Below are 288,358 nucleotides of genomic sequence, written 5' to 3' on the forward strand. Positions count from 1 at the left end.
GATTATGTCTTAGTTTATTTTTGTTGAGTTAGCTGTATAGAAACTTTTTATTATCTTATTAATGTCAGCATAAATAAACTGCATAAACTAATTATAATTTAATCGTAATCACCGCGAAAACTAACTCTGCAGCTCGAACAATGTAACTGCTCTTTATTTTTATTTCAAACTAATTTGCAATGATTAAAAAATGTTAAACGAAAATGTTTTCACGAAATTGTTGTCAATTTTCCCGATTGTTTTATAAATTGTTAAACATTTTATAATATCAACTGTTTCATTAATATTTTGAAAAACGAAGAAAATATAACGAAGGTCAGGAAATATTTTGATTTAATTTATGCGAGAATTTGAATTCTCCATTAAATTAAAGTTAAATACGTTAGGAGTCTATATTAAAGAACCACTAATACTATTTTATATATTTTATTTTCAAATAAGCAGTTGATACTTTTTTCAATCCTCATCATACTAGGAATTAGCTAATAAGAAACTAGATTTATGTTACCTAACTATTATATAGAAATTACGTTAAAATTGACGATGATAATCCAAAATTATTAAAAAAATTTTTCATTTCAATCATCAATTTGTGTAAACTATAAGATATTAGTAAAAATTAATCATTGCAGAATTTAAATTTTTCTTTGATTCCTTCGCTATCCTTGCATCGAGAAAATTATATTCAAATATATTAATAAACGTTATGGTTGTGTAATAATTGTTTTTGCGACAAAACCCTTAATGCAAAATAATGCATAAATAATATTATGGTTATGCACTGGAAAAAGTGAGTCTTTATGCAACAAAATAATTTCTTTTTTTTATTACGCTAGCTAGCTAGCTAACTAACACAAATAATTTTTTTTTATTTCTTTAATAATAATATAAAGGTATTAACTTTAAAAAATTTCAAGATGTTAAAATTAAGACTTTTCTTACATTTAAAAATAAGAAGGTTCATTAACCTACTTATTATGGTTGTATAATAAGTATTGTGTCTTGCAGTAGAAAATATAAAAGTATAAAAATATTTTTCATGATGAAGAAGAATAAAAATATTATACTTGTTATTTAAATTACAAAAATTATTAACACCATAAACTATTATAAGACTACATAGTATCTCTGAAAATAGTTATAGTATCTAATATACTTATGTATATACTAAGTAAAGTTCTAAATTCCAATGTGTAAAATATGGAATGAAAAATAACCAAAATTGTAAGAGTTTTTAACTTAATTAAAGACAAAAATATAATAAACCCAAATGTCACACAATGTCATTTTAAAATGTATGTACAACTTCTTTTAGTCAGAATAATATAAAAGAAAGAAGAAGAAGAAATTATATTTTAAATTATAATAATTTTTCGCTAGAATTAAAACAGAAGCAAAATTTTGTGCATACATAACTGATGAGCTGCTGTGAATACTTAACGTGTTTGTCTTATAAAAATTATTTTATAGTTTTCTTTTATAAAAATAATTATTCTGTGAATACTATATGAAAGTGCTAATGCAAAATATTTCCTACGAAAATAATAACATCATCATAGTTGCACATTAATGCAAAGTATTAAAGAATGACATGCCAAGGAAGAATACACAAGAATGTGGATGGTTTTGTAATGCAAAACTTAATATAAGTGGAGATAAGTTAGAACCTACCTGTTGCCACATTTGCAAAACAATTTTCTCAAAAAAGTGACTTTTTACCAAAGTCCTCCATAAAACTTTGGTATTCACCAAAGTTTTCTCTTTTAAGAAAGAAATCCAACATTCATTCTTACTGCTTTTACATAATGTATGTATTTTTTGAAACAAAATAGGTATGTGCTGTTCTAATTTTATTGTTACTGAAAGTCAGCTTACAATTTAGGTTCGAATTTAATATTGAATGAAAATGAAATACAAATATTCCAAGCTACGTTGAAAGATTTATTTTGATGAATGAACAAAATCATTGCAAACGAAAAAAACCACCTCAATTGCATTGCATCAAAATTCGTTTAATTATTTTTGTTAATTATACTAGCATTGTAGTGTCATCAAAGAGGTTTAACGTTTATAATCTCATAAATTTCTTTATTTTTATTCATTTCTAAAGCACTTTTCTTTTTACCGAACACATTGCGCATATACAATAAGGGGGATTACGTGATAGCAACAAATTTTACATTCGGGAAATAACTTACTTTCGATTTCACTTACTTAAACTTAATTTCGATTTCACACGGAAATTTAGTTCTCCATGGTCGCAAAACGTAAATAGTTTATAAAACGTACTGATAAACTATTTTTAGCGAAATATCAGTAAATGTGTCCGCATCAGCGTTTCTTATCTCAATTTCAACTGAACCACTTTTAAATATTCAACAGAAGAACTTGTAATATTTGTACACATATGTATAAATTTCCTCTGACATTACAATAAGTTGTCCACTTTTTTGAGTGAATCAGTAGTAATTAATCAATCAATTTCCTTGAAATTTTATTTTTCAGAACTTCTCGAAATTTCATGTATGAATTCTTCATGAATTTTTCAAGGAATTCAGATGTCATAAGAACCGAATTTCTATTTATCAGATATGTCATCAAATTAAAATTTTCTGGCTATGATCCCTTTGTTGCCGATTATGTGCTGATCACATCAGATTTTTTTTCACAAAAAAAACAACGTTATGTTTTTATGAAAAAAAGTTAAGTCAATTTCAGAAACTAAAAATATTGTTGCTATTCAAGAAAAAAACAAAAAGTACTTTAAAAATTTCAATAATAAAAGTGAATATTAAACAACATTATTTTAAAAATAAAAATATTGTTGTTTTTCAGTTTTTAATGCAAGTTTTAGTTAAAATATTTGGAAAATGAATAAGGTTCTAGGTTGCTTGTTGTCGTGGACTTCGTTTCAAGGAAAAAAATTTCGTAATTACTGCAAGTTTCGTCTTTATTAATTTTTGTAGTTTCGTATATTTTTAAATGAGAAAGTGTAACTAAGACGATAATAGGTAACTCTGTGAATATCGGCAATGCACGCGATTGTTGTCAGATATACTATTTTCAAGTAAAAGCTGTTTAAACATAAAACATTTCAAAAATTTCTTTGTATTTTGGTCCATAACTTGGACACTCATAGTTTTTATACCATATGTAAATTTTAAAATTGGTACTGTTAGGCGAAGTGATAATTTACCAAATTCAAGCCTCTATTATAATGTTCAAGCCTTTACTTTTATTTTTTTTAAATAGTCTTCTTTTTACAGTAGATAATTTGCAAAGCATGAAGATCAGACTTCGTTTTTAATTCAAATTATGCTGAATATCATATTGTAACTGATGATAAAGTTGATGAGCAAAACTATCTACATAGAAGAAGCATGTCACAAATTTGAGTGCAGTTTTATCGAATTATCAACAAATTATTTTAGTTCTGCAAACCATGGCAATAATGTCTACCAATAATTTGTACCAATTTTTAAAACTTGAGTTATTGGATTATGTTTTATTGTTTTCGAAGAATTCGGTTTCTTCGAATGATGTTTGATTCACATGTTCGATTGATATCGTTCAATTTCTTAAAAAATTAAATTACATATGAATGGTTGCCTCTGCAGATTTCTTGAAGAAGTAGAGTACCTATATACAAAAATCAAAATATTGTATTTCTTTCTTTACTAGAAGCAGAATATTTTAATATTTTTTGTAAAAATAAAAAAGTTAGAGCAATAACTAGCTGAAGAACTCGATTAATTTTCTAATTTATTGAAACAAATAAGTTAAAAATTTTATTAACAATAATTGAACACTCTTCTGCAAAAAGAGACTGTTCATATAGTAAAGTTTGTCGTAAGACACTTGTAAAGATTTTAAATGTTTTCGTAAATTTCAATTTATTTTAAATTTAAAATTTCTTAGAACCTTTGTTATAATTAAAACAAATATGAAATTTATAAATAAATTTATGCGAAAAATTTTTAATTTTAGAATTTCAAACAATAAAAATAGAAATAAAAATTTTTCCACAACATTTCAAAAGCAATTCTTTATAAGATTTTCATAACTGTTCAAAAAAATTTCTCGCTAATATTTCTCGATTCGGGTTCTATTTTTGGTAATGTTCCAAGAATTATTTTATTATTTTCTCAATATGAGTTAATGAGTTAAGTTTTCGAACTTTTTTGATTAGATATTAAAATTAGAAAAGAATATTTTTAATACAGTATAAAGAATGCTAGATAAGAAATTTTTCAAGAAAAAGTTGCCCATTTATTTTTGAAAAATACATCAACAAATGCTTATTGGTCAAATTTTCCATTGACTTTGGATTGAAAGGATAAAAGCAGTTTGATATGCTTAAATATAGAAAAAACATTAAAAATATTTAAAGTTAATATAAATTAAATTGCGAATTAAATTCCTTTTTTTGTGATTTTCAATAAAGAAATTGGAAAACAACTGAAGAATGTAGTTTTAGAATTATAGCGGTAAATTAATAGAATTGCAATACACTGTTTTTTAAGGTCTCATATAAAGCGTTATTTACGTAATAGTGATAAAGGTATATACTCAAAATTTGTTACGTATTCGTTTATAGTCACTATAGCTTTTTCAAATTTGCTTATTGTTGGAAACTTTCAAATATTTGCAAAACTCTCATAAGGTCCTAATATAAATAAAAATGGCATTGGCTCTTATAATATTTAAACAAATTCAAAAATACAATTAAACATTAGACTTTTATCTTGTCGCACACAAATATGTGCGATAGATTATAAATTTTGCGTTCCTGTAAATTTTAAACTTGCTTGAGGATATTATTTTTATTTCAAAAATATTTGTTATTGAAGTAAACGAAAAGAAAATATGTTTCAAAAATCATGGAAAAATTAAGTTTATAAAATAAAAAAAAAAATAAAGCAATAAGAGGAGACAACGACAGCGTTCCCACTTGGATACAATTGTATCCATTTGGATACGTTTTTTGCTTTAAATTTAGCTTGGATACAAAGATACTCAAATCTGCTAAAATGCCGAAATTGGCTACATTTCAAAATTTTGCTGAAATATGGATACATTTATTCTCTAAACACTAAATAAATGTTACAAAACTGTTAAAATGCTGCTAATATTAAAACGCGTAACTGCTTTATCTTTCAAAAGTGTTATTTGCTGGCATTTCTAAGCAGATTTCCGAGTTTACTAGAAGAAAGTAAGAAATCTGCTTTATTAAATGAGTGCTGTCTCTTCCTGTATCCAAATCTAGAACATTTAGACAAGAACGTACCAGAAATATTTTGGAGTAAGCTAGTTGTAATAGAAAATGCATTGGCTGTACATATTTTTTAACATTTTTCCATTTTAATGGTAAATTGTCTTTAGCACATAGTTCAACAACATATATGCATATGTTTTTTCTGACCTTAACTTTTTACACATTTAAAATATAATAGAAGTTGTATGTGATTTCTTAAAGAATTTACTATAAATAAAAAAACCAACAATAGGACGGCTTGGTATAAAAATTCTGCTTTATGAGGTTGGATACATTTTGGATACATTTTTTCCTCGAAATTGGATACATTTTGTTTTAACCAAGTGGGAACACTGGACAACGAAATTGAAAACAAACCGAAAAATTCAATATTCTCTCAAAATTGTTGGGTTTTTTTTTACTTCTTATCTCTTCAAAAAGGATATTTTCTCTTTTTTTGTTTTTTATTATAAATGGCACTTGAAGAAAGTTTTTGATTTCTATATAATATGTTTTTTACTTGTTTACTGTACACCCAACCGAGAATAAACATTTTCAAGCTTGAAATAAAATCGAACGGAAAAGGAAAAAAAATTTAATTAAGATCAAACCAACGGCTTGCATAGCAGCATATTTCCTTTCAAAAATTAAAAGTGCTTTTTTCGAAGGCGAAGGGAGCGTTAATTACATTATAACACAACACAGAAAACAATGTTGCCTTTTTAGTAAAACAAAATGAAAGATACAAAAAAAAATAGTTGTTAATAAGAAGTTTAATAATGCAATAAAACCTCTATTAAACCAATACGGGAATCCAAGGAAATGAAAAAAATTCTCGGCTTATAGAAATTCGATCTTATTGAATTTTTTTTATTTACCTAAATATCGAGAAAAAAACATTTAACGAAGTTTCAAAGAAATTAAAAACCAAAAACTGATTTTAAGTGGGAGTGAAGAAAAAAATGTAATTCTGAAAAACACTCCTGTAAAAGCGATTAAAAATTCAGAACTCAATTCAATTTGCCACCTAGAGTAGGAGAAAAATTATGATTATATTGGAGGAGAGATTATTGCTATCCCGTTATATTTGCATTATTTTTTCCTTCTCTTTGTTATGAATTTTTGATTTTGGGACTTTAAAAATTTATATACGTATTACTTTTAGAGGAGGATTCAAAATTTTTTTTCTACACTAAAGAAATAGGTTTAACAAAAACATCATATGCAACTTTTTGCAGAATAAACACATAGACGGACTAACAGAGTACAGAAAAAGTGAACAAGTAATAAAAAAAAGAGTAAGAAAAATATTTGAAGAAAATATAATGCTTCGTCCTATTTAAAAGTTTTAAAAAAATAACCTATGTATAGATCAAAGAGAGCTTTCAAAGAATGGGAAAGTAATGCAATATTTTATTTTTTTCTTGTTTATGTTTGATGGTTTTCCATTCATAAGTTTTAAAAAAAAGAAAGTTGGAACAAAAGGGTTGTGAAGAAGAACATAAGAGGAAAAATTCTTATACATACTTATTAATGAAATTAAAAAAAAAATTTCGTTAAGTAAAGAAAAACATTGGCGAATTCGTGTAGAAGAGGAGAAGAAGTTTGTCTAACGTGAACATTTGTTTAATTCAAAAAATTATGTGTAAAAAAATGAATGTAATAGAAAAAACTTCGACTCAAAGGGATAGTAGTAAAAATATTGTACAAAAACCTTTTTGCAGCTTTCTGACGATGCGTATTTTACAGGACCTTCAAAGGAAACTTGTGTGAAGTTTTTTATAATGTACAACCCCTCAACACCGTATCACCAAAACTACTTCGTTGAATGTTTGTCTTTTAAATATCAATCAGTATACTTCAAAACTTTTTGTTCTAATTAGTGCATAATGGTCGATGAGGATTTGACAAAATTTAAAGAAAATATATTTTATTATATGCGTACTAACAAATATTCGTATATCATTCTAAATATATCACTCCGTTTGTAACGCTAAAAAATAAGCGTCTCGTATATAGTTAAAAGTACTGTTTTTTATTAGAGCCCAATCGTCAATTTAGCATCGATGTTCGTCCCAGCCCAATTTGAGTTCACTGGAAGCGGCGGTCCTACTCTAAAAACAATTCGGTTTCATTTCGCGATCTATGAAATTTAGGGTATTCAAATTTCGCATAAATAAACGAAATAACGGAACTATTCCATTAAAATTTAGTTATGGTCGTAGAAGTTCTTAGAATAGCTCCCACACAAATTCAAAAATAGTTTATAATTATTCTAGTTTATAATTATTAAACAAAGGCGCAAAATATTTTCGGTTCAACAGAGTATTTTGTGTTGAGAATTGGAAAAATTTGACTACATTCGTTAAAATATTTGACTAAAAAATTATTTTTACTATTATTTTCTTTTTTTGGTAAGGTAGAGAAACACAAAAACGGAAAACGCGATTATAACAATAAATTACACACGGCATTAAATATTAACTCATATAACACAATATTTAGGCGAAGACAATTTTTCACAACTGAATTACTAATAGCTGTAAGTTTAAATTTTGTTTTGTTCAAAAAGCATTTTTGAGAAATTTTATTAGTTACAAAAATCGTGACGAAAATTTTTGTTTTAATAATAATTTGCTTCTAGTTATAAAATCTATAAAGTATAAATGGATTTTTAAATATAATATTATATGAGTAGGTGTTACAAAACAAACTAGCAGCAAAGGAGTATGACTACTGGAAAAAATTATAACAACTAGAAAAGAGAAAAAAGAGAAAGAAAAATGAAATTTAATTAAAAGTTAATTTTATGTATGGCAGAATAAAAAGATGAGTGTGTGTGTTTATTTATGTACTTTTTATCAGAAATCACGTAAACGGTGAGGGTAAGTCAGATTTAGGCAAACAACAGCAAAATACATAAATCTGTTTTTTTAATTTGATTGCTATTTTATTATTTTTCTTTTTCTTCTTGAAAATTTCAATAACATTGCAAAAATATTTTTTAGGAAGGATATACTTAATTATTTTAAATATTTTGACAGATCTAGATTTTTCTTTTATTTTAAGATATTCAAAAAGAGATTGCATTTTTTCTTTGATTATCATCTTCGATGGAGTTGTGCACCAAAATTACGTTGGTAACGAATCGTTAAAGACAAAAAATTTAACATAAACTATATATTTGGCAGCTGCAAATCTTCTCGTAATACTCAAATATTTGCAATAACCACTACCCTCATTCATAATATTATGGATACGTTTTGAAATTTCAGTAAGTCAAACTTAGTGTGGACGTTATAAGTATAATATACCTACGTAGGTATATCAAATTTAAAAAAGAAAGAATATATTTTTTACAAGAAATTCAATGTGAGGGAACCCAGAACTCTTGACAGAATTAGAACTATGTAGGGTGATGTAAAACGATATTAGTGATAGATCAGTTAATCATTATCAGCTTTGTTTAGTTATCTTTACAGTTTCATTATTGAAAGATATACGCTTTAATAATCTTATTTAAAAAATTAATAAATAGGGGTATTTAAAATCGCCAGAAACCATATCGCCATTTGCATTAAGGTGAAAAGAGAACGAGAGCGATTCGTCCCGGCGACATGTTAAAATTCATAGAATACCCATAAGCATATATAACTGGCGGTTTTAGTCCTCCTTAACAGTGAATGTCGTTCGCCGTTGTCGTTCACCGTTTTTTTTTTTGTTTTTATACCGAACGTTGCGTTATTTGAAGCTCTCAATTATTGGAAGAAGTACCTGTGAATAGGATATTTACTGAATTAGCTTTTGTAAGCGCAGTGAAATATTATTCAATTTGAGGTGTAGTTGTAAAACTCAAACGAAAACTTCAAATTTCAAAGGAAAATTTCTTCCTCTTCAATTTCTTTTATGTTTTAATTCAATAATTAATTCAGATTCGGAAAAATCCTTTTGCTACGAAAATCCTAATATTGTATACTAGAACTTCATTGAAGAGAATAGATCTAAAAAGACATTTTAAATTCATTTAAATGAGATTGAAAATTATAGGAAGCTGATTCTAATAAAATTTTATATAGCTTTACAGTTCCTTACACAAGCTACTGCATCCATGTAATTTTTTTGACATTTTAAATTTGCTGAAACATACTAATCTTACAAACAAACTAATTTTTCTTTATTTAAACTAAATTATAAATTTCTACGCAAAATACAAGGACGTAAAATAGAAAAATATACTTTCAAAATTGTTCCCTGTGAAATTTGATTTTTAACTCACAATATATTACAGAACGACAAAAGCCGGAAGTATACATTGATAAAATTATGATATGCTTAGGTTAAAGTTATGACAAATAAAAATCAGTGAAATTTCCGTTTCATTCATATTTTCATTTCTGAATAATTAATTTTTTAATTCCATAATATTTAACGTTATAAACAATGTTCAATTCCTAAAAATTTCAGTAGATGGACGCAATATTCAAAGTTGAAAATGTTCAGATGTGATAAATAATTAAATTCTTTAAAAGTTATTTCCAACCGCAATATTTCCTGAATAATGAAAAAACCTGCGTTTTATGTAAGGTAAAATGTATGCATGAGAGTGTATAGCTGTGAGTGCAATGATAGGATTTTCCTTTTATCTATATTTTCGTTCTTTTTTTATCCGATTCCATTTGCAACTAAGCATAAACATGTTTTTTTCATTGTATATTTCACGTACGCTTATTTTTAAGCTTTCGCAAAAGGATATCTAAACTTTAAAGGAATTCTACTAATAGTTAAGGTATTTCCAACTTTTGTCCATCAGCTATGCCAATTTTAATACATTTTTAAACATATGTAATATGTGTGTATGCTGGCTACGTATTCGTGTTAGTATATACGTTAAATATGTAGAGGTTTTTTGCCATATAGAGAGCAAAATATATTCAGAAAGTGATTAACAATTATATACGTCCCAAAGTATACAACAACAATATAATATGTTTACATTTTATGTAGATGGATGTGAACGAAAAAAGGTTTAACAAAAATTCTTTTATGTAAATTAAATACAAACTGTTGTCGCGACAAAAGCTGCAAAGAGAGGTTTTTAAAACAATAAAAGACTTTATATTTATAATATAGAGGAGTTGATTCAAAATATTTTCATACATATTGGATTTTATTATAGGTCCCTATACATATACGAGTATACAAAATACTTTTCATTGCTTTAATAGAGTAAAAGGATTTAAAAAAAATAAACACGAACAAGACAAAGAGAATTTTTAATTAAGGGTGCATTAAACTCATATAAGGCGAATATAAGCAAAGTATTATTATAATAGCCTGCTAGATACCCATAAAACAAAATCTATAATGGAAAAATGAAATTTTATTTAAAAAAATAATCCAAAGAAGAAGCAAATTTACTTATTTTCGTATTATGTGTGTATGTTTATAATATACAAAAGAAAAAGTTTTTGAATAATTTCTTGTGTAGTGATGGCACTTTACCGACTGCATTCCTTTTCAAATTTTTATTATGTTAATAAAAATTTTTTATATACTTACTCATATGGAGGTTTTCTTAAAAGGTTATTGACATTAATTTTTTTTATTGACATCTAGTTGTAATCGTTAAATAATCTATTCTTAAATCATTTTCAAAATTTGTCTTAAATAAACTTGTCCAAAGCATAACAAAACTAATTTTATAATATAAAATAATTGCTTAATGTTTAATTATGAATAGAGATTTACTATCTCACATTTAACTCGCTGTTTCAATGGGATAGTGAAATAAAATCTGTCATAAAACATAGTTAGCTTCACCTAAAAACAACCTGTTGCTAAATCAAGTAGATTAAAAAAATTTGTATTTTCTCTCCAAATTTTCTATACCACTACTTTCAAAACGAATAATTTAACACTTATACGCGAGTACTCACTTTATTCTCTCATGGAAAAGAAAAAACCTCATATGGTACTTTTACGAAAAGTCAAAAAATAATTTAATTATACTTTTACCAATTTAACTCAAATTCAACCGAATTACTCATAATATTTTTCATAATTTTAATAAACATTATGCCATAAATAATATTCTTATAAATTTACTTTAAATACTTTATTAATAAAGAATATTATTAGTGGTCTTCAATTTAAAGGCAAATTGAAAAGAAAATGGAAAAAACAACAACATTCTAAAATAGAATTACTTTAAATCCTCGCTAATCTTATGTGAAAAACCAACTTAAATCCCTCTATAATCCGAATTTAATTTTCTTTTTAAACTTTTGTTTTCAGTTTTGTTTTCCTTTTTTGTGTTGTTATTTTCTATGTATTTATATAGAAAATCAAAAATATCTATAATGTCTATTAAAAATTCTTAAAGTGTGCACACAAATTTATATCCGAACAATGTTGTAACATTATAATCTTGTACATAATATTATATAGATGTACATTCGTACATGCAGACCATACACGTGTACAGATGTATGTATTTAAATTCATTACGCAATAATAATACAATATAACAGGATATCATAGCTGATAGCAGCCAAAGTATAAACAAAAAAAGAAAAATTTCCTTTTCTGACATTTTCTGTTTTTTTTCTTTACTATTACATTTTCTGTTTTTTCTTTTTGTTATGTTCGTTTTGCTCCGAGATTTCCATTTAATCATCATAAAACGCAAAACAATACCGCATCACTGATGTCAATTGTTATTAAATCCCTGAGCTAAAATTTATATCCTCATTTGACACATACATATAGAAAAAAAGTGTTTGTTAGAAAGAGACTAAATTGTATATTGTATGAATATTGTATATAATATTTTTTTTAAGGATATTGTATAATATAACACATATAAGAAGCGATTTTCTTTAAAAAAATAGAAAGAAAATTGTAAGAACACCACGACAAAATAAAGTGCTCAACTTAAAAATGAGGGTTTTCTTTTTTTTTTTTCTTATTATTGTTCTTATAATTTTATTCCTTATTCTTGTCCTGTACCATTCTTTAACATGTACTTTTTCTGTTCTTGTTTTTCTAATATTCCCCAAGGACGAAATATTTATGAATTTAAGATGGAAGAATTTTTTTTTCTTTAGTCTTTGGATGCATGGAATAATGTTAGATACACTTTGTATCTAGGGAGTGTCCCGTAAAAAAACTTTTCTGGTGAGGTAGATACTGAATGAATCAAAAACTTCAAAATTGAATTAAAAAGTAAAAAGCACAAATAGCTATTGAACCATATTTTAATTTAAGAGTTATTCTCGTAAACCAAAGGAAATGCTTAAAATTATACCAGTAAAATAATAGTGCCCATTTTTTCATAGAGATGTTCAACGAAAAAGACACGTAACATTTTCGTAAAATAATTTTAAGGTTAGAAGAACTGGTATTTGCATAATATATAATGTAATTAAAGCCATCTTGTATAAACCAGGAATGGATGTAATACCAAATTTAAAAAAAAAATTCTACTATAAAGATTTATTTAGATTGTTATTATTAATTAATTTGGCAATCATATGTGAGTAAATTTTTGAATAAATTTGCAATTGCTTTGCCACAATCTTATAAGCTTTTGAAATATATTGTTGCTGAGGAGTAGGTGATGAGACTTTGCATGCTAAAAATATTTCGTTAGTATGTCAAGACGTGGAAGCGAAGAACAAGAAATTAAAATGTATATTATAAGTATAGGATATGATAAAATTAATAAAAATTGTATGCGTCTTAAGCTGTAATAGAAAATTTATTCGTAAAATCGAAGAAAAATAGCGTAAGGCAAAGTTAATTTGAATGTTTAACTACACCTCTTGGCGACCGTTTTTAAATTTTAACAAAAAAATTACATTTCATTAGTAGATTAAAATTCAATTTTGTTGTTGCAAAACTAATGATTCAGTGTTCAAATATTTTGTAATTACTTTTTTGCCGAAGTTACGTGATGGCTCCGAATGACGGATACTGGGTTATTAGTAGCAGAGAAGCATAAATAAATTATTTTTTGCAAGATGTCCGTCTATCTGTATGTGCATGCTTTCGGTTGAATTCAAGTTCGGCTGAACCTATTCCAATAAAATCTTAAATATGAGATTATTTTGGTTATGTCACGGATTGGTCAACTTTACAGGAACATTAGCCCTCTGAAATTGGAATTTTTTTGTGCGTCGATTTTACATATTTACGCATATTCAGAGTCAATCAATTTCTTAAAAATTTAATATTTAAATTCGATGTGTTAAAACACTCATTGATGGAATTTCTTGAAATTTTATGTTTTAATTCTGGTTATTACCGAAACTAACTGGCGAGCATTTCAGGGAATTCGGGCAGCACAAAGCGAAATTCTAAGAGCCAAATTTACATTTTTCGAGAAATGTTAACTAAAAATTTACTCTAGTGTCCTTAAAAATGTAAAGAAGTGTTTAAACCGCATTTTTATAACTTCCTTAACACTTTCACTGAACTACATAATATACATTGCGGTCGGTCATATTCTAACTACATCAGATTTTTTTTATAATTTCTACAATAACTTTGGATAAATTAAAAAAAAAAAAGTGGAACACTTTATACTACTTTCTAATTTCCTTATTAATAAAAATTATATAGACATATTATACATTTTTCGTTTTATATGCTTAATACCACGTGAATTTTAATCAAATTTGAAAATATGTCGGTTTATCGAATAATTTATGTATAAATAAAGATAAGGATTACATAAATAACGCATAATTAATGCTTACATAACATACTTAGTAAATATTCTAAAAAGTACAATTTTCCTAGTACAGTTTTGTTGAAAAATATCACGAAATTCATTTCGAAAATATATTTTACATTTAATAATCCTTGATTGTCCTTGTAGATTATAATTAAGATAAAAATCTATAATTTTGCACTAAATTATTGTGTTAACACAAAAATGTTAAATATGATATTTTATAAGTCATGGTTAAATCTTATAAGTCATGGCTTGATATTTTTATTACAGACCGATATGGTTATTGCATTAAATTTTACAAATCGAAATTTCACATATCGAAATTTTCGCGGGAATTAACGTTTTGCGATCGAGAACTGCAAATTGACTGTTTTCTGCAAGATGCTCATCTTCGCCCCGTGCTGATATTAATAAAAAGTTTATATTCAAAATTATTTTTGTGCGAGGATGTATTAATGAGTTTTTAGAGTGCGTCGCCGGAACTGAATGTTTACCATTGTCAAAAAAATAATTTTGTGTAACCCATCCTCTAAAATAATAAAAACTAGTTTATTAAGGTATTACAAAATATTATTAAAAAGAAAGGAAACGAGGGGCATAAGAAAATTATGAGCAATATTATTTATGAGTTAAAGTTATTGAAATCATGCGGTATACAACTTTTGTCGGGTAACCTTAGAACCTTCTACCAATTACTAAACAAGATGTTGTTGAAATTTCTATCTACTTTTTATAGAACTTTTATATTAATTTTATATTTTAATTTTATCATTCATGCAAAATAATTATATTTAAGTTCATAAACTTAATATTGAAAATTGATCAGGTTCGAATTGCTTATAGATATACGAAAACCAACATAACCATGAATGAAAAAAACTATTCATTTTTTCTGATGTACCGTGGGATTTATTTAATTCATTTGAACTTAAATTAAAAAAACAAATTAATTAAAATGAAAAATATGAGTTTTTTTCCCTCAATCTCCTTGATATTTTGTATGTATATACTTTTTACTATATGGATTTTATTCTTCCATAGATATCTTAATGCGAATAGTGTATTTATAAGAGTCAATCCCCTTAAGAATTTCATTAGAATTTTGTAAAAGAAAATCGATATCCTATTAGACTCAACATCCAACTATATTATCATTAAATTACAACTATATCTATTCGAACCCTTTAATTCAACTATTTATAAACACTTAGTAAAATTACATATAAGCAAAAAGGTTAAAAAAATGTATTAAGTATGTGTGTAAAAGAAAATTATTTATCATTTATTTACCTGTAAAATATCAAAGTTGATAATAATTATTTTACTTTACCAACGTAACTTTTTATTGATTTTCTTCAATCATACCATATTTAATATACTATATGTATACGTTTTGGTGAAATATTCAAAAAATTATATAAACTGTTGGTGTTATTGGATAAAGCTCCTCGGGTTTATATTGTATCAAGACACATACGTATAGATAAAGGTATAAAATAATTAATGAACAATTATGAACCATGTGTAATATTATAATATAGTAACAGTGACAATGTGACAATGATATTATGTGCTCATTCTATACCAAACCAACATTTAATATTAATTTATATTGAAAATTATAAATATAAGATGAATATATTTTATTGATATAAGAAATGTTTAATTAATTACAGTATTTACATTAAAAACATGTAAAATGCATCACATGATTTTAGTTTTTACGAAAAAGGAAAATTATTTTGATTACAAAATTGCTAGCTTCACTGAGAATATGACCCTTATTTACTTCTTTCACTTTAATATATTTGGATTTTTTTTTCCATTTTTAAGAATATTTTAATCAACTACCTCTTGCTGGTCATTAGATGTGTCTAATAATCTCAGATTTTAATTCTATCTACAATTAAATAAATAAAGTTGGGTCAAACCAATGATTTGTAATGTAGCACTTTTCCCTTCAACAAGTGAAAATACTGCTTTTTAAAACAATCTATGTTGCTAAAATTCATATAGGAAAATATTTCAAATTGCATACATTTAGGATGACAACTGTGTGCAACCTTTGAAATAAAACAAACCTTTTTAAAAAATTTTTAAAAAGGAGTAAACATATTGGTCAAATTTAAGGGTTAATTGCCCGAGTTAAGAAAGAAAATTATATTTTTTAATGGCGTGGTATTTACCTTTAACTTTATGCATTTATGGAATTTTAGAAAAGCTTGTAGGTGAATAATAAGGTAAATTCAAATTTTACAAATTTCGAGAGACAATAACTCTAGAGGGTATGGAGGTAGAAAACAATTTTGTTTTAGCGAAAAAACTTTTTATGAATATCTATATTAGATGCTAAAATTCTTCTAGAGAGGACTTCTGCTAACTGAGATCTAGAAGAAAAATACCAAAAATTTTGTAAAAATCGGATTTTAAATAATGGTAAATTTTGTCAGCCATTTTGTTTTTGCTTAGTTAAAGTAGAAAAAGCCAGCCACTTTTCTGCGTCTGCAGAATTTAAAAAATGTTTCTCGTTTTAATACAATAATTACTTATAAAATGGCAATTTTAGGAATTTGTGGGGCTGTAATTTTTAGATTGGTAAAAGTTTTCTTCTACGGAAATAAATTTCTAGTAAAGATCTATATATGTATGAAATTTCACCTTTCTATCTTCAAGGGTGTAGAAGTTTAAACTTGTCTAAGGGCGAACTGACGGACAGAGTGAAACTAAGAAGCACTTTTTTCAAAAATTTTTTGGAAAAGTGCTACGAAAACAGAAATCCTGTATACTATTGTTTTTCATTTAAAAATTAGAAAATTATTTTGCCATTACGTCATTTATGCAATATAAATTTAATCAACCAAACTTTTGTTGCATTTGTCACTAAAGTTTCTAACAATTTAATTATGTAATAAAATAAATTCTAATTATATGAAAAATCAGGTATAACTCTTATTAATTTTACTTATTTAATATTAGAAGGCAATTAATTATTTTCGCAATAATATTTTTCATGAGATCATCAAACTTTCTGTTATCAGGTCTTATATGTAATAATTTTCAAAGTTATATATACAATTTTCTATTCACTCTCTATAGAATTCTTTAACGTAGGTAATATGCTTATAATATAATACATGTATGCGAGAAATAGATAAATAATATATTATAAATAAAATATTATAGAAATTCACAATGAAAAATAAATATTACCTTCAACAGCATTTGTGTACGTGTACCTATCTACCAATATACGTGAAAAATAAGTAAGTACGAAGAATAATATTGTTATATTATATAATTATAATGCAATATGTTGATATCTAATATATAATGACTATTATTATCCTTGGAAATTAAGTGTGAAACACATAATATTTTCTAATACTAGATTATCCTTGATATAATTTTTCTTTCTTTTTAAATAGTATGAGTATCTATTTATTTATTTGCATTTTAATAATAAGTATATTACAAGTATTAATGAGGATACTATAGAAAATTTTCATCTGGATTTAACTCTTAACAATAAAATATTTTAATTTGTAATTTTTCTAAATATGGAATTAATGTTCGTATACATTTTAATTTTAAAATTAAAATGAGGATATTTTGAGTTTTTAATGAATTTAAATTTTTAATTGAAATAGATTAAATTTGTCGTATAATAAATACAGAAACAATCAGTTATTGCTGTAATTTAGGTTTATAAATTGAATATTTTTTAGCATAATTGAAAAATGCATGGTGTATTAATAGTTCAGTGAAAACCTAATTGCAATGGCAAAAAATTATTTTGAACAAGAACTTAAATAGAAGTACCTATAACAGTTCAAATTCAACCAACTTATGAGTTTAAAGGCGAATCAGCTAAATGGTCCTTTTTGTTCCGGTTCAATTTATCCAAAACCCAAAATTTGAAAAACACACAATTTTGTATACAATAATGTTATTGTATTTGACAAAGCTCCTTTTACTCTATTTCATTTAATTTATTGATTCCCATGAGTCTATTAGTGAAATTTTAAATATTCGTATTAATTTTCTTTAGGTCAATATAAATGCAGGGATCTTTTTATGTATATAAAAATGTCTATAAAACAATTATTTAAAAATTTATGTAATTTTTTAAAATAATTTCCTATATCCTGAAGCATAGATACACTCTATATATACACCTGCAAATATCTACATTATTATTCAAAAGAAAATTTTGAATATTCTATTTTTTTTATTAGTTTTGTTTTTGTAGCAGGCTTGTATATTTGACTTTTTTTTTGCCAATAGTTTTAAAAATCCTGTCGACAAATTAATGCAAATATATGCAAATTACTGCGAACTATATCAACAATTGAAGTTTTCTTTTTTCTTTTTGTTTGTTCTTGTTATTGTTTTAGGTATTGTTAGAGCATTCTAACTAGGTGCAGTTTTATGTCTATTATATGCTATAGACATTTTTAATGAAAATAATATATTTTTTTCAGAAATGCTACCATAATTTTTACCTTAATATAGGAGGATAAAGTAAAATAAAAAGAAAAGAAGTTAACAAACAAGCTTTGAGGAAAATTTATTCTTAAAGGTACAAAAACAAAAAAAAATTTCTTGTGTCCTTTTTTATTAAGAATATAATATAGAGAATTTTATAAAAACAACATCGAAAATTTGAAAAACAAAGCACTGCTATTAAAATATTTTAAAATGCAATTCAGTCAATTGAGGTCCTTTTCTCTAATATATTCCAAAATTTTGAAAAAAAATGTTTTTTTCTTTTTCTTGTTTTTTTTTTTTAAAGAAAGTCACGTTCTATCAATTTGTTATTATCATTTTTTTTATATAAAATACACGACAATAACAATATATTCTTTGAAAATTTTTTTTATAACATTAAATATCTTTCTTTGGAAAAATTTGGACCATTGACCCCAAAAGGCAAAAACGAATAATGCAAAAACGAATATTAAATTGGATTTACAACCTATAGTAAATTAAGTTCTTATATATTTGAATATAGAGTGGGTTCTCGAGCCACACAAATTAACAACAACTTGAATTATTCACGAGGGAAGCAGCAAAAAAAAAATTATTTCTCTTTTGTTTTATTTCGACAGAACCTAAGCTTCTCCTCTCTTCTCTCTCATGTTGTATATAATACTGTTGCATTCTTATTTTGCATTCTTATTTTTGATTTTTTGCATTGCTTTGTAATTTCTGTTGCTTTAAATAAATAAAGTTGCTGTCTAGGTTGTAGAATATTTTAGAAAAGTATTTTAAGTATAAAATAATAACCAAAAAGACTTAAAGGGTAATGCACCAAAAATTGTTTTTTTTTTGCTAACGTTAAAATAGAAACAATGAGAAAAAATGAAAGAAGAAAAAATGTTAAAATAATGCTTTGTTATAATTATTTAAAAGTCTGTATATAACAGAATAAATTATACAAAAAAAATCCCTTTTATGTCCTTAGTGTATTAAAATTTGCCTTTATACCTATACTCATACATAATGTATTGGAATTTATTAAAAAGTAAATTTTTTTAAGTATTATTGATGCAAATTAAGGTCAAAATAGGTGGAATATTGTTAAGTAGGGGAAAAAAATTTATTTGAAATATGGTACAAAATTGCGTTTAAGAATTACAGAAATATTCAGGGGTGGTATAAAAGGAAAATGTTGCATAAGTGATGCAGTGAGAAAATGACAAAATTAATTTGTAAATGTAGTTCATATTGGTCTGTAACAAAAATTAAAAATTTTTGTTTAATTTTAGGAATGTTTTCAGATTTAAAACTTCTTGTAGACATGAAAAAATTTAAGCATGCATTAAAAAATTTCAAGTGAAAATAAAAATAGTTCTTTTTCTAAGAGTCGCAAAATTTAATTCGAAAATAGATCAAATTAACATGAAACAATAAAATGAAACAAATTTGTTCACACAAGAAAGCTGTGCTCCAATATAAGACATAGTTCAATAGTTCTTATATAAAATTTTTGAAAAATTAATAATTTTAATCTTAATAATATTGTTCTCGCAGGCTTTATCTTCATTTTCATTAATTTTCAATTTTCTTAAAACTTTTTAAATTCTTATAATTTAAGAATCATTGAAATTGAACGTTCTGTTAAACAAACATAATCATTATCAGTGGTTCGATTAGAAGTAATAGTGATTTATTAAAATTTCTATTAAATATTAAAATATTTGAGTTTCCTAATGTATACGTACATTCTTATAGTTAATCTAATTATTATAATTCATATAGGATAAAAATATGCAACAAATTTTCGATTCACAGGAAACCGTCCTAATTTAAATTTTTATTAACATTAAGGCGTTTTCAATTTTTTAATCTTTTTGTATAACTTTGTATACCAATTATTTTCATTACAATACAAGAACAAATTACTGTGGAAAATGTTAAAATCTCTACATAGAATCAACAAAAATATTTCGTTTTCTTTTAATTTTTTTTAACTTAAATTTTCTTCTTTGACATTTTGAATCCTGGAATTTGAACACAAAACAAGTTAAAAGTCGGTAAAGAAATAAAAACGAAAAAAAAATAATCCACACTTTTCACACTTCAAAAAGTTAAAAAAAATTTTCTCCATTTTCCACCATTCTAAAAATGAATGTAAATTACATTAGAAAAGTAAGGAATATAAAGACGATCCCATTTCAGTGTCATTTTGTTAGACATCAGAATTTTCGGTAGTTAAAAATTAAAAAGAACAGAATAAACCAAAACATAAAAGGAAAACAAAAAAAAAAACAAGACAACTGTTTCGGGTAAAAAAAAAGTTCATTAAAATTCAATTTAAATAATTTTTCACTTCCTTTTTTCCCATTATGATTTAAAATAAAAAAAAAATTAAAAGGAAATCAGGAAACACAATACAAAATCCATGGATTTATGCATGTATAATTACTTAGGCTCTGTAAGATAACATAAGAATAAGAAAAAAAAAACAGAAGCATAAACGTAACACATAAGGAGAACGCAAACATAAATTACAAATTTGAAAGGAAACAAGCAAACAAAATAAAAAAAAAGAAAGAGAAAAATTAATAAAAACAACGGAAAACAAGGATTATACCGTTTACAGGACTTTCTTTTATGTATTTACATTTTATTTTATTTTTTTTTTTTTGAATTTTTAAATGACAACGCACAAGAAAAAAAAATCTGTTTTCTCACTTTTAATTTTTGGATTTTTAAATTTGTATGTAAATGTGTACATACAATTATACAGATATACTTTTTGATGTATAAAGAAAATGTAAGAAAAAATTTTATCTGTTCTTAGAAGCCACTGCCAGGCGGCGGTGTATGATAATTGGAAAGAAAAACATGATTAAAACCAACAAAAAGAAAAGAATTGAAAAAAAAAAACAAAACGAAACAAAACATAAAAAAATGACATGTTGACAGATTTTAATGGTGTTTTTAACATTTTATTGAAAGAGAATAAGGAAGAAATACCAAAAAATTTCGCGAAAAAAAAGAAAAAAAAAAAACAATTTTTTATTTTATTTTTTTTTTTTTTGAAAAATGAAAGTAATAAAATAAGAAACTTTTTTTTTCATTTAAATTTCAGTCCTTGAATTTTAATTTAATTCTTTGTATTTTCAGTGATAAGAAAAGTAAAAAAAAGAAAATATTAAAAATTAATTTGTTTTCAATTTTTTTCATAATTTTTGAATTCATTTTCGGTTGGTTCTTAAGAAAAATTTATAATTCGTCCTTTAAAAAAAAATCTGTTAAATATTTACATATTTAAAGCGCGTAACATAGCTTAAGGCTTCGGCTATTAAAAGAATCCTGGGTAGTTTCTAAGACTGATGATAATATGCCCATAAATGAAATACGGATAAAATTTGCCCAAAATGTTTTGAAAAAGTAAGATCAACGCCTTGATTTTTCGAATTAAATCAACAACTGTGTACAATTGATAAAATTAATAATTAATATAATTAATTTTTTTATACTTAATAAATATATTTAATTGTAATAGCAACAAGTATTTGAGATTTTTGAATTTTTGATTCGCATTTCGCATGTTATGGTTGACTGGCTTCATTTTCATTTACATTTAAATTGAAATTAAAAACAAATTCTGAAATTTGTCCTTAATTTGCGAATTGAACTCCGATCATATATTTATATACTTGTACTATAAAAATTAAAGTAATATTCACTGAAATATAAAGTGAAATAAAAATATGAATTTTTTTAGATTGAAAATCTTACAATCGTTGACATATAAATTGTTGTTCCTAAATTTGTGTCGTGTACACATAAGAACAATTATTTAAACGTTAGGGTAAAACAATGCCAGCCACTTGTATAGAATTTGTTACTTATTTTGAAAACAAAATTTTTATTATGATCTTATGTAATGCATACATATAGGCGCAAACATTCTGTTCCATTTATTTGCTACAACAACGACTACAAAATTGTATGAGTTTTTGTCCTATTTCTTATTTTAAACTAAAATTTACAATAGCAAAAAAAAAAAAACAAAATGAAAATGCGAAAAAGAAAAATATGTCCTTTGTAACGGGTATATCGGCGTGCTTTGAATAAATTTTCCATTAATCAAATCATGAAGAACAAAACAAAAAAAAAAGAATAAATAAATTTTTAAATTATTTTTCTGTTTTTATTTTATTTTTCTTTCTCTTTCTTTCCTTCTCTGTTAGATAAATTTTAAGACTCTTTAGAAATCTCTAAACTTGTAAAAGAATAACGCACAATATGGTTTAGTCTAAAATTTATTATTTTTGTTATAAAATAAAAAAAAATCATTAAGAACGAGGACACAATCTGATATTTTTTTTTCCAAATATTTTCTATGTAATTTAAAACAAAAACAAAAATGCTGTAGTTAAAGGATCACATACTATTTCATAAGAACATGTGAGATGAAGGAACCGAGGGTATTGGGTGAAAAATTAAACCATAACTTTTATAATATTGTGGTGGGTGTACAATCTTTGTTATTTTTTAATTTTTCTCTGTTGTTAGTTGTAAAAATTGGTTTAATCAGGATTAAAAACATGGCCCTCATATAATTGGTTAATTCTTTAAGTTTTTTTTTTACTTGGAAAGTCAAAAAAAGGAAAAATATACTTTTAAGTTAAGCAAAGAAAAAAATTTAATGGATAATTTTCAGTTTTTCTCTCCGGTTTATTTTTTCTTCCACTGTTCTTTAGTGAGGTATCAAATGAAGCCTATCTATTAGTAGAATAGCCTGAAGGATATAAAAGTGAACAGAACAAGGAGCGCACAATAAGAAATTCATTTAATGAGCAATATTATAGCTTCGGGTATTGAATTAAACTTTTCTTCTACTCCTTTTGTTTTTTTTTTTCATAACAATTTAGGGATTTAAAAATTTGCTAAGGGAAAAATTCTTTATAAAAAAGGTATTATTTTTTTTTTGTTTTTATTGGAGTTAACCTTGCTCTGGTTCTATAGTTGCTTTTGAGTGAAGCTAAATTTATTTGGTATTTCCAATTACCATTATTATTAGAAAAATTTTGACCAACAATGTAATTAAATCCTGGCAACTTATATTTATATACATTATTTTTAAGTGCACATTGGCGATGATTAATCAAAATGACTGTATTATATAATATTGAACTGAATAACATGTGGGTTAACATGTGGGTTTAAGAAAGTTATTTTATTATATAAGTCAATTAGAAGTTTATTTATAATAAAAATGAAGTAGGGAACATTAAAAGTACTCGAGAATTTTAACGAATTTCAATCAGAGGATTTATTTGGATCTGCTGAAGATTTTAATTATAAATTCTTGTTAAAAAATTCAATAGAAAAATATTTTTACACAAAATGTTGAAAACTATAGAAAATGTTTCTGGATTTTTTTTTTCTCAAAAGATAAATTTAGATTAGAAAATCCTTAAGTAAAATTAAGAAAAAAAAGGTATACGCGGATTACCTTAAAAAGTTACCATCACATTAAACAGAAAAACAACCTTATCTTGTCCCACTTACATAAAGTTACAAAAAAAGAAATTATTTGTTAAATCTTGTGGAAAATATTTTGAACACTGTTTCTAGTCTATGGTTTCATCACGAAGCAACCGCTTCAGATATGTGCACATATTTTAAAAATATATGCATTTTGAAAGGTTTATTTACAGAAATCGAATTAATTTGTTTACATTTAGGAAAAACACTGAAACCCAATAAAAAAAAACCACTGTCAAAAAATATTAGATTTCCAATAGTGCCCATTTGCTTACCCTACCCGCTTTAAGTCTGTAAATCCTAACTTCGCAAATTCTATATTTATGTTGCTTGTATAGAAAATAATACTAAAAAGCATTGTGTGACACTTTAGTAGTTTAAAATGTAAAATAAAACAAGTAATTAAATTTTACCAAAAAATAAACAAGAGAAATAAATAAATAAAAATTAAAAGATTAGAAAATTATGCAACAAAAACGAGAATGCGAAGATCTTTTGAAAAATGTTTTGACCTAAGAAATAGTTTTAAAAATATAAAACTCAAGAAATTCTTCTTTTATTACAGATTATTTACAGATGATTACAGATTTACAGATCCACAATTTATTTACAGATACTAAAAAAGGTTTGACAGATTTCGAAACCTACAACTACATAATTGTGGGCTATCTATAAGCAGATCTAGAAGCTGTGCGAAATTTTTCATGAAATTTTTAATAGTATATAAAAAGAAAAATTAAAATTTTTTTATAATCGACACCAATACATACCAGATTTAAATTCCAAATTAAAAAACAAAAATTGCATATTGAATAGCTCTCAGTAATATTTTAGTCAATATCTCCCAAATCTGATAATAGATAATTTTCGTGAAAATAACAGTCTACAAAAAAGAAAATAACAAAAGTTTTCAAAAACTTTTTAGCAAAATATTTAAGAAATTTCAAATAAATAAAAAATTTTTTACCATTACATAAATACACCACACTTTATCACATGAATATGAACTAAATTTACCAAAAATATAAAAATAAAAAATGTACCAAAGTTGGTAAGTTATACAAATACAAGGTATGCAATGTACAACAGTTTGTAAATTTTTTATATCCCTACGAGTTTGTACGTGTAGAGTATCATAAATTTGCCATTCCGATTGCAACGTTGGGAAATAATGATGCAGCGTGAGATACAGAATGCATGTATTTACAGAATACATGTGTATGTAAATACATACATATGTTCATGTTCAGTGTCAAATTCCCATATATCAAATAAATTTCGAGATAAGTTCACAAAATTTTCACAAAATGGACAAAAAATAAGTCCGAAACTTATTTAACCGTATTTAATTTAAAAATGATTGAGACAACTATTCGGCACCCATAGGCCTTTATTGTTTTACAAAAAGTAATATATCGGACACTATTGACAGTTCAATAATGATATTTGGAATTAAAAAACATATTAATATTGCCATTATTTTGGTAAATTTTGAGATTACTAAATCACAGTAAGGAGAATTAGCCCATAATGTTTACAATTTCTACAATTATTCATGTCAACTCTGTGATACTCGCACGAAATTGTTATCCTATATGCCAATAAATATGCCATAGCTGACTATGGGACAGACTACGCTTTAAGTTGTCGTATTGCCATATTGATTTATGCAAAAATTTCAGTACTGTATATTTCCAATATTTTCAAAGATATGGCCGAACTACAATGGAACAGTTGTATGACTGCTACCAGAAAGAGCTATGCAATTTAAACGACCCTTATCAAACACATTAGCCCTTTTAGTTTATTCGTTTATTTTGTTTGATAATGAACTATAAAAGCTGTGATATTGAAATTTCAATATCACAGCTTTTATAGTTTCTGAGATATAGCCAAATAACTTTTGGAGTTGTATGGCAGCTACCAGAAGGAGCCAAGAAATTTCAATGACTTTTATCAAACACGTTGCCCCTACCAGTATATTTATTTTTGCGAAATTTCAATACTACAGGTTTTATAGTTTCTAAGATATAGTCAAATAAATTTTGAAGTTGTAAGGCAGCTTCCCAAACCAGTACCCCAATCATATCTAATTTAAAAAGGATTTTGGTGAACTTAGCTCAATTAGTTTTCGAGTTATCCTTGGAATGGACGGACAAACAAAGCTAAATCGATTCAGAATTCGACGCTGATCAAAAACATACATTTGAGTCTATATCTCAGACCATTATTTCTTAGCGTTACAAACGGTAAGGCAAATTAGGTATACCTTTCGAAAATACGTTCGTACGGGTATAAAAATAAAATACAAAACCCACCCCTAACCGCAAGAATTTATAATCAAACATTGAATTTTTGAGTTTTGCTTTTACAAAATATTTTTTTTTTTTACAAATTTCTTCATTTTAAGTTTTAAAACAAGGCAAACAAAAACTGAAAGAAAAATAACGATAATTTTATTTTTAAAAAAATTTGCGTTCTTTTTCCGCGGAGCTGCTCATTACCTACCTATTTTTTCTTTCCTGCTTTTAAATGATTTTTTTTTTGTTTTTTTTTTCTGTTAGATTTCACTACAATTCTTTAGTGTTTTCTGGTTTACATCCTTGTCTACACTTATTTCTTGTTTACGTTCTTACCTGAATAATTTTTTTCAACACAGTTTACACATTAAACATGTGTTTATGCTTATGTTAGTTTTTTTTATGAATTGGAAAAGTAAAAACTTTGGTAACCTACAAAGTGCATAAACTTTGAAAAAAAAATTAAAAACAAAAAAAAAATGTTTTATACGAAAAAATTTAAATTTTTCACGATACAAAAAAGTTCTGTATGAATCCTTTACAGTTAGAGGCTTCATGGTTCGTAAAAATGAAGTTGAGTGAAATTTCATTGACGAAATTTTTTTTCATTTTCAATTTTTAATAAAAACTAAATCGCACTTTGTTTATAAGTTTTCTTCGCTTTACTGCTTTTTATTAAGACCACATTTATGCGGTATTACTGCTGTATAAGGGCCAATCTTGAAATTTTAACGTAAAAGTATATTATGGGTTGGGTGCTTATTCGCGACGGAATTAGATCTTTTGTGATGCAAACTTTATCTGTGGTAAATACTTCGATACAAAAACTATTTTAATTTTCTTTCGCTTGAGATTATAATTAAAGTATATAAGAGTTAAATTCTATTCTTATTTTCAAATTGCTTTATTCTATCGTTATATTATTTAATGTCATTTAGAAAATTATAAAATCTCGCACACAATGTGCTGGCCACATTCAATTTTTTTCCTTTAAGCTCTAAGTACATTAACGGTGAACAAAAAATTATTTCATTACCAACATACCTTTATAATTTTTTATTTCGAAGATTTTTTTTATTGTGTTTTCGTATTTTTATGTTACGGAAATCGAAGAAAGAGAAAGTTGTAAGAAATATTGGGAATATCTAAAAATATAGATCTGTTAATAATCCAACTAAATGAATGCAGACTTTGAGCTCATCTTTGGCTCATGTTGCTTTGTATTTAATTGTGTTAGTATACTTAAGGTTGAAAATTGGAAAATAATTTTTATTATGATTATGGGCACTCAATTTAGAAGTTTTTGCCATGCATATTCGATATTATGGCAAAGCTTTAAATTCAAAAACTTTTGTACTCTTTCAATAATTTAATATTTTTTTCCTTATTTATATTTCCCTTTATTTTCCAGATTGAGTTTCTTCCAAACCTCATCAGATAATTATGACATTTTATAACTCAAATATAATATTTTACGTTAATATACTTCTGCTTAATTAAAGAGATTCTTAATAATAAATAAAAACATACAGAAAAATATTATTCACAGGAGCTTAGTGTTATATTTCATGTAAGTAATTTTAATATGCCAAGATTTTTATTGATTTATGAACCATAAGATAAGTAATAATAACAAGTCTTCCAGCTGAAACATCCTTTTCGACCGAAAAGTATAGGTTTCTAACTTTGCGGAGTAGATTGTGATATTTAAATTTTTAAATAGAATCAGTTTTTTAAGATAATCAGCAAAATAATTTATAAGAGAAACTAAAAACGAAAACTGTAAGTTCTTAAAAGCAAAGTCTCATGCTAATTTACATCTATGAAAGAGAAAGTGGTCAAATGAATCTGTTGTCTAAAGTAAAGATGTGAGAATCCAACTGTTGAAGTAAAAATTTATATTTTTATTTGAATATGACAACGCATTCTAAAATTTCGCTATGAATTTCCAACTAATAGTTTCAGCTTGCAATGTAATTTTCTAGACCTAACCATAAAAAAATAACGTTACTTTTTAAGTTTAATTTAAACGCAACGTTTTTAAATTTTTTTTTACTTTAAGACTAGTTCCAATACCCACGTGAAACACCTCGTTTAATCATATTTAATTTCTCATAGACAGTGTGTATATAAAAGTAGGAAAGAATTATTTATATATAAATTTACATTAGTATAGTTTAGGTATTTTCTTTTCAATAAAAATTAAGTTACTTTTTGTTCATAAATTTTGATTCTGTCAATCAATGTTCAAAGATTTATTTTGGTAGCTTATCTAATTAATAAAAATTGCTTCTAGTTTCTAATATTTTGATTATTGCTGTTTATGGAATGAATTTTTATGTAATAATACATGTAAATATGTATATGGAATTGAATTTTTAAAATAAAATATGTAATAATAAAAGTATACAAATTATTCTTCCCCTTTTAACCTTCTATTTAACTCGATTTTTTTCCGAAATTTCTAAACTATTAAAAACCAGCGCTTTTTGCTCGCATTGCTGCGATTACCGAAGCTTGGATTTTTGTAATTACAGCCTAATCGTGTATCTCGCTTTTTTTTTTACTTAAAAATCAGAATTCTTCGTTTTTTAATGGATTTTTAATTTCTCCAATAGACTTATTATTTACCTAATATTTCTTCTCACTCGAAAATTACATTATACAAATACATGACAAATTAGTAACTTTCTTCTCACTTACCAAGTAAAAGCAAAACACACGATCAGGGTCGTAATCCAGTGTTTTAATTAAGCTTTCAACTTTTTGAATATATTTTGAAGATATTCCAGTTGATGCTTAACATGATTACACTAAAATTTTATTTATGTTTAAGAAATTGCCTACTAAAACCTGCTACAATCAATTAAAAATCGTTATGTTCACATGAACCTACATTTTATAATGTTTCTTTTCTAAACAGCTTTGTATAAATCTGCAGTCTCATGAAGCTGATTTCCAAAAGTATCCTTGAACAAAAGTTGTAGGTCTAGCAGAATCGTTCCTATACCCTTATAATCACATATGAATATTTTTAGTCTAACTGTGTTTCAAACTTTCTGAAGTTTCGTAAAGCTTGGGGTTTATTGTAAGATGAGGAGACAAAATTTTGGGTTCTCTTTTTTATACACTATATATAATTTAACATCATTACAATTGTTCTATTATATTCCAATAATGTTTTGTCTATTTTAAATGTCTGTGTTTCTTGTCAGACAACCACAATGAAGAAAAAAACATTGTCGTTGGTAAGACAGAAATCAAGATTTAATAAATTATTTATTATAAAACACTTAAAAATTTTTTCTTTCGTTTTATTTAGAAAAAATGCCACATCAATAGCCACGTCTCAATTTTTATTCTACTTGATCCTGACTTTTCGTTATACTCCTTCTCCCATTCGACTATTCTCCCCCTAATATTAGTTCTTTTTTTAAACAATAATAACATCATTCGAAAATTTTCTAAATTTAGTGGTTTAAGTCTCTTAAAAATATTCTCTTTTTGTCTTGTATTTCTTAATTTTCACACCTTTGTTTATAAATATACCAACCTACGTATACCTACATAATATCGAAGAAAACAAACATAAAAATAAGGAAAAAGGAATTCAAAATCTGTGCCTAGAAATTTTAGCTGTCATCAATTGACAGTAAATCCCTATTAACTTGTTACATTTTATTTTTAAAATTTCTCTAATGTCTTGAGTTGTTATTTTACCTCATTATTTTCATTGTTTCTTTCATGGTCTACAGTCTTGTATCTACATATACAAGTATTTCTTCTACAAAATAGTATAGTATAAAATGCTTTTTACATTTACATTGTTCTTGTCAATGTTTTGAAAGTTTAAGTAATTTTTCAAAATCCTAACATTCAAAATTTAATAGATTGCAAATTAGTTATGGTTCCAATGTCTATGTCTTAATGGACTGTATTGGATTTTGTTCCTTTTCCATTGTTTAATTTAAAAAAATTTAAATTTTCATTTTTGTTAACTTAATACAAAAATGTTTTAATGGATAGAATTCAGCAAAAATCTAAATGTTCAGTAACTATTAAATATATACATATATATATATATATATTTACATGTAGATATTTCGACAAGTTATAGGATATTAAGTTGTTTCAAGTATTCCGGTAAAAGGCAAAATGTTTTTAAAATAATTTTGTAATGATTGATAGGTGCCAATTTTGCTTCCAGATTTTATTTGAAATATCTTGACAAGAAAAAGTAAAAATATTAAAAACCAAAAATTTTCTAAAGTAAACTTTAAACACCTATTCGGGCATATCTGGCCTTGAAATTAATCATCGTGTTTTTCTTATAAATTTGTCGTTTTAATCTATACAACTTTCATTTGGCATTCATAAAAAATTTCACATTTTGTGTGTAAGCTTTATTATAGATTTTATTCAGGTTGTATGTAACAAGGACTTCGTTTTTTATCTTAATTTTTCTTACGAGAGAGCATAAATATAATTAAATTATATCAATTATATGCGAAGAATGTTTTTTGTTTAATGAATTAAGCTTTGTCTATGCGTGATTTTAAGCAAAATTCCAGTCGTTATATTTTGAAATGCAAGAAGTTTAGCTGCCATTTTAAAACTTTTATTAATACAAAAGGAAAATATTAAAAACCAAATTGAATAAAGTTGGGTCAAACCAATGGTTAATAATAAAATATTTACTTTTTACTTATGAATATAATATCATAACTGCGATACTTGGCAAAGTACTCCTATGCGGAATAGCGAGCCGATTTAACGGTGTAAAGGATAACTGGAATCGCTTCTCTAAAACAAATTTTGCAGCATATTTTCCTCTTGATTATTCATCCTCCTTCTGTTTTTAAACGAGCAAAATGCTGCCTCTAAATGCTAGTTTTCTTTTATTTAACTAAAAAAGTCAAAATTTTTAATATAATTTTTCTAAAACTTATAAAATGCGTATAACTTACTTCAACCAGTTCATAACCCATAGATGTATACTTGGTCATTATTTTTTACTTTTTTTTTTAAATAGTACCTGAAATTAAAGAAATTATTTTATTATAATTGCAATAGTAGTTGCAATTATATTTATTAATAAGAAATTTTCATATACGAAACGATTTTAAAGATTGCATATAATTAGGCTGGAGAAAAAAATAAAATAGAAAGAATCGTTAATACAATGCTCGAAAATAAAGGTTAATTGCAGTTAAGGAAAATAATTACATTTTTTGATGGAATAGCATTGCTGTTAGTTTTCTACATTTGTAGAAATTTGGATAAGCTTCCACTTCGGAAATATAAGATGCCCCAAATTTCAAGAGGCGATAACTTCAGAAGTGGTGAAGATGGCAAAAACCTCTTCCTATACCGAAATTTACTGTTTACGAGTGTTTGAACGTTGCTAAATTTCAGACTCTTACAAGTTCCGGTTTACAAGAAAAGCGATATCAAAAATTCGAAAAAAAACGGATTTTATATAACGGTTAATTTTGCATGCCACGGTAAAAAACGCCCCACACTACTTCTCCACGTTAACAAAATTTCAAAAAAGGTTTATGGTTTTGTTTTTTAAATAAATAATAATGAACGGAAATAAGTCTCTAGTAAAGATCTATCTATGTAAAGCGAAATATCAGCTTTCTACCTTCAAAACTATAAAAGTTTATTAAACAGGTCCACGGACGGACAGAATGAAACTGATAAGCACTTTTTTTAAAGATGTTTTTGAAAAAATCCAAAAAAGTGAGATGGTGGCACATAAGCAGAAATGACAAATTTAATTGAGAAAATAAAAATTTTAATTTAAAAAGGCGATTTAAAAAAATGAGAATATTTAGTGAATAATGGAAAATTTTGAACACATAGCGATTTCAAAATTTTAATAACTAATTAATTTCATTGAGCTCAAGTCGTTGAAAATAGTAGTAAAACAGAATATTCGTGTCGATAAAACTTTTATACAAATAATTAGGCAGTATGTATGTATGTAATTTTGAGTATACTTTCGAACTTAATTCTTGTTAAAATTTTACGGGTAATGAAAATCTTTTGTTTTACATGCATGTTCATACGCACATTATAAATCTTAAAAAGAACATAAATTTTAAGAAATAACATTTTTCTTTGCAAAATCTATTTCCCTCTACTTTACTTGCCATATTGAACGAAAAGCGAGATGCCACCCTTTTAATTGTATTATGTAATTTCTAATTTTCGCCTTTTTGCATATAAACACCACAAGATATTCTTTTAAAACTAAATTCATTCAAAATGATAAAATATTATTGTGGTTACCAGCCAAAAGATATTAAAAACCCTACTCAGATTCAGAATTTTTTGTTTTACTATTTTACTGGTACTTTCTGAGCTACATACGTGAAACCATAAAAGACATTATTGCTAAAAGCAAAATGTCAACGCCTATATCGAATACAAAAAGAAAAAATAAGAATAACATACAGTTTGGCATCATATGAAAAGGATATCAAATTAAGCTTATTCTAAGCGTAGGTATGAATGTAGCCATTGAAGAATAATTTACAATATACATGTAAAAACCCCATTTTCTTTTGTAAGATAAACCAATGCCTATAGCAAATTTTAAACATTTCTTTTTTTTGTTCTCTCTCTTTAGAAATAGTTTTGGAACAAAATTTCGATGTCATTTTATTGTTATTTTCTCTTTTAGGGTAAAATATTATTTTAACTCGTTTTTGTTAATAAATTTTCACACTTTCAACACATTATGCATTCCATAACATTTTTTCATTATAATAATTTTAATTTACAATTTGGAATTTACATACAAAGGATCAGGAGTTTATGTAGGTTGGACTAAATAATATTGCTAAATGAATCTTGAATACCAAATGGCAAGACATAAGATTTATGATGGTTAAAATTTAAATAACAATACATTTAATTTCGTGATGTTTTCGTGGAAATGGAAAAAAGGCGATAAACAAGAAAATAAGCTCGTATATTTTAAATAAGGTAGGCACAGATGTCAAGACCAAATGTTAATTGTACTTGTTTCGTTTGTTTAATTAGCAGATTATTTTCTAATAAAAGTCGAAAAGATGTTAATTATAAAAAAATTAAAAAGTTATAAAATAATTAATTTTTTAAAAAGTTTTTCTTAACAAAAAGAGAAATTATGAATTTCGTTACCTGTTTTAAAGAAGATGTTATAATGAAATGTAAGAATACGATAGCAGTTTACCGTCCATGAAATGTATGTGAACTAGAGTCAAGTTTAGTGCTTCATGAACAGAGTAACGTGTGTAAGATTCTAATTACACAGGGCTGCTATAAACAGGTTTTTCATCCCTCCTTTAGCTGTGGGTAAAAAGAATTCCGTGATGTAAATATTTACATTTCTAGGATTGAACCGGTATATTAGTTATTTCTTTGTTTTGTATTACATTTCGGTAGTCATCTTAAGAAGTTATTGACGTTAGACTTGGAAACTTGGTGCTCCCGTAGGTTGATTGTTTCTTTTGGAAAATGTTATTTTCACATTCTTATTGGGGCAGGCTTCTTTCAACAAAATTTGAACAATTTCACATCAGTTAAACTTTGCCTGAAGTAGTTTCTGCTGCTCATTTTTTGTATGGTTTTTTTCAAAAATAAAAATTAGCCTAATGACTTTAAGTATATTATATAAAAGCGCTTTAATCTACCTTTACTTGTCGTTAATTTCAAAAGGTGCAAAGATTCGCAATTTTCAGAAAAAAAAAATTGGAATTTTGTACTTTTTCATTAACTGCATGTGAAATTTAGCCAAACTAATTGGAATATTAATATTTTTTTGTATTATACATTGTTTGCGAGAAAAAATAATAGGAAAAGATGATTATATTTAAATGTATGCATAAATAAGTATATTTAATTATTTTTAATTATCTGAGGTGTTTTCACAAATATTTTTTGATTAGGTCTTCGTTTGGAGTCCAATCAGTAAAATTTTTCTAATAAATGCTGAAGTCATAATGCTGCATGATTTCACGTTCAATCTGTTGGTTATTTTATTTTTAATTAAATTTAATTTCGACAAAATAGGCAGTCACTGCAGTGAGGCAGAGAAAGAAGGTGCAATACAATTGACTATGGAAAATAAATAATGAATTGAAAATAAATAATTATCTAAAAGTTTTTTAATGCCAAAATTTTTCCAATAAAATTCGAAAATTTCTCTATAGGTTTTAAAATTTTATATGTTTGTTTCGAAATTTTTTCTTTAAATTTCAACTCAAGTAGCTAATTTATCTTCTAAAGCAATTCTTTCTGCTTTTTTGCAAGGTGTTTGAGCTCTAAAACTAAAGATGTTATACTTCCATCTAAATAGAAATTTTTTTTGTGAGACACTTTAGCTTATAAGTCCTGTGTCCTAGCGTTATCTAATACTTGGGAATTTATTTTTTCAATTAAAGAAGACTCATCCGATATTATACTAATAAAAATTTCATTGACTGGTTTCTTGGTCCGTTCATCTAATATTAATAAGTTTAATATTGCTTGCATTTACAAGCTGTTCCTTTTTAAAAAATTTGAAATCTCGAAATGTTGAAATTTCACTTTATTGATTCAAGTTTAATTTTTATTGAAATATTTATAAGTACTTTTTGGCAATTGTTCTAAACATTTTGGTAAATATTTGGCAGCGCACTAGTTTATAAAATCCGATGAAAGTGAAGTACAATATAAAATCCGAATTGAAAGTTTTTATGATAAAGATTTTATTGTAGACTGGCTTCGTTTTTTCCGACCATAGCAGAAGCATTTGTCAGAAGCAAAGCCTATTGAATTTAAAAGAGGAACTCCCGAAATTTCAAGCTCCCTGCATAAAATTGCTGAGAACAATAGGACATCATTTCACCAGTTCATTTACCAATTTCCTAAAGACCAAGGAAATAGTTATGGTTTCCACCAACGTTTTTATTAAATTATCTAATTACAATTGTCATGCATTTCTTTTTTGGAATATCACTCGTTTCTAGCGGCGAAGATAGAACTTGGATTCATTTTTTTAAAAAATACGCTGTAACTTATAAGTAATTACAAATGTAGAAAATAAATTAAAATTTTTAATTTATCGCTGTAACAAATAATTTAAAACTTTATACTTTTGCCTTGGTTTTTATTTATTTTATTTCTAAATATTATAAGAACCTAATATGAAAATGTTATTAATACATATGTAAGTACTAGCGAACATACATATGTACATGTGTTAACACAAACCGAAGTCGAAAACAAATGCTAGATTAGACCGAAACGAACGTCGAATTTGTGGTAACCCCTAATAGTTTTCAACTTAGTGACAGTAGAAAATTAAAAATAGTGATGAAATAAATTAATTAAGTTTCATTTTCTCCTTCTTTTCTTGTCTATTTCATCCTTTACCTTGAATAAAAGAGAAAAAGAAATGCTCCGTTATAAAACATTTTCACACTTATTTTTATTTGTTCTCTTGTTCTTTTTATTTTGTTTTTATTGTTGTCGACAAGAATAAGAAGAATAAAATTAGAATCTGATAACGGTATTTTGTATGGGAAATAATAAATTATTTTAGATAGCATGGTTGACTTTCCATATCAATTAAATATTTCGTTCATCACACAATGACAAAAAATATATTAAAAACAAAATATAGATAAAATACCGTTATAGCAACAGTTAAATAGACTGACAGATAATTGATTACAATTGACATAAATGTTGACAATTTTATAGGTGGGATAAATAGAGAAAAAATTTGTTATTTGTTTGATTAATTTCTTTGCGGTTTTTATTTTTAAATTTAAAGAGAAAAAGAAAGTTTTTTAAAGGACACCCTAATCATTTCTACTTCAAATGACGAAACCGTATATTGTAGTTATTCTAAATGTGTCAGCGATATGTCGACCATAGGTTTTTAAAATTAAAGCTCACTTTTATAACATTAAATTTAAACTTCCAACCGGGGACAAAAATAAAGAGGAAACATTTTCACCCTTCATTTTGTAGTCATCCTCATATTAGATATTGACCACATCCAATAAAAACATTTTCAAAATCAATCCATCCATCTATCAAAATATTAATCGAAATGCTGTTTTTATTATTTTCATTATCCTGTTTTCTTTTTTTCTTATTCCAAATTTTATTATTTTCTTTTGTTATGATTGTTTTATTCCTTCCCTTCTCTTCTTTTTTTTGTGTTACTGATTTTGCTTTCCAAATATGTGTCACTTTCAGTTCTAATTAATCAAAAACAAAAACAAACAAAAAAACTAAGAGAAATTAATAAGACAAAATGAGAATACAGAGAAAAAATTGCAATGAGCAAAAAAGAAAAAAGCAAACAGGGAGCACAACAAATAATCGAACCAATAATTTCCCTTAGGTCAAAATTGGAATTTCAATTTTCTTTGGTATTAAATATCCAACCTACACAATTACAATTTACCATTCATCAAAATATACTCGTTATGCGATTTAGATTCGATAAATGAAAATACTATGTAATGTATGTAGTTGTGCTTGTTACAAAAATAAAATAGTAATATAATATTATATATAAATGTGTATCTAATATAAAAATGAATAAAAATAACATCACGAAACAAAAAAATAATCCTTGCTGAAAGTGTTTGTAAATATTTTCTGTGGAAAACAATCAACTTGTCAATTTTATTTACTCGTATCAGCTAGATACAAATATTCGTATATGTAATAGAAGACAATGGTAGAAAATAAGAGTTGGGAAGTTAAAAGTGATGAAAGGATTCAAGAACAAATTAGAAAAAACCGAAAATAATTTGAAATATTAAAAATCTTAATTAAAATGTGATTTTAGTGTAGTGTGCTCAATCTGTACATATTTTAAATACTTTAATGTACATATTATATGTATAACAGTTAAATAAACAAAAAAATAGCTTAAAGAATATTAGTTTTTGGTAATATTTAATAAGCTCAAAAATTTTCTCAAAAAATTGTGACAACGGGCATGGTATTCTAATGTAAAGTCTTTTAATCTCTTATGGACTTGAAACAATTTTAAGCTTTAAACTCAAAAATAATAAACAAGTAGGATATAGATTTCCGAAATAACGAAGAATTTCAAATTTTCTTTTGGTAGAATTTTTAAAAAGAGAGAAGCAACAAAATAAATTATAAAACTGGTCATTAATAATATTAAATATTATTTTTTGTTAAACTATATTTTTTCATTAATCCTAGATTCCTTTTCTTTATCGCTATTATCATTGTTAATAATAATTATTATTATTTTCTTCCTTAATCTATTCATATACGAGCTTTATCACTCGTATATTAAAATATAATATCATTTACGACAAAATAATAAAAACAATATACAAGAAAAGAAATTCAATTTTATTGTTATTCAATTCATGAATCCTATACGAACATGCATATATTTAATGTATATATGTACATGAAAACCAGACCAGACAACAATGAATTTTGATTCATCATCAATTCAACCAATATTATATAGATAATTCCTAGATTCCTGTTCTTGTTGTCTGCATCATAAATTCATTACTATCTAGTCACTTATAAAACTATGTATAAAATTGATTTTTTATTTCTTTTTGCTTTTTTTTTTTTGGTTTAACAAAAGGATAATTGAAATTGAATTGAAATTTATAAATTTTTTGTTTTTGGCAGCTAACATAATTTCATTCAAAATTAAATAAAATGAATACCATGAATATAATCACACTTACTTGTATAACCGAATTTGTAAATACTTAATATGCGCTGTATGTTATATGTATATATAGAATATTATTATTATAACACTAACAATAATTATTTTGGCTCCTAAAGTTTAAACTATCCCAGATAAAGATCATTAAACTATTATAATATCCTTGTGCTTTTGTTAAAATTGCACATACATATGTAATTATATAATATTTATATTACGAATTAAACATTAATTTCTTCATGTTTTAAAATATAATCAAGCGCACACACATACATATGTTATGTATATGTACATATATGTACATATATTTTTATTATTAATCATTAACATTTTCACAATTAATATTATTAATCCTAAGAGATAATTAAAAATATTTTTTCATTATAAATGTTAATAAAAAAAACATAATTTGAATTAAGGAAACCGTCTATATTTCAAAATAATCAAAATTGAATTTTCTTAAACGAACATGCATGTTTTTAAATGCTGTCAGAAATTTACAATATTACCCGAAAACCATTCTTGATTCACCAGAACAGCCCCATTCTAAAACCTGAAAGCATTCATTTCAAAATTTACAGTACATAACGTTATCGTAACTTTGTATTTCAAGTTGGAAATGACAAGAAAAGCTAGTGCAAATTTTTTTGTAAAATAAATTTAAATAAAGTTGGGTCAAACCAATGGTTTGTATTGTAGCACTTTTCCCTTCAACAAGTGAAAATTCTGCTTTTAAATACAGTCTATGTATAACTATCACACTATTAAAATTATTTTCATTCATATACAAAACTATTTCTAGGATTGCATATAACTAGGATGATGCATAGATGCAGTCTTTGAAATAATGCAAAAATTAATATGAAGAGGGGTTAACATAATGCTCGATTTTAAGGTTTAATTGTGTGAGTTAAGAAAAATAATTGTATTTTTTAATGTCACTGAATTTACCGTTAATTTTTTGCGTTTATAGAAATTTGAAAAAGTTGCGGTTTCGGAAATATAGGGTGTCAAAAATTCAAATTTTACAAATTTCAAGGGGAGATAATTTGAGAGGGGGTTAAGATGGAAAAAAATTTTCTTCTAACGAAATGAAGCATTTACTAGTGTATAAAAGCCGCTAAAATTTCAGCCTTCTGCAGGCTGGGGTCTAGAAGAAAAACCAATTTGAAAAAAAGGACTTTAGATAACGGTATTTAGATAGAAATTTGAACGGCCATTTTGTTTTTCTAAAGTTTAACTATAGTATACCGCGCTAGGCAAAGCAAGCCGCTGCCTTTCTGCGTTTGCAAAATTTCTAAAATGCTTATGGTTTCATTGCAACAAATAGTTAAAAAGGCCATTTTTAAGGTTTTGGGGGGGTATAACTTTTAGAAAGGGGGAGATAGGTAAAAATTTTGTTTAACGGAAGTAAGTTTCTACTAAAGATCTATGTACATATAAAATTTCAGCTTTCTATCTTCAAGGATGTAGAAGTTTTGTAAACAAAAAAAGTGTCCACGGACGGACGGACAAAGTGAAACTAATAAGCACTTTTTTTCAAAAAATTTTTTGAAAAGTGCTAAAAAGTTAAGTTTGTAAAACTTAGAACTGTATCTGATTATGCAACTTTTCTTTAAATTTAGTTAAATCTATATTAATTTTTGCATGTAATATAATGCGTGTTTTGTATAATCCTCACTTTTGTGATTGTAGATTCATTCATATCCTGCACATTGCTATCCGTATATATTAATAAATTTATTTAACTTTGGGATTTCACATACAATTTAGGGAAACATAATCCAAATTCTACAAATTTTATCAAATTTTTAGGGAATTAGACTTTAAATTTATAATTCTATACTTCTATAAACTACTTCTTTTAACCTTAATTTCAATTATAAAATATAACCCATACATATTATTGTAGACGAAATACGGATTAATGAAAAAAACATAGCTTATATGGAATATATTATAATTATACTATAATAATGTACTAATAATATGGTCCTTAATTACGAATTCTGTAATAAGAAATACAAAAATATTTCGAATTTAAAGATGACAAGAATTACGAAAAATTTTAAGGGAGAGGTGAGAAGAACTCTTGCAATAATAAAAACTGGTATAAAACAATAATATAAAAAGGAATTCAAATATAATAATAAGAAAGCACAAAACTTAATTTACAGAGATAATTAACTTAGATGTCGGATAAATTTGTAAGTAGGTATATGCAAAAAAAAAATCTATATATCTACAATATAGAAATTTTGTTAAACTCATACCACAATTTCCCAATAATAGAAAGCTAGAATTTTGTATTCTATGTTTTTATTATATTTTTTTCTTGTTCGATTGTTTGTTTTTTCTATATATTTTATTCTTGATCCTAATTTCCATTTAAATTAATTGTATTCTAAATTTTATCTATGTGTCGTCCTCTTTTACTACTTTTTACTGATGCAGGATATTACACACAATTACAATCAAATACATATTGTAATATGCTACACATTGAAAATTAACTTAATACTAAAAAAGAACAGTAAAATAAAAGAAACGAAGAAAATACCATTCTGAAATTTAGATTCTTTGAGTTTTGTTTTCTTTGTTCTTATTATTATAATTGTATGCGTATAACAAACATTTATATTGAATTTATGTTGAATGAATAGATTGTTTAAAGGACATTTTCCTTTTTCTTTACTTATTTTTATCTTTTGTTTATTTTTTTTTTTATTTTTTTTGAGAAAAAGAAACAAAAATGATTTCTTTAAATTATTCCTTAAGGAATTTGTTTTTGTCTTTTCTTCGATTTTTAATTCGAATTTAAATTTTATTTTTTAACACCACATATTATATAGCTCGTACCAGGAGAATGGTATTTATTCAACTTTCCGTACTTTTGGTTGAACAAGAGAGAAGAAAAATAAAGATGAATGAAATTTTCTTTTTGTTTTTGTTAAAAGGATAAAGAAGGAATATTGTAAAAGTAATTTCTTTTTCTTAAATTTATTTTTTATTATTAAATTTTTTTGTTGTTGTTCTTCTGATTATTTTGCAATGCTATTATCTTAACTTGACAGAGGATTTAATTTGATCAAATTAAATTTTAAATTTGACATTTTTTTTGTTTTTTTTTTTTTTGTTTCCGATGTACTTTATTAACATAAATTGGAGTATTTTGAAATAAAATTCTAAATTGAATGATGATAGATCATGGAAATATATTATTATTTTTAGTACATATTATTTTATATACATATGTATGTATATAGTATTGTGTATGCATAAAAATTATAGGATTATGTAGAAAATTTGAATTTATACTTCAATTTGCTGAGCAGTGTAAATTTAATTTACAATAAATGCTAGTAGATGTATTAGATATTATTCAGTTATCCTCAAATTTGGAATTTATAAGAAGAACATCAAATTTTAATAGATTTTCATGTGACTTTTTTAAGTTTGAAATAGTTTTAGAAGAAATTTATATGCTGGGCTTTATTTATACAAGTGAATTTTTTGTTATTGGACCATGGAAATATTGAGGTTTGAAAAAAAATTATAAACAATACGGTGAATATAAAGCGTTATCGTGAATTTTTCAAATGATAAATTTACAATACAATTTTTTTGGGTTACTGTGAATTAATATTGATAATAAATTACTGCTATGTGCTAAAGAATTTATTATTGAAGAAATCCAGCGACTTAGTCTATCGCTGCATTTCTTTTAGAATAATTTCAAAGTTTATTTGTCCAACTCTTAAAGTTTTTCTTTTTCATTCACATCTCACTGGTGATCGTACGTTCAATAAAGGATTAGTTTTCACGCGGTTAGTTTTATTTTATATATTTTTAATAAAATACTTTAATCTAGATTTTCTTCTCTTTAGTAACACTATGTTTTTAGTGTGCAATTGCAATGACAAACCTAAACTAATATACTTCAAAAAAACAAGTTATGCTTTTATCGAACACATTATTCAAATAAAGTCAACATGGCAATCATAGATTAGAGAAAACGGTAATTTTTTGAGTTTGGCAACAACTGGAATATTCCAAACATTAACAAAAAGTATATTAAAACTATAATTTTAATACAAAATTAAAACGCTTAAATAAAAAAAAATTATGTTGTAAATTAGAAGTAGTTAATTTCGAATAATTTATACAAGCAATTTTTTTTAATTTAATCCGAGAAATCATTAGAACTATAATATTACAAATTCAAATTATTTATAAAAATAATTGAGCGACACAAAATATCGAATCATTTTTATTCACTAAAATTGAATAAATTAAACATGCTAAAAAACATTTTTTTCTGTAAATTTCTTATGATAATTTCAAAATTCACATTTAAATTTAAGTGAGTAATAAATGAGTATTGTACTTACATAGTGTTATAATAATAACGCTGAGAAAAATACTAATTTAAAACTTAATACAACTTGGCAGCACAAAAACTTGATTATTATGCTTAGGATAAAAGATTTTCAAATTAAATTCCAAAGCAGGAGCGAGATTCGATGTGGGTGTTATATTTAATTTTAATTGTATATTGTATAAAATTTTAATTTTATATCGTTGAATTTCGAAATTTCTCGGTTTGTTCATCATAATTTTGATTCCATACGAATTTCTAATTCATTCTACAAAGTCTAAATTATATTAAAAACTTAGACATATTCTTTTATTATGTAAAACAAGAATATTATAGCCAAACACAATACGCATACTCCTTTATTACTGGTTTTAAAATTCTTGTACTTAAAGTTCAATTTTGATTGGGGTATTCAATTAAATTCTATAGAGAAATAGTTTTGTTGAAGCACTGTCTTTACGAGGATGGTATGATATAAGTTTAGAATTTTCTCGCAGCAGCGATTCACGATCTGAAGTTGTGGTTTAAAAAGATCCGATTCACTAATAATGAAAATTAGTGCAAGATATATTTTCAACAAATTTCAATTATTGCATCTTCAAAAAAAAAAAAATAACTTTCTTTAAGTACATTGCGAACTTGCGAAGTGTATCAAAAGTTGTCAGTATCTTGAATGACATAACTAAATTTGTAGTAATTGAAAATTTTAAATTTTCTCACTAAAATTGATTTTAGGAACATAGCGCGATTCTAATAAACAATTTTAGTTCTTTTCTTATTTCTTCAACGTTTTCTCATATGGTTTATACATGTATGTATAGAATACTTGGAGAATGAAATCTGTGTGCTAGATGTATAGTTTTTGCTTTGTTTTGAATTGAAAATAACTTAAAAGCTTCTCATCTGTCACAAAATTTAAGATACAAAACACGAAAAGGATTATAACAAAAGAATAAAGAACTCACTGCATTTATTTCAATTTGAAGTTTAATCGAACTTTTTAATGCTTTCTCTCCTATTTTTTTTTCTTTAGCTTCTTTAAAGATATAAAATTACAAAATTTAAAAGAAAAATAAAATATATAATGCTTTTTTCACATTTTTACTTTCTTACGTCAATACAATCGTTTTGTACAACTACAAGTATATTAAGTTTAAAAATAAGATGAAATAAGACATTAAAAATGTAGTTGATATGTAAAAGTTTAAGATATCATACTACAATATTTTCTTGTATATTTGAATTAAGTATATTATGTGTATAGTTGGGGCTTTCCAAAAGTTAGTAAATACGAGGCTTCTGAAAAAATATTAAAATTTTCACGAGCTTTATGTTTGTATAATAATTGCGAACTATAAACTATTTGCAACAATATCTGGTAATATTCTTTTGGAGCATTTATACAACAAAATTCAAAAGAACTGATATGCGTTTTAATTTCACCCTTGTGTTTGAGTGCCTTTCTTAAAAAACTTTTATATTACCTTTCAAATAGAAAACTGAAATTTTCTCTTTATGAGAAATGTATATATATATATATTGCAATATATATATATATATATTGCCTTTATATTTGTCATCTGTCTAAGGGTTGTAACCGTTGAAAATCTTAACATAGAACTCTTTTTAACTAGTTAAATTTTTTTGCAACTTGGGCAAATTCGAAAATTAAAGTCTGTTCTGTATTATAAATCAATTAAAGATCAAGTAAAATTTTTATTCTTTTAAATTATCACCTTCAAAATATTAGGAAAACATTAATTTTTCAGAAATTTGTATATGTATTCGAAATATTCCATGAATACAAGGAAGCTGTAATCTTCCTATGAAAATCTGTAATTGTAATATAGAGAGTACTCAAGTAAATAAAATGACTTTCCTCACCATATGTGGGAAATTAAACCTTGGAAATTAAATTGTTTTAACCTAGTCATTGGTTTGAACAAATCATTAGTTTAATCTTTAAAAGGTTAGGAAATTACTTTTTTGTCTTGTAACTTAATCAATTGAGAATTAACGCAATGGAAAGTGCATGGAAAGTCTCCCTTCCATTGACGCCTTAATAATTTTTAATAAATGAATGCGCGGAATAAATTTTATTTTACATTCTACTCGGATCATCAATTTCATTTTGTATTGCTTGGCAATTTTTTTATCCGTTCAGAAATGAATGTGAATTAAATAAAAACCTTCCTTGTGATTTTAAATTTTGTTTTTTTTTTTAGAAAATTGAAATTTTACTCTTTTCTAAGCATCAATCTTTGTTGAAATAAATTTATTTTTCATTTTTTTTTATTTTCAAAAAAAAAGTTTCATTTTTCTCTTATAGATTTTTGTGTCTCCATTATTTTTATCAATCGGTTGCATTAAAGTTTCTCAAAAGACAAGAAAAAGAAAAAGAAAATCCATGTCACCCACATGTTATCTTCCTTGTTGTTTTATGTTATTGTAAATTCTAGAATTTCAATCTTATTTCTTTTTTCATATATTATACATATACTTTAATTTCTTTAGAATTTATTTTATTCCATTAAGTTTTGTAATTTCTTTATTAAATAAGGACTTTCAAGAATTATAACGAATCAAACACCATAAAATAGTTGAAAAGAAAGACTTTATTTTTTTTATTATTCTATTTGCTTTCAACTTTACATTATTATACTTTATATTATTATAATGTATATGTATATTATACCTATAGTCCTACACTGTTAGATTATGGTGAAAAAACAAAAATGGGTTACAAATTGTATGAAACAAAAACTAACATACCGTTATTGTACGATATGTCAGAAAATCCTTTAAAATTTAAAAAGAATTTTTCTTCTTTAGGAAATGGAAAGTTGTCCCTTTTTTAAAGAATTTTTATTTTAAACAAACTGAAATAATAATTTGTTTAATTTTAATCTTTCGCATTGCAACTATATGATTTCCTATTGTACTAAGCGGTGCCTAATTTATAATTGAAAGCTAATAAAAATTGTAATAAAATCATAAAATTTGCAGGAGTTTTAGGATTGATAGAATTTTTTTTCAAAATTATAGCTCCAATTTTATCCTAGCTTATAAAAATGTTAAAGTCCTGTTAATTGTTTGCTATACCTACGGAATAAAAATATAAAACTACAATACAATTTAGAAGTAAAATTAATTAAGAATTCGGCAGCAAAGAAAAGATCGCATATATAGCAAAAGACCGTAAAAAATATAGCAAAAGGTTTAGCTAACAAAAATAAAGTTGGATCAAACCAATGGTTTGTAATGTAGAACTTTTCTCTTTAACAACTGAGAAAGTGCTTTTAAAAACTTTCTAGCTATGTACTACGTTATTAAAATTGGTTTCAGTCATATACGAAAACATTTTAAATGTTGCATAAATTTAGGATGTGGCAAAAAAAAAATCGATAGAGACGCTAATGCTTGAATTAAAGGGTTAACTTCATGAGTTAAGAAAAAGAATTATATTTTTTGATGGCATAGAATTTTAGAAAAGCTTGCAGTTTCGGAAATATAAGGTGTCAAATATTCAAATTTTACAAATTTTGAGAGGCGATATTTTGAGAAGGTGGAAAAAAATTGTCTTCTAACAAAATAAAATATATTAATCTCTAAAAGCTGCCAAAATGTCAAACTCATAAAACTTATTATCTAGAAGGAAAACGGTATCGAAAATTTGCCAAAAACGGGTTTTAGATTATAGTTAATTTTAGCAGCCATTTTGTATTTTGAATACTGAATTATGCTATGCCGCGGGAGAAGTAGCACAACACTACTTTTCTGCGTTTATAGAATTTCGAAAATGATTGAGCAATAAATAGTCAAAAATGGTATTTTTAGGACTTTGTGGTGCTATAACTTTCACGGGGGAGTAGATAGGTAAAAAATTTCCTTTTACAAATAGATCTTTGCTAGAAATAAGCTTGTTCTAGAATAAGTTTCGGCACACAATTTTAAAGGGTATAAAGGGGACAGAGTGAGACTAATGAACCCTATTTTTAATACATTTATGAACAGTACACATACATACATACACTTATCACAGAAAATTTATTAATATACTTGCTTCTCAGACTACAAGTTATAAAAAAATTAAAAACCAAATATGTAACGTGCCTAATATTTCGTATTCTGGAGCAAATAATACCGAATAATAATTTTAACACGATGACAACCATACAGAAAAATAAGCAAACTAATAATTCGAAAGATTCAACATAATTTAATTTGCCTTGTACATACACATATTAGAATGCTTTAACTAAATTAACAGAAGTAGGGGTAGTACTTAATAACAATATCACCACAGAATTTTCCGAATTTACGTTATTGGCAACGCATAATACCAATCTGATGTCTTATATCTATCACGGCAGTTTATGTATTAAAAAGCTTCCCAACGAAAATAAATCAGAAGTAAGTTATTAAATATAATAAATTCCTTACATATTTTCATCCTTGGTAAATTTCAAATAAATCATTGAATTTATATGAAAACAATATAGAGATGACATCAAAATTCTAGCAAACGGACAAAAAGGACTTGAATTGGAGAGATTTTCTTGAATTTTTTTTTCTTATGATGCGAGCAAATTGATTGTAAAGGTAAACACTTAGGTTTTTATTATCTGAATGTTATTTGAATTCATTCTACTTATTTCCACTACATATTATATTGATTTAATATCTTAGTAAAATATATATAGGAGAATTTTTGATACAAGTTCATTTATAGAAAATAAATCAATATTATGTTGATTGAGTGCCTACTATTTATATACTTATGCATAATAAATTCTAATATTAATAAATTATGTTGTTTATATACTTATTTAGATTAAAATATAACAAAATATTCAGAAGGTCAAAATCTCTGTGATCGAATTAAGAAGAAAAAAAATATTTTATTAATATTAATTCAAATATTCTTATGCTCTTGATATCATTTATTAGCTTTCCGAGTATATAGACATTTCGTCATTTTACACAAGTGAAAGTAATATTATTAGATTTTTTTGAAGTTTTCAAAATAGCTCTCATGATTCTAAGTGTTGTCATTATTTATAGATTTTCTTTGTTTAAAAAAAAAAAAAAATAACCCTGACAATGAAACCATCATAATGTTCCATAGATTTGTCTCTAGTCAGATAATATGATCACGGAAATAATAGGCACAATTAATAAATTTCTGCTTGCTGTAACTTTATTATGGCGGTATTATTGAAAAAACACATTCCAAAAAACTGACTGTAACAGTCCAAGTCGCAAAGATTCCGTTTTATGATCTCGTCAGAATCGAACAGAGGTGGAAATTCAGTTAACACATTTTTTTGATAGAGCACATTGCATTGGCCTATTTATCGAAATATTTCAGTATGGTAAAATGGATGATATTTAATCCGTAGCAAATTTTTCCTTACCTTCGCCTGAAAGTTATTTGTCAAATATTTTTATGTAAAATAAAAATTTAATCTGAATATTTTATTTTTGCTTCTTTTTTTGAACATGAAACAACTATTACTTACTGAAATGCACACAAACTTGTTTTGGAGAATGTTAATTCTTTCATTTTTATAATATTGGAATAAACTTTTGATTCTTTGATTCAAACTTATAGATTTAACAATATGATAACATACGTTAATATTATAAAATTCCATCATACTAACCAACTAACCGAATACAGATGTAGAAAGGAGTTTCAACAAAATCAGATTACAGTAATGTAACGCAATTGTGTAAGTAAACCGGATGAATGTCTAAAATAAACTTTTCTATTTTTTAAAACTTAATCTACTAAAATGTTAAATAAATATAAAAATGCATTTATAAGTAAGTATAATATTGTTCAGATACAATGATAGAAAACGATTAAAATAAAATTTTTTACTGATTATTCGATTTTTCATTTATTTTTTATTATATTGTATTATTTTCAAGTAGAGGTTGTAACATTTTAAAGAATATGTATTTGCGTTGCTTGTGTCTTGCATTTTTAATTTGGATACTGGCACTTGAAATAATTTTCAATAACTTTTGTCTTATACGATGTTGGCAATTTATGAAGAATTAATGAAAAATTAACAAAGAAAAAATTTCATTTATCATAAGATACAATCCCTACATCATAAGATCCCTTTCATTCTTTTTTGACTAGTCAAATTTTTGTCATTGTTGATAATGATAATAGTTCTCCCAATAGAGTTGGACATTCTTATTGAGTATCAGTGTTGAATTGCATAATACACTGACCAATAAACTAAAATAGTAATACTCTCTTAACATCATTTAATTGCAATAAATCCGAATTAGCTTCTAAGTGAAAACAATATTATTTTACCAGGATAAAAGTTTGTGGATGTGTTGAGTATTTGAAATATTAGTAAAAATTTATCCGGAAACAACCACACTAGCAACAGAAGTAAACACAAGCAGAACTACCATTAATATAATGCAAACAAAATTTGGGTATTTCAAATGGTGAAATGATTACAAATGTAGACTCCCGAAAGAAAAAATTTAAAAAACTTTTAAATGAGTATTAAAATAATTACATAATTAAGTGCTAAAAGCATTAAATTTAAATTCGATATCATCAAATAATATACTGTACAATTTCAATTCAATTAATGCGGCATAATATAAAAATTTAACTATTTTCTACATTCAACTCTAATACTATTTGAAAATATCAAAAAACAAAAAAAAAAACACAAAACTAACAATTTTAAATTTATTCTTCATACTGTAATAGAAAATATATCACATAGAATTCAGCTAATTCCTTTGCTTATTACAAAAAGAGAACAAGAAAGAAAAATATTACATTATACAAGGATACGTTCCTTTTGTAGATTTATTCGTGCTCAAATCCAACTTCATATGAACGTATGCTTATGTATTGCTGCTGACATTTTATAAATGTACTTGTATTTATGGGTGAATTTTTCTATTACTGTATAAAAAGTTTTCCGAGCACATTTTGTCGACTTATCTTCAAGATTAATGTTTGAGTCATTTATTTCTCTACTTCTCTATCTCTCTCTCTCACACACCCTTTCTTGCTTTTTCTCTAATTTTGTAATGTGCAACCAGCGCTACCAAAAGTACCGATTTATCATCAAATTGAAGGTTTTTTGATCATATTTTTTTGTGCAGAACTTCAAAATAAGATTTTATAAAATTTTACATACAAATTTACTTTTTTAAATTTTACATACAAAAATATTTTCAAGATAAAAGGTTTTTTAATGCTACTGAAGTTTTTCAGAATTGGAATTTTTACACATTTTTCCATATTTTGCGAAGTTCACAAAAAAAACTTTTGACCAAAAAATGAATCGATTCTATAATAATCGACTTAGCGCTTTTACTAAAGACCTATACGGCTTTGACAAAACATAATGAATTGCACAATGACATTACAATTGCCTTTTTGTGTCTGATTTGGTTCGAATTGAAATCGAAATATTTTAGCTTCTTACTTTTTTCAATTGAACTTCAATTAAAGATCTCGGAGGGTTCGCAAAGATTTTTTTTTATAGAATCTTCAAAATGAAAATTTTATTTTTAAAAAATAAAGATATTTGGGCTAATCAATTTGGCAGCACTGTGTGTAACTACAATATTCTATGGGTCTCTTTTTAATTTTTTTTTTCTTTGTTTCTGGTTGTTGTTTTATTTTGTTATTACTTTTTAATGCTGACTTAGAACATTGTATTTAAAACATATAAAAATTGTTACCACAATGTCCTGACTTAAACAGCTGCAACATGCTGCACTTTTGGTTTTTCTATTTTTTTTTTCTGTGTGGAAATCCTTTTTATAAGTTTTGTAACTTTTTTTTTTTAAATTTTTGATTTTTTGTCTTTATTTTAGTCTTTTTTTAAAAGAACAAGATGATGCGGCTATTTCAAAAATATTCCATTACATTCTATAAATTGGTATATAAGTAATATTGAGTTTAATGATGCACTGTACATAATGCTATATGTTACAGTTATAATAATACATATAGTATGTATACATAAAAAAACATAATGATTATTTTTGGTAAAAGATTTTCAATAAAACCAATAACACCGCATTAATGATTTAGGGTCAGAACTCATACTATACATAAAATTGTATTGTAAAGTTTTATAAATATTGCAATTAATTTTTGTGTTAAATTAAAATTTCTTAACCAAATTAGCTCCTTTAGTATTGTTTTCAAACACGTTCTGAGCTTTAAACAATTTTACTTGAGCGTTGTGATTTAGTTTATTTAGGATAACTACACATTCTTCAAAATTTAACATAGATAGAATTTTTTTATAATTTTAAGAAGTTTCATAATTTCTATATGGTTATTATATTTAATTTTTTCGTAATTTTATTTCAGTTCCATTTAGATTGTTACTTTATAACAATGCATAAATAAATTTACAAATAATTGAATTCTCTTGAACATTAAATATGAAATCTGTATACTTATTGAAATTTAATAAAAAATTTTATAAGCAATGCTTTACTCACGGGAAAAATAAAATAGTAAGTAACAGAAGTAAAATTTTATATATGCAAGTTTATTTGTTTAAGTTGATTGCATTTTTGTCCTTGAAATTATTCTTGTGTCACGTACTATGTAAATAAAATATGCAATTTGAATTTCTGTATAATTTGAATTTCTGTTTTCTTTTCTATTTCAATAAAAGCAACTATGTATATTACGGCAAATTTTTGCATGCAGACTGTGGTTTCACTTACTCATTTATATAAAGTTATTCATTCCTATAAATTTCTTGAGAATGAATTTCTTACTATAGTGACGAGGCTACTCGAATAATTTATTAAAACGTTAATGCTTAAAATTTTATTAATTATTTCGTATTGGCTAAGGAGCTTTGGTCGTTTGAGCGAGGCGAAGTAGGTGAATGTCATCGCATACTACTTACTTTTATAATACGAGTATGCGTGTGCAATTTACATACTAACAATTTATCAGATCAAGTTCGAATAAAAATTAAATGGGAAATTGAAAAATTATAATTTTACAAAAATATTAATTTTCGGTTTATTTGAAGCGTTTCAAATTTTTCCCGAAATTATGGGTTTTGGTTTGACCAATTTTATAATGAAAATTGATTTTTTTTTTGGCGAATATCATAACTTTCCCATAACATTTTCATAATCTTATGTCCGAAGCAGGTTTTATTTCTGGATATTCATCAAAAAGATCTCAAAATAATTTTAGCATCTTCAATTTATAAGTAATTTTGCTAAAAATTTCATCCAGTACTTATGCAAAATCCCAAACCGTTTATAGGATCTTTAATTTGCAATTTTTATAATCTATTGAATAAACAATCAAAAAATATTACAAAGGGAAAAGGAAATTTACAAGATTCATACAGGTATAATTGCATCCTGCAAAAAAGCAAGTTGACAAAAAGAAAAATCCATTGAAAATTGATTTAGAATGATTGACTCAACTGGTTACTTTTTATTTTTTTTTTTTATATATTTTTCTATCAATTTTGAAGAATCGGGGAGCTCATAGAATTGAATTGAATTGGCTTTCTTTCTTTGGATACAATGCACATTTTAAATAAAAAAAAAATAACGTTGAAATTTTTGATTGAGTTTTTTGTATATACATACATACTTACATAAAAAGATGAATGGAAAATGAAATCGCTATAGAAATAAATTGAAATTTACAAAAAAAAAAGAGAAAATTAATATTAGGAAATTGATAGTTTACCGGAATTTCTCTTTGAGAATATCCTTTTACGTATGTACAAAATACGTGTGAGAATGGTTTATACTGCATGCATTTACAAAAATTTTGAAATTTAGTTTTACATTCTTATCAAGTATCTACATCTAATAGATATATTATGTTTTAATATTCTATGTATGAATATAGTTTTGTTTCCAAAACAACCGATTGATACTCTTGTTACCGCATAGAACTTTTATTGAATTAATTTTTGAAAAGTTTTTAAGTATTATAAAATAGAGAGCAGGACATGAGATATTTGAATGTAAAAATTCAATTGAAACTAATATAATTGAGAAAACTACCAGTTATTTATAATAAAATTCATAAGATTTTTACTAATTAGAAATTTATGAAATGGGGAATTTTGTATTTTGACAGTTAATATATGTATATAAAATATAATAAAGTTGGGTCAAACCAATGGTTTGTATTGTAGCACTTTTCCCTTCAACAAGTGAAAATACTGCTTTTAAAAATCTATGTATATCTACCACACTATTAAAATTATTTTCATTCATAAACCAAACTATTTCTAGGATTGCATATATTTAGGATGAACGATTTATGCAGTCTTTGAAATAAAGCAAAAATTAATATAAAGAGGGGTTAACATAATGCTCGATTTTAAGGGTTAATTGTGTGAGTTAAGAAAAGTAATTATATTTTTTAATGTCATGGAATTTACCGTTAGCTTTTTGCGTTTATAGAAATTTGAAAAAGCTTGAGGTTTCGGAAATATAAGGTGTCAAAAATTCAAATTTTACGAATTTCAAGAGGCGATAACTTGAGAGGGGGTAGAGATGGAAAAAAATTTTCTTCTAACGAAATAAACTATTTGTTAATGTCTAAAAGCTCCTAAAATTTCAAGCTTCAGCAGGCTAGGGTATAGGAGAAAAACGACATCAAAAATTTGGAAAAAAAGGACTTTAGATAACGGTAAATTTGAGCAGCCATTTTGTTTTTCTAAGGTTTAACTATAGTATACCGCGCTAGGGGAAGCCAGCCGCTGCCTTTCTGCGTTTGCAAAATTTCAAAAATGCTTATGGTTTCATTGCAACAAATCGTTAAAATGGGCCATTTTTGTGGCTTTGGGGGGGGTATAACTTCTAGAGGGGGGGAGATAGGTAAAAATTTTGTTTACGAAAATAAGTTTCTAGTAAAGATCTATGCACGTATTAAATTTCAGCTTTCTATCTTTAAGAATGTAGAAGTTTTGTAAACAGACACACGGACAGACGGACGGACGGACGGACGGACGGACGGACGGACGGACGGACGGACAGAGTGAAACTAATAAGCACTTTTTTTCAAAAAATTTTTGGAAAAGTGCTAAAAATGTGTATAACAATAGCAATTTCAATGATATCTAGTTGTAATTTATAAAGATTTCTGCAAAGAATTCTCAAACTTTTATTAGAAAATAAATATTTTTGGGTAATATTTAATATTTCATTTGACTTTCACTATCATCCTTTCAACGATTTCGAGATACAGAAGAACACTTTTTATGAAGTATTCAAAAATCATGTAATCAATAAACCTTTTATTCTTGTACAAAGAACTTTAAACGAATGTTCTTCTGAGAGAGATGAAAGTAAATTTTTTGTAAAGAACAAAAATTCCTACTATTTAATAATATCAATCAGGATGGCAACACTAAAAAAAAAATTACAATTATTTTTGTTTTACAAGATCAATTTTAAGAATAAAAAATGTTGCCAAATGGAAATATTAAAAGAAAATCTGAGATTTACCTTTGTTTTACAACTTCAGCTCGTTCAAAAACAGCAAAGGATTAATTATTTAAAGCAATTTTTTTTTGAATTTCAAGATCGGTAGATTATTATTCAAAACGCTCCTGAAAAGTTAAACTTTTCCCTTGGTGGAAAACCTTGTGTTAGCAAAAAGGATATTAAAATACTCATTTATTAAATAAAACTGCGATACTCGTATGAAATTTTAAGTAAACTCTATCGAATTTAGTGTTTAATATTTTCTAAAAATTAAAATGGGCTCTTCCTTTGTAAAGCTACAATGGTGTTGGCATTCGGTTTTCTTTAAAAGTTTATAAAATTACTATATATATAATTTTTATGTTGGTTAAAGTAAAATACAAATTTATAATTTTTAATATGGTTGGATATCAAAATTCTAAACTAAAATTTGAGTAAGAAACAGATAGCTATTATTGAATGCGAACTAAAATCCATGAAAATTTTGGTTTAAGCTTTCTTAAATTTTAAATTTTCTGTACCTAAAATATTATGAATTAAAATTTTTGTTAATCTTTGATTTTTCTTTAATGCCTTGAGTTTTACCTAAGATTCATTTCATTTTTGGATTTAAAAATAAAAACGTGGAATTTGTAATTAAAAGCCCGGAAACGACGAAAATATTTCCTTGCGGCCTTTTTTATTTATAGTCCTTCATTTTTGTTTTTCTCTTAAATTTTTGTTCTCTTTTTTGCTAAAAATGTTATTACGTAATTTTTACTCTCTTTTTGTTTGTATTTTATATTTTTATGCCCCCTTGATAAATATTAAAAGTTAAATAGCCGAATAATAAAAATCATATTTTCCTGTTATTTTGTTTTCCTACTAATTTATCCGGACACATACATTCATAATATGCACGTCCTCCTACAATTATCATCATGATGCTTAATAGTTAAGTTGTTTTTCTTGTTTTTTTTCTTATTTTTTATTATGGGTGTTTAAGTATAGTAAAGTAATCATGAAATTATCTTTTTATGTTGTTGAAGATTCTCTTTGTTGCTTATAATAAAAAAACAAAACTAAATAACAGGAAAAGTTATAAGCATAATGTTATGTACCTGAGTGTTGATAATGTAGTTATCCATGAAGGTGTTTGTATGTGTGTATAATAAAAAAAAATTCTATAGTCAATTTTCATCTGCTTGTACATCCCGGAAGTAACAAAGAAATAAAAAAAAAGAAAGAAAAACAAAATAAACGTCTTATCTTTTCGTTGATCACTTCTCTAACATTTCTTTTGGTTTTTTTTTTTGCTTTTTGATGCTTTCTATCATCAGCGAAATCACTTATTTTATCGCGTTTTTTCTTCTGTACCTTTTACTAGCACCTGACTCACCTGACTTTATAATTTTATTTTATCATTCTTCATTTTAAAAATTTGTTTTTTTGCTGTTTTGATATTTTTTTACTTATTTCTTAAGTTATTAGTACATTTAGGGTGGTCTTTAACATTAAAATTTTAAAATTCAAGATAATTGTGCTTTACAGCGCAACTCCTATTTCCTTTGCCAATTTAATCGGAAATTAATTAGAATGTTTATTTCTGTTGGGAAAATTTTCGTTTCGAATGTAAAAATTTACGGCCAATTTTATATTTCTGACGTATATTTTACATAAAGCTTGTTTGTTTTTTGACATTTTTTTACATTTTGACAGACAGTCTAATTCAAAATATTATCAAAATATTTTAATATTCCAAAAAATTTTAAATTTTTAAAATCAAATTCCCTTTCCGTTATGAACTCAGTTGGTCAAAACTGTGCTAGATTACTTTTCGGTTCATGATGGGTGATTAACTATTGTTAATTTCAACCACCCTAAAATACCTTTTAAATTTTCATTTCATTGAACTCGTTTATGATTTTTAAGATGATAAATTTTTGTTTTCTTTTTGTTCAAAACTTTAACAATGTTAGCATTATAATAAGTAATTTATTTTCTAGCAATCTACCATAGGATAGGTAGTATAATTTAATTATGAGTATGTTTTTTGTGACATGTATACAAAGTTTCAGTATTTCTTGAATTGCTATATATTTTCTACAAAAGTTTCCTTTTTACCAAAACCGAGAAAATTATAGATAAAAATCATTCAAAAAATATCAGATACACGTTATTCAACTAAGACTGAACAATTAAACCAGGAAAAGCCAATTCGTTTTTAGATACGGTGGATACAGGAACGAGAAACGTTTCTGTATATACCGTATGTAGATTCTGATGATGAACGGCCAGACATTCTATGCAGTTGTCCTGCTCTTTCGGTCATAAGGAGGAGGTGGATTGGGGGGGACTTTCTCAGCGTTGGGAAGCTCACGTACTTGTAAGCTTTGGGAAGCGTATGTACTTGGAATCGGCATAGTTCAAGTTGGAATAAACCCTGCTTGGCTGCAGTGGTCGGAGAGAAGGAATTCCTTTGCCTAAATCTCGCTTGAACAAGCTAAAATCATTGGTTAAAATTACAATTTTGATTAATAATTTAAAACAAAATTAAGTTTATAAATTATTTATTCAAAATTTTAATTTGCAATTAGCTTACCATTTATTAATTTTGCTAAATTTTAAATTTTAATTATTCTTTTCGCATATTTTCAAAAAAAAAAATGTGGTATGGTTGTAAACTTTACCTTGTATCCAGTGTATGTTTTCGGAAATACATTTCGAACGACAGTTAATTGATTAACTTAAATTTTGTTCAGTGGCAATTTTAACTGCTTAAGACGTAAATTGGATTACATAATTTTCGGCTATCAGAGTACAAGGTATATTTTCAAGTTTCTGTACCTATCCGAAAACAAAAGTATAAAAAATTATTTTTTTTTAAATTTATGCACCTTTTATACTTTAAAAATAAAGTTTAGTTAGTCTTGTTTATATTATAGTTAATAAGTTAAAGTAAGAAGTATACAAAAAAAAGCTTTAGCAGTAAAAATCAAGGTAAACAAAAACCACTCTACCTTCTTAAAATATTCTTGTAGATTTTATTAATATTTCGCAAATATTTCTCCTTTCTTAACTTTTTACACTTATAATTTTTTTTATGTTTTTATTCTCTCATTATTTCTAGTTATAGGTACTTTTTCATTTTCTTTTACCAAGGTCTCTCTCATTTCTTTGTTGTGTTTAGTTCTCATTTTTTTTTTTGCTTTTTTCATTTTATCCTCTAAATTTTATCCTAGCATATGTATGTACATTTATATGTACATATGTATGTAGTATCGAAAAGTATAAAACACAGTCTATAAGTAATTGTAATTCTGATATTTTGTACATTCTTGTTATAATATAAATTACTGGCATCATAGTGTATTTCAACACCTTTAAAATATATTAAGGTATTTTTCTTTCAATTATATTTCTATCTTTTTTCATCTTGTATACTAACATTGAATCAAATTGAAAAATTTTCAATGTTTCATTTAAGAAAAAAAAACAAAAAATGGAAATTTTTACAGTGATTTTATGTTTTTATTTTTGTTTTTTTTGAAAAATTGATGAAGAAATCATTGGAAACATGCCACGAAACGAATCTGTTTCATTCTCAAACTTCATTCATTTTCTTCTTTTCGTGTTATACAAGAATCTTTGCCACTTTTATAATTTTTTTTTTTTTTTTTAAGGAAATTCTTTCTATTCAAATTTTTTACAAGAGTAAATCTATGTAGAAACAATGAAAGAAAAGTTGCATGCAGCAGTTAAATATTTAATGGGTACAGCCAGCAAGTTGATTGTGATGTTGGAATGGGAGAGTTAAACAAAATTTATAAAATATAATAGTTTTTCGTTTAACATCATAATATTATGTAGTTGCATATTTATAGGAAAATGTATGAAAATTTCAATAGAACGGATAATTTTTTTCCCGTTGTTGTTTTTTTTTTTAATATTGTAAAATAAGCGAAATAATGCAGTTTTAGAATAATAATAACAATAACAACAGCAGCTAAGTATACCAACACATATTGTATACAATGTTACAAAAATTCAATGCAACATCTATGCAGTGGTGCTTTCTATTAAAGATTTAAAAATTGAGCGTTAAAGAATGTGAACATTCGCAGTCAGCAAAATTGTACAGTAAAAATATTAATTTCCTAATTAACTTTTGTTCTTGTACTTTAAATCGCGGCAATTTGTTTAGAATAAAACGAGGATTAGAACAGGTTTTACCTAAAAGCAAATTTTTTTTGAATTGTACTTTTTCTTAATTTGATAATTACAATTTAATTACCTATAGAAATATTCAAAAGCATTTATGAAATAAATTGACAATTATTTTTTGCAATCTCAAATTTGAAAAATATTTTAAAGTCAACGAGGTGACTTAAACTCATTGTTATAAAGGTGTTTTATTTGTGTTTTTAAAAAATATCGTACACTACATGAGTACATATTTAAGTTAATTCTCATCTGATAAAGTGCAATCGTATATAGGACACTTTCATTTTAAATCGAATTTTAATTGAACTGCGAGATCAATAAACATTACTATCTTTGATTTTAATCCAGATTCTAGACCGGATAAAAAAATGAAGTTTGAGAATTAAATTGAAATTCGCTTTAAATATTTAAAGCTTCCTGATTAACATACAAATTTTCCCTATTTTTTCGCGATAACTGACTGCGACTCTGGTATCTTATAAATAGATGCATTTTTATATTTATATACATTTTATATATACATTTATATGAAAATCAGATTTATTATAACTAAAGGCATCAAGGTCCTTAATAGTTGTATCATTTTACAAAAACAAGAAAAAAATCGTTTTTCTGATTCTCTTTCATTATTAAACATTGTGCAAGTGCATTTTAGTTCTTTTTTGTTTTGTATTTTCATAAATTATGCCATATTGCAATTATGCCCTTCAGGTGAAAATAAATTATATAGTTTACATCTTATTATTATTTTTCATATTTACTATGTTATTATTATCCTTGTTACTTGTAAGCAGAACAAAACAAAATTAAAAGAAAACAAAAAATTCTTAGATGAAATCAAAATTGGTAACAATTTTCTTGTTTTATTTATTCTTTTTGTTTTATTTTAAGCATTTTGAATTAGAATATTTCGAAATTAAAAAGAGAAAACAAATAAATAAAAAAAAGTCTTAGATAATGAAAATGTTGTTGCAATTTGAGGGTAAAGTTCGAGGTGATTTCCATGTAAAATGTAATCAGAGCTCATATAAAAATTTTAATTTGTACTTTTAGAAGAACATGTTGTTTGTTTTAGTGAATGTTGAATAATAACTTCTCTTATAGTTAGAAAATTCAATTTATGACAAAATATGATAGTGAATAACTGTGGTTTAAATTAAGAATTTTCTAATTAAAATTCCAAAATGGTTATGAAAGGTTTTAATTTTTGTTTTTGTAAATGTTTAATTTTTTTCTTCATAAATATTTTCACTAAACATTCTAATAATAATGAATCAAAAATAACAGTTATTATAATAATGATTGCAATATAAGCTCAAGGTAAATGTTAGAAAAACAACACAAAATTCATTATTACAATATTAAAATTAAATGTTCGATATTATATCCATAATTACTAATGAAAACGTGGCCTTAATTGAATATGTATTTGTTTTTATACAAAATGTTTAAAGGAATATTAAGTTTTGTTTTTTATTTTGAATTTTTTAATGGAATTCCAAAGTACTGTAAAAATTTTTCAATCATATCAATTTCATACTATTTTTTTCAGAAAAACTTCTATGCAGTAGAAAGACAAAAAATTAATTTTAGCTCCATTTCTTATAATAAAACAATTTTGGAATTGCCAAAATAATGTTATGGAAATTTGTTATAAGCATCAAAATTACGTTTAATTGTGCTTTTTCTTTGCTCAAACCGTTTTTCTTTTAGAAACAAAAGAAATATTCTCTTAGAAAAAAACGAGAAAATAAAGTCAACTCCGTGATACCCGTACGAATTCTCTATGCTATGTGCGAATAAATATGTTACAGCTGGACTATGGAACAGACTATGACTTTAAGTTACCATATTAATTTATGCAAAATTTTAGTACCGTGTTTTCAATATTTTCTTAGATATGGCCAAACTACTGTTGTATGGCAGCTACTTGAAGGAGCCAAGAAATTTCAAAGAATTTCGTCAAACACTTTGTTGCTACTAATATATTCGTTTGTGTGAAATTTCAATACTCGTATCATAGCTTATATAGTTTCTGAGATGTAGTCAAATAAATTTTGAAATTGTATGGCAGCTACCCGAATCAGTACCCCAATCTTATCCAATTTAAATAAGGTTCTGACATTTACTATAATAAATCTTCTGTTGATAAAATATATATAATAATAATTATCATAAAATGAGTAATTAATATAGAATAAATGTTTGAAAGTTTGGTGAATTTAGCTCAATTAGTTTTTGAGTTATCGATGGGAGGGACGGGACGGACAGCAAAAGCTAAATCTATTCAGAGTTGGACGTTGATCAAAAACATATACTTAAGTCTATGTCTAAGATCATTATTTCTTAGCGTTACAAATGGTAAGGCAAATTTACCCTTCGAACATACGTTCGCAATTATTTATTGCAAAACAGCTCCCATTACAAAGGTAAAATCACATTAAATGAAAATAAAAAAACATAGTAATGGTCACAAATTGAATTGCCCTTATATTTTGTAGGTTATTGTTACAGAATTTAAATAGTCATGTCATGTTTAGCAAATATTTTGAAATTCGCAAGTTTTTTCATAGATAATGTTTTCTGTTTTACACCTTTCATATCTATTTTCAGTCGCATACCCAACTCATACTAAAATAAATATAATATTCTAAAATAACTGACCAATTGTGTTAAGCACTGGTCCTTTAACTAAAGGGTCTCGGGTTTAAAGGCTGATCAAGTCACTACAAAAATTATATTCAATTTTACATAGCTTTATGTACATTACATATAACATAAAAATAAATGTCAACTAACTGCCATATTTCCATAATATCCAATATTAAATACTGGCACAATAAAACAATAAATATCAATATAATCTTAAATATTGAATAGAAAAAAAAACTACTGTAAGTTCATCACATTGTAAAACTCAGTGACGCAAGAAAGTGGTTCATCGTTATCTACAATATTAATCACTAGCTGCTCCCAGAGACGAATAGGATAACAACTAAAATAACTAAAAATTTCAAATTGTTGATTTTGGGTTGAACATTTTTTATTTTTCAAAATTACAAAATTGTAAAAAATTATTTTGATGCTCCTTGTTTCAACCTCGTTTTTGTTTATGAAAATTCACAAGTTTCTTTTTAAGCATAATGTGGCAAAGTAATTATCAAACACATGCTTATGAATTTTTTTTTATTTCTTATATTTTATACATTTTCTTCGACCATTGTATAAGTTATAGATATTTTAAAGAAAACATTCTTTAAATTTTATTTTAGAAAACATAAATACAAGTATTTACAAAATTTTTAAAGTGTTATATGGCTAAATGGTAAAATTATCGAAAATTATATTCCTACCTAGTAAATTTGTATCTATAATGGATAAAATAATCGATAATAAAATGTAACCTATAAGATAATTTTCATAATAAAAATAATTTATAAAATGAATATAAAGAATTTAAAAAAAAATTGCATATATTTCGGAGTATTACATGAATTTTATTCGATATTGTGTAGTACAAATTACAAATTGAACAAAAACCTAGAATATTTAAGAAATTTAATATTATTTGCTATTAAAAAATAAAAATATTTACATATTATATGTGTATATGTATGTGTATATAATATTATATACTGACATAAGCATTGTACATAATATTTACAGGAGGATTTTTGTTTTTAAATTGAATTTATAAAAATTTTCCTAGTCCAATTTATTTTTCGATTTTCTTGTTTTCCTTAAAAAAAACTTTTAAAATTTAATTTTTTAGAAAAGTTTTTTCTTTTTTTTTTCTATTTTACATAAAATCATTTTATATATACACAACATGTATATTATATACAAAATAAAATAATATATTATACATAATATGTAAAAATAGTATAGAGAACAGAAACCAAAATGGGAGAAATTAAATTACATTGAGAGGAAATGGCATTCGTTATTTTTAATATAAAAATGTCATCTTGGGCAGGGTACACAAATTGCACTATGATGTGAAATTTACCATTATTGTGTAAATAATTTTTTAGTTTTTTTCTTTCATTTATACTTATATGAACATTGCATATGAAAACTGTTATACTGTATATTTATATAATACATATAATGTTATGTGTTTAGAAGAAACTTGCATGTGATTTTGTATTTTGCATAAATTTTGTTATTGCAACTTGTATTTTGAATTTTTTGAACCGAAAAATTTTGTATATTTAATTTAATTCTATTATTATAATTTTTTTATTTTAGAAAAAAAAAATAACATTATTTTTTTTGTAGATTTTTTTTTATTCTTAAAGGAAAAGAAATTCATTTAGTTATTGTTATTTTTCTATTTGCATATCATGGCTTTGGTCTCAAAATGTTATTAGAAAAAAAAATTGTTTAGAAAAAAAAAACAATTTAAATTTGTGCCTTTAAGTGTTTCTTATATAGTTTACAATTTAGGAATTTTTTTTCTCGATATGTTTAGTTTAAACTTTGAGTAGATTTTGAGTTTGTTGCTTAACATAACAAAACTTTTAATTTTAAAATTTTTATATTTTAAATGAAACCTATACAAGGTGCATATGAATTATATGAAAAATACAATCGATAGAAATTAATAATTTTAATATATAAAACTTTTGTAGTAAGACAGAAATTATAGACAAAATTGTTACGTTAAGTATGCCGATATTAGAAATCAAACATTGTCCATGGATTTTGACAGCTCAGAATGAGAAATTTCTTCTTATATTTGGGAACTTTCTTATTATTGTTTATTAAACCCAACCAAATCCATTTAAATCGTCTTTTTCAATAAATATATTTTGTCAACATTAAAGCCTAAATTAGATTTAATATTTCCAAATTTATTTATATATATTAATTATTTATATACAAACATATTATATATATTTATATTAATTAAAGATTATTTCAAATATTTCTTAGTTTAAGCTTATAAAATTGGGGTCCTAATACCTATAAAATAAAATTTAAACGATATTCGTCTCGATAATATTAATGATACTCGTCTCGATACCATAAAGTAAACTTTAAAACATAAAAACCTATTAATTTTATAAAACATCTTTAATTTTATCTTTAAAAACAAAAGAAAATCGTTAAGAAACCCAAATAATAAAATCGGCAATAACAAATGTAAAAATTTAATAATATGGTCACAAACAATATTATTTGTTCAAAAACTTTGCCTTACATCATTAATTTCACATAAATTTTACCTTAATTTTCTTTCTTAAAATAAAATACAGAAAAAAAACCTAGAAAAATAAAAGGAAAATTTTATGCGATTTTCATTGGATCCATTAAAAAATTGGACATTTCCTTTAATTAGATTTCAGTTTAAATATTTTAACATCTTTAATTAGCTTCGAATGCTAAAATACTATTAAAAGATTCAAATACAATGCTTACACCATACTATACATTTATATGAAACTAGTATGAAAATAAATTGGAAAAGTTCAAATTCTTTTAAATAAATGACCAAGAAAAAAACAAGAACAAAAAAAGAAGAGCAGGAGTTTAAGGCCCAAGTACGGAAATGGAATGAATATGAGGAACAAAATTAATTATAAAAGCATATAACAAATAATCAAAATCAATATATTATCATATATATGTAGATATACATATATATACATATGAATCATATATATTATGTAGTCAAACAGTTAAGATAATGATAATTATAATGGGAAGAAATTAAGAAGATTATTTACAGAAAAGGGATAAAAAGAAAAAATATCCAATTTTGTCCCATAAAATTTTCCCTTTTTTATCTTCCAGAATAGGAAGATTTTATATTTTGGTGGTAAATTATTTATAGTGGCAAGCAGGACACATGTATTTAGACAGATAATTATGTAAAATTAAAGTTATTAAAGATTTTTAATTTAAGCAGGCATTTTTAAGGAATCTGCAAGGAAATGACTTAAATTTACGTTAATTTCATGGATTGTTTTATTAGCGGCTTATCAAGAAGATGATAACAATTTTTTATGATTAATGCAGGTCGTTTAAGCGAATCGTATGATGGAATTGGAATACTTAAATGCAAAATCATTACAAATGCGTTGTAAAATATTTTTAAAATTTTACAAACTTTTCTTTTGTAAAAAATTTCTTTTCCTTCCTAAAGCATTTTATTTGACGTCACCTCATTTCTACAATAAGTTAAAAAATTTTCGAAAAATGGAAAAGAATTCTTAAAATTTTAGAAATTCGAACGATTTATATTAGGAATTTTGTTTTAAATAATGCCCTAAAAGAATTTAAAAAAATTAAAAGATGCTGCACTGGTCATTAATTTAAATTTTAATTTTTATTTTATAGTTTTCTACTAAATACTTTTTTAAGTATTTTATAATATACGTAGTTTGAACGTCTGTTCCGAATCATTATTTATATTTTGATTATCTCAAAAGGATGATAATTTTAATGTGGTTTTCCAATAATAGCCCTAGTGTAAACAAATATAAAAGCAATAAAATTTCCTATAAATTTTTTTTCCCTTTTAATGAATGAAGATCCTTTATTTTTATTTTGTTTTTATTATTTTTGTATTCTTTTAGGTGGGATTGAATGCGATGGTGATTGGAATAAGATATTAAGATTATATACGTTTGCTGTTGTGGGAACCCCAAGACTATAAAAAAAATTATTCTTATTTGTCCCAGGATATTCTATAAATCAGGCAACTAAATAAAATTAGGTATTCGAAAATGGTCTTAATTTTATTGTAGAAAACACTGGAGCGGGGCAAAAAAAGGAAGGTTAAGTTGTGTTAACAAAATTATTTTATATTTTAAAATATTTTTTTCTTTAAAAGTAATTAAACGTTCTGATTTTTTTGTCTATATGATAAAAACACAATTAGGACCCGTACATATCAGGAAATCTTCAATAAGACACACATTTCTCAAAATTCAATAAAATAAAATTGACCAATTAAAAAAATTATTTTTAATTGTTAATATTTTCTTTATGTACAATTAATAATATTATTATAGGAACCTTTTGAATGAGTAGTATTCTCAAAATACTCATTTCCACGAACTAATCTTGAAGGCGATCGTGTAAAAACACTTATGAATCGCAAGGAATGTCTTTAACAAATTTGATGTTTTCAAATGAAAATAATAGCGATGACGGTAATTCAGAGCCTTCTTCGGTTTCAGAAGATAAAGTATTTTCCCAAATTAAGCTGCTGTGAAAAATTATTGACATGGACGATCATTTTCTAATGTCATAATACATTTTTCGAAATATGTACTTTACATTCTTAGTAACTCCTGAAAATGGGAATGTCTCCATTTAGTGTATGACTTTTGTCATCGTAGGGTAAGCAAGAGCAGGAAAATTGCACTTGGGTGTGGAAATTATTACTCATATCCGCTTACCTAAGCTGTGTTCCTACATGATAAGCTTGTGTGACGCAACTAGTGTAAGAAAAGAATCTAAGCTTTTAGTTGCATAGAAAAAATTTTTTTAGAAAATTTCTTTTATTTTTGACCACCCAGTTTACATTTTATATTTTTCCGAAGACAGCTGCCGTTTACTAAAGAAAGAGGTACTTAACTCGTGAGGAAGGAACTTAACTGGTGGTGGTGAAAATCTTGTTTTAATAATGTTTTTTAATTTCTGCATAGGCGAAGCAGAAACACAGACATCTTCTTTTGTAAATAAGAACACCAATATGTATTCTTAATTGATTTGACTTTTTATAATTTCTTTAAATTTTTAACACTTAGAAAGCTAAATCAATATTTTGCACCTTTATACGAATAAAATCATAACTTTCCTACTTTTTAAAGAACAAAATCTCTTCTTATTATTATCATTGAAATAATATTGAAATTGAAGAATTTTTTTAAAAACAATATATTTATTTTATGTAACCCTAAAAATATTTAAAAACTGACCAATAATAACAGTAAAACGAGAATTTAATAACAAATTCTTTCAAGAACTTTAATATGATTTGGGATTATTTTGCACATTAAATCACAATGTTAAAACCATCTAGGGAATTAAATAATACAAAAAAAGTGGAAAAAAATGTTCGTTTCCAACAAAAGATATCCAAAAAGACTGAAACTGTACTAGAAACAGGAAGTACACTTCAAATTTATTGAAGAAAAGATCACTCTAGAAGCACATCTTTAGATAGTTTTGTAGGAAAACCAAAAAGCCAAAAATAGATAAAATGTCCTTCACATAAAACGCGTGCGTTTATTATACAAAAAAAAATATGAAAAAAGGAAACGAGTCTCGAGTGAAAATTTTACTTTTGTTATACCTTTTTGTTACCTACTGTTTTTGTTACTATTGTTAAATTTTTTACTCATTCAATCTACAATTTTATTTCTTTAGTTTCGTTAGTATAGTTGTGTTGTTAGTTTGCTTATGCACCACAACTATTTTGAATATCCTTTTTAACACAAAAGTGTCCTTAAAGATAACCTTTTTTGTTTTTGTTATTGTTCTTCTTAAGTTTGTCTCTCTATCTTATATTATTATAAAAGAGGACCTTTCATCTCTCCAAATATAAAAAAAAATGTCCTTTCCTTTTCACTCCTTACTTATTCGATACTATTTTCCTTTCATTTTCTTTCTTCGTTCTTCTATTTCTTATGCATTCCAGTAGAATATTTTGTTTTGTTATTTTCTTGCCTTCAACTTTTTGAAAAGATTTTTTTTTTTTAAAGTATCACACACCATCTACCAATTCAAATTAAATTTTATCGAAAATAAAAAAAAAAAAACGAAAAATTAAAAAAACCTTTTGCTACTTATGGGTGATGGCTTTTGGTTTTATTCCGAGTTCTTTTATTATATTATTTTATATACAGTAGAAAAACAATGTCCTTTTTAAAAGACTCTTTCTTTAAGTTCTTATTCTGTTATATTTAAATTGTAGAGCTGTTTTTCATTGTAATTGTAATATGAACTTACAAGATTCTTAGATGTCCTTTTTAAATTTAAAATTGATAATAATGATAATAGTTAAATGATATGATGATGACTATTACGCTTGTATATGATGATGATGATGACAGTGCTAGTCTTCTTTTATAATATCAAAAGATTTTTCCTTTATAATTTGAAAATATTCCTGTTCAGAAACTCGTCTGTGATGATGTCCATAAACTTTTCTTTTAGGAACATATAAAGATAAAGTCTATTTTTCGACATTAAATTATTGTTCTATAACACATGCATACACGTATGTATATAGATATATAAAATGTAAATATACTTTACATGCATATGTGAAAATTTTATATGGAAAATATGTTTTTTGCAGTAGAGAATTTACATGCTTTTTACTATGTATAAGGGTTGTAAAACGTAAATTTTGTGATTATTTGAAAGAAACTACTAATAAGTGCTTTCTTACAATATATTTGTTTGACTCCCATTATTGTTATTAAGTTAAATTGAGCCTTTATAAACCTAAACCTTCACATTTTACCCAGAACATTTTAAAGACATCGTTTGAGAACTTATTATAAGGTGCAGTACTAATAAGTAAATAAAATTATTTAGATTGATTACAAGAGATCAATTATGAAAAAACCTCCAAAAATATGGGGATTTTCTATGATATGCGTTATAAAATTTATATTTAATACATTCTTACAAAACTATTGATAGCTTTGACAACAATGAAAAATTTTTAATAACAATCAATTTTAAAGGTATCCCAATAAGTTTTTATATTTTAAGTTTTAAACTTTTATAATATTCGAATTGTAGTATTGAATTTGGACCAAAAGCAATATTATTTAGAGTATCTAATATTAAAATTTACTTATCCTCGAAATAACTTTTCAAATCTAACTCATGATCCTTATTTACAATAAAATCACAAACAAATTTTAAAATGGAGGAGTAAGCGATTACCTACTATAATAAAAGAGTTGATTAATTCAATTAAAAATATTTATTTTAACTTTTTGAAAATTTTATAGTCTGGAAAGTTTTAGGTAATTTCCACTTAAAATACAAAGGTCTTATATTAATCTTGAGAAAAGTACTATTGTCACTAGAAAATTTTTGCCATTGTTATAGATAATTTAAAAAATTTAAGATATTTGCGGTTTTAAAAAAGTTTAATTGGAATTCTAATTTTGAATTTTGAAAAAAATAGCATATACAAATAAATTTCTTGTAAACAATATAACAATAATTTTAATACAAATTCATTATAAAATATTTGAAATGGTCTCAAGTAGAGTATATAAAATAAATTAGTGTTTGTAGTAATTTTCTTCGGGCAAAATATTGAGTTTTGGGTAGTTGAAATGAAAAAATTTTCTTCTTTAATTTAAAAATCATGGATTAAAAAATTAGTAAATAGAAGAAAATTATTTTAAATATTTAGAAATTCAGCCAATTAAAAAAAAAATTTAATTAAAAATTATTTTAACAAATTTCAGTTTCAAAAAATTCGAGTTAGTTCGCAATTTAATTTCCATGAATAATAGAAATTATTGTGAACAAACACATAAAATTTAAAATAAAATGCAAATACATTTTTGGATTAAATGACTTTGAGTGGCTTTTCAATATTCGATTAATCATTAGTTTTGTACACTTTTATTAATTAAACGGAAGTACTGATGTAAATTAAAATATTGTTGTAATTTTGATTTCTTCGTAATAATATATTTAATGGAAAGTTATTTAATCGGAATATTTCGTAAGTAGACGGCAATCAGCTTTAATTACTAAAATATACAATAAATTTTTTGCCTAATATTCTATAAAATCAGTTAAAACAGCAGCATATCAGACCGCTTGTCGAAGTCACTCGACCTTTCAACAAAATGCAATAATTGTTCATCATTCTGCTGCTCAGAAATCAATACAGGAAACGAAATACGCAAATTTTCTGCGGTACCTACAAAAGAACGTAATAGTCCACAAAAGAAATTGAACAGTTAAGTTAAAAGTTAACAGCATTTTCAAAACTGCTTACAAATTTATCCGGTTTTCCTTATAACTTTCACATTATGCTGCATTTTAAGCATTTGTATTTTCCAATTCTAGTTGAGTTTATCAAGGACCGTAATGAGGTAAACATTTTACAGATGTTTCAATCAACTACTTTCTATTGATTCACTTACATTTTTAATTAGAAGCTCACTTTCAATAAGAAGTTTAATTCCTTTAACATATAGTATTCTTTGCGAAAATTTACCACAGCCTCACTATTATCAAATATTTTAATCCGTTTATTCTGTTGAGGTAGTTTTAAAGAAATGTATTAGAATAAACTATTTTAAAGAAAAAATGGAGAATTCGTAGAAAAATAAAAAATTTAAAACATAAGGTAGTACGTACAGGAAGAGAAATGAGAATAATAAAAGACGGGAAAAAGAAAGATGTGATCTTATTTTTAGTCCATGTATACTTGCACAATTTCTTTAGTAGATTGCAATTCGAAGAAAATCGAATCAGATTTCAATGCAATAAGTTTATTACAATCATAAAAACGAAAAAAATTATGATAAAAAACTTTTGAATGCAATATCCTTTTGTATTCAACTTTTATTATAGCAAAATCGCTTTTCTCCAGGTTTTCCATTCAAAAAATGAAAAGGAAAAAAGTTTCTACATATGAAATCGTCTTTAAAAATAACTGCACGACTTCAAATATTCTGATTTGATTTGTGATAAAGCTTTTGATTTTGATATTTTGAAGAATTATTTTCTTTATTTGGGAACTGTTTTTACCATTCGATTTTTTTTCTCTTTTCCTTTTGATTCCCATAAATTCTTATCCTTTAAATTCTTAGACGTTTCTTTATACATTCACAACAGCAAACAAGAAAATCTAAAAATTTAAAAAATAAAATATGACGACATCTTTTGTGGATTGGCGATGCATTCTCATTTGAAGAAAAAGAAAACAAAAATGTTAAAGTGATATTGAAAGACGAATGAATTTGTCCTTAACGGATTATAGATGAAAAAATCAGGGAAAAAAAAATATGAAATAAAAAACAAGTAAAAAAGTTGGCAAGGATTTAGAATCCTGCTTTATTAGGTAAGTACATAAATACACTGTCACATAATAAATTTAATGGGTAATTCAAATATTTTACGAAGGTTTGATCAGAAGTAAAAATAAAGTTCAACAAAAGATTTTTTTCGTTTTGAGTTTCTATTTAAAATTTACCAAATGAAGAATACGTGTAAATTGAAAACGAGAAGGAATGTTACTGTTATACAAACACTTAATATGTGTGAATTGCACATTTAGAAAGAATATTACCTTTAGTACACAATCCAAACACTACCGTGACCAGTGTGATTTCTACTGATGGCTAATTACTCTTCATAAAGTAAATACTGTGGTGACATGATAAAGTCATTCAGCAGATTATGAGTTTTTGGTATCCGGACATATTACACTATTAGAAATAGGTAAAGAAAATTTCTTTGGATCATTCGACAATAAAATTTAAGAAAAGCAACAATAATAATGAAATCCTATTCCAACGTTTGAGAAAAAGATTGGTCTTTAGTTAAAGATCAAATTATTTCTAGCCTTCTCTATCACATGTTCAACCTATGAAAGATTCTAAACATCATAAACCTTCTCTATGTTTATGAAACCAAATGTTTCACTAAAATGTAAAGAAAGATATTTTTGGGAAATTTATCGAACGACTAGTTAAAATTTTTTCGAAGCATTTTTCGTGCTTTTTGGTTCTCGGTTTCAGAAATTTTTCATGAAACATGTCAATTGTCAATTAGAAATATGAATCACAAATATTAAATAGAAAGGCTACTAAAATATTATAAAGATTTCGGCAATATATTCCACTGCCAAGTAGATTTTAGGAAAAATACGGGCTGTATGATTGCCCTCTATTAAACAAATATGATTTCATAATGATAAAAAAGCAGAAAAAGATGAAACAAAATTTTTTCTTTAAGTTTTTCGCAAATATGACAATAAAAATTAAAGAACGATTGAAAAAAGAAGAGCAAACTGTACATTTTCAATTAAAAATTCAATGAGCGATTCCTATTTAAAAAGTATTTTTTTGCAAAGAAGCAGATAGATTCATAAGTTATTCCATAATAGTATTCTAATTTTATATACAATAGTAAAACAGCTTTAAAATTATTTAACATAAATATTTGTTGGCACATTTCTCAATAAATTTTTGGTAAAATTGAATTTCTGTTGCACAGTTATCAAGAGACTATGATCCTTTGAAAATAAATATTAGTGCAAGATCAATAAATCATTTTTATATTAATACATAATCTACGTAAGTAAATAGATTTTACGTTTTAACCTACTACGAAGAAAAACCATTAAAAACACTCTCTTGGCCATCATTATAATATTGTTATTGTTGAACTTTCTTTCCTTCATTTTTCTTTCATGCATAATATTTTATTAAATGTAGGTGAATACTGAGAGACCATGTTTTTTAAAATATTTGAAATATCGTGCCAAAAACTACATTCAGGAATGAGTCCTATATACGTGTATGTACTATTGTATGTGTAAGTATAACAGGTTTGTATAAAAATTATTTAGAACTTATTGTCAATAATAGGAAAATAAATAGGAAAATGAAATGTAGGTTTCTTATTGCTATTCAAATATTTATTTGACACCATCTAAAGTTAAATTTTTCTAAAGCAATTACTTAAATGATTCTAAATTTCTTAAAGTTTATGAAGTAGTGTAAAAAATTAAAAAAAAAACTTCACTAAAGCATTTTGAAAAATAAAGTATTCAAACATCAAAATAGAAGGGTCTATTCACAATAGCCTTTTACGATAATAGATCAAACAAAAAATTTTCTTAATTGAAAACAGCTGCATGAATAAATTTAAACTTAAAGGATTTTTACTCATCGCAGTCAGTAGTTTTTCTTCTTTCTCTGTATTATTTTTTTAAGAGATTGTTGAAGAGAAAATATTAAAAAGAGAGAATTGTTATCGTTTCTAGTAAAACTTTTAAGAGACATGCTTACTTGGAAATTTTTAAGAGGAAAAAAAACGTTATGATTTCCGAATTAATATAAAATTTTAAAATACTAAAGGAAATTTATTTGTACCGGAATATTTAAACTGCTTAATGCTCTTGTAAAATTGAATTTTATAGTAGCAAAATTATTGTAATTTTAATTTTTTTATTAAATTTGTAAATAGTGAACGCTTTTCTCCTTTCGAATCTAGTTTTGCGGTTAGACTAATCAAAGTTTTTGTTGAAAACAAAATTAGAAATTAAAAGTACCATCTCGTTTCTCGCCTCAGCTACAATATAAAGTGCTCTCTTTCTGCAAAATTTTAAAATTAATTTGTTTAAAAAAGATATTAACGATTTTCCGCAATATTTTCTATTTAACATAAAAAATTTATTTAGGTGGAAGTACATTTCATTGTCATTTAATTACTTCAGCTATTCTGTCAAAAGCATTTAGACTATCAGAAAGCAGTTTCAAAATTTTTTCCGAAAGTCGGAAGGCTGTCATACAATAATATAATTTTATTTTATAGAAAACTGAAATGTATCACTTTAAATTTATTTCAAATATAATTTGTAGGAATATGCTTCTCAATTTATTAAATATTCATTGTGATCTTCAATTCATAATACTTGTTCTTATTATGCTTCATAAAATAAATCATTAAGAATTTATACAGATTGTAAGAATAATTTACTTGAGTAATATTCTATTTTAAACAATTTCGAAAATAAAAAATCCCTTCAGAATAACTCCTTAAGTTCTCTTTTATATTTTTTAGAGAATTATAATATTTCTCTTAGGATTCTCTGTAAATATTTCCTATAATTCTACATATTCGTGAAACTTTTAAAATTTTCACTTAATTTGCTTTATTTTTGAAATATTTCAAATATTTCATATTAAAAATTATTTAACGAATATTATAAAAATACAAAATATTTTAAAAGAGAATATTTTTATTGGCATAACAAAAATGAATACAGCATTTTTATTTCGTTCACGAGTGAAAAATCCTCACCGAATATTAAAAATATCCGCTTTTCGTTCTTTTGTATGTACCCATTTAATAGGTAGATAGATTTAAGATTTCATTTTAACGACAATCGAAATCAAATGAGAATTTGCTGAATTAAAAATAATGAAAATTTTGCTTGTTAGTCGAAACCGTTATCACATTTCATCCTTTTCATAAGGCTTCATTACAAAATATCAAATTTCCTGCAATAAAATATACCCATTGAAGTATTTATGCAACCGTTTAATTTTTTATTCATGCGCTTTGTAACGTAATAAAAATTGGGAAATTTTGTATTTATATTCTAATAAGAAGTAAAGGATAAAAATATAAGGGAAATTTCAAGAATTTTATTATAGTAAAATCCTTGTTGAATATAGAAAAATAGAGATAGGAATTTTTCGTTAAAATATTTTCAGAAAAAAGAAAAGAAAAAAATAGGTAGAAAAAATACCCGAATCCTTTTATTTCATTTAATTTTACAAGGAAAAGGAAAAACTTTTCGTGTAAAAAAAAAAATCCAAATCAGTTTCAGCTCGTCTATCGGACTATCGTGTCGTGTGAAAGCGTTTTTGTAAAATAAAATTCCCGTGTGACGATAAATTTTAAAACAAAAAAAAATTTTTTTTTTATTTTTGATTTTGAAAAAGTTCTTTCGGTCTCTTATAGTTTTTAATATCGTAAAATGAAATTATACAGAATGTTAAAAGGAATTTTAATATTAGAAATTGAATTATTAAAGTGTTAATTTCCTTACTGCAACCGAATTTCTAAATTCATCAATTCAATATACTTGAAATAGAAGGTCCATATCAGAATTTATTGTGAATTTTGTCACAATAATAAATACATACATATATAGGATTGTGAAGTTGACATAATTATTTTGATTGAATTATTTCCAAAAACTTTATAAGAATAATGAAAAGAAAGAAAAATATTATAAAATATTATGGTATAATCTGGATTAATAGTGAATTTTTGAGATGAATCACATATCAAAAGTTAAAACTTTAAAAACTGCAATTAAAGCATTTCTTAAGTCATATCAAAATTAATGAAACCTATCAAGTTTACAAACATATTATTATTTAACACCTACACAAATAAAATAATGTAAACATATCCGTGTTTTGCCAGAAAATATTTTCTTATAAAATAACTAAATTGCAATGATATAAATGTGTGTCACATTAATTCTTTATTGTTATAACAATAATAAAGAAAATATCCTGATCAATTAGGAAAACAAAAAATAATAAAACTAAATTCGTCCTAACACAGCAAATAAATTAATAATAACAATAATAATAATAAAATTAATAAAATCTAACTACAAACGCGTAAACTACTCGTTACGTATTCTTTACTTAAGAGTAAATAAAAAAAATTTTTACATATCCCTACATTTAAGTTTATAATTGAAAATTATATGAAATTGCATGTATTTAGGAGTAAAAATTGTAATATTAACAGAAATCTTATTACTTAATTTGATTAATTAATTAAAATTTTGTCAAAACTCAATAAAGAATTAAAACAAATTTTTAACTAAATTAAAATAAAAATTTTAGAATAAATAAGGAAAAATTTAATTACAAGAAAAAAAATTGTGTATATAGAGATATAGAATAAATAAATGAGAGTAAAGCAAAATCTTAAAGAAATCTTAAAGAAATGTAAAAGTAAAATATTTTGGTTTTAGATTAAAAACATTGGAAAACAAATTCAAATTCAAATTTTTATTTCATTTAATTAAATTAAATTTTAATTTAATTAAATAAATTAAACGAAATTATATTATAACAAAAGAGCACAAATTATGATTTAAACAAGTTTAATAAAGTGCATTTTTATAAGAAGGAAAAAAAATTTTCTTAAATATTTCAAAAATAATTTAAAAAAATTTCAAATAATTAATATTAGTCAAGGATTAAAATTAAGTAACAATACAAGGGTAAAATAAAAAACAAATTAAATTCAATTCTAATATCAATTTCCAATATTTAATTACAATAATTGTAGAATAGGAAAGCAAAGTGAGTGTTTCTTTATTAAATTTTTTCAATTTTTTAAACTTAATATAAAATTTTTAGTTTTAAAATAAACGAAATTATTTTTTAAAATTATTTTATATTGTAAAATGAAAGATGCTTTTAATTATTGAGATTTTTAATGAATAACAAGCGTAATTAAATGACTTTGGGACAGTCCTTTTTGTAAACTGTTATAAATAGGGATTAATCTTTCAAGCAAAACCTATTTGAATTTCGACAAGAGTTCAAATTTGAGAAAGTTGAAATGGGAAAATTATACTCAGTATGAGTTTATTAAATAATAAATTTAATATTTCTGACAATTATATTTCTAGATTAACATGCCTATTACATGTAATACAAGTAATATTTCTAATAAAACAATAGGATAATTTCCCTCCTCTAATTATTTAATAAAGTATATTTTAAAATGCATTCGATTTATTATTTGCTCCATAAACCCTGTTAATTTGAAAAGATTTTAACTTACCGAAATTATCTAATTTTTCATTTTTTTTTTTTGTTAAATAATTTGAATGATATCAATTATTGTTAGACTGAAATAAAAATTTTCAAATGATTTTTCTTGATTTACTGCAAAAATTTAAAAAAAAAATAAATAACCTCCTATTATAATCCTTTAGCTATTACTGCCCATAATTATAATGGCTATACATACATAATTTCGTTGTCGCTAAATGGAAGCACACGAAGTCCAAAAAGTGCATATTGAGTAATTCAACTTTGAAATTAAAATTTTATTAATAAAGGCAGGAATACGTTTATTCAAGCCAATAACTGTTTTGAACCGTATCTGAAGAATTTTTATATCTTGGCCTATAATACATTAATTTCATTCATCTATGGAAAATAACATACTTCTAATAAAATAAGTCTTTTTGGAATTATTGAGTTTTCACAGCCAACATAATGGTAAAAGGGTTTTTTTTGGGAATTCGCGATGTTACTATGGTAACATTTTTTATCTACTTATTTCAATCTACTGATGATGTTTTGATTGATTTATACCATGAAATTCTTTAGATATAACAATTGGTTCGCATAAATGTAATAGATCGTTATACTTTTGTTTTGAAATTCTGTTTTGACGAGTATATAATTCAGGTATTTGAAATATATATTTTTTTTTTTGTTCTACGTGACACAAATATTTATAGCTCAGTAGTCACTTGTTTAATAATTTCTGTATTGAATTATTTGTGGGCGATTCATTTTGCAAATTTAAAATATTTTACGATGCCGATGGGCCCTCTTGTTGGCTTAGTGCATGGGCTTCCTACGGGTTACCAGGCGAAAACCCCGACTCTTACTACTACTACTAAAACATTTCACTTTAAGCTAGTCGACTGATTTCTTTTTAATATAATTTTTTCTATTTTTAATTAAATTTCCCGCTTATAAGCAGAGATCTACAAGATCGTGATATTTGAACTCTGATACCTTACATTTTCGACAGTAAATTTACATTAATTTACAAGTGAGTTTTTATTCACGAAATTTTATGTTTAAATGGAATTAGAGAAATATAATACTGTACAACTTTCAAACTACTAACCGTACAGCTCTAAAAAATTTTCACTTAAAATTTGAAACTTCAGCATTAATTTGCTACATCTAACTCATTTTAGCCAAAAATGAACTTAGTGAGTTTTCATTTAGCGACGACGAATTATGAATTTAACATTTGGTAAAATTATTATATTTCAATTTGAATAATTTATTTATCGAAAATAAAAAAAAAATGTTAAATACTTTATCCGAAAATTGTAAATTACATTTAAATTTAAAATTTGAATAAAATGATAATTTTAAATTTTTTTTTTTAATAATAATTTTTATTTTATAGAATTTTTGAATAAAATCTTTTGATGTAAATACTCGAATAATAATAGAATAAAATATTAAAATGCTATTTTAATGCATTTTTTTTTAAGTACAAAAATTTTGCATTATTTAAATTTGATGAAAATTTTTGAATTTGCCTTTTAGCATTGTGGTATTATAAATTTCAATTAATTATAATCCTACAAAAGCATGGTACGATTGCTAGCTAATTTCAATTATGTCTTTCCTTTTATAGTTTTGATATTAATTTTCTATTTCAATATTATTAAAATTTTAAGTCTTTAATTCGACTGCGTTTGAATTTAAATAAAATTAATCGTAGATTTCGAAATAATTGCAGTAAACCATTAGTAAAATAGAAATTCATGCAAAACGCCCGACTCTGCTGTTGATGAATAAAAAATATCCAACGCTCTCGCACTGCTATTAATGAGTACAATATTATAAACAATACTTTCACTGTCATGATTCAAAAATTATGTTGAACCAATTTTGTGAAACAAGAAAGAATCAAGAAAGTTATAGCTCTTCAAAATTGTGAAAATGAATATTTGTGGCAAATTATAGCGTCCAAATTAAAAGAATATTTGTAAATCGTGTAAACTCACAAATTTCAAGAATATTACTATATTTTCGGCGATTTCATATATTTAAAACGTATAAAGTAAAGTTAAAATGTTTAAAATTGACTTTTCATGTTCAGCGTTATCTCAAGCTGGATTCTTTAATTAAATTTCTGAAACAATTTTTCTACTAAACTTAAGACACTTATTAAGCCTTGAGATATTTTTTTCAAATTTTAATATTTTATAGAAATCGGCAAGTATTTAATTTTAATGTGTTTATTGCGTTTGGCTTAAAAACTACTCAAACAGAATTATATTATTCAAGTTCTGCCAAATTCAAACTGCTGCTATAAAACTTTTGAAAAATTCCAATTTGCTAATCCGATTTCAATATATTTACTACGTTTGGTTTAATCAGTATTTAGGTTAATTATTATGAAATTTAAGTATTTTCAAAATTACCCGATTTTGCCGATCGTGTTGCATATAATTTTAGGAAATATTGTAGTTACACCTAATTTGACACATCACGCTTTCACCGAAAATGAACTTTTACTGTTATTGAAATAAATAAATCTTTTCGTGGGAAATGTCATATCATGTAAAAAGGAAAATTGATTCATAGAAGTCAACTTTCACAATACAACTGTTTTAAATTTTAATAGGTAAATCTTCAATTATAACTGAAAGGTTTGGATATCTACCATTCAGAGGAACCGAGCATGAAAAACTTATTTTAAAAACTGGTTTTAATTCCAAAATGAGCACCCTTAAGAAAGTAAAAAATTCGACCAGTAATATGCTGACCACAGCATATTTTTAATTTTTAGCATTTATTATGTACTCTTAACTTTTTGCCATAACTTTACATTTTACCGTACCAAATTAAATTTTATATAACAGTTTGTTGTTACAATTGTTACGAATCGATAAATTTTGGGATGTATTGAGAAAAATAGTTAATTAGGGTCTATTGTGGACCATAGTAACAGACAACTTGAAAAATATCTTGATCCTTCTAAACTATGTTAAAAATGCTTCCGTTTACAAAATAAAATTTTTAGTTAAACCAAAGCTTGTAGCACTACATTTCATTGGAACTAATAAACAATAATTCAGTATTATTTTTTCTTCTCAAAAATATTTTGAACTTTAATTTATTCCAACTTTTTCAAAGTATATTTCAATATAACCAACAGTATACCTTTCCAAATTACAACACTTAAATCCAAAAATTTAGAAATTTTTGATAAATTAGAATTTTCGTTTCATATATTTTTTTGGTAAAATATTTGCACACTTTTAATGGCCCCATATAACAAGGAAAAAGAACATCAAATACTTCATTTTATAACTTCATGTTTTTTTTTCTTTTTTTTTGTGAAATGTAGATAACAAATTTACACATTATCATTTGAATATTTTTGATTTCATTCAAATTGAGTGTGAAATTGAATGTGATTTATAGCCTTGAAATTGGAAAAATATTTTAATTTTGATTGGAATATTTATTTGAAATATGATCAGGGTTTTGATTTTTCCTATCAGATTTATTCAATATATGTTATAACCTATAGTTATAAGGAAAAATATTATAAAAAGTAGCAGTTTCATTTAAATATTGAAAAGTTTTTGAATATGGCTTATGAAGGATACGATAGAATTGATGAAAAATTTCAAATTTACAAGGAAAATGAATACCATTGACTTTATTTTGAGCAACTAAAACTAGTTGTGTCTAATAAGATAACCAACAAAATAATTATGATTTTCGATAAAAATAGTATACATAATATATAATGTTAAATATGTTGCTCTTTAGTTTATTATGTTAGGAGACAGGAACAGAGTATCCTTTGATTTTGTAATTTTTAATGTAATTTTTATATCTTCATGAAAGAATGAATCAGAAATAAATACAAGCCTGTCCAATTAAATGATATGTTTCAATGATATTTTATGTGTATTGAAAGCAATCCACTTGAAGGAAATAACAATATTAATAAGAAAAATTAAAAATATAATTGACAACATCAAATCCATAAGTTAAAAACCGACTGAATATGTGACTCAAAATATGAAGGTAGGAACTCCTGAAAATTATATTCTATTATAAAAGTGTGTGAAAATTTTTTCAAAAATGGCTTTAAAAGACCTTAGTAATATAAAATATTTATAAGTATTAATTTTCCAAATTTTAAAGCTTTAGGTTCTCCCAGTTATGAGGAACTGAGGAATGAATGGTGCTTATTCAGAAATCATAAAATGTTGTTCTTCTCATATTTAGAATAAAATATTTTAACAACTTCTCTCATCATTACTTTTTTATGATTCATAATGGAAATGAGATAAAATTGCATATTTTCAGGAGTAAGAAAAAAAAATTTTTGTTATAAATTTTCTTTTTCTCCTTTACTTAGCTATGCCATAAATAAATTTAATAATTTTAAATTCTATTGAAATTAATTTTTAAAATTTATTTCATATAAAATCAAATATGATATTTGTATCACGATTTTTCATATCCTTAGAGTACAATATACAATATCGTAAAATAAATAGCAATAAAATGATCATCATAATTTTTACTCTAGTAATAAAAAAATTCTCTTTACGTTCATATACACACACAAGCCTGTATAGTTGGTTATTCTTTTCATAAAAAAAAAATATTTTGTATTTATATTTATTATAATTTATTATTTACTGTTATATTGTATGATAATAACAATAATAATAATATTTATTAAGATAAATCTATGATATTTCAGAACAAAAGAATTTTTCACCATAACAATATTTTTTGTAACATGCGATTTTGCAATAAAAAATTTCTAATTTTTCTACTTTAATTTTTTTATATTTTATTATTATTAAGAATTAAAAATTTACTATTCTACACATACACTAAATATTATACATAGCTGATATTATCTAATAAAAATTAAATTTTTAAAAGTTTATCCGTATAAATTTTAAAGTAATTTTAATTTTTTTTTTTTTTGTTAATACAGAGAATGAATTTGTTTTTTATTTCGATGAATAAAATTGTAGTTTCAAGTTTAAATGTTTGAATTAGAAAGAACTCTTTCATTACATAGATAAAGTTTTTGAAAATATCACAGTTTATGATCGAAGGATATTAAAAGAAGCATTGAAACAGTTTTTGTTTTAATAACAAAGAGTTTTGTACTAAAATATTTATTCCATATTTTAACTAATGTACGTAAAATTTTGCAACAAATTTTCGAAATAATAACCAGAATTCTCGAATTCTGAATTAAAATAGAACCACAATGGTTTAAATTTAAAAATCGTTATGATTATGTTATTAACCACTTTTAACAATCATTTGCGCTACTTTTAAAATGAAAACCAGATCAAATGGTTGGTAAAAGTGCAAGACATACAAATTCAATTATAAAACACGATGAAGTTTTGACATAAAAGAATATAGTATTCGCAAATTAATTTAAAAATTTGAAAATTTTAATTGAAACAAAAATTATTAACAAATAACGCATTCAAGTGCCTTTTGTATTACATAAGGTTGCAAAAACGATAGCAAGCTATAAAAATTTTATTATAGGTAAAACTCTTATAAAGATTTTTGTAATAGTAGGAGTATAGAAGTAGAGAATAGCAAATTTTCGCTAAACCTGATGATTCGAGTTACGCCAAGCTCTACAATTATTTCCCATTTTTTATTAGAATTACTTTACTGATATCAAAAGTTTAAATAAACCTCATAAATTTATTAAATTTGCACATAGAAAGAATTCAAAAAATTCCTGAATTATATAAAATATTCTGCTTTTATACAATTTTAGATTAAGGATTAACTTGAATATACGTAAGTAAAGTATTTAAAAATTTTAAAAATAAGAATTTTAATCTACTCAAAATAAATTATATGGAAAAAGTGAAATTTCTGCAATAAAAAAATTTTAAGCATAAAAAAGACGAAACTTTTCTTTATTTTTTTTCTTCCTTTTCGTTCCTTTTTTCAACATCCGGAATACGATGTATATAGGTGTGTGTGATACATGTTGTACGTATTTTAGCATTTTATATAAATATTTGGGTAGATAACTTTAACCCAATAAAATGTAGGAAAAAAATCTCACATGTCTAGTAGAAATAAAAAAGTAAAATAAAAAACAAACAAAAAAAACAATGAAAAACTCATTTCGTTTTTCCCTATATATTTTTTTTCTCCATTTTTAAATCGCTTTAACAAAACTGTCACGAAATTTCTCTGTCATTTTTATTTTTTCATCTGCAAAGTTGAGCTAGACATTATCACTATACCATTGTTTATTCATTTTATTTCATTTCATTTTTTTTTGTTCTTATTGTTTTATTATATAATTTAAAATGTAGATAAATAACATAACATGACGTTAAAAATGTCATTTATTTCAAGGACTTTTCGTTGTGTTTTTTTTTGTTTAATATCTTCATTTGGTATTTTGATTTTATTCTGTTTTAACTTTTCTTCATTTACCGTTTTTATTTTGTTTGTTTTGTAGTAATAAGTGGAGTCAGAAGCATGTTAATTTAATTTTGCCCTCCTTCTGGTTGCAAAAAGAAAATCGTTTCAAGGTTTCGTTCTTTTTGCTTCAAACGGGTGCTGTTTTGGCAAATAATTTGCAATGAATAAATAGTATTAACATTTCGTATGAAAAATATTGGAGAAATTTTAAATCTATTATTGAAATTGTTCAAATTTCCTATTTAAATTGGTAAATTTGAGCAAAATGTTCTATTTCTTATAAAAGTTAAAATATTCTTTATAGTATTGTTCTCAAAATTAATTTGGAGAAGTTGCTATTAAAAAATTACAATTAAAAAAAAAACAAGTCACATAACTATAATTATAAAAAGTTCAGTAGAATGTGAACGAAATTTGCGTGAACGACAATCATTTTTGGTTGCTACTCATAGTATAAAACCAAATGTGTTATTATATTAATGCCTGTAGCCATTGCAATAGCATTCTAACATCCTTTGGTTGACCATTTTAATCTTACATTTTAAATTAAATTTATTTTACACTTATGACTTAACACCAACAATTAACTAGTCCTCCGGCTGATGTTAGCAGCAAAATTTTGTAATACAATGTAAAGTAGATACACAAATGTATTTGATAGCTTTCTTGTAATGTAAAATCGAAAATGGATAATTTTTATATGAATAAAAAGAACAGAAGAGTATTATAATTAATTGGCATTATGTGCGTATAGGTAAACCAATGCTTAAAAGCAATAGAGTGTATGTATTTATATTATGTATATAGGTTTGTTTTATGTATTTATTTTATATTACTTTTTTGTATTTTTCATTACTATACGTCTGCAGCAAATTTTTTATATAATAAATTTTGGAAACTTTATTATAAAATAGCCAATAAAATTATTTACCAATAAAAAAGCAGTATGCCGATTAATACACTAAACTGACCATAATCAAAAAGAAAAGCTAAATTCCTATATTTCACTGAAGTGCAGTATGTAGAAGCAAACTTAATCTTGGTTAATCACATACTTACCCTATGATGTGGGGATCTATGATGTGAATCATTTAGTTGTTTACCTGCAAAATCTTTCTGAATTTACTAATTTGGAAAAAAAATTTCAAGAATTTTAATCATTTTATTTTTATTAATTCGAAATTTCATTAAATTTTCTTTAAACAATTAATTTACGCTGACATTTTTTCTTTATTATTTTCCAATTATATTCTTTGAACATTTTTAAAATTTAAAATTAATTGAAAATTTCTGAAAATGAATTAAAATTTTCATTTGTGTTATAAATGAGATTTTTACCTCCTGAAAACAAAATAAAATTCAATAAAACTTAGGTTTGCTGGTTTTTCTTTCTGAATTAAAAATAAATTAAAATGGGAAATTAAAATTGACATTGCATGAATTACCAATGTATTTCGTTTGATTAAATCAAAATGTAGAGCTTAAAAAGTTTTACCGCAATCAAATTTTTATGTATAAATTCTAACTTCTCAAATTCGAAATGAAGAAATAAAGGTTGCAGTTCTACTATCAATTATTGGAGCAGACCGTTTCAGAATATATCAAAATTCAGATTTAACATCGGAACACAAAACAAAATTTTTATAAAATAAAAAATGGTATTGAAGATTATTAAAATTTTTGAATTAAATATTTCTTATACTCGTAATTGTGTCTGATTTGAAATAAAAACCATAATAAAAGAAAAAAATTTCCTGTTGGCGTTGAAAGTATGACAATATGTTTTTAATTAAGAAATTGCTCTTACCATTAACGTATGTAATTTCACTTTTATTAGAATTAATGACGTTTATTCTTGTCACTCTTCTCTTATACTAGTCGTGTGTGCTTGCATTGCAAGACTTGCAAGTATTGTGTCTGAAGTTTTAAAATTGTGTTCCATTCTGTGTGTAAGATATTTTAAGTTTATATTTTTTCTTCAAAAACATACCCGTAATATACATATAGATATGTTTTTTTCGTAATAAATAATAAGAAAAAACTTAAAAAAAGAAAACTTCTTAAAAATAGTTACAAAAAAAGTACATAATGAAACAAATAATTAATTCCTTTGAGATCTAATATCTTTTAAGTAATTTATTTTGGGACCTCGCTTTGAGTTACATATGTTGCATAAAATCGTAAATTACCTATGACAATAAGCACTTTAAGTGATCAATTACTGTATACGCATAAAATAACTCGCTACTAAAATCCATGCACGTATGTATTTGGATTCTATAATGCATGCGAATAAAATGCATTAATATATAGTTAGGTAATACTAATAATATTTAGGGTAATGTGTATAGCATGCGATTTTTTTATTGATTTTTTTTTGTTCAAAACCCTACCTAATGCCTCTTGTCCCAATTCTTACTTTTTTAAACAAAAAATGTAAATCTTTGTTTTCATTTTTTCTATCTGATTAAATTTTTTCATTTAAAATCATTTTGTCGTTTTCAAAATGAGATATTTTACATACTTGCTTTCAATAGGAAAGTTAGTACATAAAAATATTTCATAACTCGCTTAAAATCACAAATTCTTAGACTCCTATGTGCTATTAAACGTATTCGACTGTATTATAGAAATAATCTTTATAATATACAGCTAACGTAGTTGATGGCTGATTCCGAAATTTAATTTGTTAAATATAAGAAACATTATCTTGAAAAATAAAATTGCACAATTTCGTGTATAAGTGTTAAATTATTACATTACATAAAACAAAAAAATAAAAACAGCGAGGAGGGAAATGAGTAATTGTAAGAAATGAGATATTAAGAAGTTTACATATTACTTTAGCTTTCCTATTTTTATCTACAAACAAAAAATACAGCTTTAGAGATTTAGACTTCAGTAATTGCAACACAGTACGTAGCACTGACTTGGGAGGGTACATTTACTGTTACTGAAAAACTGATGTTTTGGCTTCGTAGCAGGCTTATTCAACATGCAATCTATAAATTTAAGAGCTAGATGAAGATCTTAATGAATAAAGTATGTCAATTTTCCAAAAATTTATGTTCGGTTATTGAAATTTGTAAAAGAAATTGCTGTATTTTTTTTTTTTTGAATATCTCTTTTTGGAACGCTCACTTTAATGTTTTTAAGGTTTATTAAGGTTTTTTTTTTAAATCCAGATAGTTTCAATATAAAACTTTCACAAATAAACAAAAATATACTTTAGAAATAATTCGTTGCCTTATTTGCAAAAAATAAACTACAACAGTGGAATATCAATTTAATGTATCTATAGATAGCTATGAAGAAGCAGAACAAACGTGAAAAAAACTTTCAAAATCTTAAAAGAGAACATTAGTTTAGTTGAACGCCTTTATCCTCCTTGTTTTCCCTTGTTTATTTTCCCTTTGTTTTTAGTTCTTATTGTCCTCCCTTTATCTGTTATCTGATTATATTTAGTTTTCTCTTTTTTATTCTTTAATAAATATTAATGTTGATAGTATTATTTATTTAAAAAATAAAAAAACAAACAAAAAACGATACAATTTTTTGAAATTAGACAACAAAAGAACTTTAAAGGGAATGCAAAAACTCCTTTTCGAGGATTTGGAGTGTAAAAACAACATCCTTTTAAAAAACATACAAATATATGATTCTATTCTTTTTCTATGTCCTTTTTATGTTTCGAAAAATTAAAAAAAAAGCAAAAAAAAAAAAACAAAAGAGATTGTGGATTTTAAAATTTCATTTTATTTTTCCTTTAACACTTTAATTCAGGGTATGCAATTCCAAAATGCAATTTCAGTATATTTGCATCTTTTGGAAAAAATAAAAAAAAAATTTCCTTAAGGGACTAAAACAATTTCTAAAAAATTACTTCAAGCTAGTTTTATCATTATATAAACGTCTTATGTACTTGAATATTATTTTCATTGACTAAGCAAACACACATATTACGTGTGTAGTGGTGATATACATATATATTTTGTAAGACATTATATTATATAACAAAAGAGAAATGTGCATCCACGTATAGAAATAAATAGATCTGTTCACAAATACAAAATATTTTAGCTTGTCTCATCAATTTTTTTGCAAGTGCAGCTTTCAAATACAGAAATCTATATATAATTTTTTTTGTGCTATTAAGACAAGAACGTAGAAAGTTATTGGCATCTTTAACAATTTATTTTAGAAAAATTAAAGCACAATAATAATTGTTGTTCAAATTTTATAGTTAAAAAGTCCTTAGCAGTTATGCTTTTCTTATGAGTACATTATTTTGTTAAATAACACATAAAAATTGTTATAGCATCTTTCCCTACTACATTGTATAGGTTTTTAGTTGTACTGAACTTCAGCTTGCATATATTACACTCACAATACGATAAAACACGCTCAAATTTAATAAACATTTTAAATATTTTGTTTTATTTTATTATTTTAGGTTTATTTTAGTTTTCAAAATTTTAAATACAGTAGGTCTGTTTTTATCCTTATCGACCGTTTATTTTTAGAGGTTAATACATCATATGTATAATGATATAATTTCATATGTATAGTGTAGGTACAGTCATCTAAATAAAGTTCAGCGAAATTGATAATATAGCCTCGTTGATTGAGCTTTTGCGGGATAGAATTTCCAAAGAACTTATTTAAAATAAAGGAGAGTTACAAAAATATTATTTTAACACGTTGACTGCCAACCATTGTCGCCATTTTGGCCAAACGGGCCAAACGTGGCTTAAGTTTTCTTGTATTAATTTTCCCCCTTTTCAAATGGAACGTAAACTTCGAGTTGATATTTTTGTGCAGGTACGGTCAAGTTCGCAAAATGTCTGTGCTAATATCGTTAGATGGGATGAGAACAATAAATTAATGCTGGTTTACATCAATAGTAACATGAAACAAATGCAATCTTTTGATACTTTTTTTTTGTACATATATTGATTAATTTTTAAGTGCAGAAAATATCCAGTAAAATACGAAATGTAGCAAAAAATTACAATATATTCTTCAATGGTGTTGTAATTATTTTATTTACTTGACTCCCTCCATCAAACGTTATTGCGTATGTTTCCGGTTATTAGCGTTCAAGTACACAATATAATCAAAAGTATAGATAGTGGATAGTGGCTCCCTCAGTTCATATTTCCGTAAATTGTAGGCACCCTTTCTCAACTTTGAGTTTACTCAGGCATTAAGATATTAATTTTTGAACTTTATATTTTATTTGATCTACGTATATTTGCTGAAAAAAAATAAGTTGCGAAAAGCTGTATCTTAATTTACTTTAGCATAGTGTGTCTAATTTATTAAATTAAATTGAAATAATGTAAAAATTCATAAATTTAGTAATACTGTCAAGTCGAAAATCTGACAGCTAATTTTGATTTGATTAGCTGCTAGTATATGATAATAATGTTATAAACCTATATAAGAGTAATTATTTTTAACATAGATTAATTAAGTAATTAAAATAGAATAATAAATGACAAAAATAAATTATGTTGAAATTGGATTCTTAAATTTCTGTATATACTGCTATAAAAATAAATAACTGGTAGAGACCTTAATCTACCTTAACAATTATATTTTTAGAATTGTCTCTTTTACATAATGTAATAAAGTATTTTTAGATTTTGTGTGAAAATTCATTTTTTTATAATAGAAAAATAAATTGTTTTTGTGTTTTTGGAGTTGGTGTAGTGCGTAATTTTTTTAACATTTGTTTTATTTTTCATCATTTTTCAAATAACATGATACTTTTTACACCTACATTATGCTTTTAAAATAAATTTTTATTTTAGGATACGTTATAGTATAATGGCACCTTGTAAATTTAATTGAAATAATGTAAGTGCTCTATACAAGAATAAGTCTAGACTGCACAATTTTTGTATATCCTAAAATACTGAAATTCAAATATGAATTAAAAATTATTTAGTTATTATTGGCTCCTATATGAGGCTAAATTTTAATGAAATTCTTTAATTTATTTACTTATAGTTTTATTCTTTTAATTGCAAACTCTTCCTTGTATTTTTGGCAATTATTCATTAAAAAGTTTATCAATATTTTAAAAATAATTAAGATTGTGTTCTAAATATATGTAATTTTAAAATTTCTCACAAAAACTGAATTCTCACAAGATCTTTAAAAATTTTTTAATATCTTTCAAAAAATTCCATAAAATTTAAAGTACCTATATAACTAATTAAAATATAGATCATAAAATTCCAAGCTATGCTGAGTTAATTTTATAACCTTAAGGTTTCAACTGTTCTATAAATAATATTTAATAATTTTTCTAATCAAAATTTAACAATCAGTGTGTGTATAAATATTTTTATATTTTTTCAAAGTATTAAAATAGAATAGAATTTTCTAACACCTGTACCACCACCCTATAGTATTTCGCAACATTAAAAATATTTACAATTACCAACACATGAGTATATATTTTTTTTATTGTAGCTGAGGCTCTTAAATTTTAATGAAAATTTTATAAATAAATATGTATTGGAAAATATTATATTCCCTAAAGGTACGCGAAAACCAATTTTACTTGTAAAATACGTTGATTTATAAAAAATAACTTTGTATTACTAGAATAATGGAAACAATAATCAATAATGTAATATTAAAGGAAAACCTATACTTAACGAAAAAATAATTATTTTGGTATATGTACATATTTTAAATCCAAGGGCATAAATTCTTAAATTAAATCTTATAATTTCAATCTAGTTTCCTGCGACCTCACTCTTTTCTTATTTAGGCGTGTACTTATATTATTTTTGAAAAAATATATAAATAAGGAAAAAAAAACGAAATCTCTGAGAAATTCTTCCTTAGTATTTTTATTCATCGTAACCTACATCAATTTTATTTTCCCTCTTCCACTGGTTGTTTTATTACATGAAACCTACATTGCCAACAATTACTCTCGGCCCCTTTTCTGTTGTTTTTGTTCCGTCTTGTTTCTATACTCCTTGTTATTTATTTAATTCCCTTTTTTGTAAGTCCAACACCACACTAACTCAATAAATTTAAAAAAAAAAAGGAGCAGAAAAAAACAATGTGTTTCTTTTTTGCTATGGTTATATAACAACAAAATTTTTCTCTACTTTCTTCTTTAATTTTAAATGAAAATATTTAAAGGTGCCATTTACATAAACCCTTATACTCGTACATACATACTTTTCTCTATTGTTAATCTTACGTTAGTGCTCTTCTAGCTCACCTAAAAAATTTTTTTTATATTAAAATTAAAGTTATTTTAACTTGACTACACATTATTATTTTCCTATGATTACAAGACACTTTTTCTATTTTATTTCTTTTGCCTTAGCAAGTCTTTAAAATTCGTCCTTCATTTATATAATATATATTTTTTATAAAACAGTATCTATGTAGGTATAACAGTGAGGATAAAAAACAATATAACTAATGCTTTGTATTACAAAATAATGAAGCTAAAAAATAAATATTTTTGCATAATAATAACAGGAATATTTTATAAATAATATAAAATAAGAAAAATTAGATGTTGATGAAAACGACAACAATGGCAGTGGTGGCAATGGCAATGGTTGGAACGTTGGAGCCAAAGACCAACAAAATAAAAGTAAAAAAATTTCTATTCTTATGTTATTATTTTTCCTTGCTATATTTATAAAATCTCTTCATAAATTTTGCGCAATTTTAAGAAACCATATAAAATTATATACCAACATAAAGCTATAAAAAATTTTACATAATTTTCCTCTCATACAAACAACTATACTAACAAAGTATACGAGTACATAATAGATAGGAGTTTTCAAAATATAAAATATAAAATCTGTCAAAAAGTCAAAAAATATTATTAATAAAAAGAAGTGAAACATACGAACAAACAAAAATACTGTTAAAAATAAGAAAAAAAAAACAAAATGGTGAATAAAATGTAAAGAAAATCCTTTTGTTTTCAATATTTTAAACGACTTCTTACTGTACAGAAGGTATAGTTTACAGTAAGAACGGGCAGAAAGAAAAAGTAAAGAGAATAATCAACAGGGCTTTAAAAAATATAGACGGCATTTTTTATGTTATTCTCTGATGTCTTCCGCAGAATTTTCTTTTCTAAATAGTGTGGACATACAAACTATGGATACTATAGATGCATAATTTTTTTTTTTAGGTTTTTAAAAAATTTATTTATAATTTAATAATGTAAAAGGCAGGCAAAAATATATTGTGTCCTTCATCGTACAAGAGTAGTAGAAAACTGTGGCAAATAGATATTGAACAATTTTTCAAATTCTACAGCATTAAGTGATCAGGAATTTTGTCGATATTTAAAATTTGCTTCCCATCGTATTTGAAAAAATATTAACAATATTAACTTTGACGAACATCTGGCCATGCTTTCTAGGCCATTTTTTATTTGAATTTTTTTCATGTTAATTATCTGAATGCATAAAAAAGACATGTTCTAAGAGAGGATATCCTGAAATTGATTTTAATTGAAATTAGTTTTTATAGCGAAATAACAAGTGCTACAATATCGATCAAAAATAATTTGAAAAAATTTGAGAAATTTTTATCAAGTGTTAGTGGTGTTTAAGTTAACAGCTATAAAATGTAAAAAAGTTCGAAGTTTCCACTACAGGATTTATAAGATAGTTTGCCTTACAAACATACTCACTCCCTGCGCCTAATAAAGATAAAAAAATTATCGATACTATTTTTCCTTAAATTTTTAAGGAAATTAAAGGTTCGCTACTGTAACAGAAGATAAGAAATGAGAAGATATACTTTTCAGTTCCTATGTCAAAGAATATTATTCCTTATTATGTTACAAATTGTTTATAACTTTCGTTAAAGTTTAAAAAAAAAATATTAAAACTGTCCTCAGAGAAAAAAAATTGATTGTTCTTTATGAAAATTTTCATCTTTAAATATCACAATTTTTATTCTTGCTCTTTATAAATTTTTTGCAACGGAAAAAAAAAACAAATGAAAAATCTTAAAAAATTTCAGTGAAAGAAATAAAAAAATTTTGAGAAGAAAAAAATCTTAACAAGTTTCCCTTGTATAAGTTTCCATTCTCTTGTAAGCTTTTGTATATAAAAGAGAGGAGTCAGATACAAAACTGTTAAATAATAACAAAATAAATATGATAAGGTTTACTTTTATACCGTTATTATACCGTTATTTAAAATAGTTTTAAATATTCTCTCTATTTTTTATTCTAACTAAATATTTTTTGTTGAATGTTACCTCAATATATTGGCCGTATTCCATTTTTATGGCAGTGCAATAATATTGGTATGAAATGTTGACTGTAATGTCAGTAAAGTAAAAGAAAAACAAATAAGTTTTAAATATGAGTTTGTACGTCTAAAATATTCATGAAGTATAAATATTCATTTTATTTTGTGTTTAATAAAAGTGAATGCCAAGATGATGTCAATTTGTAAATAAAATATCAGTGTAAAGTTTCTGCCAATATTACAGATATACTGCACATTTACAGCACATTTACAGCACATTTACAGCACATTTAAAGGATATTATTCCTATAAAACAAATTTGTGTAGCTTAGGTTTCACGTTTCTTTTAACAAAACCTCAATAAAATGCATTTAAACGTAGGAGTTTCTCAGTTACAAATTTTACATACGAAACGTATGAAACATCAGAAGCTTTGCTAAAAACGAGAAACTTGAATTTGGTTTCTAGTATTTATGATGTTTAGGTAATATTCGTAGAAAAATACTCAGTATTTAATGGAAAAACTTTGCTATGCATGGATAAAATAAATTAAAATCTATAGCAAAATAAAGCAATTAATTATGATTATTACTCACAAAACGTTCTTTTTATTTTACTCAAAAAACAAGTTAATCTGTAAATGTATAGGTGTTGATTCTACTATCCTGATATCTAGTATAAAGAGTGGAAATCAATAATCGTAATATAAACAATTTGAAATCCAACATACAAAAATATTTCATAGGTAATTGGAAACTTCATTTTTTATGTACCCTCATTGCTATAAAGTTCTATCTCTTCTTGTATTCATAAAAGGAGTAAAGGTGTAAAATTAAGTGTAAAATTTTTAACCTCTTCACTAGTAAAAGCAATTGGTGCAGCGCAGCGTAAATTACAATAACTGCTCTCACTCTATTATTTGTTTGATTTCTCGAAAATTAAAGTTAGCAATTTCTATGTTTTTCTTAAAGGCAGCCGAACTATTACAGCTCATATACCACCTTTTTTAAATATTTCTGTGCATACATACTAATGTAACAAACCAAAATGAATATATTATTATAATTATAATGTCGACATTATACATAAAATTCACTCCTACATCTACATACATAAATATTCTTATGAAATTATATTGTATTTGTATGTATATACTATGTGTACAACATTGTGTCATAAAAACCATAATTTTCTAGTTTTTGACTTAGTTTCATATACTAACTTAAAAAAAAAAATTTTAAGTAAAACAGAATTTTCTAAAAAGGATGCAGTAAAATATAGTAAGGAAAAACATTTTTTTTTATTTTTATTTTTTTTTCCTTCTGTTCAGGATGTATACAAACACTATTTTCTTTTATATCTTTAATAATATTTTTGGAAAAATTTTTATATAAACTTTCATAAAATATTATTGTATAAACTTTAAAAGACAGCAAGGACAGCAACGAAAAAACAAGAAACAGAAAAATGAGAAGAAAAACCTTGTTAAGAATAAAAAGTTTTTAAACCGACAACACCATAAAGTTAAAAAGAGACAAAAAATATTCTCTCTGATAACTGTAAAAAAGTAAATCTTTCGTATTAAAAGAGATTTTTTTTTGTTCTTTTCTAAGGTTTTTCTTTTTTTTTTTTTTATTTATAGTAGTAAAAAGTTAAAATAGTTACAAAATATCTTATAGTTGAGGAAGAACAGAGGGAAATATTGTGGTAAGGAGATCGGAGAGCAAAAAGATCTAAAGGCTAAATAGAAAAATTTTAAATATTAAAGACTATGATATTATAAGAAAAATCTATAAAAAATATAATTGTTGTTGTTTTTATAAAAAATTCTCTGCCCTTCTTATTTAAAGCTGGAAAAAGAAAATTATAAAATATTTAAGAGAAAAAAATTTTAAATAGAACAATAGAATAAACGGTAATAAAGACGAGTCCTAGAAAATCAAGGAAATGGAGGGAGTAGAAAGTCGCCATTATAATAGCTGGTCAATATTTTATGCAATTTCTTCTTTATATTGTAGATAGGTAGCCCATATTTCCTAAAGGTATAAAATGATTATTTTAACAAAAACAACTCTGCCCAATAAAAAATTCTGCCCCTACAAGAGGTACATTTTTGAATTGGAGAAATTCAACTTAATCATTTTCGCCGTCCAAATTAATTTGATATTTCTGGAGTTTAGAATTTGATAAACGATAGCTACAAATAACATTATAGAATTATTTCGAGACTATTACTATTAGTTGATGGGCTTTGCATTAGTTGATGGGCTTTCAATACTTCGTATTATGGGTAAAAATCATTGATATATAAGCAATATACGAAACATATCAATAATTAAAAATTTTAAATTTTAATTTATATTGGTATTATATTGATATAAGGTGCATTTCTCTATTATAAAATGATACGAAGCCACTTATACAACTACTAACAATACTAACAAATTCAACAATATTGTTAGCTTCCAGATTTGTTAGTATTTGAAATTGTACATAATAAAGTTGGGTCAAACCAATGGTTTGTATTGCAGCACTTTTCCCTTCAACAAGTGAAAATACTGCTTTGCAAAACAATCGATGTATACCTATCACACTATTAAAGTTATTTTCATTCATATACGAAACTATTTCTGGGATTTCATATATTTAGGATGAACAGTTTATGCAGTTTTTAAAATAAAGCAAAAATTAATTTAAAGAGGGGTTAACATAATGCTCAATTTTAAGGGTTAATTGCGTGAGTTAAGAAAAAAAATTATATTTTTTAATGTCATGGAATTTACCGTTACCTTTTTGCATTTATAGAAATTTGAAAAAGCTTGCGGTTTCGGAAATATAAGGCATCAAAAATTCAAAATTTACAAATTTCAAGAGGCGATAACTTTTAGAGGGGAGGAGATAGGTAAAAATTATGTTCTACGAAAATTAGTTTTTAGTAAAGATCTATATACATATAAAATTTTAGGTTTCTATCTTCAAGGGTGTAGAAGTTTTGTAAACAGACACACGGACAGACGGACGGACAGAGTGAAACTAGTGAGCACTTTTTTTCAAAAATTTTTTGGAAAAATGCTAAAAAACCAATCACGGTCATCATGTCTTCTTCTTACCATGCTCCATTTCTCTTTTTTTTATCACTTAAAAGAACACTGTGTATAATAAAATCACTTATTTTAAGATAATTTGTCTTGAACGAACTGAATTTCGTCTTACATTAAAAAATACTGTATATAAATGTATTTATGTAGGTATACATTATTTATGTAAATGTCCTTGAAATAGGAAAAATATCCTGTTTTTATTTTGCACCAATTTCTTTATTTTTTTTTTCCAAGAAATTTTATATTTAATTTTTCGTTTTTTCGTTGTTTCTTTGTAATTACTCTTAAATACACAACTTCTTCGTATACATACACGTTATACTCGTATACTTGCTTTACAGTATTTTTTGTTACATATATTTTAGAATACAATTATGTATATGAATAATTAATTTATATTGTAGGATTTTTCATTTTATCACTTTCTTATTACAAAGTAGAAAAATTATTGTTTTATTTTTCCCTTGAATACAATATTAAAATGTCGCCCTTTTATTTTGGTGTGTATACGAAACAGGAAAAAAATGTAGAAAGTAAAATGGATGCCTTCTAGGCTATTAACAGGAATAAAAAAAAACAAGTAAATAAATAAATATTAGATTTAAAATAGAATTAAAAATATCTAGGAATTAAAAGTTACATAAAATGTAAACAATTTTATTAAAAATTCCTAGTTTAAATTTTTAAAGTGTAGGCTTATTTTGTATAACATGATTTTGAATATCTAAAGAAGTTCACCTACCCATTAAGCTTGTTTTATTCATTAATAAAATAGTCTATGTGTATAAGTCAAGATATCAATATAACAAGAGAGCCCGACAATTAGCATAAAAAATATATTAACACTTGGCATACAAGCGTGTTTAAATCACGCTCAGTCAATTAGATGTGGCGACCCGGTTACTGGATAATTTATTTAGCAAAATAGTTTATTTGCACCAAAGTGAGGAAAAGTGAAGAAGAATTCAAACAAATTTAAAAAATAAAACTGTTTTTTAATAAAATATCATCCGTAAACAGTTAACAATTTCAATATTATTCTAATTGAATTAAAGTTGTCGAATCGCTTTTATTTATTTATATTATACAAAATTTGATTATTTCCTACAGCACTGTATTTTAAACTCCTTTAATTTTGTACTTAATACAATTTCGATAAATAAGTTTACTTTTATGTAGATGCATGATACATAAATCCATTTCGAATTTTTATTTATTTTTAATAACTCTTTAGTAACTCAATTGGAATTGAATTAAATTTCGTCGTCTTCGAACTATTCCAGCTTTATAACAAATTTTAATTGGCTTATTAAATATTTATTTAATTTAATATTGGAATATAATTTATTTATTTATAAAGACTTTTTATATTTTAAATGACTACCAACATAATATTAGAACAAAAAAAAACAATATTCATTTCACTTAATATTATACGCGAGCACAGTATTGTGAATATCCAAGTATAAAATTGAAATTACTGAAAAATGAATGGTTCCCGATAGTTTTCGTGTTCAAGGGAATTGTAAAATGGATCAATAACAACGTCAAATATTATAAGAATATTTAATCCGGCAATAGCCTATAGTAAAGAATATTTATATTAAGCGATTTTACCACTTTCGAACATAAAAAATTCTAGTTTCGGCCTTCATAAATAGTTCGTACAACTCTGATTTTTAAATAATAAATTTTAAAAACGTCATGTAAATTTAATTTTTTGGCACTAATTTAGGAAATTTTACTGTTCTATTAATATTACTGTTCAAAATCTCAATTCAATTCGACTGAATAGATTTTTGGAACTATAAAACAGGTTTAACTAATACAGGTGAAAAAAATTTTATCCAGTTAAGAAAACTGTTTTTCTTTTTTACAAAATGATTAACTATTGTATTGTTGCAATATAGCTGGTACCGCTACATAATATAGAATAAACTGAGAAAAATCGAATACAACACAAAGCCAATTTTTAAATAGGTATGTTGATTATAATATTAAGCTAACAATAAATTATAAAACATATACAAAGTTTCTACGCCATTAATTTGTTATGAAAAATTTTCTATACAAAATTTATTTTTGAAAATAAATTTAGGAAACTTAAAAATAATATTTATTTTCCCCTTTTTTTGTTCTTCCCTCAAATTTTTTTATCCTTTTTGGAAAAAATAGCGAAAAATTTATTTCATTTTATAATTTTTTGTTTTTTTTAAAATTTTCTTATTGGAACGATACAATTTACAGTTGAAACTTAAAAAATTAAAAATCTAACAAAATGTATAAAAAGTAAATAGATACTTTCAATTCTTTTCGACTTAACTACATAAAGTGTTTATATACATATATTATATATAGCAGTTTTGTAAGTCGTAACATACATTGTACAGTTTTGCGGGGAATTGTATAATATAATACAAAATAACACACAACATATTATACATGCATTGAACTAATTCGAAAATTCAATTTGAAAACTTAAAAACTACGTGATTCCTGGATGATATACGTGTTGAAAGAGATATTAAGACACGATTTAATATAAGTATATTATGTAATTCCTGTATTTATATTTCTTTATTTAATATAAAATAAACATTTAAGTAGGTTTTTTTATATTAATACGGTTTTTAGATTAAATATACAGGGTGTCCGGGACTCAATGGTATTCCCGAAGCAGAGTGATAGAATACATGCAGACGAACAAAAAACACCTAGTGACATTTTCCTTTTTGGGCCCTTGTTCTCGAGTTATGGGGCCTCAAAGTTGGAACATCCAAAAACCGGCTTATTTTCACATTTTTATTTATAACTCGGGAAATGTGACAGGTATATTCAATCTTGTACACTCGTTTTAAAGCTAATGAAATACTCATTCTAACGGTTTACCAGCGGTTGCAAATACTTTTTTAGTTTCAGAGATATTTAAGTGCAAAGTCAAAATTTGTTAAAAATTTTTTTTTTTAAATTTTCGTTTAACCGTCATTTACTCATAATTCCTCGTTATCAACCTATCATTTTTTTTACAGGAAGACGAGCCCTATATTGTGACCTTCATTTTGATATGACATAATGTGAGAAAAATTTTAGAAATAACATGTCTATCAGGCGAAAACTGAGGCCAAGACCTTAGAAAATTAACTAAAACAACGTATTTTTCAAACAAAAACAAATTTTTTTAATCTTTATTACGCAGTATTATGCATTATTAACTTGTACTTTTTCTTTTCCAAAACGAAAGACATTTGCATTACCTTTTTTTCTCCACAAAATATTTCCAAAAGTTTCAGGAATATCGTGTCTACGAGGATCAAATTTATAAAAAACAACAAAAGCGAGATTTTTCACGATAAATTAGTTATAATTCAAGAAACGTTCACCCTTTAACCTTCTTTGTGTTTTATTATTATTCAAAAAATGTAATTAGTGATCTTCACCTGTAGGTAATATAGAAAATTTTAATTTTCTTGTTACTTACAAGAGTGTTTTTTATTAGGAAAGCCAAATTAAAGTGATCAAAATTAACTAAAATGCTATTTATACAAATTTTTCTATTTCATATCCTTAATAATAGTTTAAATAATATGAATCAAAATTAAAAGTACTTTTTTTAGGTGAAGTTCATTAGTGTTTTAAATCTTGATGAAACAGAAATTTTCCAATTTTTTTGATACTTAAGTTGATTTAAATAAAAGCGAAAAGTGGTTGGAGCAATAGGGTCCAATGTAGTTATGATAAAAAGTATTTAATTTTTTTTTCTGATTAAGAATACTAAAATACTTACTAACTCTACTTTCATGTGAATAAGAATATTAAAAGTACCAATTAAAAGTATTAGTAAAAGTATTATTATAAGGATATATGGATATAAAAAAAAGAAGTTTACTTACAAAAAAACGTTCTTGTAAATAATATGAAAATTAAAATTTTCCACATTAACTATACCTGAAGATCAACAATTGGATTTTTAGAATATGTAATATCAAAATACGCAGATGATCAGAGGGTGAACATTACTTGGATTATAACTAATTTATCGATTATAACTAATTTTTTTATAAATTTGATCCTCGTAGACACGATATTCCTGAAACTTTTGGAAATATTTTGTGGAGAAAAAAAGGTAATGCAAATGTCTTTCGTTTTGGAAAAGAAAAAGTACAAGTTAATAATGCATAATACTGCGTAATAAAGATTAAAAAAATTTGTTTTTGTTTGAAAAATACGTTGTTTTAGTTAATTTTCTAAGGTCTTGGCCTCAGTTTTCGCCTGATAGACATGTTATTTCTAAAATTTTTCTCACATTATGTCATATCAAAATGAAGGTCACAATATAGGGCTCGTCTTCCTGTAAAAAAAATGATAGGTTGATAACGAGGAATTATGAGTAAATGACGGTTAAACGAAAATTTAAAAAAAAAAATTTTTAACAAATTTTGACTTTGCACTTAAATATCTCTGAAACTAAAAAAGTATTTGCAACCGCTGGTAAACCGTTAGAATGAGTATTTCATTAGCTTTAAAACGAGTGTACAAGATTGAATATACCTGTCACATTTCCCGAGTTATAAATAAAAATGTGAAAATAAGCCGGTTTTTGGATGTTTCAACTTTGAGGCCCCATAACTCGAGAACAAGGGCCCAAAAAGGAAAATGTCACTAGGTGTTTTTTGTTCGTCTGCATGTATTCTATCACCCTGCTTCGGGAATACCATTGAGTCCCGGACACCCTGTATTGTTAGACGAAACAGTAACTTGGTATAGAACTTAGACGAAATAGTGGTATACTAATGGAGTACAAATAATAAAAGGATTCTCTATTCTTTGATGGAGTAAGCAAGCCCTTTAGTTTAATAAGTGATTTTATATAATATGCCAGCTTCAGTAAAACGTAAATAATATAAATTAAAACACACATTGTTCTTAGTTCTTTTTGATAATAAAAATATTTTTTTTTTGAAATAATACACAATTGTAAAAAATTATTAAAATGATTAAAAAAATTTTGGAAATTAACGTACTGCTGTTATTTATTAGACATGTAAAATTTTAATTATTATGTTTTAATTATTATTATTTATGTATTAAGTTAATATGTTATGCTATGCAAAGGTTGTTCGATTGTTTGTTTATTCGGATATTAGTATTTAATTTTAACAGTCTCAATGAATTAAATTTTAAGGGAAATATGTTTGACATTTCGACAGTGAATAGGCTATTGTTAATTATGAGTATGTTTATTTGTTGAATGACTAAGTCTATTTTAATATAATAATTACCTATTTAGAGAATAAATAAATGACATCTTAATAAGTGGGGTTCAACTTATTAAGATCTAATATTTTGATAAACACTAAATTCTCAATCAATTTTTTTCAATCAATTTTCATTTTTTTTCAACACATTGCTCCATCGTCGTAGAATTTCAATTTAATTTTATTGAAATAAACTGAAACTTTTTATGTCCCTCATGTAGAACAATTATGTTCCTGATGTATAAGAAAGCGATGTCAAAAATTACTAGCTTAAAAAAAATCACTTTTCTCCAGAAAATCTTAATTCTAGGAGCCGAATTTTTACCTTATTTTACACATACATATAAAATGAGAAATAAAAGAAACTGCAGAACTTAAACTTCTGATTTTCCTCAATAAGAGTCAATGGAGTATGAAGCCAACAATTTTACGAGAGAAATTCAATTCCAAACCTGTAATACTGATTTGGTAAAATTTTTTAGAAAAATGTTGTTGAAATACGGTTGCGTACATTTATTGCATAAATTTTGAAAATAAAAATTACAATATTATAAATGGAATGCTTATAATCTTTAAAAATATTATAGTCGAAAAGTTTTTAAATTTCAAACGTACAACAAATAACAAGGGAATTTTTTTACATTTAGTTTTTTTCAATTTCTTAACTACCCCTTTTCTAAGAAATAAATCTCTTTAAAAATATTAATTTAAAATATTTAGACAAATTTAATTTAATTAATAATTAAAGATTATTATCCTGGTGTAATATAAAAAAAAAACTTTCTTTTTAACAAGGGAAGCAACGAACCATTGAAATTTTCTTCAAATTTCTATAAATGCGAAAAGGGCATTTCTTATTTTGTATATTCATAATACATAATTACATTAAATTAGTATTGAAAATAAAATAATTTGTGACGATATTTTACAAAATATTAATTTGGTAATCTTTATTTAGTTCTGAAAATTGCATTGTATCAAAAAATAAATAATTTAAAAAGTTGTTTTGGCAGAAATAAAACGAATATTGTTCACAAATTACTCATTTGCTGTAACAGGGATGCTTATGACTCAAAAAATACGATTTTTAAGTAATTTTACAGAAATAAGCATTTTAAATATTTATTTTTTGTGCAAAAATTTCATTTCACTAGCTTCATAATTTCTACATAGGATTAATAAAATTAAAAAATAATGGTGAAAAATATATTAGCTCAAAAACTTTGGAATTAGATTTTTTCAAATGTGTAAATTTTGAGTTATGTCAACAATATTCTGTATGATTAACTGAATATTAAGAAAATTCATTTAAAATATGACAATATTTTTGAATTTCTGCACAATACACAAACCTGAACATGTTTACATATTTAATTTAAGACTTAGTTCAATTGAAATTAAATTACTTGTACGTAGCATTGTTTAAGAGTTTTCTATAAAAAGAATTTTTTAAAATATGATTATTGTTATCCTTTGCATATACATAGAAAATATCAAATGACTGTAGGTATGCATTTATGTCACCCACCTTCATGCGTAAACAAAATATCTTTAAATAGTAGGTATATTACCATAATGTAAAATGAAGACCTATATAGTATAAGAAAATATTTGAAATTCCAGAAATTTATTGACAATACTTAAATTTTTCCCTAGATATAAATTTTGTTTTCTTTTAAAAATGAGGCGTGTGTATCTAATCAAACAATGTGAATTACATCTATTTGTAAGTACATATACATGCATATATTAAACAAAATAATTGAAACGTGTATAGGTATATATCGTGTATACATAAATAGGAATAATATAAATGTGTATATTTATTATTATTTCATCGTAATTTTGGATTGAATTTAGAAGTGAATTAATTTTCAAGTAAAAAAAAAAATAAAAAGCATAAAAGGAATACAAATTTTATTATTCTTTCTTTTACTTTTCCTCTATCTTAATACTTGTATTTTTGTCCCTCTTATTTTCATTACGTTATGCGAGGGAATAAAAACTAGAGTAGGTATATGGTATTAAAAACAAAGGAAAAGTGCAAGAAAATTTCATTAAGAGTAAAGCTTTATCCTGCTTTTTCACTTTGTTATCTTTTATTTTAGTTTATACGCAGTAAAGATGGACGTGAGCAAATAACCAAATAAACTGAAAAACTGTATTATAATCAAAAATGATAATTATAATAGATTTTTTTGTCTTATTTTGTTTATTTTTCTCTTTATTTTGTCCTTCTTAATTCTAAAAAATATCCTTCTTATTATTTAAAGAAGAATCGTATTCTTTATACAATTAATGTGGTTAATAATTAAATGAAAATATTGTCTTCCCACATTTATATTATTATATTCTCATTTTCTTTTTTGACATTTGAATCCTTATTCTTGAAAACAAAACAATAAAAGAGAAAATAAAAAATAAACATCATCCATTTTTGTCCTTCTGGTTGTTGGTTTTTTGAATAAAAGTTGTTATAGCACAGTATAATTATATAGAAAGTTAAAAATATTTCAGTTTTCTGATACAATAATAATATTTTGATTCTTCTTAAATATTTCCCTATACTATGCAACAAATTCATTTATTCTGGATTATTGTAATAAGCGTGTACAAGGTGATGCATTTATACTTTGTTGATCAATTAAATTATGCTTTAGAATACACTTATGAATTTAATTATTTTCAACCAACGACAACAAACTCAACGAAGTTAGAGTTAAAAGTTCTTCGAAAATCATGATTTTTCTTTCTTTAAGTATGTACATCTACATAATATATTTTAATTTTTAAGATATTTAGAAGAAATTATAATTATGTTCTTTATACACATTTAATCGGATCATTATAATAAATTCATTAGAGTTTGATCAGAAAATCAGTTAAATTTCCCTGAGCCAAAATAATGAGAATATTTTTAATTTTTTGAATATTTTTAAATTCTGATATTCGAGTCATTGTGACATTTTCGCACTCAAAAAAAAATTACTAGATTCGCCGTAGTTTTGCATTCTTCTAGTGATAACAACTGGCAAACATCGGGCTAGTGCTGAAAAATAATATTTTCTACTATGTTTTATTGTACTGCATACTTAATATTAGTTGCTATTTTTTTGTCTGTTGCTGCTAAAAATACAAGTCGTTTCGTTATCCAGAGCCTTTACTTTATCACATAGTATTCGCTTTCCAGATTCTATATATAGAAAGAAAAACTATATAAATTTAACAAATTTACCAAATTCTTAGCATATATTTTAACTATTACAGAAATATTTAATTACTGCACAAACATAAAACATTACAATGAAAGTTGTAAGTGAAAAAGTTCAGTTGCAGAAACAGTTATAACACTTAGCTAAACTTTTAATATTACGCAGAAATTTTAGAAATGTTTTGTTTGTCATGTACAATTGAAGAATCTCACAAGGTCAGTAGAAAATATAGTCATAGAATTTAGCTAGATATTTTTATACGAGATATGTCATAAATTAGCTATGTATATAGCATTACAAAATTAAGATACACTCAATATGGATGCAGAAATATTGCTATTTTCGTGATTTTTGCAACAACTTAAGATATAAAGTTATGTAATTACGTTTTTTTGGCTACCAAAATATTGATCAGTTTTTTCCAGTACAGAATACCAGAAACAGACACAGCATATACCCGGTAATTTGAAGATAAACAATTTATTTTGCTGTTTATTTTTTTTCGGTTTTTTCTTCTCATATCATTTTTATTTTTGTCGTTCTTCTTCTGTCGGTATTTTAGATTTTTAGTTATTTTGTAAGGAAAGCACAATTTTCATTTGCCCTAAATAAATATTTAATCAAAACAGGATCTCAATATTTTTATTTTATTATTCTTAATTTTTTTTTCTTATTTTCATTATTTTTCTTGATTCTTTTACTCCTACTACAGAATATCTTTACTGTTTTGTGTTATTGTTGTCCTGTCGTTTTATATACACTCTCAATTTTAATGCTGGCAGCAAAAGAAAAATTGAGAAAAATTATTTTAATAATAACAAAATAGCAGAAAAATATAAAAAAAAACGTAGAAAATTAGAAAAGAAAATCTTAAAAAATAATTATATAAAATAGAAATATTACTTACTAATATTATGGTAAATTTTTGCTTCTACCCAAGGTTTTGCTCCAAAAAAAATCTCAAAAGGATGTAGTCTAGTATAAAATAATTATGATTGCTACAAGAAAGAGTAAAATTAATGAAAATTATCTTTAATATTAAAGTAAAAATTATGTGGAAAGTGTAAAGGCCTTTATTTATTAAAATAAAGCAACATAGAGTAAAAAAAACAAAAATTTATATTGAGTAAAAGTATCATAAAAATACCATTACCACCACAATCATAACTCAGAATAAGGCAAATACAGGCAAGTCAAACCAAAAAACCCACAAACCATAATAGATTATTTGCTGTTTTTATTTTGTTTCATTGTTTTACATTTTCTCAATTTTTTATAGTTACCATAGAGAGCAGACTGGTTAGTTTTATGCATATACGCACGTTATATACGATATGTTAAGAAAATAATTCCAATTTTATTATATTAAATTGAATTTCACATAAGAATATTAACTTTGATATTGTATACATTTTATGGCAAAATGTAGGATGTTTCTAATATCCTAAATATAAGCATGTATACAAACTTGTGTGCAATGCGCTGTACAAAATATCAATTTTTTTTCAGTTATAGTAATTACAAAATATCACGTCCTCTTTGAGCACAAAACAATCAAAAACAAATACATAGAAATAGAAAACAAAAAAACCAGTAGAAAACCAATTCTAATATCCTTAAAGGTTTTCAGGACAAACAAATAATATAAACAAAACTGAGAAAAAAAGAGGGACATAAAGATAACGACGGAAACAAATGAAAAATAAAAAACGTGAAATAATGAACAAAAAAAACAGTTAACTGAACTGTTCTACTTATAGTTTTCATTATCCTTTTTTGTTCTCATTGTATTTGTTTTTTATTTTGTACATCTCATCTCATGCTATTTATTATACTTTCATTTCATTTCAATTCTTTAGGTCAAAAACCATCACCGCAGTTGCCGTATTTAGTGCACGAATATTTTTTTTTATGAAAAGGTACAGATATGTGCGTTTTACATGGTACTTGGTCTTGGAAAAGTAAAAGTAAATGATGGTGTTCTTTTTCATTTTTATTAAAACAAAATATTATGTAAATAGTTGTAGAAAATAGTTGTAGTTAATTATTTAAACTACAGCAAAAAAGGACAAAATGTATTGAACTACATTTAAACGTAGTAGTTAGTCTTAACAAAAAGTGAAAATATTTGATGTGTTCAAAGCATAAGCAATTACATTATGATGCAAATACTTTTCGAGCTTGAAAAATTTGGAGAAAAAGTGCGAAGTTAAGGCTTATACTCGTATACTGGAAACCGTTTTTCTCTCAAGAAATCATAACAGAAAAGCAATTATTTTTTTTAGTTTTTTTTCAACAGGAAATGAATTTCTGTTCAAATTGCGACACATAAATTTCAAGGTGAAAACAGTACCTACTTTGTTGCATGTGGCCAAAAGAAAGACAGAAAAGGATAAAATAAAAATCAAGAAAATATCCGCTTCGTATTTTATTTTATTTTTTGTTTAGGTTCTGTTACTACTAAAACCTCACGTATTTATTAGGGCTAGTTATTTTCATTTGTCTTTTATTCGAGTAACAATAAAACGTTGCATTTTAATATTCCTATAAATGGAAATTTGTACACCTGACTTTGTGTACTTATGGTATTTTTCTTTACTTTAAATAAGGTTGAGATTCATATTGAAAAACTTAATTTGGGTTGGATTAAAGTTGAAAAAGATATGTAGTTTTCCTACGCTATACTTATACTATGATTAATTCTAGAGGAAACTTACTTTTTTTGGAACTCTACTACAAAATTTATTTAGTATCTGCTGAATCACTTACGATCAATCGCGATGTAACGCGATGTAATGCGACATTAGACTGTTGAAACTCCTTCTTGTTTTTTCAAATTGTGCTTTTCGTACTGTGCTTTCTACTGCAGCTAAATCAGTGCTGCAAATCTAAAGGTTTCTGTCAGAAATTTTTCAAAGTGGATTCCAATCAGGATTTACTGTTTTGTTTCAAATTTTGTGTCAATATGAAATGGTATACAGTTTTAAAATAGATCTTTGATACAATTTTCATTCTGTCATACTATTATTTCCGAAAAATAAAACAATTTATCTTTCATTTTAATGTTTCAGATCCATTGTATAATCTTACATCTAGAATGCCATCGAAACTTGGATAGCCTTTATATAAAAATTTCAATAAAACATAGTTTTTGGGGCAATTTAACTGTTTAAGCTTATATCGTGAATATTCTTATTTGTATAACAAATCAATTTCAAATTTCCACATCTTCCAGTTTTGCTGAGTTGCCTTAGATATGCCCTTTCTTAGAATCAAATTTAAAACTGAAACAAAATTTTTTCAATACAATCAATTTGATAACCAATTTGAGGAAAAGAGCTGTTCAGAAAATCTTAATATCTTCAATCTCGTTATCTTGTTTTTCGTTTACATTTAATATAAGAGTTTTGCAAGAGAACGAACAAATTTGATCATATTAAAAATTCAATAAAAATTCAATAACAAATTTTAAAAAAGTTTTAAATTAAAAAAAAATTTTTATTTTTAATAAATTAATATTTTATCAATTTATCGTTATTTAATTTTACAAAAAAACAAAAACGAAACAAAATAAAAAAGAATTTTCTCAAAGAAAACTTTTCCTTAACTCCAAAGATTTCGGAGAGAAAAATTAGAATAAAAAACAATTTTTAGTTCATCAATATTTACTCAAAAAAAATTTTCACCGTATTAGTACAAGAAAATGAGGGAAAATTATAAAATAAAAAAAAACTTTCCAGGAAAAAATTAAAATGAACGCAAAATAAAAAAAAAACAAAGCAAGGAAAAAGTAAAAAATAATTTTTCCAAAATAATTTGTCAAATTCAAATTCTTGCAATAAATATTTTTCGGGAAATTTTTCTTCCTTACATCTTTTTTTTTATTTTATTCTTCTTCGTTTTCTTTTAAGTCATTAAATTTAATATTTCTCTTTATTCTTTATTATATCTAATAATAACTTGCTTTTACTTAGTTAATTTTTCTTATTTTTCTATATTTTCCGTATATATGTATGTGTATGTGTTGCAAACATTTCCAAATATGTGTGTAGGAATTTTATGTTAAAGGCTATATACATATGTACATACAAATACATACAAACACTTATATACCGTTTAAACTTCTTTTACATTTAAATTCCGTACTTCATTATTTTTTTTTTGTTATCTTTCAATACAATTATGATCCCTTATTCATTTTTTTGCTTCTTCAGAGATTGTGAGTGCAAATACACCATGAGCGAAGCGAAGAGATGAATTAAGAGAATGAACTATATTAAATCAAAATTGGAGTAGATAAACAATATTTCCAGTTGCATGTAACAATGTAGTTTTCAATATGTGTAAAAAAAAGAGAGAATTTGTAAATTACTTCATTATCTGTGGTAAACAAAATATATAGTTGAGGTGAAATATAAATATTAATTATAATTGCAAGTAATGTTGTTTGCCTAATTTCGTGAAATTAAAAGAGAAAAATTATTGTAACAAATGCAGTCGAGAATATTATTATGATATGAATTTGTACAATGGTAATGTCGTGCCGAAATAAATTCACTTTTGCTTCCTAAATTTCAAGTTTTTCCTATTTTCAAAAAATTACTAAGTATTAAGGAATAAATTTATTAAAATATTGAAGTTAATTTACAATTGAAAACTAAAAAAATTTAAAGTAATTTTACTACATTCTGATGTAAATTTAACAGACCCAAAATAACGCAACATAAAAACTAGGACTAAGAAAAACGAAACAAGGAAAAAACAAAATTCTATTCCTAATGATAACTTAATAGATTAGGGACGTGCGGTAGAATTTCTATAAAAAAAAATAAAAAAATTAGAAGTAAAAATAAAAACAACGAAAAAAAAATAAAATAAATAAAAAATTAGGAAAAACATTTACCATAAAACACACTCATTCAAACTGGTGCACGTATAGGAAAAATTTATATTTTGTTTACTTTTTCTTTTTTGTTTTCAGTGTAATAAAAAACTCAAAATAAAAAAATTGCAGAAAAATGAAAAAAATCAACAACAACAAAGTGAAAAGAATAAAAAAAAAATTGTAACAATAAAAGATTCACAGGACGCCTTAAAAAAGCCACAAGGGACATCTTTTGTTTTCTTTTTTTTTTTTTACTTTCCTGCTCTTTTTTCGCTAAACTGGATGGCATGCGAACAAATTTTCCTCTTTCTGTTTATTTTGTTTGTTTTATTCGATTTTTTTTCTTGTTCTTCTCTTTCATTTTTTTTATAGTATTTTTATGTTTTTATACGTTTTTTATTTCAATTTTTCTTCTTTTCGGTTGATTAATTTATGGTAACATCGCGATAATAAAAGGCCAACAAGAAACACAAACAAAAAGAAGAAAACAACCTCATAAAGTAAAAAAGAAAAAAAAAATCTAATAAAAAGAAAAATATGAAAATTTTCTTTTTCCGAAGTAAATAAAAAATAATTTCGTGTTTCTTGTCACGAATAATAGTTATTGGATTAGGAATACGATTATGAGGCACCTATTCAATTAAACACATATTTTGCGTACAGAAATTTAAAAATTGGTGTATTGCTGAATTTTCTATGAGCTACATTCAAATATGACTTAATGGAAATGATTTAGAATAGGATATTTAAAAATAAAGGGTTGTATAACACACGGTAGCAAACGGTCGAATGGTTATCCATGTGGCTTAGAGGGTATTTCTTTACAAAGAAAAAATTTTGCATATTTTTGGGAAAATTTAATTGTTGTTTAGAAATAACTTATAAAACCTGAAGAATTCAATTGCGTGGTAAGTGCCTCACTACTATGGCTTTATACAATTTACCTGCAACTGAATAAAAATGCTTTTATATATACGAGAGTCTTTACATTAAACTACTATATACTGTCTGGATCAACGAAATAAAAATATAATTTTTAAAGCTTTGAATGAAAATTATTATTTTCTTTTAGTGTTTACAGTTTATTAGAATTTTTCCATTTTCATTATTGGGGGTCTTTATTTTTTGTTTTCTTTAATTTTCAGTTTTATTTCATTTTGTAAGATATTGTGTATAATTTATAGGACAAATGAATATTATAAAATAAAAACACTCAGCTATTAGTGTGAGCAAAACGATACAAAACCAAATAAAAAGAATAGCAAAAAAACCCAAGTCAGAGACAGAGAAAACAATCAATTTAATATGGCAAGATCCATCTTTTCGAAAAAAAAAGTGAAAATAAAATGACAAAAGAAATATAATGAAGAAGAAGGATACAAAAATATTTTATAACGGAGGGGTGGGGGAGGTGATAGCAAAAATCATTTAAACGTAAATAGAGGACGAAAACTTTACATTCAACATTTATGGTGGACGTCAAAGCTAAAACACATTTAATTTATAATACGAGTACATTTTTATTATAGACCTACTCTAAACATAATTTGTATACTGATTGTAACACATAAAGTAAAAAGCTCACCCACTTTTCTAATTTTATTGCAATTATAAGATAGTTAAATGAGAAATAAACTTTATTAATTGTAGCTTTATTGAGGCTATCACTTTAATGATTGCTTGACACCATTTCCAACTACACTTTAACAATTTATTAAGCTTAAATTAAGTTCGAGAACGTTTTACTGATCGCTGAGGCTAAGACCAAGTGAGCGTTCGACCAATCCTTTTTGTCAATTTATATGCAATTATTTCCTAATATCATGCACCCCATTGAATTTGAAATTTTTGTTTATAATAGGTTCTGTTCGAATAATTATACATGCTTCAGACGCCAAATAAAAAATACTAAGAAGATGTTTAAGACAACTACAACGTAACATCCCCCAAAATTTTATTTGGAAATTATTATCGCAGTATTTAAACAAAGCGGTCTTAAATATAAAAATAATCGAAATAATTTTTATAAATTATTGTATACACCTCCGATGGCGGGCTGTCTTTTTGTATAACAGATTTCAGTACGATTTCCTTATATTTTCCTATATAGGTACACTATATTATATTATTGTTGTAACATTTATTATTATTATTTAAATATCCTGTAACTTTATTTATGTATTTATGAACGGCCTTTTTTTTATTATTTTTCTTCTTTCATTATTAAATTTTGAAAATTTTTATTTCGTCCTTTTCTTTATTTTGCTTTTCATAATATTTTCTTTTTGTTTCTTTTTTGAAGTTGTTATTACTGTTGTTGTGGCCTTTTTAATGAGTTTAGGCTAATAAAAATCTATAAATATCCTATTCACATTTAAAAATAAAATAAAAAATAAAAATATTCAGTGTACATACGTTTAAGGATAATATTTTTTGTGGACATTTTGTGGACGGTAAACTTTAAAGTTATGATTGTAAGATGATAGGAAACAAGAATTGGGGAATAATAAAAATTTTATAAAAAAAAGGAAGAAATGATAATTTGTCTTAGTTAAAATTTTATTGCATAAGAAATTTTTTTGAGAAAAAGGAAAAAAAATTTCGTAATTTTTTATGTTCTGTTGATTCTTTTTTCGTTTATTTATGCTTATTCCTTCACATTCGTTCTTTTTTCCTCAGTTTTCTTTCTCCCTACTTATTAAAATTGAGCAAGCTGTTTCTCGTGATTTGCTGTTATTTTTTTTCTTACCTTATTTATTTTTTTTACTGCTTCCTCCTTAATTTCACTTTATTCTTTTCAAATTCATTACAATGATTAGGGAGGAAGTAAAACTTTTAAGTACTCAAAGTTTTTTATTATTGATTATGGAATCTTCTTCAATTAATTTTCGGAACAATTATTATCTTCCAGAAAAAGAAAATTATTTAATTTTACTTTCACTTAAGGTTTCTATCTGGAAATATGTGAGTTTTTGTTTGGCTTCTTATTTAATTAGTATTGCTCATATTGCGAAACTCTTCTCGTTGTAAAGTAATCTTTTACATTTTGTTGGCAAATTAAAAAGTGCAAATATATTAATTTAGTGTTGTAATAAAGGATTTAAAAATTAAAAACATATAAAATAATTATTGAGAAAAGCAAAGTATCTTGAAAAAAGCAATATTAACCGGAAAATAGGAAAACCAGTTTCTTATTCAATAAAATTTGACATTATTATTAAATTTTCAAACTGAGATTAAAAGTGAACCCTTAAGATAGAATTTTGTAATAAGCAGCCAAAAATTTTTCGTGTTAGCCAAGGTCTCATGCATAATTACTAATGTCTATATTGTTCAATTTCCAAAAATAGTTCTGAAGAATAAATTTCTTCAGATCTCATAAATTTGTCATATTATATTTGCCCATTTATGTTATTCTGTTTAAATTATACGTAGATTATATTTAGATTAAACATTAAATAAATAAATATTATATAATTAAGTGAAACAACTTTGCTTTAGAGCATTATTTTGGAATCTGATATATCACTAAATAAACTAAAGTCCATATAGTAGCATATTAATTCGTAGTCTTCTAAGAATATATAATAAGGCAAACTATTACTGTGCTAATTACAAGTAAGCTTGTGAATAAAACACTCTTTTATAATATGGCAAAATAATTTGTGAATTTTAATATCAAGGATTTGACTCCTGCTATTTATAATAAAGATAATAAAGCAAATCTACTAACAGCCTTCTAACTAATAGTGTTATACATTCAATTTGTTCTATATTCGAAGTGTTATACATTGAAAGTGTTATATATTCAACCTGCTATACATTAAAAAAATGCATTAAATACGTAATTTGCTAAAATATTTGAAGATGATAATTGCACGTCAGCGCACAAACAATTTTAATGTCCAAACATTAAACATTGATCGTGCCATTTATTTGAAAGGTGTAAACGCATATTTTTTTGTTTAATAGGAGAAAAAGGAGGCCTTCCAATTTGATGAACTAAGGGCCATAAGCAATGTTTCATATTTGTAAATGTTAACCGTAATATTAGTGATTTTATTACTAAAACTCTTGAATAGTTCTGTTAATGAAAAATATTTACATACATGTAATATAGATATAACTACATATATGTAAATGCACTCATATCTATATCTATATTTTAATATAACTTAACTTAGATATTCAATTATTTTTATTTTTCCAGCTGCTATTGCCTTTATTGTTCTTATTCCGGTTCTTTCCCCTTTTTTTGTTTACATAAAACTTATCTTAATAATATTTTCCCTTTTCACATATCCTTTTTGTTTTTTATTTTCATTCATTAATGGAAATTTTTTAATTTTTACTGTTAAAGAACTCTAACCTTTTATAAATAGTTTGTTCTTGTGCTTGTCACAATAATTTAATTTTATGCTCTGTTAATTTTTTTAATATTTCTTTTTTACAGTAAAAGATAAAAAGTAGGTACACATTATTATGTACACGTACAGTAAAATCTGTATTATTTAGTAATGAAAATAGTATTTCATTTATTCATAACTGAGTACTTTAAAATTCAAAAACCCAACATTTTCTGTAATAAAATGAGTTTAAATTTTCTTCAATTTAAATTTGTTGAGAATAATATTGATAAGTTTATATAAAGACCCTTTCTATAAAACTTTAATTGCAGTTTTAAATACTTTATCCTGTTTATCTTGTTATTTTAGTTTCAACATTTCGTTTGATTTTATATTTTAGTTTCTTTTAAGGTTCTGATGAGCGTATTCTACTATTTTCGATTTTGGATTCTCACCTTAAATGATTATGTTTTTAAAACCCACTTACATGTGTGCATTTAATTTAATATTAAAAGTTCTTTTACCCAAATACTTTTAAGTATATTGTAATTCAATTTTTTTCATTTACAATGTAGGTACTAAATCCCAAAGGTAAATACTTTCAAAACTCAAAAAATTGTAAAGTGAAATAATGTTTCTTAAATACAAAAGTTCTTGACAATATTGTAGATGTACCTGGAACTATTATAAAGAAGGTGTACATAAATGTAAGTAAACACAAAAAAAAATCATGTAAAAAAATTCTTTTCAATACAAGAAAAGGATTTTACAGTTACTTAATTCAAAGTATTTTTATTGAATAATATTACAAGAAAGAAAATTTAATATACACGAAACAAAATATATGTATATGTGGAAAGGGTCAGAAACAAAATGAAAAAAAGACCCTAATCCAGTCTAGTGAAAAATAGAAAAACCAAATTTTTCCTATGTTTTTTAAAAATATTTTAAAAATTCTTATACCCTTATTTTATGAAATCTTCTTTTGTATCAAGTTTAAGTTATCCTCATGTTTAAATATTTTTCTATATTATTAGTTTCCTTAGACACGCAGCTATCTATACAAAGTATAATGAGTGATAGAAAAGGACACTTTCTATATATTTTATGAAATTTTATTGCTATTGCTGTCATAGTTATCTTGATATCGCCGACGTGCGATAAAATTAAGGACTAAAGAATATCAAATAAATTTTTTTTTGGAAGGTCTTCCTTTTTTCTTCCTTTTGATCCACTCAAGTGTTTTAATTTGGTAAAAAAGTGCAAAAAAAAAAAAACAAAAAACATTGAAAAATTGAAAATTTTATATTTAAATTTTTTTTTTTGACGAAAGGAGAAATTCTTGAAATTAAATATTTTTTTCTTTAAATTCTTTCTTTAAGTTCGTCTTGTAGATTTTCTCATATAAAAAAAATATTTAAAGAATTTGTAATTTTCATTTTTTTCCAAAATAAATTTTTCTTTTTCGATTTGGAAATTCATTTAGTATTTTTAATTAAGATTTTTATTGAGATACAATTCGAAGAATTTCTTTTATTAAAGACCACAGAAATTTTTCTAAATAAATATTCTTAAAAATTTTCACAAAAAAATTTTAACATGAAAATATTTAAATTACACGATGTAAGTGTTGATAGTTTAATTAAATTAAGATGAAAAAATTTATATTCAAATTTTTAAGAACAAATTCAAAAAAAATCAAAAATGACTCTATAAAGTAGACAAATACAACGAAAGTTTACGTATTTCATTGCCCCATATCTAACAGTTCCAATTTGTATTAAAATTCAATTGCCTACCTTCTGCATATAGATGAATACATTTTTCTGTAACTTTTTGTCTCGGAAATTCGTAGCTCAGCTTCTGAATATTCATAGAACATAATAGAAATTTTGTTAATTAAATCTGAATATTTTGAATGAATGCGCTTAGTATTTGTCTTTGTAAATTTTCGAAAATCTTGAATAATTTGTTTTATAAATTTCATAAAAAAAACAAATAGTAATTTTAATTTCCTGAAATATTATTTCCCTAATAAAAATTGTGATTGTGAAGAAATTTTTGTTAATTTTCATATGAACTTTACTAAAATATCCAGCACACTTTTATTTAGAATTCTTATAATTTGCAATTGTTTTAATCAATTTCTAGTAAAAGATGATCTAAGTTAACTATACTTAACAAAGAAATTGCTTTCTATTGTATTAAAATATAAGTTTGCTGCTTCTACACTCATTTCCCCAATTGAATGGAGTTCTGATATAATTTTAACAAAATTTCATTCAAAAGACCCCACAACTTTCATAATAATTACATATTCATTTTTATATTAAAAATGGTATTTATTTATGAAAATTTTTGTCTGGAGGTGTTTGAAGCATGAAAATTGTCTAATGAAGAATAAAATTATATAAGAATTTGTATAAGGATACGAGTATTAAGGAACAAAAAAAAAATTTTTTTTAATATTAATAATTTTCTTTAACTTAATTAAATTTTATGTATCTTTGTAGTTGTACCTATATAGAGAAATCCATATTATATCTGTATATACACTTATACATATACGTATGTTACTATTATAAGTAGGGGGAATTAAGATCAATTCCAATAAAATTTTTCTAGGAATGCTTTCAAAAGAAATACTTAATATTGAAAAATAAAGGAAAAATTTTTGTGCAAATTTTGTTTAACTTTTCTTGAAAGGAATTTTTAATATATGAAATAAAAATAAGAAAAGAATCTATGCTAAATGTTGGAAATTTATAAAAAAATGTTAGGAAAAAAAAAATTGAATAAATTTTAAATTTTAATATCTTCTCGTTTTTTTTTGTCGTATTCTTGCCCTTGTCTTATTATTCACATTATGTATTTGTTTAATTAATTTTTATATTGAACATGAAAAAAATATTCTTTTGAAATTTACACCTTGAATTTACCTTCACTTATTCTAAGAATTTGTTTACATTTTTATAATTGGAATTTTTAACGTTTATACACAGTTTAAATTTTTGATTAAGATCAAATTTCAATATAATTCACAATATATTACCATTGTTAAAATAATGGTCATTTATCACAAATAAAGTGAAGAGTTTTTTAGTTGTACGATTTTAGAAAGCCAGCAGCTATGCGGGAGATGTTAAATCGTAGCTGTGATATGCACAAAATTTAGATATTGGAGAGTTTTCTTCGTATTGTAATAAAAGTACAACAGTGGATTAATCTAGTATTTCAAATAATGAATTTCTTTTCTTGAGTAAGTTCTTAATCATAAACATTTCATGAAGAGAATAGTAAAAATACCCTAATATGTATGTACATGTCATTCTTAAAAATACACTATATGTTCATCTATATTCGTATATCTTCTTATAGTCGTGCTCCGCTGCACTGTAACTCGTCCGAAATTGTTAACATAGCTGAAATTTCTTCGACAATTTCCAATATTGTTGAATGATTGCTATCTTAATTATATATAAGTAAAATTAGCAAATTGAGTGAGTTGGAATTAGAAACACATGCATATACATGTATATACCTAAGTTAAGGTTAACAGGTAAATTAACCACAGTTGATTCAGTGCAAGTAGGTGAGAGACTCTTTCTTAATGTATCATTAAAATCTGCTCTTTCAGCGATGTATCAAACTTTTTTTAGCTAACTTAGCTTTTGCATTTGTATATGCATCATACAATTTACCAGAATCTTTTGATTCGTTTGGAAATACCTTCACCGTATAAGAAGCTAATCTTTCAAACTCTTCTTTTCGTATACTACAGTAAAAAAATATGTAAAATAACTAGTAGTTCAATATTTAACTACGCTTTGCGTATTAACACACTTCATGTAAGGATCCACGTTTAAAAGATGATTGATAATACTATTGCTCAAACTTATCAAACTGTCATACCATCCTAATAATTTTTTCCTTTGTATGATTGGTTAATATCATTGCATTTGAAATTTAGAAATAACTTGAATGTTGTAAATAAAAGATATATATTCTTTAAATCAAATGATAATAAAAAAAAGTATATTTTAACGTCTTCTGCAATCAAGCTATTAAACAAATTTTGGATCTCATAATATGAAGATTGTTGCGCAGTCAATGTATTTGCAACTGGAACCGCGTTTAATGTTTCACATAAAATACCTGAGAAAAACATAACTAGTTTATATTTCATAAAAACCTTCTATTAATTTTATGAAACTATCAAATTATTAGGCTTATAATTCTGGGTCTTCTGTTCATCAAAAATTATGTTATTTTTCTTTCAAATTTTTTTTTAATGTTTTTGGAAAATTTAACGTTAAGATACCAAGAAAATGTCAAGAAAATCCAACAAAAGTTTTATTTATAAAATTTAAACTAGATGTCAAAACCTTTAATTCAAAACTCTATTTTTATACCCGTTGTCTTACTGTTTGCAACGCTTAGAAATAACGGTCTGAGATATAGACTCAAGAGTATGTTTTTGATCAGCATCGAATTCTGAATCGATTTAGCTTTGTGTGTCCGTTTGTCCGTCCGTTAGCACGTCCGTCCCCACGATAACTCAAAAATTAATTGAGCTACACACAAAAAAATTTTATGGTGAAGTTAACCATAATTTTAACGAACCATACTATGGTTAAGTTTTAAGCATAAATTATGGTTGCTTTTATATACTTTTCGATGAAAATTAATTATATTATGGTTTCAACCATAAATTATTATTAAATTTATCATATTTTAACCATATTATAGTTAAATTTAACCGTAATATGGTCGTATTTAACCATATTATGGTTGCATTTAACCATTATGATTATGGCTGCCGTTATATACAAATTTTAACCATAATATGGTTGTTGCAAAAATAAAAATAATTGAGTTTCAACCATATTAAGGTTGATACAAACATAAAAATATTTAAATTTTAACCATATTATGGTTAACTTAACTAACATTTATGGTTCATTATGGTTAATCATAGTATGGTTAAAACAACCATGCAACACAATTGTTGCAACCTTATTAATGTTGAATTTTTTAACCATAGTATGGTTACAATAACCATGCCACATTATTGTCGCAACCTTATTGAAGTTTCATTTTTTGAAGTATGGTTAAAATAACAATGTAATATTAAAATAGTAACCACTTAACAGGTACAGTATACAGCATTATTGAAAAGCCTATTTTCCTACTTTCATTGTCATGCCGTATAACAATAGCACCTTGCTTATTATTCCCCGCAACATAAATTGATAAATTTTAGGGGGTTAAGTAAATTTCTTTTCACAAATCCTCCTCAAAAAACTTTAAAATTATCAAGAACTCAAAAACTGTCTCACTTTTCTTTAAAAGTAATATTCAAACTTAACAAGAGTTTTTTACTTCAATCAATTATGATTAATCTAATACAATATATCTCGAAATCTTTTCTTCTGTAAAAAAAAATTTGTATTAAAAAGTAAAAATTTTTAACACAAGAAAATTTTGCTTCAAATTTATTAACCAGAAAAATAATTGTTATAATATTCGAACAGTATTTAAGACACATAATTATGTATTACATACTGAACTTTTAGGTTTTAACTACAAATGCATTTAAAATTCATTTTAAAAATTATAAAAGCTATATACGAGTATATTATATTAACTCATTTAAATTACTTTAAACTTATTAAAATAAAATTTAAATTTAATAGCAATTGTATGTATTATAAGGTTTCCACACGTACCTACACATTCCTTCTTATTCTTAAAATTTTAATTTTTATTTTGTTGCAGAAATTGTAAATCTAGAGCTAAGATCTTCAATACAGCATTTTCATTGTCATATTTAGTAATAATTGTGTAACTGTTATTTTGAATAAAATACCCGATTCACGTGCATTCGGGTGGATATTGAATGTTAAAATCCACATGAAAACACTCAAACATACAGTAACCGATTCCAACAGATTTTTAAAATAATATTTGACTTGCGACCAACGTCAAATCCATATTTTCTCCTATTAAAACCTTGATGTTAACTTTAACTTTTCTAAATTGATTGAAATACTGCATCACTGCGTGATCTGCATCTGATATACTCTGAAATATATACATATCTTTTTTTAATTTTTAAATATTAATAGTTGATTGCAGACGCAAAATCTAGACATCTCCGCTCATAGCTTTAGAATTTAAAAAACTTTTCATATGATTTGCACAGGAATCATATGTAAATTTTTACATGTTACAAATTTTTAAATGGTTAAAATTTTCATTTACTTATAACGCGCTATACAGGCTTCTTGAGCTTCAATTTTTGAAAGCCTGTACAATTTTGCCGATAACTTCTGCTTAATATTTGAAACGGGTATTACATATGGTAAAATGAGAAGAGCCCAACATTTTCTTTTACTACCTGTTGTTACAGTTGTAAATAACTCTCAAAATATATGATTATAATACATATCTTAAATGTATTCTACCGTCTGTTTCATTTTCCAAAGCCTTCAATCTATCCTTAAACGGGCTTCATTAATAATGAGTTGAAAATTTTCCTCAGTTATCATTGGTACTATATTGGTTCCATATTGTTTTTCAGCACCAAAAATCAACTTTCTACTCGTAAAAAGTATTGTTGTATCTATATAAACGCGCTTTGAAAATTGCAAATTTCTTATCAATTCATAGAATGCTCCGCTCTTCAGCGCAAAAAACTTATCGATGTATTCTGAAGTTGTAGTATCTTTTTCTAATAACATACGTCGGTGATCAAATGTGATCTCCCATTTGCACTGTAACTTGTCCGAAATTGTTAACATAGCTGAAATTTCTTCGACAATTTCCAATATTGTTGAATGATTGCTATCTTAATTGGATATAAGTAAAATTAGTAAATTGAGTGACTTGGAATTAGAAACACATGCATATACATGTATATACCTAAGTTAAGGTTAACAGGTAAATTAACCACAGTTGATTCAGTGCAAGTAGGTGAGAGACTCTTTCTTAATGTATCATTAAAATCTGCTCTTTCACACTCAAAAAAAAATATTCCTATATTTGCTATAGTTTTGCATGCTCCTAGTGATAAAAACTGGTAGAAATCGGGATAGTGCGAAAAAATAGCATTTTCTGACATATTTTATCGCACTCAATTATTAACATTATTGGCTATTTTTTTATCTGATGCTGCTAAAAAATACAAGTCATTTTCATTACTGAGAGCCATTTATTATTGTCGATACAACATAAAATTTTATTGTTTCCGGACTTATTTAATTCACTCAAGACTATGTAACTTGACTCTGTCAGATATGTGTTATTAGTGTTACAGTTAGTGATTTTGCAATTGTATAATTAAAATTTTACAGTTCTTATAGTTATTTATTTTATTGATGGCGATGTAATTTGGCTCTAGTGTCTATATATTACGAATACTGCAGTTAGAGATTATGGCAAATGCTGCATTAAAATTTTATTGTATTAACAAATATTTAAATCAATAATACCAATCTAATGTGGCTCTTTTAGCAACCTATTACGTCTGTTCCAATTGCAGATTTTTGCAAATGCAGAGCCAAATTTTTACTGCATTTACAATTATTTATCCCTATGAAAGCAATGTAATATAACTCCGTTACTTAAATAAAATGGACTATACTGAAATGTGTTATAACTAAAAGAAGTGAAACTTATAATAGCTTTTGGTTCATATTAAATTTTTATTGGTATACAAAATAAACATTTCACATAATCAAATTATTTTAAAATAAGTTTTAAATTATTTTCTTCTTAAATAATAATTCTTATAAGTTTAAGAGTTTAGCTTAATTGCGTTTGTATTTTAAAACAAAAAAATATTTTTGAAACTAAAATCAATTTCTAAATCCTAATTTTGTTTTTTTTATATAATCAAGGTACTTCCATTTAAATCTAATAAAATATATGTTTCCAAATATTTATTTTCCATTAAAATAACTTTCTTCGAATAAGTTTTTCTCACGTGATAACAACATCGATGACTGTCGTAAAACAAGGTTTCAAACAACTCTAACAAAAGATAAACTTCATCATCATCAAGAACACAAATTTGTTTAATTAAGGCATATGTTAAAAACTCATCAGCAAATCCCAAATCAATAACACTTTTATTTACAGTTAAAATTGAGTTGCACAGAGAAATCCACTTATAAAACAAGATATTATCTTCATTTTTTTTTAAATCAAATGGAAACAGTAATTTTTCAGAATCTAAAAGATTTTCCGAAATTTTTGGCCCAAATTTTTTAATGTTCTCAATTTTATTATCCGTAAAAATGTTATATTGGTTCAAAACTAATCTTTCGAAAATTGTCATACATATATTTTTTCGCGATTTGGTTGAATTAGCTATATCTTTCAACATTTTGTGTTTACTTTCGAATCGCATTGCCCACACTTGCTTTAAGGGGCCAATGGCTTCCATAACTCTACTATAATGCAGAAGAAAATGCTGCTTTGGTTTATATGGTAAATTGTAAAGTGTTTTAAATTTTTCGTGATGTTCAGTTACTGATACTTTAAATAGCTCTATTAAACTGTTAGTAATAGAATTACTAAGAACTATGTCAATAATTTTTCTTAAGACCAGAAATAATTCCCATTTTGCATCGTGATCTGGAACCCAATCGCCAATCATAACTCCAAGATAAGTAGAGAACCACATCATTTCTGAAGCACTGTATCTTATTTTTTTTACCTTTAAATGATCCATACTAATTTCTTGAGGCTTATTCATATTTAATGCGTTTCCATAGGAAAAGAAGTTAATACGATTATTTAAATCTTCTAGTTGAAAATATTTTTCATTTTGTATGTAACTTAATAACATTAAAGACAACTCATAATTCAAAATACCCTCAAAAATATCGTGCATTGGTTCAACGCAAAAATTTTCAACTGAATGAAAATACTTAAGTTTATTAAATATGCAATCTGAAACTATTCCATTGTCCTTTATACCTTTTTGTATATCTGTTTCATATTGAGAAATAGTTCTTATATATTGAATATTTTCCAAAGTTGAAGATTGCATTTCGATTCTACTAGATGTACAAAATCTGGAAAAATGTTTCGAAGTAAAGCATTCTGTAAATCCCAAAAGGGAGTTTAATCCCTTATTATCCCCGATACATACGGACAAAACGAATAACAGTTGTCGATTCTCTATATAGATACCATCGGTTTCAAGAAACTTTAATTCTTGGAAAACAGGTTCAAACACACGATTACCAAAACGTTTTTTATCTAAAGTATTAAACAGAAATATCGGAAATATCATTTCTAATTTAGAAATATATTCAGGGGGCAAAAAAGGAAAAGATATGTATACGCCTCCTAAACTTTGAATGCCAGCTCTTGAGCCTAACGGATTATTTGTTTCAAAGTCGTCATAAAATAAAATTATGGGCAATACTATAGCTTTCGGATTTATATTTTTAATTTGTGCTTTTTTTAGTTTCCAAAACGGTCCTTGCATAATATTTGAAAAATTTTCACTTGCCTCTATCAATTTTATGTAGTCTAAAGTTTGTTTAAAGAATCCATCAATACCAAATAGAGCTTGCAATAAGTTTCTCAGAGATATAAAAGAAGCACTAACATCTATTGTTTTTAAAAAGTTTTTGTGTTTTTCTATGCGCTGGCCAATAATTACTGATTTAACTTCATATAGTCCTTCAGTACATTTCAAAAAGCTTCTTACAATATTTCCGCAAAGCACTGTGCTTGATAAGTCCAGAATTGGCAAAGATGACGTTGATGTGTCTTGCAAGAATACAAGTTCTTCATTAGGTAAAGATATATTGCGACTATTTGAAACCGATGTAAAATCTGATGTTGTAAGATTGTCGCTTTCTACGATTTCAGTTGAATAAGTATTTTCCGAAATACTTTCTGCTGATGTCGTTGGATACTAGAATATAATGTGCATTTTAAATCAATTACTTATAAAGAATTTAATTCAATCAACGAAATATTTGTTTTCACCTGTATATTTTTATATTTTTTAACGAACTTAGCCCAAAATATTGATCTTAATCCTTGTTTTTTAATTAAATTTGAGACTCCTTGATATTCTAGGCTCTCAAAAGCTTCTTGGTTGAACTCTTCTTCTAATAATTTTCGAAGCATTTTTATGAAAAAGAAATAGTATTGTTAATACAGTGGAATCCGCTTATAGTCACTACTGTTTATAGTCATAATTCGGTTAAAGTCAACAATTTCGTTGTCAACATCTTTTTTATTATATTTTCATGTATTTTCATTTGTTTATAGTCAAAAACGTTTATAGTCACATACGGTTATTGGATCGTATTTTTTGTGAACCATATTGCTTAATTCATATATTTGAAGTCGCTTATAGTCACATACTCTGAACGCCTTTTTTTTTTAAAGCGGTAAGTAGTTTTACTACCTACTTTACGGCAAATAGTTTAATTACACTATTTGTTGTCGAATTTGTAGCGGCAAATATTGTAACTTAAATATTTTGTGTATGTACATACATAGGTACATTATTTCCACAACAAAAATTTGTCATTAATTTAATTTGTAATTCAAAAATTTAAAATAGTGTTTGAAATATGTACATAGAAAGGTAATAAATTTTATTTTTTATTCTGTGTAAAATTTTGTAAATCTTATTTTAAGGTACATATAAGAAGAAAAAATAATGAGCAAGAGAAAAACTTTAACAGTAAAGCAAAAAATCGAGCTACTGGAAAAAGCTAATTTTTTTTTTCTACTGACGCTTATATAGGCATATGATGCCCTTAGTCACACATTTTTATGAAATTTTTTGTGTGACTATAAGCGGACTCCACTGTAATATATTACGATGTCTAACTTTTGCTATATTATTATAAAACATCAATTAAGTTATATAAAAAGAAATAATACTTATAAAGAAATAATACTTTAACACTATAATTTTAGATATTTTTTAACACAATAATTTTAGAGCGCACTATGAACGTGTCCGCGCATGTTTCTGATTCTAAAAAAACTAAAAATCTTATCTAACCTTTATATATTTTTGGATAAATAATAAATAGATTATTAACATTTACTTGTATGTGCAACAATTTATACAATTGCTGTCATGTTTATTACTACAATGGAATGTTACATTTTATTTCGAGAATTTTATAAAAGAACAAATGATAATGAATGAATATTACCAGCATTTTATTTTAGCCTTTATGGTCATGTTTTTCACTGCATCACAAAAAAATGTAACTATATCAGCTATAATTTAAGTTGCAATATTTATATTGCAACTATATTTATAATTTTACAATATTAACAAACTAATTTTAACACCTTTTATTATAGCTAAAGCAGCTATGTTTTTTTATAAGGAAATAGAACAACATGGACATAACTGCCAAAATAAAATACTGTGGATATAAAAGTCGATTTCTGTTTTTTCTATAATCACAAGCTTGAAATATAACGTAACATTAAAACTGTGCGGTGATGAATATGACAACAATGGTCTGAATAGTTGTAAATAATATTTACAAATAAATATACATATACAGGTATATGTACTATATAGTAATGCTTTTATCATATAAATATGTATATATAATAACATATACATATGTATATCTTACACATACATACATATATATGTTCAATTAATAATTCCATACTCATATTCACCTTCCGATTAATGATTTGTTTTTTTTTTTTAATTAAAATTTGTAAACTTTAACTACTTACCTTCAAAAATAGGTTTTAATGAGCTAAGTCCCCATTCTTCCAAAATATTTTTTACAAAATTATCCATTTTCACTGCCTTTAATTTTTTATTTTAAATTTTTTTTTTACTTTAACTTTCACACTTAACTTGCTTATACTCCAATCGAAATATTTCAACTACTTCTCACGCATGATAATTCTAACGCAATATTCAAAAATCAAAGTTTTAATATTACCGTTATCCAAAAACACTCTTCTAAAATGAGAAAATAGACGTTTTAATAATTAATAATACTGCAAATTTAATATAGCATTCTCTTTCTAGATTTTATATATAGAAAAAGATAGCTATATAATTAGCCAAATTGTCAGCACATACTTTAGCTATTACAGCAATTTTTTATTACTGCACAAACAAGCAGTGAGAGTAGCAAGTGAATATGTTCTGTTGCAAAAACAGTCATAATATTTAGCTAAATTTTCAATATAACGCAGTAATTTTAGAAATGTTTTGTTTGTCATGTACATATGTAGAATCTCATAGGGGCAGTTAAAAATGTAGTCATAAAATCTAGCTACATTTTACATGTCTTAAATCAGCTATGTATATCACTACAAAATAAATATGTATTCCTTATGGAGGCAGAAATATTGTTAATTTTGTTATTTTTTTTAGCAATTTCAGATATAAAGTTGTAGTTATGTTTTTTGGCTACGAAAATAGTGATCTTTTTTTTCAGTGCAGCGATGTATCAAACTTTTTTTAGCTAACTTAGCTTTTGCATTTGTATATGCATCATACAATTTACCAGAATCTTTTGATTCGTTTGGAAATACCTTCACCGTATAAGAAGCTAATCTTTCAAACTCTTCTTTTCGTATACTACAGTAAAAAAATATGTAAAATAACTAGTAGTTCAATATTTAACTACGCTTTGCGTATTAACACACTTCATGTAAGGATCCACGTTTAAAAGATGATTGATAATACTATTGCTCAAACTTATCAAACTGTCATACCATCCTAATAATTTTTTCCTTTGTATGATTGGTTAATATCATTGCATTTGAAATTTAGAAATAACTTGAATGTTGTAAATAAAAGATATATATTCTTTAAATCAAATGATAATAAAAAAAAGTATATTTTAACGTCTTCTGCAATCAAGCTATTAAACAAATTTTGGATCTCATAATATGAAGATTGTTGCGCAGTCAATGTATTTGCAACTGGAACCGCGTTTAATGTTTCACATAAAATACCTGAGAAAAACATAACTAGTTTATATTTCATAAAAACCTTCTATTAATTTTATGAAACTATCAAAATATTAGGCTTATAATTCTGTGTCTTCTGTTCATTACTTGTTACTTTAAGAAAATTACACTTCAACTTAATTTTAAAAAGTGTTGTAACACAAACATTTTTTACATTCGTTGACAAAAATCTTTTAGTTTTGAAATAAAATTAATACAAAAAATGATAGCTTTTTAATGAATTTACGTTCAACAATGTTTATATTATTTTAGGATAAATGGCTTTATTATAGAAACTGATTTATAAGAAACCCCTAAAGACCTTAGCCTTAGGAATGTCCTCCTCCTCTACTGCTTTCAGTTTCAATCCTTCCCAGGGAGCTATGCTATTGATCTCCGCTTTTAGCCAGTCTGCAGTACCTTGATCCTGGCAGACTAGTAGAAGCATGAGGAGCATCTGATTGTTTTCCAGCAGGACGTCTCTTGTCAAGGGCGCCAATCCTGACGCTTCCCGCAACTTTCTTATAACTCGGCTGCCCCTGCTTGGCCCTTAATGTGGCACTGTTAGCCACAGTGGCCCGCGGGTCCTTCACTGAGCTGCTGGTTGTAGTTGTTTTGTCACGTGCAGTTGACTTTTTCTGGTTGGTTGCAAAATTGAGTGACCTATTGCCCCCAACTGTATTGACCCCCAGCCAAGAGTTCCTTTGGAGGTTATATCTTTAAGACAGTCACTTCTCTGTGTAGAGGATTTCGGCCTGTTTTGGGAAACTTTGTTCCTCGTCTTTACCTCCAACTTGAACTTTTTCAGATCTTTTTCCTGCTGCCTTTCCAGAGAGCCGTCAAGGCTGAACCATTAGGGTTCAAGCAAAGCTTCCTGGCTTTACCTATACTAACCCCTTGATCCAGCCGCCTTTTAAAGCGCTTCTTCTCTGCACCACACATTTTCACCCTCTCAGAGGAATCTGCGTCCCTCTTCGGCATTTGTGGCTGTGTAACACTACTCTCCCTTTTTTCGTCTGAGAGGCCACGCAGTCCTCGGCGTATGCTGTTCCACTTTGAATTGGGACGTCTGTCGTTAGCCGACTTCAAGCATCAGGCTGAAATGTTCAGGAACAGTTGGCGTGAGACATGACCACAGTCCCAACCCCCGTCGCTTCACATTTCACTCACGTTTTTGCTCTCCATCATTACCAGAGTGCAGCACGTGGAGGTGACAGCACAATTTTACATTCCTGAAAACAACCTTATTATGGTTGAATTCAACTATATTATAGTGAGAGTTGTCTATGAGTGTGTATAATTTATTGAAACTACACCATGTAAAAATAAAACGGTTTCGTTAGGAATGCTAGCCATACTATGGTTAAAAATAACCATAACTTTAACCATAATAAGGTTATTTTGACTATAATATGGTTAACTTCAATGTGACATGTTTTTTATTAACTTCTGCACATGTGTAATTGAACCGGTATAAAGAAGAACAATATACGAAACAAAATTAAAAGCAAAAAATTCTGTATCATAATTTAAAAACTTTGGAAACTTTTATTTGAATTTTATTAAATTATATATATTTATGTATATTTTTGTGCATTATACTGTTTTTTAAAGTATTTATTAATATTTTGTGAGATATACATAAATCAAAAGCATTAAAATTTTATATTTTTCATTTAAAATTCGTAAAAATATTTGATATTTATGAAAATCCCGAAATTCTTTTATTTTCTGAAAAAGCTAGCTATTATTTTTTTCAAACATATATAATTTTGCAGTCTTCATTCCAATTGTAAAAAAAAACGAGAAAAAATAGAGTTGACCTTGCCAACTCTGTGATACCGATAGGAATTTTTATCCTATGTGCGAATAAATATGCCATAACTGGCTATGGGACAGACTATGACTTTAAGTTGCCGTATTACCACATTATTTTATGAAAAATTTCAGTACTGTGTTTTTGAAAATATTGCGTGTACCAAACTGCTATTGAATTTATATGGTAGCTACCAGAAAGAACCAACAAATGTTAACGAATTTTATCAAGGACATCGGCCCTACTGATAAATTGTGAAATATCAATATTACAGCTTTTATAGTTTCTGAGATATACCCAAATAACTTTTGAAGTTGCACGACAGCTAACTAATATTAGCTGTCGTGCAACTTCAAAATACTAATATATTCGCTTGAGTGAAATTTCAATACCATGGTTTTTATAGTTTCTGATATATAGCCAAATAAATTTTGAAGTTGTATGGCAGCTACCCGAACCAGTACCCCGATCATGTTCAATTTAGATAGGGTTCTGGCACTTATTACAATAAATCATTTGTGAAAATTTGGTGAGCTTAGCTCAATTGGTTTTTGAGTTATCGCTGCGACAGACGGACGGACGGACTCACGGATAGACGGACAGGCAAAGCTAAATAAACTCAGAATTCGACGCTGCTCAAAAACATGCACTTGAGTCTATATCTAAGGCCGTTATTTCTTAGCGTTACAAACGGTAAAGCAAATTTAGTATATCCTTCGAACATATGTTCGTACGGGTACGAGTATAATTAGTGTTGTCATAACACATGAAAAAATTTATATGAGTACATTTTTCAAGTCTGTTCTTTGTTGTACAGTTGAATATAATCACCTCTCTAGTTCCTATTTTCAATTATAGTATACTCGTAGTTGATTTTAATCATATTATGGTTAAAGAGAGTCCGTTATTAAAGTCAACCACACTGTGCTTAAAACAAAAATATACTAATGGTTAAAATTAACCATATTATAGTTAAAAGTAATCATATTATAGTTGAAAACAATCATATTATGGTTAAAGAGATGGATGCGGGCTTGGAGTCAGCCGATATTTGGATGACAGACGGGACATTCGCGGTTGCTCCCCAACCGTTTTACCAGTTGTATGTGCTGCACTTTGTAAAAAACGGTGTAGCACATGCCGTAGTTTTTGGGCTGCTAACTGGTAAAACGGTTGAAATATACACAAATTTTTTAAAATAGTAAAAGAAAAATTAAATTTAAGTAATAAAAGTCGGGTTATGTTACTAGATTTCGAACATGCGGCAGTGTATAGTTTTAAAACAATTTTTCCACAAAGCCGAGTACTAGGTTGCTTCTTCCATTTTAAGTAAGCAATTATATCACTCTTCAAAGACTCTCTTTGAAGACCAAAAAAGACCCTGAATTTCGCAAGAACATTAAAATGTTCTTTGCACTATCAATGCTGCCTCTAGGTGATGTCAAAAAGGGATATGAGGCAGTTTCCAAAGAATTTACAGGGCAAGTTGCCTGGAAAAGATTGATGACTTGGCCAAGTTGGAATTGAAGGGTACTCTGCAGCAGGCGCGGTTTTGATGTATTCGTCGCCCTAAGCGGTTCCTAAAAAGTGCGCCCCCCCCCCCCCCCCCCCCTTCAACCTTTTCACCTATTTTATTACTGTGAACAAAATTTAATAGGCATTGCACATTGTGCATCATAAAGCAGTTTCTTGTAACCTTATTGTGCTGAATTATAGAATTAAAGTCTGGAACTAAACTTTCAATTTTTTGTTTTATAAATTCAAAAACAAGGTAATTTATTTAACTGTACGTTTTTTTATGAAGTTATGATCAGATTTATATCAATCACTTAAACTTGATTTTTTGATTTTAACAACCAAAAAATTTACTTTTTGACGTAAGTGAAACTTATTGTAAAAGGTTCTATGAAAATTATATCAAATGAACTTTTTCACAGCTTATTTGAATATGAAAAAAAGTAAAAAATTATTTTTATTTTTATTCGTAATTTTATTTTTATTTTTATAATTATTTTTATTTTTATTCGTAAAATTTGGCTTTTTATTTCACAAATCGCCTGAGAAATGAAGCAGCGTATAAAAAAAGTTTCGACTTGCATTCAAAAATTTAAGGAAAATCAAAGTTTCGTTCTAAAATTTGTGACTTAAAAACTAAGCTTTTCATGTACATAGCTATAAGCTTTTATACTGTTCATTATATTTTTTAGATTTTATTAAAATAAATGCATTTACTGGTATTTATAGGCTCGTGGTTTTGAAATTTCAGAATGTCGTTTTGCTTAACTGTTTTAATTTTGGAGATAAATGTGTGAAGCAAATTATGCGCCATTTCATTTTACTCTTATTTTTTGGATGACTTACACTACATCAATTCAGCATAAAAATTCTTAACATTCACTTGAATATTAAACAACATTTTTCCAATTCAATATAATTAGTAGATATTACCAATTAATATTTAATGCTGTGATTGATAACAGTTTTTTCAAAAACGAAAGCAAAACATAATAGTAGAAATTCATAACGATCATGTAATTTTGAAATTCATTCAAAATTTTTGTTGTTAAACAAAAAGAAAATATTGGTACGAGTATACACAATCTCAATATCAAGCTATGCTTTCCATCATTTAAGAATATTGCTCTCATTCTCTTTTTCTAATTTCTTTCTATTCTCATTCTTAATTTGTGTTTTTTTTTGTTTTGTTCTTGTTGTTTACTAATGCAATAGTATACAGAAAAGTAATACATTATAATAATGTGTTTGTTTGTTTGGTGAGTGGGCGCCAACTAAGCAAAAATAAAATTTTGCATGTATGAAACAATTTAAATATAATGTGTACGAACGAGTGTAGCCACTAAGCATAATAAAAACATTGCTTTGTGATATAATTATATGTGTACGAGCGAGTGTTGATAGGGAGCAATCTCAGCAAAATAAAAATTTTGCTTTATGAGATAATTATATGTGTACGCATGAGTGTTGATCTTATTCATATTAGACAATATAAATTATGTGTATATGTGTATTTTTGAATATTTTTATTTGTTGCGTACATTGCTTCTATATATGTATGTATATTATATGAGACGATTTCACTTATATATATGAACGATTGAATGTATACAGCTGTGTGAAATAATATTCTGTGTTTATAGGCATATACAGTACATAAAAAATAAGAATGAAAGAGTAGTGTAGAGTAAAGAAATGTATGAGTAATTTTAATTCTATGAACATTTTTTGTTATATGGTGCAAATAGAAAATATGTGTAGGAACAAAATATTATGTTTGCATGTAGGTAGATTTTATTAAGTTAATTTCGCTATAAATTGATGTATAAAAAAAAACTTGGAATCCTTTTTTTTGGGTGAAAATTTTTTTTTTTTAAATTTAGGGGTTTTTTAAGTTTTCAATGGCGCCCCTATTTTTTATCGCCCATTGCAAATGCATACTTTGCATGTATGATAAATCCGGGGCTGCTCTGCAGTTATTTGCTGACGATGCGAGTATTAAGTATGCTGCTGAATCCGAAGCTGAGTTGAGGGGGCTTATAATACAGGATCTTGGAAATATCGAGGAATGGTTAGAGCATCATAGACTGGTACTAAGTTTCGATAAAACTAAAATATTATTCCTAGGGAACAAAAATTATAGTAGTGACGACATTGTTTTTAAATCTAACCGTATAGGTATTGTCGATAGCTGTAATTATTTAGGATTAGTTTTAGACAAGAAATTAGGTTGGGTAGATCATGTTGACCATATTTTGGGGAAGATTTCGCCCTATATTTTTATTCTTAGAAGGCCACGTCGATACGTCTCTACCAACGCCTTGTATTCAATATACTCTTCTTTTATACTATCTCAACTGGTGTATCTGAATCCGGTTTGGAGTGGTGCTACAAAAGAAATAATGCATAGGCTGGATGTTGCACATAAAAAAGCTATTAAGATTATTCATTTTTACTCTCCACTTCATCCCACTGGTCAACTCTACTCTGGAAGATACATGAGCTTACATAACATAAATCTCAGGGAGTTATATCTAACTGCTTATAAAATTATAAATAACCTAGTGAAACATAGCTTTATTCTGAATAGAAATATTGACTTGTATCATCACAATACAAGAAATAGATCTAATTTCTATCTGTCTCTATTTAGATCTAATAACCAAAAACAAAATTGTTTATATAGATGTTTAAAACTCTATAATGAATTGCCAAATCATTTAAAAGATGTTCCGAATTTAAAAGCATTCAAAAAAAAAATAGTAGATTATATACTTTCTTCTAATCAAAATGTTAATCGGTAGAATTGAATCAGTAGCAAAAATTTATAGAAGTTAAGTATGAAATAAATATATATCTATACGTATGTAAATAAATCAAATATATAAAAGTAATTATAAAAATAAATATAAACAAATATTTTATTATGTAATCTGGAACTATATAAAGTAGTATAAATGTCCTTGTAAAAAACTATTAGGATATAAATGAATTTGTATTTTCTTTAATAACTACATTTCGATAAGTTATGTAATATAAATAAGTAACGTACATTATGTAGACTAGTGTTAATATCATATATTTCAATTGAACTTTACTCTTGTATTTTTATTATTTTTTTTTTATTTTTTAAGATATGTTATGAATTTATTTTCTTATTCTTATCTATTTACAAGAATTATAGTGATCTATCAGCCTAGGCTCAGATCTCTTGCTTTTCTATAATAATATTAAGCCGTAATTTTTATAATTTAATTATTAAGATAATTTATTTATTAAGATTATGAATTAAATAAAGAAAAAAAAAAAAAGGTTCGTAGAGTATTTTCACAAAACGTTTATGTTTACTGGTCTTTTTCCTCCCAGTTTTTGGAATCATAGACAATCAGTCTTAGAAGGAACTCCAAAAACTACAAATTTCATTGAAGGGTGGCATAATGGATTAACTTACGGGTTTGGCTTGCGAAAGTTGCCTCTTTTCCATTTCCTAGTGACTCTGCACAAAGAAATGGAGTCTCAGCGAAAAAAGTTCCATAATCCATTATTACATCCAAATAAAAAGTATATCGTATTAGCAAAAAAGCTAAAAAAAATTATTCAAGTTTATGGTCCCCGAACCTCCAACAAAACGTTCTTTCTCAAGCTGCCTCCTACGTTGTTTAATTGTATCCCTTTTTACCAAATTCCCAATGCTTGTAATTCGTTTATTTTCCACTTTCAGCCTAGTAAACAGTTTGCTGCTCTCGAAATCTATTAATGTAGTCCGGCTTCTAGTAATTTTAAGCTTCTAAATATTATTGTATAGCAGTTTAGTTTTAAGATAATTTTAATTGTTATTCATTGTATATAGTATTTTTAAGGTAATTTTAATTGTTATTCATTCTATATAGTAGTTTTAGGGTAATTTCGTATTAATGTAATTATACACAATTTTTAAAAAAAATAAAACTCATATGTTTTTTTGTTTTTTTTCTATTAATAATTAAAAAACACTAACGACTACGGTCGTCATATCTTTTTAGGGTTTCTAAAATTGGCTCTAGTACTTTTATTTTCACATAAAGCGCGTCTTCTTGCTTGAGCTGTAAAACATATAATGAATCAAGACAACAGTTTCATTAAAATAATGTTTATTCAGTGCACTTACATTAACAGCCATATCTAAAGCTGATTTGAAGAAATGTAGCCAGCTTATACATGTAGACCCTGACGGTAGGGTCAGTGTTGGTGGCGGTGTTGCTGTAGGTTCGGCTACAGTCAGTGTCGGTGTTGTTGTCGGTTCGACTACTGTCGGTGTCAGTGTCTGTGTTGTTATCGGTTCGTCTACTGTCGGTGTTGTTGTCGGTAGAGCTACTGTCGGTGTCAGTGTCTGTGTTGTTGTCGGTTCGTCTACTGTCGGTAAGGCTAACGTCGGTGTCGGTTCGGTCTCTGGCGGTAGGGCTACTGATGATATACTATATAAATACATAAAATTAATTAATTTTTTTTTGGGTATATTGATCATAAACTTACATGGAACTGTCTCCTCCGAAATTGCTCCAAATACACCTATTACTTGTCTTTGTCCGTTTCGACATTTTCGTCTATGACGACCGAGCACATATTAGTAGGTGTTTTTTTAATAATTTTCTATGCACACTGTTTTTTTCCACCATTTCTTGAAGTTTTCCCGCAAACAGAGCCCACAACAGAGACGAGGGACCAAACAGTCGTCCCTCGTCCCAAAATATTTCCAAATTACAGATTTTCAGTAATGGCGCCCATACAGATCTTGATACTCCTAAAAATATATGTTAAATAAATTAATATATAATTTATATAGAAGTAAAGAAAAATACCAATATGACATAGGAAACATAATATAATATAGGTATGTATATACTTATAGATCAGAAGAAATAAAAATGTAAAACACTTTATAATGTAATTTAATATATAGAAATATATATACATATGCATATACTATTTAGCAGAGTATAGTGATACCTCATTTAAAGTGTTTTTTTTTTAAGAATTCAAAGTGAAACGATTTAAATAAAATTGTATAAGGATTTTAGGGCACTGTTGAAAAAATGAAAAAAATGTATTACTTACCTGTTGAATATGGGAATCGGCGCTATTATTAAATATTTATATGATTTTATATCTATACGCTTATTAAATAATAACTAAAATTGGCGATATTTTATAAGAGTAAAAAGTTTTTTTTTTAAAATAATATATTTTTGTTTTATAATTATTTTATAATTTTTTATAAAAATAAATCAGAGTAATCACAATACCAAATACACCACACCGCTCACTTTAACGTGTTAATCGAAAAAGAGGAAGTTTTTTTTGTTTTTATTTACAATAGGCGATAATAGAGAAATATTTAAATCAGAGAGCTGATTTAATATATATGTATGTGACTTTATGTATGCTTTTTTGGCGAGTAGTTCGTGAAAATTAGAGATACTCGAAATAATAGGCTTCAAGATACAATTATACTTTATATGCATATTAAGTTAAATAAGTGACATTAAGTTAGGTAATTTTGCAAGTTTACTATTAAAAAAAAATTTTTGTATGTTCATGTATTGCTCTCAAAGTTCATTATTGTCCTTATTTTTATTTTGTTTTAGTTTTAAAGAAGAAAAAAAACTTAAGCAAAAACAAAAAATTCTTTTTCTTATGTGGTAAATGTCTACGGTAGGCTAGTAACCTACCTAGCTAACTCTCTATGAATATAGAAACTAGGGCATGATAGATATTATGCACTAGCCCTATACTATTCCTAGGAGTGAAGAAGGAAACAAAAAAAATGTAAATGATTCAATAGTAGGAATACAACGAAAAATAAAGATCAATATAACGATAATAAAGTTAATTCTTGAAGAAAAATAAAGAATGTAATTTTATATGCAAAATTACAATTTCTGTTGAATTAGGACAATAAATGAAATAGTTATGCAAGGGAGTGTGGTATGGATAGTGAAATCTTATTTTACTAATTATACTACAAAGGATTTACCTGTAAATTATAAATGAATTGTAGGTAGTTTGCAAAAATCTATAGTTCGAGATTTTTTCGAGATTAGTTCGAGTATTTCTTTTTTCTTTTTATATGACATAATCTTATAGAGTATACACTCAATTATAAATTATTCCATTATAATTCTCACGTAAATTCAGAACTTTTTAATTTTTTTTTTTGTTTATTCAACCAACAGCAGCGTCTAATTTACTTATTTTATTCTAATGAGAAAAAAGTAGAGAAAATGAGAGGATGGGAAAGTGATCAAGGCAAAACAACTTTTGATCATTTTTTTGTATAAAAATGTCTTTATGTTAGAAAAAGGTCGTGAGTTTTGGAATGTTGAAAGACGTTATATTTTTAATATTGCTTGAATGAAATGTTGATTTTCAACTATTGCTATAAAATTATGATTAAATTATGTGTAATTAAGGTTTGACTAATATTTTTGAAAAAACCTAATATTTTGCTAATAATTCTGGAAATTTTTCCATCAACTTGTCGACCAAAAACGGACTAAGTGTCCGTGACTCGACACGGTCAACCCTATTTTTTCTCCTTTACACTGTATTTACTAACTCTATTCAATTATTTCTATCTTAAATTTTCCTTTTATGAAATAAAGGAATAAGAATCCTTTCCATGTAAATGAACATTAATATAATACGACCACGAGATTAACATATGGTACACGAACCCTAGACAGATAAAATGTTGAACATGAATATTATTTTATTTACATTAAAATTGCGTGCTGTTCACAGCTTAACATTTTCTGCGAGAAATTTAAGTATTTTATTTTTGTATTATTTCATTGTAATTTTTACTACTATTGCTTTTATTTCCCATACTCCTATTATTATTAATTTTATATTTTATTTAATTTTTGTTATTGTAAATAAAAAGAGAAATAAAATTATTATTTTACATAAAATAATTTTACTTTAGAATTGTACAGGGTGCGCTTTAATTTTTGTGTTATGAATACGCATTTTTTTTTCAAAATTTTAGGTTAATGCTTGGCTTATATATTTTATTCAAATCAATTGAATTCAATATAAATTTTTATATTAAAGGTATAGTAGTTTCTAAAGGCGAATTTTATGGTATCTTAGCAATTTTACAAATCTATTCTTATATAGAAACTAAAAACCATGATATCAAAAATTTTTACATTTTTTTTATTTCTTCCAGTAACGTGTTCCAAATATCGTTCACTAAATGAAATATTTTACTAATCAAAACTCTCATCCCGATTTGTTAGACTATCTTAGTTTCACATTATTCAGATATAAAGACTTATTCAATCACATATAGGTTTCTTTTAAAGAAATTGTATTTTTGAATTACAATGCTGTTGTATTGTCATTACAATGCTGTAAAATGTTTCAATATTCTTCAAATCCAGCATTATAAAAAAATTATAAAATAAAACCATATTGACCAACATGTTAATTGACAGAAGATACACTAGCAGGCAAGTAGCTAACCACAAAGAAGAACAAGAAAATAATTACGATTTATGAAATTAACATATACACACTCTTAATAATACTTGTAAAGTTGTAATAATAACTGTTAAAGAAATACATTATGTAAAGAGGAGAGAAAAAACGTAAAAAAATTAGAGCGAATAATAAAGAGCAAAAAAAAATGTGTAAAGGAAAATTAAAGAAATAGAAGTAGGAGAAAATGAAAAATTGAAAGCGAAAAACGAAAAAAAAACTAAAGCAACTTTTTTGTCGGTTCATTTGACAGCAATAACTGTAATGAAAATAATTACAATAAAAGCAGTTGTAATAATAATAATATAAATAATTATGGTACCGTTATGTTGTAGTTAAATTCATTGATTTTCATTTATTTCACAATCAACATGGTTAGAACAAAATATGTACATATTTCTTTAGTGTATGAAATTATACTGACTAAATAATAGCAGAAATGAATGTGGAGTGGGTGGTGCCATTAAGTGATTTTACAATAATTTTATTACTCTTTCAATTTTATTTTTTTTTCTTTATTAATTTTATATCCGTTATTACTTAGTATAATTTTTATAATTTGCCATAATAAATTTTATTTCTCATAGAAAATCTTTGTTTTTGATTTTGAACTGAAAATTTTGTTTTATTTTTGTAATATTTTCATTTTTCTAGTTTGTGATGCTTAAGAATTTGATGGTATAAAATAAAATTCGATTTAATAAATTTCACCATATTTTTGCACTTAAATTTCACCACTGCACTTTTAAAAACTGGTATTTTAAAAATCGTGAGATTCAAATTCAAACTAAAATTTTTTGATAATTTATTTGAATGTGTAATATAACACCATTTGGTATTGTAATATTTTCTCTACTCAACAGAAACACAATGCAATTTTAATTGCAGTAGACATGTTTTAATCAGATAATACAAGAATTATTAATTGATATACTATACTAAATTGTAGAGGCTCAATTTCTTTAATAGAGAATGAAAATCTGTTTGATAACTCAATAGGACATTTCAGTGCTTCTCATAAATTTATTGAGTTTCAGAAGAATGAAATATAATTATATAATAATTTTTTCCGATTTAAATAAAAATTTTAAAAAAGCACATTCTTCGAACTTGAATTAATTTTTGCAAAAAATTATTAATTTATTAATAATTCTTTTAATTAAGGCTTAATTGAAACATTAGTTCTGAAGGATTCATTTATTGTAGTTCATATGATCAAAACAACTTTACTCATTAAAATAAATTATTGAATAATTTTTGAATGATCAAGATCTTAAACAAAGAAGATCTAAATGTATTATCCGAATTTCCTTTACAAAGCTTACAAGTTAGATCCGATTCACCAGTTCATTAAGAAGATTTTGAAACTTCTATGTTGTTGAAATTAAATATGAATCAATAATATTGTAATTCTTTTGTAATGCCGTCCATGTACGATATCGTAATAAAATTAATGTCAAAATATGTAAAATAAGTTCACTATAGCTACTTTCAATAAAACCTACTGTATCTTAATAGTCATAATGTCTCTTTACTTTTGCCACACACAAAATAAGGCAAACCATTTAAGTTATTTCTACACAAAAAATTGTTTAAATTAGCTATATTGACATACAAGCAAATGTATTTGCCTACGTTGCATTAGTATTCATGATTCAAGGGCCGATATATAAATAAGAAGTACAAAAAAAATTGTTTTCATTTTCTTTTTACTAGTAATTAGGGGAATAAAGCAATTCAATTAAGAATAGAATTCCTCCACCCTAATCATATAATTATGTTCAAAGAATTTTAATAATTTTTTTTCTTTTTCATAAATTCTTCATAATTATTATTCGTTTGAACTCCAAAAGCGGAGCAAATTAAAATTTATCTAAGCATTGAATATATTTCTTTTAAGTTACAATGTCTTTACATTGCACTTTGTGCAATGTAAAAAATTTGTATACATAGCTGTATAGAACGAAAAGGATAAAGGAGATAGCTATGCTGGTGAAGTAATATAGATGATGGAAATTAATAAAGTAATGTGCAGGAATGGAAAAATCGTTTATGAAAAATGTTTACAAGGCAACAAAATAGCAAAAATAATATTTCTTAAATATTCTATAAACCGCAATTTTCTGTAATTTTAACCATTCGTATTTCAAGATCATATTTTTATGGTTATTCTCTTCCATTTTTATGTAATTGGTACATATTTAGCTTTTATTTAATATAATATTTGCCTGTCTGATTGTTTACCTTTGATTATTACAATTTTTGGGAGTCCAGAAAATTGTTAATGGTACATAAACTAAATTGTATTTCAATAAGTCCTGCAAAAATAGAGGATATATAGATTTGTTTATTGTCCTCAACTTCTCTTATACAAATTATGAATATTTCATTATAAATTTTCAAACGTACATTTATTATAGTAAAATCTAATTATCTAATAGAGATTATAGAACTCTTTACAAACGCAGTAAACATTATTCTTTTTCTACATATAATATTGCTCTCAAATACAATACCATAAAATATTTAACATGAATTCACTCTGTTCCTTTTTAGTATACAAATTAAAATAATTTCAAATTCTTTCATAGACTAATAAATTCGATTATTGAATTGTACGATAACAATCTATAGTTAAATGAATTTATAAAAGTTCTAAACACTTATTTAAGTCATAAATTATTTTATGTGAAAAATCTTTTTATATACCCAGCTGGTAAAATAAATTTATTCATCATAACAGCTATTCATTTACATACATTTATATAATATTATCTAAATAAATTGGAAAACTTTGCATAACTATAGGGGCCCTTATATTATATTATATTAATTTTTATGTTATCGAAAAAATAGAAAAAGTAAATCATGTTAATTGTGTCAATATAACGAAAAAACTTTCTTATTTAATAAGGTTACATATTTAAAAATTAATTTACAAAATATTGAGTCCATTTTATCATATTTATGCGTGTAAGTTATACTACCCATATTATTCAAGTTCGTACAGTTTATAAATTTATAACAGAAAAATTCTAGAATTATTCTTTTTATTCAAATTCGTACGAACTTGTACGAATAGAGTTTTCACCTTAAGAAATTTAATGTCTGAAATATTTCTATTATTTGCCTTTTACTGTAAATAATTTTTTTTAATTATGTTTGCAATTCAACATATTTTACAAAAAAATTATAAATTTTTTTTAATTTTTAAAAATTTATCTGTGCTTGGTATTTTAATTCATTCAAATTTGTGAACCGTTCGAACTTGATAACATTAGGCTAGTACAAAATATGCGCTGTATAAAGTATAATAATTAAAATCAAATAAGAATGTTAAGAAGTAGTTAAAATTACATTAAAAGGGCGACGAACTAGAAAAGGAAGGGAATGACAGTAAACAAAGTGTTTGGGGTAATGGTTAAATATATTATTCGTATTTTGTCTTTTTGCTTTTCTAGACTTGACATTACTAATGTTAAATGTCAATAATTTGACCAATTTTTTGTACTATAACATATTATGAACACACATGTACCTACATTTTATGAAAATACTTTCTACTTCTTAAAAGAAAATATTTTTTTCCTTTTTCTTAAACAAAACTAAAAGTAATTATTTCGTGTATTAACCTTCTTATAGCTAGACTACGTTGTCTCCAAAACAAAAAAATAAATAAAATTTCTACTCTATACTTTTAATGTAATGTCAACGTATTCGACTAATGATTTGTCATATTATTCAAGGACTAGGCTGAGTATATAACAACGTACGTAAATAGTTATAAATTATTTCTTATTCTGGTAATTTTCGTTTCTATTTCTACATATTTTATTAAGTCCAATAGATTAACTTTTGTTTTGTAATAGAAAGAATGTAGGAACAAGGTTAAAGCTTTCATCAGATTTTACTTTTCTTTTTTTTTGTTTGTTATAATTATATCCTAGCTAGCTACTAGGTTACTTTTTATAGGTGTGAATCACATTCTAATTAATTATCTGTATATAATGAACTTACTATACAAACTTATGTATATTCTCAAGTTATATATATAATTATGTAGTTATGTATGTCAAATGAATGAATAATAGTAGTTAATAAAATGCGTAAGAAGATTTTAATAAAATTTCAAAGTTTCCGTTTTTTTTTGTATAACCATGTACTTACTCTTAATTGAAAATATAATTACAGTTTGGTAGAAAAATTTTTATTATTTACGTATATGTGAAATTTAAGTAAAAGTTTGTTTAGTTCAGCAATAACGAAATTAATTATAAAATAAAATAAACTGTCAGACTTAATAATTAAATATTAATTAAAAGAAAAGAAAAAATGAATGTACAAACACAAACCTTAAATTAGCTGTACAGAATTTTTTTAATTTTGCTAGAGAAGGCTAGGATTTTTTTTTTGATAAAGTTAGTAAATTTTATATTAATTATTAAGAACTAATGTAAGGTTTATTGAAATGTGACGCAGTTTTTGTATTTATGATTGCCCTTGAATTGAAATTAATAAAGTTGCTTTTGATATCAACAATTAATTATTATTTGTTAGCAGATAAAGTGGGAATACAAAAAAAAATGTAATTTGATTGATATTATAACGATTTTATGAAAATTTAATGTTTTGAACAATAGGTAAGATTATTGAAATATTGAAATTTAATTAATTTATTTTGTAAAACTTGAACAACATATTAATTTTCAAGTTTTATATAATGTAGGTTAATAAATCTTTCTTTTGATTGAAATTTTTTAGTACATATAAGGGTTCAATGAACTCTTGTGCTCTTCTGAATAAGTGAAGTTTTTATGCCATGTTAATTTTGTTTTTTCTTAAAAATATCCTAAAATTTTTTAATAATAAATTAATTTTTCCACTTACTTGTATATAGATTCGGAAATTCCTATTCCTGTTTACCTATTCGAAAACTTAAAAAAAAGGATTTTCCAAACGCTAATTATTACATGACGAATACAATTTGTTACGATATGTAATTTGGCTTATGGGTTTAACAATACAGTTTAAAAGATTAAGCGTATTTATAAACCCTAATCATTTAAAATTTTTAATAACTTGTACTTTTCAGCTATTATTTAAAAATTATTAATAGGAATTCGGCCTGTATTTTCTAAATTCACGGTTTATTATTTAAACAATTTATTAATACGTTTAAAAAATTTCCATTTCAAAGAGTCAATTAGTAATTTATTAAAATTTTAAGGTTAAACTTTATCGTAGTAGTTGTTTGATATAGAAAATATAATATTTTGCTAGTTGTGCAGTTGAAAGTATTTTTAATATTAGCTATTATTTTTGTTTTTTTTTTTTGTTAAGTCTTACATTACAAGATACTAATAGAGTTTCCTTGGAAAAATTTTGATTTCTAATTTAATATTTCATAAGAAAAATATTTAAATATTTGATTATGTTAAAAATTGTAGGTGAGGAAGGAAAGAAAACTTTTTCATTTCAAAAATCATTTTACTTCTTATATACTTTGTGTTATACACAGGATACTTCAGCAATGAATAAATTATTGTACACTATTGTTAGAGATTCAAAAATGGACTAATTTTCTGTTAAAAAATGGCGAATTTTTAAAATAATTAATCAATTTTTTTTACATGTTTTTACTCATAGCTTCCATTGCAAGACCTATAGGAGCTTTAAATTAAAACAAGAAAAATTAGAGTTGGCCGTGTCAACACTGTGATACCCGTACGAATTTGTAATCCTATGTACAAATAAATATGTTATATAGCTACGGAATAGACTATGACTTTAAGTTGCCGTATTACCATATTAATTTATGCAAAATTTCAGTACTGTGTTTTAAATATTTTCTAAGAAATCTCCAAACTACTGTTGAAGTTATACGGCAGCTACCAGAAAAATCCAAGCAATTTCAACTTTAACTTAAAAGAAATTTCTTCATGCAACTCCAGAACAACAGAACAGATGGATGACGTAATCAAAGGAACGAGTTAAAGCAATTTGAACGAATTCTATCAAAAACACATCGGCTCCACTAATATATTCGCTTGTATGAAATTTCAATATCACAGATATTATAGTTTCTGTGATATACTCAAACAAATTTTGAAGTTGTATTTCAGCTACCCGAATTAGTATCCCGATCATATCCAATTTATATACCGTTTTGGCATCTACTATAATAAATCGTTTATTATAGTAGATGCCAAAATTTGGGGAACTTACCCAAATCAGTTTTTGAGTTATCGTTAAGTCTGACGGACGGACGAACAGACAAAGCTAAATCAACTCTGAATTCTACGCTGATCAAAAACATACACTTGAGTCTATATCTCAGAGCATTATTTCTTAGCGTTACAAACGGTAAGGTAAATTTCGTATATCCTTCGAACATACGTTCATACAATTGTTACTATTTGTTCTTTTTAATAACGTCATATTTTAAACTGCTATAATTTACAATTAATATAAATTTTTGATCAAAATCGTTATAAAAGAGAAGTAAATTTTTAATTTTGATTGTAATGCAACAAATTTCAGAGAAAATTTTTCTTTGTTGAACTTTTCTTGCTGTACGTAATATGCTCAAAATAATGTAATCGGTTAATTTTAGAGCACTTCAAAGTTCTTTTTTATTTGGATCACTTATCAGTTTTGCATAATGAGGTATACAAAAAAAATACGTGAGAAAGTAAAAATTGGACCAAATAACCCTTCGAATTGGACCAAATAATCTGGAAATCCTTGCATTTTGAAAATCGTCGTGCTTTAGTAACTACTTGTGAACTGAAGGTTTTTTGATTTTGACTCCAAGCAATGATACATAATGTTGTGGTTATCACTGACTCATCCTGTAAAAAAATTTTAATGTTATGCGGGTACAAATACTTCATTTTAATTATAACGATAGATACAAACTGTACCTATATATATGTAAAATTGTTTTACATTTTTAACGAATAGAAAATGCTATATTATTTTAATCATTTCACTATTAAAAAATATTTTTTATTTAATGTTAAAGACTTGTATTTCAACCATATATTTCTTTAATTTCCTAGAAATTCATATTTAAAATTAAAATTTCTGTTTCTTGAAAATTCATTCAATGATTATATTTTGGTATGATTGGTATATTAAAAAAAAATATAAAATAACAACGTGGCAAATAAAATATTGGAATGAATTTCGAAGTTTCAGTTGTAAAATTGAAAATATTTATATATGTACATTATTATTGATATCTTCTTTCAAACGACTCACTTAAGTAGATTGTTAGTGAAAGTGATAACTTGTGTTTATAAGTATATATACATTAAAATGTTCCACAGATCGAAAAATCTCCGTCGAATTATTGAATAATGGAAATTTTATAATTTTTTGAAGGAAATTTTAAAATTAATTCTTGGAATTGTACAAAAATTTATTGAAATTTAAAATGGATTTGTGTTATATTTTACAATTTACTGAAAAGATATTGGTAATTGTACATGACTGCTCAAAAATAATTAGACCAACGTACGAGTATACAGCCATCTTTAATACTGTAGTAAAGAAATATAATTCAAAGGTGTCTTGATTATTGTCTTGTATAATTTCGAAAGTATTTTTTGAACCGAAATTTTAAATTTTATTAAAAGTCAATGGGTACATATCTATTCTTTGTTTTTTTACAAAATTTTGAATAAATTCATGAAAAAAGTTTTTCATTAAATATTTCTTGGTAATGCGTAGTTCAAATCACGTAACATGATTCTTCAAATTTAAAGCTAATTTTGTTATATAATTTAATTAGTGGTAATTTTAATAGCGAATAACTTTTATGTAAGTTGAAATTGTTCCATTTTGATGGTTCACTGTACTCAAAAAATATATGTAGAATCTATTTGCTATTTCGGTAGACGAAAAACGACGAAGGCTAATTTTTCCAACCTTAAAAATTTACAGACTAGTTTTTTTTTAATTTTTACAAACGCGACGATTTTCAATGTGTCCCAATACTTAATAATAGACATAATGTATAAATAAATGTAAGTTGGAAACTTAAAGTTTTATATGTTATTTCACAAACAATTGCCTTCATCTATTTGTCTTTTTTTAATTACGGAGTATACCTACGTTCTTTTTTTGCTTATATTTAAAAAATTGATAAAAATTATTATATTTTGTATCACGATGTACAACTATGTAGAATATATATATATATAAATAAATATATCTAAAGAAAAATTAAAAAACAAATTAATTTCTTCTTCTTGCAATTAAAAATTAAGGGAACGAGATTTATTTTAAAAGTCTTTTTGGAAAACAATCTATTTTTTACATGTATTTGTTTCTTCATTCAGTGGTGGTACGAGTATCCTAATATTTGTAAAACAGTTTATTAACCAACGGTTCACTGTGAAAATGGTTCCTCATTTTTCGCAAACCAAATTAGCTGTCTGTCAGACGTTTTCGTTGTAAATTTTTAATGTTCAGTCAAGACGAAATAATTTATTTCCACAACGGCGTATGTTATATAATTGCAAGTTTGCTATGCAATATAGAGTGGCATGTCAGCTTGCCATACTTAACAGATTCTATAGGGCAATAAAATCATTATTGATTAGGACAAGTCTCTTAATAAGAACAATTTTTTAAAATTAAATTATCACAAAATTTTATATTTTAATTTCAAATTATTAAATTATAATTAAATAAACTCAGTTTAAAATGCTTGAAAAAATTTTTTCTAAATCTATGGAGCGAAAATCATGACTAAAAATTATATATGGGAACTCAAGCAACCCCATAAAATTTTAAAAAATTACGTATAATTTATTTTTGTTTTTCAAATTTTATGTCATTTTTAACTATTTTTAAGCCACATTAAATTATTTGAATTGTTCTTTTCTCATAATATTTTCTTAAACGCTGTTATAATTTTCTCGTTCATTTTCTTGCTTAATATACATATGTGTAAAATATTGCTGGCATTTTTGGATCAGTTCTGAGGCAGAATAAAATGAACAAAAAAAATCAAAACAATTTGAACATAAAAAGGACCAAAAAATAAATAAAGATTATTTTGCTTTTGTTTTTTATAATTAAAAAACCTGAAAAAAAAAAATTAAAAAAAAATTAAAATTGCTCCAGAGAAAAATACAAAATATTTTTCGTTTCACCGAAATTTGCAAAAATATACACAAATGCATACAAATAAAAAAAAATAATTTAAAAATATAATTTAAAAAACTTCATACTATTAAAGGATTTCTTAAAAGAGATCATTAAAAAAACACACAACTGTTATTATTTTATATACCATTATTTACCATTATATAATAACAATAATTTGTTAAAAGGATGGCATTAAAAAAATATTGTGTATTTTAAAGTGAAGGACAATTTTCAGGAATAATTTCATTTTTGATATTAAATAATGATTCGATTATAATAATGAGATATTTTTGGTTTAATACCATAAAATTTTTTCTTTAGTGAAAATATTTTTTAAAAAATTTTTATAAAAACTTTTCACTTTACATGATTTATAAAAATCTGAAAAAAGCTACATAAATAATAATAGGATCAATGTAGAAAGTCCGCATTTTAACTATGATGATCATGGCTATGGGAAGGGTTGGCCGTGTCTGATACAGTGATATACTTCTAAATGAATTTTAAGAATGGCAGTCACCATAAGTCAATACAATTTTAAAATCATTTGCCTAAAATTTCACTCTTATTAGAAAATTAATTTGTACAATTTCAGTTTTGTAGTTTTAAAACTGTCTATATTCAGTTAATTTACGAAATTGTATGAAACAAATTATGCAATTTCAACGAATTTACTTTACAACCTTTTGAAGTTATAGGGATATTTTCGCGATATTGGGTTACTTTTTTGTTAAACTTATAAGATTACTATAATAATACTGATTTCTTAATATTACTAAGAAATACCTAGTGCAGTCGGGCACAAACTGACATCAGATTTGTTAGATGTTCGTAGAAAATGTTTTTTTTTATATTATGCTATTCATTTGGTTAAAATAAAATATTTTGTCGAAACTGTGTTTGCATAACTGTACTTACATTTGTATTGTTATCTTTCTTGCAAATCTTTTTACAGCCAAAAAATATATTTTAGAAGAATAGGGCCTTGTCCGAGGAATTTATTTTCCAATTGAATTTTTCGTTTTTAAGATCGTTCGTTATAGTAGATTTTTCTAAAACATTTTAATATTCAGATTTAGGTACATGCTTTTCATCGCTTAACGATGACAATAATTAGTATTCATCATCATTACTTAATTTTTACTCTTTCAATAAAACTATTAAGCTGTTTTAACAAATTTTTTATTAAATAATTTTCGTAAAACAAACACGTTTTAACTGCGTAAATTTATTCTAAAATTACATAATTACAAATACTATAATTTATGAAAAAAATATAAATAAAGTAACGATAAAAAAAATATTCACCTAACTAAAAAAATTAAAAGTACATTTTAAACCAGTCAATAAATCATATTGATTCAAAATTGTTAATTGCGGTTTTTTCGTTTTATTGAAATTTTTAAATACAACTATTTTTAGCATAAATAATTTTTTTAACAAAAGCTCTTTCTTTTTTTCATAAATTTTTTGTTTAAAAAATGCAAATTACTTATAATGTTTATAATAAAAAATGTGAAAGTGAAAATTTATCGAATTAGCTTAAAAAAATAAGTTATTTTAGATGTACATTATTTATGTGAATGAGTTAGCAACTCAGTTTCGAGGACTTTGGCGCAATGGTTTGTAATCAAGCACTTTTTCCTTTAACAAGTGAAAAAACAAACAATCTAGCTTAGTTATTTACATATTAGAATATTAAAATTACTTTAAAATTAATTCTTTCTTTAAAAAAAATTTAAAGAGGCATTAATATAATGCCCGAATTTAAGAATTAATTGCGTTAGCTAAGAAAAATAGTTATATTTTTTAAGAGCATAGCATTTACCGTTAGTTTTCTCTCAAAAATTTTAATTTTCCAAACTTCGAGAGGCGATAGCTTGAGAGGGGTGGAAGCGGAAAAAAATTTGTTTCTTTCAACGAAATGAAATTTTTATGAATATCTAAAGCCACAAAAATTTCAGACTCCTACAGTTTGAGATCTAGAAGAAAAATAATATCAAGAATTTATAAAAAACGGATTTTAGATTAAGGTAAATTTTAACGGTTATTTTGTTTCTGTGAAGTTCGTAACAATCATAATGGTGACTGTGGTAGAAAATACAATAAATTACCTCAACAAACAACAAAACTATGTTTTTATAAGATAAAATATTTTAAACAAATTTATGCTTTCAACTTTTTAATAATTCTCTCAAATACTATGCATTTTCGAAATTTCAAAAAAAAATTTAAAAGCTTTAGAATATTTAAATAGATGGTGGAAAAATGTACTGAAGAATTACTAAATTTAGTAATAATAATAATATAAAATAACTATAAATTTGTATGTATTAATTTTACACTTACACGTATTAGTGTAGGCAATAAAATTTAATATAGAATCTATAAACATAGATTTTATGTAAAAATTCTACAAAACAGTTTCATTACCTTGCACAACTATCATTTGAAAAATAATAATAAAAGCTACAAAAGTTTAATAATAAAATTTATTATAATAAAATGATAATAAAATTCTGAAACATTCTCTAGGCAAAGGATCTTATGTCGACTTAAGAAAACCGTAAGTCTAAAACGCCCCAGAGCAAATTATATTAACTAGACTCAAGATGATTTGCCGTTTATAAATTTTTACAAGTGCATTTTATCTCATGTCGACTTAAGATGATTTGCCATTTAAGTACAATTAAAAAAATATTCAAAAAAACAAAATGCATAATCTATAATATCTTAAGTTAAAAAATTAAAAATTTAACATGACTTAAGATATTTTGACTTCTGCAGAATTGAAAAATACTGATTTCAGATGGTTTTACCGTGTGCACAAAACGAGACGGAGGGAGTATCGGAGCCTTTTATTCAAAAGTTCTGAAATATATTTTTGCCTTAGATGTTTTGTTTTGCGGGGAGCTGAATAATTACTAAATACCTATTGAAATAGATGAGTTCAATAAGCTTGTAAAAATAATACACTTTATGTTTGCGTATAAATGGTATGATTTGAAATATATTTTATGTATTGGATTTGCATTGACTTTTGTACTAAATAACTTATTCAATTTAAATATTAATTTAATATTAAAAATATTAATTTCAAAATTATCACACCATATTTGATTATGATAAAAATATTGTAATTACAAAATATCATTAATTTTAAATATACTGAAATTTATTTATTTAAAATTCATAATAATAAGGTAAATAATATATTTATTTTTTCAGGTGGGCAAACAACTTGTAACTAAAAGAATGTATGGCATCAATCTATAATAGCTTTATAAATTAAATATAAAACTGAATAAATATTATTAAAAATTAATGCCACCGTTTTTATTGAAAAGTATACAATCATTTGTTTGAAAAACGCAATATTGAATTTTTTTTTGTGTAATTAAACATTATTATTAAAAATAATTATTTTCCTTTTGGTGCGAAAAAAATATTATTAAATAAAATAAATATTTTCATAAAATTAAAAGTTGAAATTTTAATGCAGCAAAATTTTTCTGAATAACATTTTATCAATGTTATTTGTCTCCGCTTCTCGCCGCCCTCTTTTCTTTTTTCTTTTATTTAATTTTATTTAAAAAATATTTAATTTATTTTATTCTTTATAATTATTGCCACGATAGTGAAATGATGATGAAATAAAAAGTAATAATAAAAAAAAATTGTAATAGCATTAAAAATTTGAAAAAAAATAATAAATAATAATTAAAATAATTTTTAAGAAAAATAAAATTAAATAAAATAAAAATTATTTAACAAAAAATAAATAGTAAAAATGCTGCTAATAATGCAATTAAAAGAATCGATTTTAGTATATTTAATCTGTGATTTCATAATAATTAGCTCTATTTTTATTGCCACTACCGTTGCTAGAAATCAACATGGTGGCAGTAATAGTAGAAGTGGCAGTAGTGGTAGCAGTAGCAGTATTGTTGGCTCAAACAGTGGTAACAGTGGTAGCGGTGGCAATATTTTAGAAAAAGATAAACATGGTGAGTGAAATACATTTTTTAGTTTATTGTTATTAATTACATACATATACATACATATTATAAGAGAATTTTATATAATTATACAGTCATATTTACACAAGCATTGGTCGCATCAGTAGAAAAAATTCAAACTTTTGATAGGGAATTTCACTGACAGGGAAATTATTCCTTCTTTTAGCTAATTTCTCCTACGCAGCATCTCGGATGGAACTCAATTTATAACAATAATTCATTAATTTCGATAAATATTTAATTTAAAGAAACTAGAAAGATATCCCTAAATATATGCATTTTTTTTTAATTTCCGCTTTTCTATTTCGTTTAGACTATCATGCGTATAAGCAGGCCCAATACATCTATCAAAACAGAGTTTATTACAGTGATCGTCCTTTTACTACAAAATCTATACCATTAGAAAAAATTTCAACTTTAATCCTGCTATAAATTGAAATTCATTATTCAATATTTTTAGTCCTTGAACTACATATGTGCTATTTTACAAACCATGATTTTTAGTTTCTATATTCTTAATTATAATTTTAATGACTGAAATTTTTTTCAAAAAAGTGAAAAGCGCGTAGCAATATCTATAAGAATTTTAATGAATTTCATTAACTTGTACACTAATCCAAAATACTAAAGACTTGTACGACTTAATGTAATCTTAAGTAATAACATTCGTTATATTTAATTCTAGTTTAACATAACTAAACTATACAAACTGCAACTTTAGTGTTGTTCACTCATGTTTATTATGCAAATTTATTAAAAATACTTGAATATGGTTTGTTGACTTTAAGGACATAATATTATATACCGTATACATGATAAATAAACATGAATATTTTATAATATTGTATAAGAATACTAAATAACTATAATGCATAATAGCAAAAGAAAAGTAAGCATAAAGGGAGTTACATATTGCATATGTGCGATCCGATCGACTTTATAAGCAATATTCTTGTTGTCATATTAAAATTTTAAAATAAAAATTTTCCCTTAGCTATTTTTACATATTCGTATCAAGGAATGTTTGTATATCAATTTCCAATATTATTATACATATTATATAAACATCAACACAGATATGTATGTATTATAAATGTTATATAATAAGTGTATGAATAACATAAAGGAATCTAAAATCCTTGCTTGTAATATTTTGTCCCAATTTTTATTCCTATATATAATATATTCTTTGTGTAGTCTTCTTATATTTTTAATAGTGTTAAAAATTCATTTGGAATTTTATTATTTTTGTTTTCATTTCTTTATACTCTTATATCGTATCCTTGTATTTTATTTATTCTAATAAATATTTATTGGTTGATTTTCATATGTAATTTTCCTATAAACATACATGTGTTTCTTACTTTTGAGGATTTTGAAAAAAAAAAAACAAGTATTTCAGGTTTAACCAATCTGGGGTTTTTGTTATATCTATCCCTTTGAAAAAAATACTTCCCTTTCTTTTATACTTGTTTATTTTCATTAAACTTTCCAGATATAGGTACACAAAATTTTTGTATTCCTAAAACAATATTCACTATCCTTATCGAAAATGTTTTTCTTCTATACCCGCCTACAATATTCTTACACAGATAATTCGATGAAATTTAAAGAATTATAAAATTGAAAAATTTAATATAAGAAAATTTGTAAAATTTGAACGTGAGCACAACCATATTTACCCAAAGAAAAACAAAAATAAAAACGTTTTTCAAAGATGTTCAATTCAATTTTATAGATTGAATAAAATTGTTTTTCTTTAAATTTAAGAGTGGAGTGAGAGTACACAGCAAAAAGGAGCGACTGTTATTATATTGCTATTTTAGCTCTTTCTTTAATAAATCAATAAAAAATTCTTAAACTCTTTTGCTTTTGAGTTTAAAGAAATGTTGTAATATTACATATGAAAGGTTTTTTTTTTCTTTTAGATAAGAAGGAAAAATATCAGTAAAGGATAATGTAAAATGACATAATAATATAAATAAAAAATATAATATTCTGATCGATATGTTATAATAAATGTACGTATTATGTAAGTTGAGTATTATATCTAATAAAATATTTAAAAAAAAGAAATGAAAACTAAAACGGATATTTCATATTCGTACAAATAAATAATGAAAGTGGAAACGATTTCCGTTCTCACATAGCTTTACCCTTATCCTCATTTATTCCACCCTCAATATTTTGTCTGATATTAAATGCTCAAATATCAATTTTATAGAAATTGGTATTGGCATTTAAATTTTGTAGAATATATTTTTATGAAACAAATATGAAAAATTATTAAGTTCAATTAGATTTTTATTGATATGGAATTCCCGTATAGACATAATTCATAGTAATTGGATAAAAATTCAAGACGATTAGAATTTTTCAAGTTTTATCAGGAATAGAAAAACACTTGAAAGTTAAGTAAGCATTTTGAAAATTACAAGTTTTTACAATGATATTTAAATATTGAAATTTTAGTAAACTTTTTTAGCATCAAATTCATATTCAAGCTCTAGATTACTTCTTTGTAAAACAGTTGTTTGTTATGTACATTCAATATACCGGGATCAACGACAAGTTACGAATCATATAACAACCAGCAGAGGGAACAATTCAAACCGTTTCCGAGCTACAGGGATTTTAAAAAATATTGATGAAATTTAACTTACTTTTTTTTTGTTTAAAACTTCTGCTCGAAAAATGTTAGAAGTTTCAAACAAACCGCTTAAAAGAGTACTAAAGTAGAAGGCTTAAAATAAAGAATAGAAGACTATTTGGTTTTACATGCTTCTTTGGAAATACAAATATTCAAACTTTTGGCAAATTACAAATTTCCTTCTTTCTTATTTTTTTTCCCTCGTTTTTGTTCCGACAATTTCTCATCAATTTTTTTGAAACTTCCAAAATATTATACAAACTTATGCCGAGATACTTAAGGTTTAGTTTAAGTCCTCAAATGTTAGAAAGTCTTTTATGGTACAGAAGATATAGCAAAAAAAACCATTTCTGTGTCAAATCTTTAAAGACCTAATAAAATGTGAATTTTCTTTAAAGCCCAAAAAATGTAGTATTTTTCGTCTATTATTAATTTTTGATGACAATAATCACTATAAAAAGAATTGGCATAATAATTTGGGTTACGCCAAATTTGGCATTAAAAATGCTAATATGCTAACACTGATAATAATTGGGTAAAAGCGGAAATTTAAAATCACTAACGTTTCAGAAGCTGTGGGCTCTTCAACGTCGTTCAAATTTATTTACAAATATTCGGGTTATAGAATCTAACCAATCAATTCAAATAAATGCATTGGAATATAGCCTGTTGTTGACTTTTAAAATGATTCTTTTTATTCTGTTTTGAAGTTTTTGCGATTTGTTCCTTTTTCCTTCGTTACATAACTACATATTGATGAACAATAGGGTATATGTGACAGAATTAAACTATTAGATACCCATCCAATACATATTTTGGATATAGATTTTCTAACTCTCGGCGAAGGCAATCACTTTTTTAGATTAATTATTTAATTTTTTAGACTTTTTTAGCCGTAATTTTCCATTTCTACGATTCTTTTAGTTTGCCAAAGCAAATGCCGTAAAAATAAAATTTCATTGAGGCGTTTTAAATTTAATTTAATTCAAAACACAAATAATTGCAGCTTTAGATGTGAATCAAAAGGCAAAATGTCAGGCTGAATGATGTTAGCGTTCACGACAAATTGATGGTGACATTTATATTACTTCCTTACTTTTCATTACTTATCTTTGAAGAAACAGTACTTTGTAGCCTATAAGTTTTAAATAACATCGAATTCAATTCTAATAACTTTTCAGTAACATTGCATTCAACAGAATCTAATCAATGTACACCATAAAAAATATAATAATTTTCCCCTATAAAAAGATTGCTGAAAATCTACATAAAAGAATATTCAAATTTCTTGAAATTAATTTAAATCTGCAACTAATATTAAATGTTATTACTTCCTAAAATTTAAAATTCAATTTTATAACTCAATTATAATCCTTTAACTTTTATTTTTCTTTCTTAAAAACGGTATTATCGTTTTCCTATTACACTTAAGAAAATCAAGGAAAGAAAAACGTTAATGTAAGCCCACAACATCGCAAAGGAACAGTGAAAATCACAATTTTTCATCGTTTGTTGCTTACTTTTTTTTCTTTTGTTTCTTTTCTTCTTGCAGTTGAAGGGAATTTTACCTTTTGTTGTCTTTATCTTTCATTTAATTAATTCATGTTTAAATGTTGTATATAAGAATGTATTTTCACTAACAAGAAAGAAATTTAAATAAATTACCTATTAATAGGAAACAATTTAGTTTGATTCCTTAGCATTATGTTTTATTTCTTGTTTTTATTTTTGTTTTACATTCAAGGGTGTTTAGTATTGGAAATTTATTCGAATATGTCTTACCTTCTTTAATTTTCATTATTGTGTAGTTTCTTAGTATTTTTTTTTTTGAATCAGATTTTACTTAAACATAGTTTTGATCACTTAACTTAGAAAAAATCGTTACGTTTTGCATTTTTAATTTAATTGACTCAACGTGCAGAAAGTACAATAGGTATAAGACATCGGTTAGATAAAAACTTGAAAGATATTTTTAAATAACTCTTTTCTCCCACTTCTTTAAGTATTAATAATTGTAAGAGGAAGCAATGGACGCACTAGATGTATGGGAATTATTATCTTTTAAAGTTTGAGCTTCTCCTATTTTTGATATATTTGTATTATTATAATATTTTTTATAGAACGCAGTTCTTCATACACGCAGTCAATCCAAATTCTTATAAAAATTCAAATATAAGTATATGGAAAAATAAAATATAGACACCAACGACAAATACTGCAGAAAAATGACGGAATGAGATTTATTAAAATAGGATAATCACGCAGTACAAGAAGTGATATTTAAAATATTTATTTTCTCTTACATTAATGTTTTAATTTCAAAAATAATAATGGATGCCTATACCTTATAATGGCGATAGAATCGCCTTGATTTTATCATTTGAAGAATAATGGTAAAATTTATGTTACAAAGAATTAAGAACATCTTAAATTTTGAAGCTGAAAATATTGCAAAATCTTACAGACTTGAATTTTCAAACTTCATAAAACAAAAATATGTCCATGGTCATAATTATTTTTGAAACTATCATTCTTTTTTCTATCTAACTTTTTTGAGGGCTTTGAAAAAGCTAAAAATGGATCTTCAATCTTCAAGAACAAACATAGCATGTTTATTCGACTCATTTAGTAGATACTTATAATTTCTAAAAAAAACTTCAACTTACTAACCTAACCTTAACTTTTTGCAAGGAACGACTTCAACCCGAATAGTCCATGAAAATTAAAATTAATTTTTTACGAATTTCAAAATTGTTTTCTTGACTTTGTATAAATTCGATTTCTGTGGAGTAGACATTATAAATTAAATTTTCAATTTTATTATCTATACATTTTTATGTGCATGTGTTTGTCTCATTTTCAATTGGATTTAAGTATTCTTCATCTTATATAACAAGATACAAAAGTATCAAAATACATCTATAATATACTGATTACATTACTGTAACAATGAAAAGTCATCTTATTAATTGTTTACTTCCAATACGAATAATAAATCCTTCAAAAGCATTAGAAAATGTGAAGAAGAACAAATATGTAAAAAACGAAAAAAGGAGGAAGGAAGAACAAAACAATTCAACTTTTTAGACTACAAAGAAATAGGATTAAAGTATCATGAAAAATATTTAAAATTTCATTTGAAAATTTCAAAAAGATTTAAATTTTCAAAAGTACAGCAGTTTTAAAAAAGAACACAGTAACCATTGCTAAATAATTTTATTAAGAAAAATTAGGTAAAAGAAAATTTAATTATTTGAATATTTGCGATAAACAGGTTATCCGAGACTCGATTGTCTTTCCGAACACCAAATGTAATTTTCGTTTGCAATTCCTCCTCTTTGACCTTTAGGGCCACAAATTTGGCCTTTCGTAAAGCCCTCTTTAAATCAGATTTGTCTTGAAGCTTAAATATCTTATAAATTTAACTAATACAACATGTAGTTGTGAAATTAATAAGTAATGTGCTTATTACACTAACAATCTTAACTTAATGGAAATTTCTTCATACAACTGCAGAACAGATGGATGACGTAATCAAAGGAACGAGTTAAAGGCAGAAAAATTAAAAAATTTTTTCTCTTCGAACTGGACTCGAACCAGTGATCTACCGCATGTAGCAACTCAATCTAAATAAATATACTTAGTAATCATGTGAATTACAGTATAAAGCAATCTCAAAAACTTTTCGTCGGCAATTTCTTCATACCTTTGTAGGTCAGTTGACAGAGTGTCCACCTTGAAAGCGGAAGATCACTGGTTCGAGTCCAGTTCGAGGAGAAAAATTTTTTCATTTTTCTGCCTTTAGTTTTTAGAATATTTTTAAAGTAAACGACTTCTTTATACCCGCACGAACGTACATTTGCCCTTTACATATTAATGCTAAGAAAAATTGGTCTGAGATATAGATAATGCATATTCTTGATCAGCGCCTAATTCAGAATTTATTTAAAAATGTCTGTCCAGCAATAACTCAAAATAAATTGAGCTAAGCTCACCAAATCTTCACAAAAGATAAAATTAAATGCCGGAAGACAAAGGTAGCTCCAACTGTTCTTGTTTAATATTTAAAATTAATTTTAAAATGTATTAATAAAATTTTCCAGAAAAATTATTAAAAAATGATTGCATATTTATAATAAAAATTTATTTAAAAAAATCTTTCCAAATTGAAATGCCGTTACTAATTGAGGAAAATCACCTTAAAATGTGTAGAGACCTACACAGCCAATCTTTTTGTATTATTTATACCTACATATTTCAATTTTATATTCGGTATGTAAGTAAGTTTTCAACGAAAATTTTCCGTTAAAAGAATAATAATTCTTTTCATTTCTTCTCATTTTCTTAACTTATAAAACCGGAACTTGATGATAAGAAAATTCTTGTACGTACACTTCCGTTCTTTTACTAAAAGAATATTTTATTTTCTTTTACATGTATTTTGTATACAAAATTATTATTTTCCTGTTGTTTAAGTATAGAATTAAATAATAATGTTAAAGTAAAGATTTAAATATTTTTATTAAAATTCAGTGATAATAATACAAAGAAAAACAAAATAAAAGGAGTTCTTACAGCAGGATATTATAAATTAATGTTGGAATATAAAATAACAATAACACAAAAAAAAACTATTATGATGCAAGATAACAACTACTTCCATCTCTATGTAGGGATCTTTCATATTACAGAAATTTTGCGAAAATAGAAAGTGCTGTGATTAAGTTCATTTACCCTATTCAAATTTCTTTTTCAAAATTTTGGGAAAGGTAGTATCTAATAATATGATTGATCAAAGATATAGTGAGTAACATTTCACCTTCAATGTTGTTTATTTAAATATTACTATTATTGGAAACGAAAGCACGAATGGGAACAACAAATTCGAAATTTTTGTTAATAAAATATCTAAGAAACTGTAAGATGATGAGAAAGGGTTTTTTTTATTTTTATTATCTCATAAAGAGTCTAGATATTATGCACTAGATAATTTAGATTTAATATTAAGTAGTTGTGTCTACCGGGTGGCGAACCCAATGCAGTTTTTCATGAATAAAATATTTCCCCCAGACGTCTAAATAACTTAGTTTTCGGGGTAACAAAAAATTCTGATGAATTGAAATTATGTCTGAAAAGGATTCTGTCAATAGATTCGTATCTGTTGAAATAATAGCAATGTGTTATATGCAATTTTTTTCTTCAATTAATCGACCCACATAATGAAAATGTATTGGGTTTATGTCAGACTTACTGTTTTTAGTCCCAGCTTCTTAAACTTCATGTTTGAGAAAAAAAATTTCAATAAGCGTTAAGTGTGTGAAAAAGCTTTGATATTTTTTCCGTTGCGTCACAAAAAATTTCCATCACCACATAAATTTCCATCACCACATAAATTTCCATGTTACAGTTAATGTCATAATTAAATCAAAACCCTAGATCCTTAACACCAATCTCGCAACAACTTGTATAATTAAAACTAAAACATGATTTAATCATAACAAATATGATCATTTAGGCGCTCAGCGCATTAGTGGCCTACTTGAAAAAATGACATTTCGAGTAAATTGAGATTGAATGTTAAAGAACCATTACAACTAAATAATATCAAAAGTTAACGTTTCTTGAATAATTCCGGAGCACAAAAAAAGTTTCAAAAAACTTAATTTCAAAGCAGCATAGAAATCCGAAGAACCAAGATCACGCAAAGAACAAACAAGACTGTAAAATTAGTCTAATTTAAGATAAGAATGTACAAATGTAAAGTATAATATTTTTATTAACCAAAAATTCTCTCAAAATGCCGACTCCTAGCATAGTGAATTCTGGGATCAAACCCATGATTTCATAACATTCATCCATGATTTCGAAAAATTGATGATTTGACATGATTTCCGGTGATTACGAGTAACAGTTGTAATGTACCAGAAATCTATTCTTAGTAGGGCTTATTATATCCACCTTATTTAAATTATTTACATTTTCCTATTTTCAGTATACCAACTGAATTAATAAACTCGTAATGCTAAAATTCCAAAAGCTCAACTAAAGTTCTGCATAATATTTGTGTAAGAAAATAAGAGAGTATGTAAATACACCAATTCATTTAATATGTTTTGTATACCAAAACGTTATGATTACAAACAGTTAAAAATTTCTATTCAAAAAATAACAAGTTCATTTTGAGTCTTTAAAGTTTTTGCTGGAGAAAATTTTACTTTCAAAAAAGTTAAAATTTTTGTATTACGTAGAAATTAAAATGTTAAAACTTGAAATTTGATTTAGAAAATTTTTATAAGTTCTAACTTGGAAATTCTAAAAACAACGAAAAAGAAAATTCAACTTATTCACATTTTACATACAGTTTATAATTACATTATTGGAGATTACGTCAAAATTTTGTATTTTGAACGAAGTCTAGATGAAAAATAATCCGGTTCTGTAAGATTTTGCAATTTGATACAAAAGTGGATCAAATATTTCAAACATTATTCAAACTGTCCTTACTCAAATTTTCTATTTTTAAAGGTTTTGTTTTTCTTCTTTCTTAATTATCATTAGGCTGCCAAAAACCTTTTGAACCGGACTCTATTTTGAACCACATCCCTTATTTTGTATATGTATCTTCTGTTGTGCCTCTACCACCTGCACGTCTTCAGTTGTAAGTTCACGTTCATTGTTGTGCACTCAATTTAGTTAATGTTGATCTTGAGGTCGACCGCCCTGTCACCTATGTTACAAAACCTCCATATGGTTAAAAGTCCTTTGCATTGCACATATTTAGTATGCAAAGGGTTTTAGTGACTTGTATACAATAGAAAAAATGCAGTTCAATTTTAAAATGCATGAATACAAAAAATATTGTTTATTAATAATGGGACGTTTTAACAATTTTTCTTAATATCTAAATTTGCAATGGAAGTGATAAACACCAGTTAGATGTCAGGGACAATTATCATTTTTGAATATTCCACCATTTTTATCATAATATTATTTCGAATTTTTTCTTCTATACCTTCAAGATTTCAAACTTTTTTGCCAAGATTTGCTTGGATTTAAACGAATCAAAATCATTTTTGTTTTTGTTTTAATTTTTTTCTGTTCATTATTGTTTATAGGAGTTTTACAAGTATGTAGGTATATTATCTAGCGTTTTTTTTCTTCTATTTTATTATGTATAACAATATAAGAAGGGAAAACGAAAAAAAAAAATAAAATTTTTTTAACAAGGATAATGGCATAAGGGTATTTAAATTAGTTAATAAGGATTAAATGAATAACAAGCTTTGTTATTAAAAACTTTGAAGGTTTCTTTACTTTTATTTTGTTTTTCCATGATTTCCCATTTTCTTTTTTCTTTTCTTTTTCTGCTTATTCTATTGTTTCTTAACTTCTTTTTTAAGCAAAATGAAAGTGCAAAAAAAAGTATAATAAAAAATAAAACAATAGGGAAAGAAGGAAAAGAAAAAATAATTTTCAAAAAAAAAAAATTATTTTTTTTTTTTTAAATCCTACAGGATATTCTTATTTTTATTTTTATTATCATTATTGTATGTGCTCTTGTTATTTGCTTGTTATCATTACTCCGATGTATGTGGATATTCTGTTACTGAATACCAAAGAAAGTTAAAACAACAGTTCAATCTGGTTGGGAGGAATTCCAAGCAAAGGAGATATTTTTGTTGTAATCAAAATTAATTTGATCAGGATAGGTTTCAGAATGTGATCAAACTAATTGTTGTGTTTGTATACTTTTTATAGAACGTAATCAACTATTAGGATATTAAATTAGTTGAATTTATAATTGACGAACCAAAAATTCTACAAGTGCAAAATTTATAGAAATTTCTGTCAAAAATCAAGTGATGCAGAAATTAATTGTAATATAACGGGTATAAAATTTTTGTTCTCCCTTTTTCTCAGATTCAACTGTTAAAGAAAATAAAACGAAAAGGAAAAGTTTGCTTAGACAAACTTGCAATACAGTTATAGGTTATACAACATAGAAGAGAAATTTTGCTGTTTTAATAAAATTTATTTTATTAAAAATTTTTTTTCCTTTTTAGGATTTACCCTTCTTATTATAGCCGTAATATTTAAATTTCTAATATTATTACCTCCTTTTTTAGATTATTTTATTCTTATATAGTATCTTGTTTATTCCCCAACATCACATAATAGACATAACATTATATTAAAAGAAAAATTTCAGATGAACGTTATTTTTAACCGAAAACATTTTAATATTTTTCTTTTCTCATAGACTTTTACCCGTTCTCAGTGAATACAATCTTTAAAGATACACGTATGAATCGTATGTTAGTGGTTACTTTCATAATTAGATTTTTTTTTTTGTCTTTGATTGTATATATTTTTGCATTTGTTTAACTTTGTAAATTTTATTTAACTTTTTATTTACTCAACTCTTGGCAGTTGTTTGTCTTTTAAAAGCAAATTATGAAATTCCCTTTTAAATGGGTAATCGTTATTTTATAAAGTTTGGTATTAGTTGAAATAATTTCAATCATTTTAATGAAACAGGAAAATTCAGACTTTGAATATTCGCTGCGCACATATCTCGCTTAAACTTTGGTTCATAAATTCATTAATGAATTGTATTTGGCTGGTTGAATATAATATTTTTTTTACAAATAATTCATTTAAGTATGAGCTTGCTTATTCAATGATTTTTGAAATCTAATCAAAATTAAAAAAATAGTAAATATTATGCTTTAAAGCTTTAATGCTGCTCTATAGGATCTCACTTTAACATTTTTATAAATGTGAAAATTTGCTCTTTAATTATCTTGATAACAAAATCTAGCATAAGCGTGTGGTTCAGGCTATTACGGTAGCAATAATTGTAAGCAGATACGTTCATACAGGGCGTTTTTCCTGCATATAAACAAATGCTTATAACTTTGAAATCATGCGACATAGAGTAACGGAAATAGATAGCTTTTAATTTTGTGTCTTACAATCAATTAGATTCTACGTAATTTACGTATACATACTAAAGCAAATGAAAATGAAAAAAGTTTTATAATTTTTACGTCCATCAAAAAATATATTTTCACAAAAATTAATCACAAATGTTAATTAAATTTTGAGTAAATATAAAAGATTCTTGTCAAGGACACCATAACGGAAATAAAAAATATTATATAAATATGACTTTTTAATTAAAATATTTTTAAAACACCTACATGTGAGTGCTCTCCACGTATTTCTTCGGAATTTATTCTTAAAAAATTAAAAAATTTTGATTCTTTTCAAATTAAATAAATTTCCAATTAAATAAAAAAATTCTATATTTACTTATTTAAATTTAAACTATATTGACGAAAAATTTTGTTAATAAAACTGTCGTTAAGCAGGTCAAAAGCCATTATTTATAAGAAATCTACATCAGCACACGAAATTCTTTGAATTTATCATGAAATGCAAATTTAACATCATAATATTTGGTTTCTAATTCAACTATATTCTTCGCTATTATTTGTTATAATTATTTTATTTAATATGAATCAAGAGAGTCTTCCTGGAAATTTTGCATTCAAATTATGTAGTAAAGATGCTCTAAGATATTTTCAGTTAATTTCATTTTCAAAATATAGATCCCGTTTTTTCTAATTTTTACTATGGTGCACTTATATAAGTGAAAAGCACTTATGTATATCTACTTTATTTATATTCAATAGAAATCCTCATCTCACTATAGGATTTTGCAATCGAACTGATATTAAAAGTAATGGTAAAATTAAACAGATATAGGGTCTCAAAATCGCTTCAAAATGTTGTTTTACAATTAAACATGTAAAAAATTTAGAGTAATTTAATTTTTACTATTTTTATTAAAAGCATAGCCCTTTACAGTTTATTTGTGAAAAATTACATCATTTGAATGTTGTTGAACGTTTAAAATTTTGATTTTCATAAAAAATATGAAAATCAGAATTCAACGGCTCACTCGTACAGTCACATTTATTGTAAAGAGACATAATTTCACATGAAAAATCTACGAAATGAAACAAAGTTAAGCGTTTTCTAGTTTGAAATTTCCATTTATTTTGTAAAGAAAGTTAAACGCATTTTTTCGTATAAAATTAATCGCAGATATCTTTTTGAAAAATTGCATTTAATTTTCCTGCCAAAAAAACTGGCAGTTGCAACACTTATAAAATTTTTAACCTAAGTTTCATGTGTGCAAACGAATTTTTAATCATTTTACACAAAGATTTTGCATCTGATTTTTGCAATTTAATTAGAGCAAGAAACTTATGTTTATCTCGATTAAGCTGTCTATCAAAATGCTTAACAATCATTACAAGTAAATGAGCACTAGAAATATTTGTAGATTTATTCTCCTTTAAATTAGTTATTACTTTGTTACGAACTTGCAGAACTAGTTTCGTCGCTAGTTATTAAGCTGTGGATCCACAATAAATTGATTTCCCCATTAAAAAATCCGGACAACACCAACATGTTCGTAATAAATCCGGAATGTAATCCATTAAACTGAATGGTAAACTATGCAAAAGGCAAAACGTAGCTGAAAAAACCTCACTTGCCTGCACTTCTGTTTTATGAAATATTTTATTTGAGACTTTGAAACGGTGTTGGATTTGCATTTATTTGTGTTTCTTTTGTATATTTTAGATGCAAAATATTTTCGCTACGCCTTTTTAAGCTGTTATTGTGATTTCGCTGCTCCTTATTGGATTTTGTAAAAATGCAAATGTAAATCCGAATACAAAATTCACCAAATAGTCGATTCATATGAATGCCTTAACTCTTTATCATGTCAAATGTAACTTAATATGATCAACGATGACATAAAAAAAAGGTAGAAATTATTCACTGCTGAAGGTCTAGGCATGATTTTTGAAAGACCCTTTGAAAAAAAAAATAACAAAAAATTTCATTTACATGAAAATTTAAAGGAAACACGAAGTAAAAATCAATATAGAAAGAATTGAGAGAAAATAAAATTAAAGTAAGAATAGTAAAGAGTTGATATAATTATGAACTTATAATAAAACGGTTCAAGAACACAATTCAAATGAAATAGAACTGCAATATTCGTTTGGTTGGAAAAAAAATTTACACAAAAATTAAGAAAAAATGATGCCAATGCCTTTAAAGCCCAGCGAAGGAAACTCATTTTATACAATTTATTTTTCAAAAAAAATAGAAAACATAGAGCCCTCACAAAAATTAATTTTCTTTCTGGAAAAATAAAAATATTTGCGGTTAAATAAAATTTCTCTTTATTCTGTTTAAATAAATTTTAAAACCACTTTTTTCCTTAGTGAAATTAATTTAAAATTCTGTAAATTAATTCAAACCTTTAAAAATAAATTAAACTTGAACATTTTTCTGAAACTTTTTTACCACCATTTTTAAATAACTAAAATAGTTTGACAATTCTACCCTGCATTAAAATCAAAACACAAAGACAAAAACCTGAAATATAAAAAAAAGCAAACAAAAAAAAATTAATCAAAAAATAAGTAAGGATCGACCTCAACCCATTGCGGGAGAGAATATGGAATGAGTATCGCCGCCATCACTTTTTTTAAAACCATTTAAGTTAAAGACCCAGAAAAACCAAAATGTGTAAATGATAACGAAGAAAAGAAAAAGAGAAGAAGAAAAAATAAAGGAAAAAAAAACGGAATCGAATTTCAAAGTAAAATTTGCTTTTGGACTGAAAATAATTATTCAAAAATAAAAAGGAAAAACACCAGAAAATATGGAAACTGAAATTTATCTATATGTTCAAGCATATTTTCATCAGTATTAGTGACATAATATGTATAGCCCTATATGGAAGATCCTACATAAATACAAAAAGAGACAAAATTGTTTTCATATGAGAAATTCACAAAAAAAAGTTCTTCAAAATAAAAAATCACGAATAAAAAACAATAAAATTTCAGATAAACTTCAAAATTGGAAAAAACAAAGGTAAAATTAGATCAGCACAAAAAAGTTACAAGGCAAGGGTAAAATTTCTATTAGGATACAAACACACACCTAACAAAGACAACTAAAAATAAAATAAACAAAAAAAAATTGAATCACTGAGAAAAGCATGAATTACAGCCCAAAAAGAAAATGAAGCACATATTGTTGTTGTTGTCGAAACTTGCAAAACTTTCATCATTCTTAAGTTTAGTATGAAATTTCAAAAAAAAAAAAACATATTTATGGTAAATTTGAAAATTGAGTGAGAATTATAATTGCGTTTCTAATAAAAATAATAAATATATCCTTTAAGTAAAATGCAAGAGGACCCCTAACTCTGACTTTACCTTAAATCTTAAATAACATTTTATGTAAATACTGAAAATTTGTCAGGACTCATCCGAAACTTTTAATCTATCTATACATCATCAGTGTTTTAATTCTGACTAAATTCGTTCCATTTTCTGACATGGTTCCATGTCCTCACATTTTTAGTCTTTTAAAAAATTGTAAAAACTAAAGAAAATGAGTTTACCAGTTAAACCATTTTATTTTTAATCCTTTTTTTGTGAAATATAGGTATATGACTACTATAGACTCAATCTGTGTATGTTTTTCTTAGAAATTTATGAAAAAAATATGGAAATACATGTATATATAAAGTACTTATAAATAATATATATTTTATTAAATGTGTTGTACGTAAATTTAATTTTTTCCATGCTAATGTTAGGGTGGCACAACTTTAGTCAGTAAATTTAAGTTTTATTCTTTTCATATTCTTTCTTTTATAATTTCTATTTTTTTCCAGATTCCATAAATTTTTTTTTTTGTACATAATTATATTATATTTATAAATCCCTTATGTAAAAAAGTACGATTAGAACACTGGACCTAATAATGTCAAGATGGTTCATATAAATTTTCATAACTTTGTGGTTTATACAAATATACTTAGGCTGTTTTAGAAGATATAGAATAAGTGTTACATCACTGCATATTTCTATACATTTTTATGAAAAATTATTGTGACAGCGCCGAAAAAACTTTTATTCTAGCATTATTCGGTTATATTAATTGTTATTTATTTTAATTTGCATGCATTAATTTGCAACACCCATCAATAGCATCAGTAGTTTTTGAAAAAAAATTCTTGTTTTTCCTTCAATTATAATTATACATATTTTTTGGTATATTACAAACATTTGAACATAAATTCTGAATCAATATTCAAAAGAGTTCAAATGATTATATTTAATGTATTTGGACATATTTGCTAAAAAACTCTAGAAACTTGTTCACAACTTGAAAGGCAGTTGGTTGTGGTACTCCAGTACATATTGCAATTACTCTGTAATTGCACAACCTAACCAAAGTAAAAACATTAATGCTTCCAATACCTTATCCCAACCACAATTTTGTGAACTTACTTCACATGCCAATCTTCTAATCATTGAATAAGCAACTTTTAAATGTCTTCTACTTTTGCTGTTTTGCTGATTTCTCATCATTAATTTGTTGCGAATCATCTAAAAATATGTGCATTAAACAATATTATGTTATGACTTATTGAATTACCCATTTTGTTTTCTTTTTAATATTCACTTTTTCTCTACTTCAACTTGTTTATTTACTTTAAATTTAAATGCGAAATGCGATCCCCTAGTGTGAGTTTAACGACACTACATTTCTGAAAAATAAATGAAATGCGAAGTCTGATGAGGCCTCAACACACTTGATAGATACTATTCGAATTTTCGGAAAAACAAATAATGCGTAAAACTAAATTTTAGTGATAAGTTTGTAAACAGCCTTAGTCTCTAAGATATGACTAAATTATTTTTTCTTTTCATTTGCTTGGCTAGAAAATTTTGAAACCAAAAAAATATGTATGTACAAAATGTGAAATTTTAATCAGAACAAAAATATTCCATAACGATATTAAATATGTCATGTATATTCATTAATTTACAAGCTTTTTGAAGAAAACACAGATATTAATCTTTAATTTACAGTTTTTATGATATGAAATATTTAAAAAATATGTTATTGTTAAATCGATTCTTCATTAAAAATTACGACCTTTATTTAATAAGACACGTTGTGTTTGTGTGCACACAGCAATAGTGTATACCCACATGCATGAATTTTTTTTTAAATATTTCTTAAAGTATATCATTATGTGTTTTATGTGAAACTAAAAAATTAAATACGTCAGTATTGTTATATGCCATTAAGAAAACAAGAAAAAGAGAATAGAAATAATAAAATTAAAATTTACTTAGATTCTCTTTAGTTTTATGCGCAAATTACAACCTTGAAAAAGAAAATAGAAGAAAAATGAAAAAAAAAATCACAGAAATAGTAAAAAAAGAAAACTAAGACAGTTTTTAAATAGAAAATCTTTTAACCCCAACTACCCACCCTACAAAAATTAAGTTTTACATTATTTTTTCTTACAGTGTAGCATCAATGTTTTTTGTTTCTTCTTCTACTATATTTTATTTTAATACTGTTATCAAACATTACCGTTATAAAGCATCATTAAGCTAATAGAGCCTTTTTTATTTTGTGCTATCTTCGTTTTTTTTTATCGAATTTTCTTTTTTTTTGTTGTTGTTTCCACAAAAATTTCAAAAGTTTTCCATTTTCTTTTCATTGTTTTTTTCCTTTTTATTTGCTTTGTTTTTTATTTCTTTTTTATCAAGTCTTTTACTTTTGCCTTTGCTTTTTTCTGTTTCCTGCCTTAACCAAAAATTCTTTGAACTATAAGTATTGCATAGATATTCTATGTACCGTACTTTATTCAATATGAACCAATTCTGTATACAGTTAAAACAGTGATGGTAAAACTGCAATAATCTTTATTATGCACGTTATATTGAGAAAAATTTCCTTATAGAATTTTGTTTACATTTTAGTGTTAAATTAAATAGTTAAATAAATTTTAAATGAAAATTTAACTAAAATTTTTTTAAAATCTTAAAAAAGAGTTGAATTAGCGTGAAGAACTTTCATTATTACATTATATAAAATTCTTATTTTTACGATATTTGTTTCGGCCGAGTATATTCCGATTCTACTCGTAGGTTCTATTATAATACGCAATAACAACCAAAAATTTTCGTGACTCTATTTTTTTAGTGATAAGCTCTAAATTTAAATTTTGTTTCTTCATTTGAAGCATTCCTTATTTAACTAAAAGTGCAGAATAGTGGCTTTATTGTTATAAGCGTTATTATAAGTCTAATAATATTCCTATGGTTAAAACTATCAAAACATAAGACATTGTGTGTGTTTCTGGATTGATATAATATGAATACTTAGTCTTCCCCATTAACTAAATTTTATTGGAACTGAGAGTAGACTTAAGGCTATATAGTTCTGTACAACACTAGCTGTATTTTATGTCTTTTCTTTCAAAGTATACAGGAACCAATATTGGTATATAATTTTTTTTTATATAAGTACCTTAAAGGATCCAGAACTTTAAAGGTTTTAATGTGAAAAAAAATGAAAAAAGTAAACATTGGTATCATATAAGTACACGTTTTTCCGAAAAATTTTTTTGCTATTCTTTTGTTTTTTTTTTTACTTAAAAAGTTTAGGTAAGTTACAAAAAAAAATCGGCTTATTTTATCTTTTTACAGGATTTTCTCTAAAATAGAAACGAAACCGCAAGTGTGTACCTTCTATAGATTTACATTCCATACTTTATATAGCTTATAGATACTTATAAGCTACCATGTTGAGTACGTACCTATGTACCGCAAACATTTTTTGTTCGTATAGGTACGTACATACATAAATATTTTATTTTAGATTTTGGTAATATCTCCTTTCTGATTTCATCCTGATTTCTCTTGGTATTTTTTCTTATGTTATTAAGGTGAAAATTTATCCTAGACCTAGAAATATTCATATTAAATATTTCAAAGGAAGTTACATGGGTATATAGAAAAGTTCTATTATATATTGTGCTGCATTCAAAATAAAAACAACTTTTTGTATATAGGTTTATGTTTTTCATTACGAATGAAACTCGCCTGATATAATCCATTTTCCGCCTCTAGATTTCTATTATTTAAGTATGTAAATAACAGGAAAGAAACATTACATATTATATCTAGCTACCTGTAGTGTTATTTATTATATACCTTTATACATAATACAAGTATACAAAGTACCTTTATACATAAGACAATATAACACATGTATGTAGGTATTATATAATTTTCTCATGTAATCTTAATTTTATTTTAAAATTAAAAATAAAATCGTGAAAAAAAGTGTATCTACGTGATTATAGCATGTAAAGTGGAATATGCTGACTTTATGTCGTCTAAAAGTGTGTTTCTCTTTTAGTTAAACCTGATTACGTTTTTATATTACGTTGAACACAAAATTATTACGTCATATACAATGTTTAATAAAAATACAGAGTGTGCTTTATTTCGAATGATTTGTAATTTATAATTTTATATATTACAGACTACAAGAGATGAAAAGCAGTTATCAAAGATTATCGGTAGTGTTGGGATATTTGGATACAATCTTATTTTATGTCAAATTTTAAAAATTATGTAATTTAAAATTTGGAATAGAACAAGTCAGAAGTTATTAGGTATAGTTTGTTAATGGAATGTTATTTTGATTGCAGATCTAACCACATATGAATAAAAACTAATATATAAACCTAAATATTGAGTATTTGACGCTTAGTTATGATAAAAAAATGTTAACGATAAACGAATGTACCGTAATATATGTGTGTGCATAATTATTTCTTTCACTCAATATTTTTGGGAATACTCTTATATAAATATAGCAATGCAATTAGTAGTAATTGGGCCAATTAATCGAAAAAATTTTCTGTGAAAATATAGTCTGCTGGCTCCCGAAATCTTTCTCGTTTTTCAACTGATTTTTAATCCTGTAAGAACTGCCTATATTGATGTAGATGATATAGATACCCTTTTTCGCTGATTCGCCTACATCCTATTATCTTGTGCATAGGGTTTTAACAGTGGTACTTGGTATGTAAAGGTACTTAGGAAATTTTACAATTTACATACCTTAATTATAATAAACTCATTTTATTTAATTTCACACTCCCCATTTCTTTTTTTTTGAAATAATATTGCTACGTTTTTTACTCACATAAAACTTTGTTTTGTTAAAGAAATGGGGCTAACTAGTTTTCTTTTCATTTCGAATTTTATTAAATTTTCATTTTTCATATTTGAAAATTTAAATGAGTTTAATAATTTCTTTATTTCACAGCAATTCTGTTGATTATCTTCACAAATGTTGCGTATTTCCAATTGATCCTAGCTGGTTTCATTGGAAATATATTCTACTTTTCCCCCTTTCTCCCACAAATTGAACCAAAAATAAAAACTTTGAAATATTAAATTTTATTCAAAATTGGGAATAAAATTTCTTTGTAATTTTCTGAACATGAACGTAAAACTTTTGAAGGATACGGTAAAAGACGGTGTTTTCTTTCTCTTCCGGGGTAATTTAATTTAATTTTTTTTTGTATAATTTTACTCAAAAATTTCCTTTTACAAAATCAGTCTGAAATTGAACAAAATTTATTTATTTCAAATATTTTTTTTTGCTGAATATCGAAAAAAAAACTGTCAGAAACATTAGCATTTTTACGAATTGATTGAAAGCGAAAATATCTTGGGTAAAAAAGATATTTTGTACTTATTTTATAGAAAATTAAAATTGCTGTAGGGAATAATTACCAAATTCGTCAGAAAAAAAATTTAAAAATTTAAGAAAAGTTATTTTTGAAAATGAATTTAAAATTAATTTGTTTTTTACATACTAAGGATGAAGGATAAGAATTGAATATAATTATATAAATTGTTTTGATTCGATTTGGTAACATTTTGCTTTACCTTTTTGGGTTTATTAAATAAATTTTAATTGGTTATAGAAATGGTTTAATTTCTCAGTCAAAAAATATGAAATTGTCCAAAATAATAAAAACCTTCCCCATATTAAAGAGTATAACTTATAAATAATATAAGAGAAAATGATCAGGCATAGAGAATAGGGTAAAAACCCAAGAAAATTTGCAAAGATTAAAATTACAATTATGGGGAATGGATGTGTTTTTCTTTTTGTTTTTTGTTTTGTTACTAAGAAAAAAATTTTAATATAGACACTACAAATTATTATTCGGTTAGTACTAACAACAATTAAAATATCGAAGAGAAAAAAGTTTCAAAAACAGTCAAATGAGAAACGAAAAGAATAAGATTAAAATGAGATTCCCCTTTTGTTTTTGACCTGAAACTTCCACAGGTACTTCCACAGCAGAAAATACAGCATTCTTGCCGAGAGCAATATCAAATTAAATTATTAGAAAAATGGTATTAATTACAAATTTTCTTCACTCCTACACAACTTAATTTTTCAATTCAAAAACAAAACAAAAAAATTCATTTTGCACACTTTTTGTATTAATTGCTATAGTGTTTAGAATTAGAAATTATGTATGATAAAATTTGCAAAAATAAACTATAAGAATCCTCATAAAATCGTAAATATTATTAATATTATATCAGCAATTTGTGTTCTCTTCTTTTTTTTCATATATGCTTTGAGTATTGCAAACAACTGATTTACTAAAAAAAAATCTGATGTTGTTGGAACATAACTGACCACAAGGTGAATGTTTCAATTCAGCGAAAGTGTTGAACAAGATTAGAAAAATCGGATTATTGACTCTTAGTAGAGGTTCTCTTTATGCCACCCGAATTCAGTGAAAAATTCGTCAGTTAGTTCCGGTAGCAAACAAAACTTAAGTAATAAATTCCAAAAATTCCTTTAATTAGTCTCTCAAATATGCGCAAAATTGCGAATTTAGCATCTCCTAAAAGTTGAACTTTCATAATAATTTATTTATACTTCATTATTATGGAAAAGAGCGTTTACATCGAAAACTCGGTATGCAAAATTACATGCCATCACCCTTATTGTATGTAATGCGGGCGGTAATTAATAAAAGTAATGAACAAAAAAATATCTACATATTTATAAAAATTTTTTAGTGAATTCCTACAAAAAAAAGAAACAGTAACAATCTTTTTAAGTTAATTTAGTTGTTTACTGAAAAGGCAAAATACAGGAAGGTGTGTATGCTATGCTAATGTTATTTAATTTTTGCTTATGTCAATTTCTTTATTTGAAATTGTTTAAATATTTTAAAACAGGAAATATATTTGCGTAGTAACCCTGCGATAGCTCAAAAACGCATTGACTTCAAAAATCATTTAGTTACATTTTAGAAAATGAAAAACAGAGTTTCTAAATTTTACGTAAACATGTTTGATAATAGGAGCATTAGTGGGAACAATCTGGACGTGTTTGTATTAATTCTTGCAATAGCGACCATTCAAATTCAAAAATAATTTTGTTGTGTTTCAGATCGACAACTGAACCCAAAAAATCCAAAATTTGCTCGTGATTGTATAAAAATTTTACAATAACTTTCATAAAATTTCAAAAATATTTTTATACAATACCTCAGAAATAATAAAGCTCAAAGTATTCAAATAATTCCGAAAAAATTGATGATGGTTCTATAAGTTATAGCAACAGCTGTTATACAAACTATAAAGGTTACAGCGCTCAAATATCGTTGAGACAAATTACATGTTCGCGGTACCGGTTCGGGTAGCTGCCATACAACTTCAAAATTTATTTGGCTATATCTCAGAAACTATAAAAGCTGTGGTACTGAAATTTCACACAGACGAATATATTGGTAGGGCCAATGTCATTCATAAAAGTCGTTGAAATTACTTGTCTCCTTCTGGTACCTGCATTCAACTTCAAAAGTTATTTGACTAAATTTCAGAAACTATAGAAGTTATGGTATTGAAATTTCACACAATCAAATATATTAGTAGGGCCGATGTGCCTGATAAAATTCGTTAAAATTTCTTGGCTCTTTCTGGTAACTGCCATATAACTTCAATAGTAGTTTGGCACACACAATATATTGAAAAACACAGTACTGAAATTTTGCATAAATTAATATGGTAATACGGCAACTTAAAGTCATAGTCTGTCACATAGTTAGTTATGGCATATTTATTCACACATAGGATAACAAATTCGTACGGGTGTCACAGAGTTGCAAAGGTTAACTCTATTTTTTCTCGTTGTAATTAATTTTTATAATGAATTACATTTTATTTTATAAGATTAATTTATACAGACATAAACATGGATACTGCCCATGTTATAAACTATAATAGCAATATTGTGATGTTATAGATTCATACATAATTAAAATAAAAGTATTTCAATTTTAAATGTGATGACGTTATGAAATTGAGAACGCGTAGTTTTCTTTCTGCGTGTTCGGTTTATTAAATTTTAGATTAGCACTCTTACAATTTTTTCATAATATGATATTCAACAAAAAGAATTGTAGACACCAATGTGTGTATTATGTACGTAATAATTTGAATATTTGTATATATTATTATTTATGTAATTATATTTGCACAGAAAAGGTAATTATAAGTCCCATATTTCATAACTATAATCTTTATACGTAAGTTTAAAAGTAAAGTAGAACAATAATAATTATCTCAAGGTGAAAATTCTCTTTCTATTCTCATAATTTTATTCTGTCATATTTTGTTTTCTTAAATTTTCCGAAAATTTCTACAAAAAAAACGATGAATTTTCATAGAAGAATCCTTTTTTTATTGTTTTTCATCTCTTAGTAATTTTTCTATTTTTTGTTTTCTTTCTTTGTGTTTAAAATGCTTTTCTGCAAATTATTGTTGCCTTCTATCTTTTTTAAAAATTTTTTGTATGTTTTGGTAATTCTTTTTTTTTTGCTTCACAATTCTTTTAAAGTGTCTCTAGTATGCTACTATTTAAACGTTGAATTCCTTTAAATTTTTTAACAAGAATAAAAACAGAAAACGAATTAAAAACATGCTAAAATAAAGTAGACATAAGAAGAAAAAAGACCAAAAAAAAAAAAATAATAATATAAAAGTAACAAAAAATCAAAATGGTGGATCACAGCAGGAACTGAAAAATTTCACATTACATTAAAAATGATTAAGTGAGCATAAAAAAATGTGGCACAAGATTGAAACAAAAAAGAAAAAAAGTAACAATCATTTCAAAAATAAAAAAAAAAAAAAACAAAAAGAAACAAAAAAGCAGGAAAGTACAGAAAAAAATCAAAGGACTAAAAAAAGAAAGCACGTGTTATTTTTACGCCAAAAAAATTTTCATTAAAAAATTAACATAGCTATTAAAAATGTTGTGTGTGTGTCCATATTTCTCATAACACGCCAGAACAGAATACAAGTTAGTGCTAAAGATATAAGAGAGAATAAGGGAAGAAAAATTTGGCTTCTTAATATGCGAGTGCACCTTATAATTAAAGGAAAAAAAAGTTATTTTTGAACACGAATAAATTCTTCTTTATCGCTTTCTTCTTTTATTTACGTAATCTGAGTGTTTTCTCTTAACTTTTTCTCTTGACTTGATACTTATTCTAATTTTATAGAATTTGTTAAATAAATTAGCTTTTTGGAGTTTATCATCTTGTTATTCTTTCATTTAGCCTTCACGGACGAATTTAGAATTCAATCCTATTTTCAAAAATTGTGAATTTTCACAATAAAAACAAAAATTTTCGTTAAAAATATGAAAAGTTTAATGAAAAAACTTATAATTTGCGAAAAGCCGTTTGATATTGTATTCTTAGAAAAAAATTTTAGAATATTGAAAACAATGTTCATTGTGATTTTCTAAGTATTTCACAGGTATTGCGATCGCGTCATATTTAATATGTCGATTTTTCGGCAAAAGATGGCGAAAGTTGGCGAATTGCAATATATCAGTCAAGCTTTTGTCGACCTTAGGATTCGTATATCTAAATTTCAATTGAAGAAAATTTATATTTCAAAAAGGAAAAATTTATATTTGAAAAAGAACTGATGCTTGCATTTATTTTGCAAACCTCAAAAATTTATTAACTTCTGAGAAACAACAAGTCTTAAAAAGTGAATTTTTGCTGCCATCCGATTTTGTATATCTACACATTTCTAAGAAAATATTTAAAAGTATTTTTGAAATTTTGAGTGTTATGTTTGTCTGTAAATGGAATCAAACCGTACAGTTCTTGTAAAGTCAGATGAAAAAATTTAAACCTACATTTCTCATCAAATCATCGCAGTTTGGTCATATTATTTTTTTTTTAATGCAAACGTTGAAAATCGTCAAAGGTCAAAGATAGGCGGACTCAAACTGTCATCAGATCCATAATGGTAGGCGACTTGATGGCAACCTAAAATACATCTGGATGGTCTAAACCCCCAAAACTAGTCAAATTGACTAATCATTAGTTTTGCATTATCGTGTTTTTGAGTCTATATCTTGTGATGGGATGAGAGACATCCAGAGCCCTACGAATGTTACTATTGCGTACATACCAAGGGTTACGCACCATATCATAAAGGACATTGCTCTGGAAAGTTTGTATTTCTTTGATTGGTGTTTGCTTAACACAACCCCATAGCTACAAGCCATATGTTTATATAGGCTTTATAATTCGATTATATATCAACACCTTATTGTACGAGAACAAATTAGACGTACGACCTAGGAGCCAATAGCTTTTTCTCTATTTGTTTTTTAATTCTATTCTTTTTTTCTTTACCTGTTCATGCCTAGGTATTTCGCTGTATTTTAAATTGATGCTTTAATACCATTCCAACTCAATTGATCACGATTGAGGTTCACCTATCAGGTTTACCAAATTTTTATTTGTGAAATTTAGTCATCTTATTTGAAGTCATTTTAATGTTACAAAACTGCAGTTAATAAACTATAATATTAATAAACTACAGTTTGTTCATATTATCTCTGAAATTTAGAAAGAAATAGTTAAAGGATTTTTTTTATTAATTTATTTTTGTTTGTCAGTTTTTAATTTTATTTTGTGATTTCACCTCAATCTCTCATTTTGTTTTAATTTTTCAATAGATTTCTTTTTGCATTTTTTAACGAAGTACAAAAACCGAATGAACAAAATGTGAACAATGATTAAAATTTTCTTGTCTTTTCTAAACAGGAAAAATCATATACATATGTATGTACTCGTACATGGATAACAATACAAGAACGTTTATATTTATGACAAAAAGCATTTTGAAAATCTTAGGCATACAGAATTTTTTCAGATCTGTTTATTTAAGAAGCTAGATTTTTAAGAACATCATGATTATAAAAATATTTGAGAAATGAGTACAAACAAAGAAAATGAAAATAAAGCGACAAATATAATTTTAATGCTATACTTTATTTTCTCAAAATAATACTGTTACTAACATTACTCGGTCGCTATAACGTCCTCTCATACTTTCGAATACAATTTTATAATAATAATATGTAAAATATATTCCCATCTCTTTCAAATCAACAACCATTTATATGAATTGAGTCAAGGATTTTTATATTACCAAGTCAAGAGATTTTCGCATTTTCCCTACTACATACGAGTATTTCAGAACTTCTGCTTTAATAATAACATTGTGTGACGCAAATGTAAGAAAACGTCTGCACCGCTTGTATAAATGAGAGTAAAGGGGAGAAAAAAAATAATTTTTTAAATAAAAAAAATAAATAAAGTACCTGTCTAAAGAAAAAATAAATAAGATAATTTAAAAAAAATTGGGTTGATCATGCTAACTTTCAGATACTTAATCAAATATTTGTAGCAGTACAATTTTGTGCATTAACAAAGCTTTAATTACTTCAAATATTATGACTGATTGTATATTTTTACAGTTGCATATCAACCATGAAAATGATAATGAACAATAATCTGCAATGACAGCGTCCTATATAACACTTGGAATTTAAAACTAGTGAAGCTCAATTTGCTTCTGAAATAAATCTGTTGGTGGTTCTTTATATCGAACTATCGCTAGAGCAGATATTTTTATTACCAAAATCTTTCTTCCCATATAACAAACGGAATGGTAAAATCATAATACCTGAACAACATAGTCCTTGCTGGTATAAAAACATAAAAAGAGCAGAATTTTTTATTCATTTCTCTTTTTAACGAGATTTTCTATTAGCTTTATAAATAATATTTTCAACGATAGAATACTTTTCCTATGCTTCTTTTATAATAATAAGCAACAGGAAAAGGTAAATTATTTTAAAGGAAAAGTTGTTAAGATAATGATGGGATATGTAAAGAGGAAAAATATATCAAATAATAAAAGACAGTTTATTTTTTTATGATATTTTTATATCCTTCGTTAGTTGTTATGTGCAATAATTATTAATAAGAAAATGTTATAAAGTAATATGGTTTAAAAAATTATCTAAGCAATTGAAGATCACATAATATTGATAATGGGCCGGAGGAAGGGATAAAGTTACGAAAAAATATAAAAAAAACTTTAATTCAGTTTTTCAAAATTTCATATAGTTTCAAATATTTTTGTTATAAGAACTTGTAAAATTTATGAACTATTTGCCATTTCTGTAAGGAACTACACTCGTTAAATACGTACATAATTCATTTGCAATATTTCAAAAAAATATTTAATTTCATTACAAGCAATTTAATACAGGTTTAAAAAATTGCTCCACTATTGTGTGGTAAAATTTATTACTTCCTCTAACATTCGCATAAACATGCTACTCATCTGAAAATTTTCATATTTCTCAAAAAAATGTATTCCAATATAAATTGGAGCCACAATTACAAAATATGTGAAAAAGCAGAGCTATAAGTTCATAAGAAAGGATACAGTCATTTTCTGCACGAGATTGATTTGCAATAACTATTCGTAAATTAATCTTTAACTAGATTTTCTTTATATTTAAAAAGGCATGTCTGATTTCACTTTTAAATAGATCATTTTTATACAACAATAGTACGAATTTCTTAGACTGGTTTACTTAAAATATTTAATTAAAAAAAATTTTAACTGTTTCAAATGACTTTAATAACGAAAAGCGTTAAGTCGAGAATTCCAACATTTTGAAAAAATGTATTGGCACCAAAAATTCACATGAAATGCTATGATATTTTTAAAGCTATCATAAAGAAATCATGTATTTTAATACTGCATGAATACACAATTCCTTTTTACGAAATATCTGATGATATTCTATAGATTTTATAGAAATTCTATTTAATTACATCCAAAGTTCTTAAATTTAATATTTTCTTCTTCTAAAAATTCTAATTTAATTTGAATGAAGAGTTGTTATATCTGAAATAGTATACAATAATGTCATCTTATATATGTACGTATAAAATGTACATGTAATAATGACACACTTATACATACTTTGTATATAATATAAAATAATATAAATTTTGACATTATTACCATTTCAGTGGAAAATACAATAATTAAAATCTACATAATTGATAAATAAAGAATATAAAAAATTCAATAAGAGTAGCTATTCATAAATGAACACTGCTTTTACATAATATTATTATAGTATGAGTATACACATATAAAATACATGTTATTATGAAGAGGATGAAATCATACATAGAAAATAATTACATATACATACAAATATTATTATATTATAAAATTTTCTAACCTATTTCGATTACAAAAGCATTTAAAATTATAAGAACGAATAGAAAATGTAAATGAAAAAGGATAATATGTTGGTTTTTGCTTCCGTAAGTATATTATATTTAGAAAATATTTGATTTTCTGGTACACGTGCCAGTCTATACCATGAATTTGTAGCTTTGCTTTTATAATATTATTATTTTTATTTGATATTCGTATAAGCAAATATTAGAAATTTTACGATCTTATAGTTCGTGTGCAATTAATGTATATAAATCTTAATTGTCATGTATACATATAAATATACAAATAATAATTATAATAATATACTTAAGCTCTTTTATAATTTTGAAATATTTCAATATTAAATTGAATTTTCGAAAATCTTAAATTATTCATTTTTATTACATTTAAATTTAAAGGCGTTTTCGTATTAAACATTTAAAAATTTTTTTTCATAAATTAATTGTGATATTTATCAAAAATTTTGTATATTTTATTGTAATGAATTGTGCTATAATTATTTATACAACTCTAGTGAATATTAAAATGACTATATTTTATGACACATGTAAAATACTAACAGAAAAAGAATATCTAACACTAACAATGTGTGTAAGAAGGTTTTATATAGTTATAAATAATATAGTTAATATTAAATATAGTTATAAATAATTATTATATCAGTTGAATTTTCTGTATATATTCTATATTATGTAAATATATTACAAAAAATTATAAATTTATTATATTATGTAGATATTACGTAAGTGCTAAATTTTATCAGATATGATTCGGTATAAATTTAAGAAGTCGATTTATGGCTTTAATTTAAAACCTTTTCAAAATTTTTGCATGTTTATAATTTAAAAGCTGTGTATAATTGTATATTATTATATTAAAATGAAATATATTATAGTAAAACTAACTCGTACAATATACATATTGCTCAATTTAAATCGGTTACATTTTTGAGCAAAATTATTTTGTTTATTAAAAAAGTTTATAGTGTACGAAATTTTGGTCAAGCAAACGATTTTCGTTTCATATCAAAAAGTAATAACTGTTCTTTTTGATATTCCCTATATGTTGCCTATGAATATTATGAATATCACTATATTTTATCTTGTCGCAAACCTTTGGGAGGAAATGAAAAATGTAAAGTAATAACGTAGTTATCAGAATAAGTGGTTATTTAAATGGACGCTTGTAAAAAATTAGTTGGCGAAACAAAACAAACTGCGATTTCTACAACTCGCCTTCAAATGATTTAAACAAAATGGTTTTAATTTTTAGTGCCGTTTTGTTCAAGTTATATTTACCTACATATGTCATGTCGACGAACAAGCTGCTATTTTTCTTTGCAGAACAATATGTTTTTGGTGGTATTGTATAATCAAAATGGAATGGCGTTCAAATTTAGACCATGTCTGAAGTAAATAAATCTTAAAAGAATAGTATAATAATCTAACTTCTGTAACTCAATATATTCTTTAAACAAGAGGGTAGTATTATTAAATCAATATTATATTACTAAAATTAATCATTTTCTTAAATATCTAATATAATTTCCGTATTAAAATAAAATAACAATATTAAATTGTTATACTTTCATATTAAATAATCAAGTAAATACTAATTTAAAGGACATCAATATACACTTCATCTAACAAACTAAATCCTATTAAATACCACAGTAAATACATTATATGCTTTAAACTACATATATTATAATATTATATAAAAATAATTGAAGAAAAAAAATTGTTTTTCTTTCCTCATTCTACTATACAAGGATAGAAAGGATATTGCAAAACAATAGTACTATATACAGTATGAATGTATGTACATATACATAGTAGAATTTTAATGTAAACTTATTGAATATTATTAAATACATGTCTATTATTATTATTATTATATTGAATACATAAAAAGGACATTTTAAGTTCTAACGATCATTATAATAATAATAATATTAAATTCAAAACGGATATCTCCTATAAAAGCTCTTTTCCTTCCTTATATTCCATACAATATTATACACTTATATTATTCTTTATATAAAATTATTGTAAAAAATATAAATAAGTATATAAATTTGAAATTAAATTAAAACTATTATACAATAAAGAGAAAATAGAATCAGGATGTTTAATAAAGCACGTTCCTAAAAATAGTATTATTACCGAAAGGAGCTATAACACAATAAAGTTACTTTTTATATCTATGTATACAATGCTGTTTATATCTTATAATAATATAATATTCTTTGCACACATACACACTTATGTAAAAAGTACAAAGATGTAGAGATTAAAAAAAAAGAATATTTTAGAATGAATTTTCATTATCAGGATTGAATAATTTTTTTTGATCTTTTGTTTTATGTATTTATTTACATAGTTATTACATACATATGTATGTGTGTAAAAAGATGATTCATTCTGGGTAATTCTTTAGGAAAGGGTTTTTAAATCGCTTATTCGAAGTTATTTTATGAAATTTAATTATAATTATTAATTATGGTGTTGAAAACTGCATGTTTTGAATATTGGCTTATCAGACGATAACAAAATGGATGTGGGATGCCATGAAAATAATTGCGTACATCTTAAATTGGAAGAATTTTTTTTTCAAAATGTAAGAAACCAAATGCTTTATATGTAATTGAAAAAAATTATTATGTATTTTCTTTTGCTTGAATATTCGAAAATTTCGATTCGATAGAAACAAACTAATGTTTGAACAACGTAAAACATTACAAAAGATTCCAATGTTTAATTACCCATAATAAGTTTAAAAAATTAAAATAATAAGTAAAAACTGTTATACTTTAAAATTATATTACCAAGTAAAATTAAGCGCCTAATTTTCTATATTACATAAAATATAGAAGTCATATTTCATAAAATTGACATTTTAATATTTCAACAAAATTAGGAATATTAGCTCAACTGTTAATAATGCAGTATATCACTTTATAGAATGAATATTATGTTTTATATATTTTTATAATAATTATGCATTTTTAATAAATCAGTCTTCTTGTTTGATTATTTAACGAATTCATTCTTTAATTTGTCGGATTTAATTAACTTTAAAGTGTAGTAAACTATAAAAGAGTTTTGAGATCCTATAGTAAAAGGTATAACATTTTAAGTTGAATCACCTCTTTAGAGGAATATACAATAAGATAAGTTGTATAACATTATATAAAATAGTACAAAACCTTTTAATTTTTTCGGTTTATAAGCAATAGTATAGTTTTTTGAATCGCCTTTATACTATAATATGTTATATAGGATATTTTTAGATAGAAAAGATAGAACGAAAAAATATTTAAGTTTTCTTTTTATTTTAATTTGTTTTTTTTTTTTTATTCTCTACACATTCCATAAATATTTTTCTATTTGAAAGGATACAATATGATTTAGAGAAATTTAATTTAATTTTATATGACTATAATAAAATTTTGTTGAGAAGAGAAACATATCCTTTTAACAAAATAACTAGGATTAAATAATATAAATTTTCGAAAGAAAAATATAAAAAAAAAATTTTTGAGAAAAAAAACCCATAATAAAAAATTAAAGTAAACCAACAAAAAAATACCAATACTATAAATACTACATGTAGATTCTCAGTTATTTTATACGAAATATATAAATACCATTGTTATTATAACAGATAGTGATGCTTTGAGAGTATGGGTATTCTATACTCTTTATTAAGAAATTGAACTGTATCATAATAGTCTCATATAACAACTGAAAAAAATAAAATTAAAAAAGCTGAAAAGGTGTAGAGCGGGTTGAAGTGCGACGAGTAGTTGAAGAAGAACTTAATGTAGGTATTAAATTTATTGAAAAGCAAAATTTAAAAAAAAAAATTATTATTAAAAGTAATAAGTTAGGAAATCTATTGAATACTATGTATATAACAACTATATAAAAGTTCTATATAAGAGTTTATTTATGAGTGTACAAAGACAACAAGAAAAAAATTGAGAAATTTTAAAAATATGAATTCTATATATTTATGGTTTATTATTCTTGATTAAAAGAATAGATATTAAAAAAATGAAATGATATAAAAAAAAGGACACAAAAAAAGGAAGAAAAAATCAAGATAGGATATTAAATTTGTATAAAATAAAAACAGAAAGGATATAAATTTAATTATTTTAATAAAAATTTAATTGACTGGTTTTTAATACCGTCATAAAATATAAAATATATTATTTCTAAAAATATACACACCTACACTCATTTATCAATTGTAATTATAATATTGCAAAATATTCAAAAATAAAATTCTTAATAAGAATTTTGTTTGACCAATTTTGAGAGAAATTTCAATTCTTTAACAATTCTACTTTGTTTTCTAACGTAAAATATTCGACGAATATTCATTAGCAGTTTCATCAGTTAAGTAGACAAAAATTTGCTATTATTCATATAGCTTCCTCTAAATTTTTAATGAAATTTAGCATGATATGTACAAATATAAGAATTATATGTGTGGAGTATGCAACTATTACAATTACTTATAACGCAAAATTTTTATTTTGATACTTAAAAAAAAATAATTTTTTATGTATGTATTTAAAAAAATTTACGACAATTATGACATTTTTTTCTAACAATAAGTATAATAATGCAAAATAAAGTGAAAAATTCCTTTTTTGATATAATTCAAAGGCTTAATTTGCAATTTATCTTTCTAAAATTTGATAAAAATTTAAAACCGGAAATTAAATATTACAGTAATTAAATATTAACTAAATTATACTCAAATATTTTGTGGGTAACAGGTTACAAGCCACAATTACAACATTGTTGCATTTTTTCTCTATGCTTATTTTCACACCAATTTTTTCTCCTGTAATGTATACCAACTTGAAATTATTTGCTTCATAAGCAATAGTGACAGTTGTTTAAAAATTAAACAGGCGGAAACAGAATTTAATGCCGATTTTTGTTTTGTACTCGTATAATATTTCCGATATTGTCATTTACTTAGAATTATATGGATTTAGTTATTATAAGCACTCAATTTAAAAATCTTTTTCAAAATATTACAATATTCTTAAATATTCTTACAGACAACATCAGAAAATAAAGAAGCAATTGAAATCCTCCATAAATGAAAACCTTTCAATTTACATTTTCTAATTATAAACGCTCTTAGTCATATCAAATTTAAGTGGTATCGAATTTTTCCAATTAGATTTAAAGTGGAAAATTATCCTTCATATAATATAGCAATAACACAACAAAAGTTACATAAAAAGGAATGAAGTAACAACAATGTAAGAGAAAGGAAAATAATATTTAATCAACAAAAAACAACAAAATAAAATCAATGACCTCTTGTCATATTATTATTTTTATTTTTATTATTATTATTTCCTATATTTTTTTTTTTTTTTGTGTTTTTTACTGTTGACTCAACAACAACAACAACATATACCATTAGCTTAGTAAAACAAAAACAATTTATCCATAATCATTTTAAGGATATAAAAAAGACAAACAATCAAAAATAACTGAAATTATTATAACAAACAAACAAACAAAATAAACATAAAGCACTAAACAAACAAGTGTAAGGAAACTAAGCTAACAACATACATATATACAAATAAACAATCATATACGCGCAAACGAAAATAATCTAAAAATCTGTGAAACCTTATGACTTTTCAGCTTAACAATGAAAATAAAATGTGAAAATAAAGAACGAAAACAATAGAAAAATTAAAAAGAAATCCTTTTTCATGCCATTTCATATCGCAAAGCGACAAAATTTACAGAAAATAACAAGTTCAGGCACCAAATGAAAGGAAAAAATAATAGTAAAAGCAAAAAAAACACAAAATTAAGAAAGTAAAAATAATAGAGAACCAAATGTCCTTTTTTACACAATAGACAAAGTAAAATAATCATTTAAACTTTTCATCCTTTTAAATTATTACGGTATTTTTCTACTTTTTCACATTGTCCAAATAATATTGTATAGCTGTGTAGAAGTAAGGTATTTTCGATATTATCTGTGCATGTATGTAGGTACTTATTTCATCCCAGTCGAAGTTTTGGGGAAAAAAAATTATTTCTTCCGAAGCATTAAAAACTTTTACATTTCCTGTTATTACTAAGATTTGTAGAATCATTAAATTGGAAAAGCTTCATAACAGCAGCTATATCTAACTAAAAGTGGTTTCATTCTCTGTTTACAGAAACCTTAAGCAAATTTTTAAGCCTTTTTTATATAAAAGTAATAGAGTATACCTTTTCTTCTATTATTTTGTAAGCGAAAACCTTTAGCGGTGGATGTTTCTAAATTTTTTTTAATAAGGCTGTTTTAAATTCGTGATAATTTTGTTATTACTCATTCCAAATACAAAGAAACATACCATCAAATCAGTATTGCAGTACCCGAATAGGTGCAAGGACATGATTGCCTCATGAATAGACATGAGTATGTTTTTTTAATAATGTTATGTCAGATACAAGCTTCGTTATTTCTTTGTTACCACAGTACAGACTGTGACTATAAATGATACTAAATAGGTAAGACGTATAAAAATTACTGGGATTTTCCAAAGTACCAGTTATAATTTTGATTGTTTTGTACTAGTTCAAGTTTCCCAGACAGTTAGTTTAAAATTCCTAGAAAATAAAAGCAAAGCCGGCCAATAGCTTATTTGATACCTCATATCTTGGTTTATTTTCATAATAAACAAAACAGTAAACTGTGACAACTCCTTTTCTCTTCTTCTTTAAATGAGATCAATTTTCTTTAAGAAAGCGATTAATAATAATGCAAAAGAGAAAATATGTTACTCAGCATGAAGTGTTCCTTCGTTGTCCACTTAGGACCCTGCAAAGTTATATAAAAAAAGTTTAAAAAAACTGTTATATTGTTTGCGTTTTTTTTCATTTCTTCTCTTAATAATTCATTTCTGGACTTTTCTATGATTACTTTTGCTTATAGCTCCCGCTTTTTGCTACAACACAGTCGTTCTATTACTTTCACGCGAATATTTACTTTTTTAAAGGGAAAACGAAAGAATTCTCAATAATAGATTTCGCAAAAACGATGGTGAGTAACTGTAAAGGTTCTTGATTAATTAAATAAAATTGTATTTAAGTACTTCTTAGAAGCAGAAGAATTAAGTAGTTAATGAGAAATTTGAGAAACAATGCGGCCAAGAAAAATGAACTATCATTTCCAATAGTAATATGATCGGAAGCTGATTTCTTCAAATGCTCATATTATACAAAAACAAGTTCAACAATTTTGATAATATGCTACGCATCAGTCGTATGCTAATATTGTTATTGCAATTGTTTCTTTCAACAGCTTCTATTTTGATTTCAAAATTCAGATCAGCATATTATTTACATATCATATATACATATATCTGAGAACCTGGTCTGAGAACCTGATGCTAATATTTACTACGTCAGGTTTCCAGAAATTTTTTAAAGTCCTCTTTTTTCTCTTGGTATTTTGAATAAGTGCTCCAGCGGCGTTATTATCTATTTTTCGTTTTTATGTTGTTTAAATTGCCTTAAGATCTATTGTTCGTTTTTCTTTTGTCCTTTCATTCCTTTTTCCAAATGTCCTTCATTCTCCGCATTATTTTTTCTAAACATAATTTTTATTCAATAAGAATATGTATCTCGTCATTTTATCCATTAACTAGTGCGAAACACTGAAAGAAAAGAAATGACATTTACTTACAATTCACAAGACAAGTATTCTTTTAGGCTTCGTTACGAAAGTGGTGTAGACTAGCTCAAAATGTATAAAAATTTTGAAAAGATAATAAATTATCATCAGATTCATGGTTCGAACAATATTCTTAGAATAAAGAGAATTTTCTTAGAATAAATGACAATCTTTTTTTTAAAAAACATTCTCTTGTCATGTTTGGCTTCTTAGCTTTGTAATAGAAGAAGTAAGGCAATGTTTTGTTGATTTTGGTTGGAAAAGATTTATATTGTGCATGGCTAATTTTCAAAATCTCTAGAAATTAGCATTTGCATTTGGAGTATGTTTGACCACACTTTATATGATGTCACCATATATTTGGTCATTAAAAAGGTGTTCGCTTTCAATCCTAAGCTTAAAAAGGCTTAAAGGAACTCGAAAGTTTTCCTGTAACTGACACGTTTTTAAATTTTCCTCAATTATGTTGGAACTGTATTAAAAAAGCGATAAAAATGAAAAAAAAATAAAAATAAAAATATAAAATTAAATTGAAAACAAAAAAAATTGTGCTTAGCAATAGATTTTTAGGATTTCTGAGGACTTTAACTTTCGTTAATGTTCTACCGTTTACTTTACTTCTTTCATTTCGGTCAATTTTTCCGTTCTTTAATATTATTATTTTTTATATTGATTATCTTAAATCAGAACCTTAAATACGAGTAATGGGTCGTCTCTTTTTTTCCGATGAGGGCATTATCTGTTCAGTAAAAACAATAGGCTTTTCTCTCTTTATTCTTTGACGTGACTTTATAATCGGCGACAAGGGTCGCGTACATAGAAAAATGAATAGATCAGTTGAAATGGTAAATTCTATTATACAAATAAAAATAATAACAAAAAATGAAAAAAAATTTAAATTGTTTGTCCTCCCGATCTCCTGAATTTTATTGTACCTTCTTAGCTTCACGCTCTTCTTCGAGACGAAGAAACAATAACAAATCAGATGTAAATCTTTCTGAACTAACTGTTATCCTTCATATAATTTTTTTTATTTTTCTTATTTTATGTAAAAATCCTTTCATTTTCTTTCTTCTGCTTTATTATAAAATTCCATTCTATTGCGTTTTTATTTTCTTATCCTTATTATCATTTTTTATTATTATTTCTGAGGAGATAAACTTAATCTGACCTCATGTTGATGTAATGTTTTACAACATTTCCAAGAATAGCAAGTAGAGAAAACAGAGAGAGGAATTACAAAAACATTATTTTAAAACAAAAAGCAAAAAAATTAAAGGAAATAAGGAAAATTTTAGAAATTTTTTTAAATATGCTTTTGTCAGTACTCTGAACCAGGACATTTTGTTAACATTTTAAGATCAACTTAGATAAAAAAAGTTATAGCAGGTACGATGGAAAACAAAAATTTAAATCCTTAGAGAAAAATAAAAGAAATATTATTAGGGAAGCAATCTACCTGAGTGTACATAATTATACATATATTTTGTTGTAATATATACACAAAGCAGTTACAGTTATCCAGAAGTTTAAAATTGAAATTCATTCACCTGCGTACATTTCATAAGAGAAATTGTAGAAGGAACCAACCAATTCAGTATACGGTTTTTTACCTGTATACGCTGAGTTGTTATTGAAAAGAAAACAAAAAATTTCTTCATTTATTTTGTAAAATAACGAAGAGAGGTAACATAATAAGGGGGGAGGGTAGATATACTTGGAGAACACCAAGTTAATTTGATCTGACATTAGATTTCTAAGAATAAATTATTGCTGGTAGGTTTTGGAAGGTCAAATAAAGTTGTTTTGTTTTTGGTTCAGATTAAATTCTAAAGAATTTATCATTTTTAATTATATTTTTAAGAAGTAAAATAAGCACGAAATGGAAAAAAAAACAAAAAGACTTAGCTAATTCCTTTCTTAACAAAAATCAGATTTTCTAAAAGGCGATTTAAGGATTATTTTTGATTTCAATTTCTTAGACGGAAAGGTTTAAACTTTAACATAAATACAATTTCGGTTTGAAAGATTTATTTTAAGATAGGATTTATATGGAGCCGAGCATATTAATAATAATTTTCATAAAAAATGAAAAATTTTTTAGTTAATTTACTGGAAGTTAAAATTTATTATTAAATTTGAAATTATGAAATTAATTATTTTTCGATTTCAGTAAGAACCTTTAAAATGAATTAATTTATTCTTTACCAATGTGATGATGTAGGAAATTGCGATATAAGTAAATTTTTATTGTTCATTCTTGTTCAATTGAAAATATTTGAAAACTTGAATTAATTTGATATTAGTGAAACCGGAAGAGTCTTGAAAAATTTTCAAACAAGAAAATAATTTTGCTGCATATACAATATATAATGTAAATTTTTTTTTATAATTGATATTACAATTCATGTTTAATGTCTCTACAACTAGGATTCCGAAAATGCATCACAAACTCATTGTTAAACGAATTCGGATCGCAACACAATGTAAAGCTTTTTATAACGTTTTCATTCCGGACGTTGTTAACATGTTACGTTTCCTATGTGAGGAAATAAGTGCCAATATAACAGGCCCTTCAATATAAAAATTGGAAAAGGAAACTGTTTAATATTTCGGTGATCATATTTTATAGAATAAAAAGGAATTATCTTTTTAGTATTTTTTTTGTAAAGAGTACCGTGAAATGCCGAAAAAAAGTAATGTTATCGAGATAGATTATTTATCGATGGAAACGACAATTTATCAATGGGAATTTATATTAAAATTGACTACCACAATTTTTTACTGTGCGTTTTTAAAATTTCTATTATACATAGAATATTATTCTTCTATTTTAAAATATTATCATTTTGTTTTATAAAACAATAAGCTGTAAATTATGTATTACTTTAAATTATTTTTTGTTCTATAAATTAAAATAATAATTTACAAAATTATGAAAAATTAAATATAAAATCAGGATAACAATCTCTCAATAATGTAAAAATTCACCTAAACACGTTAAAAAAAATGAAAAATGCAAACAATATAAAAATATAATATGGTAAAATTAAAATAAAAATATATTTTATTCATGATGTTTTTGGATTATTTTAATAAATAAATTTCAAATAATTTAATATTTTGAAATTAGTATTTATATTGTGTACCAATAATAGTAAATACATAAATGTGGCCATAGTGGAGCAGTATAATATGCATATATGCTATTCATACATTTGACATTAGCAATAGTTGTATATATTATGTAGAAAATGTTAATTTTAAAAATCCCTTCGAAATCCTATATAAAAATCATATTCAGAGAAAACTAAAAATAGCAAAATAATATTTATAAATATAGGAAACAAGGAAAAAATAGCTTATTCTTTCTCTATACATAGTTTTTCGAATGTAAAATTATAATAAATTTCTGTTATAGTTATTTTTTTATATAAAATATAATATGAGCCTGTAAAACAAAATGTTTTAAAACTGTACAGGTTTATATTGAAAATATATAGTACAAAAATCTTATTTTAGGTTAATAGGCATAAAACAGATTCCGTGCATAAAAAATTTCTAAGGAATTCTTTTTTTTTATAAAATATCGAATTCAAATTTGTTTACTTTGATTTCGGCAGTCTAACCTGCTATTAGATAAGCGCATTTTATATACCCTCACGAACGCATTAAGCATATCTAACAAATTGCTAAGAATTGTTCCCACAAGAGCTGCACTAAATTTTAATATTCCATCGAACCAGTTAGATATCATAAACGTAGGTACCATTCAACTCGACAAATAATTTAATTACAACATCTCAGAAACTATATAAATAGTTAAATGTTGAATAAACTAGTGCAATAATAACACCACTATTCTAATTAAACTTATTTATGATTGTATAACTCCTTACGATGGCTGCCGTATAAATCCTAAAAATTTCGTATTTGGCACCAATAATATTATAATATTAACAGCTCATCAATCACAACAAAGAAACTAAGTCTTAGTTAAATCTTTGAAAAAATATCGAGTGGGTGGCACGGAGTTTACACGGTGCGTTCTATGTTTTCTCGTTTTTAAAAGTTTTTGCTTGTTTCTTACGAAATTAATTCAAAAATTATTCGAAAAAAATTAATTTAAGTGTATTATGAATGTAAACGTTTGGATAATTAAAAATTACCTCAAGTAATGCTGCTAGCATTTTGGAAAGACATTTTTATGTTCACAATATTTAAAAAGAAAAATGTGTTGAAAAAAATAAATTTATTAAAACATTTTGATTTTCAATTTACTTTGATTTTCTCTTAATTTACCGAAAAAATAGAAATTTGTACTTACAAAGTTTTGCTTTGCAATATACACAATATTAAACATAAAAGTATTATATAAGTACATGTTGTACAATCTAACATAATATGATTAAAATAAAACAGGAAAAACCGATGTAAATATTAAAATAAAATTTTGAATTATTTATGAGAAATAAAATAATAATTTTTTTTTATTTTATTTTTTGGTTTTCTAACATTTTTGATAGAATACATTTATAACTGGATGCATATACTTACAATATTTGCCTTACATAATACAACTATAATATGTAAATAAAATGTTTGCAAATTCCCTTTTTAGTTTTTCTAAATCCTTTTTTTTATTTTTTTATTTTTGCTGTTTATTTTATTACTTCTATGCGAATAATATTTATGCATGTTTATTTTAGGATCAAAATCTAATACAAAATTTTTCTAAAGGGTGTTATAATGTTATTGTTTGAATTATATACATTGTGAAATAAAAAATAAATTATATTGGAATACAATCACAAAGGAAGCATAAGTTCGGTTTTATTCGAGCTTATGAGAAAATTTCGACAAGTTAGTGTTCAAGATTTTCGATTATATCTGAAAATATGAAGTGATCCAGCTAAAAATAAAAAATTTTATTGAAATATGATAATTAACTGGAATATTTTCCGATAACTTGTACTAAATACAGGATGCAATTTTTCCAACATCATTATTCAAACTCTGCATTTGTTGTACTGCAAAAGAGTTTGACAGTACTTATAGGTACCAATGATCCCTATTGCATAGCATTTCATTCCCAATTTATGAATGAAAAATTTAAATTTTTTTATTTAAAAGATAATTTTATATTATACATGCCTTTATGGCATAAAGATCTATTTAACATACCTATTACACCCAATAATATTTCAAAACAATAGAATAAAAATCTGTGAATTTTATTTTTTAACAAAAACAGAGAGTAAATCCAATATTAAATTTAAAGTACTAATTTTAGTAAATGTATTGGTCATGATCAATTATTATTGCTCATGAGAACAACGATCGAACTTCAAAATTGGAGTAATAGTTGAATATTGAAAATAAATTTTGTAAGTATTCATTCTAGAGCATATTGCAAGTACATTAACGAAGCACATTTTCGAAATTATTATGGAATTAATTGTTACTGGAATTATACTTAGAATATTTCTAAATTATTTTCTATGTTATATTGAATTTTAAATTTTTTAGAAAAAAATTGAATGCGAATTAATGACATAAATGATAACATTCTCGGAGCTGTTGATTTGATACCTAGATTAATTGGCACCTTTTAGCCCCTGAATTACAACGCATAATACTATACTTATTCCCCATCCTCTGTACTATAAAGATATTTTAAAGGATAATCAATTCATAATAGATTTAGTATACTAAATATAATTTCAACCAAATTTCGAATATTTAGGAGACTTTTATGCATAATATTAGCCTCCACATGCCATTTTCTAATATTTTATTTGTTTTTAACCACAATAGTAAAACTTTGAGTTCATATTTGTAATTCATAACCGTAGTTGGTTTCATTATTTTAAAAAGTCCGAACTCCCCATTTGGTTTTTGTATTTTCCTATATATATATAGAACTAAACTACCTAAATTTACTTGATGAAATTATTATCAAACACAATAATAATAATACAAGTTGATCCTTTCAAAATGATTCAAAGGAAACCAGAAAAAAAGAGTTAAAAATATAAGAAGGAAAAGGATTTAGAAAAAAGGGATAAAAATTAAAGTAAATACGATTGAATAATGCTTATATCATACTTTTTTTTTGAGTAGTTTGCGGTTCAAAAATTTTTGTCTCTTCTTGTTAATGTTTTTGATTTCATATCATATTTTTGCTAAAAGGAAGGCGAACAAAATATTAAGGGGGAAAAAAATAAATAAATTCTTCATATATGATTTTTTGATTTCCACAAAAGAGCTACAAATGATTATTATTATCCTTTTAAGCTGATTTGATCTAATTTTTCAAAATAATATAAAAATATTTTTTTTTGTTTTTATTTTTTCATATTATTTGGCTTTTCATATTTGGTTTGCTTATGACAAAAGCTGGATTTTCGTAAAAAAAAAAATTATTGTTCGAAATATTTTTCTTTTATTATCCTTTTATAATGCTTTTTTGGTTTTCAGAATTTGAGATTTAAAATATGTATTTGCTTTATTTGTGGGATCGAAATTTATTTATTTAGCTTTTTTGCGTAAACAGTATGTGAATGAAAAAAAAACTAAAAAATTTATGCATACGCAAAATATTTATTGTGGCAATTTTCAAATTTGGATTAGATTAAAATTAGTTTCACATCACTTTCAACAAGAATATTCATTAAAATAATTCAAGAAATAAATAAATTTATTTAAGTAGAGGATAAAATAAGAAATTCTTATATAGAGACATTTTCTTCATCAATAAATTTGATTTTTAATATTTATAAGAATTGAATTAGGAAATGTGGAGAATTTAAATTATTTTTACAAAGTTTTATTCGAAATCATTTTTAAGTTCATCATTTTGTTGCTAAAAAAGTTTTTCTAAATTATTAAAATAGCTTTGTTGTATAACAAAAACAGCTCTTTGTATATACATATATTTATTTAAAGAAAAATTTCAAATTATTTAGTTCTCAAATCATGTGAAAATAAATAAAAAATGAAAAATAAAATTTTATGGGAAAAATAAAATAGTTTATTTTTCCCATAAATTTAATAGTTTGCGGTCTATTGAAAAAAATCTGATCTGGTCAGCACATAAGCGAGCCCAATCTCTAATGTATATCACTTAGCAAAAGTGTTTTAAATAATTCTTTCCACTTTTTAAAATGCGTTTTAATTACTTCTTTCCACTTTTAAAAAAGTAAATAACTTTTAGTTAACAAACCTAAAAATTAATAATTTTATTACTTGCTATTCATGTGGATTACAGTACAAATTGATGTGAAGAACAACTTCTTCATACCACTTTATCTCACTTGGTAGAGCGACCGTTTAGAAAACGGTATGCCACTGAGTTGAGTTGAGTCCAGTTCGAGAAGAAAAAATATTTTAATAAAATTTTTCTGCCTTGAATCGTTCCAATTAGTGATTACGTCATCCATCTGTTCTGCTGCTGTATGAAAAAACTTCCACTAGTTAGCCTTAAATATCATTATTTTATTGAAATTTTTCAAATGTTTGTACAATAACTGACTTCTCCTTGCAATCCTTTAAAATAATTTTCGATTTCTTTTATAAGCTATTTTGTCAAAACTCTTAATAAAATTCTCTCTATCACAAATTGAAACTCAAATGAAAATTTTCTTTTTATTATCATAAAAATTAAAAAATTTCTTTTTTTTGTCAAAACTTCAACATAAATTTTTGCCCAGAATTATTCTTGCAGTAGTCATAAAAATTTAATTTGATTATAGATATGTACACAGTAGTTAGTTACCATTAAAATAACAAATTACTAAAATAATTTCTTTTTAAGCTTAAAAACCACTAACTCTCCACAAAAAAAAAAAATTAAAATTTTCCAAATGAAAAGGATTAATTTGAGTATTGTTAAAAGAAGAAAAAAGGATTTAAAAATACAGAATTTTTTTATATTCGAAGATTTATACATATAAAAAATTTAACCTACAACACACATTAAATTTCAATTGCATAATTTGTACATTACAAAACTGAGTAAATACCAATAATTATTTAATGTATTACATTTTCCATATATATGCATGTATATACTACAGTATATTTTATTTTTTATAAAATGACCATATTCGTAATCGGTAAATATTTTTTTTTTCCATTATTTTACAAAAATAATGAATGTCCTTTTAAATTTAAAGATTATTATTTAAAAAAATTTTTATTTCCTTCAATTTATTTCTTATATTTTTAATTTTAAACACATATGTATATATGTATATATAATACGAAATAATTTTATAATCCTTAAAAATGGCATAGAAAACAATAGAATTTAAATAAAAATATTAAATTTTATTTGAATAAAAATATTCTGGTCAATTAAGGAAAAAATATTTATTTGTCGTGTTAGAAAATATACATATACAAACTATTTTCGAAGTTGTTTGAAATTCTTAACCGTTGCATTATATGAGGTACATCTAGGAGTTTCTTGTTTGTTTGATATACTACCTAAAATTGTGGCTTTCGTTGATAAAGATGGCATGTCAGATTAACTTATCCATAGTGTTATAAATTAATATATAAAACGCTTAATACACAATAAATGTATTATATTGTTGAGATTGTACTTGACAGAAATTATTCAAATGTCAAAAATTTTGCTATTTACCAATTTAATTGACATAAAACTGCTTAAGTTGTTACAGTTGTTATTTTCCCTCTTGTATAGAGTTTAAAATATCGACACATTTTTATGCCTATCATGCTTAATAATGCTTTCTTTTCTTTGTAGGTTCCCATTGATTATCAGGCGATCTCTTTCTATGCAAATTGGATGCAAACTATAATATGTTATTAAACTCTTTTGTTCAAACAATAAATTTTAAGAACTCTTCATTATAATTTGTTAACTGAAATGCGCACTCCATTGTTGCAAAAATTTGCTGAGTGACTGAAGGTCGAGACAGTTGAAAATATTTTCTTATTAGGAACGAGTTACTTACAATAAAATTTTGTGAGTTAATTCTTTTGCACTTATTTCAAAATTAAAAACTTTTCATTTAAATTAAAAAAAATCTTTTTTCATTCTTATGAATGCAAATAACAATTAAATTCGTAATTTTATTATGAATTCAAATAAAATTGAAAAGGAAGTTTGTTTGGAAACCAAAAAAAAATTTAAAATCCAATTATAAAAAATTACAAAATATACATAAAGACAAATACTTCTTTCTTATGGTTCTTTTACATTTTAATAATATCCTTTGGAAAGATTGGATTTTTCGTTTCAAACTCAAATTTATTTATATGGGGTTTTGGTGATTATTAGTATGTTTTCAAAAAAAAATTTGAAAAAAAAATGATTATTAATTTGACTTTGTCCGCCAGTCCGTAGTCCGTAGATTTATTTACAAAACTTTTACGCCCTTAAAGATAGCAAGTTTAAATTTCATATGTAGATAGATCTTTACTGTAATTTATTTCCGTAGAAGAAAATTTTTACCTATTTCTCCTCCTTCTAAAGTGGGGTAATACCACAAAACCCTAAAAATTCAATTTTTTATCTATTTACCGTAGCGAAACCATAAGCATTTTTGATATTTCCAAACGCAGGAAAATAGTGATAACCCCTCTCATGTTATTACTCATTGAAATTTGAAAAATTTGTATTTTTGGCACATTATATATCTGAAAATTCGAGCTTTTCCAAATTTCTCTAAATGCGGATAACTAAAAGTAAATGGCATGGCAATACAAAATATAAGTATTTTTTTAACTCACGCAATTAGCTCTTGCCTCATTCTAAATGTGTTCAATCCTCGAAGTAGTTTTGTATATGAATGTAGAACATATATAGCTAGATTGATTTTAAAAGCAGTATTTCAATTTGTTGAAGTGCTACATCACAAATCATTGTTTTGATCCGACTTTATTATAATTTTTTTTCATGATAAAAAATTGAAATTAATTTTTTTTAATTCAAATTACAATATTAATTAGATCTAATGTTTATTAATATTATCTAAAATGTGTTCAAATATGCTTAATATTCACAATGTGTTTCTCTTTTTGTATAATTATTCGCTGGATCACTATGGCAGTTTAAGAATAAGAACATGTTATGTTTGTGGTTAATTCTAAAGAGCGATAGATCAATTTCAAAAGGTACAACAATTTTCACTTTTCTTAAGAAATTTTTTACTCTAAGGCGAGGGTTAGGCGAGCTACTATTTGTTTCAGCAAATTTTGGGAATTAATTCATGAAATTATAATAGTAACTTTTTTCAATTTTCCGTTTTCTTCCTGTAGTGCACAATAAAAACACAAATATTATTTAAATTAAAAGTAGTTAAATTTTTAGAAAAAACCCAACTGTTTGAAAAAAGTTATAATTTTATGAATATTTGGGAGTAATTTTGATACTTAATCCGGCTTAGATTTCAACATTCATTTTATAGTTATAAACAAATTTTAAATTAACAAGGCTGTTGGCAAATCCAATGTTAGTAACTTTGAACAGTTGCTTAAGTTTACATCTTTAAAAAAAATATTTACCTACAGATTGGTTTTTCGTTTATAATGATTATATATCTCAACTTTCCTTAGAAAACCATTAAAATCTGCTTGACCCTTTTTTAATTTTTTTTGTTTTTCGTTTGTTTCGTTACAAGATAGTTCACATTTTTATTTATTCTAAATTAAATTTCACAAAATAATTTTGTCAAAAATACAAGAAATTCAATTAAGAATGTGAGTAAAAAATAAATAAACCTAAATATTGTTATTCTAAAAAATAATATTCTTAAACATAAAAGATTCTTATTCTTAATAAATAAAAATACTAACATAATATTAAAAGAAAACAAAATCAATAAGAAAAAGAAAAAAATTATAATCTTTATAGATTATTTTAGAAATTTCCTAAAAATATTTTTATTCTTTTTTTTTAAATTAATGCCAATGTACATTTACATACATATAATACGGAACACATAACGCTATACATGAATAAATGTGTTTAACGAGAACCAAATCTTATAAATTCTTTACATGATTTTCATTTTTATTTTAAAATTAGATAACCACACCTTTACTATTCAATCCACCAAAATCATTACCGTTTTTCTTCCTATTAACTTTAATACCCTATAAATATATGCCTATTCATGTACATATGGAAAAAAGATTATTTGCTTGCTTTGATTATAGATACATACACATTTACACTGTTTATAGATATAATTTGAATAAGTATGTACTATACATGTTAATATACATATACATACATGTAATATTATTCAATTTGTCCTAAATAGTCCTATACTCTTTTAAAATATCTTTGGATATAGATCTATATTATAGAGTAGAAGGATATAAATTTTCATTTTCTGTAATCTACTATAAAACAACAAAAAAGGGAAATCATGTCCTAATCATATATTGCCTAATAATCTAATACCAAAATAATAATATAAAATACTATAAGTATATCATATAGCCAACATGGCCAAACTGCGGCTCGCGAGCCGCATGTGGCTCTTCAACCAATTTCATGCGGCTCTCGAAGACAAAATTAACAAATATTTTTAGTGCAGCTCAAATTTGACTGAAAGTAAAAAACGCAGTAGAGTATAGCTTTTCCCACACTTTTTAATTTTGTCAATGCTTACTTAACGTATGGAAAAATAATTTGTATATATTGGTAAATTCTTATACGTCAAATTTTACAAAATCTGAGTTGTCTGAGTTTCCGAATACTCTACGTTTTTATATTACAATTAATTATAAGCCAGATTTTCAGAAATTTGCAATACAAACCAAGCCACATGCATCAACCAGTAAAGTATAAAAATATCATATTTTTTTTCTTTAATTCTAACTCTTTTTTATTTGTAGCACTAGAACATTTTCAGCCAGATATTACATAATTTATAATTTATATCATTGCGGCTCGCAAAAAATTCAAGATTTTGAGTTTTGGCTCTTACCATGACCAAGTCTGGCCACCCCTGTCATATAGTCTTCTTATACATGTATAGTTCATATAGTTCATGAGATATACATCTATCCATACAAAACAACATTAAAAATATTAATATTACAATATTAATATTGAATACATACAAATATATTCTAAAAAAAATAAAACTATACAAATACTTCTTGATAAAATATGGAAATTACATTTATTATATTTTGATATTCTGTACATTTCACAGCCTGTACACACTTTTATACTTTGAATTGAATGAATATTAAAGATTTTAGGTACAAGGTGTATTATTAAAAACATAAAAAGTATATTGAAACAAAATTCATAAGACCTTAGAACTTCGTCTTCTCTCCTTTTAATATAGTAAATATTTTTAAGTTCAAACAAAAACAAATAAAAATGAAAAATTCCACCAAAAAAGTTTGCTGCTATTAATTAAGCAGCAAAAATTATCCTTCACGCTAAAGTTTGTAAAATTTTACACAACTACTCTCAAATCTTGATTTACAGATAATATTTAAGAATTTTTTTTTAATAAGAAAAAGGACATTTGCAAAGGCATCATTTATCTTAGGACAGATATCCATCTTAGAGACAGGCATTTTTGAATTCTTCCCTTCTCATTCTCTTTACACAATATTAAGATCCTTTATGCTATTTCACCTATAACAGTAGCATATTCATTAATTATTTTTGGTCCCAAACCTTTGTATTTCGTAAATTTTCTAATCATTTTAATTAAAAATGCTCAAATTAAAAATTCTTTCAATTCTCTACTACATTTTTTAAACCTAAATCGGTGGCTCACCACAAATTATAGTGCACTTTCTATATATACATTTATATATAGAAAATATTATTTTTTAGACAACACAATAATAATTTACTAATACATAATAAAAAATAAACCAAATGTCTTTGGTAGAAGTCCTTTTGAATAAATAGAAATCAAGCATAAAAATAATAATAAAAATTAGAAAAACAATCATAACAAAAAAAAAACAGAGAAAATTGAAAATAAACCCTAAAATTTTCCAATTTTAAAACAATTTAATGGAATATAAATTTTCCGTTTTCTTTTTTATTTTTATTTATTTTTTTTATTATGTTTTCCTATACTTTATTCTTTTAAATTATCGACATTTCCGATTTATTTTTTTGTTAGTTCAATATAACTTAAAAGAAAAGGACTAGGTAACAGAAAAAAATATTAAGTAAACATAGGAAACACAACCAATCTACAAATTTTCTTCAGGTATAAATTGATTCCGTTGAGTTGTTTTTAACATGATTGAATCGTAATTTAAATTGTCAGAAATGCGTAAGAAAATTTTAAAAAATTTAAGACTCTTTCTAAAGAAAAAAAATTTATATGTCTTTTAAAATGCGTTTGACTATCGTGTATTTTTATTATTTTAAAAAATACTTGTTTTTCAAATGATTGTCTACAACTTACTTCTACAGAAAATTGCCTAAATATTTTATATGCCTTAAATATTTTATGGCATGCTCCCTTCGATTTCCTGACTTTAACGTAGGCCTGATTCTTTCTGACTAAAATTTTTAAAATATGACTGTATTTGTATCTTCGTACCTGACTTGATTGCCTTTATACCTTCATTAAAAATGAATGCATTAAAACAAACTACTTTTCAAAAATCTTAATTTGCCTTCAAAATAGACTCATTTGATATACTTCCTATTGGAAATTTTATAGTATTGAGAAATTTAAATCAATTATTTTCTCAAACATTTCATAGCAATTTCGATGACACTTAGGAATTCAGATACGACTTCTGCCCATTGTTATGTACAAAGGGTTGACGAACAAAACTGGGATCCCGAAAAATATTGTGAAAATATTGAAAACGGAACAAAATTATTTTGATTTTACAAAAAAAAAACAGAAAACGAAAAACAACAAAAATTAAAATAACAAATAAATAAAAAAAAGTTTCTTTTTCCTTTCTCTTTTATTTATTTTAAATTTTCTATTTTATTATCCATTTAATTTCCACACTAATTCCAATTTCTATTCCATATTATTGTTATTGTTATTTTTCTCTTACATTTTATTTCATTTTTTATTTAAACAATTCATTTTCTGGCATTTAAATTCACTTTTTTATTATTATTATTTATTCAATGAAAATTACTTTTCATATAGAACAACTAAAATTTATAATTTTTTTTAAATTCTACTTCTCCTCTGTATAAACATATTATGTAGGTACACTTATGTACACATAATTCCGGATCGGAATAAAAAGCAAATATTAATACAGAAGAAGGAAAAATTTTCATATACTTAGCGACCCTACCTAACTACCAATATGAGTTTAAAAGGGATAAAAAACAAACCCATTTACAAATATATTTCAATAATAAATATAAATTTAACCCCGGTATATAACAATTAAAAAAAAAGAAAAAGGAAACCAATCTTTTCAATCATCCTCAAAATAGATCAGTTTACAATGCTTTAAAGCAAAAATTAAAAAAATAAAAAGTTGAATGGAATTTATGGCTTAACAAACCTATAGGAATATAGGCAGAGTTTATCTTGTCAACTCTATGGTATCTCTATGAGTTGCATTATAGCCACCTTGTTTGGTTTTATATAATAAAGAATGAGAAAGCTCTCGTTGGGTAATGGTAAACCTGGCAAGACTCAACTTTATGTTATTTCTCAGGAAAATATCAGGAACCTAAACATAAACTTGTCGGCTCTGTTAAATGACCTCTAGTGGAACAAACAATGAGTAAATGGATCATTTATGTTATTGACAGATGACCGTATTATTCTTGAATATGTAAGTTTAGCTTATATTTTCAGTCTTACCATATTGTTTTGTCCCAATTTCTAATTCGATTTTATTTATTGTTTTCGATTTTGTATACTTTGCAAAAGGTTATTCTAGGTTTACAACATTTCCATGCAATCGTCTTCAATATACCTATTTGTTGGAAAATCAAATTTATTATGCTACCTAAAGAAAGGCAGTAGAAGTAACGTAATGCGAGACTTTATAAAATTTTTGTTTTTTTCGGGTTTTTATAAATACTTTTTATTATTTTTTTTTATAGCATGCAAAGATTATCATTATTTTATAGTGAAATTATATCGAGTATCATCTATCAAAGTTGAAGGCAATATCGAAGAGCAGGGAATTAAAAACAAAAAAAAAAGTTTTGTTTTATCATGTAAAAAATTTTGTTCGAAAATTTGAAAAACAAAAAGAAATAAAAAGTTCAATACCTTGTAAAAACTTTTAACAAGGTCTTATTTTATTACAAGTTTAATTTGGGTAAGGGAACAGAATAAAATACAGGTGCGTGTTACTTGTAGATGGAAAAATTGAAATTTTACAATAATTTTGTATTCGTTTTTTAAATTTTCTGCGAGGAATTTTGTATTTAATTTTTTCAAGTAATTATTGTTAGATTATTAAGTTTGGCGTTACATAGCATTTTGATGAAAGCAAATCAGCAGCTTTTTTGATATTTTAACCAACCACATTGGCCAGAGCAAGAAAAGATTGTATTACGATGGCACCAAGTTTCACAAGTCAAGGTTTTAACGAATAGAACTTTGTGTACTCTATATAGGCTAATTTTAGATTTTTGATTAATTTTAAACAATCCTCATTATATTTTATATTACATGTATAAACTCATTCAGGTAACATAACGAAATCGTGTGTTTTACAGGAACATCACGTGCCAGCATCAGAACTTATTACTAAGGGTCAAATTAACACTTTCAATTATATAAAACAAATAATTAGTTGATTTCCTGGAAATCCGACAGTTCAGTTTTGTAAATCCAGCCAATTTTACATAAGGAATAAATAAATATTCTAAAAATTCCAATAAGGAATGAATAAATTTGTCAAAAAAATTAGTTAAAATTTGACGGAAAATACTCCAGAAAATATAATTGTCTAGTTTGAAAAAGCCATTTGTAAAAGAATTCATATTCACAATTTAAATTCAGAAATCATAAACTTTGTCTATACCAAATAGAGAAATAAGATTTTCAATTTGTAGCACCTTTCCTTTTGGAAAAAAAATACTTAAAAAAGAGCATCATTCCGTCCGTCCGCCTGTTTTAAAAGCTTTAACACCCTTAAGTATAGAAGGCTGAAATATATCATTCATATGTATATAAATATATACTAGTAAGTATTTTCCGTTGAAAAATATTTCTATCTATCTTGTTATATCTAAAAGTTATAACCTTTCAAATACCTAAAAACTCCATTTTTTGACTTTTCGTTGAAGCGGAACTTCAACGAATAAAATTTGAAATATTTTTCAAATTTTATAAATGCAAAGAAGTAGTTCTATCTTCTTCTGCAGTAGCACAGCATAAGCGGCCTTTAAAAAACAAAATAGCCTTTAAAATTTACCGTTATATAAAATCAGTTTTTTTAGCTTTTCGATATCAATTTTCTTTTAGATCACATGTTGTAGAAGTGGGAAATTTTAGTAGCTCTTAGACACTAATAAATAGTTTATTTCGTATGAAGAATGGAAAAAAACTTTCCATCTCCGCCCCCTCACAATTTATTTCTTCTCCAAAATTTGTAAAATTAAAATTTTTCCCGCCTTATATTACCGAACCTGCAAGTTTTTCCAAATTTCTAAAAGCGGGGAAAACTAACAGCAAGTGTCGTATAATTAAAAATTATAATTATTTTTCTTAACTCTTTTGCCCCAAATGTATGCAATCTTTGAACTGGAAGTAATCAAAAGTAAAAACACCATTTTTACATGTTCAACTGAAATGTGCTGTTCTACAAAACATTGGTTTTGTAAAGTAAAACTTTACAATGTATGGATTCAAACAAAATTATTGTGCAATAAACATATTTACTTGCACAATAAAATAACTATTTACTTGTCCCTGCATGTACACCACAAACCTTTGATATGTGGGTTTGGTTAAAAAATACATAAAATAAACCAAATATTTTCCCGATTTCTTATAAACTGAAAACATTTTATAGACTTTAAATTCCAATTTCTTTTTCAACTGCTTTATAAACATTTATATAATATTATGAATTGTATATGTATGTAAATGGGTTTATGTAATATATTTTAATATAATGGAGGAAATAAAATACGTGTAGTCAATCATTCCGAGCATTTAAATTTAAATGAATATTTTATCGTTTTTGATTACCTTCGCTTGTAAGTTTTTATCGTTTTTTATACCTCTCCATATATGAATGTACATATGAATGAATATATAGATATTATACTTTGTTATGTACATATATACATACATACACATTCACAAGGTATACTTAGGTTATTTTATTTTGTGTATTCTTTTTTAGGTATATTTTTTAAGGTATTCTAATCAGTGTTGCCGAATTACAGCAATTGCAGTATTTCAATGTCAGTAGAACCTTAATATATTTTAATGACCAGATTGTCACATGCACTGCAATTTCTTAATTAAAAAAAAAAATTGAAAATTTATAGTAACGTTAAAGGTTGCTTTCACTTTAGTGCTATACGTTAAAATTCGTGTAGCTTTACAATTCCATTTCCTCAAATTTTCCTTTTACATGTCAGGTTTTCAAAATGAACTAGCAGCAGTAAGTTATTTTTTGTTTTTTTTTTATATTTTGAATGAGATATATATTATATTTATGTATATTATGCCAATTAAATTATTCTAATTGTAATAAACTCTGCTATATGAAACTCAAAAAAATTAAATTTTTAGTTGTGTTTCTATAAAATATTTTGTGATTGACTATATTTACTAATGGAATCTCCATTTGCGGGTTTTAAACAAATATATTTAATCATGAGATATGTGTGTAGGTATTGCAAAATACTGCAATATATTCTAAATTCTCACTACCTATCTTATATACAAAACGGCATCACTGATTTTAATGTTTGCTTCTTCTTTTCTTTTTTGAATTTCTTTATAATTTTCCGATTAGTTTTTCGTTGTTTCCAATTTTGTATATAATATGTACATATAGATACACACATTTTTTTGTCATTTTCTTGCGTTTTCTTTGATTTATTTACGGTCGTATTTTTTAAAGCAATCAAATTGATTTTAAATTATATTATTGTGTATCCAAGCTTTAAAAATCTTAATGAAATTGATGGCTTTGTATAAGGTTTTGTGGCTGCTATCTTACATTTTTTTTTTAGTTTGTTCCTTATATTTTTAACGTTTTCAGTTTAAAAGATCATTTGAAAGATCAATTATATACGACGCAATTTTACTTCTTGTATTGGAATCTCTGAAATGTATGTCAAGTACTTAATTACTTCCAACGTTACTCTCCCATGTTCTTTGTACAGTTACAAAAAAAAAAAAAACAAGAAAAAAAATTTTAAAAATTTCGTATGTATGAAAATTACGTTCTATAGAATCTAAATGAATTCAGGGAACTATAACATAAATTACATTTTATAACGTTTTTCATCAGACCCTCTATAAAATATACCTTTTTCTAGGAAAATATTTTCCCTACACATGAGAAAACACACTTCTGTGTTCGTAATCAACGTCCTTTAACGATGAAATTAGATGGAATTTTATAGGTTCAATATATTTAAAAAAAAAAAAACATCAAGGAAATGAAAATCAAAAAATAATTTTCATAAATTTTCATTTAAATTGTATTTTTACAATTGATTAACGCTTAATACGTCATTCCGTAATTTGTTCACGTATACCTTTTTTTTTTAGTTTCTGAAAGGATAATGAATGATTTCGCAAATAAATTCTGCAATAATTATAATATTATGTATTTAAACCTATATGCAATACAGCAATTCCCAAAAACAAAAAAAAAAAAATGTTCTTGAAAATTATATAGAAAATTCACTTGAGATTCGAATTATAATTTAATTGTTCAATATTTTATATTTTGTTATGTGTATAATGCAATGTGCATATTTTATGTATATTACAATGATAGGTAATATGTACATATGTTATAACCATATTCATATGTTAATATGTGACAAATAAAAAATCACTTCAAAATTACAATAATATCCTCTAAGGACGAAAGCTAATTATATCCTGTATACGTTTTAATTCTCATACTATATATAACAGATATTAATATACATATATTATGTGTATATGTCTATATTTTATTTATTGACTTTAATATGTTGAATTCCCATGACTTCCTTGATATGATTCGTGTTAGCGGATTTTATGAGCAAAAAAAAAAACAGGCAACAACAAAATAAACGTGAAAAAAGCCAAAATTCTTATTATATGAGAGGGAAAGAGAAAATAGGAAAATCATGTCTTTGACATTATAAAAAGTTTAAAACCTTTACACGATTTTTTATAAGGTCTACCAATTGGAAATTTAAAGCGTATATGATTACAATAAAAATTTAGAAATATTTTGAAAACTTCATCTGTTTTACATAAATTGGGAATTAAATGAAAAGCGGCTATTGAAAAACATTCTTAAATTACCCTTAAACTGAAATGGTGCCACTGTTCAAGAAAATAAAGAATAAATAGTTATATTTTCTCTATATAAAAACTAAAATGTGCCCAATATGAATTCTAATTAAAGTTTCCCATTAGACATTTTTGAAATTCCAAAATTTTTAGGTTCATCAAAAATTATAAGATATCTCTTTATTACACTATGAATAAAATTCTGTAAAACACTTACCGTTGTCCTTTAAAACAAATATAATTTTATTAGCTACAATATAAGTTCCATATTAGTAGACCCAATATACAATTATTATTCTACATGCCCAAGTTATTTGCATATTCATACATAAATATTGTATCATTTAACATAATTTTAATTAATTATACATGAGCATAACATATAATAATATGTTATGAAATGCAATCATTTTTGTCCTAAATGCATTTAAAATTCAAAATCCGTTTTAGTATTTTAGTTTTTCGTTCTTTTTTTCGCTATTAGTATTGTACAACACTATTTTCCGCGGGAGCATAAAACTATAATATACACGTTATTCATAAAACTATAAATCTATGGAATAGTATTGGTGGAAAACAAAACGAAATACCTATAAAAAAATAAGAAAAGAAAAGAACAAAAATATTATAAACATAGAGTAATAAATTTCCCCTCGGAATTCATTTTTCAGGATATGTTTGCATAACTAATAAAAATAAATATACATATAATATTGATGAAATAAATTATAATGGAAGCAAGAGAAAAGGGAAAAATAAGGGAAAAAAGAAAACAATGCGGAGGACATGTTTTAGATAGAAAACTGTTTAGGTAAACAAATTGTGTTGCCTTAAGCACAGGTGGCTCTGCAAGATTTTTTAATAAATTAATTTACTTGTACAAAATATTAGCATATCTCACATAAAGAATTGCAATGAATATCAAGAATATGTGCAAATATAGTACAACAAGGGTTTCTGAAAATTGAAGTATATTGAGTACAGAACTTAAAATATTTGTTACGTGTTGGTAACTAAAACTTAACTACTTTTAAATCTATTTTAAGGAAACCGAAAAGATATAATTAAAAAAATTTGCTTAATATAACTTTCAAAATGATCGAAAGAATATCCTGACAAAAGAAAATTATTAAAATTTTTAATATTTTTAGAGGAAACGATCTTGAAAAATTAAATTATTTACCAACCGAAATTTAAAACTAAATCATTTAATTCTACGATTTGTTACGGGGCGTCAAGTTATAACTTAATAATATTTTATAGAAATCTTGTACATGTAATTGCAAATTTCCAGTATTTACTCTTAAATAGGATATGTGATAATTATTTTTGATTTACAAATCAAGCATAATAATATTAAGAATTTATATTTAATCACTCTGTACAGAAGGAAGCCTAAAATGACAATAAGCACCCAACTATTTCGCAATTTTCATCAAATTTTGTGATCACATTTATCTATTATTATACAACATTCTACACAATTTTTGTTAAATAATTATATATGGAAATGTTTTATTATATATGGAAACTACAACAATATGTAAAAAATTTTAAATGAAAAATATTTTGATTGAAAATTTCCGCAAGCAAATATCATAATTTTTAAATATGGATAACTTCCGGTTCAGTTTTTTTTTTTTTTGGAATTAGTTTTTGTTTAAAAATTTAATAAAAAAGCTAAAATTTCTTCGCGTTCACAGTTTGTAGATATTTTGTAAAAATTTTCAAATGACATTTTAACTTTATAGCAAACTTACAACTGCAATCTAAAATATTTTTATTTTTGTATGTGAAAATGAAATAGGTAGGAAAATATCCGGTTATGTATAGTTTTTTTTTTTGAAATTTATTTGTGGTATTTTGCCATTTTATTCCACTTTATTTAGTTTTTGATAGATACTATGTATATATTGTTGTATTTAATGTTGACTATTTGAATATACATACGTGTCTACCAATGTTATATTTTCTAGGATACAATTATTATGAATGTGCCACAGAAATTTTCACGTAAAATAATATTAGGTAGTAAATTGCAGGTATGAAAAGTGTCATCCATAATTTGAGTTGAAATTTTTTGAATTTAAAACAAATAGTTAAAGGAAATTTTACTTTTCTAAACAATGTATATGTCTCTAAACTATACCTAAGTATACAATATGAGCATTATAGATAAAAATTCAGAGTAAAAAAATTTTGAAAAATATTGAGGGCGTACAGCAGTGCGACATTAGAAAAAAGCATATTCAAAATATTAAAGAGTACAAAAACTTTCAGGTATAATCTTTTAGAATTGTTATGAAACTATAATACGAGTAAAGGTTTATTAAAAATTATTTTTTGGTTTTAATAATTTATTCTTAAAAAAATATGACAAAAGAAGAGGGAAAACAAAATTAACAAAGTTACAATTTATGGCTCATATAAATAAAATTATTTTAAAATATTAAAAGTGTATCTTCTAAAATTTTTAGTATAAAATTTTGTAAAAAATCAAAAAAATCAAAAATGGAATGACATACATAATGTATATCATACACGGTTGCAAAGTTGTATTCAATTAATTGTTCCTCGTTGAATCAATTGAAAAAGTAATAAAGTAATTTATTCAAATGAAGTGCACTTACGACACTTTTGTCATGAACCCGTAATTAACAAAATTTTTATCTGTTAAATGATTTTTATCTGTTTTGTTTAAAAAACATATCTAATTTAGATAAAATTTTTCCCAGTCTTAAGTTGAGCTTTAAAGTGATTAAAAAATTTAAAAATAAATTTTTCATTTTATCAGCAAGATATTTAAAGAATAATAATAAAAGCAAGATAATTCATCCCATTTCTTTTCAACGAATTCTAATTACAATTAAATATATACATAAACACAAAATTTAAAAAATTTTTTCATATTCGTACAATTATTTTTTTAATTTCTTTATTGATTAAATTCCACACGTGGTTATGATTTTTATTTTAAGATATTAATATTGCCTCTGTATAGTAAAAATTTTATTAGTGAGAAGTAAAAAAATTTGTAGATTTTAATTATTCAAAATCAACTATTCAAAAAATAAAACAAAAGACGAAGTCTGCGTATACACACATTTTGAATGAAAATATAGTAAAAATATGAAAAGATATTGCAAGCTATTCGAAGTCAATGACTTACTTAGGAAAAACTGTCGCAGCAATTTTAGTGCAAAAATTGACAACAACATTACTAAGACAATAATTATTAATTCAAATATCGCAAAAACTTCACACCTTGTAACTTCACTTATTTATTTTAATAACTGCTACTTGCACGAGATGCAAAATGTAAAACCTGATTAACATGCAGAAATAGCATAGAGCTAATATTGAGTTTTATATATCAAAAATGAATATCCTAATCGTGAATTTTGCGTTTTTTTCTCACTTTTTATTCAATGTCAAATAAGAATTCTTCGTTTTTCTAATGCATATTGTATTTTTCCAATAAGATTTTTGCATTTTTGTCAAACTATCGACTAAACGCCTTGTATACTCACAAACAATCTCAATAAATTTTGTATACATTTGAAAAAGAGATACGCAATAGTTAATAATAATAGTTACCAGGTTACCAGTTCCGACGAGCAGGCCCTAAATTTGGTTAACTATTTCATTTCAAAAGTATGGTATCTATCATATTTACCAAGACTAAAACTACAAAATTTGTTCATGAACCAAGCTAAAAATTGTACCCGTATCTAATTAATTTTTTAATCATAAAACACAGCAGCCAATCCCAAAATACTCAAAAAGCTATAAGTACCTTATACCAAAAATTTCTTAAAATTTTATTAAAATTTGAAACTATATCACATTTTCACTATCCTACACTTTAATAATTTTGGAAAATCTTTACGAAAAATTTAAGAAAAGGTAAAATAAAAAATATATAATTTTGAATATTAAAATTTTCTTATAAATAACAAAAAAAAATTTCTCTATAATAAAGAAAAAATCACTCATATAACCAATGTTTTATTAACATGACATTTTTATTATTTTTCATAAGCTCGCACTCATAAATATCGATAAAAACTATTTAAAAATTGATGTTACAACTATAAGCCGAATGTGGCAATTCACGAAATTTATAATTATTAATGAAAATTTCAATTGAATAAAAATTTTGTAACATAATTTATTGAAATATTTTATATAAAGTGCGTAAAAAAAAAGAGCCATGATTTTAATCGGTAAATATTATAAAATTTCCCGATAATGAAGTATCATAAAACCCCTAATAATTCTACATCAAAAAAGAAATTTGAGCTTAATATGAATAAAAGAGCTAAATTAAAATGTAAAGTGTGGCATGTTAGACATGCTAATTTTCTGGCAGTAGAAATGTAACACAATAAAAATTAACAAAACATATTGTTGGTTTTTGGATTCGAAAATCATAAAATAAGTAATGATGTCTATTAGCCGAAAATCTGGCATAAAACACCATAACAAAACCATTGTATAATTTATAAGTAATTATAATTCATATTATGAATTAAGTTTCCAATTTCAAAGATTGGAGCTCATTGATTGATATTACAAATACATCTACCATAAATATGCATGCAAAAAACGTTAACATAATAAATCCCTAAAATTTTCCTTGAAATTTTAATAAAATTAAATATTTTTTAATTTATAAACTCCTTGATTCACCCACAAATCCATTAATCAAATTCCACACAGATCTCAAGAAATTCTTGAAATTCAAAAAAAAAATACTTTCGATTCGAAACACTATGGTAACATAAACCTTGACAAAAATATTTTATATTTTAATATAAAGTATATAGGTAGGAATGTAAGGATACACATATAAATCTTTATTATATCCATCAATTACTACTATTATAATATATTTTCTTAAATAAACATGTATGTTCATAAATAAATAAATAAATTAACATTTTGTAGTTATTTTTAATAATGTTTCAAAAAGAAAAAAAAACGAAATACACAAAATTATGAAAAGTGTGAATAAGAGTAGAAAAGCGACAACATTAAACATACAAAACATATAAAGGCATCCAATAAACACTTTTACATAAATAATATTTTTATATACATCTATGCTTATAGGCACAGCAATGTTAAAAAAAGTAACAGTAAACAAAATAATAATAAATTTAATTTTTATCCTTTTCTTACGATATTATATTTTGTTTTCTTTTCTATTTTCAGGTAAGCAAAGTACAATTAAATTATTCACCTTGAAAATATTCATAGTTTTTACGTACGTAAACGTACATAGATATATACAATTTACATCTACCTATAAGCTATAGACCTTTGGAATTTCAAATTTATTAAAATGCGTATTCTATGTAAGTACTTTTTTTATTTTTACCCCAACCAGCTTTTGCTTTATAATAACGTTATCTCTCTACCGTTTATATTTTCTTATGTTGTCTTTCTTTCTCGTTAAAATCATATTACAAAAGGTACAATAAAAAAAAAACAACGAAAAAAAAATAAAAATTATAAAAATTATAACGATAATAATAATAAAAATGCAAAAAAAAACGAAAAAAAGGAAAATAATAATAAGAACAAGGATATTTTTAAAAACGGAAAATTATTTTCGTGTGTCTATGTAAGTGTAAAATTATTTCTTGTTATTATTATCCATAAATTTCTCATTGCTCATAATACCATAAATTGGTATGGTCTCAACTCATGTTAACCATAGGGTATATCAATTAATGGGATTAAGCGCAGCAATTAATTTTTATAAATGGTTGTTTCTTTTTTGGTATTTTATTCATAACCTTTAACGGCCCTCAATATTATAGTTATACTGTCCAAGAAGCAATATGATCCAACCTTTACTAAAATTAATAACAAAAATTAAAAAAGGAAATCACATTTTCCTCAAAAACCTCAAAAAAATATATTAAATTGTGGGATAAATTAATTTTAAATTTTCAGAAATCTTTATCCTTGAATTCTGTGCCAAATTTTATATGTAGTACACAATTAAGTTCAATAAAAATGTATAAATCTCTCACTTGTATATGATTATAATTTTTACAAATCAAAAACAAAATTGGGCTTAGACCATTCTCCGAATCGATGATAGTTTTTATTTGAAAAATTTAGCACTATTGAACGGACTTGCAATAATTCTTTTCACTTATTCTTCTCTTTCTTTTATAACATGAATTAATATTTTACTTAATAGTTTTATAAAACTATTTCGAAATTGACAATCTGTAAGTTAGACCACTCTGCTTATAAGGTCTTCAATTGTATTTACAATAAACTGCCCGTAATTTAAACAGAATAAACCGAATGATTGAGAAATATGAGAATAAGCGATTTTCATGAAATATAATGGTCTTGTCATATTAAAATGTTCAGGAACGCTTTAAGTTCAGAGCAAGAAAAATATTTTTTTCCTTTTACGATTTATCATGATTTCATATTTTATAAAAAACACCTTGATCAATTTTTAATGATCCTTTTTTTAAAAAACACATTAACAACATTATGAACGAATATCGTATTTTCTAAAAATGATTAATATTTTCCTATTATATAATATACACATAACGCAGAAATACGGTGTAGATATTAAATAATGAGAATGGAAATAAATTCACCATGATATACGACACAGAGTGTTGTGTGCTTCTGCTTCAATAATAATTGTTGTTCCTGCCAAATACACTCATTTCTTTCATACATATACACTTAATATGACGCATACACAACATTATTATATAATATGCTAGAAATGTAAGAGAGTAAAATAATATTATTTTTTGGGGGTATCCTACCGTTTTCATACCGTAATTTTTTCTTATTATGCGTTCGCTTACTTTCGTTTATTATTTCTTTTTTGTATTTCTTCTTTTTTTTTACTCTTTTATTTTTATTAACAATGTTGCGAGGTTATTATGTTTACACAACAGAAAGCAGAAATAAACTTTTTATCACCAATTAACAGCCTGAACCTGTCAGTCAATTTGTCATTTTTTTTTATTTTGTTTTTTATTTTTGCTTTGATATTGTTGGTTTAATTTCATTTTTATATAAATTATATTTTTATTTTTGTGTTTTCAATTTTGGTTGTGGTGGATTTTTTTTTGTACTGAGTTATTCTAAAGAAAAGAAGTATGTGAAATTATTTTTTTTTTTTTTGATTTTGGTTAGTGGTCGCGTTGCTCACACCGTTTTGCATTGTTTTATATAATTTTTTTTTTATAATTATTCATTATACGTGTATCATGTAATTTGGTTAATGTTATAAGAGGCGTTTTAATATTACTATATGGTTGTGAAGCAAAAATGAAAAAAAAAAATGAAATTGAAAGAGGCAAAAATTTTTGCGGTAGGGTTTTTTTAAGAAAAACAATTTACGTTGACAGGTAGAATGAAACAAAAGAAAGTAATTTTTTTTTTAGTCCTCCAAGAAAATTAATGAAAAAATTACAAGAGAAAGAGCATAAAACCTTGTAAATTTTTATAACTTTAGTGGATTTTTTTAAAAGCATGAGAAAATTGTGGAATTTATACCTCTGTTAATTTTTTAAATTCGAATGCAAAATAATTTTGGAATAATTATTACGAAGAATTACATGCGGAAGAATTCATGGAAAACTTTATTGTTTAATTTTTCACATAAAATTGCATATCTTCGGGCGTATTATATTTAAAAGTTTGAAATAATTATATTAAATACAGTTTGTGTACGTATGATACATTATTATTTCAGTATTAATTGTTTGTACATCATCTTTATAGTTGTATTTTAATATTATTTAACAAATTTAAATACATAGCTTTGTATATAATATTTATAAGAAATTATGTACTCTATGTTAAGTTTTAAGCGGAATTCAAAAAAAATTTTTAATAAAATTTTTTCTGAAATGGAAAATAATTTTCTTGGAAAATAATTTTTTAAAATTAATATTCACTTCCCTGTAAATAAATTTCTGTAAATTAAAAAGTGTATTTGTTTTGCAAACAAAACTTTATCGGTTGCAATTTATTTAAATAAAATTGAATGGTGAAAATGTAATTTTAATATTCTTGATTATTAAAATTTGTTAAAATTACTTAAATTTGTTAAAATTTTAAATATATACCTATTTTATATGAAAATCTAAATAAGAATTGCAGATAATGCTTGTATTTAAAACAAAATTAACAAAATTTGAGAGCTAAAGAACTGCAGAATTTGTTCTCAGAATTTGTGTCAAAATATGTTTTAAAAAATAATTTTGTTTATTATACATAATTTGTATTAATACATAATATTTTATATTATGTCTACAATTAGTGAAACTATTATATATATTATTGAAACTATATCCAATAATGTAGGCAACATTTATATAACATGTGTTTTGTAGGAAAGAAAAATTCTTTTTATAATCGACACGGAATCGTCCGTGTACCCAAATCTCCACTCCAATTTCTTGTGTAATTTATGCAATAAATTTTTATTTTTGCAATTCTTCAGATTATATTTGAAAATTGTATTTAATTTAAAAAAGAAAATTAACTATTAATGCTATTAAATTAATGCTATTAAATTTCGAAATTATAATCGAAATTATAATCAAAATATAAGAATAAAATATCTAAATAACAAAATGAACAAATTTAATAAATTTTTTTTTATTTTCGTTAAACAAAATTTTTAAATAATATAACCAAAAGTGAAACTTTGAGGAATAATAAATTTTATATTATAATTAAAATTTTTAACTAAAATTTTTAATTTAATTCAGCATAATAATAGAAGTTTTAGTAGCTCCAACTCATATATCATTTCATAATTATCAATATACACATTTTTTTTACATTGAACCCATCTGAATAATATTAATATTTTTATATTTAAAAATATTATGCTAATAAATTATTTAATAATTTTATAATAATATTTTAAGGATTTCTTAAATTTATCCTTATCATTATTTCAAAAAAAAAATGTATATTATTGATTCAAATTTGAAAGGAAAGAAAAAAACAAAATAATTATTCTTCTCTTATAATAAAATTCTGTCATTAAATTATAAAAATCCTGAAAATATTAATATATTGTTTTTCTTTAGCATTTTAATCCCATATTATTATATATTTTAAATTCAATCCTTTATTCTTGAAAAATGATTAATTACAATGGAATTTGCTGAACTCCTAATTAAAAACATAAATAAATAATTTTTATGCTATTCTTATATAAATAGAACATTTAACCCACCATGAATTAAATAAATTAATGATAAAAAATTTATCATTTTAAGGAAATCTTTGGAACTTTTTTTTCCCCTCTTTAGATTGTACATTGACTGTCATTCATATTTCTTAATGTTCCCCTTAGTACTTAGCCTTCTTTTCTTAAGTTTTCTGCTTTTATTTATGGTTTTTTTTTTTTACTCTAAAGTTTTTTTTAAAACCTATATTTCAGAACAAAAAAAAATTCTCTGAAAAACACTTTTCTGAATAATTTCGCATAATTTTGTTGAATATACTATAGCTACTTGTATAGTACTAGGAACTTTTTAATAATATTAAATTATTACATTAAAAAAACAATATTGTATTATAATTTATGGCAGTACAAAAATGAGAAACAGAGAGAAATATTCTCGCCTCCCCAGTTTTTTCTTACTTTTGTTTCTGTTTGTTGTCATCTGTTTGTCTTTTTTTTTATATATTATTGTTCATATTTCGAAATTATTATTAAATTTCTTTTGTATCCTAGAATTTTTAATAAAAATAGTAGGGAAAATAAAGTGAAGGAGATGACAAATTATGTCATTATTTTGACTTTAATACTTTCTCTCTTTTCTTTCATATGTTTTCCATCTTTTATTATGACAGATGCTAAAGAATTATTACGAAACAAAATAAAAGAAAAAAAAAATAAAATGATATAAAAAGATAAATAAATTATAAAAAATAAAGTATAGGCAATTTTTTTAATAGTTTGTAAGTGTATACAGAATATAAAGTTGTGAGTATAAGGTACAGAATATTTGCAGTGTATTCAGTATAGAATATTATTTGTTAATGAGCTCTTTTGAACACTCTATTGTATAGTTTTATCATTCGGGCTTGTATTTATTCTTTCAGAAATTTTACTACCTGTATAAAAACAAAGGACTGCAGTGGAGTATTTTTAATCAAATCTTTTTTAAATTTCAAGGATAATTGAATGCCAAGGTTCAATTACCTTTAACATCTCAAAAAAAGTTAAAGTAATTTGTTCTTACGTATAAGTAACATAAAAGAAAAGTTAATTTTTCCGTATATTGTGAAGGTACATAGGGAGGCAATAATTTGCCTTCTATATTGGTGTTGTGATAGATTACAACCATATAAAACGATATTTTAATACAATATAGAAAACAATATTTTAATACAATATTTTTGTCAGTAAGAATTCATACTTTTTCACCACTTACCCTACTTGATTTTAGTTGACATCCTTGATAGCTAATATTTAATTTGACAATAAAATTATTTTATATAATATAGGGCATCCTTACATCCCCAATAAAATAATTTAAACTAGTTTCTTTCATTCACGTACTTAAAATAAGTTCATTCGCGGCAAAAATTGTTATAATTTGCTGCCATATTATTTCTACATAAAATATATTCTGCTAAAATTTATACACAAATATTGAACAGAATATTCTATATTTTCTTTAGAATTTGCAATTGCAAAGAAAATTCAAATAAAATTCAAATAAAATTAAAAAAAAAAAAACTAATTATAGAAATTCTCATTCAATTCTGAATTTCTCCAATTTCTACCCTGTATTATTATACAACACCGTCTAAAAATATCATTTGTATATATATATATATATATATATTTTAGAATTAAAGTTGAAATTTTTTAATTTTTTTTTTTTTAACTCAGTTATTCTGCCTCTCTTTGATCAATATGCCTATTTCCACCTTATTTAACACAGTTGCTATGTAAATTGGTATGTTGTATCACAAAATCAAAAAAAAAAAAAACAAAAGAAAATCAAATAAACCAAGAAACAAACCAAAACAAACTAAACAAAAACATAAAAAGAGTAAGAGTAACAACCATTCAACTTCAGCATCCTTCTCAAATACAGTTATAGCATTTTCATCCTACCTATATAAAATTATCCTGCATTTTTATAATTCGTTCTCGTTTTTTTGATGCTTTTTTGTGTCTATAAAATTTCAAAGAGGATGAAAAATGGTGTAAATAACGATTTTGTTTTTCACTTTGATGATTTTTTCAAAAAAGAAAAAAAGTAAAAGAAAAACGAAAGTAAAATATTTCTACTCTTTTTTCTGTTCTTATTTTTTCTCCATGGAAATTAAATGAAAAAATTATAAAAACAAAAAAGACTACAAAGCAAAGAAGCATTCATTCATTCATTACCAGCATTGGGAATGTTTCAAACAAGTTTACAGTTTCAAAATTTCAGTAAAAAACACCAACCAAAAATATATTTTACGTTTTCTACCCTAACAAATTTTTTTATTTCCATAAAAAAAAAAGAACGTTGCTTTGGCTTTTACCAATTTCTGCTATTATTTCTTACACCTACATCATTGGAGGTGGAAGAGGAAGGGCTGAACGATACCTTCCACTCTAAAATTAATGTTATAACATCTAGAAAAAAAAGTAAAAACAGAGAAATAATATGAAAGAAAATAAAAGAATGATGATGCCGATCAAAGTGTGTACGATGGAAAATGTTTATTTTTTTTATTCATTTACAGTTATACTGCCTTTTTTTAACTTAATTTATTTAAATGTTACGGTATTTTAGTTTTCATCGTTATTTTCATCTTGTAGTGCGAATGTTTTTTCTGCCTTTTCATTTAAATTTTGCCTTTTTAATATCATTCTATTTTCCTTTGGCATTTTATTTTCTCGATCGAAATCATCTTGATTAAACCAGCGATAAAGAAAATCTATATTCATTATTTCAATAAGTTTTGTTTTCAAAATTTTAAAGTTTAAATTTTTAATACAATACTCTTATTATTAAAAGTCCGTGCAACACAAATAGCTTGAAACTAAATACATCTTTGAGTTACAAGTAGTATTCAGGTTGTTTAAGAAAATTACCTATCCCAAACCCTACTGTTTTTTGTGACGATAATTTGTTTAAGGTAGAAAATAATAAAATAATTAAAGAACAGATCGGGAAAAATTCCCTTTAGCAACGCACAATTTATTTAAAATTTTATTACAGTTATACGCGATATTCTATGGTTTAAACTTAAATACTATTATGGACAATCATTTAAAATTTCAAGAGAATATTGCTGAACTCTGATTTGAATCGATTTATGTATATTATATAGATTATTGTTTAATAATAGAGAACATTTAAACTAAAAGTAAAAGCATTAACATTCCCAATCAAGTATCCCTATAGCTAATACCAAATAATTAAATTTTATTTGTTCTTTAGTTCAACCTATTCGTATTCATTGATTTTCTATTTTATATATATGTACATTACAGGCGCGGTTCTGAGTTGTTGGGCGCCCTAACTGATTTCCCAAAAATGCGCTTTTCTTCTGCCCTCCTTTTTTAAGCAAAAAGCATTGCACATTGGGCCTAAATCATTTTCTTGATTATTAGTCATAAAATTATTTGTCGGAAAATTAGTCATAGAATAAAAGCATAGAATAAAGTTTCAGCTATTTGTTTTGTAATGCTTGTATGTACATATCAAGTTAATTTCGCTTTAAAGAGAAAAGAATATTTGTTTTGAGTGCGCGAAAAAAAGTTTTTGTTTTTTAAAATTTCACTTCTTTTAAGTTTTTACTGGCGTCTTTGTTTTTCGGCGCTCATTGTAAATGCTTACTTTGCGTATATGGTAGATCCGTCTGTGTATAGATACACACATTCGTTAAAAATTTAATTCACAAGCAGTTACTTATTAAAAAAATATTTGCAATGTGTTCAATTATTTTTTTTATTTTTGACTAAAATGTATGCCGTTTTCTACAGAAATGCTACTGTTTATTGTTATGTTATATAGAAGTTCGAAAAACAAATGGGAGTAATCAACGATAAAGTGAATATTAATTAACGTTTCCAATGCATTTTTAATTTTATAAAAGCATTTTTATACTTAAATGTCCTTTTATGAAAAAGCAGCACATAATTTTACTTAAATATAGTAATTTTAAAAAATTTCTAAATTTATATTACATGTCTTTAAATTGGAGAAAAATTTTTTTAAAAGCCATATATAATTAAACCCTTTAACATTTTCAATTCTTAGAAATATAAAAATAAAAGCTAATAATAGAGGAATAACTAATTTTGCAAAAATTTTTTAAATATTAAATTTTTGTCCTTAGTATAATTAATAAATTATTGATTTTTGAATACATTCCAACCCACAACCAAATGTAAATTCTATGTCGCATTGTAGATTCTGATCAATGTATAATAGTAGCTCATATTATAAGGCAAATTATAGAATTTTGATTGTTTTTTGTTTATTTAGCATAGAAGCAATGAGGACTGTTGATGACAAACTTTTTGCTGTTTTAGATCCGATAGAATATTAAGCTTTTAAAGAACTAGAAAACTTGAAATTTTAGCTTTCCTATATTAGACGAGAAATGAAATACTTTTTGCCTATTTTGAAGATTAAAATTGTATCGCCATAATAAATTTTATCAGTCAGGATTTTAAAAGAAAATGGTCAAAATTATAAAATCCAAAAAAATAAAATTATAAAAAAATCTGTTGTAGTTAGCACATAACTGACCGTCTTGTTAAGTGAAAGTGTTACAGAGTATTATAAAAATGTCTGTTAAATACTTCTTTCCAATTTTTAGGGCGTTAATAAGCTTTTAGTTAACATATAAACTAGAAAAATGTGAATCTGGCTCTTAGTAGAGTTTCGTTTTGTGCTACCCGAATTATACTAACAGTTAATCAGTAACTTCTGATAACAACCAGATGTTAAACATTAAAGTTTAAAAAATTCCATCAATTTGTTCCGTAGATATGATAAAAACTGTAAAATCGGCCCCCGTTTCAAATTTCAAGTAAATATGTTGAATATTTTCTTCAAAATGATCAAGAATGTAAAACAGGCCCTTTAAAAAGTACAGTTCTCGAGGCCTGGTATATCGCAAAAGTCCGTGCTTTGCCGAAATAAACTCACATATAAAATTTCATCAAAATCGGTTTAGTCGAACTTGAGATACACGCGTACACACAAACAGACAAACCGACAGACCAACATACCGACAAGTTGCTAAATAGTTAACTTACGTTTTCCCACTACGAAGAAGTTCGTTTCCTTCGAAAACATATGCAAAATTTGTTGCCATCACATAACCTACCTTATTGTATACACAATACGGTCGGTAATAAAATAATAGATTCAGGACATTAATGAAAGTTAAAATATGCTAGTTTGAACAAATTAATCCAAAGTGACAACACTGGTAAAGATGTTTTTATTAAAAATAATTTTGTTTTTTAGTTTAATACAAAAATAATTTTAAAGAACATGGGCATTTTTTTGTTCCTTGAGAATTAGGATAGAAATTTTCCTACACATTAAATTAGCTTATGAAAAATGCGGTTGTTACTTTCCGTGCGGGTGGATAACCCTACACAATAAACTGATTAAGAAACAAAAAAAACACTCTTTAAAAAATAAAATGATTTCATAAATGCGTTTAAAAATAATTAAAAATTAAAAAGACAAGAAAAGCACAACAAAAAAAGGAAAAAAGGTCAGTGGTTCATTAAGTCGCTGTACATGCCGTTTGAAGTGAATAATTGACATTTCCGTAATTTCGTTATTTTCATTACAATTCATATAAACATACATATACACTTATCTATAATAAACATGCATGTTATAATTATGACGTGTATTGACATTTTAACTTAATTGGGCGTATACGCATGTACATGTATTTATATTGAGGGATGGTACAACATTAATTTGATGAGGTATCATTGGATTTAATATAAACACTGTTCATTTAATAATATACAAATAAAATTTTTAACAGTGTTTCCTTTAAAGTTTTTAAATAAATTTGGTTTTTCGTTTAAATGATTACCCAGTAATTTTAGCAATATGAAATTTAAGTATTGGAAAAAAAAATGTAAAGTAACAAATTTTTAAATTTTATTCAACTGCTTTAAATTGAAATTGTAATTTAATAAAAAAAATAAAAGAGGTTATTATAATATTGTTAAGATTTTGACCGAACTTTAAATTTTGTGTTTTATGGTTTAAAATTCTGGAATAAAGCAAATATTTTGGTTTTTTTCAAAAATAAAAATGTATTTTTAAAGGAGATGTTTTATATTTAAAACCACATAACGACGAAATAGGAAAAATTACGAACATATGAAGGACAAATTTCCATTTCTAATTTAAAATTTAGTTGACGTGAAATCATCGATGGTTTAAAAGTCGGATGTAAATATTCTAACCATCAAGAGGGTAAAGAAAAATTTGTTAATTAGTTTGCAAATGAAAAATTTTTTGCATGAATAACATTACAAAACACATATCAGTTTGCTTTCTCCCAAATATTTTCATTCGCAAACTATTTAACAAATCTCAGTTTACCGTCTTAATTTTCTAACTTAAAGGCAAAGCTCTATATCTTATTAAGTTTGTAACTTATTTTAACATTTGAACTAAAAAAGTTATTATTCAACTCTTTCACGTAATCATAAATTCAAAAAATAATTTATATTACTACATGATCTTGAAGATACGATCTTCATACAAATCAATGATTACTATTACGTACTATTATTATTATGAAACGACCATTATTATTATGACCATTATTATTATGAAAAGTACCTAAATTGCTACATAAATCGATAATGAGTTATTGAAATTCAAAAATTATCTTCTAATAGTTACATAAATTCATACTCATCACATCTTCGTATCTACATACATAAATACATTAGTGATTCAAAAAAAAAATATTAAATTTTAATTTAACACAAGAATTCCTTTTGTAAAAGAAACGTAATAATAATAACGTTTCAAAATATTAGAAAATGTCATTATTACACAATTTAATTTCATTTTTTTATTTTTTTCTCTTTTTCTCCCTTTATTTCGTTTACTTTTATTCATTTCTTTACATATTTTTTTGTTATATAATCAAAATAAACCCCATAATATAATTTCCAATTTCCGATTAAAAAAGGACGAGAAAAACAAAAATTGGAAATGAAAACAGAGAAGAATATTTAAAAAAAGAAAAAAAGAAAATAGGAAAAATTCGATTAAAATTTTCTGTGTTCCCATTGCGTAACAACAACCAATGTAATTCTGATTTATGACTATGAAAAATTTAACTAACTTCAAAATAGTGAAAGATGGTTATTACAAATAAAGAAGAAAATGATTGCTATATAATAAATCTGTACACATAAAAAAAAACCGTCGTAATGGAAAACGTTAAAGACATTAAAATTGCATTTGTAGATTTCACTTAATTTATAGTTATTAGATTTGCAAAAAATAATGGAAATGGTTTTCGTGCATATAATGAAAATTTGTAATAAAATTAAAAATTTAAAAACACTTGTCACTTCCTGTATGCTTAGGGTTCGATTAAGAATATACAATATTACTAGCCCCGATGCCACCAAAATTTTGTTAATACAATTTTTCTAGAAAATCATCCGCAATTAAGATATAGAAGTGCACAACTAAACAAACCGACAAAAACCGATGTCTCGTTAGAAAGAATTTTATTGGAAAAATTGAATATATTGAAAAATTATTTTTTTCCGAAAATGAAATATGTGACATTTGGGTGACCAGAACAATTTTTCACACATTTGGGTGACCAGAACAATTCTTTTTTGGAACACAATAGCTGAAATACAACGTAATGTTTTTAATATACTGGACATTGATTATTTAAAACGAAAAATAACTTATTTTGTCAGTTACACCAATTTATTTTTCAATCAATTTAAAATATATGAAAATAATATACTTTTATCGTTTAGATTTACATTTTATGTATATGCATACATATGTTAAAATTATTGAAATAAAAATAATAACCTCTAAAATTAAAGAATATAAAATATTCATAAAAATTATTTAAAAATATTTAAGTATTGCCAGTAGCTTTCAATTTTGTTCCAAAAAGATTTTTCCATCAGTAGTTTTTGGGATCATAATTAGACTTTCGTTATAAACAATAACTTATGAGCTTTGTGTTATTTTCCAGTTTTCTAAACTTGTTGCAATAATAATTATAACATTCCAAATTATGTGCTTCAAATTTCAACACTGGAACTGTAGCAGCATAGAAATTTGATCGATACCATCAATTGTTTTAATTGTTAAACTTCAATTAAATTCTAAAGTTTTTTATTTTCTGGAAAATTAATTATTTACATTTTTTTTCGAATTTTATTATAATTAATAATTTTAGAAGCTAGCGCTTGCAAAACATTTAAATTTAAAATTTCGAGATAAACTTATGTACATAACAAATTTGCTAAATTCAAAATTTTCTAAATTCAATTGCGTTTAAAATTCTTATTTAAAGTCCTGAACTTGTAAATACGTATAACAAATTGTAATTATTGAAATGCAGAATACGTGTAAGTTTTCTTTTGAAGAAAATAAATAGGATTCATTAGAAAATTATTACTTCTCTTTACATATTATTGGCAACTATTTAATTCTATAAAATAGAATAAAAAATAAGTAATTTACTACTATTCTCTTTTTTTTTCATTTTGTTATTCAAATATTAAATTACATAATAATAAAGTAGAAAAAGCGAATAGAAGGAGAAAAGAGAAAAAAAATATGAGATTCGCTTTAATGATATTTTCATTTAATATTCTTATACATCATTACCTATACATAGAAAATGCATAACTCATTTTATCTTTCTAGTTTTTCCTCCTTCCAATATAAAAATATAACCTTTTTTTCTCTATCTTCATATACTGTTATATTATATTTTCGTTCTCTTATGAGCTCTCCCACTATGTATTTACATGAATCCATATAAATTACTTTCAAATTACATTTTTATTTATCGACAGACATCATAAATCGATTTAATATCAATTTCCCTAGGTGTTGTATGCTGAAGTTATGAATTGCAATAAGAGCGCACTAAAATTCAAAAGGGAATTCATAGAAGATATTATATGCTTCATTTTTTTTATATGGGTACGAGTATAATGTGAATTTTTACGTTCATATAAATAAAATTCTATGATTATGTATATGTATATATAGAGTGAGACTGTATTCTACCTGAATACTTTTTAATATATTATGAGTTATTAATAGTCACAATTTTAATTCAAAAATGGTTATTTTATACACACATTACATATTATAAAGTCATCATGTTTTTTTCTTCTTAATTTTTTTTTTCTGTTCACTATTCACCAATTTAAAATAAAAAGATTTTTTGTTTGCTGATGTTTTTTTAGAAAAAAATAAACATCGAACATTAAAATACAATTTAAATAAATTCAGATCAAATAAATTAAATTCAAAAGAGCTCGTTTCCAGAAAAAATAAAAACAGTGCATTACAAATGAACAAAGTCGTTTTATAAATTAAATCTCATAAATGTGTCAGTGATTGTACTTTTTGGTATTCACACAAACAAATTTAATTTTTAATATATTTATTTAACGTTTGATCAATTTTAGTATCTAATTATGAAAGAGGAATATTCAATTTATATTTTGCTGATGCTTAAGTTTTTATAAATCTGCAAAGAAAAGTCTTATGAGAAATATCGCTTATGAGTGTCGATATGCTGATTTTTTTTAAAATTTTTCTCTTAATTTAAAAATGTGTGATTTTATTGCATAATTTTAGGATGATAATTTGTGAAATCACTATAGTATCGGTAAATGAAATAATTTTATATGTAATAGTTCAAATCTAACAAGAATATGTTCATTGTTATTTCTTCACTTTTTTCATAAATTCGATAAAAGTCATGCACATTTTCAAAGGATGGGTCGGAAAAATCAAGTTTTTAAGATATCAAGATATGGCAGTTCCGGAGAGAAGAACCAACAATAAATGAACTATTCCTTAATTTTTAAATGCGTAAGGAGTAAATAATTTTAAACCAATACCCGGACAGAAGAGTGAACGATATAATAAGCACATTTTTTTAAAAAAATTCTTTAAAAATATTCTAAAAAATATGATATTCGAATTAATGTTATTGTACTTACATACGACGTATAATGCCTATTTATATATTGTAACATATTTAAGGTATATTTGTAGGAATATGGGTATAACATAAATATAACAAAACGGATAATGAATTGGAAATATTTACAGTTTGAAATGTTGATTTAATGAAAATTGTTTCCTTATTTCTAATATAAAAATTAAAAATAGAAAAAAAAAAGAAAACCATTATTATTAAAATTCATATTATTTCTCTTCGAAAACAATAAAAGCATTCTTTTACAAATTTTTTTTTGCAATAAGTAAATATTAAAATAATTTTATATGTAAAAGTTGACCTTCATGAAAATTTTATTTATATAGAATTCCGCTGACAAAAAACAACAATTACAAATAAATTTCTGTTTATTGTGTCACATGAATATTAGACATTTACAATATGATATTGATCTTTTGTTACAGAGATTCTGCATTATAATAAAAGTAATTAGAAATATAAATGTCAAGGGTATATGAAAAGTTATTCAATTGATTCATAATAGGTCATAAGTTTACATTATTTTTTTAAATATTTGCATTATTTTATTTAACTAATAATTGTAAATTTGAGATAAGATTATAAAATTGTATATTATTATAATGGTTAATATTAATAGTGATCATCGGAACTTTGAAGGAAAATTACGAACAATAAAGCGGAGCATAAAGAAATTCCAATTCAAACGCGGATCTTTAATCTCCAATTTGAAATTAAAATTTTATTTTCCAAGCTTAATATTAATTTTGTTATTAAATGAGTTTCAAAGGGTGAACTAATGGGTTTAATTTTACTGTTATACTTCTTTAATGGTTATTCATTATTTCTTTCACCATTGGAGAAATTATGCATTGGTATGGTACCAATGTTTACCACTGTTTACTGTTATTATGAATAAAAATGTCACACAAAAAAGAAAATTAATTTTAAAATAATTTTAGTTTTATAAATACGGCCACTAAATTTTCCAAAAACATAGTTGTATCAAAAGGTTCTAAAATATTTAAAATATGTGTGTACTTAGGAATTCATAATTTATGGTATACCTTATAAATAATATGTATTTTTTTCAGGTTGAATTTTAAGCAGAAAGACTTAAGAGTGGAAGCTGTGGTAAAAACTGAATAAAAGATTTTTTTACAATTTCACTTTTTAAAATTTTAATGAAAACTGCTCACTTGATTGAAAAACAATTAAATTTTTATAGTAATTTTGTTAATAATGTGTTGATTAAAATTCATTGACCATTCATAAATTTCCAAGTTTTTCTGTTTGTTTTTTGTATTTTAGTATTTTGCAAGTTGGTTGTATTTTTGCTCACATGCAATTGTCATAAAGTCTTTTATAAATGTGTGTAACAAAATCTAATTTATAACTGGATTGTTTTAGCATAATAGTAAAATACTACATGTTGCATCAATGATATGAAATTTAAAACAAATCTTATATTTTATTATCTATCGATCCAACTGGGTATGTTTGTATAATAAATACCTTACATTTTATATATGTATAGCATACCTCCATGCCGAGTACAATACAAGTCATTTACTAAAACTTTAAACGATTTCATTTTTTACCGACCGTATTGTGTAAACAATAGGTAGGTTATGTGATGGCAACAAATTTTGCATATCGAGTTTTCGGTGGGAACGTACTTCTCCATAGTAGGGAAGTGTAAATAAACTATTTTTAGCAACCTGTCGGTCTGTCGGTCTGTCGGTCTGTGTGTGCACGCGTGTATCTCAAGTTCGGTTGAACCGATTTTGATGAAATTTTATATGTAAGTTTGTTTCCACCATGGCACGGATCGATCAACTTTTGGGATATATCAGGCCGCGGGAACTGCACTTTTTAACGGGCCTGTTTTACCTTTTTGAACATTTTCAATAAAGTATTCAACCAATTTACTTGAAATTTCATATATAAGCTTTACTCGATCATACGCAAAAATTTCTAACTTTTGGAAGAAATCAGGCATCAGCAACTGGGCGTTTACTACGGGCCAAATATACATTTTTGTGTATATAAAGAGAAATAAACAACCGATTTCATTGAAATTTAATATATGAATTCCCCGTATTAAAACAATGAACATGTAAATTTTTTGGAAAGATCAGGCATCGGCAACTAGACGTTTACTACGGGCCAAACATACACTTTTGTGTATATAAAAAGAAATAATCAACCGATTTCATTGAAATTTAATATATGAATTCCTCATATTAAAGCAATGAACATATAACTTTTTTGGAAAGATCAGGGCTCGCAAACTGATTTGCGGGCCGATTTTACATTTTTCACCATATCCACAGAACAAATTGATGGAATTTCTTGAAATTTGTTATTTGAGTTCTGGTTGTTACCGAAACTAACTGGCGAGCATTTCAGGGAATTCGGGTAGCACAAAGCGAAAATCTACTAAGAGCCAAATTTACATTTTTCTAAGTATGTTAACTATAAGCTTACTAATGTCCTAAAAATTGGAAAGAAGTATTTAACAGACATTTTTATAATATTCTGTAACACTTTCATTTAACTAGACAATACACAATGCGGTCGGTTATGTGCTGACCACATCAGATTTTTTCGTTTTGTTATTCAACAACCACATGAGTTTTTGTATAAAATGAATTTTCAGGTAACCGTTTTAAGTAAATAATATTACACCAAGTAGTTCAATGTGTGCATACATAACGGTATTCTGCTGAGGATGAAGTGGAAAATTTTACTAAATTTCCATATATATAAAATGTAAAAATTATGGCATGACAAAAAAAAAACAAAAAACAAAAATTTAAATTTAAACTTCCATTACATGAAATATATAGAAAAATATTTATACATAAGAATATTTTCATTCACATATCGTATAATATGCAAGGATATTCAATTTTTCATTGGAATACACGTAGTATACTAAATAAATATACCGTTAATGTATATATAAGTCATGATATATAGATTTATGATATTAGATTTTCCTTTTTTTCTTATAATATTATTCAAAATGCCATTTAAGTCTTTACAATTTTAAATTGCATTTTACATTAAAAGAAAATAACCGAGTAAGAAAACTTGAAAGATATGTTCATTGAAGCTTATAAGTTGTTCAAGCAATTGAGCGAAGCTCTTAAAGATAAAAAAAAAGGAAATTTTTATATATATATATATGTATTATTATAATGCATAGGTATGTATATGTATAAATTTGTTTAGGTTTAAAAAGGAATAATATAAAATAGTGCAGTGCGGGAGTTAGTTGTAACAGTAACTCGTATAGAAAATGATGAAAAAATACGATACTCAAAATATGACTAAATCGTTATTTAATGAGAAAAATGAATGAAAGATGAAAAACAAGGGAAAAAATATTCAAATACACCATAACGTATAAGAACGTGTAAGCGTGGTAAAGAAAGTGTTTCATAAAATACACCGGGAAAATAGTCTGCCAAAATTTTTTAGTTTCTACAGCAGAGGTAAGGAAAATATTTTTTGCTTATCAAAATATAATATTGTTTTGTTAAAGATTTTGTTATATTTATATTTTTTGAAAGAAAATCGCTTTTCTGTATATAAATTTCCTGTATTTTTATTGAAATTTAAATTCAATCAGTAATTTAAAATATTTGAGGATATTTTTTCATATTATCATATAAGAAGTTGTGCATATTTTTTCAATATAATCTTTATATGAATATGAGATTTCAACTAGATTTTTGTAGAGCATAATTAAAGGCTCCAATCTGAGGAGAAAAATTTTATCATTTTTCCATTTGTTCTGTTGTGTTGTAAAAAAATTATGACATATGCTCTTAATAATTGGTTTATTCTGTTGGAAAAAAAAATGTTTCTACCTCTTCCTCCATCTGAGTTACTCAAACTTCGAAAAATAACAATTTTCGGCTTCTTGTTTTTTCGACCTTTTTCGAACAAGAAGCTTATAATTATTTTTAACTATAATGAAAAACTTTCGTATGTGAATCAATATAATTGAAACAAGTGAATTGCAATATTGTTTTGAAAAAACCCTCTATTTCTATTCTATAATTTTTACTCTCCCCTTACAAATCTTGTTGTATTCAATTGTATTGTAAGTAAATTAGGATTAAAGAATTTACTATTGAAAAGAATTGAATTGACCTGTTTTTAGCATCAGAAACGTTCTTATAATTTTTGTATACCTACAGATTTGTCGATAAGTAAATATTATAATTTTCAATATGTACCAACAACTCATGTAAAAAATTTAATATTTATTCTTTCTTCCACAGTGCATTTTAAGATTACAATATTTGCATAGCTATGAAGCTTGTAAATGAAACTATATTTTTAAATGAAATATCCAATTTAAGTGAAAAATTTTCAATTCTAAACTGAAATTACAAACTATTTATCTTAAATATTTTTAGACGATTAAAACAATATAAAAAATGTGTTACCTTCCGCTGAAATCTTTATTTAAGTACTGTTATTTATTGGTCTTAAGTAAAGTTGTAATTAAATAGGGCGGCTAATAAATTTTTCTTAAGAAAATACTGAATATTTTTTAAAGCATTTTCATATAATTGAGTAATAAAAATCTACAAAATTTCATTAGTGCACCGGAAACTAATCCACCCATTTTTTCTCTTTGAATTTTTTTCCCAAAATAGAAATTTTCAATGAAAACTTTCAAATCGTTTAATTATGTTGTTCATACAATATAGGTTTTCTTTTTATTATATTCTTAGGTACAATAAATTTTCATTTTATCTAAAAAGGATATTTTTGTGTATTTTTCTTTAATTTTTTTCTATTTATATCTTCATCGAAATTGTACCTAGCCTAATATATTTCGTATTATGTTAAATTTTTTTCTTGCATAGTTTAATTAGATTGTTCGTTGTTTATTTGTTTTTCTTTCCGGTCCTATCCTATAAAATTACCATTTTATAGTATATAATGATAGATATTGTTCGTTTTTCATTCTACTGACATTTTAATTTCCTTTCCCATAACATCATACAAATACATATTATCCTGTTACTCTTACACGTACTTTAACTTAAATCATACAATTAAAAATTTGCACGGTGAGTGAGAAATACAAAAAATGTAGAAAACGATAACGGAATTTAGTACTCTGATACACCATTTTCTTGCTACATATAATAATATAACCTTATTTCATTTTACCTATAGCCAAAATGTTTTATTCAATGTATTCCAACTTTTCAATGCTTATTTTTCTTATTTTTCTATTATATTTTATATTTGTTGTATAAAATTTCAAGTATCAAAGGCGTTTGTTTAATTTTGATTTTTATTCTTTGTTGTGGTGTACTCATTTTATTTGAAAAATTACAAAGTTTAATACCGCATTAACGTGGTTCTTTAACTTTTTATTGCTTGGGAAAAGTTTTATAATAATTGTAAGATTTTTTATAAGTATGTATTACAATGCAAGTGTGTTTATCGTCATAAATTAATTTATATAAATTATTTTTAGAAAATTGCATACTTTCAGGTTCAAACATATGTGAGAAAATGAGCATGTATTTAATTTGCAGAAAATTGCAGTAATTTCATTATAAATTTTTAAATATTATTAAAATGGTTTATTTGTGTAAAACTAAAATATCAAATTAGTACTTGAATGCTAAATTGGAAGACACTAAAATACGGGCTTAACACAATATTGAAATAATGTTGATTTACCCGCTTTGACCATTGAAATGTAACTATAAGATTTTAAAAATAAAATGCACAGACAACGTTTAATTTAATAACATAATTATGTCATATTTTGTTCTTAAACTAAGCTGTTTTATTTAGAACTTTAATTGTAGGTATAAGACATACTTAGCTAATAAATAAATTAACAATAAAAAATTAAAAAATTTGGTTTAATTCTTGATCTTTTTTAGACTTGATTAGATGAGTGTTAATAAAGAATAAAATAATTATTAGAATTATTTTAAAATTTTCAATCAAGCAAAAAATATTTTTTTTTATATCAAACTCTTAAATCAAAATAAATAAAAATTTAATTAATAACAAGTAAGTAAGTAAATTATTTAAATTATCATAGTTTATAATTAAAACTTATTTATGGTGCTACAACACTACTTTTATTTATCAAAGGCAGCGCTATGCAATTTTTTATAGTAAATAATTAATTTTATGAATATAACTTGTAAAATTAATAAATCTTAATAAAAAATAAAATGTATTTTAATTCAATTATTCATTACAATTTTTTTTTCTTCTGTTTTGCACATTTTATTAAATAATATAGTCCTGTGTTACCTTTAGTATGTTAAAATTCCAGGTGGTCTTACACAATTTTCATTAAAAATAATTAAATTTTCTTACACCTAACTACATATAACAATTATGTATACGTATATATCCATTATAACTATTATATAAGGCCATAATTTTTCTTTACTTTACTATGAAAATACAATCTGAATGAAATAAAAATATAAGTTGCTATTTTGTTAAAATAATAATATTTTTCTTTTTGAAGGAATAAAAACTAAATAGAACACAAATACAAAATAAAAATGTGAAAGTAAAAACTAAAAAAAAAAGTAAAAAATGAATGTTGTATTTACTTTTCTGAATTGTAGTGAAAGCTAAATTATATATAAAATTGTATGTATTATTAATTATGAGCAAACATACATACAAAACTCTAAAGCACACGCATACAGAAAATAATACACATAAATTTTATTTTAATTTTCCCGTCAGTTAACAAGATTAAAAAGAAAAAAAAAACATACAAAATACAAAGAGAAATGCAAACAAAATTCGTACCTTGTCTTAAACAACTGTTACAATATTCTATATTTCCCGACGTAATCTACTACACGGTGTTAAAAAAATACTAAATACTATATATGTGAAGTGTTATGCAACATCAAGATTTTTAAACAAAAATATTATGATTTCAAAAATATTATGATTTTTTTGCACGTTTAACAATAAAAATGTGAATCCCGTGCTATGTTTTTTTTTATTCTAGAGTCTAGTTGAAACAAACAAATATCTCTACTTCATATATACTTCATTTATACTTACGATTTTGTATATTTTTAATCAAACAGGCGCTCCACATTACACAAAATAATTTAACTACAACAAAGTGTGGTTTTATAGCTTTAAATCAATTCAATATTTAGAAATTTTAATTTCTTAACAATAATGTTTACATTTTTATAACATCGTGTTAACATTTTTCATACATATACATATAGTAATATGCGCCGCGAATATTTTGCCTAAATTATGCACGGTAGGTACCATTAATAATAGGAAAAAAGAACTAAAGAACAAAACAAAAAAAAAAAAACAAGAATTTTTTTTCCCATTTATATTTTTCAAGTACATTCACCTATAGGTTCCGTTTTTGCTTTTCCTTCTCATTTATAAAGAAACTTACATACATATATCTGAACCTAATACAAATTTTTTTATCTTTTAAAGAAAAATTACCTGCATTTTCATTTTATTAATATTGAAAAATGTTAAAGAAAAATCTTATTTTTTAAATACGTTTTACAATTTACGTATGTATGTACCTTTCCCTACCAAAGTATTTGATATATTTCAAATATGTTTGTATGTACGTTCTTTTATATAAACTTTTTTAAATTAAGCGATAAATTAATTTGATTACTTCCTACCCATAGAGACGTGTACAAATATTATTATGATGGCGGAAAACCTGTAACAAAATTATAAATTACGCAAAAATAACAGTTTATATGTATATCGCGTAATATAGTTTGTAATATACATTACAAACTTATTCTACCTGAATATAGAACTTTTATATACTTAAAATTTGTGTGTGTTGTATGTGCAAAATAATAAAAAAACACTTTGGTATTTAATTTTTTTTCTTGTGTATTTATTTTTATAATTCAAAGTATTTACTTTATAACCTCTTTAATTTTTCCTTCATATAGCAAAATTTTGTAATGAGTTTTAAATCAGAAAGGTTTTTCTTTTCGAAGTTCTTTTCTTGTCGATTTTCGAATTAATTATTGTGAAAACTTAATATTTCATAAGTCGATGTTGTAAGTTAAATAGCGTTTATAATATTGTACACTAATATGAAATCAGCACAAGAAATTTGTAACTTGACGAAGCGGTGATGAAAATTGAATATTTAGGTGATCAAAAATATTTATTTAATAAAATAGAATAGTCCAAAGAAAATAAATTGATATTGATTTGCAATTGATACAAAACCAAGTTTAAATTTTCGAAGAAGAGGTAGGCTTTAAATAACTAAGAAAAAAACCTACTTCAATTTGCATTATGCTCCACCCATTTATTCTTCTATTTCATTTATTTCGGGTAATTTTATTAATTTTCATCGCAGTTTAATTAAAATATAATGAAATTACAACAAAACAACCTTATTATTATTATTTTAATATTCTTTCCTTTCTTTTTAGTGTTTCTTAAATGAAAACAGTTTGTTGTTTTAATCATTTCAAATTTCGTTAAATTAATATACTCGATATATTTATGAATGAAAATATTAAAAAATTATAAACAAGGTAAAGGAAGCAATATTACGTAGAATTCACATACCACATACAGATTTATTACAAACACAGAGGAAAATGAAAATCAGAAATGAAAAGAATGAAAATAAGAAAATTTAAGTAGGAAATTTTAGATTCTTTTCCTTTTGATACGAGTATTATATTGCATGTATGTATGTATATAGAAAATTTTCATAAATATACTTTCGTATGTATGTTTAAAGGAAATCAAAAATCTTAAAAGGGCGTAATTAAAAGTACTAAATAACAATGTTTTCTTTAAAATATTTTACGAACATGAACATTTTAATAAATAGAAGGCAAAATAAAAAAAACATTAGGTAAAATTTGTTTAACAAAATAGAAACAGGATAAAAAGAATGAAGAAAATATACGCGTAAGAGAAATCGTTCTATATTTAAGCTTCTTTTAATTTTACAAAAACGCTAATTAGAATTTTTAGAAGCAACAAAAAAAATTTTGATTTAACTTTGTTTTTTTTGGAGTACCATAATGAGTTTAACACACTTTACACAATATTCCTTGCTGTTTTCAATAAATAGAAAAATTTGCATGTTTTCGGTTATCTCTACATAGACAAGGCAAAGGAATTACAATATCTATTTTATTTTTACTTGAAACGATTTTCTCTTTATTCAACTTTGACTCTCAGCTTTCTATCAAAGAGATTTAACTAAATTTTTTGATCGTATCTTCATGTAATGTATATTGTATATATGTGTTGAATATTTGATTATTGTAATTAAAATTGAGTGGGAAAAAGATACTTAGCATTTCAGTCATTACCACATTCGTCTTGTTTTTTAAAATTAAATCTATTCATATTATATACCAATTATTTTATATTTTTAGACTAGTAATTCATAGTATGTAATTCCAAAATGAATTAATCGATACCTTTTTTGGGAATTTTAAATAATAAAATTTTGTTTACTTATTTTATTTTCTTTCGCTTAATGTATGAAATGCAAATAATTATATTGTAACCAGCTTACGTTTGTACGTCTGTATACTAAACTTCAGCAGAAATAATATAAAGTTACCAAAAATTCATAAAAACACTTAACCTCATACCAAAAAAAATTTTAGTCGCTTTAAATAACAGATTTATAGTCAACTTATATGAACACATTTAATTTTGTTTCTTTTAAAAACTGTTCTCATTTCAGTCTACATAATTTTATTTTATTTTATTTTTTTTTTATTTGTTTCTGCACTAAAAAATTTTGATTACTCTTGAATATTTCTGCAATAAATTAAAATTCATTTCCTTTTATAATTACTTTGTATTCAACACTAATTTTAAATGGGCATTTAAGTGAACATAGCTAGTTAGTATGCAAAGAAAACTTGAAATATTGTTAAACGAGCAAGTATATAAAATAAGAGTAGTAGCGAAGAATTGAAGAAGGAGCATATAAATTTTTATGTTAAGACAAAGTTGAAAAAAGGAAAAAAAAAACTTGAAGGTTTCTATTTGAAGGAAAATAAACCGTTGATATTTTTCATGAATTAATTAAAAAAAAAAATGTAATAGCGAGGAAAAAAATGGAATTTAAGTAGAAAATCGTGCAATTTTCATAGTTAATTATAATGGTAAAAATTTCGTTGTAATAGAAAAAAATTAAATTGCTTTCGCGGACATAACAATTACTATAAAGATTTTTTTTGGTTTCATTATTTTTAACTTTCATATTTTAAATAATTGTTATTTTATTGAATTTTTAAACAACTTTATTTAATTAGGAATTTTTTTCAAAATTATATAAAATTGCGGTAGTTTTTCTATTAATAAACTAAATTAACTACAGTACAATAATATAGGTTCTTTATATTAATAACTTGCGTTAGTATTATAGATATTAGGTTATTGGGATACCTATACTAAAAGAAATCTTGGACCCAAATTGCAGTCTAACCATCCTGAAATTATGAAATATTAATAAGGTATATAACGAGAAAACTCCTCCTGATTCCGAATAAATACTTTTATTTTTACTATTATATTTCAACCGCTACTTACGCACTTTATTAAAACTGATTTTCTTCTAATTAAAAAAAAAAAATTAAAATTAAACTCTATTTAAATTAGAAATATTATAGCTATCTTATTATTACTATTTTTTTTTTTATATATTAACTTTAAAATAAAATTATACTTGTTAGCTTTGTCTATGTTGAGTAGATAGTCCTTGTTTGATTTGTGTATCTGCATGCTATCATGAACTTATCTCTGTTTGTTTTGGAATCATTGCAAATTTTACCTCGCTTAAATGTATCTTAAGTTTGGTTTTAACAGGTTTCTTCGTTTGGCATATGTAAAATTTGTCGCAATTATTGCATTCGATTTTATATCCACTGCATCTTTCATGTTTCTGTAAGCCGATTTTGACAAGTTCCTCTATTTACAGTTGGTTTCCGATGTCCGAATATTATATTTCTTTAGCTGTTTATTTACCAAATTCGTAGAGCTATGATGATAACCTGTTCTGTTTATACAACGTACGCATATTTTACTGTTCAATTTTTTTTTTTTTCTTCTTCATGAAAAAAGAAAATCAGAAAAAATTGGATTCAGCGTATACAGGAACAAAACAACCACACAAAGATGCACTCCGAAATACTCGTATCATTCAATGAAACCTAAAGTGGAGGCATTCAGCTCTATGATTTACAGAATGCACCGATAGAATAAAAGGGAGTCGTCCTTTCCTACATGTAATAATAAAAGAAATTTTTCAATGAAAAATTTTTTGAAGCTAACTTATTATTTCGACTTTTGCTTAAATTTTAAATGCATATTCATTCCTTTTTTCAAATTTTAATATTATTAGCACAATTGTATTCTATTCAGTTTAAATTTGTGATATGAAATCTTTGTTTTATACAACCATTTAGAAAACACCATCTTAATTAATGCTTTACAACACGAGAACAAGCAATTTCACTAACTTACTTATTTTTATACTTATTTACACGGTATTCTAAAAACTCAAATTAATTATTCTGTTATACTATCTTAAGTATTACTATTTAATATTCAAATTTAGTGTTTAAGGTGCAGCTATAGTAATTTCCATTTTAAAACCTTTTCCAAATAAATTTGATTGTTGATATTATTAAGAAAAAACGAAATAAAATGAATCCTTTTCCTTTTTCTGTTATTTTTTTGTTTACATACGTAAACATAAATATATTTAAAAAAAATATGAAAAATTCAAAAACAAAAAAATTAATCCTTAAAAAATTGTCTAGACATTGCAATCATTTCAAAAGACACATGATAAAAAATATACAAAATATAATTTTTAATATGAAGCAATCAATTCTTTGAGATTTGATAAATCGAAATTTTCACTTTTTCAATTTTATTAAAAAAAATAAATTTTAAATAAAATATGAGTTTTCAGATAATATGCAATTACATATTGTGTGTGTATTATAAAAGGTGAAATTTATCTCATCAAAGGAACAAGTACAATTTTCATTTAGCAAACGTTATCGCATGTATAAAGAAAAATAATGGTGAAGTATAAAATTTAATTGCCGTTCTTCACGCTATAAAACACATAAGAAAGAGAAAGAAATATTATATAACATTGTGGTTTCTTGCTTTAACAAAATTAATTTAAAATTTTGTTATACGTATATGGAAATTATGAAACAAGGTTTCAAGGTTATCTTTTTCGTTAACCATGTGAGCTGATGTTTTCGTAAAAAAAATAAATATGGAAAATAATTTTATAACTTGACATAAGATTTTCTATGCATTTATGAATCGGAAGCTTTAAAATATTTTTGCACGGTTTCAAGTTCTGATAGAAATTTTGTAATTAATCAAAACTAGACATATAGTCAGAATCTCGAATTTATATCTTAATTTTAATTAATACAGTCAAATCTGATTAAAAATTCCTCGATTATTTTAATTTTCTTTAGTTTCGCAGCTTTAGTTTTAAATAACCGAAACTAATCTACTAAAATTGTTTAGTTTTTCCCATTATTACTTGATTTAATAATAAAAAACAATTACTTAGTAAGTGCATAAGCTAAAGAACACAAAAGTAAGTAAGCATATTTAGCGAAAAAGCTTAAGAAGACTTTTTAAGGTAAGACTGTAAGAGAACAATTTACTGTAAAATTCTCGCGTTTATCAAGTAAGTTCAATCCAGGTAAAGTGTAGTAGGATATTAAACAATTGCATTTTACAAATTTTAAATGGTATAGATAATAAATGTTTTTCTACCTTTTTGGGCAGAAGATGGAAATTTTTTAGAAAAATTAGACTCCACAAAGATAACCTATATTTAAAAACAAATTAAATATTTGCAGTTACATTAACCAAATTTTTTTCAAAATTTATAACAAACTTTTAAAAGGAATTTTCAAAATCTTGTACAACCGATAACTGATACAAACTATATGCTGACTACATTGAAATTTCGTTAATGTAACCTGAATAAACCCATTTATTTTAAAGTCAAAGCAATAATACAAAAAATTTATCATTAAGATTATTTTTTTAATTACTATTTATTCGACTCTCGTATTATAATGCAAGACAGTTTTCATTTCGGAAAAAAAAAATTTTCATCATCGCAATGATTCATTTCAGTTAAATAACAATGTAAAGAATTAAATATTTATAATTTAAAAGAAAGAGCGATAATTTTAATAAACAAAGAAAATTTTCAATAAAAATTGCAGTCTTGCAAAATTTTTTTACTTGCGTTGAGTACAAAAAAGATCCTTTTTCATGTAATTTCGTCTTAAAAGTGGAAGAAAAAAAATTTAAATCTCATAAATAGTAATTTTTTAAATTCTTTGATATTTTTGTAATTTTTCTTTGATGGCCAGGAATTTTATATTTGAGTATATTCAGTAAGCATTGTGACTTACGTTTGAATGAAAATTATATGAGATAAAAAAATAATCTGATACTCAGAAAAATGATAAAAATTTTCAGAAAAATATTTCTTGGTATTTTTATAATCGATACGAAAAATATAAAATACGATTTAAATTTTATATTTAAGCGTTTGTCGGATGAATTACAGAACCGAAGTTATTAGTAAAAAATTTTTAAAAATTACAATCTATTACAAAAATTTCGTGTTATACTTTGATTTAAACATTTTTTATATTTAATCAAAAATTGTGACAGGCATTCCGAATAAAAACTTAAGGGGAAATGGTTATCAAATATTTACCTGTATAACTATTAATTTTCACTTTGCAAGAATGTTCCCATTATTCAAAATAGTTCAAATTACGCGTATATGTGAACAATTGGAATAGGTGGAATGAATTTTTTTTTAAATTTTTTTAATTTACAATTATTTCATTTTTCCTCGTCATTCTCTATGTAATATAATATTATTTAACTGGAATCAAAATTAAGTAATATATTTTTTCGAAAATATTTTATGACTAAGAGATAAAAAATAAAGTTGAATTAAACCAATGGCTTTTAAGGCAGCCCTTTTTTCCTGAACAAGTGAAAATACTGCAACATTACTTAAGTTATCTATTTATTTGTCTACTTGATGTAGGGTTAGCTAATATAACTTATAAATAAATTTCGATTTAATACTTTCATTATTTCGAATGATTGCATACATTTAGGATAAGTAAAAGAAAAAAATTTAAAGGAGCGGTAACAAAATGGTCGAACACGACGGTTAAATAAGTGAGTTGAGGTAAACAATTTATTTTTTCATGGCACAGCATTTACCGTTACCCTTTTGCTTTTAAAGAATAAAGACAATATAAAAAATTTCAGGAAAAAAAGAGTTTCAGATAAAGTCAATAGATAATTTCAACTGAATTTTGTCTTTACAGCATTTAAATATGCCTTATCGCGATAGAAGAAGATCGTCATTATTATGCCGCATTTGCGAAGCTTAGAAGATCTGTCAGATTTCGTTATCATTGAAATTGAATTGGTATTTTGAGAGAAGTACAATGCAGCCTCTATAAAAAATCTGATAGACTAAATAGTAATTTTCAATATTAAAATGAATTATCAAAAGTTAACAAATTTTCATGTAATTTCAAAATTGTCATTCAAATTTTCAATTTACACAACATGTTTCATAATGTATAAATTTATAAATATAAAATTCCTCTTTTCTAAAATCAAATTAAATATAATTACAATTAGAGGACAATTTACTCTTAAATTCTGCACATGACAAAGTATTGTACAACTATTTTGTCATATTTAATAATAAAATAACTTTAAGGTTAAATAGTTTGATATTCAAATATTTTATTCACACTTTTTTCCTCCCTTTTTATTTGCGTTCATTTACAAAATTCTTCCATCTTAATAAATTTTATTTTTTCATATTTATAATTCTATTCATAACTCTAACTTTATATCCAAAGATGAAAAATGGTATAGCACTTTGTTTTCACGTTTAGTTCACTTTTGTACTCTTGTCGCTTGTATATAATTTAATTTCTTTATCTTGTTATGTCTAGGTATCTTGTGGAATGAAAAAAAAGCAAGAAATTCTTTTATCGTCCTGCATATTTTTTTGTCTTTTATGATGTAATTATTATTCCTTCATCTTTCTTAATAATCTTAATATTGTATGGTAAGTAAAGAAATTGTGGGAATTTAAAAAAAAATTGTAAAGAAAACTAAAAGGAGATTGTGGTGGTAAATAGCCAATTTTCTTTTCAATGTAACGAGAATCATGACCTTTTTACTATTTTTGAGTAAACAAATTTAAAATTATTCAAATTTATACTCTAATGCTAATAAAAAGGCATTTAACCACAATTTGGCTTAAAAACAATTTTTTTGAAAATCCAGATTTGAATAATGATTCAAAAACTTATCAGTAGCTGGTTGCAAAAGTTTTGTAATGTACCAGGATAGTTGTTAATCTAAATTAATTTATAGAAGGACGTGGAAAATATTTCTAATTACGACCATATTAAGTATCATTGTGCAATTATCTAACGCAGTGTCGTAATGAATGTCAGTGAGAACCAAAACGAATAAATAATTGAGCAAAATACTAGCAGATCAGGTTCATTTTTTTCTTAAAACACCAGAGAGCCACTTAGTCCAAAAAATTATGTCATTACTATTTTCAACCAACGCCAATTTTCTTATTGTATTTTCTCGCACGTTTTTTTTTTGACCTTATCTTAGTAACAAAGTAAGACAATAATTCTCCTCATTGGACAATATTGGGGCAATATAATCAACTAAAATAAATAAAATAATATTTTAATCCTAAATATATATCACATAGCATGCAAACATATTGTGTTCCACATAATATCCCAGAACACTTTATATTATAATTTAATATAATAAAAGTATACAAAAAACATAGACGCATAAACACACGCATTTAATCCTACAAAAGCGCAAATTTTTTTTATTTTATGTATAACTTCATATCATTTATTTTTATTTTTTGACAGGACCTTTATCTCCTTATCATAAAAATAATAAAAAAAACAAAGAATATTAACAAACAAAATATGAAATAAAACTCTTGCAATCTAAATCTTTATGTCTATCTCTCTTAGCCCCAACAAAAAAAAAAAGAACTCTAAAATATTATTCTTTGTCTTTCTTTTTTTCAACTTATTGTGCGGTTTTTATTATACTTTTGACAGCACATTTTCTTTCCCGATTTTCTCGATGATAGAGACTTTTATCATAATAATAATATAATAGTATAGTCCCTTTTTTTCTTATAATAATAATAATGCCAGCCAGCCTACCACCTTCGTTACCCAAAACTCCAGCCAGCCTCTAACCAGCCTTTAAGTGTATAATTTTCTTTAACTTTTTTAATATTGTTATGTTTATTCAAGGGTAAATGTGTATATGTTATGAAAGCATACTAGTAGATAGGTCGTTTCATATTATCATGTTTAATATGATAAAAAACAAACAAGGAGTAAAAAAAAAATGAAGAATTTTGAAGGGACAATGAACATCAAAATTTCTTTTTTCCTTTCTTTAATTTTTTTTATTTATATCTCTTTTTTTCTCATTATTTATATGGCCTTCTTTAGTAATATATTAGAAATTTCTTAAAAGAAGGTATATTCGAAACTTGAAGAGCTACAAAAACATTTTTCAATTTTGTTAACAAACACACACATTTTAGACGTTAGATAAATAAAGGACATTTTTTTTATTATGTTTGCACTTTTTTGTGTTTGTGTAAGAGAAAATGAAGTCATAAAATTGACTTATTAAATTTTTCTTCTATAGAAAAGTTATGTAACATTTTCAACAGTAAGAATGAAACAAAAATTTATGATTAAAAATTGCGGAAAGAAATGGAAAAAGTACAAATGTCCAATTTTTCCTATTATTAAACATTTTTGTTATTCATTTAAAATTTGCGAGTGTGCAGCAGTGAAAAAAATAATTTTATCCTTGTCATAAAATAATCACGTTAAATTTTACATAAATAATAAAATTCATTTTGAAGAAGTGTTGGCTTCAAAACTGAATGCAGTAACAAACTAACCGAATGCACGAATTTATGTAGGAAGGAATAATAAAATTTAAAACAAATTTTTTTTTTAAATATTCGAGAATTAAAGTAAACTAGTTTTAAATGTTCTAAATTGTCGTAAGAGATTTTATTGTCCAAAATGTTGTTTCACATATTAGTAATTGTAATACAACTGTGTCTATAGACTTATTCCAAAGTAGTTAGCAATTGTTTCAAAATATATTTTATATTTATAAGGTATTGCATTATTACTGGCTGCGCCAGACCACCAAAATCAAAGTTCTTAAAAAATAACCAGATTGGGGAATTTAAAACCAAATTGGAAGAAGTTTTCCAAGATATATTTTAATTAAAAATTATCATTCTTAGCACATTTCCAACAAAATCGAAAAAACCTGCTAATTAATTTCACTCTATTCATACGTCTAAAACTTATATGTGACCTTTTAAACATTAATAAATTTTGCTGATTAACATATTTCTCTAGAAGAAAATTCCACCACCAAAATGTTTATCAAAAATGTTTTCACTCACATGTCACTATCTCAACGTATTTTCATTGTATGGATAATATAAATGAATCCTTAAAATTTTACCTAAGAGAGTTTATTAAAATATTGGAGTTAATATAGAAAAGTTTCAAAAACTTCGCAGAAACCTATTGAAACGAAAATTGAATAATATTATAACTCCGTGTCATTTCCGAATGCAATTCGATTCGCAGCATATATTTGCTAAACATAGGAAAATTAAGAATTTATTTCTCTCAATAACACCAAAATAATATCAGTCAGAAAACTGTTTGACAATACCACATTAAACTTAGTTTAAAGTGATTTCAAGTGGGCTAAAATTAGAGAAAGTTGCAGTGGAGTATAATTTAAATGAAAAATTAACTTGTGGGAAAAGTGTTATTCCCATCACATACATATGTCTATTTTATTTACATTAGTCTATCTTAATATTAAATAAAAATTGAAGTAGATTAGATAGAAGTCCCAATATCCTCACAACCAGTAGAGCTCTGAAGATTCATTCCACATAAAACATTTATTTAATTTATACGTTGTATATATGTTGTTGAATATATCAAACAATATTATTGTTGCATATTTAGCCAAAGTCCATTATATTAATTGTTTCAAAACATTGTTTTGCAACTTCGAAAGTTTCATTTTTGTAAAAGATGAATTCCGTTTTATGAATATTGCAGGAAAACGCCAAAAAAATCAGCATTTAGACACACAAAAGTACGAATATCGGATCGCCTAACAAAAACGTCATCATTTGATTTGCGCGTTAGTAAGGGTAGAGTTTATTAGTATGGGACACAAAAAATTATAGCACTAAGTTTTGAAAGAGAAACAAAAACAGAAGTTAACGAAAACAAAAGAAGTGAGCCACAAGATCGCCACTATATAACTCAGAGTTAAATATTATTCAAGTTCCTAGAAATTTCAGAACTCAGAGCACCTTTTCCGAAACCAAGATCAAAACAACCGGATTTGGCACGCAACATTCTAGTCAACGGCTCATTCTTACCGTAATCCGTACTATGATGACGAACATTGAAAAGCTCTACCGACCTCAAGTTATTCGAATTCTCTCTAAAAACGTTCCCCGAAGCAAATTGATGAATAAAAACCACGTCGACGATTATCCTAAGAGAACACAACCCCTGCAAGTCTAACAATAATAGCATATTTTCTTATGGTGGCAACCTGAGAGAATCAGACCAATCTAAACCACGTAATACGAAATTTTACCAACTTAAAATGAAGTTTTAACATGACAAACAAATAATAAACTCAAATATTATATCTGATAATAAAGGAGCCATAATAATATTTCTGTAAATTTCTGATTACATTACCTTTCAAACACATATTTCTATCAATTATTCAACGCATCCTAAAAGCTTTGTCCAATTATAGAACGTTTACAAATATCCTCATTTTTTTTTTACATAATTATATTGGCAGATAAATTAAAAATTAATTTTTATTCATTCATTCGTAAAATAAATTTTACCTTAACCTACAAAAATATGTTCAAAGTGTTATTATAAACCATTACAAAAAAAAATTCTTAATTCTCTACAAATCAATTTACTTTTGTCACATAATCGTCCCAAATACTACACATTTTCTCTTTTTTTTTGTTTTTGCTTTTTCTCTTGTTTATATTCTCATTTACTTAATTTTATTCCATTCGTAATAAATTCTAACTCAATTTTTTCATTTTTTATTTACATAATAATTAAATTTTAATTTTCTTTATGTCCTTTTTTATTATATTTCTACTATCTGTTTGTTTGTTTGCTTTTAATATAGAATATGTGTGTATATATGTATACGTTGTGTATGTTTATATAAAAAAAATCTTATTTAAGTTCTGTTTCAATTTAAATAATTTTTCATCTTACCTTGAACTAAATAAAAATTTATGAATACACACATTTTTATTTCAATTATTAATTTATGTATTTTGTATAATATTATATTACATATAGAAAGAGAAACAAAAATGCAAATGAAATAAAAAACAAATATGTAACAGAGGGACGAAAGAAGAGATGCATATATGTTGAGTAGAAAGTTATAAGCACATTATAAGAACTGGGGACGGGAAATATACCAGAATAACATATAAATATTTCCTGAGAAATTTAGTGAATAATTTCTTCAATGATGAGGATGGAAATTCTTCTTTTATTTTATTTTTTTTTTTCATTTTCATTTTTATCTTTTAGTCCTTATTGTTTATATGTATACATACATACATAATATGTTCTGTTGACTTCATTACATTAATACAGAAACATAATACAAGGAATTCAAAAAAAAAAATATCATAAAATAAGCAGAAAAAAATTGTACAAAAATGTGATACACGAGCCTCGATGTTATTTCCTTGATAAATCTTTAAATAAATACACCACTTTTGTATATGAAATTCCCATAATATGAAATTGTAAAAATTATTTTAAATAAAAATAGTGAGGCCGCATAATATTTTACAATATTGTACCAATAAAATCTAAATAAGTAATCCGTATTGAATTGAGCTATAGAAACTCAACTAGAACAATATTAATTGTTTGTGTAGGTAATTGAAATAAGGGTATGCTATGAATTAAAACTTTTAGAACTATTTCATGTTTTTCATTAAATGCAACAACTGAAAATTCCCTAAAGAAAATTCTATTCCATTTTTAGAAACAGTAGCTGCTTCGTATTCAAGCAATTAATTTTATATTGCATAAAATTATACATTTACTTAGAATCGGGTATGTGTGTATGTAGATATCCAAAATTGAAGTCAAAATTGCTTGGAGCTCTAATTTAAAATTTTTTTTTGGTTTTGTTTTCTTCACATTTGAAGTTTATAACTTACACAGATTCCACTTACTTAAAATATACTGTGCGATTGCTTATACTCGGCTCATCATAACTTCACGATTTTTAGTCATTAATATGAAATTTTTTAAATCCATGCACTGATTAAAATGTCATATAGTTTTAAAACTTCTAATGTGGTAATACCATTACATTGTATATTGATATGAATTATAACGTCATCATTACTATACTTAATATCATCATCATTTGAATGATCATCATTGTCATTATATGGCAATGATAATTTTTTTTTTATTTTTGTATCCTCTTTATGATGGAAATGCATACATATTCATTCATAATACGAATGTATAAAAAAGTTTATTCATCCTGAATTTTTATTTTTTTTATTATTACTGCCTATATTATATGTTATACTAGGTTATAGGATACACTAGGCATATAATAAATAACGAAACTCATCAAATGCACATACATTTTATTATTACGTTATAATAAACTGTATATATATTTATGCAAGTATATTATATGAAGGTATATGTATGTGAAAATGAAATATAGGTAAAACATCCTTCCTTTAAAAAAAGATTTTTTTTTTTATTCCAAATGAAGTTCCATCACAATTTTTGTCTATTTTTACAAATAAAAAATGAAAAAAAAAATTTTTTTTTGCTATACTTACACTCGTTCATATAATAATGTTATGTACGTACGCACCTATACTGTATGTTTAGGTATGCTCATGTATGATTATTTTGAGGTAGGAATAACGGAATTTTTGTATATACTGCGCTCTCCTTTTTCTTATTTTGTCATTTATTTAGTATAGGTTGTCTGTACAATATATAGATGCAAAGATATTAACGTTGAATAACATCCGATCTAGATATTTATGTTATTATCATTTGATATACTATATATACACCTACATATGTCTAAAGTATGTACAGAATGTATACAAACAAATATACTGTAATATAACACAAATAAAAGTATGGGTACACAAATAGTTATCGTACGATATAAGATAGGTAAACATTTTGTGTATAAAGACAATAATTTTTCAGCATGATTTACTTTTTTAGTGAATAATTCATCCTGTGATATAACAGAAATTAATAAAAACACACAGTTACATGATAGCATGTAGATAAAATAGCACAGTGTGGATAAAAATGTTTAGGTGCACAGAGGACTGAGGGTGGTATACTAAAAAAAAACAGTATAATAGGGGCTATAGAGGCAAGGATTTTTTCAGAAAGGAATAATCCAACGCCAATTTTTTAAAAATTTCTGTAATTATTAAGTTAACTGCAATAAAAGATGAGAAATGAAATGAAAAATTTTGTTAAATAATAATTTTGTTTTATTTTTTTATACTCTTTTTGTTTTTGTTTTTTTTTTTGTAGAAGAAGTTCAATTTCAATGAAAATTTAATTTTGGAATAATTACATAGGTTCCCAAATAGTTTGGTAAAATTTTATTTGTAATTACATAAAATAAATTTATGAAAAAGAGAATAAAATAGTCTTAAAAATTCTTAGCTTGTAATGACCAATACAAAACTAAGGAACTGCTAACGAAAATATCAGTCAAATGATTTGAGTAATTGAATTTTAATTGGTTTGAATTTTCTTTTAAGAGAATTTCAAAATTTTATCTGCACTTGACCATTGGTGCAGTTGTTATGGTACAGGTCCTTTAACCGAATTGTCTCGTATTCAAAATCTGAAAAAATATATTAAATTATATTAAAAATTATATTAAACATTATAAAGCTTAATGCATTACATATAAAATAAAAAAAATTTATATTAACTAACTATACCATATTTCCGTAATATCCAATATAAAACAACCAGCAAAATAAAAAAACAAATATCAATAACCTAAAAAATTTAATATAAAGGAAAAATTGCAGTTGGCTGATCACGCTCTCCCACCCCCTATGAGGCTCACGTAACTGGGACACGGTTATCCACCATATCATGTGCCACCCCTATACCCCCCTCAGTGGTTGAATTAGGATAAATTAAATAGATTACTATTAAATTACTATTAAAATTACTATTTTGCTTTTCATTGCAATTAACTCAGTTTTATAAGGTCACGTGAATTCCATAAAGTGCTATTGCCGAAACTATCAATATCACATTAAAAACAACTCTACTGTATTGAAACAGAGTACTAAATTGTAAAATTATTTGAAAGAATTAAAGTTACATTTTGAAAGCTACTGGTATGTTAGTAATTTTGAAAAAAAAAAGTGCTTTTATCAAAATGTATTCAGGTGTAACATAAGATACAAAATGATAAACATTTCATTCAAAATGTATATAATTTTGTAATATATAATATGTGCAATATATTTTCGTACTACATTATCATTATTATAATTTCTTACATTATAAATTTTTTTTTCTTATTTCTTCCATTACAAATTCTTTTGCTAGAAAAAAAAATAAAAAATGTATTTTGTAATTTAAGGTAGAACCCATCATATTACATTCTTATAAATGTAATAATAATAATGATTGTACACCAAATGAAACCGAAAATGATATATTATTCTTACAATGGTATTATTTACAAGAAAAAAACCAACTTTATCTATTAATTTATAAAATACCAGTTGGATCTGTAACTGTAAAACATATTGCATATGCCACTGACTACAACGTATAATATAATGATGTAAAAATCCAGGTTATATAGAAAGATACAATTTGTATATATACGTATTTTTATTATATATAAAATATTATTGTAATAACATAGAGCATTTTATAATAGAGCTGCTATTCTAATACAATGCAAAACGTACCGTATTATCCAAAGCATGAAATATTTTACAATATTATTCTTCTTTTACATTTCTAACTTTTACTAAAGCATAAAAATGACAGCTAAATTCCAATTCCATAATATAATTTTCAACACGAAGCATAATAAAAAACCTGCCTTTTAAATTAAGTAACTTCATCAGAAGAGTATTTAAATTGGGTTCGTAGCTACCATATCTATAACAGGGGATTTATGTATAATAATTATTATAACAATATTTAGGAGAAATTAAAAGAGGTAGTACATTTTGTATAACATATTTTAATATTTTTAATATATTTTTAAAAAAATAAATTATATTTGTGAGTAGATTGTAAAAGTTATTTCATGTTGAGTAAGGAAGTTTTTAAAATTTAGCAATGATTTTAGTGAAGAATATCAAAGAATTTTCTTTTTCATTCAAGATCATTCAATTAAGAAATATTGTTGGAGTGAATTGAAATTTGCTACGGGTTAGATTTTAAATTTTCTATTTCTTATTCAAAAATCTGGTATGGACGAAACTAACTGACGACCAGGGAATTTGGATGGCACAAAGCAAAACTCTACGAAGAGCCAAAGTTACATTTTTCCAGATATTTTAACTAAAAGCTTACTAGCTTCTTTTAAGTTCGAAAGTAGTTTTTTAAACTCATTTTCACAATTTTCTGTAATACTTTCGCTAAACTAGATAATTCATATTACGTGCGGTTATGTGCAGCCACATCAGATTTTTTTCACTATTACAAGGTACTAATATTATAAATATTGTAATGTAAAATTTTTGAATGTATTTTACACATTTACTTATAACGATTTCGGAAATATATCAACATTTTCAAGAAAAATTTTTGAACTATTATGTTCTAAAATAAAGCTCATAACCAATACAATGAGATTTCAAACTCATAACCAATATAATGATAACCTTAATGTAATAAGCAAAACTAAACATATTTCTGCACTATTAAAATATTGTATATTGTATTCTATATTATTTAATTCTAGCACACAGACCTGATTATGTGCTACTCATCTTTATTATGAGTGCTGTACAACCAACTATTGTAATTTTTTGTATTGTCTTGTCATGCTTTTCACATTATTAATTATAACATTTTACAAATTGAACTTATTTTTCTCAATACCAGTGCTAGTTATATAAGTGCTGATACTATAAATACTATTACAAATACGATAATGTATATGATATTAATATACACATACCATTACATTGTATTTAAACCTCATTTAATTATGTTGTTTTAAAATTTCATGATGAATGTTAATTTTTATCACAGTATGACATGAAGTTCTTTAACAAATAAGAACAATATAAAAGAAAAAAAATCTTAATCATTGGTTAAAAATAAAAGAAGAGAAAATAAAAAGGTGAAAATATGAACAATCATTGGAATCCTTCATACTAAATAAGAAAATATATGCAATATAATGTATACACCTGTATATAATTTCGCCTGGAAGATAAAGAAAACAATAATTAAGTTAATAAAGTAGGTAGGATGAGACTGTCGACCACAATTATTTAATATTTTTTTCTGACATGAGAAGAGAAAAACAAATAATACACGCGACCATACAGTATCGCAGACAGTCATACAACGAGTAATGATATTATTTTTTTTTTTTTTGCTTTTGACCATTTAACTGTCATGCTAAAACTTTTTCTGTACAGTGTTAAAAGTAACATTGTATTCTTTATTTTGCGATAGTTTCATTTTTATCATTGTTGTATGCCTTATGAATAAGTACTATATTTAATTAATAACTATTATTAATATTAAATATAGATATAATATTAATTAATAAGTTAGAAATAGTGCAAAAATTGTTTGTTGTAAATATTTATGAATTTTAAGTTAAGGAGACTAAATAAACCCTGGTTTGAATATAAATTTTATTTATTGTATTAATTTTAAAGATGAAAAATCTTTTTGGAAATCTTTTTGGATTTGGAATCTTTCGGAAATTTTGGAAATCTTTTGGAAAAATATCAGAACAATAGATGAAGAAAAATATGAAAATTTAATCCAATTTCTAATAAAAATTTTATGGCATTACCCCAACATCAAATTAAAAATCATGATAATGTAAGATCAAATTATTTTCATATGCCCCTGGGTATATGCAATATTTTCTAGCTTCTTGAAAAATGAAAAATTTAATATTAACTTAAAGAACTTAAATATTTTTTATTTTAACTAAAGAAAACACGCAATAAAATTTAAAAAGAATATTTGTCCAGTAAATACAAACGTTAAATTTATTTTACTATTAATTTGTTTAAAAACTAAAAATTATCATGACATTTTTAATTTTAAATTGTTGTACGTTATCCTATTTTTAATTTAACTTAAACCATTCAAGAAAATTAAATTGTTTTTTAAAACTGATTAAAAAAATTATTTTAACTATAACTTTATTATGCAATATACAGATAACTGAAGCCATTTTATTAATAAATGAAATAATGATAAAATAAAAACGTGCTTCATGCTTTTTTTCTAATCATGCTCAATAGAATTTTTATATCGTTTACACACGTATTTGTTATAGCTTCACACAAATTTTATTATACTATGGGAAAATTGAAGTTTTGCATTAATATCATATACTTAAATATAACTTGAGATATTAAAAGAGAGCATCCAAATAATAGAATTATTGTATATTATAAAACATATTCTATATAATTTCAAGAATATTGTAACAATAAAATTTCAACTTTTTTTTCACGAAAATCAAGAAATACTTATAAATACCATATAATAATGAAAAAGAGAACACAACCGTATAATAATTTGAAAAAAGTTATACAAACGCACGAACGTGAATTTTATCCTTCTATATTATAATTTGAATAACAAGTGTTCTCATTATTGTAGATATTTTTTTTTATTTTATTTTCTAATCGTAAAATAACGATACAAATCCTATCATACCATACATTTGCTTAGATCTTATAGAATATCATTAACAAACACAAAAAAGAAAAATTAAGAAAAGTAGAAAATGCAAAAATAGAAAATTCCAAAGAAATTTGTGGCACTTTACGCACTCCAATCAAACGCCTTCCAAATTTTCTTCCCTTCCTTTTATCCAATTTCCTTTCATTTTCGGAGTCATCATTCTCCCTATTTTCTTTTTCTTCCTCTCCATTTATTTGTTTTTTACATGAAGTTTCTCAAGAGAAAATTCAATTTTTTTGTTCTTTTTTTTTTTCTTGGTTAACGTATAAATTCCGTTATTTTGTTGCCTTAAAACCTATTCTTATTGTGCATGTCATACATACTTTATTTCATTTCAAAGTGAAAAAAAAAATTCAGTAAATAGAAAGCAGCTTAGATATTGTTATAAATATTTGGTTTTTTTTTTGGTATTTTTTTTTAAATTTCCAAACACGTCCGATATTGCGTAACTTATTATAAAGATGGTACAATAACGTAACGGATTAAATTAAATGGTAGTGGTGTAACATAGTAGGGGCATATTGTATTGTGTTTTTTTTTTTTTGCTCTTGCGAATGTTCTTTCAAATTCGTTTCTTCCAATCAGCTATATATTTTCTTCACGAAAACCTTACATTATGATAGAATGATAGCAATGTTGTTATGGTTGTAGAATCAGTAACAGTAAAGCGTCACCTACATGGCTTTGTGTTTAAATGGGTATGAAAACAAACCAAATAAGTATGTATATATAAAAATACAAATGGAACACAAAACAATAAAAAAAAAAGAAATAATAAACAGTAAAAGCGATTTTTAGTGAAATTGTCCTTAAAATTTTTTAGGTATACGAAATGTATAATATTACTTATTTTGATGCCATGTATGAGAGGAAGCAGAAGAAAAAAAGACAGAAAAGGATATCATAGGATAAGGACATACAACAGAATTTTAGTTCTTTTTTTTTCCTCTTATTTTTGTTATTTTTTGTTTGTTGGTTAAAATAGAAAAAGATAAGAATATAATATTGTACATTTTGCAACAATATACCATTGTGATAGAGCGCGTTTTATAGTTATCTGCGTTTAACAAAGACATAAATTTTGTATGATTGTCATGCATGTAACATTAAGTAACATATTATTTACATATGTATATTTTTATATACATGTATAAATATTACAAAAGTATATATCTATTTTACATAAAAGATACAAAGCATAGATATATGAAGCTGATTTTAAATAAAAGGGGCAACATAATATCATCATTATAATCATCATCATCATTGTTCTATGATCCTCACTAGTAAGTAGGGGAAAATTAAAAAGGATAATAGTATGTGATACAATGTTTTATAAACAAAACGGTATTATTAAAATAATATTCTTAAAGGACCAGCTTCTACAAATATACACAATTTTATACGGTATACAAAATGAGATATGATTTTCACTTTTAAAACGGTATTTTAACAGAACAGAGAGTAAGAACACAGCAAATTTTTACTAAAAAAAAAATGAAATAAATAAAGAAAAAGAACATTTTATTGCAGAGAGAAAATTTCTTTTTAAACAAAAACAAGATAAACGGTGTCCTGGTAATTTATATAACATTCAGGTAAATACATATTATGTATATAAATATAGTTTAGAGTTTAGGATAATTTTTGTGTAACATGAACAAAATATTTAGAAAAAAATATAAAATATATTAGAAATATGAAATAAGTATTAAAAAATTAAAAAAAAAAATCGTTGATCCAGTATATTTTGGGGTACTAAATTTAAAATTTGATAAATTCTGTTCAAATAATAAAGAATTTCAATATTATTTCTCTGAATTATAGAAATATTAAACATTATTTTATTACATTTAGCTATTACTTAAAGAACAGCCGATTTTTCTCAAAAAATATATTTTTAAAGCTTTAAGCTGAGGATTATTGAATTTAATTTATTGAGGTTTATTGAAGATAAAAAATTATTGAATTTTTCGAAGATTACTTACCTTATTCATAAAAAGAAGATCTCACAATACCGAAAAAATACTCTTCTTGAAAATCTACACTGTATGAATAAAAGATACTCAACTTATTATTTCTTTCACCCTATAGGTTTATCTGCAACAATAATTATTCAAAAAGGGTAGGTGCAGCACATTGTGTATATGAAAAAAATAGAATAGAAATATTTTGGTTGTATCACAAATTGAAATATGAATTCTGTATATGTGTAATCGCATAAAATCGTGTTGAAACTGTGTAAAATAAATGTGAAAAATGTAAAAAGCACTTTATGTTAAATAATTTATACGCCACAAGAGAATTTTACTCAAAACAATTTAGTCTTAAAAATAAAATTGCATTCTCAGTTCTATGATATCTGGTAGCTAGGCAGGATATTCAAATCTATATAATTTTAAATATACTAACACTTCTTAAAAAGATTTTTAACTCCCCCCCCCAACTTTAAAATGGATTTTTTCATGTGCTTAAATCCGTAGAATAAAATATGTTGAACAAGTTTCGTATTTCACACCATTATATTGTAATTTATTATTAAAAGTTGGTAACAATTATGTGGTTACATTTCCATCTTGAAAATTATTTTACATATTGTGAACCATCTTCTTTTTTTATCACAATAATTACTAATTTTAATCGCCGCTTAAGAATTCTTAGAAATCAATGAAAGCGAAAATAATGCCACACTGAAATCTTACAATTGCGAACATATTTTCTAAAAATACCAGTGGCAGCAGTAAATTTGAAAAAGTGAGCATTCATAAATGAGAAACAAAAATTTAAAATTGGGAATGTTTAGCTTTTTAAAATAAGCAAGATTTGAAGTAATTCAATTAACAAGATTTTTCCCTTATTTATAGAGTCTATAATAAATTTTCACTAATGTAAACGTTACTCAAATTTAAAATTTATTAGAACTAACATAGACATAAGTTAATGTAAAATTTGAATCAAACGAAATTAATAATATGCTTGTAAATTTCTTACTAACGAATGCTTTAACTTTTTATTGAGTACACCATTGCATTATTTGAATTAAAATATCGTTAATGTTTTCTTTTATATTTTTATTTAATTTGCAATTAAATGTTCATATTGGAATACTTGGCTCTACTTTATTATAAAAGTAATTCTATATTTACAGTAAATTATTTTTAATTTTATTTTTCATTTGGTCATATTACCCCTAGCCAAATTTTCATTTATCCTTCAACAAATATTTCAAAAGTTGATATTCTATTAGTAGGCTTAAAATTTTTGCATCGTATAATTTTCAAAAAGAAAAAGTACCTTTTGTACTTGGTGTTTCGTTTCAAATTTTTTTTTCTCTTCATAATATTATGCTTGTATTAATAAAAATACAATATGATTTTATTTTCATTTCACACATTTTTATGTTGTCTTTTTCTTTTGTTGCTGGTGTTACCGTAGTTTTCGTCGTAGTTGTTGTCGAGGTAGTCGTCGTCATCGTCGTCGTCATGAGGTTCCTATCATTGCTACACATATTATATTTTTGTCATTCTTCTTGTTTTTGCTTGTGTTCTGTTTTACTTTAAATAAATTGCGGCAGGATATGAGAAAAATTATAATTGCATGTATTATAATTTTTAAAATACATTTGGGGTTTTACATTTTATATACATAGATATCTAAGCATATGTATGTAAATTTATGTTTAAGTTATACATAACATAAGAATACATACTTACTTGAATGTAAATAATATTATTTATACATATAATATGGTATAATGTAAAATTCCATGTATACTTAAATATATTTCCTATTATTGTTGTGGTTGTCCTGGTTTCTCCATTTCTGGGTGATGATAAGAATATTTTTGTTACATTTTAATGCTGTTGTCATTGTTGTTACCATGTTTTTGTTATATTTTCTCACAGCATATCCTTATTTTGTTTTGGAATTTTCATAATAATATATTTTTAGTATATGTTTAAAGATATAAATAAATTATTTTGGTTATTTTATGTATTCTTTTTAATATCGTACAAAATTTATATTGTATTTTTTTTTTGTTTTTATGTATATGTTAAAGAAATCTTATGATATTATACACGCTTATTCGTATATCAAAATAATACATTGGAGATCAACGTGACAAGTAGTTTATTGCAAAAAATAAAACGAAAACAGAAAAAGAAAATGAAAAAAAAAATGAGAATTTCATTTTAAATTTTCCTTTTTTATGTTTTTATTTATTCTTGTTATTTTTACGTATAATTCTGGTATTTTATATATAATTCAGGATAATTTGAAACTTGTGTTGAATTTTTTACTTATTATTTTAATTTTTGTTTTTTCTTGGTTGTTTATTTATGTTTTTTCATTTCGTAGTTTTTTTCTTTCGGTTTTGTTTGTTTTTACTAGCTATTCCTTTATTTATAAGATAATTCAGGATATTAAAACTCATATCTCAGTTTGTATAATTTTTTTCACAAATAAAAAATGAAAATGATTATTAAGAGGTAAAAGCACTATAAAGATAAATTTTTAGAATTGTCACTAATAGTGTTGAAATAAACGATATTATTTTAACCTTTGTATAAGATCTTTATGAATCCCTTTTCAAAAGGGTACTTTTTGTGCTTTTCTTTTGTTTTTGTTATTATTGTTGTCATGTATACTTCTCGTTTTAATTGTAAATTAAAAAGAACAACATTTCTTTTAATAAAGATAACGTACATTACATACTTATGCATGGTTTGTTAAATCCTTTTCTACAAAATTATTACTCAAGTACTTTTATAACCTATTATTCAAGATATTTAAGGAATTTATCACAATTGTACCCAAAAAGAGAAAAATTAAATAAATAAATAAATAAACAGAATAATAATGAGAAAAAAACAAAAACTTAATTTCACTATTTAGTTAGAATTTAATGAATATAAAAAAATTTCATAAAATTGTAATGAACGCTAAGCTTAATATAAAATAAAAATTCGGTTTAGGTTAGAGCATTTTCAAAACAAAATTAATATCCCCTTTGTGTATTTTATATTATTTTTTATATCGTCCTAAATAGTGTCTAATTATTTAACTAACAAGTAAAAACGTTTCAGTCGGTATGAACCGATTGAATTATACCCTGCACCTTTCATTGTTGTGTAGCAATTACTCAAACCTGTGAAACCTTTCTATAGAAACTTCACGGATATGTCTGACCTATAACTGAACACACAACTACCAAGTTTCATGAATCTGACTTTATTTTTTTTCCAAATATTTAAAATTAGCTTTTGGAGTTGTATGGCAGGTACCCGAACCTGCCAAGCAATTCCACTAAAACTTCGCTAATATATCTGATCTATAATTGGACACAGAACTGCCAAGTTTCATGAATCTAACTTCTTTATTTTTTCAAATATTTAAAGTAAGCTTTTGGACTTGTATGGGAGCTATTCGAACCTGTCAAGCAATTCCACCAAAACTTCAGAAATATCTTTGACCTATAATTGGACACACAACTGCCAAATTTTATGAATCTGTCTTTATTATTTTTCCAAATATTTAAAATTAGATTTTGGAGTTGTATGGCAGGTACCCGAACCTGCCAAGCAATTCCACTAAGACTCCGCAAATATATCTGATCTATAATTGGACACACAACTGCCAAGTTTCATGAATTTGACATTATTATTTTTCCAAATATTTAAAATTAGCTTTTGGCGTTGTATGGCAGGTACCCGAACCTGTCAAGCAATTCCACTAAAACTTTGCAGGTATATCTGATCTATAATTGGACACACAACTGCCAAGTTTCATGAATCTAACTTCTTTATTTTTTCAAATATTTAAAGTAAGCTTTTGGACTTGTATGGGAGCTACTCGAACCTGTCAAGCAATTCCACCAAAACTTCAGAAATATCTTTGACCTATAATTGGACACACAACTGCCAAGTTTCATGAATCTGACTTTATTATTTTTCCAAATATTTAAAATAAGCTTTTGGACTTGTATGGGAGCCACTCGAACCTGTCAAGTAATTCCACAAAAACTTAAGAAATATCTTTGACCTATAAATGGACACACGACTACCAAGTTTCATGAATCTGACTTTATTATTTTGCCGATTATAAAAAATTTGCTTTTGGAGTGTAATGGCAGCCACCCGAACCGCTGCAGCTATCTCATTAGAATTTTTAGAGCATGTGTAGAATATAATTGGACACATGCATACAAAATTTTATATTTGTACTTTTATTAGTTTTTGAAATAATTAAAATAAACTCTTTAAGTTGTATGGCAGCTACCCGAACCCGTTGTCCGAATTGGTCCAATAACAATAGGGTTCGTCCTTGGCACAAAAGAAGCAACTTGTGAAAGTTTGGTGTCGATTGCATTATTCGTTTTTGAGTTATCGTGCGATCGGACGGACGGACGGACGGACGGACATGTCTAAATCAACGCAGAATTTTACGCTGAGCAAGAATATATATATATGTCCATACCGCAGGTGACTCCTTCAAGTAGTTACAAACTCCATACCAAAGTTAATATACCCTTCACGAAGTGCAGGGTATAATAAAATGTTAAAATATGGACTGAACTTGTTTTTGGCAAAATTTCGTATATTTCTAATGACATAACCTTTGCGTTTTGTGAAATTTGTGGCTGACAGTCACACGCATCAGAAAGTGTTAGTCTAATAAATATAATTTTTGTTAATATATCAAAGGTTATGTAATTTTTGATTATCGTTGTTTAGCATTAATTATTAACTTTGCACAAATTTCTTAGAGTGTAGATCGTAAGAAGACAGAGAAGCGAACTCGTCCTGCTAGAGTCAGCGAAGACAAACGCACAACCCAAAAGAATGCGACAAGAATACAAAAAAACATGTTCTGTGGAAAGAATGAGAAAGCTTGGTATTGAAGTAACACGTAATTCTAATATAGCGTCGTTGCGACGATGCAATTTAAAATTTTTTTAAATTGCATCGTCTACCTATTCCAATACCTGGAGAAGTTTTAGGGTTTGCAAAGCAAAGTGGAACTGGAAATTGTGGAGCAGCACTGAAATTTCGGACTGAAAAGTAAAAAGTAAAATTTAGGCCGAAACATTGATTCTCCAGATTGAAATGAAATATAATACGAAAAATATTCAGAATAATATATGGAATGCTTAATGAAGCCTTTAATTAAATTACAATTCGAATCTAACTTTAACCCGGTCTAAAAGTTTATTTTCTTTTGTAATAATGTGTATCAACCAAAATTTGTAAATTTAGCATTCTCAATCAGATTTCTGCTCAATAGCAGTGACGAAGTGTAAATTACTTCCAATTAATAAAAAATAATTTAATATTGTTATTATACAATACATGGGACACCAAGTGACAAAAGATTTATTGACTAATTGTGCAAAAATTTATCATTTGAATGATTACACAAAGTTTATAAGAATAATAAATATGTGAACTCAATATAATGTGTTAATTAAATTTCCATCAAATAAAATAGATAATTAACTACTCAACAAACTAATAATTATATCTATAATGTTATTTAACTTCTAACTTGATTAATCTTCCATTATTCTTGTACACCAGTACACCTATTAATGATGCACATCAATAATTTTCATTTGTGTCAAGAAAAAAACCGAAACAATTATTATAATTGCTTTTATACAAAAATTAACAAAAAAACACAAGTGTTCAAAATATATAAACAATATTATATTTAATTGCTATTAAATTATTCGTGGATCAATTTGATATCCTGTCAAAAGTGCCCATATTAATTCAATTTATTTCAATTAATGTGTAAATAAAGATTTAAAGAATGCCTATAATTTTTCGTTTTAAAATTTATTGTTTTACGATTTTATCATTTCTAAGAATAATGAATTTCATGTGAAATTCAATATTCCTTTATCCTACGAATATTATACCAAGGTATATACAATCATTCCTTTAAGTTAAAACCTCCAAGGTATGCTAGAGTTTTTCCTTTGTTCCGCAGTAATTTTCTTCTGAGGTTTTCCTATTCTTCATTATTCTAATTTTATGGGGAAAAGCATACGAAAAACTCTAATTTTTCTTTTACGTTCTTTCGTTTTCTTTTTTTGTTTTAACTCTTGTGAATTATTATTTTATATACGTTTATTATTGATTTACACAACGTTGACAAATCAGGAAAAGGAAGTGAATAATGTGATAAAGAAGACTTCGAAAAATTCATTTTTCTTTCATTTTTGTATTTCATTCTTTACAAAATTTGTAAAATGAAAGGATCAACATTTGTGGTTTAAGCATAAATTTTAAAAGATTTTCAAAGATAAAAATAAAATTGAATTTAATGCATGAAAATTAGTGCTCGTTTGTGTTATTTGATAAAATAATAATAATTATTAAATAAGATTTATGTGGGTGAATTTCAAAGATTAGATAAGATATAAATTGGTTTTTGATACTTTTTGTCATTTTCAGTTTTATTAAAGTGTCCACAAAAATTACTTGTTTTCAACTAAATTTAATTAGTCAAAACACACTATTTTGTGGCTTAAGACGAAATAAGTGGAAAAACACACTCAGGTATAATATTTTTAAATGGGAATTAATATTGATTTTTTTATTTTACAAAAAATTCTTAGCTATTTTCCAAAGAAGTGCTACAATGAAAAGCCTTTAACACAGTTTAATATTTGAGAATTAGTATGCAACAAACAATTATTGAATTTTCCAAAGTAACAAGTCAAGTTGATTAATTTGAATATTTCAAAAATTTTAATTTTAAATTTTATACAGGGTTATTCAGAAAGTTATATAGCAACGTATATAATTGGTTAGAAGATTGAAATTGGGTAAATGTTCCAGGCTGGGTGCCAAATCTCAAGGGTTTTCAAATTCCATGGATTTTAAAGAATTTTCACGAAATTTTTACTTAGTCAAGGTTATTGGATTATAACTTCCATTCTGAAAAAGATAGGAACTTCAAACAAACAGTTTCTGAAAGGCCTAGTAAAGGGCTTAAAATACACACACATACTTCATGATTTTGTATTTTATGAGACTTCGGAATACTAAATTATTTATTCAGTTTTTTCAGTTTTTTCTAACTAAATAATTTTGTGCGAAATTTTTTAAAACCTTGAAATTTTTTTTATAGAACTTTTCCCAGCTGTTTAAACATTAAAAAAAATATTATGTTACAGAAGATATAGTACAAAAACCACAAATATAACCATAAATTCAATTAAACTCAAGCAAGATGTTGATAACACTAAAATTAAATTCATTTAAATAATCCTTTATCAAAAAATTTGGAAAAATACGAATTCCTTATCCAAAAATTTACAAATTTCTCAAAACGAGCACCAAATTCTCCTACGAAATTCAGCTAATTCGGCAAAAATTTATGTTTTTTCTCTTTTAAATCTATTTCTATTCTATTGTATTATTTTAAATTACATAATTGCTTTCCTGGAACACCCCTTTAGTTGCATGAGCCCTACCCAATTTTATTTTTTTTAGAAATTTGTTTAAAATTAATTAATCCCATTAAATTATTTATTAATTATTTATTAGTTTCATAATTTTAATACCATATCATTTACATACAAAATTAAATTTTGCTATTAAAAAAAAAATTTTCTAATAAAATAATGTCAAAATTTATATGGCATGTCTTTAAAAATGTCGCTCCAGATGGATAATTTTAATAATTTCAGATGCTAAATGGTGCCTAGATTTCGAAAATATTTTTTTCAAATTTTTAAATTGCACCCAATGTGAGAAAAATGCATTTAAAAATTTCAAACCATATAGGTACCATTTCTTATAAAAACTGGCAAAAATTAAAAACCTATTAATTTTCTTACCAAGAAAAGTTTCGAAAAAAATTTTTTGTTTACTAGATTTTTTTTTGTTTTTCCTTATAGGAAATTTTAGTTTTTCTTTTCAAAAATTTAAAATTTTTGAAATTCGATTTTTGTGTTTCAATTAAAAAGTTTGTATAAAATTTCGTTTCGATTTTGTTATTATTTTTTACATTTCAATAAAAATATTAAAATTCAGATTTTTTATCAAAATGGCTCTTCAAAATGTCAACTGTTTTTTCAACTGACTATTGTCATCAAAAATTTATGATAGTTGATAATTATAACGCTTAAAATCCTTACCCTTAAGGGTCTTAAAAATCTTGACTTAGAAATGGTTTTTGTGCTACATCTTCTGTAACATAACAATACTTTTTCAATGTTTGAAGACTTAAAATAAAACTTAAGTAGCTAGGCAAACTTCTATTAAAAGAAAAATTCAAGGTTTCAAAAAATTTCTTACGAAATTATCTGGTTAAAAAAAACTGAAAAAATCAAGGGAAATATTTTATTTTCTTTAAAGTTCGAATGCTTGGTACTCCGAAGGTACATAAAATACACAATCAAGCAGCATTTCTATTTTAAGTCTCTTACTAAGCCTTTCTGAAACTGCTTGTTTGAAATTTCTATCTTTTTCAATACCGAAGTTACAATCAAAAAAACCTGGATAAGTAACAATTTCGTGAAAATTTGTTAAAATCCCTGGAACTCGGAAACTCTAGAGATTTGGCACCCAGTCCTGAACAACAGTCTTACCCATTTTCGATCTTCTAACAAATTTTATGTATTTTTGCCTAACATAACGAATCACCCTTTAAATACTTGTACCTAGTATTTAAAATGTTAACATTTTTGCGACTTCGATTGTGGTTTGTTCTGCAAGTTTTATTCTATTTCAAAATTAATTTTACAAATAAAATTAAAAATTAACTAATTTTTATCAAATTCAAATGGCACATATTTTTAATTGAACAATTTTATTTCAAAACAAATTCTATGGCATTCTAAAAAAAAACCATTTAAAATGTAGTTTTAACTTGTAATAAAAATGTGCAAAACTTTGATAGACTTGTAAAATAATGAAATATTATATAGAGAAGAGTCAACACAAAATAATCTAAACTGGTGTGCGACAAGGAAACAATTGTGATAGAACAAGAACATGGCAGGAAAACAATGACACCACGTTGAAAAAATTCAAAAACATTCCCACGTATAATATTTACATGCACAATATGCCTGCATTTATTTTGTACTATAAATTTATATTAAATTTGAAAATTTTTGTATATAAAGGCACAATGTATAATATTGTTATTATTATGATTTTGTTAAACAAAAGAAAATATAACCGATAAAGGAAAAGGACATGAATACAGTTATGTATAGCAGTGGATTAGAACACAACAAATAATAAGAAAATAAAGGAAGAACAAACAAAAATAGGCACCTGTGACAGCAGTACATTCAAATGCACAAAATACCACAATTTAGCGAGAGTATCATGTAGGTAACATTGTTCATCTACATACTGTATGTATCGTTGTATATGCGCCCTCAATATGTCACAATATTATTTATTTACACCTGAACTACAGTTGATATGTTCGTTATACATTGTTCTGTTATACAACGTAAAATACACAGAGCTTTTCATGCTGATCGTAAGCAATAAAAATGAAAATACATACTTTTCACCTCACATTTTTGAAGCTACATATTACATAATAATTGTGTACACACATATTTCCAATAATAAAAGCAGTAGTAGACTTAAATAAAATTTTATCAAAGATAATAACAACGGGAAAATTCTTATAGGTACCGGAAAAGACAATAAAATGAAAGGACTAAATAATTTGTTTATTTTTCCTTTTTTCGTGAAAAGAAAAGTACTTATACACAAACGTCTTTAAAATAAGATGTAAATGAAAATACGTTAATGCTAAAAGATATCCTTGAAGGTATTTTAGTTAAGATCATTTCATTCAAAATATGGAAACAAACACTATTTACATTTTCAGAAACATTTACCAATACTCCTGCCCGGTGTGTGCGGATAAATGTAAACGAACTAGCAACATTTAATTGAGAATATTGGAAAACTGAACAGGATTGTAAAAAGAGAGATTCGTTCTTATGTTATACAATACATACTATAGTTATAATATTCTGAATGTTATAGGACAGCATAAATATTGTGCTACTCAAAATGTTCCAATTCTAATGTTTTATGCTTGTCTCTTAAAGTAATTTAAATTTTCTCCTTTTTATTTTTTTTAGTGAATATATCCTTGTCAAAATCTTTAATGGAATATTGCTTTTACTCTATTTACTCACCTATATTTTGTGTATGCTTATATTATGATAAAGCACAATATTGCTAAAGCGGTATTAAAGTATATAATTTTCTATTAAAGCCAGTCGAAATATATGAATTTTTTTTCAGTCTTATATTCTAAAAATTTCAGAATATCTACTTTATGTGTAAGAAAAGTGTCCCGTAAGAAATAATATGTGAAGAACTTTCTCGTGAAAAATATAAGAATAAAAAATTTGGCAGCAGTTCTACCTTAATTTTTCTGCATTTCTGTTCTCGACATGAGACAGGAGAAATTCTTAATTTTTAATCTGATTCACTATAAAGCAGGTGAACGGTGAAATTCGAAAATTGGATAGTCGGAATGGTATTTGATCTACTTGCAGATCACTTTAAGTCGACAAACCACTGCCATGCAATATGCATTGAGACTGGAGACGACTGAGAATATTTTGGGTGAAAATAGGCATAAGGCAAGGAGTTGTATGGACTTTAATATAGCTGAATGTGAACTTGACTGCTTTTAAATTAAACTCTACTTCTAGAGAAATACATAATATTAACGATGCTATTTTAAGTTGACACACCATAAATATAAACAATTTTGTTAATTTATTATATAAAATGAATAACTTTAATTTACATATCTCTAAATTATTTGAAATTTTATTGTTTCACAAAATAACATTCCTTATTTGGTTTCTAAAGCATGTCAATCAAATAATCTGTTAATATTATATATGCTAGACTTGGAAATTACGCTTATCTATCTTTAGATGGTTCTTTTTTACTTTTACTACTTTGTGTAACATATTCTATGAATACCAAATTCTAAATTAGGACACCCAGTTCCTACGCATATTCGTTTATTATATTGAAAATAAAACGACAACTTTGTAACTAATTTTTTTCTTTCACTGTCGCAATTTTCATATTAGTTGTTCAAAGCGTTCCATTCAATTTTTCACGTTGATAGGATTTTTATTTCATTTTTACTTAAAAAATTGATTCATATATGCGAGCTGAATAGAGTTACGTATTTATAACCGTATCAACTGTAAATATTCCAATTTTCAAAGGTATTGAAAAAATCCCCACTATTGAAAACATATTTCGATTTTTTTATAAATTTTTCATTATGTTCTTTTCTTTCTTACTTTGTGAAAAATTGCTTAATCTTCTTGTTGGATTTACCTATCCACCACATTAATAATAGTGAATGGTTTAAAGACGGTTGCTGTGCATATTTAGTGAAGATAAATCGAAAAAATTTCAACCGTTGAGAAATTGCAAAGAAATTAGTTTTTGTCAGAGAAAAATATATTTGCACATTTTTTCGCAAATTCTTTTCATATCCTATTGGGACATTGTGTATATTTATGATTAGCTCTGCGGCGGAAAGAAAAAATTGAAGAATCCTTGAAAATCTTGAAATTTGTGAGACGTTTTTACTTTTTTTGTTATTGTGATTGAGCTGAAATAACTAAAATACATAAATAAAAGTAAATAGACTAAGAAAAATGGAAAGTATCCACATAAATAGGAAAATATGTTTATCTTATGGAATCAAACTATAGATTCAAATCGATTTAAGGATTCTATTTTGTTTCCAATTCAAATGCAAATTTATAAGTTAATTTATGTGCATATGAGATAGAGCGAAGTATAGAATGGTTGATGGTTTTTATTTTTTTTTTACTTTTTGATATTATTTTAAATTTTTCACTCAAGTTCTAAAAGAAAAATTTTTTATTTTATCGTTTTCTGAAAAATTCCATTCAGTAGACTTCGTTTTAGGAACGTCTATTCACGTCTATCTTTCAAAAGTATCTTTCTTTTTATTTTCTTGTTAAGTTTATACATTATTATTTTTTGGTAGAGGTTACGGCTAAAAAATTTGTACTAATCATATCGTTTTGATCACGTACCCATAATAATTTGTAATGAATCAACTATAATTTTTTTTTCACATTTATTATGCAAGATAATTAATAGTGAAAAAAATTTAAATAAATTTTTTAATTTAAATTATAGTTAATTAATATGTGCCAGTGCATGCTGCACCGATTTTGTATTTTTAACACAATGATTTGGCACTTTCCAAAAAAGGTAAAAGCTACACTTGAATACGAGTACAAAGCATTTAAATTAAAAACAAAAAAAATATTTTTAATTAATCACATTTTCTTTAACCCATGCACTTCTAATTAATTTTTTAAATCTTATACTCTTAAATAATTTAATCAAAACTGAAACAAAGGTCATCGAAAAAAATTTAAAAAACTTGTTGATGGCCACAGGACACATTATTTTAACTTTAAAAATATTATGGGTATCTGCAGTGCTTTTGAAATATTTCAAATCGTCAAAATTATTTTAATGGCATTTGAGAATACGACAGCAAAACAATGTATGTCAGATTTTTCGATATTTTTAATTGTCAGATTTTCCAAAATACGTGAAAAATTTTCCAAATTTGAACCCACGAATTTGAAAAGTTGTTCTGCTCCGGGAAAGTTTGTTATTAAATTTTAGACTGATAAACTTGAATTATGTGATCAAAAGGTTTAACTTCATTCTTAAAGACAGTAGCCTCCTTTATAAATTTTTAAATACTGGCGAACCCAATTTTAGGTTTCAACCTTATTTAAGTTTAAATTAAGAGATTAAAAAAGTGGCAAAATAACTTTTTGTCTAAATAAATACAACAGCAATGCACAACTCGAATATGAGTGGAGAAAAAGTAAAAAAGGAAGAGAAGAAGAAAATACTGGTAGGTTAACAACCCTCTGGTCCAATTTACTTATAGATATGTTGGTAGGAATACTCCGGGAACTACTTTCGTCAGCTTTTCATTTAAAAAATTTTGTGTAATTTAAACTTCTTCAACTTAAAAATAATTTTATAAAATAAATTTCTGTAGCTGCCCAAAAACTCTAAAACGACACTTTATTTGTGCTTATGGAAATTTCGGGTGTGCAACAACTTTATGAAAGCTGATTTTCTTCAAATTGCACACCGTATTATACCGTTAGGACAAATAAAGAGTCTTTTTCAAAATAAAGAGAATTTTGCCTTCATTTCAAATATTCTTCAGCTTATTCGAATGCGCTTTATACTGATAAAACTACTCAAATTAATAAGGGTTAAAAAAAAATCTATTTTCTTTTTGTTTTGTTTGTTCTATAAGTTTTTTTTTTTAAATGTCTTTTAAATTACATTTTTAAGGTTTATTTACATACTTAAGTAGCTATATATTTCATATTTATTTTATATAATGGAAGTAAAATAAAGATCCATCACGTATCAAATATTTTTTGACCAACTAAATCATAAAACGTGATCAAATATAGAATGTCTTTACGAGAAGAAAAACGAAGAAAAAGAAAGAAAAGAAAAAAACAACAACCCAAGAGACAACCAACTACTAATAGTATATCCTTCAGAAAGTCCTTTTTTTTTCATCAAACATCATGGTTTGTATATTATGTTGTACATTCAATATGATTTTTTCATTATAAATCATAAAAAAGTCATTGACATGTAAAGAGGACATTTGCTTACTTTTGGATATTCACAAAGGACTTGAATAAGTTTTAAATCAAGCAAACCAGGGCAAAACGGATACCCTTCTATGTTGTTGGATTAGACAAAAACAAAAAACAAAAACTTTTGCCCTTTCTAAGTGGCTTTTAAGTTTGTTAAAATAAATATTTTTGAGATTTAGAGATAAGATAATAATATTTTTGAAAAATGGAAAATTATATTTGTAACAGAGGGTGTCATGAATAAATATATGGTATTACGAACTATTACACCACTACAGAATAATTTTAAAGTACACGTTTTTGTAAATAGAATTTAAAATTATTATTTTACAACTATGTATAATTTTCAGCAACAAACATAAGTAGTTCTAAACATGCTGCAAAGTTCTTCAAATTTCAGTTTTTATTTATAACAACAATTATAAAATGACTAACGATTCGCACTCTTCCACATAACACTTACATTATTCTAAAAGCGAGATATTTTATGAGCATGAGCATTTAAATTTTACTAAATCCAAGATGTCTTGTTAGAATGTTTTCTTCCATTTGTCTGCCAAGAAATTAAAAAAATGAAATCCAAAAATCAAAACTGTCAACCAAAAAAAAATTTTATTTACATTTATCGTCATCAACGCAAACGTCAATGTTATAACATCGTAATTTTGCTAGTCTTTGCATTTTTCATAAAATTTTAATCCCTTGGTTTTTTTACACCCTCTTCTTACACACACCACGTATCAAAATAAACGCTTAATCGTTTTAAGAAGATTATATTGTGGTTTCAGATTTGTTATTTGCCACTTAAAAACTGTCTTTAAAATAATATTATTTTTGTTTTTTTTTTTATTCTTCTGCTTCACGAAAATTAAAAATTTTCAAGGATAAACGAAAACTTTTTTAAATATTTTTTTTCTTATTTATTCAATTTAAATGAAATATATAATCAGTGAAATCCTTGCTATCTGAAATCAATTTTAAATTGTGAAAATTCAAAATGAACATTTTGAGTATGAAAATATTAATGTGGCGTGTAAGTTCCCATTCTCTATATGCCATTCAAAAATAAAATTCTTTAAAATTAAAATGAGGATCATAAAATATAAATAATATTATAATATTAAATATTTATTTTAAGTAGTGTATAGTGTATACATATATGCACGTCTTGTATATTGAGTACCATAAGGATAATAAAAATATAAGATAAGTGTTGAATTAAATCCAACAACATTATTTTTTAAATTAAATTTTTTCTTCACTGGAAATCTGTTGCATCTAATAAATTTTGTTTTATATGATAAAGGGTTATGTTAAAATTTTATGAAATTTTAGAGTCCCTGATGTAAAATGATGCATAATAATAATTGAATTCGCACGTTCGGGTGGTATTTTCGACAAAATTGGGATCTATTTAAAAAATATATAAATCAATATTATTTTGAAATATAAAGTTTTTCAATCAGGGACTCTAAAGAGTTATTATGCCATTTAACCATTAAATTACCATTTTAAAATATAATTTTTGTGTAGTTTACTTAATTACTAATTTGCTATGTGACTAGAACTGCTAACAAGAATCGTACAACACTTAAATTAATTTATCATAACAATAATCGTAAAATAGAAAAATATTGAATTCGTTGAGGTTGAGGCTGGGGTCTAAATGAAATCTATGATACTTTCAAATTATTTATAAAAACTTTGTCAATTTCAATTCAGTTGAACTTTATTTCAATTCTATTCAATTTCATGGAATAGAATTGAAATAAAGTTCAATTTCATGGAATAGAATTGAAATAAAGTTCACTTGAAATAAAGTTTCGCTTTCATAAATACCGTAGTAAATTGTTCAGAATAAAGAAACGCTATAGAGAACGAGATGCATTGTATATCTTTCTACAAATTCGACTATCGGCCGGCTATAATGAGATACAAAATCTACAAGCAACTATAGTTTTCGTAACATTCATAAAAACTTAGATCCAAATATAGAGCAACATTTTAACTGCAGCTTTAATTTTTGATTTTTAAAGCTTTAATTTTTGATCTTTATTTGTATTTTTTGAATAAAAATGTTATCAGATCTACGGTTTCTTTGAAATTTTCTGAAAAAACTGTTCGCGTGGATCTACACCTTTTTGTTTGTTCTATTTAAGCTATAATAATAGTTTTATTCAAATAACCATTGTACTTCTAATTAATTTTTCAAATTTTATACTCTTAAACAAGAGTATAAAATTTAAATCCGTTCCCCAATTCTATTACTTCTTAATTCTAAACGCTTGATTGATTATACATCTGAATTATTAAAGTTATGCATCTTTTGTATATTTCATGTATAAATGAGTCTTAATATAAGTAAGTGGTCTTAATATTAATAATTAAAGACAAAGTAAAACAAGTTAATTTTTTTGAATTTTAAATTTTTGTGTCAACCATTACAAATTATTGGGGTAATGCAAAATTTTTACAAGCTAAAAACCTTTCTTTGCACAATAAATTACCTTCTCATAAAAAAAGAATAAGGAAAAACAAAATTTAATACAATTCGGAAAAAATTTTATGAACTGCAGTGCATAAATAAAAAAAAAACAAACTGGTACTGTAGAAAAAGTAACGCAAATAAATTTATCAACTGAAATTTTATCCAATTCATACAATGGACTCTTATCGCGGCAGTTAGACTCTCACATGCAATTATTCGCACAATATTTCAAAATTTGTTTGTTTTTCTGGTGCTTTTTTTTATTTATGCGCAAAATTTCCATAGGTGTTTCATCATTCAGATTATTTTTGTCAGATTGCACATATGCAAATTCAAATTTTTATCCTTTTTTTATGATTACGCTTGTATGCTTAAGAATATAAATCTAATTTGATGTCAGCTTGAAAATATAGACAACCCAAAAAAATAGAAATACCAATTTCTTTTACTTCAAACAGACATTCACTGAATATGGATATAAAAAGATACCTAATTTGGTTTAAAAGTGTGTGTTGTAAAAAATAAATTTGGGTTAAATCAATGGTATGTAAATTAGCACTTTTCCCTTTGACAAGTGAAAAAACTGCTCGTAAAAACAATCTGCCTTGTTAAAATTACTTTCATTCATATAGCGAAATATTACAAGGATTGCATACATTCAGGATGAGGAAAAAAATTGAAAGAGGCACTAACGAAATGCTCGAGTTTAAAGGTTAATTGCACAAGTTAGGATAATTATGTTTTAGGCGGTATGGTATATACCGTTAGCTCATTTGCAGAAATTTGGAAAAACTTGCATTTCCGGAAATATAAGGTGTCAAATATTCAAATTTTACAAGTGCATTTTGACAGACGATTAATTGGTGGGAGATGAAGGTAGAAAAATTGTTTTAACGAAATAAAAGATTTATTAGCACCTAGAAGTTGTTAAAATTATACCTGTATGCATTGCCATGATAAATAAAACCAGCCACTTTTTTTTAGCATTTAACAACCAAAAAATGCTTAAAAGCCAAAAAGTGGCATTTTTCGATTTTTAGGCGACTAAAACTTTAAGAGGGGCGAGGGATAGATAAAAATGATCTTTTACGAAAATAAGTGCAAACTAGTAAATGTTTTTATGCTTATGAAATTAATTTCAACTTTCTATCTTCTATGGACGAACGGACAGACGAACAGGTTGAAACCAAAAAGCGCTTTTTTCAAAATTTTTTTGAAAAAGTACCAAAAACGAAAGCAAAGGGTTGCCCCCTTTTCCGTAATTTGCTTAGAATACTTTGACACAAAGCGATTTACATTACACATGGGTCAAGATTCCCAATTTGATTGATAATTTCCTAATGTTTTTTTTTAATATATTAAGCTTTAGACAACTGTATTGAAATTATGCTCTTAACTGTAATATGTTTAACATATACACCATATTTAGTATTTTATGTTACAAGACATTTGGGAGAAGTAATTTAATTTGAAAACTGCATACACAAAACCCAACTTAAAATTAATAATAGTTTTTCGCCTGTAACAAGGTTCGGTTTTGTAAAGTTTTACTGTAATTTTAAAATCGTTATAGAAAACGGGCAGTTTTAGTATGTACAACAGATGAATTTAAAAAGTTAAGGATTTTAAAATGAAATTCCAATGAAACTTTAACGTTTTAGCTTAAAAAATTAGTAAACTTTCATGAAATACGTAATGGAAACTATATTTTTAAAAATCTACTGATTTTCATTATAATTTTTTAGCCATATCATTCCTAGAAACTTTAAAATATATAAAACCATATTAATTTTAAATTACGGGTTTCACTTTATTCCCATATTTATTAAAAATTCACTATTTCATATAAGTTCTTTAATTACATGTTTTTATCAGAATTAGTTCAATATAAAATTTAGAACTTCTCAATTTAAAAATTCTTTTAATTTATTATTAAAATAGACTCTCACAACTATAATATCAAGCATAAGGACTATTTCTGGACACATTCATATATATATATATGTTATATATAACATAAATTATCCATATAGTTGTTTACGTTTTATTGAAGGAAAGTAAAATATTAAAACTTCTCTTTTTTCCAACTAATCAATATAAAAATATCCTAATTATATAAGACCAACAAATTTGATACTAAACCAATAAGAATTTATAAACCCAAGAAAATTTATTAAGTCAAGAATGAAATTTGGGAGGATATTCCGAAAATATTTTAATGCTATATACATATGTACTTATTTATTTATAATATAATATGCTACAGTATATACAGAGTGATTCAGTAATTTGTACTTCAACATTAACCATCGTTTTGGGTTTTAAAAATGGGCAAAACATTTTTTTAACAAGATTTAAAATTTCCACGTTTTCTGAGACACAGGGATTTTCCAAACCAAATTTTTTTAAAAGAGCTCATTGAAGGGCTTTAAGGTACTTAATCTCGTACTTAGAGTATGGTACTTAAATCGTAATTATAGTTCGAAACAAAAATTTTACTAATTTTCGATGGTATAATTATGTTAGAGCACCAAAAACTGGATCATCCTGTATTATGTTATTAAATTTTCTATATAAAATATTAAAGAATTTTAAATTTGATACGTATCTTTTTATATTAAACATGATACTAATTTACATACACAGAACATAAAATAATATTGAGGACTAAGACTCATTAAATAGCAAAACAAAGAAACCAAAACAAAAAAATATGCTTAAAATATTCACATTATCCTTTACGTTATGTAAGACTTGTATACGTTACATGAATTTTTTTTTGGTAGGGTACAATAAAATATTATAAAAAAAGTTAAAATTTCATACAATAGTAGCGTTGTTCGAGTTATAGATTCATAAATTTTTAACAGAGGTTTTTAAAATAAAGAAATTATAAATTCAAGGAAAATGTTAAGTTCCAACAAAAAAAAAATCAAAAATTATTTGAGAAAACAAAGTAGGCAAAACTAGAATTTATTATGTGATTTATTGTACTGCATTACATTTGCTATTTTACACATTATTTAATTTGGGTATGAAATTTTAAAGTTTCGGGTATCATAAATATTACAGTTGCTGCAGAAACTGGATAAAATCTGATTTTAATGTTGGGAGTGAAGGTTTCATTAAGTTAAAAAATTATTGTAAGACTTGAATAAAATTCAACTACAAGTTCCAACATTAAAAGTTAGCTAACAGATAAAACGGTAACCTAATAATTATTAAAAGGGTTTTCATTGAGTCTTTTCTTTTTTATTTGAAAACTGTAATTTTATCCATTCCGGGATTGTTTTTAATTCAAATTAAGAAAAAAAGACAAATAATTTTGAAAGAAAACAATTTTGTTTGTAGTACCTATTACGTTCTAAGGCAAATGAGCGATGAATAAAATAAAGTTCGAAATGGAATCTGCCAATAATTAATAATGTTTAGAGAACAAAAAATTTTTCTACAACCGTTTATAGTTCAGTAAAAAATATTACGCGTTAGTGGGAGTATAAAAGAAAAAAATATTATAAATTTTGGAGTCTTTTCTTAAGCCAGGGCTTCTTAAACTTTTTTATATAGCGACCCCTTCTAGCTTATGAAATTTTAAACGACCCCCTCCTCCATATAATGAAATATATATTAACCGTAGATGTAGATGTAATATCGCACTATTTTACAATGTAAATAAAATAAGGATTGAAGAATACGTACTCATTTATTTCACATATATATAATTGGAAACGTTGATGGGATATCGGTCGTAATAAAACACAATAAATAGAATGACATAAAACTATATATATATATTTATTCAATAGAAAAAATAAACTTTTAAGCACTGTCCTGTCTTAAGCAATATTTTGTTGAATTTTGGTCTTATATATTATTAATATAAATCACTAAAATTTAGCACTTAATCAGATACTAAAACGCTTGAAAAAATGCGTACTTTTATTTTTTTATATTTATTTTTTGAATATTATTTTATCAACGATCATTCTATGAATTTTAACAAATTCATATATTGTACTCGTACTGTAGTTTATTAACCAATTAAAAAATATAATACTTTGCTGTTTCATAAGTTAGCGGCGCAAACAAACTCTTTTGATTTAATTCAAGTATTTATTCAATATACAATCTAACACTTTTGAATTTCATACATTAAAGTCATATGTAAATAATAATATTTTTAAATAAATGTCAAGCTAATTAGAATTTTTTCTTTTGTTCTCATTTTAGGTAAGTGCTCAAAGTTGAATTAATTTTGAAATTTAGATAAAAGTTCATTAATTGTAAGTATGTTTAAAATCTAATTTTAAAATTAATACAAATTAACTAAAATATTTCGGTTTTCATTAATCTGCTATTAAAACATTCGTATATTTCAAATTACATTCAATATAAACCATAATTTAGGTTATCTAGAATTGAATTATAGTGGGCTCAATTTTATTTAACCGTTCTATAAAGAAAATTTTAATTCTTCTTCAGCTTATAGAATTATTAATTGAATAATGCATTTTGGACTCGTTAAAAAGAAATAATATTTATTGATTACGCTGCTCTATCTGGTATGTACAACCTACATGATCACTCATGCATCGTAACAAAATGTGATAATTAAACAACAATTCTGTGGTAATAAATAAAAACTACTAATTAAGTCAACGAATGAAACATTCAAATGTGAATGAAACATTCAATTCTTCTCACTCAAATCCACAACGGAGCAAAATTGAGTTAATGTCGGACAATTTTAAGAAAATCAAATTCAAAATAGAAAACTTTTTATCAAAAATTTTAACTAATTAACTTTGGAAGAATGAATATACTGCGAATTATAAATCTAATTAAATATAAAAATACTGGGTATCCCTAATTCTTAACTTACAATGGGTTAATACACATTGACCCATACTCATAAAGTAATTTATTGTGACACATACTCTGCCATTTACAAAATTATCAATTCGTTTCACGATTTATATTTCCATAGCTACAGCAACTTCGTTACAAACAATACGAAATTTAATACAAAAATTTTCTCTTATTGAAAAATAAAAGAAATAAATAAATAAATATGTATATGTAGCTTATATAAATAACATAATACCACTGATTATTTCCTTAAAACTGATGTTAAAATCGAGATTAAAAATGTTAAAATCAAAAATATTTTCTAAAAATAATTTTTCTTTATTTTCCTTGTATTTAATTTTACTTTTTTAATGCGTAAACTTTCTTATTACTCAAATATAATATTTAAATATATGTCTGTGTATATAACATAAGTATCTTAAACATTCAATCGATATTATTTATACAATATTAGTAAAGAACTTTTAGTTATAAGAATCAAAAGTTAATCACATTTGACACAGAAAATTTCATTTTCTACACAAAAAGAAATTATATTATTTGTACAAACATTTATACAAAAATGATATTGAATTACTTTTCCCAAAAAAAAAAAATCTGATGTGGTCAGCACATAACCGACCGCATTGTGTATTGTCTAGTTAAATGAAAGTGTTACAGAATATTATAAAAATGTCTGTTAAATACTTCGTTCCAATTTTTAGGACATTAGTAAGCTTATAGTTAACATACTTAGAAAAATGTAAATTTGGCTCTTAGTAGAGTTTTGCTTTGTGCTACCCGAATTCCCTGAAATGCTCGCCAGTTAGTTTCGGTAACAACCAGAACTCAAATATCAAATTTCAAGAAATTCCATAAATTTGTTCTGTGGATATGGTGAAAAATGTAAAATCGGCCCGCAAATCAGTTTGCGAGCCCTGATCTTTCCAAAAAAGTTATATGTTCATTGGTTTAATATGAGGAATTCATATATTAAATTTCAATGAAATCGGTTGATTATTTCTCTTTATATACACAAAAGTGTATGTTTGGCCCGTAGTAAACGTCTAGTTGCCGATGCCTGATCTTTCCAAAAAATTTACATGTTCATTGTTTTAATACGAGGAATTCATGTATTAAATTTCAATGAAATCGGTTGATTATTTCTCTTTATATACACAAAAATGTATATTTGGCCCGTAGTACACGCCCAGTTTCTGATGCCTGATTTCTTCCAAAAGTTAGGAATTTTTGCGTATGATCGAGCAAAGCTTATATATGAAATTTCAAGTAAATCGGTTGAATACTTTCTTCAAAATGGTGAGAAATGTAAAATCGGCCCGCTAAAAAGTGCAGTTCCCGAGGCCTGATATATACCAAAAGTTGATCGATCCGTGCCATGGTGGAAACAAACTTACATATAAAATTTCATCAAAATCGGTTCAGCCGAACTTGAGATACACGCGTGCACACACAGACCGACAGACCGACAGACCGACAGACCGACAGACCGACAGACCGACAGGTTGCTAAAAATAGTTTATTTACACTTCCCTACTATGGAGAAGTACGTTCCCACCGAAAACTTGATATGCAAAATTTGTTGCCATCACATAACCTACCTATTGTTTACACAATACGGTCGGTAAAAACTATTCGAATAACAGATACAATATAATATCCTTTTGGTCCTTTCTCGAAAAACAAAACAAAAAAAGAAATATTAAAAACTCATATAATATATGAAAAATAATCTATACCAAAAAACAAGTTAGGGCATAGAATAGTTTAAGTATTAAAATTTTAAGGGATATTTTTTTTTGTTTTTGAATTGCTATAATATATGATCTAGGTTGGTAAATGAAATAACCTTCAAATTACTCAACATTAATAAATCCTAAAACACAAAGTAATAAAAAGTTCAAAAGAAATAGTAGTGGTATGGTACTACCCTTTTTTCCTAACATACATACTTCAATGAGTATCATGATTGTGGATTTCTATCTACATATAGATCATCATTTTTGTATGTATGTATTGAAGATATAATATTGTGAAATTGATAGAATGAAGAGAAGAAAATATTAAATAAAAAATTTGCTCTCTGATGAGCCATTATAATTACATAATATGGATTTCTTTCTTTCGGTTAATTTTATGCAGGGACTTTCAATACAGTATAATATACTATTACAGAGTATAATCGGAAAAAAATCATCTTTGTTAGGTAGTTTTAATTTGAACACAAATTTCTCTATATGAATCTAATTTGATGTTATCTGGAGTACCATCTGATTTTAATAAATCACCATAGATATAGTTCTTTAGTTTATATCTAAATTTTTTTGAAAAATTGTATTCTTCCATTGTCTCACGACCAAAAAATAAATAACTGCCTAGCTTGCGCATAAAGAAAGCCAAATGAATGCTTTTGAACATATTATAAACAATATTTTAATTAGCATTAAAAATTTTTATACCTAGATTTTTCAGACATAGAAGATTTCACTTTTACGAATTTCAGGAATAACTTTTGAGATTTCTCACTTTAAAACTAACGACGTAAGCTAGTGAATGTTGTAAAAATTTAGAAACACTCTGTTATTTAACCATCATAAAACTAAATTATGTTCAACATATTAAATCTTAATGTACTGATTTTACATCACAATATCTTAATGAGATACAATGGGATATTTTCTTTTTTTTTATTATTACCTATGTATATATACATATGTATATTGCTTATGTAGTAATTACATCTAAATACTATAAAGGTATAACAAACTACTATATGTACATACCAATATACATAAGAGAAAAATAAATTTTATATCCTTAAAAATATCAGTGTTTAGTTCAATATTTTCTTATGTATATATTTTTATAATATTATACTGTCCTTTTTCTTCTATGCATAAGGATTAATGACTTTGTAAATGATTGGTTATCAGAAGAATTTTATTGATTTTACCTACATTACAAAAGTTGTTAATATTTTTTTTGCCTTCATTTTGTTCTTATTTCCTTTTGGGATTTGAAATTTCCAAATATCTACACATTACACACACTTTCACATACAGTTTGTTAACTAAAGAATAATTTATCTTTTATTTTTATAGAAAGTTTATATTCCATACATTGAATATTCCTATAGCTTTACTACATGTTGGTAAAGTTATCTTAAAAGAGAGACATAATATAAAGAACTAAAAAGCTTGTTCCATCCTTATTAACATAAAAATGTAGTGGTGTAGCTAAAAGGAAATTAATGATTTTGGTATAACACAGAAAACTGTATTGGGGTCTCCTTCTTTTGTATTTTGAATTTTATATTATGAGCGTCGAATATTGTGACTCCCCGTAACTCATGATTTTATTTTCAATATTATTTCGTTATGTTTCGTATACAACTCCATATAAAATTAATTTTAAATTGTATAATATGAGAAAAAAAGGACGTGCCAACATTTTTTGAGTATTCAGAGGTAAAGGAAACAAACGTGCAAAATAAAATATAAATAAACAACAGAGAAAAGGAAAAAATTCCCATATATATTTTTTTTATATTTTTATTATACGAATGCTTTCCTCCCATTGGTATTATTTTAGTATTATTTCGGTTTGAATTATATTGTTATAAATAAATATAAATAATGCGGATATAAGAAACAAGAGAATTTATAAGGACTTTTCAAATAAAATAATAATAATATATTTTGTGTGGATGTTATGTGGATTTATAGGCGCAAAAGGATTTATATACCGTTATTGATTGATTTTCTTTCGATATAGTTTCTTATGGAAAAAAGAAATTGTTTTTTTTTTTAAGTTTCTTTTACTCCTTTTTAAGTTCATTAATTTTGACGAAAGGATCTAAACTTCCAATGATTTTGAAAATATACTTAAATGTAATAATATACTTCTTATATGAAGATGTCGCACCCCGAAAATTATACGGCCATATTGAAAAATTTTAAGTCTTATGTTTTTTGTAAATAACATAATCCCAATTAATATGTATTTACTGGTATTACAATATTTGTAAGGAGGAACTTGTCCGATATGGTAAAAACATAATTTTTATGAACTGTTAATTATTATATCCATATCGATATTAGAGATTAAAATTAACAAATACGGATTCGTTTGATTATATCTATACGAAAAGTTTCGTTCGAGGTGTACTCCGTTTTTATATTTATTACTTCGTTTATTGTGCTAAGATACGGATGTGAGTTGCGGATGCAAGTTAATATTTGTTCACAAGCATGGAATTCTGAATCGACTTAGCTATAATGTCTGTGACCTACAGCAATATTTCATAAATACATTGTGCTAGTTTTTTTTCAAACTCTACAGTTTTTATAATTTGGCTCAATTAGTTATGGTAAAAGCCCTATTTAATTTAGGACCGATTAGTCAGTCTTTTGAGAGGCTCATGTATCCGTACAAAAAAAAATTATTTATACTTAGAAATTCTCAGGTATTGATTTGATCAATTTTGTATAAACAAGTTTGGTAACAAGTCCAACATAATATCGACAAAATTTGGTTATGATAAAATAACTTGCATTTTGCATTGCTCTAGTGTATTGCAGCTGTTAACTTATATAAAATATTCATATTTAGCATTTTTCTTATGATTAATTATATCTTCAAACAAATTAATATTTGAATTTGGTCAAGTTATCAATTGCTCAAGATAGGGACGATTACAATAGAATTGTACTTTTGCTTCAAAGACCTAGAATTGAATAATTGATTTAAAATTTTTGTAAGATACAATCAATAAATTAAAACTGCTATTGAACTACTGAAATTTTATTTTATTTGAAAATCATGGATAAATATTTCAACTCTTAAAATTTTAACTGGCCAAGCCACAAAAAATTTGCTTTATAAGAAAGTGACTTGCACGGACTTAAATATAAATACCTTTTTATACTATTTTTGTCTTGTATTCAGGGTGTGAAATGCATATACCAATATACCATGTACAAATTATACATATAATCATATTGTGTATAAATCCTATTAGAGAATGAAATTGAGCAAAAAATTCTTGCAGCTCTTAAAACTAAATAGGTTACCTAATACAAAAAACACAAAATAAAAACGAAAAAAAGCTAATGGTCAATTTTAAGGACATTAACAATAAGAAAACTAGAAAATATACTTTAGAGTAAAATATATAATTGATGTATAGAAAAACACAATGAATTCCAATTTCAATGAATTCGGGATATTTTGTACCTACAATATAAAAAAGAAAATTGTGTTATATAAATATAAATTTGTATAAAAACCTGATGTTATACAGAAAAATAAATTATTGTTATATGGAGGATAAAATATATTGTTAGTTAGAAGTAGTTTGGTAGGTGATTTTGAGTAGATTAAATATATTATTTGATAAATTTGTTGAAAATCCAAATCAATTAAGAATAATGATTTAGATCACTGTAATATAAATCGACTAGACAACAATATTACGAAAGATTATTATGTTTAAAACTATATTGTATAACAATATGTATATACACAAAATATATTATGGAAATGTAGCAGAAATAAGAGGATTTTCTAATATTTTATATTATTATATAAAATAAATTGCACATTATATAAATGATGTAAAATATCTTAAAGGTATGAAATTTTAGAATTTTATAAGTGTATATAGCAATAAATAATAAGCAATAAAATTAAACACGATTGTTAATTAAATGTAAAATTTAATTATCTAATTACTTTTTGTGAGCCTGTTCCTGTAGAACGTTGATAATATTAAATTAAAATTTAATAATGACATTAAATATTAACCATTATAGTTTAAATATTAATATCTACTGAAATATGTTTGAACGACATTATTAGTATTCGAATTTATGTTTGTTCCTGAGCTTAGATATCAGGAGATTTATTGATTTTTATAAATCATTGACAATTTCAAGTAATTTCTCACCCATAAGTAATATAATTAATATTCATCTTTTGAAGAATATTAGAACGATTTATCAATTTGTTCTTAAAACAAAAATGTTGAAACTTGAGTACAATTCACTAATTACATGTGCCGAGTTTTGTAGAAGATAAAAATGATATTGAACCCTGCGCTCATAACAACCCCAAATGTACTGACATTAATATTGCACCTTAATCAATCAATCAATTTCTTCATTAATATTTCATAGAATTTTTCATTTGCTTCAGATGCCTAAATTTTCATTTTACGTATTAAACTAGCATGCTATATTAAATATATTTCTATCTTTTTGCAGTAATTTCTATGTGATTATAAAAAAATTATTTTGGAAAAAGCGCCTTTATATATATTTAAGACCCTATTAAACAGATCATTAAAAAATATTGGGAAGGTAATAAAAAAAATTCAACCTTATTTTTCTTTCTTTTTTATTTTTCTGTCAGCGACTGCAGACACCATAACTTTCAATTTTATAAATTTAATGTCGTAAAGGCGAGCACATTAAAAATAAAAAGTCTAAATTTGTGTAGTAAAATGAAATATTAACATTGCAGTGAAAGTGAATCTTTAAAACACTTAAACAACCTAAAGATACTTGCCTATATATTTTTAGCGTATATAAATTGAAACCATTATCTGTTCTGCTTCAGACTTTTAGATTCAATTTAAATTTAATATTTATTAAAATGCTTTTTTTTCCACTTTTCAAAGCCATACTTTTTGTCTATAAGTACTTTTACACTTCTTTTTTTCGATTTTAACAAAATTCTTAAAAAATATTTTACTTGAAATTAATTTTTACAAGTTAATAATAAAGTATGCGAAAAGCTTATCTTTAACAATCTTCATCGTGTACAATAAAAATAGCTTTAACAAAATTTATTCATCTCAACCTTACTTCTAAATGTTTAAGTGAACTTTTATTTAGAAAAACAACTTAATATAGTAGACATTTTAAATCGCCACTCTTAAATTTGAAAACAAAAGAATCGACAATCGTCCTCAACTATACCCCCTTTACCCTCTTTTCGAAAGTTATAAAAAAAAAAACTGTTTATTCTTTAAAAATCTTTAAAGAATATTTTGTAGAATTTCTCTTATGTAATAAAATAGGGGAAAAATTGTACTGTAAAATAATGAAAATATTTCAAATTGCTTCACAATACTAGAAGAAAAAAAAAATAATTTTTTTTTTCTTTCTATAATTTCACTTTTTAGTTTGTTTCTCTGTTTATAAGGACCTAATGAAAATCTACGACAATAAAAAGCAAATACTCTTGCAAAACAACAAAAAAAAAAAACAAAATTAAAACAAAAAGAATAAACCATAATCTAGCATTTTGCTAAACTCCTCTAATTGAGATCCCATTAAAGCGATAAAAATTATGACTATAATTTCAGGTCATTTAAGTATAAATGTAATCCATATATACAGGATGATTCCAGTTTAGTTATCCATTTTGGATACAAAAAACTGAAGGATACTTACAGACAAAATTTATTTTAGATTTTAATTAACAAAATAGAAGAGTAAGTGATTGTGATGTACGAGATTTTCCGGATTATTTCAAATTAAATCATTTGACGTTTTACAGTCAAATATTTTCGAAGTTAGTTTTTATTAATAAATTATTCTTTTGCTATAATAATACTTCGCTTTTGTGCCATATAAATTGCTGATACTATTAAAATGGGTAACAATGAAACAGATTTTTAAAACATAACTATGGTCCCGCACTGTGGAAATAATTTTTTAGAAGAATTAATACAAGTAGGTATTTATTTTTACTCTATACATATTATATAAGTTTATATGAAAGTATGTATATGCAGTAGTACTTATGTAAAATATTAAAGTGGTTATATAATAATTTCTCAGCTAATTTCTACTATATTTTTTGTATTTTTTCTGCTCTAATAAGGAAAGAATGAATATAACGATAAGGAAAAAAGAAGAGGAAAATAAAAATCAAGAAAATATCAGGGAAAATAAAACTTTCTTTTTCTTTATTTTTTTTCTGATTGCAGTAATAAAAATCATCGTAAGGATCATAAAAACAATATAAGAGAAGGATATAATAGAGAATTTTTCATCATTCTCTTATAATTTCTTATTAATTTCTTCTTTTTTAATTTTTATACTTTCTTTTTTTATTTTCTTATATAATTGAATCAATTTATTTTTGCTAATTATAACAACTATAGGACACTCAATTTTTTAGAATGTTAAAAGAAATTTCTGTATTCAATCTATATGAATTTAGTTTATTACTTTATATGAAATTATAGTGAATTTTAAAATTGCATACTTTTAGGATTATCGTTAAAATTGCCTTCGCACAATAAAAATATGGATGAATTAATTTTTTTTTTACGTAAAATATTCATTGTTAGCAGAATATTATTTTGTAGCCGGCTTTAGCCTTTATAAAATGAATAATATTTAACTGGAATTCAAATCCAGTTTTACATCCAAAATGTCATTTTCACATGCAATATGATAACTGTTGTTGTTCCCAAGTCATAATATACAAATAATTCTTTTAAAAATATGGCAATATTGATTGCTTAATGGCAAGAACAAATTTGTATGGTTTTGATAGAAATTATTCAAATTATAAAGAAAATTAACTATTTTCTATATAATTCATTTTTACTATTGTAATAATTTCATTTTAATAAAATAAAAATGGCATCATACGGTCGCTTAAAGAAATTTTAATATTTTTAATTGGAAAACTTGGCAAGCAAGACAAAACCATAAGAATAAAGGCATTGAAAAGAAATAAAATTATATTTTGATTTTTTTCCTTTTTTTCTTAAAGCTCTTTGTTGTTGTCATTGCTGGCTTTTCATTTTTCTATTCTCTCTGCATTCTTCATAATAGGAAGGAACTTGAAAATGTCTTAAAAGGAGATTCAATTAAAGAAAACATTTTGACATTTTCCTGCAGTGCTGGTGTTTTGTTGATTCATTCACAACTACAGTAAGCTAAAATGAAGAATAGAAGAAAAATTAGAATTAAAAATATAAAAAAAAAATGTAACGAAGAAAATCTTTATTAAATTAAAGACAATTTTCCAGTTTTCCGGCCTCAATTTAAAATAAGTTTTTTTTTTCCAGATTTTTCCTCTTTTTCTCTCGTTTATTTTAAATAAGTTTCTCGTTTCATTTCAATTCATTTTTTATCTTTTTTTTTTGTTTTTTATTTAACTGATGATAAAAATCTTATTTTATTTTTGTTTTTGCATTTATTCTGGGCTTTTTGGTTTTTATTTTCATCATTTGTTATAGTGCCCTTGGTAAGAAAAAAAAAATGGTACATTATTCTATAAGGTTAAAATGATTTACTTGCGTTTGTTTCTTTTTCTCTTTTTTTCTTTGTTTTTCTTTGGAAAATTGAATTCTTATGATGACATTCATAATATTAAGAACCGAAAAAAATGAAGACAAATAACAACTAAAGAATATCTTATGTGACGAGCGTTATGAAATTTTTACAAAGCTGTATTAGTGCAAAAAGAATGGAAACGAATGGATACGAGAAGAGTAAATATAAGTCATTCAGAAAATTAAAAGTCAAGTTGCGCAAAAAAAAAGAAACAAAACAACTGGAAAATTTCATTTTAGTATGCAAAATATTTCTTAAAGTATTTGAAAATTTTATGAATATTGTAGAATTTCATAATTAAATTCTTTGGAAAGTAGATTTCTCTCCCCTTTTCGGCATAAGTAAATACCCAGTGTACATAAAATGTTAAACGAATGTATGTGAGAATGTATATATATGTAGGTGCATTGGAAATTCTTGAATTAAAGTTATAGTATGTATGTATTTTAATGAAGAGAATTGGTATCAAGAATAACTTTAAAAAATAAGTATTGTCAAATAAAAACGAAGTTGGTAAAATAAAAAATTCTCCATCTTTTCAGAAGAATAATTTTAATAACTGAATAGAAACATTTGTCCTACTCAAAAGTATTACATTTGAAAAGCTAATTATAATGATGTACTCTGGTACCGTAAAAAATTCATATCTTATTATTCGTGGTATTGCATTGTGCATTCTTATATTATACACAAACTAGATTGTGGTTAAATAAATTGAATCTGAAACCTTTAACTAAATTTAATCTAAAATTAAATCCAAATTTAATCACCTTGATATTTAATATTAATAACAAAAAAATTGATATGAGAAATTAATTATTCTTAATATAAAAATTTTTTAATTTATACATTACATCGTGTTCAATATTTTAAAGTACCAGAACAGGGTTCGGATATTTAAAAAATATCATTACCTTTTTATACAAAATAAAAGGTTTTCTTCTTTTCAAATCTGAATTTAAAGTTGTTTCCAAAATCACTAATTATATTCTAGTATAAACTAAATTTGCAGCATTTTATATACAAAAAAAAAATACACACCATTATCGTATAAACTATTATCCTTGAAAAATTTCCAACTCAAAGTATTCATAAGTGCATTTTTCGTAAAATCTTAGATTTCTATATTTTAAAAGAATCAAAATTTTTCTATGTTTGCACACATCGTATACGTACAAATAAAATTTCAAATCATAAAATTGAAATAAAAAAAAATGTTTGCATCAAAAATACCTTGGAAGAAAAAGAATCACTTTAAATATCAAAATAATATGAAATTGTAGAAAGAAATTTAAAAAATAAAGATATTCAAAAAGTCTTACATTCAGAAACAAAAATCTGATAAAGCTTTGAAGATTTTAAGAGAAAAAAAATCCTTTAGCGCAAAAAAGGAAAATCCTTATACAACTAATATAATTCAAGGTACATTAATGATTTTTTTATTCTATTTCGTTTTATCGTTATTCTGCTACAGGTGGGGCGGTTAAAATACGAACATAACTAGATATGTTATATTACCTCTTTTAAAATAATTTACGATGCAAAATTTTGAAAAACCAACCAACGAACATAAAATTAAATGATCGTATGGAGAATAACACAGCTAGATACCTATAGTATATCTCTTACATCTTACATATTACAAACTCTTACATATTTACAAATATATATATGATGTAAAATGCTTCAGAGTAGTGCTAGTTTTATACGTTTAGTGCATAAACGATGAACAATATAAAATGCTTTAAATAAATACTATAAACAAATAATGCGCTATACATCATAATACATTAAGTACATAATAGTGAAAACGGCAAAAATAAACATACAAAAAAAAAAATTTATAAAATCACGAAAACAAAATGGAAGAAATAAAAGTATTTTTTTTTGTGTATTCACTTTGTATTTTAATCTAAACAAGGATGCTACTTTTGGCATTCGTTCATAGTCAAATAAGGGTGCTGTGAATAAAAAAAAAAGTATAGTAAAAGTGGAAAATTTCATGTCTTCACAGCAAACGGGAATTGTGAATGGCTAGAATTTAGATTCATGTCAAAGGAAAACAGCGTTTTTTCCTCTAAAGAGGAAAAACCATAAGTAAATTAAATTATTTTAGAAATTCAAGTGATTTCAACAAAAATTTTTTAAGCTTCAGTTTTATTCAAGGCAATAAAACATGATTTTAGAGCTTTAAAAATTGTACAGCCTTAATAATAGTCGCGATTTATTCAAAAAATTGACATTCTATGGTCCCCTTCGATGTCTTTTTTATCCGCTTTTCTTACATTCTCAATATATAATGTATGCACAAAATTTCACAACCCCGACTTCGCACGCAACGTCTTTATATATATAAATTCAAAAAATACAATTTTTTGTATTAATTTCTTCTCAGATCATTCTCCTGTTTCCAGCAACGAAAGCTAAGCTCTAGTAAATTTCGAATATTACATGACACACACACAGAGACCTGTTACATTTGATTCAAATACTCTACCCAAATGAGAAATAATATTAACAAAATGCATTTTTAAATAATAAAATGGTAAATTAAGAAAGCTACAAAGAAATTCACGAAACAAAATTTCGTTTTTTCTCATTTATATAAGATGAAGTGAAAGGAAATTTAATTTCAACTTTCTGAAACTCTTTTTCGGTTTCCATTATTATTCTGTTTCAATTAAATTTTTACTTTTCTGAAATTAAATTCACAACAGGGGGCTAAACAGTGAGGTATCACAGAACAAAAACAAAAGTTGAAAAATATTATTAGATATAAGAGCGAAAATAAGGATAAAAATGAAAACAAACAAATAATTGCAACAAAATTTAAGAAAATTAAAGAGAAGTTCCATATTGTTTTTTGTTTCTCTTTCTCTGTTTACATTACATGCACTTGTAATTAAATTTTCTCCTTGCACAGTAAATCTAACAGACCTTTATTGGGTTAATACAGTTGGATTTTACATTTTCAACAGTTGATGTTATTAAAGTAAATCATAGAAGAAATTAAAAAAGAAATAAAACAAGAGGGAACTTCCGGAACAAAAAATTTTGTGGATTGTTTTTCTCATATTTTATTTTCGTTTTTAAATTTTTGAGGTTAACAGGTTTAAATTTTTGTTTTTTGGTTTTGTTATTCCATCTTTAATGGAATATATTATTCTCTCTTTTTGTTCACTAATAAATTTTTATATGTGGTTACAAAATTCTTTCCACTACTCGTAGTTATGGTGAAATAATGACGATGAAGGAAAATTTTAAAATTAAATACAAAACCAAAATACAAAGTCATCTTTCAAGAAATTTTCATCACGATTTTAATTTTCTTACTATTTAATATTGATTCGAGTAACATGTAATTAGAATTGTACTTCTTGATTCCATATTTTTGTAATAATCGGGTGTCAAATAAATGTTACGTAAAGTTGACACTTTTTTAATAAGATTTCATGTTACATTTCAATTCAAAATGAATAAATTGTACACAAATGGAAAATTAAAGGTACTCTTTCCATTTTATTCGGCTCTATAATCTGATTTTAAAAGTCACTCATTTTTAATACGCTTTAATAAAACTATACCCGGCATTTTAATCTCGTATAGTAATAATGAAAATTATTGTAATAATATGAAATTAAAACTTTTTATGACATTTAAACACGTAAATTTCAGTAAGAAGAGAAGAAATGAAAAAGAAAATTTAGAACACAGTACAAATTGAATGACCTCGAATTAAAATACATAATTTCATTAAAAAAAATGGAATAATATTTTAAGAACAGTACCTAATATGAATAAATTGTAAATTAAAATATTATACACGTGAATTTGACACTTCATTTTCAAAATAAGAACAATACAAAAGAAATTATGTAGGTTGAGATTCCTTATATTAAATTAGTTTCGCATTAGGGTAATAAAACTGTTATTATTCGAAGAGGGAATATATTCAAAAAAAAAGGCATTTAGAAAATTGAGCCATACATTTTTGGGTAAATTTTTGTCCACATATTGAAACGACAATCGAATTATAACTTTATTTACTTCTTGCTTTATTCAATAACTCCTTTGCTCTTCTTGTACCAAATAAATGTAAAAAAATTTCTTACATATTATTTTTTTATGGAATTGAATGTTATACCATTTAAACATAATATTATGAAAAAAAAAATCTGATGTGGTCAGCACATAACCGACCACAATGGGTCTCGCGGACGGTCTAGCTGAGCTTATATATGAAATTTTAAGTAAATCGGTTGAATATTTTCTTCAAAATGTTCAAAAATGTAAAACAGGCCCGCTAAAAAGTGCAGTCCCCGAAGCCTGATATATCCCAAAAGTTAATCAATCCGTGCCATGGTGGAAATAAACTTACATATAAAAGTTCATCAAAATCAATTCAGCAGAACTTGAGATACATGCGTACACACACAGACCGAAAGACCGACAAGTTGCTAAAAATAGTTTATTTACACTTCCCTACTATGGAGAAGTGCATTCCCACCGAAAACTTGATATACAAAATTTTTTGCCATCACATAACCTACCTATTGTATACACAATACGGTCGGTAAAAACGAAAATAATATCAGAGAATTAATGAAAAGAGTTGATTGACACTCTCAATAAAATTTAAGCATTCTTGGCGATGCCACTAGGTTAGATATCATAACGAAGCTTATTCCAAAACTGTTTGTAAATTACCAACAGGTTCATTTAAAAAAATCAACTATATCAATACGAGTATTATGTTCAATTTTATCAGAAACGGTTGCAAAATTTTAAAACAATGAAAATGTATTTTCTCTCTTAGATACACAAACCTATGTACTTCAGCTTTAAGAACTACAACTCAATAATATATTTTTACATTATTACTGGATACATATAAATGTAGAATATAATATGTAAATGGAATTGTAATATTATGTATCTGTATAAAGATTTACATGATAACCAGATAACGTAAACATTTTACTCTTACACGTAATTTGTTACCTTAGGGATTGCAGAAATTATTATGATTTTCAAGATAATATTACAGTTTAACTCGATAAAGAAATCTGAAAACATAACATATTTATATTGTTCTAGCTTAAAGTTACCTTTAAGGTGAAAATTTAATTATAATTAAAATGATTTTCAATAATAATAAAAACAATAATTTTATCCTCTAAATATTAAACATTTTCTATTTATAATGCAGACAATTTAAGAAGAAAAAAGAGATTTCATCGGCTATTTTGTAACACCTAAAGGAATAATTAGAAAAATAAGTGAAAGGGACAATGAGAAATAAGAAGAAAACAAAAATATTTGTTTTTTTTTTTTTTGTTTTCGTTATTCAGTTTTTAAGACTTATTAAAGTAAGATTTATTAAAACTTGCTTTCTCTTCATAAAGATGAAATCAGTTGACTGGCAAAAATATTTTATCTTTAAATTTTTTAAAGAATTTCTATTTTATTTAGTGAAAAAAAAAAATTAAATAAATGTGCCTACAGCCATTTGGCTGAAGAGAAAAATTATATAATAATTATTTTATTTGTTTATAAAAAGGATATTAAAGTAACACGATTTTCTTTTTGTTTTTTGTTGCCCTTTTCAAGGATAAGGGATTAAAATTTTCCTATAAATTATACATATACGTTTTAAGACAAGCAATCATAGAAAGTGCTTATAAGAATATCTTAAAGGCATCTTTAAGGATATAAAATTAATTAGATTAGCTCAATACTCGTATACACAGAATATGTTTTTTTTTTAACTTTAATTTTATTCTGACAAAATCTGTTTTATTGTATGAGTTTTGTG

The 288,358-nt window shown here is 25.0% G+C and overlaps 1 long non-coding RNA gene across 1 annotated transcript; it reads left to right on the forward strand.

Annotated features, from left to right (window-relative positions):
• The first annotated feature begins 74,944 nt into the window (after nucleotides 1-74,944).
• On the forward strand, nucleotides 74,945-209,899 carry LOC129612467 (uncharacterized). Its single transcript, XR_008697232.1, has 3 exons — nucleotides 74,945-75,170; nucleotides 148,386-149,164; nucleotides 209,818-209,899. It is a non-coding gene; the product is annotated as an uncharacterized LOC129612467 (long non-coding RNA).
• Nucleotides 209,900-288,358: the final 78,459 nt, after the last annotated feature.

This window comes from Condylostylus longicornis, unplaced genomic scaffold (assembly GCF_029603195.1).
Source record: "Condylostylus longicornis isolate FDR11 unplaced genomic scaffold, ASM2960319v2 ptg000072l, whole genome shotgun sequence".
In the NCBI taxonomy this organism is placed as follows: domain Eukaryota; kingdom Metazoa; phylum Arthropoda; class Insecta; order Diptera; family Dolichopodidae; genus Condylostylus; species Condylostylus longicornis.